At 38.3% G+C, this 235,990-nt stretch overlaps 4 protein-coding genes across 11 annotated transcripts; 3 read left to right on the top strand and 1 right to left on the bottom strand.

Annotated features, from left to right (window-relative positions):
• Positions 1-6,219: 6,219 nt before the first annotated feature.
• On the top strand, positions 6,220-23,523 carry HBP1 (HMG-box transcription factor 1). 2 transcript variants are annotated; one of them, XM_058022275.1, is made up of 11 exons: positions 6,220-6,256; positions 10,134-10,326; positions 11,409-11,643; positions 12,441-12,573; positions 13,351-13,462; positions 13,564-13,676; positions 14,025-14,181; positions 14,752-14,896; positions 17,180-17,509; positions 20,773-20,914; positions 22,419-23,523. In XM_058022275.1, exons 1-11 carry the CDS (start codon positions 6,242-6,244, stop codon positions 22,434-22,436), a joined length of 1,593 nt encoding a protein of 530 aa, XP_057878258.1. In that variant the 5' UTR covers positions 6,220-6,241; the 3' UTR covers positions 22,437-23,523. The 2 variants fall into 2 exon arrangements, with proteins under 2 accessions (XP_057878258.1, XP_057878259.1); XM_058022276.1 differs by having other exon boundaries at positions 6,238-6,256; positions 10,138-10,326.
• A 161-nt stretch (positions 23,524-23,684) lies between these two features.
• COG5 (component of oligomeric golgi complex 5) lies at positions 23,685-197,322 on the bottom strand. Its single transcript, XM_058022274.1, has 22 exons — positions 197,219-197,322; positions 196,301-196,440; positions 195,252-195,309; positions 192,496-192,550; positions 192,328-192,397; positions 187,215-187,335; positions 125,787-125,917; positions 84,266-84,431; positions 83,092-83,204; positions 82,920-82,997; positions 70,177-70,258; positions 67,710-67,914; positions 66,843-67,004; positions 64,714-64,813; positions 46,705-46,815; positions 45,286-45,348; positions 44,382-44,485; positions 42,804-43,041; positions 34,479-34,555; positions 33,868-33,994; positions 33,241-33,320; positions 23,685-24,393 (listed from the first exon to the last, which is right to left on the bottom strand). Exons 1-22 carry the CDS (start codon positions 197,271-197,273, stop codon positions 24,279-24,281), a joined length of 2,451 nt encoding a protein of 816 aa, XP_057878257.1. The 5' UTR covers positions 197,274-197,322; the 3' UTR covers positions 23,685-24,278.
• On the top strand, positions 162,540-168,541 carry GPR22 (G protein-coupled receptor 22). Of its 4 annotated transcripts, XM_058022279.1 has the most exons (4): positions 162,540-162,587; positions 162,735-162,987; positions 164,002-165,054; positions 166,932-168,541. In XM_058022279.1, exon 4 carries the CDS (start codon positions 166,957-166,959, stop codon positions 168,256-168,258), a length of 1,302 nt encoding a protein of 433 aa, XP_057878262.1. In that variant the 5' UTR covers positions 162,540-162,587; positions 162,735-162,987; positions 164,002-165,054; positions 166,932-166,956; the 3' UTR covers positions 168,259-168,541. The 4 variants fall into 4 exon arrangements, with proteins under 4 accessions (XP_057878262.1, XP_057878263.1, XP_057878260.1 ...); XM_058022280.1 differs by lacking the exon at positions 162,540-162,587 and having other exon boundaries at positions 162,595-162,987; positions 164,002-164,262; XM_058022277.1 differs by lacking the exon at positions 162,540-162,587 and having other exon boundaries at positions 162,595-162,987.
• Positions 197,318-234,232, top strand: DUS4L (dihydrouridine synthase 4 like). Of its 4 annotated transcripts, XM_058022285.1 has the most exons (13): positions 197,318-197,372; positions 197,826-197,960; positions 198,230-198,351; positions 201,664-201,781; positions 203,173-203,295; positions 204,619-204,886; positions 211,803-211,882; positions 215,167-215,267; positions 217,387-217,537; positions 221,780-221,915; positions 224,510-224,621; positions 231,814-231,914; positions 233,276-234,232. In XM_058022285.1, exons 2-13 carry the CDS (start codon positions 197,851-197,853, stop codon positions 233,312-233,314), a joined length of 1,461 nt encoding a protein of 486 aa, XP_057878268.1. In that variant the 5' UTR covers positions 197,318-197,372; positions 197,826-197,850; the 3' UTR covers positions 233,315-234,232. The 4 variants fall into 4 exon arrangements, with proteins under 4 accessions (XP_057878268.1, XP_057878264.1, XP_057878267.1 ...); XM_058022281.1 differs by lacking the exons at positions 211,803-211,882; positions 215,167-215,267; positions 217,387-217,537; ... (2 more) ...; positions 231,814-231,914; positions 233,276-234,232 and adding an exon at positions 206,344-207,676 and having other exon boundaries at positions 204,619-204,845; XM_058022284.1 differs by lacking the exons at positions 197,318-197,372; positions 211,803-211,882; positions 215,167-215,267; ... (3 more) ...; positions 231,814-231,914; positions 233,276-234,232 and adding exons at positions 197,633-197,647; positions 206,344-207,676 and having other exon boundaries at positions 204,619-204,845.
• Positions 234,233-235,990: the final 1,758 nt, after the last annotated feature.

Below are 235,990 nucleotides of genomic sequence, written 5' to 3'. Positions count from 1 at the left end.
GACAGCAAATGGTTTTTATAAATGCCTTAACCATGAGGAAAACAATCTGATTGCAGCCCTGAAGTTGATCACAAGACACAAACCCAGAGGTGAGCAAGATTTCCTTGATCCTACTGCTGATGCCATCACTTTCTAAATGTCAAATGACATTGTGCTCCATGAGATTTAATTCAAATTCATCTGAAATAAACATTTCTGAAATCATTCCCTTCTGGATTTCCTGTTTAAGGTCCAGAAGTGACCAACTGTGGAAGTCTTGAGGGAAATCTCTGAAGAGTGCTATGAAACCATTTACAGCCTAAACCACTGTCACTCCGTTTTCTACCCTCATGTTGTCTTTTCTATTCAGTAAAGACTATTCTGCTCCTTGCTGGAATGGTGGGTTTAGGTTTTTTTTTGTTTTGGTGGTTTGGTTTTGTGTTGCTTGAAATGTTTGGTGCTTTAAGCTTTCTGTAAGGTGACCCTGTGACAGTTTTGTCATGATTGTACCATTTTGTAGTCCATGGCACACTTGCCCTGACAAACATTATTGTTTATTCTGTATCAAGAGTTACCAGATGTGCAAAATCAGTATCTTCTGGTCATCCTCCACAGACCTGACAATTCTTAGTCTTCTATCAGATGTTTGCTGCATCTGATAACATTTGCTTGCTGGAAGTCAATTTGCCACAGCATAGACATTTTTACAGGTTCTTGCTAAAGTTTTTATGTTAGCTCAAAGCTCTTTTTGTCCAGTCATACATGTGATGATTATAGGGTCTGTATGTTTTTATTTGTTTCTTTGTTTTGTTTTTGGGTTTTTTTTGTTTTTGTTTTTGTTTCTAAGATGCTTTCCTGTGTCTGCAGTTGCCAACTACGACTCCAGGGAGGAATTGCCTGTTTGTATGCTGAGTCTGTACAGATCTGTGCTCTTGACTGTCTTACAAAATTTAGGATTATTTTCAAATTGTTCTGAGAGTTGTATTTCCTTCGGAAATATACCAAGGCTGTTTCCAAGTTCTTAATCTACTTTTTGGCACAGAAAGATCTTAGCAGGCTGAACACTCTCACTTCACGGACTGAAAGGAAGCTGAATAATCTTGGTAGGGTATGAAAAGTCCATGGAAAATTAGATTTTACCATTGTCTCTTCCTTCACACCATTTCTTTCCCTGGAAATGGTCTTTCTCCTGGCAGCCAGGTGAAGAGCCAGTGGCAGTGGGGGGATATAAGGTGAGGAGTGACTGGCTAGGTCTGTGCTGGGACACAGCGGCCTGGTTGGCTGAGCAGCCACTCTCCCTCATCCTCTTTGTCCCACCCCTGCCCCTTCTCTGACAGCAAATCAGAACGAGCTGGAGTGCAGTTCTGGCACTGCCATGGCTGAGTGAATACCATGGGTAGGGTTGTGTTCCTCCAGAGAACTGGTAGAGGCCTGTGTATGTATGGCAGAACAAGGAAAAGATGAAAACCAAACTATTACATAATGAAGCTGCCCAATCAAGACCATATAAAAACTCTGCCCTTAGGTTCTGCTAGGTCATTGTGATGGTATCTGCTGACTCAACCTTTTCTTACTGAGGTAAATTAAATTAAGACAATCTAAAAATAGCATAATTCAGGATATGAATACTTTGTCATGTCTTCTGTGAAGGTATTGAGTTATTTCAGCTGAGCAGCTGTGAAGTTTTGGGAGAGGATAATGCTCTGTGCAGGTCTCTGTGGATGACTTATTTCCTGGCAGCTGAGTGAGCCTTTGGGACCTGCTCTCTCTCATCTCTGAAGGTGCTGGAAACTCAGTTCTGATAAATGTCTTATCTAGAAAAATCCATCCAACATACCAAGAAGCTCTGTATTCTTTTTCTCTTTGTTGCTTTGTCCTTGTGGGGTCAGGTGGTGTGCCTCCTTGAGCACCCTTAGCTAGACTGTACCATTGGTTTTTGGCTGCATGTGTATGGCTGTATCTATCACAGGAAATTTTATGTGCCTGAGACTGTTTGCTAGTACTGAATTGCCAACACTCATACTATTTTCCAGTATTTCTCTGGGCTCATTTATAAGCTGTCTGGAAGCTTTTTTTCAGCTTTCCATATGGGGTGACCATATACAGATGGCCAGCTGAGAATAGTTCTTGGCCTGTGGTGGTTCTCAAATAATATCTGAAAAATATTAGCTATTGGCCTGTGCAAAACCTGCACAAGGGCTATTCTAAAATGAATCATGTACAGTACAGATGATTGTATTCTAGTGCCCAGAAACACTCACTGGCATTTTAATTTATCAACCAGTATAGAGGAAACCTACAGTTTTTCTGTAATCTCTTCTTGATTTGTTTTTCTGCAAGCTTTGAGCTGGGATGGAGGAGTTTTTTATTTATCACTCTTCTGGTTTGTTTTGTGATATGAGAAGCCTTTATTTTTTCCTAATACTATTGTCAGTTTTAGTCTTGCTCTATTTTTATAGGTAAAAATTTTAACTGAAACTAGAATCCGCGCCATAATGACAGGAAATAAATTTCTCATTGATTCCTGACCTGTCTTGGAAGGGGGGAAAAATAATCTCTGCTCTGTTATTTATTCTATTTCTCCTCAATTTGAGTCACTGCAGGAGGCAAGTGAAATTTCTCTTCTAGCACTCAGGAGATAACTTCTTTCCTGGGAACAACAAGTTTTCTTTTCCTTTGCTCTTCATTCCCAAGAGCATCTTCTGTGAGGAGATTGAGGTGAAGCGTGGGATGTCTGTAGGAAGGAGGACAGAGCCAGCCACCATTGCAGCAAGCCACAAATGGCCATTGGAAGAAGGAATGAGTACAAATGGCTTTAGGAGATACACAAGTCATTGTGTGAGGAGAAAACTTGACTGAGAGGCAGAATGGCTGCAGAAGAGAGGCTGCCATGGTGAATAGGAGTAGAAGCTCTGGTGAGTGGAGTTGTCATGCCTGGGGGACTGTTTAGTTAATTACTGAGGGTGGATGCCTACATGCTGATGTGAAAGCTCCTGTAGCAGGATTAAAATAATGATATGTTGTATTTCAGAGAGTCAGCAGTAACAGCCATGTTACAAGGGCAGGATTGACTTGGGACATGAGGGATTAAAAGTGGAGATAGGCACAAACCCAATATATAACATATATTTTACTAATACAACTTTGACCGAAATATTACTAATTTAAAAAATATGCTTTGTGGCTTCTTAACTTGGTGCCTGGCAATTTTAAGAGGCAAATAGCTAAGATGCAAATTAATCAGTATTTTCTAATTGTAGTCTCCTGTTTGTTTATTGCTTCTTGGTAGCCACATGTAATGTGACAATAACTCAAGATGACACTTCCCAGTCCCCCACCTTATTTTCTACCTTTTACACAACAGCAGAAGCAACTGAATCAGCAAAGCTTCCAAGAGTGCCTGTGTTACAAGTATTGATTCATTCCCTGAGCACCCATTCATTTGGGCATGGAGTAAGGTGAGGTAGGGTGTGTGGAGGGGGAGTAATGGTTTAATTAGAGACCAGGCATTCAGAGCAAGGAGTATAGCATTGACATAATCTTAATTCTGAAATTTATATGATACATACTTGCCTTGAGCCAATGGGTAGTGAGTAAGCTTTGTTAGTTTTGTGTGTCTTGCTGTCATCTACTGCATGGACTACTTGTCCTTTACTTATTTTCCCTTATATCATCACTGAGTAAATGTTAACTTACTGAATGCAAAGGAGAGATGGATTTGAAAACAAGAAAGCTGTAACATGTCTCTTTTAAGAATTTCAAAACAGTTCAGACATTCATCTTTACAAGATTTTAATCTCAGTTTTAGGTAGGATTCATATTTTGGTGCTTTCTGGGTATGTCATAGATTGCAGTGTGATATTGAGGCTCTAATTCAGCAATGGTATTTACTTGTCTAGACCTGTGTCTGGAATCTGGGCCAGTGGATCTCAGAGCACTGGGCTTCACAGCCAACACTCATGCATGAAGCTTCTGTAGAGAGCTGTGAATCTTTACAGTAAATAGCTGTGCAGCTATTTTGCTTTGGGTCCAGAAAGTATGTAGCAGGGTGGAAATGTGCTCCATAAGAACATTCATATCCTTGAGGCCAACAGACTTCTTCTGAAGAAAGAAGGGACTTGAGAGAGGATTTTGTATCTTTTGTACTGCTGGATCAGGCCTCTGCCATTTCCATGTCCCACACTGTGGCAGGGGGAGCTTTCAGAAGAGCACAGTGTGAGTTTTATGTGTACCACAGGCACAGAAGGCAGTTTGCAGAGGGGAGACATCTGCATGCCCAGGTCTCCTGCCCCTCCTCAATCTGGCTGAAATGCATTAAAATGCCCAAGAAGCTTGGATGTCTCTCCAAAGAGCCTGAAGGCTGTTTAGATGTGTAAAGGAAATCAAAAGAGAAGGGGAAGAAACACAGCCTTAAAATTAATTTTATTGTGGAGCCGTGTAAAAAAGATGGTTCCTGGTTTAGCAGCTTTCTACTTATTAAAGGAATGTATTTTAGAGATGGGATGTCATGAAAGCTTTCTTACATAAAGATGTATCAGTTATTTAGAAAAAGCCTGAACTGTAAATATAGGGAAAATGTGAGCCTGTGGGATGTGGGGTAGACAGCTGATATTACAATAAGCTGTCTAGTCACTTAATATTTGAATCTCAGTATTACTTTTAAGATTATTTTCCTCAAGGTACTTATTTAAATGATATTTTCAAATTGGAAATACCTAAAGGTCATTAAGCACATGTTAGTTTGGTCATTAAGCACAGAAGATTTTGAGTTAAATTCCATGGGATTTACTTTTCTACTTCCCTTTAAAGCTAAGCTTGCTTACAGAGAGTGATAGTTTCCAGTTCACACTGCAGAAGATATTGTGTGTTTTTCAGAGTAATATCTGTCTTCAAACAGTGCCTACAGCTGGCAATGACTTTACTGACAGGCAAACTATTACTTCAACCTGATGTGCCAATGACATCTGCAGACTAAGTGTGTCATGATGCCAAATACAAATATGGTATAATTTCCTTTTAAATTGTGTTGCCTTTGTAGGCCTTGTAGGCCTGTGGGAACAACAATCCAGCATTCCCTCTAGTGGTCACTAACAAAACAGGGAATAATTTCTGTTTAACTTTTTTTTTTCCTTATTTTCATGCAGTGCTATGTTAGCATCCCTGAAAGGCAGAGCTGTCACAGATACCGAATTACAGCAAATGTTTCTGAGATGGGATTTAAGACACATTCTCATTTCTGGAATGATATCGTGACATTATTCCATCAGGCTAATAAAGAAGTGCATTTGTTGGAAAAATCCCAACAGTTGCAAAATATTGTAACTATCCTCAGTTTCTAAAATATTGTCTATTTCTGAATTGTGCATGTGCTTCTTTCACATCACATCATGCAGAGTAATTAATCTATTTTGTGACGAAGATGTGGTCTCTGGAAGAGTTGTGTCTCTCTGATCTCCTGGGTAAATGGGTAAAAGTGGGAAAATGTTTTATTAGTAATGTTTAACCAAACCGCACTGTTATTTTGGCAATAAATGTATGGGACTGTCTGGGACACACTACTGGATCGATAAACCTGCATGGATTTAATTTATTTTCTCCTCCCAAGCCCAACTTGTATTTTGGGCCTAAGCTCCCACCGGTGCCTTTTCAATGAAAGAGCGGCGAGGGCCGAGGCCGAGCGGAGCTGCTGACTCACTCCCTGACCTTTGGCAACCTCCCGTGCCCTGGGCGCCGCCGCCGTGCCCGGGACGCAGCGCGGGCCGGTTCCGCACAGCGCGGCTGGGCCGGGCCGGGCCGGGCCGGCGGGGCCGTGAGGGCCGGGCGGGGCCGTGCGGGGCGGGGGGCGCGGGCGGGCGGGCAGCGGCCGGGCCGGTACACGTGTCCCGTGCCGCTTGTTTACTATCGCCGCCGCCGCGCGGGGCATCCTGGGGGCTGTCGTCTTATCGCCGACCCGTGGGCAGGCGCGGGCGGCCATGGTGACTACAGCTCCCAGAGTGCTTCTGCGGGCGCTGGCCAAGGCATCGAGCAATCGGCGCGCCGCATGGGGGTGATTGACGTGCGACGCGGTGCAATCCTCTGTGCAGGAGAGTCAAAACATGCCCGCCCTCCGGGTGGAGTTCTGACAGGCAGGCCAGCTAGCCAATAGAAAGTGGCTGCGAATTGAGCAACGTCGCTTCTGGCCACTCAGTGCCCGAGTTGCTCCTGTAGGGGGCGGGACCCACTGAGAGAACGGGGCGGGGGGGCAGCCGAGGGGAGCTCGGTAATGGCGACGGGTTCGGTAAGTGCTACAAAGTTTCGAGCTGCCGCTTTTCGGGGCTGCGAGGCTCCGGCGGGGGACGGGAGGGGTTCGGTAGGTCAGACAGCAGTGCTAGCAGCTGCATGTCGAGCCGAAGAGGTCGCGGGGTTCAGTCTCTTGACGGCGACGGGAACCTCGGACATTGTTTACTGTGCGCCTTCCCTGACCGGCCCCGCGGAGCTGCCACCCTGCCGCACCGCTGGGTTGAAACTCACGGGGTGTGCCGGCGCTCTTCGTGCCCTCTCAAACCACGAAAACAAGCGGAATAGGGGGGGTGTCCCCCCCTTGTTTTCCCCGGGGAGCGGCTGCCCGCCCCGGTCTGTCAGAGCGAGGGCGCCGTGCCCGGTGCGGCAGCAGCGGCTTTGCGGCACGGGGAGCGTTTGCGGTGCCCGTGGGTGCGGGTGAGCCCCGCGGGGGGAGCGGGGCCGGGGCGCGGGGGGGGCCCCCCCCCCCCGGGCCGGTGTTACGCAGTTCGAATGAATGGGGCCGAGCGCGCGTGCGCCGTGGGGCCGCGGGTGTAAACAAGGTCACGTGACGGGCGGGGGGAGCCCCTGAGGGGCTGCGGGTGAGGGGAGCGCGGGGGGGCTCCTCCCGAGGGTCCCGGGGGCTCCTCCCGAGGGTCCCGGGGGCTCCTCCCGGGGCTCCGCCGCCCCCGAACCGCCCGGGGAGCGCCGTCCTCAGGCGGGGCGGCGGGGGCAGCGCGGCCCGCCCTGCGTCAGCGAACAGGCCGCCCGGGCTTGGAAAACATGGTGAATCACGCTGTGCCTCGGCTGCGCGCTCTGGCACGGCCGGGGATGTGCAGCGAGGATTCCTGATCAAAGCGGCTGCGCCAGGAAAAGTCCCTGGTGTAGATCCAGTCTTGCCAGTATGTTGTGTTTTGCTTGGAGGAGCTGTTCTCCAAATTAAACTCCGTCCAGCTTATTGCTCAGGCGTAGAGCTGGCCTGAAACCTCGTCAGTAGGTTGGGGGAAGAAAGGCGAATAGCAGAAGGAAAAAAGCCACGGGAAGCACTTCCACCCAGGCATTCCTGCGCACTGCGGTTTGGGTGGATGCTGCCCAGTTCCTGCTGAACCCTTTCGCAGCCACAGTCTTTATTTACTTTTCTCCCAAGTTTATTTTTGTCCCTCAGAAATAGACATGATTCAATTAATAAAGTCTTTGTCAGCGTTGCCATTTGTTTTAGCGTGACAAATTCACTTACTTTAAAGCGCAAAGTAATAATTTCATTTAGCCTCCAAAGACAGCCGCAGTAATTATAGTCCTGTGAAGCATGGTTCTTGACAACATCTGACACAACAAATTTTCAACATAAAGTTGAATTTTAAAAAAATTTTACAAGCTGGTTAATGACAAATCCCCTTCATGTTCAAACCATTAAAAGGCTGAGGAGAAGAGAAGGACATGATGTCCAAAGTAGGCTTTAATGAAGTAGAATTAAAAAATGGAAAAGTAAAGTTGGGCACTTTGTTTGTTTTTCTTTGTAATTCTCTTTCAATTTCATTGTCATTCATTTGTTAGAGGATTCTTTGGCTTTTGAGCACAGATGGCTTTGGTTTGGAGAAATTCTTGTGACTTGGAGGAATAATTCATTTCTCAAACAAGTATCTCTCCTGTCAGAGCAGCATTTTGTATCTGTACCTTATCTCTGACCTTCAGAGTGCTGGGATACCAGGACATGGACTTTCAAGTCCTAGCGCCTGGCAGAAAGGAAGGAGAAGGTAACATTCTAGAAATAAGTTTGAGTCTTCATTTTGGAGGGAAAACGGGAAGGGAAGAGAGGAAAAAATAGAGGGAAAAATAAACCAAACAACAAGGCAGGAGGGAAAGACGTAGATAAGCCAGAAAAACAAGGAGTGGCTTTTCAGAGTTGATTAGTTGGAGATAATCTTCAAGGTCCTGACCTGTACTACTGAGGTCTGGTTTTTCTGTTCAGAAAACTATCTGCTATCTGCTCTTGTGGTGTTCTGTCATTTTACTGTCCCTCATGGGTGACAGGGGTACAGATTTGGTTAAAGATGTTTTCTGGAGGTGAAAATAATGTCACTGATAGTTTGAGTTGTGTATTCTCATTTCTGTCACCTTTCTTCTCCACCTTAAAGTCAGAATAAGCCAATGTAGCTTTGTAGTAGTGCCATTTGAGTAGAATCAAACATCTTTTTATGTTTAGCATGCAAGTTTATGTAAGTTTTGCATATATTTGAAAGATTAGGAGATCAGAAGTGTAGAAATTTTCCAGTCAAAACTCTCCTGGATGTGATCCTGTGCAACCTGCTGTAGGTGAACCTGCTTTAGAGCAGAGGGGGCTGGACTAGGTGACTTCCAGAGGTCCCTTCCAACCCTGTCATTCTGTGATATGAAAATATTGTACTTTTCTAAGCTGTTGTTGATATTTCTCTAATGTAGCTTACTTAGTGGACATACGTATGGTAGACTTCTCAGGTTTTCTTTCTTATGAACTGTATTCTGCTCTTTTGTGAGAGACTTCTGATTATTTTTTCAAGGACACTTCATTAAAGTACAGGCTAATCATGTTATGGTGGCTTTAGTTCATCCTCATCTTAAAAAAAAAACAAAGTAGATAACCAAATGACTAAAGATTGGAATAACATTGTTTACCAGGTTTTAGAGACAGTGATTGTGTAGAATAAGCACACAGTTCTCTTTTGAAGATGATCTAACACAGTGGATAAACATTACTAGGATTTGGGGAAATGAAACTGAAGTGAAGTTTTCCAGCAGAGGTAACTTTATCTGTCCATTTTCAGTGAAGGATGTTAGGAGTCCAGTGTGTTTGAGACTCTTCCTGGAGGCCAGAGATGGGAAGAGTAGTGGAAAAGGCTTCTGCAGACACCAGTGCTGAAAGGGCAACTGGGAAAATGTGGGCCTGATCTCACAAGGTTGGGGACAGCATTTTTGCTTTGATCTTAATTTTCCAGGCCTGTTTCATGGTTCCTCAAGTCCCTGGGTGTAGCAGCTTGCCTCTGAGAGAGCAAGACACTTCCTTGTGTATGGTAGACATGGAGCAAGTGAGGGGCAGGCTGGTTCTGTGAGGCATCTGTGCACGAGGCAGTGGGAACAGATGGGGTCCCTCCAGGCCAGGGTCAGTCGTGGCTCACAGAATGTTTTGGGTTTGAAGGGACCTTAGAGGTCATCTGGTTCCAGGCCCCCTGCCGTGGGCAGGGATGTATTGTGAGGATGGTCTTGAAAAAGCAGTGCATTTGGTGGCAGGATGGCTCCCAATGACTAGAAGAAAGAAAATGTCACACCAGGCTTCAAGGAGGAGGATGTGGGGAAATTACAGACTGGTCAGCGTTAGCCTTCAGGTATTTTATTAGGCAAATTCTCCTGACAGCCATGTCCACCCTCTTTGTAAGGCAAGGAGTTGTCTGGAATAGCCAGGACAGATCAGCCAAAATCAAATCTGGTCTGACCCATCTGATTGCCTTTTGTGATGGGCTGAGTGCTATGGGTGCCAAGTGAATGCTGTTCATGTTGGCTTGAGGTGGGTGAGGTAACTCCAGGCTCCTGGAGGAGTGGGCACAGGCTGTGCAAGCTCAAACCTGCCTGAGGAGCAGCTTCTTTACAGCAAGAGTGGTTACTGGAACAGGGAAGTGCCAGGCAGTCTCCATTCTTCAAGACACTAGAAACTCAAGTGGCCAGGGCCCCAGGTGGCCTCTTGACTTCAGAGTTAGCTGTGTTTTCTGTGAGGATTGTACAAGATTGTGTCTAGACACCCCTAAAATATGCTGTGATATTCAACAGAGTGATGAGGATTTAGGGCCTGGTAATGAAGTAGTATATCGGATGCAACTTAAAACAGTTCACATGTATACAGATTTCTAACCTCTGTCTTTCTAAAGTCAGATACTTTGGAGCATCCTAACATGGTGTGGGAAGTGAAGACAAATCAAATGCCTAATGCAGTTCAGAAACTCCTTCTGGTAGTGGACAAGAGAACTTCAGGGATGAACGAGTCACTGGAGTTGCTGAAGTGTAATGAAAACCTGCCCTCTTCTCCTGGATATGCATCCTGTGATGAGCACATGGAACTTGGTAAATAACAAGATTTTTTCAGAGGAAACTGAATTCTGAAGTTTGTTTTAGATATCCTATACTGAAATTATTGGAAGCTGGTTGAATGAAATTGCTGATTTTTAGCTTGGGTAGGGCAGGGAATTGTGACATCTGAAGGTATTTGCAGTCATTTTTCCCTTTAACCCATTTCCAGTTCTGACACACTGGCCTGTTGACTCAAATATGTTCTTGAACTGTGAGCCACAAATTTCTGCTTCTAGTCCCTAGAGAAGCAGGGTTTTTTGGCACAAGAAAAACAAACAGAAAGCTCAAGGGCTCCTCCTAAAGGAATCATGTTGCTTTAGATCTGCAAATTAAGATTCTTGCATAGGGGAAGATTACTTCAGTTCTTACAGACTGGAGAAAAACAGCATATACCATAGAAAGTATCAATATAAGCTGTGAAATATTAACAAATTTAATTTAAATGATGAAGTGATTGAGAATAATGATACTTATATGACAGCACATAGCACAGACTTCTGTTGACAAGCTGGGGTCTTTTCTGTTACTCTGTTTGGGATAGGGAAGGTGTATATTGTTGATGGGAATTCACCCTACCAGGCTCTATATCCAGCTTTCATGATTTATTTAATCTGAGTTATTTAACTTTGGTTCCCTGGTGGAAACCTTTTATCTTGAACATGGTCTGATGTTGAATTTTTTTAGTGTCACACCTTCAAGGACAGATTAATGTAATTGTCTTTTGTGAAATGTTTTAGTATTTTAGTGAAGCATGTTGTTTTTGAATAATACTGCAGTGTAGTTCTGTGTAAACTGGTCAATCTAGTAAAAACTTTAAAATCAGAAGTACATTTTTATTTAGTTACCTAATTTTTTCTTAAATTTCTTGTGTGAATATATAATTGACTAGAGATGTTACTATTTCTGTGTCCATTTTTATGAACAGGGTTTGTGAAATGTTGGTAGTTGTCATATGAGAAAATAAAATTACTTTATTGTGATTCCTTTTTTTCATCAAATTTGCAATATTTGGTATCAAATTGAGTAGACAGCAAAGAATTGAGTATAATTATGGTAATTTGTGCATTTGTTTGTAGATGATCTTCCTGAATTACAGGCTGTGCAGACAGATTCTACCCCACCTGCACTTTTTCAGCTTGGTGCTGATGTTTCACATCAGGAATGTTCAAGGCCTTCATGGAGCCAACATACCTCAAACAGCAATCCAGAAAATGCTTATTCTTGTGAGAATGGGGTGAACTGGTTGACAGAATTAGCAAACATAGCCACAAGTCCTCAGAGTCCTTTGATGCAGTGTGCTTTTTATAACAGGTACTGACACTCATTTCACTTTTGAACTATAGGGATTTATTTATAATCCTGTCTCCAAAATATTTCCTTCACTCTTTTCACCCTCTGACTTTGAACTGGAGCCCTATTGTTTGGTCTTTTTATTTGTTCTGTGAAGGTGTGCACAGAACTCATCTCAGAGCCTGGTGCAAAAGCTGCTTAGTTTCCAGCTGTGAATGACATATGATGATGTAAAGACTTTGCCTACCCACAGCAGGCTCACAAATTATGGACATTTACCTCATGTGAAGCAGCAGATAAAATCTAAGAGGAATTTCTTACACTAAATTCTTCAAGCTTTCTAGTGCACAGACTTCACATTTGTTTTTATTTTTAAACAGCTAATTGGAAATCTAATGCAATGTGTATTTTAGTAGTGATCTTTGTGATCTTTACGTTCTGTAAGGCTGTGAGCAGCAAGTGTTGGATCTTGGAAATCACTGGGCTTCACTTCTTATTGTACGGCTTTTCTTAGGTTTTTAATCAGAAAATTTGTAAAAACTTCAGCATTGTGCTAAGGAGATGCCACTGTGGAAGTAATACTGTCATTTGGGTGCTACATAGAACCTATGCAGGAGTTATGCTACGTATTCCCTTTGCCTGAGCTTGTGCCCCTTCATCATCCCCTTGGAATACTGGGGAGGTTTGTGTGGGAGGTTTGTTTGGTGTTCAGCTCATGCAAACAGAAATATTTGCAATAAAAGCATTTTAGAGTAATGGCAGCAAAGTCTCATGTTATCTAAATCTGAGATATGTTAAAATACATGTTTCTGTTGTAGATCATCTCCTGTTCGCATAATAGCAACAAGCAAAAGTTTACATTCCTATGCACGTCCTCCACCAGGATCTTCAAACAGTGATCCTAACTTCTCCAAGAATGATGTGGATGAAACACCAGTCAGACATGAAAGGGTGAGTTGTTCTGAAACATTTTAAAATAAACACCTATGAGCAATGGGTTAAGTTTTTTTACAAGGGAAACTAGCTTTAAAAAAATCTGTTTAGTGTTAATACTGTTGCTGCTTAAGCTAGATTTTCTGTTACTTTTCTTTTTACCACACAGGTTAGGCTTGTAGTGCTACTTTGTATTTTTTGTGATGAAAACACTTTCTAAGAAAGCTCGGCTTCTATTGTAATTCCTTCTACAGCAAGCTTTAAAAAATTGTTATCTGATTTGATGCCTCAAAAGGAAATGTGGATCCCTCTCCTTTAAGATGCACAAAGCCTGTCAGTCCTGTGTCTCCTTTCCCATGTATTAATTGGTATCTGAAATTTGTCTGTTAACAACAGTGAATTTTCTCCAGGGATTTATCTACAACTGCCTCGAGCCTACAACTTTCCAGCACTGGACCATAGAGTAATCTGCTTTAAATGATTCTGTAGATGACTAAGGAATGATGAGGTGTAAAATGCTTACAAATGAGCATAAGATAATCCATTGAGATGAAATGAATCTCAGAGAATGAAACCCAAAAATGTCAGGATGCATCTCAGGAAAGGAGATGAAAACAATCCATTCACATTTTTTGCATTCCTTTAATCTTTGTCTTCATGTTACATTCCTATTAGTATTTAAGGCAAAATGATGCCACAAGTGAAAATAGAGACTGTCTTAAGACATATAAGACCAGCCCTAAAATGCTCTGCAGTAAAATACCAACACCATTTTGCTTTTTTTCTTTTTAATAGGCAAATAGTGAATCAGAATCTGGCATTTTCTGCATGTCATCACTTTCAGATGATGATGATTTAGGATGGTGCCATTCCTGGCCCTCAACTGTGTGGCATTGTTTTCTGAAAGGTAAAATAGCATGTTGCATGAAATAAGGATTTGTTTTATGTTATAGGTTTTCTTTTTAACCTAACACTAATGTTCTTTTTTTCCTTGAAAAAATCCGTTAGGCTCTCGCCTGTGCTTTCATAAAGGACGCAATAAGGAATGGCAGGATGTTGAAGAGTTTGCAAGATCTGAAAGCTGTGGAAAAGAGGAAAATCTCCCAGCCAGTCCTTACAAGGTAATTGTTAGTTCTAACAAACTCACTGCAATACCTGTAGCAAATACTTTGTTTCTTACATTACCCCTGTGCCTTTAATTACTGTCTCAGGAAAATAGGTTGACATTAATGTTGTTTAAGAGCTGATCACTGTGCTGTTTGTGGATCTCACAGAAAGGCACTTGAATTAAATTCATTTATGTATGTTTTGAATGTATGTCATCTTTATTAATTTCTAGCTAGATAGAAACACAAATTAGAATATTGTTATTTTATAATACAATGTATGATGATGAGTATACACCTAGAGTATGCACAGGTATATGCTTTTCTTGGGGGAAATTTTTTGAACTGTATGTGTGTTAACAGGACTATGGTTCCAATGGTTTGAAGTTGATTTCTCATGAAGAAAGCATTTCCTGTGGTGAGTCAGTGCTGAAGCTGACTTTTGATCCTGGCACAGTGGAGGATGGCTTGCTTACCGTAGAATGCAGACTCGATCATCCATTTTATGTTAAAAATAAAGGTATGAAATACCTCAAGTACACATGGTTGCATATTAAAATATTCTCAGAAAGTGACTGCAGTTTTTGTTGATATCTCATATTGTTCATGAAAGTGATAAAAGTTGTGGTGTAGAAACAGTTTACAATCTTTGTAAAGTAATCCAGAATATGAACAAACAAAAAAAAACTGTGAAGTCATAAAGCTCCTGGAATACTGCCTATCCCATAAGGAAAGAGTTCATTGAGTATATCAATGGAGCTCAGGAAAGCAGAAAGACTGGGGCGGGGGGAGACAGGAAAACTGCAACTAAGGGAAGCTTTTCTCACTTGCTAAAAATGGAACTTCTGATGGTAAAAGTCTCCAGGATTTGATTCCTTTTTTCCTAGAATGAGATTTTATTTGAAATAAAAAATAAACTGTTTGCAATAAGAATTCCCTAAGTAAGAGTTTCTGATTTTTCTTTTGTATGAAAGAAACTACATCAGAACACTTTTATAAAATTATGTAATTTCAAGATGTAGGATTGCTCCAATAAAGAACTGGAGAGATTGTCTGGCCGTTTGTCTAATTTAACTCTTTACCACTTCAGGTTGGTCATCTTTTTATCCAAGCTTGACTGTGGTACAGCATGGCATTCCATGCTGTGAAATGCATCTTGGAGATCTGTGTCTACCTCCTGGACACCCTGATGCCATTAACTTTGATGATTCAGGTGTTTTTGATACATTTAAAAGGTAATTTTTGGATAAAGTGGCCTCAGTGGTTCTTGTATTTAATGAGTAGGCACCTTAAGTCTGGAAGAATTTGAAGCATTATATAGAGGAAAGGGAGAATAGTTTTGGCAATACAAGATAAATGTTAGGAAAAAATTAATACTCAGTACTAGGAAAGCTGTGTAATTATGTGCTCTGCTAAACTGCAAAGTAGTGCCTTGGAGTGAAGTAACTTTTAGCTTCTTATTATGGTAGTTTAAGGCAGATTAGATAAAGCAGTAAAAAATATATATATTGTCTTTATAAATTTTCCAGGTAAAGTGGATTATGTTTGAAAAACCTAGTACAATTTTCTGACAATAGTATGTCTGCCAGCTGTTATCTCATGCTTCATATGCAACAATACATCTGAATTATCTGAGTAGTTTCTTAGTGGTAAATGCATGTGCAGTGGCTCTAGAATACAGTATGTTCATAATCTTATTATTTTTGTGTATTCTGGTTTTTGGCATTCTTTTTATTATATCAAACTTACTAACTTCAGAGTTTGATTCACTTTGGGGTTTACCTGAGCTAGAACTTCAACCAGATAACCTTCAGAGGTCCTGTTCAACATAAATTACTCTAAGAGTCTAAGGAAATAATAAAGATTTTTCCAAATTATTTTGAGATTTTAAGATTTAGTAAAATCCATCTTTTCCTATGATGTTAGTGTCTTTTTAGCATCTGTTTTTAATCTAGTTGCACTTCGGTTTTTTACAACAGAAAAAAAGGAATTTAAGATGCTCTTTGCAGTTCAAGCCCTGAGAGCTCTTTTATGATTTCAGTCTGGCACAGAGCAAGTTCAGATTGCTTGGCTTCACTCATTTGCTGTCTGGGTGTTTTTCTTAACCCCTGGTTACTCCAAGTTAGCTGTTAGAGTCATGGTAGCTACATCTCACTGAAAAATCTGCATTTCTGGCTCCTTACTAATTTGCAGCCTAGCTGAATACTGCCTTGTACTTCAAGTTCCTTGTCTTTCTGGGCAGAAGGGAGTGACTGAGTATGGAGCATGCAGCAGCTGCAGCTGTGATAACAGGACAGAACTAAAAACAGAATTCTGTTTCTGTGTCATGAGAAGGAGATTAGGAATAGGAAGGGTGCTGGCCTGTTGTAGAACAGAGGTCCTTTCTCCTTATCTTGTGATACCTGCAAGATGGCCAGCATTATCCCTCCCTCCTGCTTTGTACTCTCCTGATGAGGGATGGTGGAGGCCACTCGTAGGGCTCCACTCTGCTGTGTGCTTCTGTCCCACAGAGGAGCTGCCTTTGCAGAGAAGGGCTGGACTGCCACATGCAGCATCTCCTTGCTTGTAGTTCTACTTGGTATTCACAAAAAAGCCCTTCAAAACCCTTATTTTGGCCATAAATCATGCAACTATAGCCACACTGAGCAATAGGTAAGAGGAGCATTAGCATATATACCTTTATCTTGTGATGGTAAATTAGTGGTTTAGATTTATGATTGAGTAGCCCCTTTCCAAGAGTGTTTTTCCATCTGGAGATGGTAACAGTCTGTGGAGTAAAACTACTTCTTTAGTGATTAGAAGTTAATTGTAGTCATTGGTTAGCTAAAAATTGCAAGAGTTTGTCATATTTGGAGATCTGAATTTTACGGAAACAAGTCACCTAAACTGTTCCAATACCTCGAGAAGGGATGTGGTGGTTTTGTCACTAGAGGGCAGGAGTTTGTCAGCACAGCATCAAATAGTGCCAAGTCACGGGGCCCTGGGCAGGGCTTCAACCTCCCCGGAAGGTTTGTGTGTAAAATAGTCTGTACTCAACTGCCCAGAGAAGTTATTTGTACTGAAGTGATTTATTTTAATATATAATTTATTTTAATACAGTGGTTTCATATTTGGGTTAGTATATATTTGCAAGTGAACTCTTTGCATTTCTTTCCTTTCTGTACCTGTCATTCACTGATCAGGTTTGATTTATGGTAAGGACAGAAGCAGAAAGAAAAAAATGTGTTTAAAAAGAGAACAAAGTTTTAAGACATAGTATAGGTAACAGATACATAGCTGAGGAAAGTACATAGCAGAACATGGAAAGTTGCAGTCTTCATCACACTGAAGAAAATACTAACTTACAAAGCCTTGTAGTTTTTTGTTTTTCACACTGACATCCACATCGAGCACAAATCATTATGTCACACCAAAAAGGACAAAATTCTAGAATTGTAGTAAAACTGAAGAGTGAACAGATATTTAGGGGTTTTACAGGAACATTTCTGGATGCTTTATGATGTGTGTCCTCCCTGCAGTTACGATTTCACCCCGATGGACTCCTCTGCAGTGTATGTGCTCAGCAGCATGGCTCGCCAGCGCCGCGCCTCGCTCTCCTCTGCGGGAGCAAACAATCCAGATGCTGAGAGATCAGAATGCAGTAGTAAAAACTGTGCCTCTGCTGCATCGTCACATCTGCCCTCCAATCCTTTGTACAGCAAAGCTGGCAAAAGCCACACCTCAGGGACTGCAAGTACTGTGAGTGCCACTTCTCCAAACAAGTGCAAAAGACCAATGAATGCCTTCATGCTTTTTGCCAAAAAATACAGAGTTGAATACACTCAGATGTATCCAGGGAAAGACAACAGGTAATGATACAAACTGCAGTTTTGCTATTACTGGTGAGTTAGAAGAGTATCTGTGTCCCACTTTAATATTTAAATAGGCTAAATGTTGCATTTGAAATAAAATGTGTGTATTGTTTTAAGAAAAAGTTTTGCAAGATGTTAACATAAAGGGTGGTTTATGGGTGGACTGTGAATATTTTCAGTACTCGGTGAACTTGATACAAACCATTTTTGGCAAACTTGCCTTCTGATAAAACATCGGGGTAAAGCAACTGATAAATGTGTGTGTGCACTGGCAGAGGCACAGATACAGAGCTGTTGTTGTTTACAGTGATGAGGTGCTCTGCTCGTGTGCTGTAATGGAAAAAAGGGAGTTTCTGGTTCTTCTAATTAAGTCTTGACGTATTATTGCAAATTGGTCCTGAAGTTGCAAGCATTTATTTCCAGTCTGTATATCCTGTTGAAGAGTGGAGAACTGATAAGTTAGGATATCTCAAAGATCATCATCCACACAGCACATTGCCAAATTTTTCTTGCCCTAAAGGCATTCAATGATCTGTTGAAATTTGCAGGAAGAATTGTATGACTGTGTTTGAGGGGATAAGTCTTTGTTAGTTTGTTCTTTTGTTCTTAATCTCTAGCCTGTTTGCTTTTAAGCATTTTTTTAGTTAAGATTTCCATTACATATTTTTTAAGTAGTATTTGGTGCTAATTGGGTATATGTAAATAGAAACCCAAACACATGAACATGGCCTGATCTTACAATCAGATTTTTTACTGTATGTAATTTTACAAAAACTATTACTGTAAAAATTGCATTGTGACATAAACATTCTTGAACTAAATCTGGTAAAAATTAAAGTTGGCAGGGCATTGAAAGGGGTTTTACTGTTTTATAATGTTCTAATAAGGAGGCTGTAACTGTTGCTGAAATAGAGAATCGTGCCAAACAATCCCAGCCAGTCTTGTGTGTCCTGACAATGATCTTGTGTAAAGTTTATAGTAAGTTCAGTGAAGCAGATCTGCTGCCTTCACACTGATTGCAGCTATCAATGAGAAATGGAAGAGAATGTCAGCCAGGAAAGTTTATGATGGTTATAAATGTAGTTGAAAATGCTGATTTCAAATGGATGCAGTGAACTGGAGCTGTGGCTGCATGGATGTGAAATATTTCAGTGAGCAAGCAGGACACTGAGCACGTTTACCTTGAAGAGATGACAGAGTTACCAGTACAGTTCAGAATGCACTGCTCACTGTCCTGCTTGGGAGGCAGTGCAGGTTTTGGCTGCAGTTCCATGGCATCCATAAAACACAGGGTGGCAGAAATAGCATTATGATAATTGATACAGGCATTCAGCTACTGTCACTCAAGTGTTGCTGAGGCATTCATTAATTTAGCTGCAGGGAGGCAACTCTCATGTTTTTCAAATGTAAGTTTGTGTCATTTTCAGATGTATAGAGCTGTACTGTATAGAGCTCATAACATAGTAGCCACTTCTGTACAGTGAAGTTCTTATGTTTACTGCTGTTATTTCCTTATGGGAGTAAGAGAGTAGAGAACTTGAGGTGTTCTGAGTTAAATGGGCTATTCTGAGACAAAACAGCTCAAGGCACGTCAGCAAGACAGCGGGCTTGTAAACATTCAAAGCACAAGTCAAGAGTCACACGATACTGAAACGGACTGCAAGATCCTGTTTGAAAAACTGCTGTTAGGGCTGCACTTGTTTATTTTCTAGATACTCTTCACTGTAACACTGTAACCATAGTTGAACTTGGTTGTGTGTTCAGAAATTCTTTGAGTAGTGGGCCTTCTAGAGATGAGGGAAATTATATTTTTGTATAAAAGATTTCATGGTGTATTTTTATTTGGGAAGGCAGTGGCTTTTACAGCAGATCTGCTCTCTCTGGGTCACCGTGTTCTGTCCTGAGGGTGTGAGTGATCCAGTACAAGCTGGTGACCCAGAGCAGACAGGTTTCTGGTGATATGCCTCTGGATACTGTCAGAAGATGAAAAAGCTGCTAATTAAACTGGGTGTGTTTGCTTCTGATGACAGACCAAAGACACTGGTTCTCAGTTTGGATAGAAAAACAGAAATTGCACTGCCGAAGAGACAGGCTGTACAAATGGGTTTGATGGCAATGGCATGTGGTGTCCCCTGGAGGAGTCATTGGAGCACAGGGCAGTGCAGGCTCAAGGGCTGTCTGGGCACTTTGGGATGTGGTCCCTGAGTGCTCTGCAGCTCACAGAAACCTGAATGGCACCACTCAGCCTTGCAGGAGTCAAATCCATTTTTTTCAGTGGTGCAGAACAGCACTCAGGATTGCTGTGTGTGCCATGTTATGGAAACAGTTGATGACACTCTAATTGTCTTGATTCTTTTTGAATATCTTCACTGCCAGTAAGGAACTTTATTAATAGGAGAAAGAAAAGGACTTAGTTGTGTCCACCTTTTTTTTTAGAGCCAGTCACAGAACTCTCATTGCTGTAATCCCAAGCCAAAGTACAAACCACTTCATAGCTTTAATAGCCACTGATAAAAGAGCTGTTGTTTAGAGATTTTCATTCAGCTAAAAGACTGAGTTAAAGCTTTAATGGGATATTGATCCAACATTTGGGAGTGAAGTTAAGCAATATGGCAGGCTAGTACAGGGAAGTGTTGTCAAAAGACCTAGAGTTTGTAAGGAAAGGAATTAATTCAGTATCTGGAAAAGGCTATAAATGTATGAGAACAAATGGTTCCATTTGCACAGGAATGGGAACATACCAGTGTGTTCCACCCAGGATGGATTAAAGGTGGAAGAAGCTACAGACATTGATTAAATAGACATGGGGACTTGCAGTTAATCAAATATTTGGCTGAGGTCATATTCAGTTCATTGCTCTAATTATCAGAGAACATATTTTCAGCAAATCTGTCATATGATCTTCTACTATGAACGTAGAGCAAAACAAATGTGAGTTACCATTTGGTGGTGGTTTTTGTAACATCTCTATTTTGCTGGTTTATGCCAGTTGCTGTATGTACACCCTTTGAAATGTTAAAATGTGCACTGACCCATGCTTAGCTAACACAGAAGTCTCAGCTGTTTAACTACTAAAAGAACTATGAGAAGATAATCACAAATAGGATCATTTCAATTTTTAACATATACCTGATTTCTTCCTTGTGTGTTAATTCCACATTTAACTCACATCTTTTTAAAGCGCTCAGATAAAACAAAAAAAAAAAATCCTGGTATTTCTTAGCACTGTCCTGACTGTACTGTAAACATTTATCTTGCAGAGCCATAAGTGTGATACTTGGAGACAGGTGGAAGAAAATGAAAAATGAGGAAAGAAGGATGTACACACTAGAAGCCAAGGCCTTGGCAGAGGAGCAGAAGCGTTTAAATCCTGACTGTTGGAAAAGAAAACGAACGAATTCTGTATGTTTGTGAAGCTTTTTCATCATGCTGTTACATATGTTCAGATGGGTGGCTGCAGTGTGTTTTGTTCAGAATAAGCTGCTTTCTTAGTAGCTGAAACCTTCATTTACTCCCCTGTGTTGTGTAATCTGCTTTTGGCAGTTTGGCAGGAGACAGATCAGGAGAGGGTCTGTCTGAATATTTTATGAGAGTTTTGAGGATTCTGGTTTGTACTGAAAGTTAGTTTGCTTGTGAAATGCAAAGGAAGGGCACGTGGTCTTTTGCTTTGAAGTGAGTTCATAAGGTTGTACCTGAACTTCATCTTCTGTAAAAGCTTTTTCTTTACCTTTTCCTAGTTTTCTTATTGGTAATTTATATCAGCATATATGAAGATACTGAAGGAGCAAAATAATTTATCCCAGTGAATGCCTTTCATTTATTAGTCTGTTCAATTGTAAAATAAATACAGTAGATAACACAACTGTAGGAAAAGAAATTGTTTTCCACTTTGTAGAAAGCCATCAATATAAGAGTCTGCAGCAATGTATTAGTAGGTGGGGGATGTATTAAGAAAGAGAAGAGCTTTTAAGCTGAAACATCAAAAAAAGGAGATTCTGCTTGTTCAACTAGAAGAGTAGGTTGGAAGGAAAGATCCACTGAGGTGCACAGAGTGCTTGCCAAGTTCTTCCATTTAATGGCTGGGTAGGAGCTTGAAGGGTGGTGTGGACTTCATCTACATGGTTGTGAAACCATCCATGTGGTCTAATGTTTCATCCTCAAGTTACCCCTGTCCTTTGATGTGTAAATGAGGCTTTTTTCTCAAGAGCATATGCAAGTGTTGCCTTAAGACTGAATAAGAAAGGCTCCAACACTGAGTTGCTTCTTTCTGCTGCACATACTTTGTGCAGTTTCCAGTCCCTTGTTGCAGAAGGTTCCACCAAATCCCAGCTGCTAGGAACAAGCTGTTTTTCTGTTCACTGCATTCTATTTTAATCAACAGTGACAGCTTCTGTTACATTTCCTTGTGGGTTTAGTTAAAATAATATTATTTATTTATTCTGCTTTTACACTACAGCAGTTTTGAGCTTTGGGTGGTGAGATCACAGCAGCTCAGAGGTGTGTTTGTGTGTAGCTGAGTAGTGATGGGTTTGCCTCAGCAAGGCTTTCCTGCCCTGCCTTGTAGTAGGATTTTCCTTGTCCCCACAGTCTTCAGGCCAAGAGAACAGGATCTGTAGAAGCCATTTCCTCGGTGTTACAGCAGGAAATACCCTCTGTAATTGTTCCAGTTCAGTGAACTGAGCTGTTTGCAGGCTGGGAACCTTACCTGTAATGACAGTGGGCTCCAGGCTGTGACACCAAAGTCAGGATGGTCTTTTGATGATCAGGGAGTAAAACTGTCTGCTTTGGCCTTTTTGTTTTCTTCTGAATAACTGACCAATGATTAGAAATACTTGTGGCTTTGAAAACAAGTGTTGGGCCCTTTGCTTGGTAATTACTAACCCAGTTTTCTCTTCTCTTTTCTCAGGGCTCACAACAGCATTAAGCCAGAATTTTCCTGTTAACTCTGTATTTACAAAATGGCTGTTGCTTGATGGCGAGAAGATGCAAGATCAAGGTCTTACTCTTTGTTGTGACTCTGTGTGACCATAAAATACTGGCACCATCGTGGAAATGATCTGAGTGCAGATTTGCTTTTTACAATAGAACATTAAGTAAGCTAAAAACTATCAGCATTTTAAACCAAATTGCCTTATTTTTCTTCCAAACTTCATTATGTATCAGGTAATATAGGCTTGAAAATGGATATCCTGTGGTGCTAAAGTACTTTAGAAAGAGGCGAAGGAGATATGTATAAATGTTTATTTTTAAAAGAAAATGTACAAAAAGGGGAATTTTAAAATATGTAACAGCTGTTTATATACATTGATTCTTATTGCTGATTAATATGTATTGCACAACTGTATTATTAATTGCGATTCTGGGGCCTGGGATTTTCTGAAATGGCAAAGTGTATTATCAGCTTGCAGCTTCCCAGCCTGCCCTGCTGCCAGCAAGTTACCAGAATGTGGGAATGGAGGGTGTGGTGTGATGTAGCAAGGGAGCTGCTGCTTGGGATGCCACTTAGAAAACTTGTAGCCACAAGGGAGATATTTTTGCGTCAGCTGGCACTAGTTAGAGCTGTCATTTTGTGGTGGAAACAATGGCCTGGACAGGATGAAACAAATAAATAGCGTTATCTCAAGAAAAGTGGTGCTGTTGATATCATCACCATCATAGTTATAACTCTGTGTTTTGTCTTTGCCACGTATTCTACAATATTTTATTTTGCCATACGACATCTTTATGGTGGGGGCAAACTTTGCACTTAACTATATGTGCAACACTTGCACTTTACTTTTTTTTTCTCCTCCAACTGTCTAAAATTAGAGCAGCTGCGTTAGGACTACAATTGCTTCTGCTGTGAACATTTACAATCATGGCTTTTCCTGTACTAAACAGCTGTGCGTTGGTTTTTTTTTTAAGAATCACAACTGTAAATTTCAGTTTATGACACGTCTACATGATGTTGCCCCTAAGATTTTTGCACACTATATTCTTGTATATTATTTCAAATAAATTCATTAAAATTTGGTGTTGTGTATTTTATAAAATGAAGAAGACTAATCGTGAAGTCAGCCCTGCAGCAATGAGCACATTCTGCATGGAAGTCTTTACATGAACCCATCCAAAGTATATTTTAATGCTTTGCCATTAGGAAGCTAGTGAAGAAATCCAAATACTATTTTCAGGATTGGATAGTTAATGTTCTTTATTACAGTTTAAGCAAGAAGAGTTGAAATCAATATAAATTATTTCTAAGCAAATAGCAGTGCAATAGAGAAGCATTTAGGTTAGTTATAAATATTTTTCCTTGTGTTAAAATTAGTGATTTTTATATGGAAACTGATGATTCAAACATTTCAAAAGTACAATTTTCTGAATACGGCTAAAATGTATTCAACTGTTTAAAACTCTACTTGTAGGAAAAGAGCTGCTTCCTTATTTGAGATATTCAGCAAGTACACTGTAATATTTGAGTTCTAATTTTATACTGTTCTAAATTCAAAAGGAATGCTTAAGAATGTTTCAATTAGATTAGACTTACAGCACATAAAAGTTGTACAATTTCCTTATAATATTTCTGTAGAAGTAAGTTCCTGTAATGTGAACACAAAGCAAGAAGACAGAAGTTTCAGACATGAAGTAGGTAAACGTGTCATTATAAAGCTGATGTACTTGGGGATAATTTACATGAACAGTGAGTTATATACCCATTGTGCACCAAAGCCCCCAGCTGTGTTACCATCCATCCCCTGGTGTGAGAGAGAGCCTTGTCCAGGTGTGCTCACTGAAGGGTTGACATGGCTTTCTGCAGCAGCTGAACCATTATGGGATAGACTGGTGCAAACTCCTTTCCCTCTCTTGTTCTCACTGATTGAACATAAGCTTCCAGTGCACCACTAAAAAAAAAAAAAAAAAAAGAAGTAGCTAAAGCAATTAAGTACTGTAAATTCAGGATCTGCAACAGAAATTATTTGCCTTCTTCCCTCCTGCAAAATTTTCCTCAGATGGTCCTACTTGTCTGAGGAAGGAAGTGAACACGGAAGGCACTGCAAAGCTGTATATAATTGTTCCATGATCTTCAAGTCCTTTCTTGCATGTTTGAGGAGCAAACAAGTTAACATTTAAATAAGCAGCAGCATGTTGCAGATGGCTTGAAATGACAGCTCTGACGCACAGACTCAGTGCTGCACTGGTAACCTTTAGAGAGGGAGAGAATAATCTCCAGCTGCTGCAGACGCTGAGAGTGCAACCTCCAGCAGGAAAGGTGGGGTGAGCACTGGTGAACCCCCACCAGGCCCTGAGGAGATTCCTGGCACAGCCTTTGGAACGCCCATCTTGGTCCTCAGGAAACGCTGCCCTAACCCCAGAGAGGGCTTGGGCAAGGCATGGCCTGGCTCTCTTACACATTGTCACAGGATGTCACAAATGGAGTCACCATGTGGGAACTGCACAAATAAACACTGCACAGCTAAAAGGGGTGACTGTGGTGATGCTTCACAACACAGGGTCACCTTTCAGCCAACATTCTAGTACACAGTATTGTTGAGTGACAGCATATTTGTAAAACAAACACTGTAAGTGCTCATCTGTTGAGGTTCCAGCTTACTAATTCATTAAGTAGGCCAAGCTATCGTTGCCACACTTAAATATAGCTTTGAATATAATTTTCTTCTCCCTTTCTGCTTCTATTTCTTCATTGAACTGATATGATCATCTTGGATTTTCCTTCTAAAATTCGCTTATTTTTTGCTATTTGCAGCAAAACTGTGACATTAAGAAAATGCACAAACAACAGACCCCATTTCACATGGAGACTAATAGAGCTCCTGGTATGTGGCTCTTCCTTTTCTAATACAGATTGTCACCACAGGGCTTCCAGCCCCCAGGGTCACTGAGCAGGGAGTGGGTCTGGGTTTTGTCTCCTGCCTTCCTTTCTGGGAGTGCAGGATGCACCAGCACAGCTGCTCTGCCAGCCAGGGAGCCCGATGGCTTTTAGCTACATGGCAGGAACATTCCCAGTCCCACTGGGAGAAGGCAGATGGTTCTTGTGCACATCTGGTGAAGGGGTGGGGGGGCACAGGGGTCAAGGGAGACGGTAACACACAGCAACCACAAAGCTGTGCCTGTACATACACACCCACTGCTGTAGGATGGTGGGCTGTGCAGGCAGAGCTGTATTTATGTTTGCTGCTCCTTCCAACAAAAAAGCCTTTGGTGGAACCCTGCGTTCCTGCACAAAGAGTTCATGGATTGGAAGGCAGCACTGCTCCCTGGTACGTGCCTGCTGGCAGCAGTAGGCAGTGAATCAGGCAAGGCTTAAGGAAAGGAAAGCAAAAGGACTCAAGAGTGATATTCAGCCCATGTTTCACACACAGAGGCTTCTCCTGGCGTAAGATGCTAAGAGAGGAGCAGCCAAGATCCCCGTGTGATCTGCAGCCCTGGGAAGCCTCAGATGAGCCCACCAAACCTGACAAAGCAGAGGAGATGGTAGGAAGATGCAGGGTCACAGTACACTTGGGTGCCTGTGAGTAAAGCTGCTGCTACCTCAGCAAGGGCTTGGCCCTTCCTCAATAACTTGTGCCAGAGCGTGGCTGGGAATTTCCAGCAGAGTTCATTTATCAGCAAGTGGAAGATGCTCCTGAGGCCAAGGGCCTGTGCTCAGGCCTCTGGAGAGAGGAGTCTGAGCTTTGGGTTCCTGCAAGCCAATGACAGCCATGGCAGCCCTGCCCCACGAGCTGGTCCTGGGGCTGCTGCCACTCCTGGCAGCACTGACCCGTCAGCCTCGCCAGCAGGGAGCACCAGGAGGAGCTGCCTGTCCCCAGCTGCAGCCCCTGCCATGGAGTTTGACAGCAAGAGAGTGAAGTGTGCAACTGTGCAACCAAAGAACCCAAGGCAGCTTCACCTCTGAGCACAGGGTGGGACTGGAACAGCACAGCACCAGGGAATTCCCACCACAGCTCCCCATGTCCCATGCAGCATCCAGACTCACAGCCCCTCTTTGCTGAAGCCCAGGACATGCTGTCTGGGAGGAGACCAAAGAAGGATGGACTGGATGACTGGAGAGTTGAGATCCTTCAGAAAAATAAAGTTACTGAGCACAGAAACAGTTCCTCATGCTGGCCTTGGTGCACTTGAGAGCTCTTAAATTTTGATAACAACTTCCTTGTGAGCTACTGCTGAGGGGTCCACAGCAGGTACAAATACACTGTAAGGAATCACTTTGAATTTTTTGCACAGCAACAAACCACAACAGACAAGGAATCTGTTACAGGCAGAAAGACAGGGAAACAATATTTATTTTATCTAGCTAAAGTAAACCTGACATTTTGCACATGGTCAGCTCTCTGAAAAGCTTCAGCCTGCTCCTTCCCAATGGTCCCTGGGGAGCAGCACAGGGTCTACAGTGAAAAAGGCAACTAAAACACTGCTTGCTGCAGCCACAAAGTGCTTTGGGTGCAGCTCACTTCATTCCCAGTAAAGGCCATCAGCATCATGAACTGCAGAGAGATTAGGCACATCCACAGGTTTATTTTAAATCCCAAGATTTAGAGAGAAAAACTGGGGGAGTGGGACAGCAGGAAATTGTGCTTTTTAGAGAAACTGGCCTCTTGTAGCAAAGAGGGGCAACATGTGATGAGCAGACTGAGCAGCAGGTGGGAGATGCAGGCAGGAAGGGGTCAAGGATGACATCAAGGATGCCACCCTGATGAGTGGAGATGCTTCAGAAGAGTCTGAAATGTCTCACATTTCCACTCAGGTCAGCACTCAAGTGCTCTGGTCAGCAGTAATTGTTAGACATGTTAGATGTTTATTAGCTGCTACAAAGAATTGTCCCTTGTTTTAAAAGGACAGTTGAGGAACTCCTGTGAGTTTTCTTACTGTAACTGTCATTTATCTTGACAAATCCACTCAGCAGTATCCCTGTCTTTTCTATCCTATACACTCCTCAAATGCTTGGTGAAGTTGTGGGTTGGCATCATTACCCAGATGGTAACACTGCTATCCCTTAACTGATTTATCTCCTTGCTTTGAAAAAGCCCTTGAAAAAGATTACAGAGATAACCAGATAGATGAAAGGGAGAAGCTTTACCCTAAAAGCAGCACCCAAAACCACTCAATGTGAGCCCTTGATAATCCTTTGCCAGACTGTTACTCCCATCAGATCAAACAAGATGGAATGAGATTTAGGCTATGCTAAGTGCCATACTGCAGTATTACAGTCCCACTGTCACACCTCTAGCAGCTTTTATCTTTTTTCCTTCTCTCCTGCCCCAAAAGAATCTGATTTAACTCCCAAAACCAACTCCAGAGGTAGCTAAAAGGAGTTTTGCAGGTCCCTTCTGCTGCACTTGCTCTTTTACTGTGGCTTTGCTTGCATTGTTTCAAAGAGATGGAGTCAAACTTCACAAACATAAGCAACCTGAGAGCATCACAACTCTTACCCACTCCAATCAGTAATGTCAATACTCTAAGGTGAATTCTCAGGCATTTTTCTAGAAGAGACCTTTTACAGCTTTGCACTAAACAATGAAAACAAAAGCTTTCTGAATACTCCAACTGCATTCACTATTTTCCTGTGTCCCACACCTGCATCTCCAATGGAAGTATTTAAACACTCTGAAACTGGATGTTTTTTTTTTTTTAAAGCCATTCATAATTCATAATATCATTATTTCACCTGAAACAGTGAAAGAGCAGTGTCTGTGATAAAGCTGAGTGGCCTGGAGAACTCCCTGTGCCCACCAGGGCAGGCTGGGAGCCTGCTCCACACAGGCAGGGGCAGGAAAGCAGCCAAGGGGAGGACGAGAAGCTGCTGAAGGCTGCTAGCAAAGAGGCAGCCTGGGGCTCCACACCTACCAGGGGGCAAGGGAATCATGGCCAAGCTCAGAAAACTCCTCTGCATTGCTGCCTGTGTGAATGACACCACAGAGGCAGGCCAGGAAGTCTGTCCATTCCTGGTAGGAAAGGCCCAGGTAGCAAAACGGCACAAATCACAAATCCAGGGAGGAAAGCTGTCTGGAGTCCAGAGAGCAATGGTGAGGTCGCTCCAGAGCGAGAGGGAGGAATGGACTGGAAGAGGTGACTAAAGGCACCAATGGTCATAGAGTAGACATGGTTCCAGAAGCTCATTTGGGATGGGAATTTTGTTTTGCTGAAGGCAGTCAACAAGGCTTCAGGGACTGCAGCATACAGAACACGGACAGTGCAGGAAGCTGCTTGTGGCAAAGCAAGATGATTGCTGCTGCATGCAGCCAGACTTCAGTGCAGGCTGCCTGAGCTGGGCAACTCAGAACATCACAGGAGCTGCTGGGAAGCCTACCTGACTCTAATCTGGGGAGATAAATGAATTCAGGGGCTTTGTTAACACTTGAAATGCAGAATTTTCCATGACATTTTGGTAAACTTTAGCAGTTCTAGCTCAAATGAGCTTTTGTTAACTATGCTGGCAGTGCAGGACTCAATTCAGATGCACCAGTTTAGCATTAAAATCTTGTCCTTAGAAAGGCAGGCTCACTCCTGCTGAGGACATTGCAAAAACACCAGTGCCAAAGTAGTTGTGGAAAAATAAACAGCCCTATGGGTGAAAGCAGTATCATAAAGTCTCCAGCACAGAGGAGATCACAGCTGTTGTCATATGGAAAGATGTAACATATATCTGTATTATTGTTTTTAAGATGGAAGAAACCCTGTTTATGTAATATACAAAACATACTCTTGAAGGGATTAGACTCAATAATGCCCTAAATTCAGCATCTTCTAGTCTAATAAAGGACATAAAACCTGTTCAGCAATCTGTTTCTATTTTAAAAGACAAGCTATGGTATACATTACAAATATTGTTTGTAAAAGAGAGCTATGGAAGGAGGGTTGGTGGGATGTTCTGCATATATTAATGCTTCATTAAAAATGCCATAAGAAGTAAGGAAAAAAAAAAGCCCTAAGTTTAAGATGCCCTCCCACATAAGGAAAAGGATTTTAAAGCACTTATTAAATTACTTCACTTGCATGAGCAAAACCATGAGCTTTCTTGGAAATCAGGACAAGCTGATTATATAAGACCCTGATAGCTCTTCTTTAAAATGTTATTTGAACCCATGAAGATTTATATCTAGAGTTAATCAAAGGAAAAAAAAAAATTATTTGGGTTGTGGCTCTTAAGGGATCTTAATGTGGATCCCTTACAATGACTATAATTAATTAATCTTATATGGAATTGTGAATCCTAGTGCTACCCTCCTGGGCTCTGCCTTTGGTCAAATGGAGTCAGATTTCCATGGTGAACTTCAGAAGAGGCAGGGATCCTCTTTCTGCTCAGCACTGGGACTGCACCCCTGTCCTGATCCATCAGCAGGGCAGCTGCACGACACTGGGCCAGACTTTTCTTTAGTATTTTGGTAAAAATCTCTTTGCTCTGCAAACTTTGGGGCAAAGCACAAAACGGAAAATCTGCTGTGGACGAGCACATCTGTGTGACACCAGGTCTATTTAACCCAGTGCTATAAAAATTACTGTAAAAACAAACAGCAAAACCTCCAGCAGCATCACCTGTAGGACAAGAGAGGAGCTGGAGACATCTCTGGTTGTTGCTGCCTGCCTGAGTGCCCTGGGGTTTGTGCCTGGCTGGCAGCGCCGCAGCCCCGCCGGGTGCGCTCCTGTCCCTGCTGTGCTCCTGCAGATCTGAGCCCAGCACACAGCTCTGCCCTCCAGGCTGGGCCCAGCACACAGCTCTGCCCTCCAGACTGAGCACAGGGCACAGCTCTGCCCTCCAGGCTGAGCCCAGGGCACAGCTCTGCCCTCCAGGCTGAGCCCAGGGCACAGCTCTGCCCTCCAGGCTGAGCCCAGGGCACAGCCCTGCCCTCCAGGCTGAGCCCAGGGCACAGCTCTGCCCTCCAGGCTGAGCCCAGGGCACAGCTCTGCCCTCCAGGCTGAGCCCAGGGCACAGCTCTGCCCTCCAGGCTGAGCCCAGGGCACAGCTCTGCCCTCCAGGCTGAGCCCAGCACAGATCTCCAGCACACAGCTCTGCCCTCCAGGCTGAGCCCAGCACAGATGGGGCTCTCACAGTGCTCCCCAAGCTGCCATTTGTCCCTCCCCAGCTCAGGACAGCTGCTCCTTATGGAAATGAACCCTTCACTGGGTCTGGCTTTCAACTCTGCTTCAGCGAGGGTGAGCTTGAGTAAGGGGAGTTAACACACTCTAATGGTAAAGGTGAGAATTTGGCCCTTGAATGGATGAACTATCCTTCAGGCTGGCTCAAATTCTGTCAAGTCTAATAGGGCTTCTTTTATGGAAGAAAAATTGAGTTTTCAAGCTTAATTTAAAAAGAAAAAGAAAAAAATTGCCCTGACCAGGCAATTGCTCCTTTCAACACAATCCCTGCTCAGGAAGGACACCTGCAGCAGGGTCATCTCACCTAACTTTAAATGTCTGCAGGGCAGCTGGCTGCCTGGGAGAGCTCCTGTGTCCCAGCCCACACTCCATTCACTGAACAGAGAAAATGGGAGGTTTCAGGACACAAAGCAACTGACCTATTTTAGGTACCTGCTTCAGGATGAGATGAATCAGCCCCAGCAGCGCCTGTTTCTCTCTGTTGTCTATAAAGGGAGCCTGGCAAATATACCTCTGGCCAGGTAAATACCACCCCCATGCTGAACTCAAGCAGAAGGAAATGCACAAAAATGCTCAGAATGGGACTAATTCATACCATTCACACCACGCTGCAAGCAAAGCATTTAAGACCTACAGAGCGGAAGCAGCACTCCAATTAGCTTTAATAGGAGCCTAGAAGGATCCTGGTAACACAAGGAAATTAATATCTAGGCAGCAGGTCCCTAGAGTAATTGCACACTTGTTACAAAAGGAAGTTGCACAAAATTACCATTTGCAAGGCTGCAGCAAACAAAAAGAGAATATTTTGATGTAGGGCAGTGCAGGGATCTGAGGGCTCCAAACATCCAAAGTTCAACTCACACAGCTGAGCAACTACAGGTGGAAAAAGCCTGAGGAGGGTGACTGATAGAAGAGCAAGAGGCCTGCAGCTCAACTTGGGTTCATATGAAACACACAAAGAGCTGGCTCAAAAATCTTCCAATAGAGTATTAAAGAAAATATGAGTGATTCATGGTCATACTAGTGACTGATGTCTGCTCGCCTGCCTTACATATGGATAACCAGCCATGAAAAATGAATAAAGGATTCAGTGAAAGGATTGAAGGGAAAACTTAAGTATTCCAGCTTGGCTACTTGGTCTAATGGATGACACTGTCTCAGCCTAAAAGCCTCATCCCAAGGTTTGCTTCTTGATACCTCCATGGTTAGAACAATTTATCAGTGTCTGAACATGACCACCAGCACGCCCATTAACTGAATCAGTCTGGATGAAATTTAATTGCAGACAAAGACAAAAATGTCTTGTAGTTTAAGGATGGCATTTTCAAACTTGGGAAAACAAACTGAAGAGAAAAAATCCCACCAGTTTCAAATGACTTGCATTCCCTGCTTTCCCTACTATATCTGAGATTCAACAACCTAATCAAAATATTCATAGCTGATTAAATATACACCTATCACCTATGTCGCTGTAATTCAGTGTCATGGCTTGAGATTCAAGAAAAGCTGGTTTTGTAGACAAACTAGACTAATCACAAGTATGATTTTCAAAAAATACACATATGAAGAGACACAGTTTGTATTTTAGTATTTCAAAAACAAATCCTAGAAATATCTACTGGTGATCAACTAGTATCTTCTTAACTGGCCTGATCACTACATAGGACTGTGTGTTGCTATCAGCTTCAGGAAATGTAAATATTTATAGCAGACTCCTCTTGGCTGCTTTAGAAGTGTGGACAGACAACAGTTGAATTTCTGAGGCACAACCACTGTTGGCTGGAGTGGAAAAGTCAGCTTTTACCACTCCAGCAAAAGCTGGCAACATCCATGCATGGTAGTTCAAGGACAGAGCTGGCTCCCAGGCCAGGTGGAGCCCAGTGCAGCCATGTGTGTCCCAGGTCACTGCTGTGGGGGACACCAAGGCCACTGAGAAGATGGCTGGAAAGTTTAGGGCTTTAGGAGCCAAATGATCATCTGAGTCTTGAATCCTGAGGATCCCCAGGTTGGTTTTGTCATGTTCATACAAATCTGCTGTCTGTAACATACTTCAAAACTTTGCTTGGTTTGAAAAACAAGACTCTTCATAACTTTTCCTAACACCTTAAGATGCAAAATAATATTTAGCTATGAAGTCATCTACCCTGATGTTATTATTATTTTCTAAAGATCATGGGCTGATTTCCTGAAGAGTAACATTGCAGGTATGTAACAAGAGTCTTCCAGTTTTAGATTTCTAGCTACATTTATATTGGTTAAGCTTTCAGAGCTTCTATTTCCTGATACAGATGACAGGACAGCTGCAGTCTTGACTTTCCAGCAGTTAGGAGAGGGGAGCAGTTTTGCAAAAACTCAGTATTCATTTAAGCCATCATTGTGCACAGTTTACTTCCTGTACAAGAGGATTATGTGCTCCTTCCAAAGGCACTGGAGAGTTTGAGCACAGGGCAGTGGACAGGAGAGCTCAGTTTGTATTTCTGCCACTTTGCAACTCATCCCATGAGTGGAGAGAAGGTAATGGTACTTGTGATACATTCCCTGAGGCACGTGATTTTTACTTTTCAAGAATCCTAGTGTGCAGATAAGTTCCTGCTCCATCATCATAAATGCAGAGGAGAAAGAAGTCGGATTTTTACCGTATGAGAGCAAGCCTGTCTTTCTCAGCAGGATGATCATCCAGCCACTGGGAGTAGCGGGCAATGGACCACTCAGCCCTCTGGAACAGAGAAACAAACACCAGTTACACAAAATGCAAAAAAGGAAACAGACACACAAATTTCAGAATCACAGATGACATAAATGAAAGCCACATGAGGCTGTCAATACTGCAGTGATGCAGAATGAATTAAGAAATCAAAGACAATTAACAGGAATAGCCCAGTATTTTATTTGGGAGCTCAGAGGTCATCTCCTACATCAGCTCTTGGCCCATTTCTGACAGGGTTTTTATCTAGATTTCCTGCATCTTACAAGAGAAGGATCCAGGCAATTTGCAGTCTGGGGAAAGGTCTGCAACTTCTACTACGAGCTGACAGAATAATAAAGAATTGGGAGTCTATTTAATATCAGGTTATTGTATCCCTACTATTAATCAATCAATTTAGTAAACCAATTATTATAATGCATTTGCCACAATAAAAACAAAGCCAAAAATTATATAAAATATGCATTTTAATATTTTTTAACTAAAACAGCTAGGGCAAACTACAATGCTTGTTGCACCTTAGGACATCTGAAAATAAAAGACAGGTTGATCTTATTACCTGGAAGGGTGATTTTAGCTCTGGTGGTGCTCTTGTAAATAAGAACTGAAGAATAATGCTGAATGGAATAACCTCTCCCAGAGCTGGGCTACTGGCAATATGCTCACTGGTCTGGAACAGCAGTGGTCTGGAAAAATGTAACAATACACTCATTAAATGAAGAAAAAGCTTATCTTATGCATTAGAAAAGTGCCTTTGTGTGGTGGCAACATTGTGTTAGGATAGAACCATCGAGTTTTTTGCCCCTACTCTGCATCTTGGGTTTCCAACACAGGTCCAGTTTGCAAAAATTTAGGGCAGTTGCCTATTGTAATTAAACAACAAAGGACCATAAATTTTGTATTTCAGTGAAAACATTTAAGGTAACTATAGAATTCGCTGTCACACAGAAGATGTACTGAAAGCAATACAAAAAAGTACAATTTGGCCAACATTTGCATGACAAAGATTGTTAAATCATAGTTATACTCTGCATAAAATTTAAAAGAACTTTAATCTATTTCTAATTTGCAGGTGGGTGTTGCCAAAAAAGCTCTCAGTTCAATCAGAACTAACAGGAGGTAATAAATCAGTTTGAAATACAGTTTAGTCATCCTGTGACTGCTCCTCACCTGAATGACCTCAGCTGTCTGTAGGACTTGCCCAGGTCAGAGACTCGCCGGCACAGCGGGGCCACTGCTAACTCCATCTGCAAAAGCAAACAGTTCCATCTGAATTACATCCTCCCAAAACATAGCACCTGGCATTGAAGTAGCCTGTCTTTAAGCAATAATCCAAACTTACAGACTAAGGCAGTGACTTCTATCTGGAATTAAGACAAGAAAGTCTTTTACTTTCATACTATGTTGCCCAAGCCAAGACTTCTGCCTTGTTCTTGGCAGCACAGGAAGCATTTCGTGACAAATGTCTCTACAGTCTGTGCATAACAACAGAAGGGGCCTCTGAGCTTTCTGAGACTAAAGCTTTGTTTCTTGCAGCAGGTTTATTTTGTTGGGGATGAGTTTTCTAATGAAGCACTTGTGTCAACCCCCCAAAAATCTGACTGCAGTCTGGAAAGAAAGCAAATCCAGGCAGGTCTCCACAAACCACTGGTAAAGCAGTAAAACTGCAGGCATGTTTCAGCTGGGCACCCTTTCCTTTGGTGAAGGACAAGGTTAAAATGATTCTCTCTTGAACAGTGGGTCCCAAATTTTGGGGCACAAAACCCATACAGATTAGATAGAAGGCAGCTGAGATCTATTGCCAAAGGGTCATACGGAATCACGGTTAAAGAGTAAGACCAATATTTTCATACTGTTGGGTTTCTGAGTTAGAGCAGCAATCTTTAAAACAAGTTTAAAACACTTTCTGTTGTTGAAGCATGGGAGTTCAGCTTTTTTGAAGAAGAGCCAGGTTTCACTTGGGTTTTTACATCTGAATACCATCCCAGGCTCTTCATTAACAGTGAGGACACAGAAGTGAGAAAGAACTGTTTCCCTTCTGGATCCCAGACTGAATGAACATTACACAGCAAAATTTCAGTTAATGTGCACACCAATACAAACACCATCACGTGCAAAACTCTGCAGGTAATTTTACTCAGACATGGCTTAAGTCTTTATTTTTTGCATTCCTGAAGTGTCAGCCAAATAAGGGATCAAGCTTTCCTTTGTTTTTTTAAAATCCCCAACTTGAAAGACTATCCAGACTTTGATTTACATATAATGCACAATTAAACTAAGTTTCAAAGGATGACAGCTAAAATAAGTAACAGGATCAAAACCACCTTACAATGAGTTTCTCTTGTAAGTAATACTGCTGAATGAGTTTCAAAGTGTTTGTGATATGACACTACTTACAGTAAAGTCTTTAATATTATTTTATTGTTCTTTCCAGCTGCAGCATTTCCTCAGACAGAGGTGGCTGCTGGGCCACCAGCTTCACCAAGAGCACATAATATGCTGGGATTCCAGCATAAACAAGGAACAGGGAGCAGTGAACTATGATACCATAGTTCATCTAAACCCAGAAGAACTTAAATTAGTGAATAATGCAAATCAAGGCTATATACTTCAGGCATCCCACTTTAAAAGCAGGTGGCAGGATAGGAGTCATCTCACCTGCTTCTCAACATCTACAGGTTCTCTTCAAAGGCAGTGGCAAGAAACAGCCACTCTTGTGGGGGTGATGCACCTTTCCCCAAGGTGGACACCTAAAGTAGGTCAGGTGGATCATGTTTGTAGGAGAAACCCCATGCATGACACTCAGGCAAAGCTGGGAAAGCCACAGGGTCCAAACCAAGCATCTTGGCTTCCCCTGCAGACCAGGAGAGGTGGGTAGCTCTGGAAAGCAATGGGGAGCTGTCCCATGGGCAGTGCACAGCCACTGCCTGAGCCCAGGGACCTCTGCATACCTGCCCACATCTGGCACTTCCAGGCCACTTGAAATCTGCATTTTATGGAGCTGGGAAGGAGAATAAAGTGAATAAAATTCCAGGATGTAAGGAAATAAGGCTCCAGACCCTGAGTAACAGCCTGGCTTCCTCTTGCCTGCTGCCCTTTTTGGTCCCCAAACCTTTAGGCCATGAAATGGTCCCTCTCACCTCTCCTGCAAGCAGGTGGGAGGTCAATGTCCCTGTGGCTCAGGAGCCAGCAGCAGCTGTGCTGAGTCTGCTGGCACAGGGGAGTGAGGGCAGGCTCCCAGGGCAGGCAGGCTCTGCAGGAACTGCTGCAGGGAGGGGCTCCAACTGCAATGAAGTTACAGCAAGTTCAGCACGTTGCTCCCCAAGTGCCCCAGGAGCACAGGTGGGAGCCAAGAGGCTGCTGTGCCACACAGGCTCAGGAACAAGCAGCCAAAACAAGGAGCTAACCAAGTATGCCTTGCTGCATCATGATACAAGAACCCTACAGATCCTGAAAAACAAACAGGAGCAAGAGTCTGATTTCTCCAGAGCTTTGTTTCAGGCATCAGTACTGGCTGGGGGCAGCTGGAAGGAACTGATATCCTGCAGGAGCTGGCGTCCCAGCTCTGGTGGGAGCTGTGGGCTTGTAGCTGGGAGGGACCAGGGAGAAGATAATTCCTTTAGGTTCTTTAGAGACTTTGATAACAGACACCAAACTGCCAGTCTGACTTGTGGAAACAGAGATGTGTAGATGAAACGGTACTCAAGGGGGGGAGGAAATAACAGCATAGCAAAATATAATTTTGCTTAATAAGTTTTAAAGGATTGTTTCGCTCCTGGAACATAATATGAAGAATGCGACGTTAAGTGAAACTTTCCACAGCTTAACCAATTCCTTATTAAAACAAATTTAAATGAATTCTCTTGAATATACTTTGTAGTTTCCGTAAATTAAAATTTTTAGTCTTAAGTACTAAAGAAGAAAAATTACTTTGGAAAATTCTATTACTTCATCTTCAACCTTTATTCACTGTAGGAAATTATTAGTATTGCTAGAACTAGATAGATTTAATGGCAGCAGATGGTGGATTCGTGAAGTAATAGCTGCCAAAGAAAAATATTGTTTTTAAGCTTTGCAGCATACTATACTATCTCATATTGACTCATGAAGAGTGGGAATGAGCGATAACTAATGTGGTAAAAATGTACATAAACCACAGAAACTCTTTTTTCTTAAACTTTACAATACTAGTCCTTGTGTTATAACCCAATCTCTCTCCAACAAACAATATAATTCACATAACAACTAAGATTGTTTTCTTTCCTTGAATTTTAGGTGTTTATCTGAGCCCAGTGACACGGTGGGATGCTATGGCATCTTTCTGCTGTCACGATCACTTCTGAGGCCACTGAGAGGGGTTTAGTGTCTGTGCTGAGCATTGTGCCAGCCCAGGAGCAAGTGCTGTGGAGGAAGCACTCTGCTGGAACAGCTGCTGTTTTCAAGGTGCTGGAATTGGGCAGAGAACTGAGCGTGCATCACTTCTGCTTGTGTTACCTGTCATCACCTGAAACGGCATCAACTGTTGATTCACACAGCGAGCTCTGCTGTAGCAGCCTCTGCTGTGATACACAGACACCATTTCAAAGCCTGCCAGTGAGCTCTGACATCAGGGGATGCTTTTGGCTGCTGGCAGCCAGTGTTTGTATTATCTGTGCAAGGCCTTTCACTCAGCCACGTCCTGCAGACTTTACATGTAAAAGGGTAAGCAGCGTTTTCTGTTTCTTTTCCAAATTTCCCTTCCAAACTGCGGATTTGAAAATTCAAACATCCAGGTTAAATTCAGTGGTAAGTCAGGTGTTCAAGCAGTAATTTGCAATCACAGAGGCTTGATGTGATATTATCATTAGCACAGAATCCAAGGGGAGCATTAGGAGATGAATGTGCTTGCCAAAAAGCAAGCAGCAGATAGAACAGAAGAAGGCCTAATGACTTGTTTCTTTCAGCTTTGTTCAAAACCCATGGCTTTGCCATGATTTATTCATGCTGGTTTGCTATGCCTTGCAGGACACAGTGGCAGGCGCCTGCCCAACATATGCTTCTTTTCAATGGTTAATGCTATCTAAGCCCAAAAATGCAATATTATCTTTTCTTCTCATATGACTCTGCCATAGCCCATGGCTAGGTGGTCAATTATCTGTTGAACTATTCACTGGCTGGCCATATTGAAAAAAACACATCACATGCCTGGCTTCTCTAATTGGATTATGTTCAGCAACCCAAGGGTGAAGTTAATACGTAGTCTAGGTACAGATAATGCATATATATTGAAGGGTGCTTTAAAAAGCCCATAGTGAAGTTATTTTTTAGTGCCTATTGTTGTATTTTCAAGATCTCTCATTACTTAAACAGCTGTTTTTTCAGCTGGAAAATCTTAACATTAAATTTTTAGCAATTATATTTCCTCCTGGCCAAGATGAATTCCAAGTTTTTAAATGTTACCTCAAAATGCTTTTTTCTAGCCATTCACCAGGACAGGATGCTTTAACAAGCAAGGGAGCAGAAGAGCTGAACTACTATCTGAAAGAAGCTGGCCTTGAAGGGATGTGCAATTTGATTTCTCCCCAGTGCAGCAATTCCAAAACGGTTGCTGTTTAAGTAAATCCTTCAGCTGGAACACCTCTAAAATAACACACATCAGCAAATAATTCCCTCTTTCCAGGAAGATAATTAGCACTAAACATTAAATGTATTTTAGCTTTAGTAGTTTCTGTCTTTATGACTACAACTGTGATTACAGCATCCTGCTGCTCTCATTTCTCTGTAAGAAACTAGAAAGCAGATTTTTTAGGAAAAATTAGAAAAAGTGCTTTTACACTTGTATCATCATTGATACTCTTGTGTGATCAAATGAGCAAATCTGTCTACATTTTAAAAAAATCCAATTGCCTAATAATCCTGCCTTTTTTTAATGCCACATATTGAATCAGGAAACCAGACTCTGACCATAGTCTGGCCAGCAGGTAGGAACAATTCTTCTACACTAGAATTTAGCATTGTAAACTTCTACCATAAAAACACTTTTCTAGGAAAATTCAATAAAACCCAAATATTTTGCAGTAATTTTCTGAGAAAGACTTGAAGAATTAGTGGCAGCATTAACTGTACCCTATCAAAACACTCTGACCACAGTACTGAACAAGGCCAAAAATCCCAAACATAAATCACACCTAGATAAGAAATACAGAAAAGCATATAGAGAAGAGTATCAACTCTAACAGGACCAATAAAAATAGTTCATTCTTTTCTGCATTTTCCAGCGCTTCCATTGAGTTTTAGGAAGGCCTGAACTACAAGCCAGAATCCCAAATTGTGCCTAAGTGCTGTAACAACTCTGAACACCAAGCAAGTAGAAAGGTCCTCTGGAGAAGAACTTGCACTCCCCAGAAACAGAAGTGTTGAAAACCATCAGGGATTGCTGGCTTGCTTGCCTCCAGGAGAACATTTTTTTCAGTCTGACAAGTACTGAATTAAAAAGTGAAATTTGATATTAAATATGTGAATATTGAATTATGGGCACCTTGAAAATACAAAACCAAACAAAACAAGCTGATTTGGGTGTATACAGGAGTGAGCTGAAGACTAATCTTGTGCAATTGCTTGCATAAAAACTGAAACTGAGAGCATGAAAAGAGCTGAACTCAGCCTGGAAATGTTTCTAATGAGACTCCCAAGGAACTGTGGCACTGATAACAACCTTGCAGTGCTGTGCACATTTCCTAGGGCTGGCAATGTTCCTGTAAGCACTGATTTACATGCAATCACATTAATGATATTCAGGCATATTTCAAGCCTATCATAGCTCTCTTTACAGCTGCCACAGCAGCACACATCTAGTCTCACTGCTGAGAAATCTGTAATGCACAGGGCAGCCAAATGCCATACTGACACTGCAAACAGGGCAAGACAGATAATTCAGCAGAGCCACAGCAGTAATAACTAAGGTATGAGTAGCTGAGGCTCACTCCAGAAAATTGGCTGTTATGCACCTCTACAAACCCAGTTCTGAATGAAGAGAACTTGAAATTCATTTTCTCCCTTCTGTGTGGACACCTGTTGTTTTGAGGCAACTTATCAGTAAAACATGTTTTCAGTGCAAAAATTTTCAAATCAGACTCTCAGCCAAAGCTATTCTTGCTGAATATAAAGCAGCTGTAACTCTGTGAGTGCCCTGAAAGAATGTGAAGAAGCATGACATACCCAAAATCTGATGCAATCAAAGGTTACTGGATTCATTGCATGTGTGCTTATAATAAGAACTCAAATTAATCAAAGTTTCTGGACAGATTTCTGCCCAGGTCTTTTGCTTGCAAGCAACCCCAAAATACCAGAAGGGGTCTTTGATCTCAAAAGTAATTTCTGAGCAGGAACATGTAACCCCTTTTTGCATAGAGAAAATTCAAAATTACTTTACAAGACAGAAGACAAGTAAAAACAGTTTATAAACAAACCTCCTCCTACACACAGTATCTTTCCAGGCAGGTTGTTTCCTTTGGGTTTGGCTTTAGTCCAACAATGCAGTGCCTTTCTGGGACTGAAAAAAACCCTGCACATGGCACTTATGGCCATTTGGAAAAAATTTATCCTTCTCAGCAAGCCAGCAGCCCAGCTAAATACCTGCTCCCTGCCCTCCTCAGCCAAAAGCAGCAGCAAGCTCTCCCAGTCCCCACTAAAGCTGCCCTTACACCAGGACTGCTGGCTGGGTCAGAGCAACAACCACCTTCATGCCAGGCTCCCAGGAGCACATGCACAAAATCCACCAGGCTCTTGGGAGGAGCTCACACATCCCAGAAAACATGGATATAAGGCAGTGTCCACTTACAACATGTTTCAGTCCTTTTCCTTCCATCCTGAGCAAGAGGACAGAGTGTCCAGGCCCTTCTGGACACTCCAGCGCCTGGGACACCCAGAGGAGCTCTGAGCAGAGATGCTCAAAGGCACAGAGGGAGCGCTGAGCTGGCTCCTGCAGCTGCTTGGACATGGATTTCTTGTCTTAAGCCCATTTTTCAACAAGCCAAGAATCTCGTGCAATGTGAAGAAAAGAAAAACACAAGCCCCCAGATGCAGCAACAGTTGAAGGCCGGAGACAGGAATGAATGCAAACCCCTTTTTTTTTTTTTTTATATACTGTGGCACAAAAGAAATCAGAATATTTATGTCTATACAGTTGTCCATTGAGAAGTTATACTCAGCACAATGGGGAAGACCATGCAAATTCCTCCACACTGTACAAAAACATGTTTTCATTTTTCATTTAAAAGGTAGTCCATGTCAGAGTGAGAAAAATCAGTGTTTAAAAACTTTTAACAAGTTATATTTTTAGATTATAACAGGTGCTTAGATCAGATGCTTTTACTGTACAACCAGGTGAAAATATTTTCCAAATTTATATGACTTACTTTAGCTAAAATTAGTATAAATTACAAAAATTATCTCTATTCCTTCTACAGGAAGAGTCAAGTGTCCTTTTCTTGCTTCCAATTTTATGCCATTGCCTTCAAAATAGAGAAGGGAATGGAACCTTCTCGCTGAAAGCAATTGAAAACTTCCCCTTCATTTCTGTGGTTAAGGGCTGATTTGCTATTTTTGAGTAATGAATAAAAAAATTTTATTCAGGAGTATGTAACTCACAGGCAAATGATACAAAGCAGCCAGAAGAAGGAGTGGAGGTGGCAGCAATTCCTCCCTCCCTGCCTTCCTCTCCTACCTCAGTTACCTACCAGCCAAAATCAGCACTCAGCATGCAGACAGCCAGTGCTAATTCCCTTTTCCACTTGGAGAATAATAAATGGCAGCCTCAGATTGATCCATGGATGCCTGATTCTTTGGCAGATTAACCATACAGTGGTACTGCAGACAAATTAAATTTTGATATAGTAGATAACACAGACAGGTAATGGATATGAATCTAGCAATTTCTTTTGTGGTTTAGTTCTGCACAGCAGTTAAGCAAAGCTGAGATGCAGGTCAGTCAATCAGGTCACAAAGACAATCTCATAAGACAATTGCCCTTCTGTTTTTCATAGGGCAGCTCTTGCCCAGGATATTGATGTTTCTTTAGCTTTTCTCCTTCACTGCAAAGCAGCTGAGTTAGCCATTAACCACTGTGGGCATTGTGATATATAGAGTGATTAAGGAAGTGACACACCATATTCCATTAGAAGAGAGAGAAAGAATGAAGTGAATGAATGGTGGCAAATGATGGACGTGCCACAGAGGCTGGCCCAGTGGGACAACATGCCAAGATGCAGCAGAATTTAAATGCAACAGTCCCCTGGACAGGAAGCTGTCAGACCTCCCTGAATGTGCCTTACAGCAATGAGGGATCTTCAATGACTTAGTGGATGCACTTCTCAGTACCCAGTATCTTATCAGAAAGGATGTTAGACCTGGAATGCACCAATCTCTACAACTGCCTGTTTACACCTCAATGGGGACAAAAGCATTGATACTTTCCAGTGAAATGACACCAAAAGCAGAAAGCAGCACTGAGGGTACCTGTGCAAAATCCGCTGCCAGGCGCATCTTCCCCCCTTCTCCGAGGGGCCTGATCAGACTGGCATGGCGAATGAAAAGCTCAATTGCTCTTTGAGCCATGGCTTCAGTGTTATCAAAGACAAAGTCAAAACACTCAAAATGCCTGAAGTAGTCGCTCATGACTCTTGCTATGAAACCCTGAAGCTCTTTCATGTAGAGAGAACAAGGGACATCTGGTTTTCCTGAGCTGGATAATGATCTGAAAAAAAAAAAAAAACAAGAGAAGAAAAAGAAATAGGGGCACCTAAATTCATCTTTAAAACACGACCAAAACCTACTGGATCCTTTAGAACTTTTTTCCTACCCCATCAAGTCATGGCATGAATTGTAGAGTCTCACTTCTACTCAGAATACAGAGCATGTAACTCTCTCTGAAACTATAGTCAGAAAATATGTCTTTATCAGCCATGCCCATGAAGAATTAAAAGACAAAACAAGAAATAAAAAGATAAAGGGCAACACCCCACTCCCTACCCAACCTGCAGAGCCTCCTTCAATTTGGAGCCTACACCTGAGATCCTAAATTTGTATGTCCCAGTTGTTGATTCAAAACTCTAAAGGGGATCATAAAATATAAACATATGTCACAGGGTTACTAATTTAACCTGTCAATCCCAAACCTGTTCTCTGTATAGAATAAGTCTCTGAGATTCCTCCAAACCCAGGATTACAAAGTCAGTATTACAGAAGCAGTACAGAACCCCTAGATACAAACCAATCCTCTTTCTCTTTCTTTGACTGACAGTCAGGTCAAAGAGCTCTTCCAAACTTAGAAGAACACACAGGCTACCTAACAAAACTTAGCCTTTGGCTGGAAACTGTTTGCCCACCTGGAGAGGTATTGTGCTACTGGTGCCAAAAGAAGGAAAGGGTAAAATGTTGTTTAAAAAAAAAATCAAAAGGAAAATTCAAAACGTTTCTGAAAATATAGTATTTTCAGTTAATTTTCAAGACAGAAAACAGGACAACTGATGATGGTGCAAGCAATGTCAGAACAGACATGACAACAAAAATAAAATTTAGGAAGGAAGTCTCAATTATACATCAGGCCCAAGATCTTGGCATGTAAAGAATCCTGGAAATTTTCATGAAAACGCACTGGGAAAATAGCATAACATACTGAACCTGAGATTTAAATTTTTTAAAAAGTCAATTTTAACTATTACATCACAGGCTTTAGAGAAACAGGAATACTGACAGTTCTGAAGACTGTCCAAAAAAAACACATTTTGAAAGCAAAAGGGCTTTTTTAAGCACAAAAATGGCCTCTTGTCAGCTTTCTTTTTTATTTGAAATGAATTTTACTCAACAGATATGAATAAAAAAAGGGGGAGGGAGAGAAGACAGATGCTACCTGATTAATTTGTTTCAACAGATAGGTGTAATTCTGCTTTCTGTGTTCATTAACCATAAAGCATCACCTTCCCCTCAACAAACAAGCACTCTTGCTTCAAGGGCATTGTGGCAATAACAATCTATTACACACATGCAAGACATCTTACTCGAGCAATGGTAAATGTAAAAGACATTTCTATTTACCCAGAAAAATCTTCCTGGTGCATAGTGATGATAATAGCTTCCACTGAATCTCCTACAGAGTTCAGCAGCGGCTGAACAGCACTTCCCATTAGATCATGGACTGCCTAAAATAGAACAAGAAAAAGGCAGAAGTAAGGAAATGAAAACTAGAAGCATTTGCATTTTGACACCTCAAAAATACCTTTGGAAACAGTTCATTTTATCAGTGCTTTTTATTATTTTGCATTTGAAAATGCAAAATAGGAGAACCGAACCTAAAGATAACGTTTTTCTTTAACTGATTTTACCAGTAAAGGCTGCTTGCTGCTTCCTTTAAAAGCATTCCTTTTTGAAGGAAGGCTTTTACAAAGTGCTTTGCCCAGAAATTTGGCATTCCTGGTTTGTATATGTACATGTTTTGGGGCACATTTGGCTCAGCTGTTCATTGCCCAGACACAAGCTGCCCTTCATTGCCCTGCACACAACCCCTCCCTGCCCAGCAGGACAGACTTGGAGAGCTGTCAGCCACAGAGGCTGCACCACCATCCACATCCCCCTCCAGGAAAGTACCAGGTCACATAAAAATTATAATTTGATGTCTGTCGGGGGAGGAAGGGGGCGATGAAGGATCCAGCTATTGCTGTGTGAATGCTGCAGAGAAAGACATTTATTTTCACAGTCAGAGGACATCTATGTCCTGACCGTTATGAGAATATTCTGAACACAAGCATGACTCAAGCAGTGACTGGCACAGGTAACACACATGTAGCTGCAGACACAATAAATTAGAAATGTCAGAATATTTGTATACCTGTTACTGAATATGCTGATGTAAAATAATAGGTGGGAAATAAGTGCCCATTTTAAGTGTAACAAACAAAGCCAAGCTCAGCCCTGTCCCTGAAGCATATGGACATTCAATTACCTTTAAGGCAGTTGTGACAGTTTGCTCAGCAGCTGCTGGAAATGAGCTCTGACTGGTAATAACCTAAAAATTGTAAAGTAATTGTTAATAGTCAGCATTCAACAAATTAGAATTCATAATATTCACCATCATTAAAAAACATATTGAGTTATCCTTAGTAATGAGTGTTTACAGATAACTATCAAGTGTGCTCTATACAGACAGAATTTTCAGTGCATCATCAATCCATTGCTCTCAGATTTCCTATGGACTCTGCTTCTGCCTTGGCAAAGAAATGACTCAATGGAGTGAAGCTGAAATTTAGCTGAAGGGCTAACAGAATCAGAATAAAAATAACTGGTGTATTCTCCCACTGCTAAGTATAGAATTCATGGAGAACTATACAAGCAGCTCTGTGGCAAATGTTTGAAGGAATGGCTGTTCTTTCTCAGTATTATGACTATTATAGCACAACATGTTAAATAGTTGTTTAAGTACAGCTAAAACAACATTAAAATTGAGAGTCAAGGAATGATCTGAAGGACTATTCTACCAATTTCCTTATAGCCTTGAACATGCTACACAATAGTATTTTAAAGCCAGATAAGTACTCAAAGACTGAATCATATCAGATCTCCCTCCAACACTAAGACACATGAGGTTCATTACTAAGTACAACAGAAAAAGCAGACTTAAAAGTTGATCTACCATCTGTTTGCAAAATCCAAGGAAATTTTACAGGCTTTTTAGCATTTTTTAAAATTCTTTGAACATATCCAGAGTCAGGAGTACTCATGATCTTTTTTTCTAATCAGGCTAGGATTTAAACACGATTAACTGCAAGTACCAATATATCTGTTTGGCTTAGTTTACAAAGACTGTGTAACAACTGGCATCATTAAATCATTAAATTGGAATTATTCATAACTGTGCTTAGTCCTGAAAAATTTCCAGGCCAGACTTTAGTCACAGTAATAATGTATGGAGATTTTTATGAGCTATTGCTTTTCTTGATTTCACCCTTTCCTTCTTCTTTTCAGTTTGGCCACAATTGTGGGAAAGGATTGAAGGTCTCCTGAAAAACATAAGCTTGGGCTGAAGCAGATGCACCAAGGGTGCTATCAGACTGATTAGAACGAAGACAGATAAGAAAAAACAAACAGTTCAATTGTTTATGCTCACAAAGTAATGCCTGTCAGATGTGATTATTCTCTAGAAAGATATTTTTATTCTTCTAATATTGACAGTTTGTCATATAGTGGTGCTTACGAGGGCCAGCCCAGTCTCAAAGAGCTGTACAAATGCACAGTAAAGTGCAGCTCTTAACACAAAATTGGGCTCTATTTGTCAAGAGTTCTCATCCACTGAATGGAGCATAAGAACAGGACAGAGCAAGCAGGTAACACTATGGCAAGAAGAGGAATGCCAGAAGAAGCCTACCTTCAGAACAGCCTGGTGCAGTTTGTACAGAGAATTGACCACAGCCACGTTCCTCCTCTGGCCCTCTGTCAGTGGCCCAATCACCTGGCTGGCATCTCCTTGAGTGGACAGCTGCAGGGATCACAGAAATTGTTGGTACCAACTCTTTAAACAGTGTATCTCCACTAAGTTAACCACGACAGAGCAAAAACCAACAGGCCCTCACTACCCAATGTTCTTCCATTTAACTCTTGTCTTGATTCATAGAATTTCCATCTTCAGATGAAACAGCCTGAACAACAGCAACAGGAACCTCCTTGGGAGACTGTCTCAGCTCCCAAACCAGCACTGAGACCCACAGTGATCCTGGAGACACCTAGTCCCAGCAAAACTTCAACTTTGTAACCTCAGTCAGGTGAAATCACCTACCTGACAAAGCCCAATAAGCTCCCAGCAGCTTTTCTCTATGAGCAGCATATATTTTTCTGTATGCCCTCAGTCTGTCCTTCTGGCAACTATTCCAGCCTCTCCTTAAAAGCTCTGCTTTTTCAAATAGATGGCTTAGAGCTTTGTATATATTGCAGGCTTAGAAATCAACAGAAAAATAGAACTACAAGGACCAAAACTGCTAGACCTGTCATTAAGGAGTTTTATATATTAACCTTTCAGCAAAAATCAAATAAATATTTCTTCATATTAAACTGCACAAAGCATGCATTTTTTATTACTATGACAGAAATTGAAGTTTCAGGATGATATACGTAAATAGCCATTAACTATGGAACAGTCTTGTAAGGACACCATAGCATATATTTATAATTTAAAATATAATAAACTGCAATTGGTAAACAAACAAAATTTTTCTTGTGCACTGAAAGCTGCAGAAATACAAAGAACTGACAAATGGGGATGTGAATTCTCGAAGTACATCTAAACATTAAAGCAGAATACCTATTAATAGAAGGCTTTACTGAGATATAATTACCCAACTAGTTATCTATGTTTCAGGATACAGAATTATCTTCCAGGAAATCCCTGAAGATATTGAGCTCCAGAAGTCTCTCAGTAAAAATATATTCAACTCACTGAGTAAATGGTAAAGAGGCTTTCATGGAAGGTGTCTAGACACAGTTGTAGGTCCTACAGAAAGCTCCTAAACTAAAACTGAATTTTATACAATAATAATTGTTTAAGAACAAAAGAAACAAACACAATATGAAAATATTTAACTTATGAGAAACAGTGAATCTTTACTAGTGAAAGACTATTTCCATACTTCCCATAGCTCCCACACCGCATAAACACAGTCAGCATACAAGCAGTTATCTAGTATTTTCCAGCACTGCTAATGATGAAGTATTGGACAGGCTTTTGCAAGCACCCAGGACCTCTGATTTATTCACAGCACTATGGTGACAATATTTGTTCATTGCTCTTTCTTCAAATTAAGGGGTTATTTCAGGATAAATAGGTTTTGTAGAAGGAAAGATCTTTTCCAATGTACCTTCAATTATTTGATATCAAAATGTATCCTTAAACTGGCTGACAGCTATATTGTTGTGTCAGTATTTTCCTGCCTCCCTGATGAGAACAGCCATGTGAGCAACAACATCCCTGTTTCCTTCTAGATACTTCTTTCTGACAGACCTGACTGGTTTTTAGAATTCCGCTTCTCACATTTACAGCTTCACAGATTAGTAACAAAACAGCTGTGCAAAGAAAGACCCTGTCCATCCTGCTGACCACCCTCCCAGACACAAATAACCTTCTTCTCCACACTTTTTAAAGTACTGAACAGACCAATTTATATTTTTGCACATTTACAACTATTACATAAAATATATTATTAAACCAGTAAAATTTTGCATCCCAGTCACTGAAATTTCAGTTCCTCAGAGTTGTAAAGGGGTCACAATTTCTTAGACATTGGACTCTAACGTCTCTCCTGCTGGTGAAAAAGCTTAACTGGTAAGTAAAACCATGAATGAGTACAAACATAACCCTTCTGCAATAACAAGAAATTCTTACAGTCAGCAGCAGTGCACACACAACAGCTTCACAGGCAAAATCTGAAAATACCTTAAAAACAACTAATCCTTGGAAAACTATTTACCAGATTAGATTTCCTTTAACTAATCCACTTGAACTTTGACAGTTACATGTGCTGATCCCTTGTACATCCTAAAACCCCTGGTCTAAAGCAAAGAGGCCTGAAAAACTTGAATCTTATAACTAGCAATTGGAACTGGTCAGCCCAGGGCTCTCTAGGACCATTTCTCCTGAAGGTGTGCCATGAGAACACCTGGAATCTACATGGGCAGGTGTGTCCTACCATTTACAGAAGTCTCTCTTGCTGCATCACAATGGTTTCTCTGACTTTGCTTCAAGGCAAGAAAGTTCTGCACTCTGTCCAGTTTGGTTCCTGTACCAACACCGCGCCACTGGCATGAGTCTGGATTTCAGACAGTTTATCATTACTCCAGATTCTAATGCCTCAGACTGAATTCTTGATACTCTTTATATCCATTATACAATCATGCATCCAGTTAGGAAAAATGTCATTATTGTGTCTCCCTGGTTTCCAGAAGCCAGGCTTATGGCCCTTTCACTACAGACATAAACCATCCCTCAGTTTCTTTTCCAGCATAGAGGGTTTTATCAATGATTCACATTTATCACTCTTTTTTATACAGAAAGTACTTTGAAAGTTCTGTGCTAGACACAGCTCATGCATTTAAACCCAGTGGTACTGCAACTTTTCCTCTCTTATCTGGCCACTGGGGATTGCACTGTGTAAATAGGCTAAGTCAAATAAGTGTGAAGCCTGTGCATGTCTGCTCAGACTGCCTGAAAGACACAGTCCACAGACCCTCTTTTTGATGAGGGCACTGGAGAAAAAATCAGATGCTTTTTTAATCAGTCAGATATATCCTGAAATGCAGAAGGCCAGGAAGGGTGAATTATGTTGAGCAGAAACAGGGGGGACAGAAGGGGTGACTTCATCCCAAACCAGAATCTATTTCGGGAAACAAGTGAAAGACCAAGTGCAGCTGAAGGCCAGATCCCATCTCCAGGGAGCTGTCAGTCACCCTGGGAGTTAGTCTGGTTTAAGCCTGCTAGCTGAAAATAAAGGAAAAGAAATGATGTTGAAGCCAGACCTGAATGAGCAGCAGCAACAAGGACTGTAATTGTTCCACATTTCTGTATCTGCCTTAAGTGTAGCAATCGATTTCTTACACTCTTCACTTCAGTTGGTTAAATTGTTTCTGCTTTTACCTCTGCTGCCTCCCTACTATTTACAGTAATTTCATGGGCAGTAGCACAGGCACCCATTCCCCAGCAAGCATCAGTTCTACAAGGGGTGACACGTCAGTGTGAGCTCCCTTTGCCAACAGGAGCTAGGAGCACACTGCCAGCATGGGATGCTCGTGAGGAAGAGTGAGGCAGAGAGGTGTCCTGGCAGGAAATATAGCCAGGACTGTTGTACCATGCATCCAGGCACTGGGACAAAGGCTGTGTCTCATGGTGCTCTAAAAAATGTGAATGTGAGCTTCTGTCCCACGCAGCATTTAAAAACAGCAAGGACAGCTGTTAAACTGAAATGAGAAAGAAACACTGGGAGGCTGTGCCTTTCTGACATATATGAGTGTTTTCTCTAAAGTAGGAGGTTGAAATGTGCAGGTTCAATCCAGCAGCTGACTAGCTGGAAGAAGCTGCATACAAGAATTTTGGGGGTTTTAAAATCTAATTCAACTGAATCTGAGACCTAGGCAGTACACTGATATCAGGTAGCCTACTGAACCAAAAAAAAACCACTTGTAGATGCCAATACACAAAAAATGTGTCACAAAGAGGAACAAGCTGACTTCAGGTCCTCTGACTTACTTCAGTCTGACATGGTACGAAGCTGTAAGCCATGACTGGCAGTGTGCTCTCACTGAACTCAGAATTTCTTCCAAAAAATAGCTTCTTTTAGTTAGTATCCCTCAGTGCACCTACATGGTCACACTGCTTCATCTCCAGAGAGAGCAAGTGCCTCATCTTGGGTGAGTCTGCCCAGTACAGAAAGTTTCAGGAATGATTCACGTGACCACACGCAGGAAACCATGAAGCAGAAAAGTAAGAACTTTCTTGAATAATTCACCTAGGTTATTTTAAAACCCCTGCTTTGGGAAGATGGTACATGTACCCTGTAGCACCTGTTTCTTTTCACTAGCTATAAAGGGAATTTAAAGCAGTAGAACAGATCCCTAGTAGTCTTGTCAGATACATTCTCACCCTATAAATGTATTTGCACCCCTTTGCATAGACCTACTTTGGAAATATGTCTTGGAAATAACCAGATGAAGTGCTCTAGATTTGACATTTTCTGTGTTTGATGCCTTAGAACAGACATGAAATTTGACAGCATGGATTTGATCTCACATGTTGAGACATGTGCAATGACAAGATTACTCTGGGATTCAATGCTTGTTTTCACCATGAAGCAATGAATGTAGAATTTAGATTAGGCCATGAATCAAATCATCAGTTCTCCCTTGGGTTATAAATGAAATGCTAACCGAGTTTGTCTTTTCTTGTAGGAAAGCTCAGACTATTGATACATCTTTTCCTGTAAGTTTTTTTAGTGCTTCAAAGTGACTAACACTCCCCTCTTTCAACAGGTGGCAGCTAAGAAGAGACACTAATTTGTGAGCTGGTTTGCTACTATTCTCTTCATAGACTACATATCTTGTGAAAAACTTCAGTTTCACACTTAGCAACTAAGATCTCCTGTGCATCCTTATTGGCAGTTTTGGAAAGCTCCATTTATTTGATTTTTCTGAAACAGCCTCAGCAAACCCATTTTCTTTAGAGCAGGAAACATCATCATAATTTAGGAGTATGGAGAAGATCCTAAAATAAGACTGAAGTAGGGCTTCTCAACAAATCATTCAATCCAACTCCAGGATCACGAGACTAAAGAATGTTTTGATAGCACAAACTGAACTGCAGTTGTCAGGCTGACATTTTCAACAATAAATGCATTCCTAATAGATGCAGCTGATGTTGCCATACCTCTGGCAGAAGGCAATCAATCCATCTGCTACTTGGCCTCCTGCCTGATCACAACAACTTATTATAAAGCACAGAATCCATTTAGAGAGTTTCTGAGTCAATAGGGCTTGGCCCTGGGATTTCTCCCATAAACTACAAATAATTGGGATGATTTAGGTGTAATGTTTCCCATATTGCAGAAGGAACCTTTTACAATCTTTTTCCACACCTAAAAACCACAAAGGTTTAATAGAATCAGTTTTCTACTTATTGTAAAAAAAAAGCACCACTTAGAGAAAAATACAGAACAATCTGAACTCCATTAGCTATTCCACTAAAAAATTAGTTACTTAGAGGATAATTTGTAAAAAGAAGAGACATAATTTAGAGGGTTGAAGTGTAGGATTTGAATGAATGTGTCAGTGGAAGTAAGATCCTTGACTGATAAGGATAAATGAATATAAGTGCTTCGCTTAAAAAAAACAAACAACTAAAATTTAAGAATAAATAATAAGTAAGAATTTATGTTCTTGGAGTGGCTTCTAATTTTGAAAAGAAGAAATATTTTAAGACATGAGGGAAGGAATAAGCTGTGAGTTCAGGCAATAATTTAAAATGTACATAATAACATGCATATTGCACCTTCAGGACATTCTTGTAGCTTACAGATTTTTTTTCACCTTGCTCAAAAAAATGAAAATTTAATATTCTAGAAATATAGAGAAGGAGGCATATGGTGAAGAAATTAAAAATCTTATAGAAAATATAATCATTACTTTGGAAAGAAAGATTTGAAGGGACTGTTACATCCTTGACCAGGAAAAAGACTGAACATCATGCTCACACTATTCATGTTAAAAGAAGCGGCAATCATTGAACCATTTCCTCAGGCATATTTCTGCTTTGTTTTGGTTTTTCTTCCTTAATATTTTCAAAAGCCAAAGAAATGGAAGAAAAACAGCAAATGGTCTTTCTGTCACGGAAAAGACAGGATTTATCTCCAAATCTTTGAATCATCTGAGAAGAAAAGCACTGTACAAGTAACCAAAAGTGACTAATGGTTCATGGTTCTTAAACAATGAGCTGCTTTAAAACAACTGCGATATCAGAAAGCACTTATAAAAGCAGTTCCTTTAAGGAATCTCAGAGAATACTAAACCTGAAACCCTTGGAGTAATTTCTCAACTACAGAAAATTATGTCCCTTCCATTATCCAGCCAGACCAAGTCTGAGGAGGATTTCAAGGACAATGTGTGTTGATCCTGATACCTCTGACAGGAACGGTTTATTGCACTTCTCATGCTTGCCAAATTAATGACTGAATGATTAATCATATCTTATATGTAATCCCATTAGCTCCTGGTTTCAACCAGCTACTGAGAATGCCCCTCCAGAGGTGGAGAGCAGACACATCCATCCCCAAGACACATGAGAGGCTCAACATGATTGGGTGATATTCACCTACAGATAAAAAATACAATCAGCTCATTTAATTGCCATCTGCTTTTTGTAGTATTGAGTCCAGCAATAACCAAGATTAGAATATTACTACCCCACACAAGTTTATAATTCAACTTTACACGGTCCAACTCTCATTACAGCTGTTCCAAAATTTAAGACTTCCAAATCCTTTGCCATATATACATATATATATCAACATTTAACCAAGTCCTTTTCTCAATCACAGAATTTAATTTGCTAAGAAATAACTTACAGTTTACTATAACAAAATATTGCAAGGATTGTGCAATCACATTCTTTTACTACATGTTAGCAAAACAACATACTGGACTTAAAGAAGTCTTTTAACCAATTTCCTCACAAGATGAAGTGAACTCCCAAAATCAGACTTTTATGTTTGGATGATTTTTTTCTGGAGTTTAGCCAGTATATCTTAAAAAAAAGTTTAAAAAAATCACACATTTGTTATGTGAGTCACGATCTAACCAGCAAAAGACAACATGAGAAAATAGAAAATTCTACATGAAGTTTTTTAATGTAACTCTCTCCTCCAGATTTTTAATTAGTTTTAAAAGTTTAAATGCTTTTTAAAGTGATTTATCAGATAGATATTTCTAAGTATTCTCTGACCAATATAAATACTTTCTAATGACTGTTTCTACAAAGCTCTTCTCATCTTTCCATCAAAAAAATAAATTACAAAACCTTACCTGACTTTTGAATATTTTTAAATTAGTCCTACTGCCATCTTTAGCTTTTATTACTGTACAGTGAAATAGCAATTATTCTGAAATTATTTTATTATATAATAGCCTCCCACATATTCTATTTAAATACCTATTAATGAATTCTTTTAATGTGCCAAACATTGAATTCATATTTTTGGGTTCTCTCATTTAAATAGCATGGATACAAGTTTTTCATTGACAGTAATACCATGTCTTCAAGGTACTGGCATAGTACAATTAATTCATGCATCTCAAAAGAGAAGTGGGGAAAATATAATCTTTCACATTACTCACACCATTGTTACTGACCCGTTATTTACATAAACCCTTCCTGAGGTGTCATTTCACTCCTGTTCCTGAAGATTTGTGAGCTTATTAGATTTCATACTTCCCTCCGAAGTTCGCAATATTCGACATTTAGACAGGAGGACGAGATACATTTCCCTGGAACTGTCAGACAAATCTCATTGTTGGAATATGCCCTGACTAGTGATTCACCCGCAAATGAAAGCTTACAATTCAATATAGCACCATCTAATAGGAGACATCGATTAATTCTTATAAGATCACATAATAAAAAAGGCAATCAGAAATTCACTTTGTGTCATTACAATAAGGATTCATCATGCTTTTCAATTCAGAACCATCACAGGCCTCATAAATTTGCTGGGGTTTAAATCTGATGCCAGAATTCCAGTGCATTTTTATCCCTTTGCTGGAAGAATTTGGTTCCAGGAAATCTTTTCTCTCCCTCTTCACCCTGCTCTCCCCTACTTGATTGAATTATTCAGCTAGATGAATTTAACTATGTCACATAAGAGGATGGGTGGGCAAAAACCCAACACAGCTACCACAAGCCACACAGTTATGTCTATAAACATCAGTAAACATCCTAAGAAGAGATGCAGCTCACATCCACATTCTTGCTACTCCAGCATATTACATTTGAGCAATTTGCATAAATTAACTGGGCCAAAAAATGTTTTTGGGCAGTGTAAGGTACATTTCTCCTTGAAATATATATGACTAATGCTAACTCAATGAATGCTTTCCTCCATAAATGAGGTCTTTATTATTTTCATTTTCCTAAAAGAAACCAGAATTACAGCCGTCTTGTATCAACATTTTTCTTTCTTGCAACATGCTATGGATATCTGCCTCACCAGACTAGACAGACTGGGGCAAAATCAATGGAGAACTTTAGTCCAGCTAAATGGCTAACTTTAGTCCAGTTAAGTCCAGCTGCTCTCTGCCATTTCCTAGTCAACCACTAGGGATAGACTGAAAGGTTGAGGAAAAAAAATCCTATCTCCATGAATACTCAGAGAAAACTAAGAATCAATCCTTCTCATCCAAGTGTTTTCTCATTGCAATATTTTAAGTTTTAAATCCCATCCTCCTTTGTGCTTCTGCTTTTCACAATTTCACAGATTAAGCCAAGATGTTCCAATATAGTCCCTGGATCAGTTATAATACACTTAGCCTTTTAGATTCTGGACAAAAATATGCCATTCATACTGCTTCTCATCTAAATAACCCCCTGAAAACAGCTTATTTAAATCTTCATTGCTGTGATCAAGCATGACAGACGCTTTCTCTTCTACACATGACATTACAAAAATTCCTTGTAAAGACTGTCTCTTTCTCAGCTCGCTGTTTTAAGCTGAATTAATTGTTGGGGTTTTATTCCACCTGGCATTGCAGCCTTTTCTTTCCTCATTCTCTTTATTGCAACAATGTTTACAAGCCACTGAGGACAAGCATTAATAAAGTAGAGATTGTTTTTAACAGTAGTAATATAAACCAAGATCAGAGCACATTTAATTGCATTCTCAGAAAGAGAGATCATGGAAGATCTGTAAAGCCATAGCACGACAGCATTACACCTTCAAAACTACATCACCAAAAACAAACAGCAAACTTCCTTCTACTGACTATAATATATCAGATGCACCATAAATCCACTAAGAAAGAAATTAGGAAAAAAATCAAGATCCATCTGCTACAAATAGTTATGATGATGGGATTGATACGCAGAAAGTTGAGATCTATTTTAAACCTCAGTAATTAAAAAGTAGTTTTTAAAAACACTCAAAGGAAAGTATCAGCTTTTTTCAGAAAATATAAAACACAAAAGCACTTCTTCTAGAGCGGTGTGAGATGAATACGGCCTGTTTTCTTGTCTAGTCTGCCTCTAAACTCAAAAACTCTCCCAGGTAACCTACTCCAATCCATTCTAAATGGTTAGCTAGTGAACCAGATATATTTAATGAGAAGATATTAGTTCTGAGTATCCACTAAAATTTGAAAATTGAAAGTATCATTATGGGTAACTGCAAAAGACTAAATGAGCACCAATAACGAACAGTGGCTAGGAATGTAAGTAAAAGAGAATTTGGAATTTTGGCATCTACAAATCACGAGTTCAAATATAAACTGGATTGAAGGACAACAAGAGACAATTTGTCTCAGTTTCAGTCCTGGTGGAAAGTGGACATTTATTAAAATCTTCATAATGTACATCACTGACTGTCTTACCTGAAGCCTCAGGAAGGAGAACTGTGACTGAAAAGGTCTGAGAAAAGATAAAATGAATCTTTTAAAATGTTTCCTACAGAGACTGAGCACAATGGCAGGGGCAATGCACTGAGCTATACAAGTTTTGTGGGCAATACTAAAAATAATTTAAGAACAACTGCAGCAGAGCTGACTTTCCATTGTATATATTTTGATGCTAATCTTATGTAATACATTTGGTGCTGATCAGCATTACAAAGATCAGTGCTCTAAAAATATCTGAACATGACAGATAGATAGATAGTCTTCAGCCTGTATCTCCATCCATTACATTCACTAAAAATAGAGTATTAAATTACAGAAGGGCTTGGTTGCACTAGCATGCAAAAAGGTGCCATCTGAGGCGGCTCAAAGAAATACTTGGCTATTCAAAGAAAGGGCTGAATACTGAAGAGTTAATATCCAAGAGTTTTCTTGCACCCATCCAGCAGTAGTTTAAGTTGCAAATTAGCCACAATGCCATGGACAACTGTACTCTTTTCAAGGTCTAAAACTCTGGTAGAAACACCAAATGCTATATGAAAATAAGTCAAGTACAGCTGACAAGCACTGCAGATAGAAAAACATGTTGTGGAAAGCATATATTTTGAAGTTCTGGCAATCTAAGAAAATCTTAAGACTAAATGCAATAAGAAGAAAATCACATCTCCTAACTTTTGCCTTAGAGATTTATTTACAGCAGGAGGAAGTATGAATTCCAGATGCAAGAAAAAAAATTACTCCAATCTGTCAGCATTTTAAGCTTCCTCTTGAACAGATTTTGCATCTCGCTTTTGTTCAGTCTCAGTCACATATTGGCTACACCCAGAGCTGTAAATTAAAGGGTGCCAGGAAAGGTTCCTGTGTCTGGCACATGATTGTGTGCACCACCACTCTGGTAGGACACTCATGGCCCACCCACTGGCCTGGGCCAACAGCTGCAGCTGAGCAGAGGCAGCCCTGCAGCCACCGTGGCCAGGAGGGTCTGCAGGGCAGGCAGGCCCTGCTCTGGGGAAGGGGAGCCCTCCCAGCTGGGCACTGCCTGGCCCCACTGCCCTCGGTGCCCGGGGTGCTCCCAGGAACCTTCCACTCCTGGGTACAGACACGGCTGTTACCCTCCCAGCTCAGAGAGATGCTCCCAGCTGGGATGGCAGCTTAATCCTGAGTGTCTGTCACAAACCCTGACTGACCTTGTGCTCCCAAGTGACACTGGCGGACACTGACACAAGCAGCAGGGTGACAGCGTGGAGCCATTCAACAGACAGCCCTTCTGCAGCAAAAACAAACACTTCCTGCTGGTCCTTGAAGTGAGGCCAACACTAATCGGAACAAACCTTGATAATACAAATTTGCCTTCACACAGATGAGACCAAGCTCATCTACTTACTTACATTTACTGTTCTAAGCATAGTTACGTGTTTTCAACACCCTTACTCTCTTTGAAAAACAAACCCAGACCATCTGGGGACAAGCAGTCAGTGATTGGGATATGCATGTATTTAGTGTGTGCCTCTGAAGAAGGGGTTGACATGACAATGAACTGGTACATTTTCTACTTCTGCTTTTTTTTTTTTATTTATTTCTTAAATTATAATGCACTAAAAAAAATATCTGTCATCAAGCACATGCTTCTAATCATTATGACAGATAATAGTACTTTACAATAACACTGTCCTACTTACACAATCTAGTACCAGTTAATTGAAAAGTAGATCTCAGTAGACCCTCAGAAGTTTAGAACTAATGTATATTAATTTTAATCACAGAATTTTTATGTTAGAGTCACTTTACCTTTAAACATTAAGCCAGTTAAATATTCAGAATTGTTTCACAACATCTGAAATTCAGTTTCACCATTGTATTCAAAACCAAGATCAGGCTAAATCAAAGCTTCCCACTTACTTCCCAAGAAATCTTTTATGCCAACATATTACTGCTCATATTACTGCTCCAGTGCTCTGCAACTGATGCACATTCTAGAACCATGCATAACATTATATAACTCAAATATTTACTTAAGTAAATATAAATAAATCTTGATATACTACTGAGATCCAGGACAGTGAGAAAGAGGCTGCCTACTCTATATCACAGATATCATCAGCTGATGCTGACTTTTCCCTCAAAACAATCCAGAATCTTAAGACGTCATTCACCCAAATGTTCCACACAAATATTCTTATGTCTGAAGTGCACAGTCATCTATCACTTTTGGGATCAGAATGACAAATTTTCTCTCATTTTGTTTCCTGGCATGTCCAGTAGTAGAGGTCAAGAACAAGTGATTCAATGTCCTGTACTTTGAGGATATGTGACAGCTATTTGAAACATTGGTGCAGTGACTGATTTTTGAGATGCTTACGTATTCTCTTTAATCTCAAAATTTGCTTCTCTTCCTGGGTTTTTAGCATTTTAACTTTGAAATACATAAGATACACCACGCTTATGTTTTCTTAAGAAGACCAGGGCAGCATTCTTCAGAATACCAGGAAGGACTGTGCTCTCTGCACAGGGCATAAAAACTTCCACGTGGCAAACGTGATAATCACAAACACCACAACCACTGCCCAGGCTAAAATCCTGATGAGAAGCCAAGCCTCTACCATGAGCTATAAAGGACAGTTTAGTAGCTGAGGGGAAAGGTTAGTAGCTCTCCCAGAGCACTGTCCTCAGCCTGTATTTCAAACCTCTGCCTCATTCATCTGCTTTTGTGGTATATGTGGCATCAGTTCAACCACACTGAGTTAAGAGAATTTTAAAAATTATTCAAATTCTCTACTTCCTTCCTCCCTCATTACACCCACTCTCCATCTCCACATTTTGAGGGCTTCCTCTCCATGATTGCTTACAAGTCTGACAGCGGGAAAGATCTCCATTATATCATCTGCCTGCAGCCTCTTGTCTGCTGGAAAGATCCCTTTTTTTAGATAAACTTATTACTCCATAAAATACAATATTCCATATTTAGGAAACACTCCAATTATAGGCGATCACAGCTCCCACCAATTTTAGCCTTTTCTACCCCAACCATAGAAAAAATCTGCCTAATTTAGTTTGGCCATGCAGGTTCTTGCTTTGTCTGTACTTCAAGCAGACACGAACTTTGTTTGTGCTCCAGGCTGAGGGAGTGTTGTACTCAGCAAGGTGCCACAGCTGAACTGGTCAGCATGGACTGGAGTGGAGCTAAAATGTGCTCTGCCATCTGGCAACACAATAGAGTGAGTTTGTGTCTGCCTCAATCATGTAAGCACACAATATCCTTATATAGAAATGTTTTTAAGACAGCTTAATCCACCAGAATTTGCCAGTAATCGCCCCCACCTGCTCTGAAAAGTAAGTGGGCAATCTCATTTTTACAATGCTGCCTCTGCAAATGACTCTTTGCTTGTTTTATTGGCCAAAGGAAAACGTTGTCTCTGATGATGCCTCTAGTGATGCCCTGTGGTGGGAGGAGTCAGAAGACAGCCTCCATCAGACAAGGCAGGAAGGATTGCTCTGGGACTCTGATCAAAATTCATAAAGATAGTCTGACAGGATGACTGTAACTCTAGGGAGGAAACTGGTAGAGGTCTCCAGGTTCACAAAGTAGGAGAATCACACCTTCTCTAAACAACTGCATTTTCATGTTCACAGCACAACACATTTCATCTATGTGCACTTGGTGGGTGTGTTAGTGTATTTCAATCCACCCACATGACAAGCTGAATAGAAACAGCACAGAAGTAAGAGAACATGCAGTACTCACATTCAGGTAACTGAAATCATCACTCTAAAACCGGAAAGAATGCATCAAAAAGACCCAACAACAAATACTGTTTCCACCAGTCCTGTGCTGGGAAGGGAATAGACTAGAGGACCAAAGAGTGCTCTTCCATCTTCAGTCTATATGGACAATGGATCTTACAATTTATTTTACTGCTTGTTGTCAAAATTACATATCTTGTAAACTTCCAGAGCTATTAACCCTCAATGTTTCATGACTTCTCTATCAACAGCAAACAAAAATATAGTGATTGCAAAGTTGCAATGAAGAGATTTTTATATATAAGAGAAAACACAACATTTCAAGTACATTCAAAATTCAGCTCAGTAAATTACAAAATTACAGGTAATCAACTGGGGAAACACAGTTTTGTTTCACTTTCAATCACTAGACTACCATTTTTAAATTTTTCTATAAATAAATGAAAAATCTGATATAGAGTAGCGTATTAGCAAAACCAAACATGAGTTCTAAAGACTGCAATCAAGGAGGCATCTTTTCCAAAAAAATAACAGACCAAGTCTGTTCCCTTATTATGAAAGATTACTGCAGAGTATTACTCTAGAGCAGTGGTCTTTGAGATGGGGCACATGCACCACAAGGATTAGGCAAAAGAAAATGGGGTGCATGACAAGAATACCAACAGTATATTATCAACTTCAACAGTATTATCAATTTATTATCAACTTCTTATCAACTTCAACAGTAGATGTATAGAAGTTATAAATAAACAAGTATACAAACAATGAGGGTGTATGTTCCAAAAGTTTATACTGATAGGAACGATAACCCTAAATGTTAAGATCACTGCACTAGAGGATCCTGTCACAATTACTACTGCCATGTCAAAGGCATGTAACAAAGATGCTGGTGAGTTTTAAGTTCTCTTTTAAACTTCTCAACTATCAGTTAAACAAAAATAACTCTAGGAAGCAGATTTATGAGCTCCTATCTTTTGTTAAGGAACATGAATAAACATCCCAAATGACTCAACATTTTTGTTTTCAGGAAATGCAACTTATTACCTTCTCACAAATCTCTTCCCTTCACTATACTTATTGTAAGTATTTGATTAAAGAGCTAATTTTCCTGATGTGGCCAATAAACAAGAGCACAACACGTTGTATGTATCAATCAAGACAGATGATTAAAGGTATTTGCAAATGGGAATGGATGACTCCTCTGGAACTGAATAGAGAAAAGTTAGGGTGCTTTCTCATCTAGGCTACCTCAATTGCAAGAAAAAGTGGCCAGTGAACAAAATCTGGCTCAGTAAACAGACCTTTTGTTAAAATCTATGCACTGGATTACAAGGTGCAAATGTAGAAGAGGAAAATTTTGCTCAGATGTTCAGATTTGTTAACAACTTTTCCAATCTGGAATGAGAAGGATGTGGAAATGGTGACTAAACAGAAATCTGGTGGTGTTCTGTAATCATTATGAAGATGTCTCTGTTTTAAGGAAAACATGAATAAGAAGAAACAAAATTTAACGGCACAGAGAAAATATACCAAGCACACTTTCTCAGCACCACAAAACACAGGATGGGTGGTGAAGATGAAAGCTAATACTCTTAAATTAACAGAAATATTTTTTAAATCCAGTGCAATGTCTAATTAGCCCTTCAAACTCTGTATAGTAAGACCATCTGCAATTATACTGAGTGAAATTAGGACAATAATTCTGAATGCTGCATGGCATACCCCAACCACACCAAGCCTCAGCAAGGGATTGACTAAAGATTCACCCAGCATCAGAATGTGTCTACATACTGCTGCTTCCAGACATTATTATCTTCTCTGAACTGTTAATAGAAGAACAGGTCTCAGGTGCAGGAAGTTCTTGATGTGGGGAAAGTTGAAAAGGGTACAAAGGCACAAGTAACATTAACAAATGTTTAGGATTTAGAGGAAGAGGCCATTTTTTCTTAGTCATTTTTACTTTAGGACTGCATGTACAAACTGACAGATGCTGCTTTTGCTCAAAGGTAAAACCTTTGAATCTTGACTAACAAATTTCTTGTTATTTGTCTGTTTAAGGATACTTGAAGAAACAGACACAAAATCTCAGTGAATTCCTTGTTATGTGAAACTGAGTAAATAAAAACCCTGACATCAACATCAGAATGTCTCAACCTTTTTAGAACTGCACATTTCACTTCTTCACCTTTCAAATCTACCTGCAATATTTCAACATAAAAAAAAATTAATTACTTTTTAAACTCTCCTGCCCCCATTTTCCTTCACTGAGAATTCTGAGATGGTTTTGTTTACTTTTAATTTGGAAGAGAACTCAATTTCAAGTTCCTCCAGGAAATTAAATATCCATCTCTAGCACTGCTCTGCTCTAGCTATCAGACATGCAGCATCTGAGCGGATATGTTCCATGACTCCTTCTCAGCTTTGGAGAGCAGGATTATTGTTGACTCCAACCTATTGTTGGAGGCTGGATAGGAAGATTGAATTAAGTTTGCATTCTTGGCTAAACCACTAAAACATAATGAAACAGTGCTGTCTAACATAGCTCCTATTCTACATGTGGTGCACATTCCAGGCTCAATCTGTCTGCCCAAAAATAGGCACCAAAAAAAGGCTAAGCTGTTCCAGATTATATCCAGAGGGCTGGCAAGCATGGCACAGGACAAGTGGGAGAGCCATGCCCTGCTGGAGAGGCAGCTGGAGGCTAGGAATGATATTTCAGCTCTTCAAAGATGACTCTGACACTTATATCTTGGCAACTGTGTTGAGCACTTCTGGCTTTTAAATTTGTAACATATATCAGCAAGGAAAGAAAGAAGTTTTTAAAAAAGGGAAGCAGTGCAATATTATTTTACAATTTGAAGGTCTGTGCTTCGAGGACACTGATGTTCATCCTGCCAGGCTGGCTAATCCCTTCACTTACCTTTTTAGTGATTCAAGTTCGCATTTTAAGTTGTCAAAATCAAGAAGTTTAAGGGCTCACACTCCCTCTTTCCTCCTACATTCTTTTACTTTAAGGTTAGGTAACACAAAGCCACAAATCATACACTTATCAGCTTATTTCTAAGTATCTTGGTTTTTTCAGGGTTTCTTATGAATTTTCCAGCTGTCTGATCACAAAAAGATGTTCACTTCCAAAGAATCCACTAGCCAGACTCTAACAAAGACAATGAGAACAACCCTGATACTTTCACAGTTACAGCTGAAAGGTCTTTTTTTTTTTCCAGCTGAATGCCACTATTTGACACTACACTCCATGACACAATGTAATTTTTTTTACCTACGATGACTCTCACAACCTACTAAAAGTCCTCATTTCTGTCATGAGCAAATTTCATTCTGAAAATATGAAACCATGATTTGGTATCTTTAAAAGCAGACTCAACTTAAGCACCATGCTTTAAATAGCTAAGAAAATAATGCTAACATTTGATTTTATTTTAAAGTTTAAATTAGTCTTTATGGCCTTCATGACTGCTTCACCTACGTTCCTTTTCCATACACCAAGTCAGCAAACTTCCAAGACAATTCATCCAATAGACAAGGTAAACAAAGTACGTGTTACTGAATTCCAATTTTTTCAAAGCTATTCTGAGATGGAAGAAATGTAAAAGGTAAACAGAAACCAAACTAACTAAATTACTGCAATGTTTTGTAGCCAATTGGTACAAAAAAAATATTAGCAGGCGTCTTTCTTTAAATAAAACATATAGTAAATGAATGTTACTGGAATCTGAGTCTGCTGTCAGAATTAATGTTGCTTATTAAGTGAACATCTTGTTTACAAATACAAGTAGTTAGTCATTTCTGGTGGGTCTGCATATTGCAAAAATTTTTTTTCATCTCTTCATAAAAAAACTATTATAATTTCAGCAACAGCCGTTAGGAGAAAATTGTTCATTTATATTTTTTTTTTGTATGATAACAACATTGACTGTACTATCCATAGGCTTTTTGGAGGCTCTTACCAAAAGGATAAGCCTTTGGGGATCCTTCTTCTATTCTGGTCAACACTAGATACCACTGCATGGTAAATGATTGGAAATATATTACAAATACAAACAAATAAAGGTCAATTAAACATATGTCAAATAATACATATATGGAAAAAAATACCCAAAATTTCTTGCAAATAGTGAAAAACTGTATTTGAACAGTCTAAATTTTAATACCATAAAGATCATGTATCATGTAACTAATGTAGTATCAAATGTTGGTTAATAAAGAACTGAATTTAACAGTCTTGATTTTGTTTAATGACAGCTACAATTTTGAGGTTTTAAAAATTAATATGGTAAATTCAATTTGGAGTTATACAGATAAATTTTACTGCTATCAATAGGCTGACTTTGTCTGAAGGCAGAATTTAATTGATCATGTTCATAAACACAACGGAGAGTTAATTGGAAGGTTTTGTCTTATCTAGATTGTTTAACTCTTATGTTCTAAATCTACAAAACACTGCACACAGAAAACCATTGCTATGTAGAAATTTAAAGTTACTTACAAGTTGCTCTGATTTTACACCGAAAAGCTGAATGGTCTTCGCCACATTTTTGGCCACAGCTAAACTCAGGTCTGGATCAACAGCAGCCACATTTAGCTCACTGGAAGCAAAGATCACAAATCTTAATTAACAACTGAACAGTGCTGTATTGAATGCTGTATTGGATCGATAAAGAATTAACTATGAATCCAGAGTTACGTGGCACATCAATTTAGAGAGAGTAACACATACAACCAAGTCTTTCCACGCACCGTAATTCAGTTTACAATTTAACAAGTCATTTGGGAATTTTATGTGCAGCGTTCCTATTCTAGTAGGAATGAGCAAAGTTTAGGAATGACACTTCAGTATGAAATCACTATTAGTAAGCCATTCAAAAATATTGACAGCAATTAACTACATTCAAGCTTTGGCAGCAGCCTTCAAACATTACAGGTGAATACACAGTCATTCAACTCTGGAATTACATGAGCTGTGCAGAAATACCCAGGGGATGCCTTAGCTTGACACAACTAATAAGCGGTGTTTTAGGCAATCCTTCATAGTAAAAGAGGCCCCCAAGGAATGACAGGGAACAAACGAAGAAGGAAAAGATTTCTAAACCGCTCCCAGTATTTTTTGTTCATTAACGTGCCCAGATCTCCATCGGCTGGGGCTGCATTCCAAACTGCTCTGCTGAAGACAGGCAAGCACAAGAACCATCACATTGCTCATGGTGAGTTTAACCTCTCTCAAGAGCTGGAGAATCACTAGGCACCCCAGCTTGGAAAAATCTTCTCTGAGAACTCTCTAGGGCCCCAAACCTCACAAGCTGAAGGTCAGTCTAGAAGATTCAGTTGAAATTTCACAATTTTCATGTTGTTTTCCTTTCTCTTTTGCAAGAAGCAAAACAGTATCAGTCACCACACCAACAGACATGTTCTGAGCAGCTGTAACTCCCAGTCACAAGTACTGTGTCAATATTTAGTATTTTATACACACACATACTGTGAATACTGCCCATGTTTTTTCAGACTTTGTTAAACAGAGTAGTTGTTACCAAAACCTTATGAGGGAAAATGCACCATTGGTAATTTAGGTATCTCATTCTACAAATTCCACCTGGAATAGTTATATTTACTTATCATCTTGCTGTTTTACTCTAACAAAGTATTTACATCAGGTATTATCACTTCCAGCCAAGCAACTACCACTTTCCTTTGATACAGTCAGGATAATTAAGATACCAGACACTGACAGTATGTGTAAAATTTCTCTTCCTGATCTTTTATAAGCTTAAACATTAAAACTTATGTTTTATTTATTCCAGAAAAACAAAATACAGAAAACAAATAATAAACTATATTTATTATAAATAATAATAAAGAGGTGCCTATCTTGCTGCATTCAGCATTGTTGCAGCCTCACCTTGAACACCATGTCTAGTTCAGGGTCCCACAATGTAGGAAGAATGTGGTGTTATCTGAATGTGTCCAGAGGAGGGCAACAGATCAGATGAAAGGACTGGAAGGAATGTCCTGTGAGGGACAGTGAAGGGTGTGGGTTTGCCAAGTTTGGAGAAAAGGAGGGGCAGCCTCCTTGCCCTCTACAGCTTCCTAAGCAGGGAAGTAGAGAAGGAGTTGCTGAGCATCCTCCCCAGGATGAGCCAGAGGAGGTGTGGGAATGGTTCAAAACTGCATGAGGTGAGGTTCCAACTCAGCATTAAGGAATCGCTTAATTAACACGAGGGTGGTCAAACCCTGGAACAGGCTTCTTGGAGAGGGGGCCAATGCCCCAAGCTTGTCAGTATTTAAGAGGCATTTGGACAATGCCCTTAACATGTTTTAGCTTTTTGGCCAGCTCTGAAGTATTCATGCAGTTGGACTGGATTTATCATTGTAGGTCCTGTCCAACTGAAATACTCTGTTCTGTTGTGTGTTACTCTGTTCTGTTGTGTGTTACTCTATTTTATCCCATCCTATCCTATCCTGTCCTAAACTCTGACTTGATTTTTGCACTCATCTACTTTACAATTAAAGAGTAATCAACCTTTTACAGCTAAGGAAGTCTCCTTTCTAAAACTGTAAGTTATGAAAAAGTACATGTTGAGTATTTCCAATATACATTTCCAATGCCTCCCATGTGCATACCTGGCTATAGTTTTAATGATGCTGTCAAGCTCGTCAGAAGAGGGAGGATTACGACCTCCAGGAGGAAAGACAAGATTGATGGGGTCAAACAGTCGAGACAAGGATTTTGACAAATAGGCAGCTTCATATTGTTGCAGTGAATCCTTCAAGGCCTTTTCTGGACTTTGCACATGAGAAAAAGTTATTACATTTCAAATTAAAATACACAATAGCATTAAATCTTTCCAGACATACGAACTTTGCAATACTGAACCTGTTTTTCCTTTCTGCTTTTTAAACATATGCATATAAAAAACATTCTTCTGATAAGTCTCCCACAGACTGCTCAAGAACATATTTAAGTCAATACAATTCTCATATAAAATATTCATTTTATCTTACATAAGTCTGTAAGTCATAATAGGCTTGATAAGCCTGTTTCAGTTTGATCTTTCTGATATCACTTAGATGATGTTTATTCTATGATGTATAAACTAAAAACTGTGAATCATAACAACGGAGCATTTGTCATACTCAAATGATTGCAGTGTCAACTGAAGAAAGCTAGTGCTGTAATCACAATACATACAAAACTGAATTTTCACCATTTTCCTATTTTTTTCACCCAAAGAGACAAAAAGATAGAACTTGATAGAACTCAGAGACTTTGTGAAAGACAAGACAACCCAACACTGTTAGATATATAGCTTAATGAAAAGCCTAGAGCTCTAAAATAGCATTAGAGCAGTAAATGCAAAAGAGGGGGAAAAGCCTTTCAAATTCTCCTGCAGTGACAATTTGAATAACAGTGAGTTTAAAAAAAATATTCTGCTTTCTTACAGGGTGCAAATATTTATATTTTATAGTCATACAGTTCATAATACATACTCATAATCTTCATTTTTTTGCATGAATATGTCCTGTGCATCTTCTTCCATTTGCTGTAGTTCAGCAAAAAGATCAGTAGTTCCACTTGTGTTAAAATTCCTCTGAATATTTTGACTATATTGTTGGAGGCGCTTCCACAAGTCATTATAAAGCCTCAGTAATTTAGGGTATTCTCCTTCAAATGCTTGTTTCAAAAACATAGAGGCTGTAAAATAAAGCAGTAAGCAACACACAATGCTAAGCTCAGACTAATTTTTTTATTCCTACAAACTTCTATCCTTGCATTTATATCAATATTACACAATGCTATCCTAAGTTTAATATTAATAATGTAATATTTCTAACTCATTTCAAAGTGAAATAACTATAACATTAAAAGCACTTGACAAAGGATGTAAAGCACCAATATAAAACCGAAAACTGGAAGACTAGATATGAAAAAATTATTTTGTACAATAAATGTTTGGTGTCAAACTTAATTATTATTATCATTCATTTAAGGCCAAAGGGTAATTGGAACTCTCTAAATCTAGAGATTTGCTAACAATATCTTGATGGAGGATAAGTGTGGGGCTGTACAACTTTGAAGATAACAATTTAAAACAGACAAAGATAACTCCTATGAACCAAAGCCTTCAGAAAAGCATATGCTTTTATGCCCAATTCTTAAAACAAGGTACTTAATATGCAATTCCTAAACTTCTCAAAGAAAGACAAAGCCAGCAGAAAAAGCAGCATTATTTTCAGCCTTGAAAGGCTTGCCACAAGTAACAGGAAATGAAACAAATGTACAACTGCTTTAGCAACTGTTAATCTTGATCTAACATCACTCATACTCTATAGAGATTTCCCATTACATCAGGAGATAAACACTGTTCCATTCATCACAGGCTTTTCAGGTTCCAGACATCTGCCCCATTTCACCCAGGCTGTGCTTTCAACTCCAATATATAATTTTGAATACAGGAGGATTCACATTTATTCTCAAACACAGAGTTATTTTAGGTCATGAAGCTATGTTTGCAAAGACTGTCCCAACCTCACACAAGCTGATCATTACCTAATATCAAACCTTTTAAACTGCTATAAATTTCTATTTTACACTATTTTTCTGATATCTTGTCTTCCTCTGATCTATATGATCCAGAACGTGACTGATGTCAGTGCATTCAGTCACCAGAAATTTATATTAAAAATGAATGTTTTCATTTAGATGCCTTGCTGAAATGAAAAAATCTGTCTCCCCAAAACTCAGCTGTAGCAAGATAAAAACATTCACATCGAACCTCCCCTATAAATGTTTATATGAAATACATTATTAAAAGCTGTAAGCAATGAATAGTTTTGAATAGCTGTTAGAGAAAGTACAGCTGCCAAAATGTAAGAGTTCCCTCAGTTGTGCAGTGTTGGTTGGTCCTGTTAACTGATGTCACAAATTTACAATCTTCAATGAGAACACTGAGAACAGGCAGCACGAGTGCAGTGTGAGCACAGGAGGCTCAGAGTATGTACATGCTGCCCTTAAAGCAATGCATAAGGCAAACAGTAAAATTAATATGTTTTAACGCAAGATGCATACATTTTCTTTTGGGATCATCCAGTTACTTAGCAACCACTGAGTATGAATCCACCAGCTCGTTCCTCAAAATTATATTGCTGCTAAACAGCCTGGAAGGACCAAATTTTGAAGAGCCAGTGCAATAGCTGAGATCACAAAGATAAATGTACAACTTACGCCCTTCACCTCTGTGTGCAAAAGATTAAATTTAAATACTCAATGCAAATGTGAAAAATATTTATGAAAGTACCAAACTCACCTATGATCCAACTGCATGCTGCATTAGCATGTTCTGGTAATAGAACTGTCTTATGTTAACACATAATTTATAAAATTATTTATATATATGATTTGTGTTTAATATTCCTTGATTGTATCAGCTATTTATATATTACACATGTAGAGAAAATTGTGTTAAGTCAGAACACCAGCTGTTCATCCGTATTTATATAAAACAATTCTGAAGTAACTAAAATCCTGTTTATAATGGAATCAAAAAAAACCCCTGAAATCTGATTTTTAGAACCAATCAGTGTTTAACAAGAAAAGACTAAGAATTTCTCTTTAAAATCAAATTACTAATTTTGAATTTGGCAAACTCACTTGCTTCAGGGAGGATAATGTACCATTCCAAACATTTTTACCTCCACTCACAGTTAGAAAAATACTTTTTGATATTAGATAACAACTACTTAACGAAACAGAAAATATTTCTTTCTGAAAATTCAACCACAGTTTTAGAGGATCCTGTCTGGTTACAAACTAAGAAGTTATAAACACACAGACTTTGTGCTGAGTGAACCACTGCTATAGTTCTGGTAGAGGAGATACCGAGCAAAGGACTTACTGGAAAGTGAGATTCAAAATAATTACAGAACACATTACAAATCATTTATACTGAATACTTACAGTCTGTTGCTGACTGAAACTGAGAGGAAAGTGTCTGGGTAACTGCAGTCCAAAATTTGTACAAAATATCAGACTGGCTGTCCTAAGAGCAAGGGACAAAAGGAATACAAGTTTCAAAACATGCTCTTTCCAAAGAATCTCAAGCAATGCAAATGCTTCCAGTCAAAACTGCTCCTCATCACTGAGAATAAAAACAAAGTCAGTGAAATCTGAGAAGTTTTCCTCAGGTTTAGAGCTAGAAAAACTATCGGAGAAAACAAAAGAAAAGCTGCGGTCTTGTCTCAAATTAAATATTTGAGCATAAATCTTCCAGCTCCCTAGGGGTGTGAGTGCAGCCTGAAGCAGCACACCTCAGGAGATGTGTTAGAAAATCTCCCTGCACTGCAGTGACCTTCCCATTCCGTGGGAGTTCTCGTGCTGGCTACACCACAGCAATTATTCACTGCCATTACCATGCGCTGGCAAACTCCAACCAGCTCCAAACCACTGCACACTGAGCAGCTCTGCTTCCCAAAAACACAAACCACACAAAAATACAGTGAACCTCACAGATGACTCTTCCCTGCCTGGTGCCAACAGGGATTGCAGTCAGAAGTGGAAACAAGGGAAGACACCAAAGGGAATGTGCAGGGGCAGGCTGCTTCCCTACTGCCCCCAACATCTGGCACTTAGGGTCAAGCATTAAAGGCTGATTTTTGATCCCTGTCTGTTTGAGGGAGAAAAAAAATTCCAGGAGATGAGGATGGGTATCCTGTCCTGCCTACTTGGAAGACTGCTCAGTGTTGTCATGGGAAGAGAAAACCCAGAACAGAAGGGCTTTCTTCCTTGCATGGTGTACATGTCATCCCTTGACCCTATGGCTGCATTGATCAGTTTGATCAGACCACTACAGGAATGATAATCAGAAAAGAAAAAACATGTCCATTTCATTTCTGCACTGCCCAGCAGTACCACCAAAAGGTGGAGATAATCTATTATATTTCAATGTCTCGCTACTCCAAAATGAATTACTACTACTTAAAATGATAAAGGAAAAAAAAATTATCTCTTTTCACTAGCAGTGGCAATACTGGCCAAACCAACTAGTGTCTTTACAATGTCATTCATTAACAAGTACCACTGAATCCCTCTTGAAGAACTGTTCATTGAAAAACTGCAAGTTCAAGCACAAGTGTCAGTTTAAAAAAAATAATCTTAAAGAATGAATATAAATTCTGAAAAATCAGTCAAAGGTATAGCGATACATCTAAAAGTAATGATAAAAAAGAGGATTATCGTCACAAACTCTGCAATTAGATGAGGAATTAATCCAACTCTACTCCTTATCTCTAAAGATAAAGAAAGGTAAAGTTTATGGGTCATGTATTAAGAACTGAGAAAGAACATCTTTTACACTCTTGGACTCACAAAATGTATGATAATTAACACTGAATACTAAAATAAACTGAGATTATGGAATCTCATCTTTGACTGCTTGAGGACAATGACAGATTTAGAAACTGAAGTAATTTATTTTATAGTTATGTTTGTATTTTCTGTAAAATTGTACTTGACTTTCATAAATGGGCAAAGTAAAATTAGAGTATCAGAAAATTATTCAGAAGGTTCACTGCACAAAATCTCTTTTCTTTGATAAATTTATTGTGATAGCATAAACGTGAATTACTTAATTCTTTATTTCAGTTTCAAATTTAGAACATGAAGACTACTACGAAACAAATGGCCTTTCACATCAAATATAAATTAATTGGCTTTCATATTCTCTATCCCAACCTTGAACAATGGTTGCCAACTGAGCATGATAACTCATTCAAATTCTAAATCATCTAATGGAGGTGGAAAAATAGTTAGGAGAGCACTTTCAAACTCTTTTTTTCATTCCTGTAATTACCATCTACATCTCTACCACTGTCTCAGCAGAAAACACAGTGATTAAGGGTCCAGAAAACAAATATGCCTGTGCTCCTCCCCATCAACATTCCTATCTTAAATGTCAGATTCAGCATGGTGACAAGTAACAGTAACATGGGAAGATGCTTTATGTTGCTGTGCAAATATGCCACTTTTCCATGTTTCTCTATAGACATATATAATATAAGGTCAGACATGCATACACATGTTCTCATGCACACATTTGCATAGGTAGCCACAGCCATACAAATTAGCCTCTGCTCATTAGTTTGAGCCTTGTGACCTGGGTGAACGGTGTACATTAACTGTATCAGAATTCTGCAGGGAAGAAGGCCCTCATGGCTCAGCTAGCCAGCTGTATTATGTATGAGTAGAGACAGAAGGGAAGAGCTTCACAAAGAAGTCAGATAACATTTCCTACTGACTACTGAGTCAAAAACGTTCAGGGGAAAAAACAAATGCCCAGTTTTCTAACTAACTAAAATCACCATCTACAGAGTGCTGGCTGCTTGTATAACAATGACATGAGATTTCACTTGGTCCAGTGCTGAGATGCAGTCTCTCTGGAGGTGAAATATAGCTGCTGATTAATAGCACAGAGAAGACCATGTTAGAGTTTGTGGCAGGAACTAGAGAATACTGTTGCCTACGCATACACCAGGGGGTATTTAAGTGGGTGGACTGTAGCTACCAAAACTGGAATACAGCAAGGCATTAGCATTAGATACTCCAGAGGGAGTAAAAAGTGCCATATGCAACCATGAGCATACAGAAACAATTTAATTTGTTTAAACCCGTCATTTCTTTTGCTTACACATTATTTGATATATTATTTTTGAAGGTACATTTGAGTTTCTCACTGCTTGTTTTTTAAATTATGCATTCTAATAAGGATTAGATTTAACTGCTTATAATGTAGCATGCAATTCCATCTGACAATAATCAATACTAGAAAATTACAAGGAAAGGGCAGCAAAAGGAATGCTTCTCTCCAAGAGGAAATCAAAGGAATATGCCTTCAACTGGACAACTTCTTCAAGGACTTAAAAAGATAGGCAGAATGAAGCTGGAAAAGGCAGTTCTGCTTGCTTGAAATGTACACAGCAAATCTACTGGCTCATCTTAATGTAATGGAAAGTTTATAAGCCTTCCCTGTGCTTCACATACAGCATTGTAAGCAGCAAACCACAGTGTCAGAAAGTAACTGCTCTTTTGGGCCTTTCGCTTTCAGAAAACTGAAGTCAGCTAGCTAAAACTACCTTCTCATCTTCCCATCTGCAAATAATGAATATAATCCTCCTCCACACTTACACCAAATATCCTCAGTGGTAGACAATGTATGGAAGCATTGGGTACATCCACATTAGTGATTCCACGTGGAGATAGGGCTCTCTTTGGTCCAAATCTATCTTGTGTCTAATACTTGTCTTGCAGAACACACTGAAATGTACTAGCAGACAAACTTTCACTATTCAAGGAATACATTACCTCATAATTAGTCTAAAAAAACCCACTTCTGCAATTAAATAGCTTTTTGTAGCATATCATCATATAGTTGTAAAATAATCCACAAGGATGTACTAATATTTCTATCAATTAATATTCTGAGACTTTAAATGAGGAATTTTCCATTTCTCTTGCTTCTGAAAATGAAATAGAATTGGAAGATGTTAAATTATTTACACCCCCTCCAAAATAAAAATGCTTGCTTTGAAATCTAGTCACAAGCAGATTAACATCTTGTGATACAATCCCTTGTAGCAGGAGCAGCTGACAAGATGAGTAATGAACTGCATCCGATTATCTTTTCAGCTCTGTAGCAATCATTTTCCAACAGCTTCCTATGCCATAACCAACAGCACTGGAAAAAGGTCACCATTCTGTCACACTGTCCCCCCTCTCAGTGTATGTGTTTAGCAACACAGAGAACACACAAACATTTGGAAGGTAAGGGGTGTTATTATCTGGCACAAAACTGTTTCAGGTGCGTATTGTACACACAGAAAGCCTACATAAAACATCCATACATAATTGAAAGTCTCCAGAAGTAAATGATTGCACTTTAGCATAAAATAAAATGTTATTTCCTCTTGTCATGCGATATGTTTTTCCTTCAACAAAGAACCTTAACTGTAATTGATGGTATCTATAACTCATGATAAGAAAGATTCAGGTTGACATATATATATATATATATATATATATCTTCCCCATCATTAAATAGTCCAAATTAAAACTATGAACATTAATTGCAAGCAATTTTAAGACTATAATGGCAGAACTAAACTTTCCTCCCAAACCATACCCTTTAACACAGCATTATAGAATGAATGGTACTGCCTGCTCACAGCTTTATTTTGATCTCACAGCACAGAAAATCTGCAGATAAATCATACTTTGTATCACTACAAAATGGAAGATCAGCCACAGAACTAGCCATTTTCTAATAAAAACCTGTTGTAAAAATGTTCCAATGCCTAAAGCACACTTATATAAACTAATATCTACCAACCCAAACTGTAAATTAAAAATACTGTCACTGTTGTTCCTGTGACCAGTGACCACTTTTTCTCCAAAAATGAACAGCTAGGCAGGCACTGACATGATTTAGTAGCCCCTATGTAATTCCTTATGCAGTGCAAGACAGTTTAGATCTGTCCTCCTCTTGTTAATTCTTTATTTTCAGAAATGAATCTAACAACTGCCCAGTAACACACACTAGGGCAACCTTCTGTCATTCTGACCTACTGGATAGCTGGCCACAATGAAGGAATGAAAAAAAAGATACTTTTGAAAGATGTATGGACTATTAGCAGTTAGCTACTTTGAAATATGTTATTTCTATGTAACCCACTTGCATTTGTGTAGAGTAAAATAGAAAACCACAACAACCAGACTGTACTCTAGCCCAGCCACTGTAGTCTTCCTCCTTTTTCACACTATTTAAGAATTTGGTACACAGTCACACATACCATTCACAGAGGAATTAATTGCTCATGAAAATTATACCCATAAATCAGACAAAATTTGTCCAGCAGGCCAGACCACAAATGGTGATGTATTTTCTCAACAGTGAGGCTCACTATATTGTCTATGTGAATGGGAAAAAGTTTATCCTTATTAAAACCATAGACAGCGGTAGTTTGACTTCCATGGGATATATTATTTATGTGAAATTAAAAATGTGCTCAACTGCTTTGCTGAATCAGGGCCAGAACCAGCAACCTGTTAGAAATATTTTCACTTTGTGTAACTATTTCTTTTCAACTATTACTATAAAGTCACTATTGTCAATACTCGGCACAAAGAGTAACACTGTGCAACTTTCCCCTAATACAGCAGGTTTTAGATAAAACATCTAAGGTTGTGCAATAGAACCACAGAGTCACAGAACTAACTAGGTTGGAAAAAACCTTTGAGATCATCAAGTCCAACCTACAACCTCACACCACCTTGTCAACTAAACCATGGCACCAAGTGCCACATCCAGTCTTTTTTTTAAACACCTCCAGGGACTCCATCATCTCCCAGGGCAGCCCATTTCAATGGCCAATCACTCTTCCTGTGAAGAACTTTTTCCCTATGTACAACCTAAATTTCCCCTGATGCAGCTTAATAACACTGCATAAGGCCAGTGCCAAGAGACATTTGGACAGTGTTAGTTCTTCCTGCTCTCTGTCCCAGGAACTCCTTAAGTTTCCTGTCAGACCATTCCTCCACTCTCTTGAGGTCACTCTTGACAGCAGCATGACTCTCTGGAGCATCAGCCACTACTCCCAGTTTTGTGTCATCAGCAAACCTGCTGAGGGTTCATTCTGGCCCATCATCCACATCACTAATAAAATCTTAAAACAGAACTGGACCTTGTACTGACCATTGTGGAGGTACACCACTGACCAGCTGCAACACTTTGCACCACCGATCACCACTTGCTGGGCCTGGCCATTCATGATTAATCCCACATTGATAAAAAGCTCTCAAAGTGGAACTGGGAGAGCCTGCAAACTCAATCACCTTCTATGCAATGACTGGTGGTAGGGAAAGGATTTAGATCAGTACTCTTTTACTGGTATGTGGGAGGAGGGATTTATACTTGTCTATTAATTTTTTTTTCAGTAGTCCTTTCATTTTTAGTGCACGGTATTACAGCACCTAAGCAGACTTGTTAATATTGTGAAGCACCACTATTACTCAGATTGATGCATTGACTGCATAGATTTGAAATTTAGATTGGATGTTGCCTGCTTGCAAGATTACAGAAGAAACTACAGACTGACACGATTCATGTGCTAAACCCCTTCTCACTCACATGAAAATGACTCGTTTTCCCAGTTCAAAAAATATAACCCATTTCCACTAACAGCTCCTAGTAAGTTAATAACCACTGAGCAACAGTGGGCTGAGTACCAGTGTCATCAAAGGATAGAAATTAGAAGAACTGTAGTCACTGGTACTATACAATAATACTCATGCTAAAGCCTGGAAAACTGATTTCAAGTCTCCTCAAACATAAAAACAGCTTACCTCATTTTTAAAAACCCATATCAAACTACTAATTAACTTTGCTATTACTGAAATGAAATCAAATCTCTTTAGCCCTGTTCTTATTAGAACTATTTAGTATCTGACATTAAATCTAAATTCAAGGAATGAGAATGAAAGTACCTCCCTTCTTCAGTATTAGACAAGAAAGTAAGAAGATGCTGAAAGGACAGATATTTATTTTTACAAATGGCTCTATTTCCTCCACACTGTAAATTTAGAACTTAATGAGTATAATTTTCCATCTGTGAATTAACATATTTGTGTCTGTCTAAAATAGCTATTTTAACATTCAAATAATAAATCTGACCCACTGATTCTAAACTGGTTCCCCCTTCATGACAACCAGTTCCAACTTCCCTGTAAAAATTTTGATACTTTGAGTAGAATGTGAAAAACATCTTCATTGTGAAGCCTCTTTGAAATGTAAAACAATATGGTGAATATTAGCATGCAGCTAGTTGCTGCAGGCTCCTGAAATCAGGCTTTGCATACTAACATATACAGTGTTTTCTATCTGTAATCAAACGCTCCGCCATGGAGAAATACAGGACTTGTGAATGTTGCTCCAAAAACAGAAGACGTTTAAAGGACAGTCTAAATATTTTTTCCACCAATAAAGCAACAATGCAAATGATTTAACAATTTCATATGACAAGATCTTATGGGACAGAAATAAGGAAATCTATTTGCACTATTTCTATAGTAGCATAATTGCCAAATGTTAGACTGTGAACAAAAAGCCATCATCCTCAGTAGTGAAATTAATCAGTAAAGAAAAGACAAATTCTGAGTGTGTTCTCAATAACCCTTTTCTATATACTTAAAGAAGTCAGGATTAAATTTCTTCAAATAAGAGTGAATTTAAATTTCTAATGTTGTTTGGATTATACATTACAGGTGCAGAGATGTCAATAAATGACACTGTGATTTTAAAAATGACCTTGATTTTTTTTTTCTTTTACTGCAGGGCACAGAATTTCATTACACTGGGTTGATCAGTTTATATCCAAAGTGTAATAGTTTCTAGACTTCCAGCAGTAGTGCAACATTTGAAAAAGGTCTCTTTATGCAGGTGATAAAGGAAACAAAAGCTGGTTTGATTTATTTCTCAAAAACCTCCTTGACTAGAAAATAAAGTTAAAACTGTTAATTTCACAGAATATTGGAATTCTTAAGTGATTCCTCAGAAAAACTATTTTGTAAGGAACAAAAATACCTAGATATTAAACAGTGTCCTATATCTTCAAAACTACTTAAAACATTAATTAATCCTTCCATATTCATGCAAGATATGCATCAACTGGAAATAAATGAACTTAGTATTCAAGAGCAAGTAACTACCCCAGGGATTTGACAGCTTTCTTCTACCCAGAGATGTGATTTAGTATGTACAGCTTCAATTCCAACCATGCTTTCACCTTGACTACTTCATATCCCCTCCAAGGATGAAAGGATGGTTCGTTACCATGTCCACTCAGCCCGGAGCTGTTCAGGAAAGATTGACAAGAATGATGATAAAAGGCGGCACTTCTGGTAAATGTATTTCTTTTCCAATGGCAAGCTGAGTGAAAACCAACTGACTTAGTAATCTGCAGTCATGACTGATCTGCAATTTGCACAAACACCACCAAACCAGAAGCGAAAAAGAACAAAAATCATTATTACCTACTAACCCACACAACCTCCACACCATCCCTTTTCTTCATAGCTGCATATGTCTGTCAGAGAAACAGAATTAAAGTTCTACAGAAACTGTAGTGTCATTAGAAAACCACTGCACAGGCTCTGACCCTCCCATGTGAATTAGGATCAAATTATTTTTAGTATGGCTGCCTGGGCACACAGATCCATTCAAAATGAGAGTTGGGACTTTCAACAGGTATGATTTTCTTGGCTCTTTAAGAGTCCTCAAAACTCCTGCAAGTGAATTCAGCAGGGCAATTTGTAGATCTGAAACAAAAATTGTCTTAGATATTTTGGGAACCAAAAACCTGCTCATCCACCTGGGTACGTCTTCACAAAGTACCTCATTATGGCTTAAATAACAAATAGAAATCACAATAGAAATGATGTGCAAGTAATCCAATTCTGCATTTACAAAAAAACCCTGAAAAATAAATCATATAATTGGTGAAAACCATACTATTTCTGAATTCACATAAGACAATAATTAGATTATTTTTCAGTACTTTCCACTTGGGATTATTTATTAATTGGGTCAACTGAATGTGAATAGATGATGGTAGATGTGAATAATTTCAAAGCAGCAACATTTTTAACAAGTTCGGACAGGGAGCAGAAATTAGAAGGTGAAATATAAGTACGCTCTGTCAATAAATATCTATATTTTCCATTTATTTTCTTTCTCTTATGTAATGCTGAGGACATTTCTTTCTGTGTCGTTAACACCTCATATTGCCTGTGTTGACAACTCAGGAAAAAAGCCTGCTTACTCACCAAACATTCATCAGCAGAAGCAATGATAAGAGCCCTCCAGAAAGCGCATAATAACACTCCCTAGAACTCTCTGCTCACTTTTTTACCCCGAGGCTTACGTAACCGACAGGGTTGGTGACGTGCCCTGGTTGCAAACAGGACACCCAAAGGCGAGCAAGGGCAGCTCTGCCTGCACCTTCCTGCCCAGCAGAGAGACCCAGCTCATCCTTTCTACTGACCACGCCAACCCCCCTTAAAAATGATTTGCTGCTTTTCAGGCGGCTTCTCTCTTGGCAGAGCCGTTCCCTGATGCCTACGTGGGAGTGAAGGACCCAAAATAGACGAGGATCAAAGATCATTTTCAACTCTTTTACAAGGGGCTAAGAGGGACTCCAATTAGGAAGGTGGCTGTCACAGAAAGATGTGTTTGGCTGCGATTTACACTGGAGTCAATTGTAGTTTAGGCATTACAACAGCCGAGGAAGGATTAGTCACTACACATTGAAAGAGAGAAGCAATAAAGCAAAATAAACTGAAGTAACCTATTAGCTCTCTGAAGGTGAATTAGGTAATTGAAAGAACTGATATAAATAACCAGTCATTAGGTGAACAAAAATATCAAATTTCCATTATTTAAATCTTATTTGTAATTTTAATTTTTGCCCTTAAAATTATGACAGCATTAACCCTATCTTTTAAAAAAGGTATACAGTGAAAGCTGTATTTATTTTCCCCAAAACTAGAAATCAGAACTGCATGAGTTCTGAATTCTTTTGGCCCTCTCCAACTAAAATCTAGCCATTAAAGGTCTTTTTTTCCTTACATAAAACCCACAAATTGTACGTTGAATTGTATTTATCCTTTAAACAGCTAACAGATTTGTTAAAAAATTAAATCTGTAATTTAAATATGTAAACATTAATAATAAATCTATAGTTCATGACAAGCATAAAATGAGTAAGTTTTTAGAAGGTACTATGAGTACATGATTGCTTTTCAGAATTGCATTAATTTCATATTGCGTCAAAGGAAAAACACCAAAATCTAGATCTGCAAAGGGAAGGAGTGAAAAAATGTGCAGTATAAATTTAATGTCCAGATTCTTCCATGATCCTCATGTAAGCCTGATACTGTTACTTAACTCTTGGCCACATCTAAAGCTGGTAAAAATTGGAAGGGAATTCTGCAGGAGAAAGCAAGCATAGGGTAGAGTAAAGATGCAGGTGTTGTCATTGCCCTCATGCTGAACTACAGAATTTAACATTTTCCAAGTTCTGTACCTCAGCTTCTTCATCTGTCAGGTTTTGTTTCCTTTGTTTAAAAAAAAAAAAAAAAAAGAGTTTTTGTGAATCCTTTAATTAATTAGCTAGCGCTTTTAAAACCACCTTTTTGGATACAACACTACTAAATATTATTATGGTAACAGGTAATTAGAAAGCCGGAAGGCACATGTTTGAGACCATAATACAAAATTAGAAAAACCGCAGGCTGTGCTATCTCTGAAGAGAAAGACACAAAAAATCCCCAATGGAAATAGAGAATGATGCCTTAAAAAAAAAAAAACGGCAAGTAGCTTCCTTGCTATTAAAGGACTTGTGCTTTAAAAAGGCTGGATCTCCTCCTCTCTTATGCTTCCTAGGATGATACTTGCACTGCAGTAATCAAAACAAGGAAGCAGATGGACAGGCAAAGTGGTACTGCAGCTGCTGCAGAAGATGACTATAATAATAATGTTGACATCAGTAACAGTAATTAGTGCACAGACTGTAGAGTGGATGATTCGTTTTCCTATCTTCTGGAGTGGGCATGCTGCTCTAGCAAACGGGTACAATGTTAGTACCTTTGACTTGTTTTGTTCATTTGCTCAGTTTATTAATGAAATTGAATACAATACAGAAAATCCAACTTCTCTTTCTCTCCAGAACACTTGCTGAGGAAAGCACATTTCAGTTTGGTTTAACACGAGATCGAATCTTCATTAGTAAATGGCAAAATACCAATTTCTTATTTATATCTAAACCAATTCATACTCTCCCATACAGCCATCTGTACTTACACTCCTGAATTTCAGCAGCATGCAGTACATGTCTGGTGTCTGAACAACAGCTCTACTCTTTGGTGTGACCTCACTCATTTGCAGCCTGATGCCACTCCTTTTTCAAGAGACACCAGAAGAAATGGTCTAACTGTGAGAATGTCCAAGAAAAACACGATGCTGTGCTGAACCCTTTCAGGCAAGGAGTGAGTGAAGCGTGGGTGCCATCAGCAGTACTGTGCCATGCTGAGAGAATTCTGCTAGCAGAACATCAGATAAGGATGTACCACTCCTCCTCAGCTGCCCCACTGAGAATGACAGCGTCCAGCCTGGCACTTTACTACACCAAAACACCCACCAAAGAGCAAAGTAATTGGAAGAGTGAAAACTGTGGAAAAATGCATACATGGATTTTATTTGGGAAATAAAACTTTTCACTTAGATGCAATCTTACAGCATGAATGTTAAGGGAAGGAAGAGTAATCAGAGAAATGATGGAACATGCTTAGCATAAGACAACCCAGTAAGCTTTTTATTTTCTAATGTGTTTTTCCTTACCCTGCTTTCACTGAAATTCATTTTCCCTGTTCGTTCAGTCTCCAGGAGGATAAAATATTTCCTTTGGCTTCCCTCTATTATCAGCCTCAAAAACTGGAAAAACTCTCTTTTCAGTTGTTGAAAAACTCCTTTTCAACTGATGTTTTACAAGAGGGAGGAGTGAAAGTCAGAAGCATGGGCAGAATGTGGGAGCCACTCATGAACACCAACAGATCATTTACCTAAGCTCCCCTTCCATCCAAACTCTTCCTTTCAGCATTTCTGGTCTGTCTCCAGGTTTCTATGTTTCTTCCTAAACATGCTGATCCACTGAAAGGCTGATCCATCCAGGCAGCAACAGATTTTTTTTCCAGATTAAGCACTTCTTAATTAAGAAAATACACTAAAAGCTTATAAACTTTTTGAGGGGGGTTGTGGATTTTTTAATTTTGGTTGGGTTGTTTTGTTGTTGTTGTGGTTTGCTTGTTTGTTTGTTTGAACACAGAAAGAGAAGCTTGAAGTGCCTCATAGAAAAGTGATGCTCTGTGCAACACCTTCTGGAGACAGGGTTAAGAGACAGATAAAGGCTGTATTTAACCTTCATTATCTGCTTTCACTTTTGAGAAGACCACGTTTGCATATGAAGAGCTTCCCCAAGCTACTTCAAATATTAAGTCCATCTAAATTAAAAATCCAGTTACACACTTGGAAGGAGATGTCAGCAGGAACATGTCTTTTGTTTTCACTCTCTTCTACTAACGTAGATGAGACAGTTTCAGTAATCCTGTTCCTACCACTGGAGGAGACCATTAATCAAATTATTCCGAATATGAATACAAAAACAATGCAAATGAATGGAAAATAATAGGTATTCAAAAGAACAGCCATGATTATTCTTCAAGGGAGAAATTGTCAAGAAGTGAGAAACAGATGGCTGAAAATGATAGATGAAGACACATTCTCCTATGCAAACGAACAGATTTAATTAATTACTCAAATCACATGGTATTACGGAATGACATTAATGATCCATACAGTGGTACCTTATCAGCTCTTTTAAAGAAAACAAAAGAAATTACAACAAAATGAACATGTTTACATCCTACAGATATAACCCACAGACCACAAATATATCCTTCAATGTTAGAATTTCAACACTTTCCCATCAATTTAAGTTAAAAAAAATTATGGAACTGTAAAACTGTAAATAAACTCATTCTCTCATCACATTTTTCTCAGGAGATTTACTAAAGCACATTCAGCTAAGTTAAAACTTTACCTTAACTATCTCCTCTATGAAGCAGACATGCGACACAGGATCTCTTTTCTTTGCCAGTACTTTCTGCAAATGCTGCACCTGTAAGAGAGAATTTATTGAGAGGGAAAGTGGTATCTAAATTCTTACATCCAAAATTGCATGATGAGACAAACAGGAACTAGCTGCAGAGTACCTGTCCACAAGCAGCACAGATCTGATCCATGAGTTTCTCCATGTTTGTCCAGAGGGCTGCTCGAAAAGCTGCTGTGTTCCCAGGTGTTGGCATAGCAGCTCGACCAGGGCCACCTAAATGGTTTTTAAACATACAAAGCAGCACATTTCAGCTTCCACAAATGAAAATTAAAATATTGGAAATATTGATCTCTATGCACTTTGAGAGATGCTTTTTTTTAAAGCCAAAGCAGCCTAAAATACATTCAGAACAGAACTTGGTGAATGGCCTCAGTTGTCTCAACTGAGAAGCTGACTAAGCTCTGAAGTTCTGCGGGGATACTTCATGCTCATGACTGTTACAAGCTCTACCAATTCAGACTTCCACAGAAACACCACAGTAATGCAAATTTTCCAGGATTTAAGAACAGAGGGAAATGGGGGAGAGAGAGTAACTGTGAAAAATACAGCTATTACCAGCTCAGGACTTAATGCATTGACAAACTGCAAAAAAAATTGATATTCCAGCTGAAGGGCATGCAGCTTCTCAACAATCACTTCACAGATAATGCATTTCTGTATTGTTCCACTGATTAAGGCTCTGGACCCCTACCTTGTTGCAAAACTTTTGAAAAAAAATTGAATGTTTCCAACACCAAAGTTCAAATTTTCCTGCCCACTCAATTCCTCTGTATTTTTTGGTATCTGAGCTAACTGGGAACTAAATGTTTAATAGTGCAACATTTCTTCATATTGAATAGTCTGCTTTGAAAGAGTTTTCACCTGACAAAAGCATAACAATGTAGTTGTACACTTCTTCCAATGATTGCAAATAATTCTCCCACCAATAAAAAGAAAGAAGAATTTGGAGTCATCGTTCCATGAGAAACAACTAAGAAAATGCTACAGATTGTAACCTAATGAGGACAATTTTCTGGGCAACTTAGGAAGGAGTGGAAGGGAGGAATAAAGGAAAACCTCCGAGCCAAATATCAGACAGACCTGATTTTGTCAAATTAAATGTTTTGAAATTAATTGTTTTCTGAGATATGCCTAATCCAACCCTCTAGTGGTTAAAGCAAGCAGGGAAACATTTCTAGAACAGGCTTGGATGTGAGAGTTTCTTCCATTTTATAACATACCATACTCCTATGAAAAATAATCAGTTATCATTCTCTGTAAAACAAGTACCATACCTCTTGCAACTGTTTGAGATGGTTGAGTCAACACTTTGATATCCAAAGCATTTTTTATGTTCTCTTCCAACACTGTGCAGTATCCATCCACCACATTAGCAATGGTATCCTTCAAAGTCCCAAGATTATAGAAAACCTGAAGAGCAGTTCCCACTTGAGTAGGATTCTGAAGAAGGAAGATATTAAAAAATAACAATTATCTTTAACTGCACTATTGAGGTGTTTTATCCCTGATGAGACATCATTTTAGTGGGCAAATTCATCTTTTAAGTTCAGTTTGCTAATTCTTTTTAAGTTACTGGCATCCTTACTGCAAAACAGAGAATGGAGGGTAAAGGAGAGGACTGATTTCCTCTGCTCTCTGAGCAATGCTTTGCTTAGATCCTTTTGGTGCTATCCTCTGAATATGAATGGAAAGAAAGGACCTGGAAGCACTGCTGGCAATATCTAACCTGGGGTAGGTTATCAGTGACTGATGCAGTAACTCTGGGGTTAGTTACAGCACAGCTGTATTCAGCTATGGTGTAGCTGGTAATATTACTTTAACATGCAGTGCTTGTTACACTACTGTCAGTTAAGTCCCAAATAGTTAATTAAAAGTGATACAGGCTAAAAAAATACTAATGAAGGTTAAGAAGAAGGAAGCAGGTCGAACCTCTACTACTGACTACTGCAAAGTTTAAGCTTGTATTTCTACATTTCTATTTCTAATGCTGACAATAACTTCATTTTTCCTCACAGCAGAATTAAGAAATAAACCAATGCAGTGATCATTTCCTGATTATTTGCCAAAAAAAAAAAAAAAAAAAAAAAAAACAAAAAAAACCAAAAAAAAACCCAAAAAAACCCACAACTGCTCAACACAGGGAAGTGAAAACTGTCCAAAAAGTGTCCAGGTCCACTGTTTAAGAGACCTATGACAAAGATTAAATCTAATGATAATTCCACTTAGCAACACTAAACACTGGCATGGGTGCTATTTAGCAAGAGAAAAGCCTCAAATTATTGCCTTTAGAAACTAAACACTGTCATCCATACACTGAATGCTGCTTTTTTAATTAGCATTTACAGGCAATTAGTGGAGGGGGCAATCAGTTGATCATATACACATTAGAGATGCAGTCCTTTGCCAGCAGTAAAGAACATGGTCTGACAGAAATGCTGGCAGTCAGGCTGGACAGAAGCATCTGAGAATTCTGTGAGATCACTGGCACTGCAAAGCCCACTTTGGATTTGGCCATGGTGCAGCTGCTGTGCTGAGGATGCACTTCGGGTACATCCACCTAAGGCACCAGGTGTTCTGATCTGTTGTGTTCCCCTCAAACCAAATGTTTCAGAGGTCACACAACTATAGCTGCACATTTGTGCCATTTTTTTCTAGGGTTCCTACAAGATCAAAACCAAGTTAATGCAAAAAAAGCCAAATCTCATCTTCATTCCTATGAGGAGTTCCCAGGTTTAGTGGAAAGCAAAGGAGTATTAGGCATGTATTATGGTTTGCAGACCTTACACTAACTATACCAGTTTCTTTTTCCAAACAGTGTGGGAGTTAATGAGCATTCCCAGCATAGTATTACGGGTCTGGGACTTGTAGGTTTAGTTTTTTGACAACTGGGTATGCTGTAAAATTTCTAAGCATCCTGTGGGTGTGCTTGTGGAGGTGGGAAAGTAAGCCATAAAGACTGGAAGATTAATGGGATGTCAGAAAATGAAGAGTACTATAATGCAAGGAGGGAATTTGGGGACAGAATGAACAAGAGAAAGAAAATATAAATGGGAAGAGGATGGGGAATAGAATGAACAGACTCTGGCAGAAAGAAAGAGAATAAAACTGAAAGGAAGAAAAGATAGAAAAGACACACCTCATTTACCAGCCTTTTCTAAATTGTTGTAATTTTTACAGAATACTTACACAATTATGAAACCAGGTAGAGAGTCAGTAATACAAAATCAATACCTTACTGCTACTATAGGAGTGCTCAACTAGATTTCAGTCAGGCTCTAATGTTTATATATTAAATAGCAAAAAAAGAGAACAGCATCGAAAGGTGAGCTGGGCACTTTCCACCCTTAAATAATCAATGGCCAGATACTTATTTTCCTGACAAACAGGCAATACAGGCACAAATAACTGCAGGCAAAAAATCAATCTTAGAGCTACCACATCACAGTTTAGCAAACTAACTCTGTAGCTACTGGGCAAGAAAGACACTAAAACATACTCCTAGAGAGGCTGAGCTATATTTCAAAAGAAATGGTTTTAGCCAGAAGTTTCAAAACAAAATATAAAATCATGGAAACATTCTATTCACTCAAAGTATCTTCCAAATCTAGCACCAAAATTAAAATCAGAATGGAACAAAGATTATGCAGGTGGCCTAGTTCTTATTTGCTTTAAATTGTGGACATGGCCACAGACAGAGGGCTCCTAGCTCATGCATTCATTCATCTTGTGTGGAATTAGAGACATATCAAATCCCTGACGAGGTAGAACAAAGTGTATTATTTTATTTGATTCATTTACAGTAATTTTCTCACCTCAGGAAGCAGTTATTGTTTCATATGCCCCAGACAGGCTATGTAACAGTCCATTGTTGGTTTATGACTAATCCTAAGAGAATGGAAATTTTTATGCACAGCTAGTTTCAAGGTTTAGACAATATGAAAAAAAGAATGAAGTCCCCCCTTTAGGACAAAATTATGTGACAAAAATGTTGAAAGCAGGATGGAAATGAATTATTATACTTTAAGGCTTGCATATACATCTCAAAATTAAACTGTTTATCATTATACATACTGGACAAGAAGTTGAGAGCCAGTATTTCAGAATTTGCTACTACTAATAGATGCTATTGATAAGAAATTTTCCTTAATATTTTTCTTCTACCTGAGAAAGCTTAAAGCTAAACAGGTCTGAGATTTGAAAAGCTGCCATAATTTTTATCAAGAGGAAAGCATGCATTTGAAAAAGAACTGACTTTAAAAAAACTGACTACAACAGTGATCTACACAGGAAAAGGGAATCACGTCAGAGAATAATATTCAGAATAGCTATCCAAGAGGAACAATATGGAAAATAATATAACTACTTTTGAGATGGAATTTAATGAGTTAATCAGCAGTACTTTATAACCAATTTGTCTGCCACTGCAGGCAACTACACTTACAAATTTTAAAGTGTTCCCCTTAGAATCTCTGTCCCTAAAAAATTTGTACATTTGCCATAATGTACATTGCTTGAAGCTATGGCAATCGAAAGAGTAGAGGGCAAAGAAAAACAGAAGCTCATTTAGGAATATGTTAGCAATACAGTATAATCTAAGTGCATAAACACAATCATACAGAAGTGAAGTAAAAACATGACCCCACAAAGTGTAGGGCAACAACACTACCTACTCAAAAATTAACTGCAGTGATCCTCAGACTGCAAAAATTATTATGCATCTGGGAGTTAAGGAGAGATGGCATTAAGTCCACCAATAATACCCTTCTCTGCAGCGACGTGTATGTGGCCTTCTAGAGCAGAGCAGGTCAGAGTCCGGCTGGCTGAGGTTAAGGCCGACACCTCGCTGCATAACCTGCCAGCGCCCCTGGGCGTCGTGAGGCCTCGGGCTGTGCTGGCTGCGGACTGGATCGCTGCTAACGACGAGAAGGAAGGAGCTGGACACTCACTGGGGCTAAACAGGTTTATTGAGAAGGCCACGATGTCCCAGCGAATGACCAAGAACAAAGGGTGCTTAAGGGTTTTAAAGGGAAGGAGTGGACTCGGGAGGGGTTTACAGAAGACCAGTGGGGGGAGAAGAGGGGATGAGCTTAACACAAATGACATAGTGGAGAGCCCAATAGGTACCAGGTATGGGAGGGGCCCCGGGACCACAGCCAACCACAACCCCCAAGGAGGAGAAGCTTCTGGAATGCTAGGTGGAGTGGGGGGGTGATTGACTGGGCCAGGGAGGAGAAAAAGCATACATGTAAGGGAAAAAGGGGAGGAGGAATTATATAACCTAACAGATTGACAATAGAACTGGCAGGGCTGTGGCGGGAAAACTGAGGAGGGCAGAACCATTTTACACAAAATTGGGGGGAGCAGATACATAAAATGGGGGAGGAATTAAATGAACTTAATGAACACACTACAACACTTCTCCATTCAAAGCACTTCTCCGTCTGCCAAGTCACAACATGGTATGTTACAGATACATGGAAACTAAATTCCACAAATGTAAGAGCTTAAGAAGACTCAGTGAGTCATCAGTTCAACATATGAAGAAAATAAAAAATGAGCATGCTCAAAAGCTAGTTCTACCACGAAACAAGTCTCACAAATATTTTAAAACACCAAAGTTTGTGAGTATCCATCAGACAATAGTTTTAACAGCTTGGTCAGAAGGTTGATACCAGTCACCACTTGAAAAAAAGGTATGGGTATTTCAATTAATGTGTTCGCAAAGCAGATACTCATTCAGCAGAAACTATGAAGAGATGTTCACACCAGATGTATTTGCTAATTTTCTCTATGAATGAGAACCATTCATTTTATTGACATAATTTCTGATTAGTTTTATCCCATCCCATTCCATTTGGTTCTGTAGACAATCACAGACAATAGAAAAATAAGTGTCATGCAGTCATTAGTACAAATGTGGGTTTTTTCCCTATTACATCATGTGGTTGTTTCAAAGAGCAGGTGAGTGGATTTAATAACCCAGCAGATGCTGTCCAGGCCAGCATGGCAGCTACAGTCATTCTCAGAGCACAACCCCATTTGGTCACTTCCTTTCCCACAAAGATAATAACCCTGAGAAGACTAAACAGAGATGTCATTAAAGACTTAATTAACTATATCCTACGTTTCTAATTTAAAAGTATCTCCTAGGATGGAACAAAACTATTTTATTTTGTAAACTGCCCATATTTTATAGGGCAACTATTTTATAAGGGCCAAGATTGTAGTCTTTTATTTTATGACTGCCACTAGTATTATCAGAATAATCTTCTGAAAGCATGGCTTTCAGAAGGAGAGAGCAATAATCTTCTTCATCATTAGAAATGCAGCTTGGACAAGCAAACCTACTCCTTACAAGTGAGAGTGGTGATGACATTGAGCAAATTTGGGGACAGAAGATTCCTAGCATAAGGTTGAACCATAAACAAGAAATTTGCATAACAGGCAAAACTAATGGCTCAAGTGCTACAAACACAGCTTCCAAACTCACACTCCACCTTCTCAGGGTACAGGATTCACTATGTGGATATTATTATCGACCCAGTTCAGTCTTGGGGAACTTCACATCATTATTTCTTTATCCAGTACAAATCTGTCCCAAAGATCCCATGCCACAGGATTTGCATCTGTGTGGACTATCAACTTCCTTCTCAAATGAAAATGTGTTAATTTGCAACAATATTTATGGTCAATCTGAGACAATTTATGGTTTATCTGAGACAATTGCTACTGCTTACACAAAGAAGCAGTGTTACAAATATAATTAATTGTTACCTTTCATGCAGTTACATTTCACAAGTACTTGCATCACCAATAATCAGAACAGCTCTCCAAGGAAATGCTCTTTTACAGTATAGTTTAGAAGGACAACATACAGAGAAGTCAGACTTGGACTAGTTCCTCACTTAGAAATTATGTTCCACAGCTACTAATGCAGGACATTCCTAATTCACTTATTAGAATCAGAACAGTGGCTCTGACTGAAAATCTTTATCATTCTGCAGAGAACAGATACCTCTGTTCAGGAGAGGCTGTGGCAAGCTGATAGACAGATAGACAGATAGACAGATAGATAGATAGATAACTAACTCAAGAGCTGTGATTTCAGTGTGCTGTCACATCGTTCCCTCGTTATGCAAAACATAAACCATGTCCCATAAAGAAGCAGTAAAAATGTAACACAGCTCAAAAAATAATTACATACATTGCTTAGTTGAAGGAAGATTCATAATTACTAATTAGTCCAGGAATCATTTAAACAGAGTGGTCTGACAATGTGGTGAGCAAGGAATACCACAACATTCCCTAACCATCAAGAAATAATCAACACTGAAACACAGCAATCCCAGACCAGGATGCACATTGAAATAACGAAACTTGCAAACTAATGTATATTTTCTGACAATTAATACAAAAGACTGTTGCAGTCCTTACAGTTTCCAGATTATACTTTTGAGTATCTCTGACTGACAATTAGTAATAACTAATTTCATTTGACAGAAAATTTCCTACATTGGGAGCTATTTCACTTAATTTTTTTAAGTTTACTGCTCCTTTTGTTTGTAGGAGATAGCAGTTGCAATTTCCAACACAGCACAGCTTTACAAAGTCCAAAAAAGACCCCTTGGAGTGGCTAAAAATCCCCAGTCAGATGTTCCTTTACAGTGTTTGCCCCTTCTCCCCTCTCACTACTATTACAACATGCTGCCTGCCTTCCAATAATTTCCCCATAAATAACATTACTATCCCTAATGACAAGTACTACTCAAAGACCAAGTGATTGCAAGTTTTGCAAGGACTTGCAGCTACCCAGTTCTTAGTCAACTCTTAGAGATACCAGAAAGGCAAAAATGAAAAGTTACTCCAGGAGAAGCTGCAATTCAACTTACAGCTCAAGAAGGTAAGCAGTGAAGAAAACTTGGCCACCTAAGTCACAGCCAAGGCAAAATGACCTATTGAGCAGAATTAATTTAGAGGGGTTGGAATTCTTGCTTTGAGGTGTAACTCAGCTATTTTAATTGCAGAAAAAGTAACAAAAAACTAAAAGTATAAATTAAATGCCAATGAAATTCAGTTTCAGTCTAAAACAGTATTTTATTCCATTTCTAAATATCCATGCCTAAAAAAAATTAATTGATATATCACTGCTCCTAAAAATGAACCTACTTAGGGAAGCTCATCTCTGTGTTCATTATCACCCCATCTGTCTTTTACTCTGTTCATCTCTAAAACCTGAGCAATAAATGAAAAGGTCAAATTGACATTGTAAAGCCAAAGAATACAGTAATGACAACCCAGATCTTCCTGGTTTGGTCTTTGCAATGTTGGGAGGAGAGAGAGGTTAAAATATTATTATTTGCTATAGAAATATCACAGGTAACAGTGATGTAAACACACTAAAAGAATATTTTAAGCCTTAAGAGGCAAGAGTCCCAAAGCCAAACATTTAAATATGGTTAGGTTATAACATCTCCCTTCTGTGAGCCCATGTTTGAAATACACAACCTCTCATGGTAGAAGGGCTTTCACATGAAAGGAGAACAGCCACAAAACACAGTTACAAACCTCATCATGCCCTCGAACAAGGTCAGCCTTTTGTTTCTTAGAATAACAAGAAGGAAATAGAAAGAAGCATTGCACTACAAAGGTTGAGGAGGGGAAAAAAAAAGATACAGTAGCAATAAAATACTAGAAAGCAAAGAAACAAGATTTTTCAACACAGCTAAATAGCTTGCCAAAACACTTATTCACCATAATAGTGTAATCAAAGCAACAGATGGCTAAGAGCTAATGGGACAGAAAGGCATCAGGAACTGTTGTAAAGAATTATCTCATGAAACATCAAGCAATGTTCCAAAGTTTACCAAGCCTCAGGCTATCAACGTGACAGCAATTTCAAAGAAAGGATCTGGCACCTCTTAGGACAGATCAGCTACACTGACTAGCCCGTAACAATTACAAATTTTATCCTACAATGCCCTATTTGAGTGTAGGAAGAGTATTAAGTCTTTAAAGAGCAGAAATGATACAAAATTTTACATGGAAATGGGGTCTTCTGAGCCAAATCAAGCTTCTTAAAATGCTTCACTCACCTCTTACACAATTTGATCAATCTCTAAATCCCTTACTGATAACAAACCAGTTCACCTCTGAAGATGTGGCTTCCCTATTAAAAACACAACTGATGAAGTTCAGGGAGCAGATTGCAGCACCTCTCCTGTCCTTGTGGAACCCTGACTTGCACCTGCTGATTCAAGTCCCATTACTGAAGAAGAGAAGTGTAAGGACACAAAATCTCATAACTAATTTTAATATTTGGACAAAAGCTTGCGACCAGATGTTTTCTTCCACTTCACAATATCATTATGTACATGCTCACTCTATTAGATGGTTCAACAAAGCCATTAAAAAACCGAAAAGTCAAGTTTCACTTTTAACTTAGTCTTAACAATCATCATTAGGAATTAGCTGCTGAAGAGTTTTAACATGTTTTTCTCTCTTACAAAAAAAAAAAAAAGAAGTTTAAATCCTATCTCAGAAAAAATATCCTTTAAATGGTATGTTCTGAATTATTTAAATATCTACCAAAAGCCATCTGGGTTTTCTTGTTCTCCTGCTAATCTTTGCAACAAGATAATAATTACCTATGCAAGTGACAACATCTCATTTCTGGAATCTGCGCGTATATTGTCAACAGCCCTGAAGTGCCCTCATGTATTTAAAAGGAATGAACTTTAAAAAGCTATTTTATATTAAATTCTTTTTAGCTAATATTTTCATATTCAACTACAGACAGACCTCCATCATGGTCAGATTTGTTGTTGCATAGAATTTTAAAACTTTTTTTTTTTCTTAATACAAAGTTCAAGTTCATTGTATCGCATATCTACAGGAAATGTAGATAATTTGGTGAAGATAATTTGGTGAAGAACTGTAGGTTGCCAGGACTGCTGGAGATGCCCTAATCCACCTGCTTGCTCAAAGGAGGGTTTACCACACCAGGCTGCTCAGGAATGAGCCAGAAGACACTTTCTGCTCCATTTTCTCTTCCTAGTTCTTCTTACAGCTCCCAGAGAATGCAACAAGGGATTTGTGCAGTCATTTTCATCAAGTTTTGCTGAGGCCAGCTTGAAAGAGAGCAAGCCCATGTATCCACCCAAACATGTCTTCAGTGCTGGCAGTGTTACCCACACCCAGACAGCAGTCTAAGTCTTCCAGGTTCTCTTGTAAATTTGACCCCTGGCATGACAAAACTCACTCTTTTTGCTACAGATTCAACATTTACAGAAATAGATTTTGTATTTTTAGTTGGTTGTGGTTTCGTTTTTTATAAGGCCAGTCTCTTTAAAATCAAATGGGCAAAGCTGTATCACACAAAAACTTTACTATGAAGGAAAAAACACTGAAGTTCTCTGCAGAAAAAAGAAATACTGTGCCTAGCTTTGCCTGCAGCTAACACAGACAGTGGGATCCAGTTTGGCCACTGAAAAAAGGCAGTCCCCACTCCTCACTTCAGCTGTCAGCCAGCAATGCATTCTGAAACCTTCACACAAATGGGAACCTGCTGGGGTGCTGCCTGCAGAAGGACAGAAGGGAGGTGAAAGAGAAGAATAAGCAGCTGAGTGCCCCTCTTCTTCCACACAGATGACATTATTCATCACCCAAGAACTGCAGTATTTATCCAAGATTTTTCCTCTCTAATGCCACATACTGTTCAGTTCCCTGTGTCATTTCAAGCTCAACCAAAGCTTTAAATCTTTTTGTTACCATAAATGTAACAATGTACGATAACGCAGAATTTCACGTGGCACTGAGTAGCAGATCAAGAACAAGATGAAGCATTGATTTTTTTTTCTGAGAGTATTAAGACAGAGCAGATTTTTAACCTGAGAAAGAGGCAAAATGAATTATATTATCTTATTTAGATGAGTATCATGGCTAGTCGATCATATTTTTCACTCTGCTCTATGCAGATGTGGCTTATTAATGCTTTGTATGTTCTCCTTGGATCCCCTAATTGCATTACTGCAGAACCTGTTAACAATCAGCAGTCAACAGTACAAACCACAAACAGAATTACAGTCTGGGAGAGGCGTTTAACAATAACATACTATCTTATCTGGAGAGAAAGAACCTCAGTGTAGCTTTAGTTTTGAAGAGACACAGATACACAAAGTAAAAATTTAAAAGGCTGGGATGTATTATACAGAGATCCAGCCAAAGTCCACGTCAGTCTCTGCTCAGCCGCATCCCTGGAATTTACCAGAATTTCATATATGCTGTTCACCTTTCAGTATCTAAAGCAAATGAGAAATATTTTAATCAATTAATTAATGGTAATAAAATACTTACATGGACTAGGACATTGGAAGACAACTTTATTTAACCTCATTCTATAAAGATTAGACCCATGTGATTAAAACACTGCAATGTCTGATAAAGAAAAACCTTCATGGTTCCTGTTCCAGTCTTACCTCAACTGTTTTCAACAACATCTAATCTTAGCCTACCTTTCTGCATCTGCATCACTTCCTTATTTCGCTGCTTTGCCGTATCCATGTCCCACTCCATCCTCTAGCCCTTCTGCAGTCTTGTTCTCAGAACAGCTATTTCCATTCATATCTTTCTCTCTGGAGTTACCCTCAAGACCTAATCTTAGTTTCCAGTTTCCGTACTGACACGTGGTGTTCCCAGTCTCCTTCATTCCACCCCTACAGTACAGTTTATTCACAAAGCTTTTCACAGCTGAGCAGTTCATAGCAGTGACCCAGGCCTCTGTGCATATAAATAGATGAATCAATCATCATATTTGCATTAATTACCTTAAAAGTACCAGAATCAGATACATTCTTGCCCTTGTAAGTACTATCTATCCTTAGTGCAGTTGCAGTTTCTCATTGTGGACAGCTGTCCAACACATAATGGTTGACAGTTTTCCAGTCCAGGGAAAACACCTAAAGAGATGAACAACCAGAACACAGAAACAGACTATGCAACAGCCTCTAATTTAAAATAATTTCTGTCTGCAAAGAAAGCTGAATTCAATATTATTAAACATTCCTGTATTTTCATGACGGATATTCTATGAGGAGTAATTTTTTAGTGATCACAAATGACATTCACTAATTGGTATGAAACCAACCTAAGTGTTTCATATTTCAAAATAACTAGTCTCAATGGGGAGATCAAAAACATTTTTAATAGCTTTCTAAGGTATTCTGACTTTTTTTTCCCCACTCACACACACACTGCATAGCTCGTAATTCCTTAGAATTTATTAAGATGTAAAATATTTGGAACAGTAAGGCCATCTGAATTCTTCAAAAAGCATCATCTAAGTCTAAGTTAATATGTATTTAAAACATCATCTACAACAGAAGAATAAGTTTTCATATTTAGTTGGTAACAGGTCAAATTAATTGATATGAATTTCCAAAGAAAAGGACCAGAAGTGATTTTAAAAATTATCCAGCTGATCCTCACTTAAAATTGTCACTAAACAGAATGCAAAGTTTTTGGCAAACAGCTAAGTGGTGATTCATAGCAGAGTGAAGGGATATAAAACATTAATGACTTCTCAATTTTCACCTATTACTTTACCATAAAAGACAGTTATATAAAAATATTGTTCAGATCAGATGCACTTTCAGGAATACCCATTTATAGAAACTATTTATAAACCACTTTCTTGCACTATCAGAAAAACAGAAGCAGAAATTATGAGATTAGCAGGGCCACACAATAATAAATCCTTACAAATAAACACTGGAAAGTGAAGGCTATTTGTTGTGCTGCACTGAAACATGCAATAAAGTACTTGCAAATACTCCATTATCCAGTCACAGATTTTCGGTCTAATTCTGCATTTATGAGTCACAAACACCTACACAGAAAAAAAAAGAAAGACAAAAAACCCCAGACACATAATCTGTCAATCCACTTTGATTAACCATTTAGAAAGGCTAGGAGCAGTGAAGAGTTTTACTTTTATAAAAATATCGTGTCACAGTTGGACATCAATTGCATTAGGCTTCCTAAATTACCTCTATATAGGGCAAGTGCACAATGGCAAAGTGATATAAAGCTCTCTACATCACAGAGCAGACAAAGTCTGCACAATCCCATAATCTGTTTCTAATTCAGTATATATCTTTTAATAAATGTGCACAGGCTCATCAAAATCTGAAAGATCAGGATCTCACAGGACAAAAGAGACTACCACCATGTCTATTATTGTCAAGGCTTCATAACTCTGCAGAAAAAAGTTTAAGACAAAATGTGAAAATAAAACCTTTGTCAATTTAAAAAAAATCCAGTTTTCCTAAATTTACACACAATTAAATATTAATTTATTAGTTCAGAGTGTCTTCTCCACCAAAAAGTCTTTTCCTCCCTTTATAATCCTTTTAGAACAGCAGTATTTTTAAATTAAAAAAAAAAAAAGAGAGGTCTTCCTTATGTATTCTCTGTTTGTTAGATATTGCTTTCCAATACTCCTAGCAGCAACAAACATGACCACCAAACATTATAAAATATGTCCAGGAACTTCAGTGACCACAGAAAGACTAAATACTTCAGCATTTCAACTCACATTTTTGGAATATCCCCAGGAAGTGCCATATTTAAATGACTAATCACAGGCATTCCAAATATTTATTTTAACCCAGAAACAATAATCTTCACACAGGTATATAGATGTATGTACACTATTATGCATCAGCATAGTGCTGAAACAGACCAAAATGAATCTATCAGTTGTAATATTACTAGCGGTACCAGATTTGTGTCATTTTTTATCTTCTGCATTCTATGCTAATAACAGCAAAACTTATTTGATGGTGTGTTCTTTAGCAAGGGCAGAGAGAACAAATATCAAGTGACTTGGGATCTAATACATTCACATCATGCTTTGATTTTCCATCTGAAAAATATGCACCAACATCCACAACTGAAATGTATGCTAAGGATATATTTATTTAGCTATTGCTCTCTGCAACACCTTCTTTTGAGCTTTGTGAATAATTCATCTGCCGATGTCTTCTTAAAAAAACCCACAAAAACAAACAGGAACATCTGGAAACACTTACAAGCTAGATTTTATAGCAAACATATCTCACCAACCATAAAGGACAATATTGCTACCACAGCATTATAATACATTATATAACTGAGAAATTTTAGGATCCAGATTAGAAGTTCATTGCAGGATATCTAATTGCACGGCTGAGCCCAGAAATGCATTTTCCCCAAGTGAAAAGCAAGAATATCTATTTTCCCCTCAACACTGCTCTATTCACTTCCTTCCTCTTCAATTCTGACTGCAGAGGAGACACTGGAGTCTGACAAATACACGGACTTCTTCAGCAGCTAAAGATTCACTTTCATTTGAAACTGTTGTCGTGACAGGTTTCCATAGTACCTTCTTGCAGCAATCACTGCATCTGCCCCCTATATTTCTATTTTAAAAAATAACTTCGAGTAGCAAAAGAAGGGGAGATTTAAAAAAAAGAAGAAAAAAAAAAAAAGGCATGGACGGGGGGAATGCCTAACTAAACTGCCTCTGCATCACAGCCAGAGCAGCAGCAGAAAGGAAATGATACACTAAAAGATGCTGTTTGCTGTCTTCTCCCTTTGCAGGTTTAAATCACCAGAGAATGGGAAAGCTTATTTTTAACATCAGTTTCAACCATGTGAATTTCTGGGTAAGAAGTAATAGCAGCACAGTTAAGGAACAGTCTGTGAAGTAGTTCTTGCAATGACTTGAGCCTGGTTTGAAGTTATAGAGAGACAAAAAAATCTATTTACTAGAGTTCAAACTCAGCCATGTAAGACACGATTTTCAGCAAATCACTGAGGCCTAAATTCACAAAATGAGCCAAGAGCAGAACTTCCCAAATAAACCATCCGCTCTGGACTACAATTATTCCTCCCTTTGCCCCACGAGTATCACATACCCTGGGTCTACACCTTCTTTATTATGTAGATCCAACCCCTAAGCACAAATGAATTTCTTGTCTGCAGCAGTAAATGATAAATATGTAAAAGAGCACCCAGTGCCATGCCTTAGTCTTAAGCCACAGCAGTGTGTGACCACCCCAGCCCTGCCTGGCGCTCAAGGACGGGTCACTGTCTCCCAGATGAGAACAAGGCAAAGCCCTGCAGCCTAAGCATAACCCTGGCCTTCCATCCAACTTCCTGCAGTGTTTTAACACTTCTTCTCCAGCACTTTCATTGTTTCCATCACTTGTGCAGTTAAAGAAACAAGTAATCCATGCCTACAAGGAAGCCCCAAGTACTTATGCTCAGGAAAGGTAGTGGCAAGTGAATTGCAGCAAAACCAGCCCTAGAAGAGCTGTAAATGTGTTCTGAGGTTCAGTTTTGATGCACTGACTGCATATCAGTGTATCAAATCTCTGCTGCAAATCTCAAAATTTCAGTGCTTAATTCACCAAGTGCTTAATTCAGCTCACTTAGCTCACCCAGGAGACTGAAGAGGTTTTGTGAACCTCACTCCTGTAGCTATCACCACACTCCCCACCACCACAGCAAGACCTTGGAGTCTGCCACATCTGCCACATCACCAATCTGTGCACGACCTCTCACTCTCTTGGCTTCTGTTCTTCAGCTGCAGAATACTGATGCTGGCACTTCACCTCTGTCACAAAGCGGCTGGAGGGGTAACAGCAACAGTAAGGAATTCTGGTAACACAGATTACGGAATCATCTAAAGTAGAGAGACAGACCAAATTCAGGTAAACTTTTACTGAACACACTAGTCCCTCAACTCAAAACATAAAATACAGAATACAAGAGAACAGCAGCTCCAATTTTTCTATGCACACCTGGAAACAATGTGCAGTAAATCTGAAACTTGCCACAGGGAATGTCTGGAAGATGCCAAAAACTTTCTAAACCTTGGAAGCTGGTTCCCTTCTACATGAGCAACATACATTATCAGAAGAGATGCTTATTGATTTAACATTAATACCAAGAATTAATCTGATTAAATGTTACAATTTAGTACTTTCTCTGAATTAACTGGCCCATTAAAAAACATGCAGATATTTGTAACAGCTTGCAACAGACTTAAACAAAAGATGATAGCTGAGCATGTCAGCTAAAAATTGTATTTTCTTAGCTATGTACCAATAAATTAAGCCTCATGGACTGAAAAAAAGTAAACACATTAAATCTTACAGAGAGCTATGCACAAGGTCTCTGTAGACATTGGGTAAGTTTCATGTAATGTTAGATACACCCTTTTTGAGAAAATTAAATTATTATTTTAGCTTTTACGTTATACATACATAATTTAGTACCTCCAGTTATCAAGCTAAATATAAAAATGTTGTCTTCATTCTCTGGTCAAACAGACATCCTAAATAAAGAAATGCCATTTAAATAACGGACTGTTGCCAAAATGTCTAATGACTGAAATTCACTAATTTTTTTTTTTTCATTGACATTCTCAGAAATTCCCAGAAACAGATCCTCAGTATCTGTACTGTACTTAATCTGTATTCAGACAGGTTCATACTAGGATCACTAGTATGTTGTATAACATTTTTAATAATGCTGCCACATGCTAAACAAGTTAAGATGAAAACCACACAATTCCAGTTTGAATATAATGACACTATCTCCAGTGGAGAAAAGGTACAGCTGATAGAAGGCAGAGATGTGGGGGACAGACAACTGAAGGAAATTGTTTACTGTCCCTTTCAGTTTATTAATATAGTATGATGCAGTGTTATGGAAATTGCTAAGTTCTGCAGTGCACTGGGTTTTTATATATAAATTTAAATTCTGCCTTACTGCTTAAGTTCTGCAGCTCCACTTAACCTACACAAGTCCTATGTCCATCTTCACTTATCTCCAGTATAACTCATTTTCAAGAAAAAATATAGAAAGAAACTCAAAACCTATTAGGATACATGTGCTAACTACTGTACACAAATACTATCTATCCATACTGTGCATTTAAATTCCTAAGATGTGAGCCATACTCCACCATTTCTCTACATGACTATTATCTCTACATCTGCACACAAGCTTTTCAACGCAATCTTATATTAAGCAATTGAGTGGGTGCAGTGAGCACAGCACAAATATTTTCAGAGAAATTCCTGACTGGATCCTTTCAAATTATTTGCAGTATCTTAGAAGAACATTACCCCTCAAAAGGCCAACAGAATTCCTGTGATTATTTCTGACGTTGTGTGTAGAGCATTTCTGAGACATAGAGAGTCCCAGCAGACCACAAACATGCGCACTCCATTTCAACCTCATGCTCTAATTTTAAAGTTTTAGTAAATACCAACAAATAGTTTAAGCACATTTATATGTATTTCTGAAGATCTAGTATTATTAAAGCATACACTTTTACTTGGGACAAAATACTATTCAAACTTGGATCTTGACAGCACTCATCATTGGAGCATCCTTTTCTCAGACACCATTCCTTGTTTCCAAGAGCATAAATTCCCCCCTGTTCTATTTAACAAACGTAATACCCATTTCACCTGTCCAACAAGCAGCTATTTCACTATTTGTGCTTTCCTAATTTCAAAGCTGATACTTTTTTTCTTCAGCAATTTTTATTACTTTATTATTTGTTAGCTATGTTTTAAAGTTTCTTTATCTTCTCTTTAACAATAACAAATGTTATTCATCTTTCTTGGGGTTTGCTTATTAAAACCAGCCACTGATATCCTTGCAGGTAAAAGGACTCCAGGTAGGAGTTACCTTAAACTGTCATCATTCAGATTTTAGGAATTCTGATGAACCACAAAGATTCCTCCTTCTTATTTTTTGTCACTTGCAAAGCATGCTGCTGGTCTATCTACATGAGAGAGCAAACTGCTGGTACTGAATGCCCTTCAACCTATCAAGTAGTGTGCCAATGGATTTACAAACTTATCAGTGTGTGAAATACAGGATTGAATTATCAACCAGGTGATTTACTTTGTTTACAGCAGCAAATATTTTCCGTTAGTGAAATCTGAAATCCATTAAAAATGTGTCTTGTCAACTGTAAATCACAAAGCAAAGGCAGGGATGCCCAACTCCTCTGGCTGGGGAGGTCACTTGCATTTGTGCAGGTGCAAAGAAGGGCCACAGGCCACATTCCCTACCCTGTAAGAAGACTACAGTAAACACTCACAAGTGGTGCTGTGTGTGTCAGAGATGTGACACTTGCTGGGGAGCTGGCCCTCAGCTGAGCTCTTATGTGAGCCTCCACTGCAGTCAGGGTGCTGGATGGTCAGTTCTGGTGTCAGTTCCAGGACACCATGTCGAAATTTACCACACAGATTGAAAAGAACTTTAGGAGTTCAAGTTTACTTTCCTTCTATACAACAACAGTTATCAACAAATGAAAATACAAACCACCTAGCAGAAATTTATCCAAACTCTTATTCATAGGTCCAGCTTTCATTGCTCCTCACTTGACCACCTCTCAGGTTAGTCCACATCCTTCTTAGCATGTTGAATTCACTGCTAGAACCCCCAGGGCTGAGTAGAGTATAAAGGTCACTCTACTGAGTAGAGCTAAGAAATTACTCCAGGTACACTTTTGCTTACACCTCCCAGTACAATATTTTTCTCCTTTGTATCTACTTGATATGGATGACATTCAGCTTGTAATTCACTATAACATCAAAATATCCTTCGGCAGGTCTCCTATCCACACAGCTGTTTCTGCTATAGAGCCATGCTTTTCTTCCCTTGTTCCTTCTCTTCATGCACTACCTTATACTTTTCCTTTTTAATAGCATCCTATTTTTTCAAATCAATTTCACAAGATCATTCTAATTCTGTCCTTACAAGACCTCTTAATCCTTCTTAGAAAAGTGTAGCCTGCAAATTTAATAAGTATATTCTGTATTCCATCATCCAGAGCATTAATGCAAGCATTGAGTAGTGCTAGCCCTGGGGCAAATCCCTGCAGAACTTCACTGGATACAATTCTTCCATATTGTGTGGCAGCAGCTCCCTGGCCACAGAGAGCAACACATAACTTTACCAGGCCTTTCTGGGAAAGGCTGTAAGAAGATCAGAGAAGAGATGATAAACAGTTCTTATCTTCACTTGCTGCACCTGTGGTTGTGAACATGTGGAATGTGTTATGGAGATTTGTTTGCCAAAGGGTGGTTTCTTTATTGGCCAATGGGGATGGTGTTTGGACTGGAGGACCAATTAGGTCCACCAGTATCAAAACCATCTATAAAAGCAGTGGGTTTCTTGATAAGTATAGGATAATAAAGTATTGATCAGCCTTCTGTGAATCATGAAGTCAATGCTAATTATTACCCAGCCGGGAGCCTGTGACAACAATACTGGAAGAGAAGCAACACCGTGTACAGTTTTCCAAGCTCTTCTGCATTGATCTTGCAACAGTTTAAGATTATCTGTTGTCATCTTATTGCAAAAGTTCCATACCTTCTCAGTGATTTCTCACGGTCAACTCCTCACAGCACTGACTACTTCACAGCACAACCACAGGCTCCAATTCTCTCCTCACCCAGCTAACCCACTCTTTTGTAGCAGCTGGTACAGCTGCAACTCCTCAGGTGTGAGACTGCCTTCTGCACTATTTTCTTACATTCTATCCCTCCACAATTATCCTTATTATTATTTAGTCTAGATTATCCCTCTTCAGTTTGAATTTGAAAATGCCTCAGGTGAAGAACTCTTGCAGATAAAATATCAAACCCCACCTTTCACAGTTCCCTTCTCTAAACCAAAGAGCCTTTAACAGAAGGAAGCTAAGCTGGTCTGACAGAACTCACTCTTGAGAAGCCTGTGCTGGTCAGGAGGCTGACTCAGCACATGTGTGGTTATCAGAAGTGCTGGGACACCAAGAAAGTGGGTGAATAAGGGCTGTGTTCATACATGCAACAATTTTAAGGCTGTGCACAGGAATGTATTGGGGAAACATCATGGAAGGCACCTGCCACACAGCCTGGCACACAGGGAGCTCTCAGAGGCCTGCACCAGTCTGGGCCACTGTCCCCACATGTGGCTCACAGACTAAAGGTTGATTGCCACTACAGCACATCATCCTAAGCACAGATAGCAGCTGCTTAAAATGTAACCTGAAGAACTATGTTGAGACAAAATATTCTGTAGAAGGAGAACATTCTCTTTTGAACACTGCATGAAATTACCAGAAAAGTACTTCCCTTTCCAGGAGAGAGTAAGCTACAGACATTCCTTCAGCATCCAATTCCTTTTTTGAAATCCAAACTAGACAGCCTCTAAAATTTGCCTTTTAAGGACTAAAGGTGGTAGCTGAGAAGTTCTAGAAACAATGGTTAAATCTTTAACTGCCAGTTGGTACAAGTCTTCTTCTAGTATTACATATTGCTGTGACACATTACCATTTTAAAATAGTATCTAATGTATTTTAACAGTGATGTTAGAAGGAAAACTTAAATTCAATCAATACATTTGGAAGCCAAAAGACTTGTTACCTCAGAAAGACATTTGCTTTCAGAACTATAAAATATTAATACAGCAACATGACTGGGAATGCCAAGAGAAGTATTTGAAAGATTATTTTACCCTTCAAGATGTGTTCCAAAATTACAGGTGCTGTACGTACTCCCTATTAGCCTAACTTGTAATTGCTGACACTGCCCAGTAACATGACTGCTTAGTGATAAAGGAACACTTCAATAGTTGTTTCATTAATATTTTTAGATTTGGACTTCTGTCACCCATCATCTAATATCATATATTGCTGTTAATCATTGTAATAACCCCAGTTTTCAGTTTTTCATCACTGACTTCCTTAATTAATCTTGATCATTCTAAGGAAGATGATTTGCACAAAGAAGATGTAAAAGAATTCAATAATGCCCACAGTAATAAATTAAAATTGGACAAATAATCTCATGCAGGAAGCATGAGCTCTTTTTTTTCAGAGTGATAGCTTGGTCAGAAAATCAGCAGCTGCTGCTGGGAAACCAGCACCTCCTCCAGCTGGTAATCCTGAAAATCCTGCCATGGCATGTCTGTACCTTACCTGCACACAGGTATTGTCCCACATGCATCTACACTTTGTAATATTGACTATAATAGGGAAAAATTGCTTTGTTATCTGTTGAAACATAAAAACTGCATTTTTCAGGAGTACATTTTCTCCCTTAAAAAACAATCACCTAACAGATACATTCATGGATAAGTCAGCTAATCTTTTTGGGTGCTCTTAGTTCTTTCAATCAAATTGCATCTCCTCTATCAAAATGTTCATCAGCTCTTAGAGATTATACAACCTTACTTACATAAGAGTTTATCTGTATGTACTCATACTGATTCTTGAGTCATGTATACCATACTCCCCTTTCACCTTAACATCTATAGTAACTCACAATTCAGAGTCTTTCTTAAGCAAAACTGTTTGATGGCCACCTATGTTTTCACTAATAAGAATAGAGACAACCTTAAACTAAAGGAGGAATGGTGTGAGTTATATGATTTCATTGCAGAGTTGGAGCAGACTACAGATCCCTAAACATCAGCAATAAGGTGTGCCAGAATTTACTACTTCCAGTTAAGTAATGTTAGTAATTCCTCACAATGTCTGTGTCTGGCCCTGGATATTATAAAAGGTTTTGAAGAGGTTTTTGCTCTTCACTAGTCTTTTAAAAATTTTTTGTCCAAGCATTTTTTAATAAAGCTATACAGCATTTAAAAATGCAACGAAACCAAAACATCCTGTCCAACGAGGCATTTAAATTCAACAGATTTTGTCTTCCACAGTAGTTCCTATCAAACTCAATTACAGCTGATGTCAAGAGACTTTGTCCTCTGGTAAAATGCAAAATAAAAACCACACATTTCCAAAAGTTTAGGGAGGGTTGTCCCCTCTTCTTTACGAAGCAAGTGGCTGAAACACTTTGTCTTCCCAAGGTTTTTAAAACATTGTATCTGTGCCTTTGATATCTTATCTCAGATTCAGATGAATCAGAAATAAGCTAAAAATATTGGTTATCATGGAAAAAAAACCATAATACAGTCTTTCATGTTTTAGCATTTCAGAGTAAGAGCCTGAAATAGTATTCCACCCACACTCAAAAAAATTAAAGATATGCAAAAACTCCCATGTGCAACTTTATTATCTATTATTGAGATGGGAAAATGACAACATTGGCAAAATTTTGCCATTTTTGGTAATAAAGTAGGAAAGCAAATGAATTGGCTTCAGTCCTGAATCTTCTAGTGAACTGCTGGGAAGGAGGAAGCAAACAACAGCATCCTAAAAGCCAAACTGAAAGAGATGAGCCACAGATTGAGAAAAGGTAAAAAGAATGCCTTACTCTCTCTCTGGCTTGATAGAAAAAGGGCAAAACAAAACGAATTGAAATAATTCTAATTTATGTAGTAATTCTGATGACAAATTGATGCCTGTTACAGGGCTGGATTAACACAAATAACAAATACTCACCACAAAATTAAATGCTAAATTAAATACTAAATTAAAGCTATGTGCTTTATTCCTTGGAAATAAAAATTCACCTTTTTTTCCACTGAAAAGCTTTCTAGAGCTATTCACTATAACCATAGAATATATTCAACTCTGTCTTTAGTTATTTTTACCTTCTTGGCCATCTCTCTCCTCTAGTTTATTTTTACTAATACTCAACTAACACATACAAAACAACTCCTAATTATTCCAGTGAAAATTAAAGATAAGTGAAAATTCAAGATTACTTTTATTTCTACAGTCTTCATTACTTACCAACATTTCTTCAACAGGGACTGAATTCCAAAGAGATTATACTATGAAATGCTTCTGAAGGCCATGTAAAAAACATTCTTCCTGAGAAAGTCTACAGCAGTAGTAACAGGTGGGAAGGTCCAAAATGTGAGAAAGAGCACTATGGTTTTAGTGGATCTTTTTAGCCTTCATGTATGTATCCATCTGAAACTATGTATTTCACAAATCTTCTCTTGCAGATTTTGAGAAAATAGGCATCTTTGCTTTCCACATCCTCATACCACATGCAGGTATGTGGTAGACCAATAGTTAAATCAGTTCTCAAACTCGGGATACCCTTCCTACAGCAGATCATAAGTAATATTCTTCTCCAATGCACAACTGGGGTTTTCTCTTGGCCAGGAAGAAACAATCCCACAGGTGGCCTAAAAGTGTATTTCTCTGAAGTTAGATCTAGCCAAATATTAAGCAAACAGCAGCCAGAGTATTTTCAATTTGTGTCAAAGTATTATGTTTTGGCAGAATTCTGGAGGGAAAGGTTTACACAGAAATCATCAGTAGCTGAATCAACTTAAAACAGCTGTTAACACAGCATGGTTAAGCACAGCCCAGTAAAAGCTTTGCTACTGAGTACTGCTTTTGCACAGTTAGTTCTTTGGGGGTGGGAATATGTGGGATATTCATAAACTTCAAACAATTACAAGAAACAATAAAGCACCAGTCGGTCTACTATCAGACCAACTGAGGCAAATTCTGAATATTTAGAACACAAGAGGTTTACTGAAAAGCAACTATCAACAACTATTTAACACCAAAACACAGTCAAAACATTCACACAAGCTGTGAAAGGGTCAAGATAGGGAAGAGCACTCTAGGAGCCATACAGAACATGGAGAATAAACGAAGTGCAGAAATGTGTCAGCCTTTTGCCACTCCTCAGCAAGCTGTCTTGTAACATCTCATTTTATGCAGAAACACAGAGGTAGCTTTAGCCAAACACACAACTACATACAGTTTAGCTTTTCAAGCTGTAAGATTATTGAGCAGATAAAGGTCTCTTTGTTACACAAACAGTACACCCCTCTGACCTCTGCCTCACAGAGGGCAGTAACACACTGTAACCATGCCGTCATCTGCAGCCTCCCCCAGCTTCCCAACCACCCCAGGTACACCTTCTGATCCTTTTGGTAGATTCTAGATCAAGATTTTGATTTAAAAATGGGTATCTCTCCTATGGGTTTTCTATTGACTGACCAAGCCTTGAGAAAAGTATCCCACATCATTCACCTGCTCAGGACAGGCTCAGAAGCAGTGGTTCACTGGTGGGAATAAAATTATGTATATTGGTTCCTAATGGGCAGTTATCAAAAAGGCTTTATTTATTTTTATTAGTCTTTACCCATCAGACCCTTAATATATCCTTACTGACACTGATACAAAAATTAAAGCTCTAGAGGATCAACTCTTTATCATCGATTTAAACAAAAATTCACTGATTATAGTAATTTAGACTTGTTTTCTGAATTAGATCCTGGTTCATGAGCCTCTTCCCTGGAGAGGGTTCTTTTAGCAAAATATACTAAATTGCTGGCATTTCTGTTCACCCCTATGATTTAAAATGGAGTGTCAGAAAAACAGAAATTTTTTTAAAGGGTTTATTTTGAAGAGACAACATACACAATCTGCAAAGCATCCAAATATGTACCATTCTAGAATGATAGACTTAAATCTTTTTTTTTTCAAACTTAAGCTATTGCAAGGGTTCTTGTGATCTGAATCTTCCACTTGCCTTATTGACTTGTGCTGTTTCTCTAGAGAGATGATGAATCCTTGTTCACCCTCCTTGTTTGCTGACAAAGAACATAGCAGCATTGCAGAAATTATGGTTTCTTATTGATCATTTGAACTTTGCTTGTTGAATCATTACATCAGTGAAAATGCTTGTGTCTGTCTGCATACAAAATCTCAAGGGCAATAAAATATTCTTTAACCTTCTAAGGGATCAAAGGATGATTTTATAATATAAGAATAAATCCTAAAATGCATCAGTTTCTTCCCCAGGCCTAAGTGCTACACAGTCCTATGCATTCACTCCAAACTGGCAGCGAGAATTGAAAGCCTAACTCTAATCCTGATCTAGGTATGGTAAACTGAACTATGGAGGGTATCATCTGTCACCCAGCAGGGATGATAGTAAGTGAACAAATCTTGTCATAAAGGATCTTGGTTGGCTCCAGCATCACTAAAGTACTGAATTTCATGAGTAGGCATTAAGATGACTCTCCAAGGAGATGTAATTTAAACACAGATTTACACCCTAAAACACAGGATGCTTTTCATTAAAGAAATCTAAACCCAGCATTTTCAATGCTAAGCCTTGTTTCTAATATATGTATTAAGTCTTAACATTGCATTTAAAAGGGCTCAAGAAGGTAAAAAAAAATCTATACCTAATGTAAAAAAAGAGTTGCATTGTTCAGAGTCAGATTCATTCTATTATACAGCTACAGACAAAAGAATACCTATTTGCCCACACTTCATTCTGTCAGATAACCTATCCCAACAAAAACAATCATCACACTGTATGTTTACCACACAAATTTTTGACTCTTGCAGAAATTTCTGACTTCAGAGCTCCAAATGGCTCGGGACAAGCTAAATGAGCCCTAACTTAACCCTACACAAATTTCTTTATAATTCCTCAGAACACCTCTGAACTTTGTGGAATCGTTCTGACACCTAATATGATATCACTTTTACAAAAACTCTAGATCAAGAACTTTCTTGGGTGATAAATACTTCTGTGGGTCATTTGCAAGACAGAGGATCTAATTATGGTTGTGTTAGCTTGGCTTTTCAAGCAAATAAAAAAAAAAAGAGAGGCAAAAGATTTTGTAATAAAAGGGCATGACCTTTTCAGGAACTTGTATCAAAATGAACTCAAAGAGGCAGATCAAGTTTGAAAGGATTCCTAAAAGGGAAACATTTGGGCTAATAATAGCTATTTCCTGTGACAATGTCATTTGGATAAACATTGCGACATCACTTCTGTCATATCAAAGCACATTGCTGAGGTTAACTTGCAGCAGTCAGCAACCAAGGATGAATTGTACAAATATGCACATATTTAAGTGTCTTTTAATGCTTATTTTTCATGTGAAAAAATTTGCCAAGAAGATAATGAATTTCAGAACACAAATTTGAAAACTAAAGGGCGCCTCTATTTATCTGAGTCCACAAGGAGAGCTAAGGAGGAGAGCCTACTTGCAGAATATCACAGAATTACCACATTACTTAGTTAAACTGTAACCTCTGCACACTTAAGCTATACCCAAAAGTCATTTTTAGCGACCTCTTGACAACATATATGCCAGCCAAGTCTTGACATTATGGATATGCTAAAGCATAACAAAGAGTTTCAATTTTAACATAATGCCATTGTTAAAATATTGTTATCTTACATAATAAATTGTGTCAGAAGTTAGCAAAGCAGACCTCTTGATAAATTCCAGATAAAAATCTAATATTTTGCTCCAGCCTAACCAGCTGTCATATACAAATATGCCTTCACACTGTTGAAAAGGTCATCAAAGCCTATGAAACAGGTAATAAGTACTGAAATGTTGTTGAAGATCTCTTTGAAAAAAAAAAAAAAAGTTAATTGCAGAATATACAAAAATACTTCCATGCAAATAGTACCATCTATACCACAATAACAGCACTTGGACTTTCTAGACTTCACTATTTTCAAGAGACTAAACACGTCCTAGCACATCCTCTCTCCTAAATTCAGGCACATGCAGTCTAATATTCTCACAAGTAAAGAAATTGCTAGTGCTTAACAATTTTTCCTCTAACATTTATTACAAATATAATGGCAATGCAATTTTTGTTACTCTCTTTTTTGCATTCTCTGGCATTACTGCGAAAGCAAAGCACATAAGTATCATGACTGAGTGTACTTTATTTTTAAAGCTAACTGTAAAATGATTAACCAAAGCTCCCCACGAGAAGAAGTCTTGACTGTGTTGTCAAGACTGTACAACACACCATTGATTTTATGTTAACTTGTGTGTGAATTAATGCTGAAAATTAAAAGGAACGAAGTTCCACCTTTCTTTGGAGAGACAGATGCCTGCACCTTTTCTGAGACAGAGACATCTTCAGAGATTTCTAAGATTTTAAATGGAAATACAGTCCACAAATGACACACATTAAATTCTTAAAATTTACATTTCAAATGTGACTGTTTCAGAGATATTAGCACCTTCATTGGTCTAAAATTAATACTTAACAAATAATTTTTCTTGCTGTTGTGACCTTTATAAGAAACATGTTGTAGAAATTGTATACTACCCTGAAACTTCTTTGTTGGACAACAAGTGTGTGACCTGGTTAGAAAACTGCAAAGTCTAAAAGGACTTCATTTTCTCTTCTCTGTATCACTCACTGTCTTTATATGCTTACATGTATATTATTTGCACAACTTGTTTACCTTACATACTAAATAATCCCAGTATTTAAATATTTATTCTTGTGACAGTGGGTTTATATTGCTAAAATTTCTTGTGCTCTTTTCTTAAATTCTTCCAAATCCTATTACTGAGACAGAATGAGCACAGTTTAGAGTATTGTGAATTTGGCCATGTTCCAAATTTACATTTTATATTTTCTACATCCTTTTATTTTGTTATTTTGAAAAGCAGACTTATTTTCTTCAACATCTTGGGAGGAGAACAGAGGGGATGAGAGGTAACATGAAACTTTTAGATGCACACACTTTGACATCTCATTTAACAGCTGGTCAGAAACTGTCTCCAACTATGTGACTTTTTTTAAAAGGTTTTGGAGTAGATGATGTTAGTCCCATTTAATAATCTCATTTGGCTGTCAAGAGATTCAACTATAGTAGCCCACAAAAATGTCTCTTCCTACCTCTTAAACGGATGTACAGCTATGTACAGAAGTAAAAATCTGGAATGATTAGAATAATAGGCTTTCATAAACATAAGGTCTTCCATAAATGCTTTTTTACAGAAGAATTCTGCCACATATTCACAGATGATGTGTGACCCACACTAGAAAAGGTACTTTAGCTTCAGCATTGTCAAAAATGTACTTTTTAAAATCTGATTTACAGGAGCTGTATATATGTAAGTGTTAATTCTGATCTTAAAATAACTATTAGCAGCGGGGGCTGAAGAAGGAGAAAAGGAGATCACTGATTCATTGCAAATTATATTAAGGAGTACTATTGTTTTCCATGAATGATACAGGTTGTAAATGTTTTCATTATCCAAGTTGTAGTACTTTAAGAATACATCTACATTTTGTGATTGCAAGTTCATTAATTACAGTATGCTGCACTAATTACGTCCAGAAAGCACCTCAATTACCAATCTATGTGAGAAAATTCCCAGAAATTTGAGTTGAAATGCAAACAATACATGAAGTTTAAAGCTTTCCTATAAAGAAGTCATTAACGCTGGAGGTATGTTTCACAGTCTGAAATTCTGAAATTAGCATCTCATACATTTCTTTCTTCAAAACTGGACCATCAAACAGCACAGTAATATTTTAAGTCTTACTGCCACAACGTAATAACTTGTTTACATTTGACTGCACAGCTAAATTACCTTTTGATATGCACAAGGAAATTTTAATATGGTGCTAAATAATAGCCAAGATGGCTTTGTCAGAAACAACTCGTGCCAAACCAAAGTAATTTATTTCCGTGACAGAGAAAACGTACCTTTGAATAGGAGATGTAACATGTTTTGATTTGAAGCAAGGCTGACACTATTTTAAGTGACTTTCCTAAGTAAGCCAAGCCAACGTGGTCTAACGATGAACATAAAGAACAGGGTGGGATAACCCAAGTGTGTCACACTCTAACACTTGTGTCTTTCATTGACTGTCCTAATTCTGGTTCTACTCAACATTCTCATGGACCTAAAAAAGGCAGAAAAGAGGATAGCAAACCATCATGGTACACAATTTATACAGGTGGACAGGTTTAGAATTCACAACGCAAAGACAGTGTAGTCTGGACAAACAGAAATCTCATATTAAGGCATATGGAATTTGAATTCCACTCACAATAACCATGAGGTGTCTCTGGCTCCTACATATTTAAAAAAACCAAAACTCCGTCTTTAATTGAGTTAACTTCATTAATGAAGTTCCTGTATCACAGATGTGTAATTTTATAATTCCCAGCTCAGGGGAATACAAAAAGGCTCCCTCTCAGCAGTACTGGCTGACTGTGACAATGTGCCTCGTGCCCCAGCCTAAACTCCACATCTGATGCTGCCGCATAATTGGATGTTCTATAAAGTGTAGCACAGAACAGCTTGGGTTAGAAAGGTTCTTCAATGATACCAGTTAGTGTGAAAACTCCCTGTGACCTCAAAACAATAATAATGATGATCCTCAGAAACAAAATTTAATAATATGAAGTTGAAATAATATTCCCAGCACATATGTACAATCACACACCATGACATCTTTTCAGAAATTCTATGTCAAAGTCTCTACTTGTATGAACAGCAGTTTTTGTCTACAGAAGAAATGAGCTACTTGACATCAAAGAACAATTTTGGTCTAATGCACAAGATAAAGACAATAATTAGAATCTTTAATTTAGCCCATCTTCTCCCCCATCCCAAGAAAGCCACAAACACAGAAGTAGAAATGAACACTTAAATTATGAGCAGTATTATTAGCTTTGCCAGACCTCCACTCACAGCCAAGGTAAAAACCTTGAGTATATATAAAAGATTCAAAGGGATTGTTGACAGAGATCCTTAACTAAAAGGGCCTTAGGAAAACTACTGCATTGAAGTAATTCCCCATCCATTATTAAAATTCAGCTGTTATACCCCTAGTATTTTCTCTTGTATGAATGACACATAAACTGTGAACTTAACTACCATGAAATATAAATAAGCGTGGTACGGAAAATAAATTTTTCAGCATGCAAAAATCCCTTATGGAAACTGGAATACATAATAGTATGATGTGTAAAAAACAAAAGTGTTTCAGAACATTTAGCACTTTTACCTGAGGCACACTTTATTTACTAGTATAGGTTTCAAGGAAAAAAAGGGAGTGAATCACTTGTTCATAAAAATTGTATACAGATGCAATGGAAAAAGTCTTTACAGGAGAAGCTTAATGTGCAAGAGAAATTACATGTAGGTGCAGTTACTCATCAAGATGTAGGATTAAGTTTACTCTTCCACATACCACTATCAAGGCACAAAGTATAAGGTACTCTCAGTATAAGGAAAAAATATTTCAGTTGTAGATTAAAAAACTAATCTGAGATCTAGTTAAAGCCAACTGCCTAACATCTTTTTAAAATTCTTATCATTTGACCTAGAATTAAGGCTGAAAGCCTCTGAACAGAACTAAAAACTATGCTAAAGTTTATCTTTTCTGAAAAGAAAATCCCAAAGATATTATCTAACATTGTAAGATTTCTAAACTGAATAGTGAATATAAAGTATAAATGTAGACCTCATTTCCATTTTAAAAAAATATGCATAACATAAATTTTCAGATGTTCACAGGCCAGGCCATTACTTCAATGATCGCCTTTATTTTTGTCAGCAGTTTTGCCATGTTAAATCTCAGAGCAAACATTATTTTATTTACACAGCTATACAATTTAAGATTCAGTACTGTTCAGTCCAATGAAAGTTAACTAATTATCAAATTCCTTGCTTTAGAATATAATTTCCAGCTCATAACACTTGTTATTCTTTACACCTTACAGCTCACCATCTGATGAATATAAGTCTGTGTCCAGCATTGTACAGGCAAACTACACCAGCACAAGGTTTCTTAGCTCACTGCAGAACTCTGTGAACTTATCAATTTCACTATTTTATTTTTACAACCTGCACTGAAGCAACAATACTTGACACAGTGATGCTTTCCCACTGTGTCATATGAAGAAACACTGTCAGAGGGTCTCTATGAAGAATAGTATCTTCTATTAAGGAGAAAAATATCCTTGATCATGAAGTATAATAAATTTAATTCTAAGGTGTGGCAGAATGCTGAATCAAGGGGAGTGAATTCCCCAAAAGGATAGAAGAATAGGCTGTAGCTGCACAGCAAACGAAAAAGTCTTAAGTCTGTGGAAAGGTTGCTTGTATTTATTTGCAGACAACTTTGAAATTCAGATTCCTAGTGAGCATTTTAAAGGGGGATAAAACAAGAGTCAAGTAGAAAGACAATGAAAAGGCTTCATGCATTAACATCCCCTTAGGCAGAAAAAACCACAAACCTGCAGCAAAATGCAACCAGCACTGTCACACCACAAGTTTCTACTGAGTGAAACATATGTGCTTGAGGAATGTGGTTTTCAATATGCAGTACACAAAAACCACAACAGTAATCATAAATACTGACCTAGATCTGAATTTAGGAAAATCCTTCATCTAGCATTAATAACAAAGAACAAAGTGTCTCAGGCTTTTCTCAAATAAGTCAATACTTACATCCCAATAAACACAAGAATAGCAACAATAAGCAGGAATAGCCAGATCTTCTACAATACTGATCAAGTACAAAAGACAACTACATTTTTTGACAAGAAATCAATAGGATTTTAGAACAAATCTCCAAGAAAGAGTAAAACCTGCAGTGCAGGAGAACATATGGCAGTCTCCCATCCTCCTTACTGGTAACTCCTACTACAGCACACATTCCTTCCCAAATGCATATGGATTTTAGCTTTGCTCATATACAGTGCTAGAGGAGGGAGGGGAGAAGACGGAAAGGAGTTCATCTTCCCTTCCTCCCTGCTCCTGGAGGGGAAAAGTTGCACAAAGCTCCATCTGAGCTCTGGAGAGGGACTGTGAGTCAGCACCCTGTTGCAGGTGTGCTGTGTGCCCAAGAGGAGCAGGATGAAACAGGGACACGCTGCCCCCACTGCCCCTGGCGAGGGCCCTCACTGCACTCATGTTCTGTCAGAGCAGCAGTGCAGCCTCAGCATGGCTCAGCAAACAGTACCAGGGACAGATTTTGCTATCGACTAATTCTGCCTAAGGAGATGTTAATGCATGAAGCCTTTTCACTGTCTTTCTACTTGACTCTTGTTTTATCCCCCTTTAAAATGCTCACTAGGAATTCCTGCTACTATGTTATCTCTATTACCTTAAAATATGGGTATCTAAACATATATGCCCAGGTGCTTCCTGAGTAGTCCCATTTTCCCAACAGTGTTCACTGAGGAGTTCATCATCCCCTCCTCTTTTACAAGACTTTCATTCTGGAAAGCCCATTGTGTATGGGGAAAAGCTACAGCTCCGAAAAATGAATGAGCTGGACCTGCACATCTGGATTTTTGGCATGAGATGTCTCCAAAGATGACTGTGTTTTCCATTCTTCTGCGGTTCCAACGTATTTACCCAGCAGAAATGTTGGGCATGCTTCAAGATTTAAATTACTGATTATTCAAGTAATTGCTCAATCTTTATTGTACTCAAAGAAATACCACGCTTGGTTAAAGAGCTTTATAAAAGAGTTGCTACCATAATTTTTTTATGTCTGTTAAAGGAAAACTTGATTAATTTTACGGCATTACAAAACAAGGTCAAGTTAAAAAGATACAGACTTAACTTCATAATTTTAATAAAGTATCACTATCGTATAAACTGTTAAGAAACCTAGAAAACTGAGCAGCAATACCAATGTCTCCCATTTTTTGCTGTTTTTGTAACATAATCTGTATTTTATACTATTTGTTGCAGCTGTCTTTTAAAAAAAAAAAAATCAGACTAGCAAACATAAAGCAGTACCTTGTCAGAAGAAAAACAGTAAAGGAAAAAATGACAGTTTAGATAGCAATGGATTCTCTGGGAATGGCACTGAAAGAGGTCAAGGCACAAAATTATTGTGCAAAATTAGACACAGTTTTAGTTAAAGAAGCTTAGTGACTTTAAGGACCAAACTATTTTCAGTTAAATATGTATAACACACATATTTGCAGTAATATTAAATAATTTACTTAAGCTAATTCTACCTTTTCCCAAATAATTTTAAGATATAAAAGGCAACAACTCCCAATTCGGTATTAAAATTTCAGCCAAAACCATTTTAACTAAACACTTGTATTACCATATGCTTCACATTAATATTACATGAATTATTGAAGACTGATTAAATATACATGTGTCTGTCCAAGCAGGTTTCTCCTCAAAATGCAGTCTCTTGCTTTCTTCTGTTTTCAATATTTGCTTAAAGGCAGTGCATTTGAGTCTGTGCTTCATGTCAACTAATTATGAATTCCTTACACCACGGCGTACTACCTGCCACTGAGGGAAGGAAAAGCAAGTGTTTCATGCTCCATTTGCTGTTGACAACATCTCACTGGGGCTGTCTGCTTTGCAGACTACTCTGGAACACGTGTCCAGCAGAGGTACAATTAATAGTCAGGAGTGCTAACAGATGATCAACAAGAAATATCACGCCCTCGGCTGAGCCACCCAAAGCCCCGAGCCAACACCTCCTCCAGCACTGCAGGGGACACTGACAGCAAAGGAGGTGGCAGCTCCCAGGTCTGCTGGGCTCGCCTGGGCCATGGGCTGATCTGCAGCAGCATTTCAGATACAAATACAGGGCTCTTGGACACAAATATAGGGCTCTCAGAAGCTGGTGGGCTCAGCTGGGGTCACAAACAGAGGTAACAGAGCAGGATATCCAATATTTGGATGCTTTTGAAGCATTTTGAAGCCTAGGGAAGTGGCAGTGTAATGGCATCCAGCTGAAGGATGGAGGAAGGCAGGACAGCTGCATGCCCTAACCATGGGTACTGCAGAGGAAGCTGCTGCCATTGCCACCACCCCAGTAGAGACAGGAAATGCAAATCTGGGAAACAACGAGCACTTCATATCTCAGTTCTCTGCTTTATTACGATTTGAAAAAAAAATCCAAAGGACAGAAAGAAAATGTTCTCTAACCTCAAACTAATTGAATTTGAAGGTTTTACAAAACAATAGCTGCTAATACATTGTAACACAGTACCTCCCCATACTGCCACATCACAAAAAGGAAAACCTGTGCATTTTGTTTGTTCTGCTAATAGACACTTCAAAACTTCAATAGCCAGTGCATAAAAATCTTAACATTTTTAAGGCCTGAACCTGATCCTGAGTATTGCAGGACTTCATCAGAACTGGCTGGAGTGAAATGCAGGTGAGAATGCTGCACAGCTGTATGGCCAAGGGACAGCCCAGAGCTGGGGAGGCAGGCTCCCAGAGCTGCTGACTGGGAAAGGGGGATGGATGGAAGGCAAGGGGCCCTTCCCTGCCCAATTAATGAGTCCCCTGTGCTCAACCCCATACCTGAAAGCTTTCTGCTGAACATAAATTAAAGAACTAAAACTTAGATTTATTTAACAGTGTTTTTTCTACTTGACCTGAAAATATTTCAGTTGAAGGTATTAGTGGGTGAGAAAATAGAAGTTTCCAGGGTTTTAGAAAAAATGTTATTTTCATACAGGAAAAAAAAGCATTTTCATTAAACAAGGCCAGTGTTGCCTAATCATTAAAGCATAGAAACTTACAAACTCCGATACTTGTTAAGAACCTACCTGTTTATTTCTTGTCATTCAGAACTTCTCTGTATTTGCCCAGTTATGGAATGAGGTTTGCTAATACTTGCCTAAAACACCTACTACACACATTTTCTAAAGGATGTTCTAAAGGAATTTTCTAAAGGATGTTGCAAAATTACAAACTGAATCATTAATGAAAAAGGATCAATATTCAAAAAGTAACCTCTGAAGAGGGTCTTCCACACATTTACAACAGCAAACAATATTCTAATACAGAACAGGAAAGCCCTAAATCTCACTTTTATTTTAAAATCCTCCTGTTTTCAAAATGTTGCTATTGGACTTGCTCATATGTTCCAATAACTACAGCTCTCAGGAATCTTTTATATTAATGGTAGTCAAAATAGTCTTGGAATACAGATACTGGAAACAAGTTACTATTTGAACTATATTAGCACAGTGCAGCTCCATTCTCTCAAAACCCTGTTTCACTGAAAAAAGGAACTATCACAACTCGTTACCTCTTTGCTTTTTTTTTTTTTTTTTTTTTTTTTTACTTTCAGTACCATCCTAATTTCCCGATACAAAATGTTTAAGCACCAAGTATCTTAAATGGAGAACATGTTGTACCTTAAATGAGGTACAGAAAAAAAGAGCCCAAGTACTGAACAATCAGTCACACACTATCATTTTTACCTGCATGCACAATGCTTCAGGTTGTGGGCACTCAGATTCCTAATGGTTTGTTAACAAGATCTCCATACTTTCCCTCTACATCAATACTGGAGTTACCTACCCATTTATCTATCTCAAAGAGATAAATAAATAAATATTGCTAATGTTTTTACACTCAAAGCATATCTCCTCTGATTTAGCATGACCTGTTAAATTGAGGTCAAACATCTAATAAAACAGGTACTACTCCAGCTGGCATGTTTCCTTGCCTGTTCTTCAATAATCATTTTTTGCTGTAGTCACCTAAATAACACTCTACATATGCCATTTAATTTTGCTGACCTTCTCTTTCTGGCTACATGAAGTTTTCTTGTGTTCTACAAATTATTTCAATCAGAAAATACACCTAATACAATGTAACACAGTGAGATTAAACAATGGCTGGACATGAAGTTTAGAGATGACCAACAAGACACAGATGATTTTTTTGTAAAACATTTAATAAATGAGCCATTAACAGAAAGGCATAATTAATGGTTTTCTTTTCCTATGGAATTGAGAACACCTTTTGCACCTGTAAAATAAAATACAGAGCTAACACCTAAAGAATTATGCATAGAAACATTTTTACTTCCAATACTATTTTTTGCTATTGTTGTTACTACTGCTCCTAAAACCACTTTAATTTGTATTACGCCAATATTCCACCATCCTTTTTAATGCACATTTTTAGCCCTTTCATGCAGAGGTTGCAAGCTGCAAAGCAAAAGTGAACTATATTGAAGTCAGACATTCATTTTAGCTATTCCAAGATTCAAAACATTCTATCATCTGTTCCTATGGAAACTGAAAGGATATTCTAGGTTATATCAGTACCAGCCGATTATGTTGCCGAGAAATCTGTGGTTTATTTTAATCCATAGTTCAGAGGTATAAAATCATGCTTAGTGTTTAGCTTGGTGATTTTGAATTACTGAGGCGTGGTTAACACTTCAGTTCCATTAGATCATACTTTAAGATAAAACAAACTCCTTTTAGACCAGAATAGTAAAGGGAAAATGTTATAAGGTTCCATTAATCCCCATGGAGTTTGCTGTTCAGATGTAGGATATAACTAATATATACTTGGAAGATATTTTTTCGTTGTTAGATGAGCCACACGTTGCTGCATCACATCGTAATAGAATAGTTCAAGGAAAAAATAATTTAGATTTATAGAAAACTCCCTCAGTAGTGCCATGCACCAGATGGCCAGATGAAGGAATCTGATTTAGCAAGTTAACAAGATCATGAAAACCATAACCATAAGACTAAAGATGAAAAATAAAATTGAATAATGCAACATGAGTATATTTTCTACGACAAAGAAACTTAAAGTTAGGATAAAGTAAAACATGTGAAGACATTTAAACACATTAAGTGAAAATGCTCCATATGTATACAGAGCTACTCTAAAAGAAAGGATAGAAACTGTGTAAGTTAGTAGGATTTAATTAAACAGACCAAAATGCCATTGTGATCGTTCACAACAAAAGCCAATATGACAGCTAAACATGCTGGAATAAGTCTTCTCTGTCTACATTAGAAATAAGCAGTAAAATGGGCAGTTAACATGAATTTAAATTAAAAAACTTTGGGATTCATACTCCATTTTCACTAAACAAAACTAGATGATTTAAAGTCAACTATTAGCTACCACCCTCATCTTATGCCAAAAGTAGCAAGTAGGTTCAAGTTTTCCTCTTTACAGATAAGACTTCAGCCTTCTTACGCTAGATTCAAAAACTGACTTCCGAATAATCAGAAATGCCTTCTATTTCTATATCATACTGTAGTCAATCACTCCATTACGAAGTAACTGTCTCAGTCTAGTTTCCATCAGGATCTCCTGCAGGGAATTAAGATTGTAGCATAATAAGGAAATGTAACAACTACTGCCTAAAGTGTACTATATTGGTTAAACTTTTGACAGTAATGAGGTTAAATTCCAACTACTAGCTTTCAAGATAGAAATAAATGTCAGAATAAGAAAAAAGAAAAAAAAAAGAAAGAAGCAATGATTACTTTTTTACTTTAAAAGAATACTCTTAGTAGCATTTTAAATCTAGTTATTCCAGGCTTTTTATGAGGGCAACCAACAGTATGTGGATAAAAAGATTAATGGCTATGAGCCAGATTGGAGGGGTTCTTCTCTCTTTCTTTTGTACGTTATTTGCTATTTAATGATCATTTTGTAATTATGCACACCTATGCAGTTATGTACATCTGCATAACAGCAATCAATCCCACTGACATGCTGAAGTGCATAAGGGCTTGGATTATTTAAAAGCCATGACAAAATATGATAGCTAATACGTAAAAGCAGCAAAGTGTGGGCAAAAACATCTGGAAACTAAAAATTGTGCTTTTGAGTAGCACAGTACATCAGTGTGGGTATTGTATCACATTCTAAGCTAAATGAACTAAAGCTGAACATTGAAGAGGCCCCTACACAACCACAAGGGCACACAAATGAAATCCTGCTACAACACCGGACTTCGCTCTATACAGTCAAGCACATCTTCAGAGCTGACAACTTTAGAAAAGCATATTCATGCACTTACACAGTCCATTTCACAATGAAGGCATTCATCTGAAGATGACACTAAACCAGCAAAAAACAGAAGGCAGATGTTGATTTAAATCAAAGTGTTTAAATATCATTAACTAAGCTAGAAATAGGGATGTTTCAGTGCAACACATACTCTTGCTATAGTAGGCAAGATTGAAAGAAACCTGAAAAACTCAAAATCACAGGAACCCTGCCCAGACAGTCCATGCCCCAAGAGCCATCCACACTTTTGGCAGCAATAATTAGAAGCAATTAGAAAACACAACACTATTATATTTTTCATGTTTCATCAAAAAAGTGGAGAAATGGAGCCCAACACCAACCCTTCTTAATATCTGAATATCTCAAACATTTTGAAGTGCATTTGCACAACTGGAAAATGCTGCCACAGGACACTACGTGTAGGTATTGCTTAAGATCCTTGATATTAGATTGAAACACTAACCTATAACCAATTTAAGAACAATTTCACCAATCCTGCAATAACCCTGCAAGCTGTAGTAGACAAACACTCAGCTCAGAGGGCCCTGAATGAAATAAATTATGCAATTTCTTGATGATTGTGTCTAAGTGATGATAACTGGTCAATTATGTACATACTTTCCCTCCAACCCCTTGGGGAATAAGAAAACAAGACCTATTAGAGATCCTTGACAAGAGATTAAACGCTGGTCTATTGAGAGATCTCAGATTAACTTCACCAATTTTGCTATAACACTGCAAGATATACTACAAAGCACCTTGCTTAGGGACTGAACTGAGATAAATTGAGCAACTCCTGATCATCACCTCCAGACAACAATTATGCAGACACTTCATCCTCCCATCATTTTTTCTCAGACACTAAACAGCATTAGTCAAGAACACTTATGCATATACATCTAGTTAATAATTTTTTAATGAAAAAAAAAACTGCACTTGTTCCAGAGACAACAACTGAGAGGAGAGGCTCAGCATGAAAAAGAATGCAAAACAGAATAATTCACAAAACAAATTCTTCTCAATGAATTATGAAAACTCAAAAATGTCCCCAAAAATGCCCAAAATAATAACAGTACAAAGATGCTACAATGTGAATAACTAAGAAATTTTTGTTCAGATCATACTGTTTACCTAATTATCCTGTTAATAAAAATCCAGCATTTGAACAAGTGTCAGAAGTAGAGTTTAGGATTATTTCTCTACATTATTTTCCCCTCTTCTTCATTCTGCAAGGCTGTAATTAGCAAAGCTCTTCATTCTGGAGAAAAAATAAATCTGGGTATTTTTTAAAAAACAGCACACCCCAGTTCAACAAAGGATACTTATTAGGCTTACACTTACATCTTATATACAGGAAACTGGACAATAAAACACAGCATAATTTCTCTAAAATCTAAAAAAAAAAAAAATTTTAAACCCCACCAACCAACCAAAAAAACCCACCAAAACCAAACTAGTCAGACATCTACAGATTCCTCCAGGAGACAAGGAAGGAAAATTTTTATTTTGTGGTCAAATATACAGAATGTTTCTGTAACACACAGAAGGACAAACTGTTTAAAGTGCAAACCCAGGGAAATCTGAATTCTGCTCTCATTTCTACACCACATCCTGCTATATTTTAATCAATCTTTAATGATACCATTGATACCTCACAGCCTATGTCCTAATTATTAGAACTGGTATCAGTAAAGTCACAAACAAGAACATAGGTCCCTAATGTATTTCACACATGCAAAAATCCATCCTTCTTACAACCACAGCTGCTGCTTAAAGCACTGAACCTAGCTCAGAACTCAGGCTACCTTTTAAGAGGATGGAGGAGATGGAAATGCAGCTCCTTTCTGCACACACATGGCCTGGCTCCTAAAGCTACCAATATTGTCATTACCAGGTGGAGCTAAGTTTGCTTATCCCTCTAAGTCCCACACCTAGCATGGCAATATAGCAGGAAGGGTTTGAAGCATGAGCTTCTCATTTTCACATGTAGCAGACAAAACCGTGTCTGGAAAAACTGTTCTACCTGGAACTGAGCTTTGATAATCTCAACAAATTTCTCTTTTCCCCAGTAATTTCTTATTATTCATATCTACTTTACACAATATTGCTGTTGAAAACAGGGGTGAAGTGGGGCCAAGAGCAAATCTAGATTCTTCAGTCCAGGGAGCAAAAGAAATGATGGGATGTTTCAGGTGGTTGCAAGATGCAGATATATCTCTTTTTAAAAAATTTAAAGCAGAAAACATTGCTAGCTTCTGTTAGAAGGGTGGCTTTTAATCACGTTCTTGATGCATCTCTGCTAAAGCTGTCTTTCCTGCTTCCTATGCTATCTGCCATTAGCCTGCTTACAGTATGAAGGAAAGCCAGCAAGGAGTTCAGGACTAGAAATAAAGATGGGGTTAGAATGCAGTTAGAATGCATTTTCTTTGAATTGTTCTATGGGTCACAAAAGACTGTCTGTCTGTGCTATGTACACTAGGAGTGCCTAACAAAGCACACAGAACAATAAAAACCTGCCTGTAGCCACTGGTGCCTGTGTGTTCACAACAGCAAAGAGAACTTGTCAATAATAGCAAAGAGAACTTTCTCTTTCTAAAAGGATTAGGAAGGCAAGTGTGGTTTGCAGCTCTATGAGAGCCTGTTTAGACACACTGACAGAAACTTCTAGTCTATACCCAGACAGCAGCTTTTAGATTCCACCAGGAAGAGGAGTGGAAGGCCTCACTTCTAAAGCAGCCAATGGCTAATGCCACATTTCCAAAGGGGGAAGAGGTTTCATTTTTTCTGAGAAATACACAAACACCACGGTGGTGGACATTCCATAAAAACATGAATTAAAATGAACAGAAAGAGACAACGTACTACTTAGGTATAAGTATCTGCTTTCATGTGCTACTGCTGGACATTATTTGGGGGAATCTGTGCACAGCTCACTAGCATGTGACTTATACATCATTAAATAAACAATAAAAAGAACAAAAAAGTCTCTATCCCAATCAAAGGGGATATATAAAAATGTTAAATGTAGCAGCTTAGACTTTTTAGCTCTGTTCTTTTTGTCAGAGTAACTTCGAGCAGTATCTCTGGAAAAAAAAGCTGAATTCTAGAGAGTACATTCACCAAATTCTAACGGCTTCTGTTTAAAAACAAATACTTCCAGTCTTACTTTTTAAAATTTATTTCCACTTCCTGCTTCTCTTTTAGGTGGACACTGAAATACTCTAAAATGGAGACATAAGGATCATTTTTCTCTTAAGGCATTGCTGAAAAGTGCTACATGAAATGTAGAAGTACAGCTCACTCTTATGTAGGCAATTGATCTCGTATTATTTACACAGCAGATGAAAATAAGGGTGGAAACTAAAACTGCATTTGCAAATATGAATATCAAATAACTGCAGAAACACCTGGATAAATACAGATGCACTATTCTCAAAGGTACAGACAGCCACCAGAATACATACTGGCAGGAAGACAGTTCATCTGAGGAACTCTTTAGTACTTAATACAGGAGAAAAGATGAAGGTCCCAAGTCCTCTTTAAGGAAGTTTCAGGGGTTGGAAGGTATAGATGTAAATCAGCTTGTCAGTAAAACACAATAACAGGAATCAAGGACATGTTATTCACTAGTCACATTTCAAATTCTAGATTTCTTGGGCAATGCCTGCATATGTATTTTCTAAAGCAAACTATTGTTCTCAACATTAAATTCCCAAATCATATCCAACAACAAACCTGTGATGCGTAACCCAACACCTCCTCATGAAAACATCCCCATTTCTGATATGACTAAGCACTAATAATTTTCTTCTTCCAAACACTCCTCCATTTGTTGGAAAGAGGCCCCTGGATAAAGCACAACAGGCATATACTTTAATAATCTCTTGATTACCTGGAGACAGCCTGGAACACCTAATAAATCTGTCTATTTTTCAGGTGGAGTGGGATTGATTTCCCCAGGGTTTCTTTGTCAGTTCCAGTTTAGTACTTAATATGAAGAGAGAATTATCAGAGAAGGTCAAATCTGACATGAAAAACTAGAACAAGTTCACACTGATGAAGACTTTTGCTACATTTAAAATAAATGTCCACTTGCTTTTTCTTAGGCCCTGTCTTCCGTCAATCTTTATTTAATAACCTATATGCTTCATAGCTTGCAAAAAGTGCAATCACAGCTTGGCAACATGCTCAAATAGCCAGAAGTTTCAACACTGGAATAGTAATCAAGTGAAAAATGGGGTGGTTTTTTCCTACCACTTTGTTATCAGCAAAAAGTCAAAGGTATTTACCACAACCATGACTTCCTACTGCAGAAAATTAGTTGAAATGACAGATCTAAGTAAAAGTTAGAGACATACCAAAAATTTTAATCCTCAATTGTTTAATCAAGCCAATTTATTCAGTAGGTTTTCTATTATGTATACATTCTATTTTCATGTCAATCTACAACAGTATAAACACATGCTATCTTGACTTAGAGAGAAGTTTAACACTTGGTAAGAAACAGGATAAAAATGCCTTATTCAAAGCCTCTTTGTTCTCTAATTTAAGATCCAAATTTGATAGAAATTTGTACCAGATTTCTTCTCTCACTCTGGCAATGAGAATTTAAAATATTTTTGTTTTTGAAGAATATTAAAAAGTATAGACAAAGGAAGATTAAATTTTACAAAGGCAAGAAAATAGCACTAAAGATACTGCAAACAGTTAATAGATGGAGCCAGGTTATTAAGATGTCAATAATTACATTTAATATGAATGAATGCAATTACACATACTCATTTTTATTTCCCTACAGTGACTATTTACCTCAAAGCTTAAATTGCTCTTTGAAGTTTTAATGCAAATCTTTCAAATCTTTGCAATATATTTCAGCACAGCTAAAATGCAGAAATCTTCTTACAGTTTTAAGAAACTGTATTTTTCATACTTCGCTATAAAGCTTGGCAACATTGGGAGTGCTGTAAATAGTGTTGAATGCATCAAGCTTTTATGAGTGCTTACAATTTACCTACTTTCTTCCAGTCAGATCATGCAAAATTTTATTCTTGCAAATACTGCACAAGACCAGTTTTGCCCATTTATTTGAATATAGTCATGTGTGAGAATTTATCACATAGGATTTTTTTTTTTGTTTAATTTACACTGGACAGTGCTACATAAAGCAAAAGAAATCAAGCTCAACTGTTTTACCCTTTACTTTTGAAAGGAAGTAAAGAACAAAGTGTATTTTACCTGAGTCTCCACACCTTGCTCAAGCAGCCTTTTAGCCTGGTTTTCCACCTCAAGACGAGCTCTTGCAATAAAAAGGAGGTCATTTTCAATCACTTCTATTCCAGACAGATCTATCCCTTGAGAAAGATAATCTGTAAAGGCAACAAAACATTGATAAGCATGACACAGGATAATGGAACATTTTAAGCATGTTAAGACATTTCAAAGTTACAGTCAGTTCCAAGGGACGTTTTTGTATACAACGCTTGACCATACAGTACATCAAAGTTATGTCTTACACCACTGAAAATCAGAGGACTTACTTAAGAAAACCTGCATATTGAATAACTTTAATTTACTTCAACACACTTGTCTAGATCTAGAGACCGCCAAAGAGGTGCAACACATGAGTTCTAGGAACTACAGAATCAAAATCACAGGCCAAAAAGGGGCAAGAAGTGGAAATCACCATCAGCTGGGTAGCTAGAGATTATTGGACTGGATGGGCAACTGCAGCAATAAAATCTATTAAAATTCAACTTTTCTCAATTATTTTTTTTCCTCCTTTTTTATCTTTCTGGATTTAAATTAATCCAATTCCCCACGTCTAGGTAGCCTAGACGTTTACACTACTGCTTATCACCCAAATAATGCAGGACTACTCTCACTTACACAGTTTCCAACATTTAGCTTAATGAAACAGGCTTTCCACTGCTTTTTTTGGAAAGATCAAATGAAACTAACAAAATTATGGCTGAGGCATTTCATGCACAGTATCATATTCTTCCTTCATAACATGATGTTTCACTCTTTCCATCTATAACCAGTCCTCTATGAATTCCTAATAAAGTTATCTTCCTTTTAGTCCTCACAGTAAGTTTATTAAGGCAAAGACTTAAGCATTTTAACTAAGCTAACTGAACTTTTATATCTTTGCCAAATAACCTTTCACTTTAGTAGCCATTTATTTTTGTTTATTCCCAATAAACTAATCTAATTCTCAGATGAATTTCAGCAATGACCTATTCACAACTGAACACAAAATTCCAAGTGAATCATTTCACAGCTATGTGGAGAACACCCCTGTACCTGCACATGAAAAATACCATATAAGAAATCAAAACAAAAAGCTTATTGAAATACTGCCTAAAGCTTAGTAAAGGCATAAAGGAAATCATCTCTCTTAACACTACAGTATAACAAACAGGTTTTAGTCTACTAAGAATAGGCCTGCAAATGCTTTTCCCTGCATGCATTTGTTTAGAAATGGATCAGAGGGGTCAAAGTCCATCTGAGCAGCAGGACAGCACAGGGAGTTCATGAAGCCCTGTGTGCTGGTGTGTTTACAGAGCTGCCTTTGCCACGGGGCAGAGCAGCCACACTTACCCCTTATCTCCATGCAGCTTTTTGCTGTGACTAAGCTGCATCTCTACAGGTGGTCTGGCATATGAACCCATTAAAACTAATACTGAACTCCCAACAACTTGCAGTGATCAAGTGTCTTGAATGTGAAGGCTAATTTTCTGATCCCTTTCTTTTAGCTGCACAGAAAAAAGAAAAGGAGGAAAACACTATCACAGATTCACTCTACTGCCATAGGAAACTCTGAAGAAGTTTCTTGGAAACGTGAGATTTTAAAAGGTGCAAATATTACCAAATATTTAAATATTCCACAAACACAAGAACTGCTGTGTAGTTCACTTGTGGTATAAAGTCATAATCTGGAAGCCCAGACTGCCTAAACAAAACAAAATTAAAATATGGTCATGATCTCCTAAATCCACAGAAAATCTGAGGAAGATTATTTTAAAAAGATACCATTTCTTCCTGTTGTGTTTCATCTCAAAATCTAAATAAATCCACTTCACGTGCTAAAAATTTAATCCTTCTGATGGTTTTAAGAAAAGAACAGAAAGACCTTGCTGCTCTGGCTTCTCCAAAAACCTCCATCTGTGTCTCCGACTGGCAGCCACCTCCTGCCAATCTGTTAAAATCTGCAACTTTGCTCCAGATTTTCTGCAGTCCTAACAAAATATTTTGGGACAGTGCATTTCAGCAGGACTTCAAAACAGTGGGCCTTCCTGTAGGTTCAGTGGTTACTACTGTAGATGCTCCTAGCTGCTATTCTAACAGTAAGGAAGCTCTAGCAATTACACAGTTTGCAAAAGAAAGGCAGTTTTTGTAAGTACAGCAGGTCTATGTCAGAAACACCTGCAAGTGCTTTCCTGCCATTCTTATGTGAGAGCAGAAGCTTTACCACAGGCAGGGTATGTGCTTTTGGGTACTTTTTGTCATCTATGCAGACAACATTGCATTGGAAATTTCTACAGTTGTGTACTCTCAAGAGTGATGTTGCTCCCCTGGACAGCACAATGAAACCAAGAAGAAGGACAGTTGATGTAAGAGCAGCCAGACCATACCCAAAATACCTGTGCGTTTAAGATCTGATTTATTTAAAATATTGCAGAGGACTCACACATTTCAGTCAGTTTTAGTTAGTATAGAAACCCTGTCAAGCGAGCACAACAAAAATGCTGTGGGTATTAACTCAGGGAGTAGCAAAAGTAGAATTTTGTTTCAGGAACTTACTCATGTGATAGTTTTTCTATTTCTTGCCATGCACTGTGGTCATGATCAGAGGTGAGTGGGACATGGGCTGTAAGGAACTTGTGTCTACTTGTCAGGAATTAACCAAAAGCAATTTGGCTCACCCCTCAGCTAGCACAGACTCTGGGGACTGGTGTCCAATTTAAAGCATGTCAGCTTTCCATGGCTTTAACCTTATAGCTCTGCAGTAAAACTATTACTGTATTAACTCTAAAAGATTTAGTGAGTATGTATTTATACCTGACATCTCTCCCTTAAGAGGTTTTAAAAGCCTATGCATAACATTTTGCTATCTTTGGGAAGATTTGTGTTTTTAACAAATTAGAATCTAAGTATTCTGTACCACCATGTGCCCCCTCAGCAGCACCTCAGGCTGCTCCAGCCATTCTCAGCACAGCCAGGGAGCAAATTAGAGGAGGGAGCTACAGTCCTATAAACATTCCTTTACCTCTCATCCCTCTGATAATTCTACCTCTTTATATAGGTTCGAGAACATAAAGGCAAATCCTTAACTCTCATTGGGTGTTGGTATTGCTTTCCTCCTATCACACTGGAATAAACTTGGAAAGCACAACTGGAACTTACTTTCTAAAAACTTTAAATACAGACTGCCTGGTGAATCGTTTTCTTGAACAAAAATACTGTATGTCAAGGCAAAATGCACTAAGACTGAGCAAGAAGTGACATATATAATCTACTTCAGCCTACCAAGGCTGTACTTTTTAATAAAAGTAAAATTTTTGTCACTAAAATACTGAATTTTCTTGATTTACTAAACTTGAACAACTTTTCTAATCTATTGGTTAAGATACTGCTTGAAAATACATTTTTTTAAAGCAGTATTTCCCAAATAGTTATGTAAGAGGAGATTCATAGACAGACAAATCCAATATGCAGATAGAACATTAGGCAGAAAAACAGTACTTTGAGCAACACGGTTAGCTATCCTTAATCTAAATGACTCACCAACACAGATTCTTTCTAATATGTGATCTCATTTTTTAACCTCCAATATTCTTTGTGATAATACAGAATCAAGATTAGAAATTGCAACTTTCTATAAGGATTGAAATACATTTTGGAACAGCGATAACTACGATGCTAGCACCCTTATGAGCTCCCCAAAAACTGTATTACACTCTTTTTACAGACTGAATTGATTCTAAGCTTTTGCTAGAAATTAGAGAATCAACAGAAGACTACTGAGAACAACCAGGTGCACTAACAAAGAGGAAAACAAAAGACAGCAATAAACCAACGTGATTAAGCTGTATGACTCAAGAGGCTACTTGAGTCAAAAGAGAAACCCTTCTGTGCTCTGAGAGCCAACCTCAGTGACACTTTATTAAGAGGAGGAAAAGAGGAAATTAGAACATACAAAGTGGATTCCCCAGGAGCAAACACCTAAGGTCTGCAGACACAAAACTCCCCTCAAATGCAAGAATCCAATGACAAATTAAGAGGTGTTCCATGGAAGACTGGGAATGGGGAGAGGGCTATTAATGGAAAATAACCCATTCCTGAAATTTTAAATAAAATCATACAATAATAAAATCACAGATCTTTGTTTCCCTGTTTGAGGGAGGTTTGAGGTGTATTTCTCTTGCATTGGTCATTTGTTTTACTTGTTTCTGCAGTCTTAGTTGCAGATAATGTTGGTGATATCTCTAACCTAAGAATACACTGCTATTTTTCCATAGTGAAGAAAAATTACAATTTTTGAAGAAATTACTAATTTAAATTCCAAAAAGTCAACAGGTCTAAATGATACCCAAGAGTTCTGCTGGAATGTAAATATGCAGAAGATGAGAGGCTGCATGATTTATCAAGAACTATTAGAGAAGACTCATGGGTGCATTGGTAGAAGTAGTTCATGAAACTGAACCTAAACTGCTGCTGGGAATATTTGTTTCTGTTACCTTCCATGGTCTTAAGGTAGTCACAGCAGTAGCTACTGGACAGGAAGGACATCTTGTTTGCCTCACTGTGTCTGAACCAACAACCCAGGATGCTGCTGGGCCTGAATATGTCAATTGTTGGGGTTTTTTTGGCAATGCAGCTAATTTAAAATCAAAGCCCTGAGAAGAGAGCCTGAGATCCCAATAGCTCAGCAGCAGACCAATAGCTCACCCTTTGGTGAAAGCAACCTGGGGTTTTACATTATATCTCTAGTCTCTAGGTGGAATAAGCAAACACCCTACCTTAAAGAGCAGTGATCTGCTGCTTGGAGACAAATTTGCCACACAATAGATGCATAGAGAGCAGGTGGGGAAGAGCAAGAGCAGGCAAATTTCTAAGTGCTCAAACTGGAAGCTGATGCCTCCAAAAAGTACCTCTGCTTATGTTCTGCTTTAATGAGACTAATTCTCCACTTAAGCAGAAATGACTGCCCCACACTCTGCACCAGGCACCAAAGTACTCGCTGAAGCAAGCCTCATATTAAGCCTTTAAATCAAGTGAAAGTGATTCCACTACTGGTACTATTAAACAATATTTTACAGCTATCTTATGTAACTTGAGCTCTTCAGAAAAAGATGTTAATTCCTATCAAAACTGCATAGATTACAATGCCTTGCGAAGTGTTCAAAATAAGAATGTAATTGCTCTGTACTAGGTGCCATACACAACCTCATATATTTTGAATATACTTTAAAAATTATTAATTTGGAATATTAAATTATTAATTTTGAGGGTTTTTCTGGAGATATTTTTAATTCATTATTAAAGAGGAAGAAAAAAATATTTTACTAAAATGCCAGTTATTTACAAAACTCTTGGTATCCTTCTTTCCTTTTCCTATATGGCAAAATTCCTGCAAACGTTTCATCAGTGAAACAACAGAGAATAAAATCTTGCTGTGTCACTGAAGTGCCGTTAAGTTCCTATGAAATCTGGTCCTTATTTAAGCAATTTCTACCATCTTAAAAATTCACCACTTGCATGCATAATACATAAGATTTCAGTTTTTAGCTGTTTGAGCAACATTAAGTGAGTGAAAACGGTCCTGCTCGAGACAGAAACTGAGTGGGGCCCCTCAGCTCTGCATTTGTTTGTTTTCTCAGACAGAACATTAACACACTCGTTCTGTTTCAGTCCAGAAAAGGAAATATTAGACAGCCAGGTATAGTCTGATAGATGTCCCTAGTGAAGGGGAACATGAAAAATAAACACAGAGCAAAGCACTTCTCAGCTCTTCATTTCAATCCAAAACTGGTTTCATTTTAAAGAAATCAGGTCAACAGTACCAAAACCAAACTGGTGGAAAGCATACAAGTCAAAGAAAGCAAAACTTTAACTGCTCACTTAAACACAGACAATTAAATAAAACAGACCTGTCATGTACATTATATCATTCTGTAATAGTTTGGTCAGAAGGAGCCTTTAAAAAAATGTAGTCCAACCCCCCTGCATGGGCAGGGACACCTTCCATGATATCCTGTTGCTCAAAGCCCTGTAAAGCTCAAACACCTCCAATGATGGAGCATCATCTTACCGGATCAAAGCTTTATTTCAGAAGGAAACTGAGAATCCAACACTCTAATTCAGAGACCATGTAGATATGAAAAAACTGAACATCTTCTAGCATGTTAAAAAAAAATCAGGAAGTTTTAAGTGTAAAGGCAGGCTGGAATAAGAAAGAATGGGTGTCATCCTGCACTTGGCATCAGATTTGTTTCCTCCAAAAGATTGTCCCTGTTTTTTTTAATAGAATATGGTTTATGTTAAAATATTTAGCAGTGCTGTAATAATCATCTATGTCCAATCCGATCTACAGAGGAAGCCTGCTGCTTTTCTCCAGACTACATGCAAAAATATAAAAAAACACACCCTGAATTGAGAACATTATGGGGGAGCAGTGAGGAAGACTGACTAGCTATTTTTAAATTAAATTAAAGCTGCATTTAAGTTGTCTTGATGGAAGAGTTAATTCCTACTGCTCTCTGGGCTGGAAATCAGATGCCACGCAGGATCTGGAACTGATGGAAATGAGTTTGATATCTATTTTTATCATCATCACTGACTTAACAATGAGCACCAAATTTTGGAGACATTCCTGTGAAAATGCCATGATTCAGAAAATAGCTTAACACACCAAGACAAACACTACTTAGGTCTAATCACAAGTTATACCACACGACTCCCACGCTCACTTAGGCCTAAAGCAAGAGTTGTTGAACTCCTTTAAGGTTCCCCCTCCCACACACCATTAGATCTCCCCCATCCCTCCCCCTCACCCTTGAATACAGACTCACAACCTTACTTCACCACGACCTACTAAACCTGCTGCTTTCTATTGTGCCCTCCAAGGGGAGCAGGCAGCAGCCCCACATCCAGCTGCTGGCTGCTCAACGCCATTGCAGGAACCTGGGTGACAGGACAGAATTAACCCTCTGTGAGCTTATGGGTGACAGCAATTTGAGGAAGTGCTCAGCACCCTGGAGAGCAGGGCTGCCATCCCGAAGAACTATAGCAACCTTGAGGTAAGGACAGAAAAAAAACATCATGAAGGTCAACAGAAGTGAGTTAAGCCCCGTTCACCTGGGATGGCACAGCCCTGTCCACACAAGCAGGTTGGGTGCTCACTGGCTGGAAAGAAGCTTTCAGAAACAGACCCAGAGAACAGAAAGTTTAACTTAAACCAGCAGTACATCCTTGTGGCAGAGGCTGCCAGCTGGGTACCAGACTGAGTGTACCCAGCAGGTTGAGGGAAGTCATTATTCTTATTATCTGGCACTTGTAAGGCCACTGTACTCCATGCCTCCCAAGAAAACAGAGACATTGGCAAATGAGCCCAACAGGGAACCACCACAACAGGGGACTGAAGCATGTGAGTGTGAGGAGAGGCTGAGACAACTGAGTCTTTTAACCTTGAGCAGAAATGGTTAAGAAGAGATCTAACTGCATCTTCTGCTGCCTGGCAGACAGACCTTTCTCAGAGGTGCACAAGAGGCAGGAGATACAGGCTACAGCATGAGAAATTCTAGTTAGTCATGGGGGCAGAACACTGTACTTTTGGTTCCAAACACATTACACATGGAGAATATTAACCTGCAGGAATGCACACATTGTATTTTAAAATAATTAAAATTGATAAACTGGGAAACATTAGGATCTAGAACTCTAAAAATCACCGTAAGCTTCTTAAAACAGGCTGGTTTGAGAAAACGTCCTCAAGAGCTCCCAAAACATTTTCAGTATCTAAAACTGCATTTTTTACTAAATTCGCTGTGATAAAATACTTAAAAAGAACTGTAACATTCATGCTATTCATCAATAGTACTTGGATGGAACTGAAATTAATTTCATCCTAAGTATTCTATCAGAGCTATGGCCTAGAAATCAGAAAATATTCAAAAGAAAATTCCAAAACAGACTTTCAAAATTATTCTGGCAACAATGTAATAATACCTCTACATGTCAATACTCCTCTTGGGCTTTTTTTGGAGCAAAGTAAAAATAAAGTATGTTGCCAGTAAAAATCTAGTTGCCCTATTTTGGTTTTGAACAGACTTCATAGCATCACAGATGCAAAGCAAATGTACAGCATGTGTGAAAGAGACAAAAACAGAAAGGGGGACAGAAAGGTAGAATATGGAACAGGAGAGAGATGTTGCCCAAGTGGGGCATTACAGAACAAATGAACTTCAGCTTTGAAAGAGCTGAGAATAACAGAATGATGAAAAATAACAGACAGAAAATTATGAAGGAATGTAGTGAAAGGATACAAATAAAGAGTTGTTCATACATTTTGGTTTTATTAATCTGTACGAGTAATTTAGTGCCATCATATGCTTTCCACTTTGACAACTTCCTCCCCATCTAAGCCCACAGCCTGCACTGTTTGTTCATTAACAAGGTCAATGGTAATGCTCATTTCTGCTCATATTTCAGGAGAGCATCCAAAACTGGAAAACAAAAAGGTGAATAAAGCTTGTTTTTAATAAATTTCATGGAGACAAAATCAGGATTTTTACTGTCCTGAAAATATTGCTTGAAATCTCAAGACGTGAACAATAAGCAGTCATTGAAATGCAATCAGTATATAAAATGAAGCAGGATGAAAAGAACGTACTTTCATATTTATCAGAGATAACTACATTGAAAATATATTGCAACTGCATCATAAACCCATGTAAAAGAATTATGCCCTTCCAAATGGAGTGGATGATGTAAACCATCTCTTTTCTGATCTAGGAAATTGAGAGAAGGACTCACCTAAATGAAGGTGTGTGACCTTGGCTGTCTCTTGTTTGCCTAAGTTAGCATTGCAACTAAAGCCATGAAAGCCAGCAAAATAGTTATGAGCAGAGAGATGCAAAATATAACCTAAATTTACGTGTTGGCCTGAAAACACCAGGCAGCTTTTACATCTGATTAATACATTATCGTTCAACAGCTAAGTAGAATCCCTCAATATAGAGCATTATGTAAACGTGTGATGATTCAGTTTCCATCAGTACTATCCCATGTTGCAATAGAACATGCAATGATAAAAGAAAATGAAGGAAAATGATGATGTGTCTCAAGAACCTTAGTCAGAAATAACTTCTTTCAAACATCCCACCAGTTGCGGAGAAGGCAAAGATGGCTGACTCTTCGCTGAATCACTGCCTTCAAAGGAGGGCAGGGGAGATTTTGATTCCTTTGTGAATTTTAATTAATTATGTAAATGGCTATTGACCTAATTTTTGAATACGTTACACCTGGATAAAGGTATACATCAACAGCTACAGACTTACAGGTCTACAAGTCTACAATTGCCATCCTGAACTAGCTAGTTTGCATTAATTTTTTTTTCTTTTTGGTGAGATATATTGTACATTTTTTGAGTTTATATAATTATTTTTACACTAATATGTGCATCCAAAAATGTAGATTGCCCATGAGAGAATACAGGTCATTTCTAACATACATTTGTAAATGCCAGGAGACACTTTAGAATCAGTAGTGCTACAGTGCTATATAATCAAAGTAATAAAAAAAATCATGCTATCTTGGCCCCTGCATAAGGGGGAATACTACTTTTTTTCTTTACTACATATATATATATAAGCTGCAATATTTCTTTGTTATTTCTCTCTTCTTATGGGTCTCTCCTGCCTCTTTTCAACACCCACTATTCACCCTTTCACACTTACACCTTCAGGAAAACACTTCTGCAAAAGCAGAACTGCTTTTTCTTTAGTAACAGCTATGTTAACTCCCTCAGTACTCTAGAATATATGTAATTTTTGTCTTCAATAAATGCATATTTAATTCCTCTCACCCCTCACTTGTTGTATCATCAATAACTTCATGCAACTAGCTGGAGATTTACCTGTTTTTATCATCTTTAGATTCAACAGATGCTGCATAGGTTATAAATCACACAGGTTTTATGTACCTCAGATACTTCGTAGGAGAACAAAGTGAACCTTGTGTTATACGGAGTGTTTCTGCAGACAATTTTAACGTAACAGCAAAGTTTTAAAACCTCTTGAAATATATCTTATCTCCTACAGCAAAATCTTTTTTGAATTTTAGAGATCAGCCTATGGCAGAAATCTGCCCAGTCTGCCAGAATTCTTGCCAATTCTTCTGGCAATAATAAAACTTAGCCACGGTACTAAAAAAAATAGGCAAGAAAATAAGGTTGTTTGAAAGCCAAACTGAACCTAACAGTGTTCATATTCCAACATTGCATTTGAAGTTAGCCTGCACAGATGCCTGCCTTTTGACCTTTCAACAGGAATGACAGACTGACAGCAGCTGCCTATGATGATTCTTTAATACCTTCTATTTTGTACAATTAGTATAGTGAAATTTAAAAAAAGTTTTGAAACCTTTCTTGTCCCCTCTACAACATTCATTGCAATTTGATAAAAAAGTTATCTAGACAGAAACTGATAAACTCTTACTCTCACCCTTAGCACTTAGTGTAATGTTTAGCTGTACCTGCTCTGAGAAGAACACCAGGAATCTGAAGGCAATGTCCCATCCCTCCCACAGCAGCTGCTCCACGGTGTTCCCCACAGCCTCCAGCCCACAGCCCGCGCTCCAATCATCGCCCAGCTGCCAACACCAGGGAAGGAACTGGAGCAGCCCACCCGCACAGCTGCTCCTCCAACACGGAACAAAAGGGAACAATCACCTACAGCACTGCCAGGACTGCTGCTACCAGTCAAAGTTCTTTGGCAGCCTAGAAGAACAGTTTGATCCATCGCTATTAGTCTTTCATGTACACTGACCATGATGTTCTACAAAAAACACATAGTGTTAAAATTAGGGAGCACATGCATGTATGAAGGGTTGAAATTACCACAGATTAAGATTTCACAAAAATGTACTTGTCTTCTCAAAATGATTAAATATCAGTGAAAACAGAGAGAGAAGCCATTGTTTTTATTCTATTATTTCGAAACGGATAAAAACGAAAAGCTAAGTCTTCTCTAATACAGTACTGATGACACATTTGAGTTCTACTATCATTAATGTCACAGAGACATAAAATTAAAAATCAGTATCTATTGTAGCCAAGTTCAAAGTAATGAGCTAAATGCTAAAAATATAAATCTTTTTTTTTAAAGTTTGCATATCCAAGGAAGCAAACAATAAGTTCAGGCAAGTCTTTCAGTCATTAAAGGCACAAACTGTTAACAGATGGGGGAAAACATTTAATTTAGCAAGTAACTGTTATTAAATAAATAATGCGGATATTTTCTTTGTAGAATTTCATAATATTCTATGAGCCAATTCTTATTACCTGCATCTGTCAGCCAACTGTATCTAATAATTAATACAAAAGAGTTGAATGGACGAAAAAATGTGCTGCTTGAAGAATAAAATATGTTTAGCAATTTAATACTTAAAAATAAAATTGAGAAAACAGAGATGCATTGTGTACTCTTATGATTCTATCATAATTTTTATTATAGTTCTAATTCTAAATAATATTTAGTCTGATAACAAATTCTTCTTAAGCCTTACAAAGCATATTTTGTGACATTTACTGCTGTTAGTTATGAATAATTTCAAGATCAGGAAAGAAACAGAATCTTCTCTAAAGCATTAATACTGTTTAAATTAAACACCTTTTCTTTCAGGAGAAATAAAAACCACAGGAAAAAAACAGTTTTTCAACAGCATATACTGAACATTCTAATAGGAACCCAGTCCTGAAGATATTATTACACTGTATCACAATTAAGATTCACATTTTCCAACATCCAGAAAGTGCGCTTTGCCAAGCAAAAAAAAAAAAAAAAAAAAAAAAAGCAAAAAAACTCAAAACCAGAAAATAACTTCAGAAGAAAATTAAATGAAGATTATGAAGGGTCTTCAAAATTAATGATATTGATATACTCAAAACTATTCATTATTGAAACTCTGAAAATCAAGAGGCAGCAGCAGTGAAGAGTCTTGACTGGAAACATGACAACACATGCAATTCTAATATGTAAAACTTATTACTGTCAAATACGTATCTCTGTGCTATCTCAGCCAGCAGTATATAATCTCTACTGACAGATCCTCAGAGAGAAGCTGCTAGATGAGCTGTGCTCGTGGCTCTTAGCTTCCATGACTTATTTCACCCTCAGCTCCTCAGCCAATCTCCAACCTCCCTCCAGCATGGGGGGCAGAGCACAAAGCATGGACAACCAGGAAAGCAGACGCTCCACAGAGCAACAGCTCAGGTTCAGCACTATTATGAGCAACAAGTATTGTGAGTACTATCATGTTCAATAATCCTCACTTTCTGTTCCTTTTCCATTAATTATAAAATACTCCTGGAACTCATGGAAACATTTCACAATCACTGCTCCCCATGGCAACTGAAACAAGCACTGCATGGGGCAGCAACTTTGGGCTGTGAACCTGCCACCTGACAGTTCCATTCAGCACTTTTTTGGGCTTGTAATGGAAGAGGGTGACTGTTCATTGCGTTCCTTTGCTCCTCCTGCAGCATTCACGATTCCATGTGCCTCCATCATAATTGCCCCTCAGCCATTTAAAGCTCATTTATAGGGGGTGGCCACTGACAGCTGACTGACATCTCCACCCTCACAGTATCACAGGAGCATTTGCCATGTATTCCTTCACTGGATAATCTTGGGGTTAGCAAGTAATGGATTCACCTAACACTATACAATTATGTCCCTGGCACAAGAATCCCAACAGAGAGTTACTGACAAATAGCAGGCACCCTGCCTAACCACAGCAGAGCCAGTGCTGAGCCTAGGGTACTTAATGATCCCAAATACCATGCAACAAAAAGTCTTAAGTTCTACCAACTGAGAAAAAGAAGTCCATGACCACTCTATCAAGCAAAACTTTTGGTTCACTTAATTGATTTTATGACCTTCTTTGCCATTTTATTTGCAAATTAAGTATATGAAAAAAGACTTTTTGTTGGAAAAAAATACACAAGGAAAGTATTGCAAGATGAACATCTGTATAAAATTACGAAGTCTTGGGTACTTTAGGTACAGCTGCAACTTACTTTCTGTGTGTTGGACCCTCTAAAAAAAAAGAAAAAAGAGTTAAAATAAAAAAAAATCAGAAACAGCCAGTCAGGGAAAAGTTAGAAGTCCTAAATACATAAGTACATCACACAGAGACACATGTAAGCTGCCTTGTTTTTGAGGCTGGAAGTGGCCAGAAAGTACAGAGCAGTAAGAGCTGCTCCAAGATAGTGGCTCCCCAAAACCAACTTTCACTAAAGCAGCCAGAGGCACCAGTAACCAGGCAGTCTCAGTATGAAAGTCAGCTTGACTGCAGTGCCCTTTAGAAGGGGAGGCAGTTTGGTTTTGGATACTTGTGTAATTATTGGATTGCTGAAATGGTGAGAAGGTGGCAAAAAGGAACTATCAGAAGGGCTGTAAGGTGTAACTACTCCAAAAGAATCAGCAAGACACGACAGCACACTAGAGTCAACAATACTCAATCATTCTCAGTACAAAAAGCTTTTATCAAGATTTGAGAGCCTGAAATACTGAAAAATTCCAGCTACTGAGCATCTTAAATGAACATGGCTGTCTTGGTACTTGTGTCACAGAAGACCTGCAGCACGGCAGAATGGACAGAGCTTGGTGACAGCCACTGCAAATTGCTGCTTGCAGCAGGACTCCTCCCACCATATGAACCCTATGACATCACTACTTTTTAGTTCTATCTGTTTTCTGATTCAGTTAAAGTCATTGCAAGTAACTAAAAAGGCAGGATTAGCTGACTGCATTTCAGGAGACACTACAGAGATCATATTTGTAAATAAAATGGCTTTTAGGACTGGTTGAAGTAGAGGATCCTGGCAGAGGCTGACGTTGGCAGTGACCTTTGAGAGGCAGTCACCATCAGATCAGCAGCCCTGGGTCCTCCTGAGATGGCCAGCACAGCCACCAGCAGGCTGCTGGGACAGCTCCCATGGATCTCAGCTCCTTCACTCTCCAAAAGCAAGTACTGAAAAGGGAATAAAGCTTTGGGACTACAAGAGTACAAGCACTCCAGATTTAACAGAATTGCCATCTGATTTACACATACGATCTAACAATGAAAAGTGTAGTCTCTGCAAGGCACTGACTTCAAAAATCCACATATTTATGCTATCATAAATGAGAATTCAAAATTAAATGCATTTTATAAGACATTTCAGTAACTGCTTGGAAGCAGCTATTGCTTCCTCTTTAAAGAAAAAATATATTTTGATTATGTCATATTATATTATGAAATCATTTCAGAGGGAAAAACAAGCAAGGCCTATTTTCACAACTTGGATGAAAACTGGACTTCAAAATGTAAAACCTTCCCAGAAAGCAACAATTCCAAGTTTCATCTTCTAACTCTCCTGAAGACTCATTTCCAACCACAAAGTTAATTATGTTTGATCTGAATTCAGTGAGCAGTGTTAGGGATCAAGGCAAATTGCTAGAGTAAGGGGAAATCAGACAGGTCTTCAAAGTCATTCTAGGTAAGATAGAGCACTCCTTAGGAGCATAAGGCTTCAATAATAAAATTTCGTATTTGATAACAGGAAATAGGAAAATAATTTCATTGGCTCATTTAGAGAATACCAGTTTTCCATCATGTCATATACAAGTAGTGGCTTGTAAGAAGAAAGGAAAATAGAAGAGGGGTTGATGGGTGAGTATTGAAAAATAATCGTTTAAAGTTCATACACCACAAGAAATGACGGCAAAATTCTGCATGAAGTCTGTTGCAAGGGTAAAAATAAGTAGAATACAATTCTCATTTTAGAAATGGAATGAGGTAAAAAAAAAAGAAATTGAGTATCAAAGGCCCTGCAGCAACTAAGAGGAGGGATGTCTGTGTGGGCTGACAGAGGGAATCATTTAAAGTTAATAAAATACACAAGCCACCAAAAGTACATTTCTGAGAAAAGAAAAAACAGGAAAAAAAAACATCTCCTTGGTTCTTGATAAAGCAGAACATTTCAGAATATTTCTACATGCTTCATGTCTTTGAGGAGTCAAAGTATTGTTTGCACATATGCTCTTCATTCTACCTTCATTCTCCAAGTAACCACGCATGCTGCTGTGAGTCTCAGTCTCCCTCACCCTTGGCCCCAGGTAAAACTGGAAAATATGATGCACAGCCAGGAAAGAAGAAGAACATGGAGAGGGGGAGAGAGGGATCTAACCCCTCTTTCCTTCCCTGGAAAACAAGAAAGGGAAGTATCATCAACAATAGAGTTAAGAGCTAAAATCTGAGTCAGTCCTCAAGAAACCAAGGCAGAATTCTGTTTCCAAGTAACATTGGCATTCACGTTTTACTGTGTTTCTCTGAACTTATTCCTGAACTTCTACAGAACTCTTGCTCTGCACTTCCCAGGTTTTCAGAGCCCTGAAAACTAAACAGGATCTAAAGTTAGGTTCTCAAACTTTATCTTGATAATAACATCTAAAAATGGATATACATAAAAGTAGGAAGAGATTTTTCAATCCTACAATGCACAAGCCAGCAATACAGTCATGGAGGCACATTACTGACTTTCCCTTTCCAGAGAACATGCAGCAGCTGAGACAGATCTTCAAAGGTATTTTTTGAAATAATAGGGGCATGGTGTGAAGAGTCTGGGTCTGGTAACAAAGGATGCTATAGTATCCCCCTTTCAAGTGACATGCTTTACAGAGAAAGGTTAAGGAGCTGTTTTTCAGCTACACTTCTCTCACTGCCTCTTCCTGAAAGTGATTGCTGCTGGCTCCCCTCCAGCGAGGGCTTGAGAGGAATCAAACGATTCAGTGGTGAGAACTGCACAGAGAGCCTGCAGGCAGAGGTAAGACAGAGAGCATCTTAATGAGGAAAAAACTGCAGATCAGAGATTTCTCTCACGTAAGGTAAAACATACTGGAGACACTGAAGGGACTTGAGAATTACTGGACACTGGAATGATTAAATTACAGGATTCTCCTATCCCCTTTCACACAATGAGGACAGGGAAAAAAAGAACCCCAAATCTGCATACACCTTTCACCAGCATTCCACCAAATAGCAGATCCAAAAAACGTGCAAGCATTTTTTGTTAGAAGGATTCTGCTTTGCAAATGTGTTTAGAAATTTATAACTACCTGACTCATCTCCACCACAGAAGAGCTATTTAATGGTGTATTGCTTGTCACCTGTTATCAACAGTGTCCTTTGAACCCAGTTTGAGACTACAGAGCACAACATAAATCTGCCACAGCTTTTTGGCACTTCCTGCCAAGTACTTGCTCATACTCTGCAATATTATGCAGACTATTAACCTTACATAAATTTTAAAAGTCTGGGTCTTCCCAAAGAACGTGTAGAGGACAGACTCATAGAAGTTCATCAGAGCAGTGACCAGGACCAAAGCAGACAAGGAAGAACCATTAAACCTCTGCCTGAATTCAGGTACTACAATGCTGTGCATTTCCTGTACAAGAAAATGTACTGGAAAAAAGTCCATAAAAAAACAAAGGGTGCTGCAACACCTTAATAACTCTACACAAACTCTTCCGGCAGGAGAGACATAAACCTTAAGTCTCTGTGCTTCATCATCATAGCTGAGCATTTACAACAAAGGCAAAGCACAGCTCTTTGTCAATTCAGAAATAAATTTACCAGATAATTCTACATATTTCAGTATGAAACAGTACATCAATCTTAACAAACATTTTCTTTATCTACAGCACAACGTTCCTAGAAGATACAAAAGTAGTTATTGTAAGATCTATACTAAGTCAAATATTAATGTAAATATTTCTAAGAACTCTTAGTTTCTAGTTCAAATTTAATTATTTTATAGACTTACTTAATATGTTATTGCTTAATGTGCTTAAAATGTTTTGACTAGTTCAGTCAATGTTGAACAAAGAAAAGAGAGTACAAATGACTTAAGAAAACTGTTCTTCATCTGGAAACGGTTTTCCAACACACAGTGATAGGTTTTCTGCCCATCTGTTAAACCAGCCCCATCAAAATGTTTTGAGGACAAAAAAGGGGGATAGAAAAAAAATACTCACAGCATTCATCATGACTCACCCAGTATTTTTCACTAGCTCTGCTTACTAAAGTGCAACAACGTTGATTCTTTATTCTATTCTTAATACATATTAAGTCCAGCTCTAAATAAAGAACTTTTCTTAGTGCACCATCCTGGGATGAAGTGAAAGGTCTACTGCATTTTTATGCCAAAAAAAGCCCAAGTGTAGAAAAGGGCTTCTGCTGGTGCAATTCACTCCAGAGCTAACTTAGCCTGACTTGGCAAAAATGCATTTACAGCATTCCGTGTATGCTGAAAGGAGTATCTGGAAGAGCCACGACAGCAAAACTTGTGTAGTGCAGCCCAGGCTGAAGCCCCCCGGGCCCCTGAGCAGTGCAAGGGCACAAGGCCAGGGCACTGCAGCGTGGGGCTCTGCAGGAGGCACTCACTCGGGCTGGCAGCCCCGAGCACGAGCGGAGAATGCAGGATGATGCTGTCACGCAGCTCGGCACGGGCTGCTGTCAGCAAAGGCTCCGATAAGCAAGCTGATCTGCAGCGCTGCTCACACTGCGATCAAACTGCTCTGCTGGGAATCAGTGCTTCCCCAGTTCTCAGAGTAAACAAGCAAACAAACAGAAGAAAATCAGCAAAACAGCCAAATAAACTGCTGAACAATACCTGCACACTCAGAGATACTGAGTGCATGCAACTTTCTCAAGAAGGTCAAATCATTTAACATGGGACACTTGGCTATAGACAGTTGCCTGGTTCTGTAGATGAGCTGTTCTTCTCTTAATGGCAGTAACAGTACAGATATCCAGTAAATGAACTCAGTATGTTAAAAACAATGTCACAGTAAGTAAAAATAATTCATAGCCAATTCAAATTACTCCATTAAATGATTGCATAGGTCTCATAAAATGAAAGTACACTAAATAAGCAGAAAAGATCAATATGACCAAGAAACAACTGCATATTGATCGAGGAACAAAACTGCAGATAATTGTCTGATGCTTCACCCCAATTCACTGCTTCTGCTCACACAGGAGGGCTCTTCTCTATGAATCCCTTACATCCTGTCCCAGCAACTATACCAACTGCCACTCACTTGTGTTCTTCTCCCATCCCATGTAAGTTTTAAAAATAGAATTAATACTTATATTAGATGTACTGTATTTCTACTGGTTTATGACATTAAGCCCTAATTTTAAATTCAAAAAGTAACAATAGGTGCTTGGTGGATGGATGAAGGATGGAATTTTAAGTCAGCTTCTGACAGAAAAGGGGTATTTTGTGTTCCTAAAACAGCTCACGAAGTATAAAAGAGTTTTAAAAATGCAGAATAAGGAAATCACAATAAAAATTAGAGGTGTTCGGGGAAAAATGTTATCAAAATTTCTTCAAGATATTATTTTCACAGAAGAGTTCCAGCTCAAGTATGAAAATGGTTTGAAGGCTTAAGGACTCTGCACAGATGTGTATAAAATCTACAAAGAAAGAAAACAAGGATGAAACCATTCTTTTACATGGGAAAGCTGCTCTGCCATTGACTCATATCATTCCAGTTGCTCAGGGTTTGTCTTTTGCATTTTACCTCTTACTTGGTTTTTTAAATTAAAATGTACTAAAAGGTCTACAGAATTCAATAGTGTTAACACATTTATGCTTTATCAGACTTGTAACCTTATTTAAAAAATCATCTGAGTTTATCACCTTTTATTAAATTCTTTCCATTAGTAGTTACAGAAAATCAGTTATAAAGGATGATAAAAAGAATGTGCAAACCTTGCTAGCAAAATGGCTGTGGTCAATTCTTGTCTCAGAGTCCATGCAAAATTAATTACTTTAATTTTCTCATCCACATTTAGAAAAATGTATTTAAAACCATAACAGATATCATGGTACTCTCAACCCACAGCATGCAGATCACACCAATAGCTATGTGAAATATCAAAGGAATGCTATTACAATAGAGATAAAAGTAAAAATTAATTGGCAAAACTTGTTTCCAGACGTACTGCTTAGACTTCTGATTGTCCCTCTTACTTGTTATGTGCCATATTCAAAATTATTCTGCCATAAGCAAATGTTCAACTGGTCCAGACTATGAGTCATTTCATTTACTCATTCTGAGCTCTTCTAGAATGCCCCTTTCTCCTACACCTCTTTTGCTGAGTCTTCAGGGATCTCCATGGAAAGATAATAATTGAGACACTTACTTGTATATAATATGACCATCCTACAGATTTTAAGAAAGGGAAGATACTGATCTGGTACCAGACCCCAAGTCTCTTGAGCTTCAGTTCCACATCAGTTTATGCTATCAGTTTTTATTCCAGCTGCCATTGCTCCCTCCCTTCCACATCTCCCAGCCATGTCATCTCCTCTCCTCTCGTGTGCACCCACATAGGCATTCTGCTGAAAATGACCCCAGCAGCTTTCAGCCACTGCTCAGCATCAGCTCCTCACTCCTCTGCAAACACCTATGCAAGGAACAAGCACCTGTGCTTGGCAGACATGCAAGGAGAAAAGGATCACAGCAGAACAATTTATATCAGTTAACCAGAGATGGAAGTTAGCCCTTAATCCACTCTGTGTAGGAAGCTTCACATTAAAGCAATAAAAAACCAGAACTGTGTAAATTCTGTATCTGAATCTGTAAAGTTTTGGTTTGTACAGACATCAAGTTTTCACTGTCTTATGCAGCAACTAGTATCTATTCTGATTTCCATTTACTCAGTAACTCATTAGCACTAATTAGCACATGCCTTCAACATATAAAGTAGTTAATGCACAAATTAGTTGTGGCAAAAGCACTCAAAAATTTCAAAGCAGAAATAGAAATTCTTTAGAGAACAGAGTTGAGCAGAGCAACAAACTTGGGGGAAAAAGTGTCAGATTATCTAGTATTGAAACAAGTACCTTCAATAAGTACAAATGGTGGGAAAAGTTTCCAAATGGCAATTAGACAAGTTCAGATTATTCAGATAATAACCGGTGTCAGCTTTTTTCAAATGTTCAATCACTGCCCTTCCAGAAAGAACTTAGGTGGATCCTATGTATATTCATAGTAATTCACTTACTTCATTCAGCTATTTGCTCATGTTTTAGAGGAAGAGGGATTGGTTACTTGGCAAAGGAGAGGGACAACAACAGTGTCTTACAAGGCAGTGAAGAGCAGTGGTCAGTAACCCCTGGAGCACTCCCAGTCGTGGAGCAGTGAGAGCCAAGCTCTCAGCAGCCTGTGCCCAGTTCCACACTCACTCAGCACTGAGGATTCACTGCCCCTGTAGCCGTGCAAGTTATTAAATGATACAAGTGCACAGATCTCATCAGGATTAGGCCTTCTGTGATCCTAACTGCTCCTAAGAAACTATCCAGTATTGATTCCAAGTATTGATTCAGTACATTTTAGCATGCTGGCTGCAGAATAGAAACAAAACCCAGCACTATCCCCCTCCCTGGGGAGCTTTTTTTGGTACATGTATAGCTTTAGGTTCTTCAAGCAGATAAAAGCTCTTACTAATCTGTAAGGGCTACATTGGGTAAATGTAAACATTACAGATAAGTATTCAGGTGAAATACTCTTCTTAAATTCTATAAAAATCTATTATTGAACTAAAGAGGATTCCCTTCTCCACTCCAATTACACATAACTAACACAGGTGACTTTTTTTTTTTAACTATAAGGGTGGAAGAGGACAGGTCAAAAGACTTCTATGGAGAACAGGTCAGGAACAACACAACTGACCACGAAGGTGAGTGCAAAGGCAAGAGAGCACGACAAACATCACAACATGGCAGAAGGGATGACAAGAACATCAGGTAAATAGCAAGCACCACCACCAAGAAACTGAACATACAACTTCAAAAATTACGGTAGACGCCCATTATAGAATAATTTTAATGAACTTGCAAAGACAGTATTTCAGACTAATTTAACCAAGGAAAACTAAATGAAATCTCCCTGAAATAAAATAGGCTATACAGATGGAAGTCTAGTACTGTGGGTTTTACCTTTGGGAGTTGCAGCCTGCACAAGATTCTATTCTTTCATTACAAATCTGTTGTGTGGGGGGCGGAGGAGGAGTAACTGTGTTACAGGGATAAAAAGAATAGCACAATTGTTGTAAGAACATCTAGTTTTCTCTATGTATTTCTATCCATCACAATCCATCCTGAACTTCACATCTATTTTTTCTCATTACCTTACCCTATACTATGTCAGTAAAGGATATTTTAATGCTGGGGGGAAGCACTCCATAGATAAAAGTCCCTGAACAGGACATCACAAATTCATTAGTGAAGATCATTAAACGGCGTTCATTTTAAGCGAGCAGAGAAAACAAAGAGAGCTGATCAAGCTCCATCAGGAGAGTGAGGAGGACTGGCAGGAATAGCAGCTGTGCTCGAGCTCAGATTGGATTCGTGTTGGCAGAACTGTGAAATAAAGCCTGCAACATACTGTGCTTTTATGAATCCTGCTTTCCCAATAAAAGGCATCCAAGGAATTTAATGCTTATGTTTGGCCTTTCATAGGCTGTTTTACTTAGGATGGTTTCTATACAACTAAATTTATAAAAGTCCAAGATGCAATTATTTGGACATGCTGCTCCTACTAACGGTGCCCTCTAACACATACACTAACACAGCCTCATTCATCTGAGTATCTCCAAGTGCTTCATAAATGCCAATTGAACAGATGCCATGAATCTGAAAAACATTACTGCTGGAAAATTTTCTGCTATCTGACTTGGTTAGAATAGTATGTTTTATTATACAGTAGAAAAGGTCAGTGCAAGGAGAAGAGTCTAGTTTAAGCTATACATCTAACAGCATTTTCCCTGTATCCATTTTAATAATACATTTTTCACAGTCAATTATGCAACAGTTGAGTTCCTCCCTTACCAAGAAAAAAAACCACTAAAAACTAAATAAAAGACTAAAGAGTTCCTTAAAACAAAAAAAAATTATGTGGCACATATACAAAAACCTAAATTTCAGACAAATACAGAGGTATATGAAAGACACATGAGTAAAAAAAAAAAATCCTTATTTTCAAAGAAATGTGAAAATATACATTTAGGATTACATTTAATGGAAACTTATGCATATTTTACACCCTGGTCAAATGAAAAAACCTAAGTCATTTTATTTCATTGAATCTCTAATTTCTGGGCATAGAATAGGAAAGAGGAGGAAAAACCTAAAGAAAGAAAGGATGGAGAAATGTGTAGGAAGATCTCAAAGTACATAAATATAGTGTTGTTCTTTGTGTTCCCATGCAGAAAGTATGAAAGTAGGTCACCTATTATACATTACAACAGAGTGATATAAACCATCTTCTTCTGACTACCTTGGTAGGGGGAATGTTTTTGAGTATAACATTACATAATACAATGGTGCAACTACCTCAACCTGCTTTAAGTAACACTTCAGAATTTGTCAAACTGATGAACCAAAACTTTCACAGCTCAGACTTTCAAACCTGAAACTGGGGCTAGGAACAGAAGCACAAGTCCATAAACTTCAAGATTTCAATGACTTCCTATTCTCTGAGCAGGAATTCAGAGAACTTCTCTAAGAATGGGATCACTGCACTCATGTCTTCTCAAGTGGGATCACTTATGCAGGGAAACCAAGGAGCATAACCATTTTCCTTCTACAGGTATGTATACCAGTCCTTCTTTTCATTTACCCTCTTTCTGAACCAACCTCATAACCCTGATTTCTGTGCTACTATAGAACAGTAAACTATTATTTTATAAATCAAGCTTCAGATCAAAAGGAAGAAGGAAGTGTCATTCACTGCAATTCACAGGCAGGTGAAAGGGCTGCAGTGTAATGTTCCAAGACAGAATTACCTTTTCTTTGTGCTTTCCTTAGGTTCTGTCTAAGCAAGCTGCCAATTTATTTAATCCATCAACGAATGAAGGTAAAAAGGATTTGTCCAAGATGACACATAGGTATAAAGTAGAAACTGTAAAACATCTTTGCCTGTTGAACTCCCTTCAAGGCTAAAAATAAACTCCAGACTTAAAAATGCTCTAATTGATTCAAAACCCAGCCTGGTTTGTTCAGTCTGAGATCCAGATCACTCCACTAAGAACTCAAGACAGATATTCTAACTGCAAGTGTGGCATAACAGTATGATAGAAACTTCACATAAACATACAAAAAACGCTACCATCCATAAATCTCTTTTATTCACATGTTCAGCAATCACCAGTAAGAAAATACTTACTTCTAATATTTAGTATTTTACTAGAAAGCCAGCATGGTGCTTTACATTCCACCAGAGATAGATGTGTGTGCCTTGGTAATACAGATAAGAGCAGTATTTATTATATTCACAACAGCAGAATTATAATTTTGTCTCTTCTATTACCGCGATCAACGACAAAATCAGGTTTTTTATAATAAGCATCAGCTTAATGCAGATATCAGTGAAGTCATTCTAGTAGTTATGGGAACTAGTGCATTAATTAATATTTCCTAATGTATCAAAGATCATATCTAGATTACTAACAGAAAGGAGAGCGTAACTCCACCACCATTTCTTCAATTGTGCTTACTTTAATGTAAGTTCAAGCAAGGAAATCCTAAAAAGAGCCTGAGAAGATACAATTTTTCAGATAATTTTAAAACATGTACAGCTGCAATGGTTGTGCAACCAACACACAATGGTTTGCACTAAGAGGTTTCCTTCCTCAAGTACGAGTAAAGTATCACTCTGTACGCCCTGATGAAGGACTACAGTCTGTGTTTCAAACAAGTTAATTTTTAATGAAAGAAATTTTATGTGTTACATGCACTGTTAATTTTTTCAATCAATTGTAATTGTAAAAGATCCTTTGAGCAGTGGCAGTTTTATTCTTGCTGCCATTTTCTGCACAAAGGTGATGGGGCACCATGGGGACTTATATATTTTATTATTATTAAGGGAGAATTACTTCAAATTAGCTTTAGCATATTCTGTTTAAAATTTTATCTTGAAATTGCAGTATTTTGAGTCTATCCAGACTATGTTTTTCACAGTAATTTTTCCTTTGGTCTTTAAAGCTATCAATATTTACACAGCCAATGATTCTCAGCTTTAAACAGTTAAGGAAAGGAAAATACTATATTCAGATGCAATTGCTACAGCCCTTTCTCATATTTAAAAACGCATTTGATGCATGAAGCTTGGAAGCAAAATCAGTTTCCCTACTGCTTTTCAATCATGATGCAAGGTTGCAGTTTGTAAAATTGCTTATAAATTATAAAAACTGTATTTTTAAATAACTCGTAGAAGGTAGAAATTGTTCCCATCTTAAGATCTCACAGCATTTTTGGCTACCATTTTAAGCATTTTTATAAAGGGAAGAAGTTGAATACAAAGTAACTTGTCTGATAAAAAAATTTCCACTTAAACCCAGCAACCAGAGAAGTCCTGCAAACAGTGTTATAACAGAAATATCATTCTTTATCTCCTACCTAATACCACCTCAGGATTTTGTCCAATGTTGCATCCATTCCCAGCTGATTAATTATTTTTGCCCCAGTTTGGTTTTCCCTTTGACTTATTTCTACCCATGACTAGAAGAAAAGAGCTTTCTTATACCTTCAACTCTAAATCCATAATTTCTTTAAACTTTAGCAACTGGTTTGGTTACACAAAAGAAAATCGCAAATCATGAAGAATTTATTCACTGAAAAGGTGATCAGGCATTGCAATAGGCTGCCCAAGGAGGTGGTAAAATCACAAACCCTGGAAGTGCTCAAGAAACAACTGGAAATGGCACTTAGTGCTATGGTTTAGTTGACATGGTGGTGTTTGGTCAAAGATTGAACTCGATGATCCTGGAGGTCTTTCCCAACTGTAATGATTCTAGGATTCTATTAAAAATATAAAAAGACAGGAGTGCTATTACTTCATTTGTACAAAAATCTAAATTTTATCAGAGATTGAGATTTTAAGTAGATCTGTGTCCATCTTGTCTCCTTTCCAATGCCCTCAAAGGTAATAATACTACTTCTGATAATTCTAAGCAGAAAAAACGTTGAAAGAAAAACTTTTGTTAAATGGGAAGGAGGGCGAAAATTATCTCCACTGTCAAAATTAATAAAACAAGGGTCAAAATGTCCATTCAAACTAAAAATGTCCATTCAAACTACAGCTTGAACTGATTTTTCCATTGCCGTTGCAGCATGCCCATCCTTGGTAAAAAGGTTATTTTAAAAAGCCTCTGGGCTAAGGAGATTAAATTTAAATTCACCATTCTTTCTTGGTACCTTTTCAAAACAGGATTCCACTTTGAAGAATGCATCATGCATTGGAGAATCTCCATTTGAAGAATTCAAAAATGACATTGTTTCTGTTGCCAGAAAGAGTGTAATTCATAGCACTTGGGTGAATCAAGTAATTTTTATAACCATTTTATAATTTTTATACATGTGCACACATCCATACAAAATATAACTATGGTACATCTATCACAGGAGCTACAGAATACTCTGCACACAGTGTTCAGCTGCACATGTCAGGCTCACATGGAGCACTGCTTGTCATGGCAGTGGTGACAGTGGTTTTAATCACGTCGAGCAATCACAGATTTCCTCAAGAGCACCAAGAGCTGTCCTGTGCCAGCTGAGTCTGCACCCCAAAATCCCAGGTTTGGTAGAGGAGCTGGAACAGTGCTGAGAATGCCTTGGGTGGTGGACACAGCAGGCATTTTGAGTAGCCCTGTATGTATCAGCTAAACAAAACAGCAAAGAGCTGGGTTTTAATAGTAATTAAAACTATTTGGATATTATTTCCTTCTCTCAGAGGTAGCATAACAGAATTTTCTCATTTGACGTTCCAATATAATTCAATATCAAAACAAATAAATAAATTACTAACTCAGTGGCAATTCAAAAGTCAAAACACAGCCAAAGGAATACATTTTTCTGTTCAGAGGGTAAAACAATAGCTGCCTGGCTGCCTCCTTGAGCCTGTCAAAGGAGAGGCTGACCTAATCTGTGACCTGCTCACACTGTTCACTGCTTTGGTATCTAACAAGCACTTACTAGACAATAGTATCAATGGAAACTGGAAGCTATACATTAACCTGTGAATGTCTAATATTTGTCAAAAGAGAATCCAGCTTCTTGCATTATTTTGCAGGTGTTAAAATTACTTAAAAATAATAAAAGCTCAAGCTATAAAACTCAGCAACATTCACATGTATTTCTAACTGCTACTATTATTCCACTGTGTCAGTAACCAATAATGCTATCCTAGAGTAGAATATTGCTGCCAATTTTACAAGCAAAAAAATAAAAATAGGTTTTCCCAGAATTAAAACTGCATTTCTTTCCATTTATTTATTCATTCATTCAACAGATGCATTAGCCAAGACTCCGCACAAAACCAGAATATTAAATTGTATCAGCTGGATGTATTTCTAAAAAGAATCTAAAAAATTAAAAAGATTAGTGATTTGGTGAATTCATTTCTTCAGTGTCTACATCTAGCAACTCTCAGCAATCTTCAAACATACTTTGAAAATATAGATGCTTCCAGGCTAGCACAGAAAGAAAAACTTTGCATCGTAATCACAGATTTAAACAAAGATTTAAAATTACAGATTAGCAATTTTATGTGGACTCTCTACAATCCACAGTTCCCTCTGCAGCTGCTGGTTCATGGAATTTTTGGGATCAATCCCATTTCCATTCTCATTTCCTTGTGTGGTGGATCAAATCTACTCAAGGCAATTTTGTGCCCAGCTGATCACAGGGTGCCATTCAGCCAACTGCCATACATGGCAATCGTACCCAACAGAATTATACTGTGGTACCAAAGTGAAGAAATACTGATATCGCTGAAGAATTTTTTTTTTCAAAACATCCAAAACTTAAAGCAGAGTTACAAGTCAAGCTCTTAGCAGCTTCATACAAAAGCAACCATGAAATTCAACACTCAACATCCTCTGTCTATTTATAGCAAAAGATCATTAAGAAAATGAAGAAAGCCGATATAAATAAATCTGAAGAGCAGCTCAGTCACCCTTGCAGCAATTCTCACCATTTCCCTGTCCTTGTGTGTGACTCCTTTAGTTCTCATCAAATATTCATGCAACTAACTCCATGCCTGGCTCATCCTCAACAGGCGTCTTTTCATCCTCCTCCTGCCACATCACGCGCACCTAAGGTGGCACTGGCAAGAATGACAGAAGAGGAAATGCACCAACACAAGGCACCTAATATATTAGTAACAGTTTCTTGTCAGTATGGCAGAACCCAAAGTACCACACAAAAAAACATAATGTCCAGTTTGTTCTACTCATAGTATTGATTTGGTGAACTGTTGTTAAACTGCATGGTACTGCTTGTTACAGGTTTTATTTATGAAGCATCTTTACACTTAATTTAACCTCCTAGTTGATGTCGGAAGCAACAACTTCTCAATGTCAAATTACAGGTGAAACGCAATTTTGCATTTTTGCCCTGTGTTTAATAATCTATGCATACTGCAAGGCCTGTTTCTTCAGAGGTGGGGGGGTGTTTAATTTTGAAAAGATTGATGATGAAGTAGAGTTCTATACTGTTTCATCAATACATTTTTTAAAATCTCATTAATTATTTGCATCTTCTGAAGGTTTGTTTTGCTCCCCCCATCCCTCTTCCAATGCAGTTGAGGGCTTAAAGCAATTTAGATAAACGTAAAGTTAGCACAAGAAATAATTTATATTCTGACTTTGCCAACACATTACTTTATTTCAGAAAAAAAAAATTCCTATCTTGAGAGACAGATACATGAACTATTTTTTCCACTCAAACCCCAATTCTCTCCCTATTACTCCAAAGCATTTCCTTGGTTTAACTTTGTCAAGTCTAGTTAGTCATTAAAAATCTGTGCTTAAAGATCTGCAAAGAGAATAAATGTGGAAAATTTCTACAGTCCATGCATTCTTCAAAAAGAAATTGATTTTGTATTACAGAGACTGGACAGATTAATGAAATACAGACAGCCTTTCCAGATCTGTGCTAGGCATCTAGGACATAACCAAATTGTTGTTCTACAAAATACAATAATGTGAACAGAAACTATGAAGCAGACACACAACACTCGGGCATTGTGGTCATGGACATTGCAAAGAAGCTAAAATCCTTAGTTTAAATGTTAATCCATACTATCTCTAACTGTCCATATAAATTCACTCTAGATTAAGGGTACTGAATACAAACTAAAACTCTGTCTACTACCAATCTTTATTGCCCCAAAGTATACTGTAATAACTGCTTTGCCTACAGGCTTCGAGATTACTGAGAGTGGCTTTTATACTCTCACAAATACTATCAACACAGCCTGCAACATTTATCAAGGTTTGCACTCAACCAACAGTCCAACAGCCACTGAGTTCTTACATACAGATACACACAAACAGCATAGGAAAATCCCTGTTGAAGTATTCTAGCCTAGACCTGTATTGCTTATTGAGATAATTCCAGCTTCAAGATTTCAGAGTGGGAGTATTAAACAGGGTAACAGCAAGAGTCCAATAAACAGGTAAATGCCTAGAATTTTTTTGATGGTGGCAAACAAAATAAGTTTCTGAAGAATATATATAAAATTTGCAGGGTAAAAACCCAACTGCCCTGGGGGGAACAGAGCAGGCTGAGTTTTCCTTTTACTTCAACAGCAAGGCCACAGAAAAGGCATTACAACATAAAGCAACTTCAAAGAAAAACATTTCAAGCCTAACGACCAGCAAGTTTAAAGTAGTAACCACTTTCAAAGGGCAGGCTCTCCTCTCCTTTCATTCTTTCCTCGCATTAAAACCAATTTGCTTGATTAATAATGTTCTCCATATCCAGCTGTCTCTCAGAGGGAATAAATTCTCACTGGGCACCAGATCTACTGTGGAAAGAATGAGAACTAGAAAAGACCTCTACCTGTGTCAGAATGGCAATTTCTCTTTTAGAAAGACAGCACAGTAACAGGCAGGCAGTAGGTAATAACCCACAAGGTTTTCCTGTTAATGGGTTGTTGCTGCTGCTACTCCTCGCCTTCCACATTTCCTCCAGGAGCTCCTAACTCAAGGTATTATTTTGCAGAGCTGCTAGCCTACCTAGAAACAGTGAAGCTTCTCACTTTGAAAAGTACCAGAAATAATGCACATAACATTTCTCCTTTTTCCTATTCAGACTACACTTCATAGCCCCTACCACTACAACTCATGCTACCTATGTTTTAATTGATTACCTAGATCATAAGTGAAGGCTGCTGAAGAATTTGACAAGCTTTTTCTCCACAAACCTGCATTTGCTCATCATCCATCGGCGCAATAAAAACGTCTTGAACAGCCATTTTAAATTTCACACGATTTTATTAGTAAAATAAAACATCACGCTTCAAGCCTAATGACAGCAAAGCCAGCTCCAGGCATCAACCATATACAGTGCAAAACAGCATTCCCTTCCTCAGACATACCACTGACACTACTGCTCTCAGCCTTCTCCCAAAAAACAGCAAATGAAAGCATTTTTCATAAAGGCTGTGGTTTGCTTCAGTATTACAGTAAGTGATTTCAAAGACAACAATTATGCAGTGAGGTTAAAAATACTTTAGAAGATGGAAAAAAACTGAAACTATGGTTTAGGCACAAAAATCCTTGATATTTGAGAGCTTCACAGACAAAATTAGTTCTTCATATGCATGCGTATGCATGCATTTTTACTCAGTTTAGGTATTTATTTTAGATTCTACAGCTACAATAGATACATTTTTTTAAAAAACCCAGAAAATATGAAGGGGTTTATATTTTTCTTTCATTTATCCCCTTAAGAAAGTAAGAGATGTTTTTCAATAATCAATAAAAAAATTAAACTACATTACGGATACAAATTATGAAAATGAATGAACCCAAACAACAGAGGAAGAACGAAAATAAACTGAATATGATACCAACACAAATCTAAATTTAGATCAACATGCACATCAATCAAATGAATATTTTTTTTAGTAGAGGAAATGTGAAGCCAACACACTGTACTAAATTAGTTCAATTTCCATGTTATTATGCATTTATCATTATAGCTTATTAAACTATTTAAACTTCTCTCACATGTCTTTTTATGGCACTACATAAACAGATTTTCTATCAGTTTCCCTGAACAACCTCGTAAAAACAAGTGAAGAACCAAGGTGGCAAAGAGGGAACAAGCAAGTCATTTATCATTTAAAAAAATCAGACAAGAAAACGTAGTGTATATAATTTTTCAGATTTTGAGAATTTAATTTGTGGAATATCACCACTGTCAGACTGATGAAAACTTCCTACATTTGAACCAAACACAGAGGCTGACAATATTTTAAACTGCTTATATCAGACATTCACAACAAGGGGGGGAATCTAACTACCATCTTTATGTTTTATTTTGTTGTCTGAAGAAGGCAAAGTATTTTCCTGTCACATGCAGAGTTAGTGAACTTTGATTTTAAGGGTAGTAAGCCTACTAGTTCCTTTTCACACTCTCTGTAGTCTTTCCAAACTGAATCAGCCAAGCCCAAGCAGCTACCTGATCAAGAATGACACATATGAAGTCACCCTTGTGGTAACCCTTACACTGCTGTGTTAGCCTTAAAAGAATTGAAGGGACATGACAGCTGATACCTATTCATGTTGTGTTCACTCTTTACTTACAGGGCAATTAAGATCCTAAGGTTTGTCTCTTAATTTCAGCTAGAAAAATGCTCACCACTAGGCACACCATGTGAACACTTTCTCTTAATTAAGAGTCAATGGTACCGCCTTTCTAGTTTACAAAATTACTGGAAACAAAGTCTATCCATGATCTCTGCTGAATAAACAACTCTAGAGAAAACCTTCCTGTTTTCTCATTTTGTTTTAAATTAGCAATTCCATTTAAAGGATATTGCGGCAGGAAGGTCTGTAACCAAACCCCTGCATGAGGGGATTGTAACAGGGCAGCTAGTGCTGCTCCTGCTGCTGCCCATCCTGCACACCTGGCTACTCATGACTTTCACAACAAGAATATCTGACAGAGAATCCTGAAGTTTCAACCCTGCATGTTAACTTCAGCTGCCTCCCAACCCAAAGCAACATAATCAGCCAGGCAGAACACTTCCTGACAGGTCTACACGGAGGCTGCTGTGCAATGCACAAACACAGAGCTGCCAGGAGCTGGGACTTGGAGGCGCTGGGCACCAACCAACAGCAGGCAACAGCACTGAAAACTTCCTCCAACATGCAAAATACCTGCATGAAAGAAAGGTAAGCAATCCAGGGGACTTCAAACCACAAGGCAGTATTTCCTCATTCTACAGCTACACAGCATCAGGACTTGGGCTCCAGAACATTTCAGCTACTATGCTAAATCACTTTGCAACTTTGGGAATGAATGTTCTTTCAGGCACGCTTTCACAAGGCTCACACAATGCAAGCAGGTGCCTTTTTTATTTGTATGTTCAAAGCAGTACAAAAGATACGATGTCAGAATTCCAAAAGCCTTTTCATAATAATGAAAATCCTCACTAAAATTCAGTAACAATTACCAACCTAGAACTAAGAATATTTTACAAAAGCAGAAACTTCTCAAGTTCTCAGAATAGTCAAAGCACAATTGTAACGAAGGAGAAACCAAATTCATAGCAGCATTACAACTTTGAAGAAAAATGAAAAAATATCATTAAATTTATAGTCACTAATTAAACTTTTGCCAAAAACTACTACAACATACAGCACCACTCATTATGAATGTTTATACTAGAGGAAAAAAACACCTCCATGGAGAAAAGTCGGAGTGAGATGGATGTAATTTAAATTACTGTTAAATTTACCAGCCATACTTCCCTCCTGAGCGTAACTGACACTGCATTTTTTTAATTTCTACTAAAATGTTTAAATAATTGTGCGATAATGCACTAGGACCATGATTTACCTGTACTACTTCACCAAATTTATTGCTATGAAACCAAAAGGATGCCTTCCCTACATATGAGTGACAGCCAGCAGCGGCTTTGCAATTCTTCTTTGGTATCACCTCATTGTGCAAAACTAAAACAAGATACATGTTCGGTATTAATAGCTAAAGGGCATTCTCTAACTTACACATTTCCTCATGAGTACAGAACCTTCTAGTGCTGAAAAGGTCAATAATTGTTCTAACATGGAATACTACTGAACAAATAACCTATGCCTAACAGTTATACAGACCCAAAGGAATCTTAGAATACATTCTTATTCCATGACAAAAGTAGTTAATTTTTCCATACTTAAGCTGCTATGCTATCATTAACTCTGCATCTTGAAAATTAATATGTACACATTATATATAAAAATACATAAAATATTTATTTCATGTAAAATATATATACTATTATATTTTTTATATTTAATTTATATATTATCTATTCTATGCCTATGTTAAAATACTTTTCTTTGTGCTGCTTCCAAAGGTATTCATCTTTGTAAATACAAGAGGAAGTACAGTGAAGCAACATACAATTTATCTGGAAAATCCAGATTTTTCCAGGGATGTAATTCTACAGCGGCAGAACTGAGATCAACAATGTCCCATGTGCAGGACTGTTTTCTGTCAAGAGAAACATGAATATCAAAAAAGTGGGAAAAAAAAAACCTCACAAAACCCAACCTAAATAAGTCATTATAAGAATAACAAAACAAAGCAAGATGGCAATCAATAGTAAGGGAGAAAAAGAAATAAACCTTAAGAGTAAGACACCGAACAGAAAATGAATTTTTTGTATTTTTCTACAGCCAGTCCTCACTGCAGAAAAGGAAAAAGCCTTAGATCAGTTCTCTAGAGATTAAAGAAATGAGAATAAAGTACTTGAACCAAAAGAAAGAAAAGACCATGTTACCATCCGAGTCAGAATAGTACTATTTACAAATTCTAACAGAATTTTGGTCATCTATTCACTATATCACTCCTAAATAATAATAAAAACCTTTATGACTAAAAACCTTTATGTCTAGATCTTGTGTATGGGTCAAGAGTCACCATTTCCATAAAAGCATGCTCCAGCATGATCCAGACCAGCAAGCTGTAATTTCAGTATCAGGTAGAAAGCAGAACACATTTACAAATTCAGCATAACAAGGGCACATGAGTACAACTCCCAGACTCAAACAGCTATTATCCATTGCTTCTTTTCCCTTGGTACTACAGAAATTACTGGATTTTCATCAATATTCTAAGAAAACTCTTTGCAACTGACTATTGAGGAAACTGAGATACAACAAGGTAAGAAACTATTTTAGATATATTTCACAAACTGCTAGAATAGATACAGATCACAAAATATTCAGAAGAGCTAGGTTAGAATTGGGCATGGCACTCCTCAGAGTAGGTAAATGAAAGGTACAGAGGAGCTATCCAGCTGGAATTGTGCAGATGCACCATGTAAATAATGCTGAACAACAATCCCAGGGCAGGATATCCAAAACCACACAATATTCATTTTCTAAAACAATTTGAGCTCTAAAGACACTATGTGGCACTAAAAAAATTGTATGAGTTAGGATCTCAAGTCTCTTGCTAATATGAAAACAGATGACATTTTTAGACCCAGACGCAGTAAAATTCTAAATAGTCACTAAATGAGCAGCAATATTCAGAGTAGGAAACAAGATGTGCAGTACAAGGAAAGAAAGTGTTGCTGAAACAGTCAGGAAGAAAAAAAGAATAATGTAGAGAACAAGGGAAGTGAGCAGAGTCTCACAACTGCGCCAATAAAGATCTTGATGAAGAAGGTCCATGACATCTGGATGTTAAAGTAGCCTGCAGTAGGTTTATGTAAAGTTAAGCTATAAAACACATTAAAAGAATTGTAAAGCTCCAAAACCAAGGACTCTGATAGAAAAACATTAGAACTGGGTACTTCATTTGGTCCTGCTTGACCTTTTGAGCCTAATGAGTCTTTTTTAACAAAATAAGCTTATTTAAAGCACTGCAGTTCAAGAAGCTGATTCAAGGTGATCTTATAAACTAAACAGCAGAGCTTTGACCTTCAGATCTAGAGATGACCTACCATGGTTAGGGAATGCACTAGCAGCCAAGGTTGGGACATTACTTCTCTGTGTAGAAAGTAAGACAGTAGATAAAAGGACCAAAAATACACTACAACTTGCAAATTTCTGGATTCCCTCCTCTCAGCAAACCAGAAAAATATACTCTCACATACAGCTATGACTCCTGAATTGAATTGAGAAGTGCTACAGGGGTGTGTGTTATGGCAATTGCCATTATCTCTACCCCTGTGCACCCAGTGTCCCTTTACATGCACATGCCAAATTACCCTTGTGCTCCACTCTGATTCAAGCTCCTGCCTCTCTGCATTTCTTTTCCCCACACATCAGACCCAGCAGCCTCAACCCTTCATAGTCTATTCTCTGTTACCATCTGGATCTTCCTTTCCCCTTGTGCTGCCATTCTCAAACCTAAAACTCTTCATCACCAGTCTCCTGGTTTAGGACTCCTGCTGTTCTCTGATACTTGTACCTTCTTATTACCTTTTCACCCCACTTTTCACTACCCTAAAAGCCAAAATACCAGTCAAATTCTTTCTCCCATCTGTACTGATATAGAAACAGGTATAAGAACAGCACATTTTCTGTTTATGCTGGGTGCCTGCACATGGCTCCTTTTGCCCACTCTTCCCTATCTACCCTTTGAGGATGAAGTCATCTGTTCACACCATCTTAACTAGCATCTGCACAGCAATGGCTTATAAGCATGTCTATCCATCCACCTACTCCTGATTGCCTCCATATGGTACTGCTTCTTTTCTTGATTTTGTCTCCAGAAAACTTAAGCTTAATATATGTTCACAACTCAGCTCCTTATCACTCCTCTCACTTTTTGCAGATAAAACTTCTGCCAATATCACCTCCTGTCATATAGGTAGTCTTTTGTGACCCCTTTGCCTGCCTTTGAACCATATATTCATGATATACCCAAAAGCCTGTTACAATCTTCCTCCGTGTGTACATCTTTTTCTAACAGAACAGCTCATCCAATACCTCCATCTTTGTTCAGGCACACAAGGCACACACTGAAGAATTAGAAAGGGAGATGGAGATTCATCTGTTTAAATTTAGACAGGCTTCCTTACTTATCCTTAGTCATACTGAAAGTGAAGCAAGTAAATCTCTTTAATATATTGGTATTTATGCTTTCATTTCGGGAATCCTCTTTATCACATCACCTTTAAGAGCTATGCTGGTATCATTGGTTTCAAGCTCTTGAGAGGCAGATGATACAGAGACAGCTCAAAGGGCTCAATCAGCTGCTACTGAGCATAGCCAGCTGGTACCCAGTGATCTCTCTTAAAAGTTTCTGCAACCTTTATTTACATGGTTTCTGAATGCAAAAGAGTATGGAACAGGAAGCATGCTGGATGGATACGAAGCCGTTTCAGAAAATAAATAAAGCATGCTGTTACCTAAAGATAAATAATATATTGGATGTCTGCCTGAAAGAAAAAGTAAAAAAAAGAAATAAAGACATCTGAGTTACACAACTGCATTATGTATTTGCATTAACAATCTAAAACCAGAGGACTGCATCAAAATTTGACCCAAACTACCACCTTAACACAGTTACTTATGTACGAAGTTACTTATGTATTTAGCATTTAGTACTTTATCACACCTTACAAAAAACTTTAAAAATCTTTTAAATCATGGTGAAAAAAAGTCCCACACTCATCTGAGATTATAAACTACCTATAGGACATTTTATACTCAGATATTCTTAAACTAATTGTTTCAGCAAACCAATTTTGAAAAATATGGTTTTCGGGTTTATGCTGAAATGATTTCCAAGATTTATTTAGCACCACTACTAATTAAAACAGGTATTGTGCTACACTTCTCATTACGCGGTTGTGAGCATTGCTTACACTGACAGAGTAGATTCAGAAATATGTGACAAAACAAAAAGTGAAAACAAAGACATCCCTTGCAAAGCGAAGGTCAAGAACATCATGCAAGAAAGACATCCTTACAAAAACCTGTCAAGTCTCTAACAAAATTCATGTGGAACATGCAAGTTTTTTTAGAAGTTTACATTTCACCAAAATTAATAACCTCCACAACTATACATACATTGTTCACAGTGATGGATCCTAAAAATAATTTTTTTCTGATCATGAATCAACCAAATTATCACGTCTGAATAATTACCAGGGTCTGAATAATCTTGGTGCATCCTAGCATAAATTTTCCTAATATACATGTAGGTATCGAGTTATCCTGAATATAAATTATTGCTACAAATCCTAGATGACCACTTGCATGTAAACATGTACGGTGAAAATCAGCATGGCTTAAAGAGGCAGCATTATTTCAGAATGTTCTTAAGAAAAATCAACCAACCAAAACAAATAAACAAACAAAAAAAATCAAACAAAAAACTCAAACACCTAAAAAGCTCAGAAATGGAAAGTAGGCAAATATAGACTGTAGTAAGCTTTTAAAGTAATAACCGTTTAATCCCTTTTTTTTCCTCACTGCCATGTGGTTTCCAGTGTACACAAAGTAAAGAGTGAAAAGGTAAAAATAAAACAGGCATACCCTTAATATATTCCAGAATTCATAAATCATTTGTAAATTTAGTCCTTTTATAAAAGAATCCTTATATAAATTGGGGGGAGGGAGGGCATCAATCCCATATATGAAGCACAATTAAAGCCCAACATCACTGACCAATCAAAATTAGTGAATGCACTGCATCTCTCTGCAGTGAGGAGAAGCGACAAGGTAGGCTGTCATTCTGCAAAAGCTGCCCATCGCAAGCTTTCCTCTCAGAAGCACTGCTCTTCTTTTTTAGAAAGCCTGAATCTCCGTGGTGTCTCTGGAGACAAGAAGCCTTCAGTATGTTAAATTACTTTCATTATGTATTTTCAGATGCTTATTGATTCTACCGTAGGAAGAGTGGGAGACTGCAGCAGCCTGTAAACCAGAACTAAAGCAATTGTATACATGAGCAGTATGCTGAAACAATGGCACAGTACAGGCACAAATTTTCATTAAGGTCATTTTTTGAAGATATGCTTATTACCCTGTTTCCCTTCTACTCTGCTAACAAGTGAACAAAATGAATCCCTCCAACCTGGAACTGCTTCACCTGCATCGAGAATTTACCAAATCTTTAGTGGAGGTAAGACCTGTTCCTTATTATGATATGCAGAATAAGCAACATTAAATCAAATTAAAAATTGGAGAATAAAAAGGCAAGAGATCAGCTTTAACTTATATTAAGCAGTAATATATTGTTATATTTGAGACCAGGAAATATTTAAATGCTATTTCCCCTTCCTCATTAAAAATATCATGATAGAAAAATGTTATTCTGTATGAAAGTCTTCTAGAATATTAAGAAACTGTTTTGTTTGTACAACATGAAGACAGTACAGTTTAAGCTCATACAGTATTGGGAAAACAACCACATAAAGCAACCGGGAATATGCTTTTCCTCCCTCAGCAGTATTTCCAAATATTGGCAGTTAAATACGTTTCAGATTTATTCAGTTACTCTTCGAAGGATCAGACAGTCTGTAATTAGTGCATACTTATTGCTTTATGAAGGTTGGCTAATATGACTAATCTCTGATTGCTCAAGAAATCCCCCTTTTTTGTTGTTTTTTTTTTTAACTTATTTCTTTCATTATCCTATACATACAGGCCATTTATTAAAAGCATGGATTTGCTAAACATCTATTTCAAGAAACGAAAGTATAACAGTGTGCAAATTAAACAAAAGGGTATTTTTTAAAAGGCTCATTAACTCTGTTCAATTTCTCATTAAAAAACAAGAGAGTTGTATGTATAAACTACCTGCTCACCAGAGCTACAAAACTACATTTTCTAGCTTTAGTCACAGACACTGCATCCAACAGTTATTGCTTCTAGCCAGGATTTTTTTGTAACCTGTACTATCTGGAGAACAGGAAACTTGTCCAAAAAACCTAAATTCATGTAAGCTGGCAGAAGAATATGATGTTACTAGCAAATAGAGAGCAGGCAAACTGATTTTCTATGTAATCTATAAGGTCCATTTTTAGAGATCCTTTATTCATTAAATAACTGATATTAGAAAATACATTCTTGCATTACTAATTTTTTTTTTAATTATAGCCCTACTTTTAACCTTTTTTTTCCTCCCCTTCACAAGGGCATGCAGCAACTAATTCAGTTTTACTACTGACAATATGAAGAATGCAGTTGACCGGGTATCTTTGTAGCTGTATGACCTACGAGCAGCAGGATGCATCCCTAAAATGTATTCTTAGGACATAAAGGAATTAAAAACAAAACATGGAACACACTTGCATTACCATTTCCGTGCATGACACTTCAACAATATACATGGAAGACTAACACATCTGCTCAGATTTTCATTAAAAGAAGAGTGCAATGATTGATTCTTAAAATGGTGAGCATTTCTTAAAGAGGGATTTATAATTTAAAACCAGAATTGTGGAAACTACTGATGCATGAAGAGACAATGAAACATGAAATCCCAAAAGGAGAATATGCATACTTCATCAGCAAGCTGAATAAAGGTTTAACCAAGCTTTTTCTATACTACTCATTAAATAACTTACTTGTCATAATGACTAATGGATATTTTTCTCTCAATTTTATGATGTTATGTATTCTCCTTAAATCAAAATAAACCAAATTAGGTAACCCATGGTTACTCTCAAAGCACATGAACTGGATTTTATGATGTATAGCAACTTCTTTCACTAAGCCATCACTCAAAAGTAATGAGCAGGAATATCACAGAAAGAAATACGCAACCATAAACTAAGGATGTCTACACACACTCTGAAAACTGAAATCAGAAAATACTATTCTCTAAACCTGGAAAATAAAAACAGGCTTCTACAAAATGCATCAGGGGAACGAAATTAACATCACTTAAAAGAAGGTGTATTTGTTATTGCCGGCTTGAAACTCAGAACAGACACAGAATATGCCCTGGTCTGTAGAAGTATCTGAGGCAATTAAGCAGTCCCCATGTTTAATCAGAACTTTCTGCTGCTGAACTGCAGGAACAAAAAAAAGGAAAACAAAAAAACCTGCAAGAAATGAAATAAGAGCTCAGCTACCACTTGATTTCCAGGGCACAGTGCGTGTCAGAAACCTCTCAGTGACAGCATGTGCCGGTTTGTGCCCAGCTGCTGCCACGCTGTGCCAGGCCCCTGAGGCACAGGAACAGGTAGGTGCCCCCGCGCTGGGGGAACGAGCTCCTGGCCACACAGCTCTGCTCCCAAACCCAGGCAATGCACCCAGGAGGTGATGCCTCATCTATTCACGGCGACCTAACACAGCTGAGCTTGTCTGCTTTCACAAAAACTCGGTCGCTGTAATGTGAGGGTGAGACTGTAATTTGTTTTAGCAGATCTGCTTTTGATTTCTTCCTGGCTTTTGCTAACACAAAAGAACTTCATTTGTTCAACAATGCATTTGGAATGGTTTCTTGAAACCAATTCACAGCCAGGACAGCATGCAAGAGGAGATCATATCCCCGAGGGTTAATGTAAGACAGATAGAGGTTGCCTAAATTAGAAATGAAACAAAGCTTTTGAAATATTTCTTGTTTCATTTCACACCTGAGAGTAATACATTCTAATTTACATCTTTTTTTATTTAAGAGGTACATGTGAAATAGCTGTTGAAGAATACCGAGAATTTTCATCATACAATTTGCAATTAATAGTATTGTTCAACTGAAGCTTTTCAGAACTGCAGATGAAATCCATTTGCATACTGTATCCCAAGTGTGCTTAATTCATACTTTCATTTTAAAAGAGCTCAGTTTTGTTCACCTTAGTGCTATCCATTTTAATGTATTCAGAATAGAACAAAGGTCGACATCCAAATTTATTTTCATGCCAAATATGTCCCCTCTTAAATTTAAAGCTTCCTAGGAAAAAGCCCTCCAGTACCATAACAAGAAATTGAATAAACTCTCTTTTATTTATCCAATCAATTACAAACTCAAGAGCTGGCTGACGATATAAATCATACAAACATCAGGTATTACATGCAGATGCTATATTTAGAACTTAGCCGCACGTGTAAAACTAAGCAGATGAAACAGAAAATAAAAAATCTGCTAGATAAAATAAATACCTTTCTGATCCTTACTTATTTCTAAGAGAAACATGCTATGTATGTAAATCTGCTTGGTTTAATTGCAGTTTGTATTAAATAAAAAAAAAAACCAAACCAAAATCAAAACCTGAAAGAGACAATTTTCTTTTTAAATATTATTTGCTGAAATTATTCCCTTAAATATATTTTGGATTAAAATTAAATACTCTTCCATTCCATGTAGGCATAGATTTCTTGAAGCAGTTGAAAATTCAAATCAGAAAAAGGAAATGTAGTATATTTTAATAAACTCAACTTCCCAAACCCATATAAGTTCTGCATTTGAAATTATATATACTTTTTATAAAGCTGTTGTAGTGGCAAGCATCATACACAAAGATGCTCAGAAGATTAAAATGAACTCTCTAAACTCTCTAAAAAACTGGTGAATTACAGAACATCACATTTCAGTCCACAGCACTACCGTAAACCTTGCAAGAAAGAGGTGGATAAATTGGCATAAATAATTTAAACATCCCTTTTATGATACATAAGCAACAGTGCTCCATGCTCCTATCACTTTTTTTTTCCACAAGAGCTTTTTAAAACCATCTTGATCACTAATTTGTTAATACTTAACAACATTCTTCTAAAATGACCCTCAAAGCAATACAAAGGCTATGCACAAAGTATGGTTTATTCAACAAATGAGCCCTTTGTGAAAAACCACATCACTATAAACAAAGGCTTGCCTCCCTAAGTGGAAACTTTTCACTATTTTTTCTTTTTTCAAACAAATCCTGCTTTCTTTAAAAAGCAAAGACCTTATTCTAGATCTTCAGGCTTTTGAGTCCCTGCCAATTAAAGCTCTAAATATACTGTAAATTAAGAGTTTGGTAAGAATATTGCTTTTTTCCCCCTCCTCCTTCCCCAGCATTTATCTCCAATAAATGTTAAAAAAAGAAATCAAATAGTTCCATATTTTATTTCACCTTTCAGGAGAAAAACCAGCTGCAACAAAAGAATGTGTTTGTCCCCCATTCTGGAAGTCAACATGCAGTCCGAATCTAACATTACAGTTCGAGATGCCATTGATGACATCGATACCAACATGTACCAACCACTGTCATATCCATTAAGCTTTCAAGTTTCTCTCACTGGATTTTTGATGTTAGAAATTGTTTTGGGACTTGGCAGCAACCTCACCGTTCTGGTACTTTACTGTATGAAATCCAACTTAATCAATTCTGTCAGTAACATAATTACAATGAACCTTCATGTACTTGATGTAATAATTTGTGTGGGATGTATTCCTCTAACTATAGTTATCCTTCTGCTTTCACTGGAGAGTAACACTGCTCTCATCTGCTGCTTCCATGAGGCTTGTGTCTCTTTTGCAAGTGTTTCAACTGCAATCAACGTCTTCGCTATCACGCTGGACCGATACGACATCTCTGTAAAACCTGCTAATCGAATCCTGACCATGGGAAGGGCTGTGATATTAATGACATCAATATGGATCATTTCACTGTTTTCCTTCCTGATTCCTTTCATTGAAGTCAACTTCTTCAGTCTCCAAAGTGCAAGCACTTGGGAAAATAAGACACTTCTGTGCGTGAGTACAAACGAGTACCACACTGAGCTAGGAATGTACTACCACATTCTCGTTCAGATCCCAATATTTTTCTTCACTGTTGTAGTAATGCTAATTACATACACCAAAATACTCCAGGCCCTAAATATTCGGATTGGTACAAGATTTACAACAGGACAAAAGAAGAAAAACAGAAAGAAAAAAACTATTTCTTTGACCACGCAGCATGAGACTACGGATATGTCCCACAGCAGCGCAGGAAAAAACGTTGTCTTTGGCGTAAGGACTTCCGTGTCCGTCATAATTGCCCTGCGCCGAGCGGTGAAACGGCACCGGGAGCGGCGAGAACGGCAGAAGAGAGTCTTCAGAATGTCCCTTCTGATCATCTCCACCTTCCTTCTCTGCTGGACACCCATCTCTGTTTTAAACACCACTATCTTATGTTTGGGCCCAAGTGACCTTTTGGTAAAGTTGAGATTATGTTTTCTAGTAATGGCATATGGAACAACAATATTTCACCCTCTACTTTACGCATTCACGAGGCAAAAGTTTCAGAAAGTTCTGAAAAGTAAGATGAAAAAGCGAGTTGTTTCAATAGTGGAAGCAGATCCCATGCCAAATAACGCTGTAATACACAACTCATGGATAGAGCCTAAAAGGAACAAAAAGATTACCTTTGAAGACAGCGAAGTAAGACAGAAATGTTTAGTACCTCAGGTTGTCACTGACTAGATTTCAGTATTCACCAAAACACATCAAACGGAATATTTGAACAAATTGTAAAAAAAAAATACTGCCAAATAAGAAAAACTTTTTTAACTATTGGCAAGACTGTATATTTTCAATATATATGTTAAATAGAGTAGGTCTTGTATATTCAATTTCTTCATTATGTAAGATATATGTTGCATGGCTGTTTGTTAGCGTAACACCATGTGTATATTTGTCAAAAATATTCAAGTCCTCTTTTTTTAGAAAATAAATAGCCTTAAAGAAGTGCAAACTTTTAAAAATATTTGTATGGCTCAGTTTCTCTGTAAATATAAAATAATTTTTAAGTAAAAATTGCACTTGGGAATAATTTTCTATAGCACAAATTCACCATTTTTTACGATATGGTGTTTTTAAATTTAAGTCATAAACAATATTGATCAGAGTATTCTGAATATTATGCAACTACAACCTGGATGCATTTTGACCTCATATTTAGATATTCCACTTATTTCAATCTTCTCCAGCATGTGACTACCATGCATATTATGTCCTTCAATTACTGGTTCAGAAACTTTTGATATGGAGAAAAAAATTCATACCAGTCCAGAAATTGACAGTACTCTTAAGAAAAGTAAAAAGTTTTGCATATGCAATCTCAGATCTACAATTTCTACATGGAAAATACACAACTTTGAATAATTACAAAGGACAGGGCAGGAGTAAAAGGCTAAATTAAGGAAAAAAGCATGGATGAGAAAATTATTTGGCTGATGCTAAAGGTCAACCAACCGAGTCAATCCTGTGCAAAGGTTTAGATTTTTCACACTGACCTCTAGTGTGACACAATGAGCTTTCACACGGGAATTTTTCATTCCTACCATCTATCTACATAGATATGATTGTCAAATGCCACAGCTAAAGCAAAAGATAATTTCCCTGCCCTTGATAACTTTATTATTCTCCACTGTGTTCAGCTCTAGCCATGCAATTGCCTTGTCACAAACCAATCACCAATACTGCCAGCTACTGTATTCCTGCATTTCCTGGGCAGCCATGGCATACCTTTGTTCTACCTTGTCTTCTTCAATTTCATTCCAAACCTGCATTGAAGTATCAGGAAGCCTTATGAATTTATCATCATCCATAGCACTGTAAACAAGAATTAAGATCTTTATCCAAACATAAGTTTGTCAAGTTGTTTGCACCATGCCACACTTAATTTCTTCATGTCAATGAAACCCTGGTGGGGAGGGGGAAACAAAACAAAAACCTGCAAAATCAATGAGCATGATTTCATTCCTCTTGTTACATAAACTGATCAATGTGTCACCAGCTACCAGTATATTTAAAATGCTAATTCTCAATAACTATTATCTTATATAAAAAAGCAGATCATACCCTTGAATATGAGAGCTAGTTTGACTAAAACATTACATAAAAAATTAGAAAATTTCTAAAGCACTTTTCTGAAGTTGTGCATAAGAAAGACACAGTTTTAAGGGAACAAAAAGCTCTTCTCCACCACATAGCTAAATTATTAATCGTATGTGTATTGCCAAAACTGGTTTTGTGCTTAAAAAAAAATACCTGCAATGTACTTAGTTTACTTGAGCTCATGTCTTAGCTTACCAGAACTGAAGACCTAAAATATAATACTGCAGCTCCATATTCTACAAACAATAGCCACTTATAATCATGTAAATTCTATCTAGAAATGTTATTATCTGATTGATGTGAAATGATATGAAATTACTGTGTAATATATTCAAACATACTTTCATATTTTCACTGAGGTTTTTTTGTGGAAACTGGCCCAAAAATACCTGCATTCAACTGCATTTAAAGCACTTTTTTATCCAAGTTATCTCTGATTTTCTAAAAGAATTTAAATCCTACATCTTATTTGAGAAGCTGCAGAGAGGAAGTAAATGCAATAATCTCTCTTTTTTTTTTTTAATCCCATATCCTCCAAATTTACCAGTTTAAAAATTATTTTGAGAATAATTTGAAAAGAAATGCATGCAAAATATTTAAGCAGAAACTATTTTTTTTCCTTTTTTGTAACCCTTCTTCATTTCCCTTTCCAGCTACCCTCTGTATTTTGAACACTAGAAGCAGGAGAAGCTGGGATGTGTAGGGTTAATATCATAACATGATTTCAGTGATTACTAATCTTCCAATAAAGCATTCTTAAATGAAAGATACTACTCATTCATTTAAAAAGAAGGAAAGAGAAATGATAATGAACAGATTAATAAGTCTACATCATGTCCTTATCTGAAAAAAGCATTTAGAAAAGCTTTCAGACTTGAAAGGTTTCTTGACAACATAACCTTACTTCTTAAAATTAAATAAAACCTCAAGAATTACACATTTAGTGTTAAAAGCTCATTCATTAGAAAATCAGATGCAATGAAGCAGCACTTCATAGCAGAGAAAGAGCAGCCTAGGAATTGCCCAAAGAGATTGAGCCTGGTTTTAAAGGCTGTGTCGATCACACTCACTGATTGCCTTTACAAATTCATTTTTACTATTTTTACTTCATTTTTACTATTCTTCGTCTTCAATAAATTTTTAAAAAGAGGACTTATACTACATAGGAGTACACTTTGAGGGCTGCAGAAAAAAATTCTACATACAGAAGGAAGGAACACAAGTAAGAATATGTGCCATCCTACATAGACCCAGAAGCCATCATAAAACAGAACCATAAATTATCTGTGCCACATGACAAATTTAACACAGGACAAAATAAAAAGTAAATTGTGAAGACACACTACATATCCTACAGAAACGAGAGGATTTCAGCAGTGATATGACGGTGTGGGTGCTTGACAGATAGACTAAAACAGAATGCAAAGAGGCAGCATCGCTGAAGAAAAAAGGGCAAATTTATGCCATAGTATTGTACAATAAGAAGCCCACTACATTCTTTAAAATGATCTCACCACAGTGAATCATTAGTTCAATTACATTTCACACCACTCAGCCTAAGGCAAGCAGAATTGTACAGGACTCCAAAAATATTAATTCCAGCAAACACATCTCAGAAACACAAGCAAGCACTGCCAGTTTCCACACGTTCTCTGTCTCTAAAGTATTAGCTGGTATCTGACTGTTGTTTTTTAACTGCAAATGCGTTTCCATTCCATTTTATGTTGTAAAATGAGGTTATCCCACACTAAAAATACCAAAACAAGCAGAGTGCAGTGCCAGTATCTATTAGAATATTCAAGAAGCTTACCTGCACACACTAGTACATCACAAACCCGTGAAACTGAAATGTAAATACATCACAAACATCTAGTTTCTAGTACACAACAATTTTTATGGATTACAAGGCATGTAATCCACACATGGTCAGAAATTCTGTTTACTTTATTAGTGCCAAGGGAATAGCAGTCACTTCTGTACTTTCTAAATATATTAGATTAAAAATGTATGCAGTTGGACACACATCAGATCAACTCACCTCCCTTCATTGTTACATAAATACACACATGTATGTCCATACATAATTATTATTTATTTGTACACACCAAAAGGTGGGTTTAATATCAGGATCTACTTTTTATTTATATGAAGGAGGTTTGGTAAGAGTATCACTGAACTGGACTGACAGGCACTATGTCCCACCACACATAAACTTAAACATCCTATCTTCCCCACCCATGTTGGATTTTTTTCATTTTAAGTTAAATAATTCTTTGAAAGGCTACAGAATTTACCCAGACAGAAGAACAAAATTTCTGTTGTGTTAACCATTAAATATACTATATTGCAGTATTTCTTTTTAAAGTGATGTATGCGCCAATTATCAAATTTCTTTGACAGTTGAATATTCTAGACTTATGTTTGTTTCCTACAAAAAAAGTTTTAGTTGTCAATTGCTATCAAACTCTTTTGAAATGAGAGAATACACCACTCTTTAGCAAAGTTTCAATGAAGTATTAAAAAAATCTAGATTATGCTAAATTACTCTTCTGTTACCCATTATTCAGACAAAATACCTCCAACATACAGCTAAGAACAATCACCTTCTGTCTTAAAATTTTCCAGCCTTATAAGAGCTGAATTCTACTCCTACTTCACACATTCTGCCATTATATCACTGAATGCATTTGTCTTACACCAAGAGGAAAGAAGAATCTGACTCTATAATTACCATCTCCTTTTTCTACTTCATAGAGCACTTGTGCAATTCAAGAAGCAAAATGAAATCGAGGGTTGGGGTTTTGTTTTGGTGGGGGAAGGTAAAAAAAAAGGAAAAAAACACATACTAACAGGAAAATCAGAATCACTCAGAGACAGTAAGTGTTAAAGAAGAAGGATGTGAGGAAGAAGAGGAGTACAGGTCCAGCAGAAAAGGGCAGAAGGAAGCACTCAAAGGCAGCTAGGGCCATCGGGACCACAGAAAGGCAGAGGGCAACACACACTTGCTGTGAGAAAAATGCTAACCTTAATTTTTAGGTTGTAGAAGCCAAAAAAATAAGAACTTGTCTTTGAATCACTAAGCGTGATATGTGGTTGTGCCAAAATTTCTGGGAGGAGAGGGGGGAGCAAGATGAATAGCAACTCCAGAAAAGGCTTTTGATTTAACAAAATATACACAGAAGAACTGACAAACCAAAAGGATGCACAATTCTATTACCCCTTTTCCTACAGATAAAATACAAAGTACATACAGAGTACAAGCATTACAAGAAAAGACCTGAAAGGTTAAGCATGTGCTCCCAGTGATAAATTTTAAAATATGGTATTGAATTTTCCTTTAGTCAGTCAGATAACTTCAGTTCATCCAGATGCTTACAGTGTGTTTCACTACCACAGTATGTTTTTAACTACTGTTTTAGCTTTAGATTAGCTAAGCTACAAGCTTAGTTTTACCTTCTTTATCACAGTTTAATTATTTTTGTAGAGTAATAAAGTGAAGGAGATATATCATTAAGCATCTTTAAATTCTTTGCTAAAATTATACTTCACTGATTATTATAAATTGAAACAATGGGAGAAATATCCTCTTGTGTATTTACTTTATAGATTTCTCTATTACCTTCTTTTCCTATTTTACAAAGAAATTCTCACACAATGAAAAGAAATCTACTTGAAATGAAAAACCAGGAGATTTACAGTGAAAGTTGTGTGATAGGTACAGAACCTGAAATTATTAAACCAATTCTTTTTATAGTTTGAATTAATTGTATCCTTAGCATATAAGCATTTCTATATCCACATTCTGATTCCTGACACTGCAGCCAGGCAGGCTGAGAGCACAAAGCTGCTGGCACACAGCACACTCGTGTTTCCTTTCCAAGATGGGTTTTTGGAAATATACTTTTGGTTTCTGTTACCCTGACACGATCTCTAACTTCCTACCATATATTGTAACAGTTTAACCTGATACCACGTCTAATAAACAAATCAATGTCACTGCTGAAACAACATTGCTGTAAAATCTGTCACTCTGGCTATGTCAGACTGCTATTAACATAGCTGTATTAGCACAGTTTTACTTTTAACTGTACCAGGAACTCTCACAATCTGTTGTGAGATTTTACTTCAAATTAAATTCAATTTCAACTCAATTAGTAGGGAGGAAAAAAGCACAGTAATTTATTACTACTCTGCACCACAGTTTTCTTTCAAATTTTATTTCAAGATATTTTTCATAGATTCCTGTCAGAAATAGAGATAAAAAAGGGATAAGGAGGAGAAAAGGACATCTTCCCAGATTAGGAAAGTTATTACAAATATAAATTATCAATAAATTATTACAAATCAGTGATAATTTGTGTACTAGGCTAGATTTACAACAGGCTGAAAACACACTTAAGGCAAAAAAGAAAAAAAGATAAAGGAACACTATTTGCCATGTATGCATCATCACAAAACAAAAGGTGAGTGTGAGCACTGCAGTTGTAAAACACCTTAATAAAACTGAGGAAGATTATTACTCCTGCTAAGAGCTCTAACAGCTAGTAAATGAGACCTATCAATGGACAAGAACAAACAAAACAAAAGACGTCAAAATCGGTTGAGGAAAGCTCGATATGACCCAGATACGATCCAGAAATGTGCACTGAAGCCCAGAAAGTCCAAGGTGCCCGTCAGCATCAATGGAATCTGGCCAGCAGGAAGAGGCAGGCGATGCTCCCTCTACTCTTCTCTCCTGAGACCCCACCTGGACTGCTGTGTCCAGCTCCGGGGCCACAACCCACCAAACGTGTTGGCCTGAGAAAGTTCAGAATGGCCATGGAGACACCAGAGGGGCAGAGCAACTCTCCAATGAAGACAGCTGAGAGCTGGGGTTGCTCAGCCTGGAGAAGAGAAGGCTCTGAGACCTCTGAGCACCTTCCAGTATCAGTGGGACCTACAAGAAGCTTTTTTACAAGAGCACGTCATAAAAGGACTAAGGGGAAAGGCTTCAAACTGAAGCAGGACAAGTGTAGGTTAGATATTGGGAATTAATTCTTTAATTCTAGAGAAGCTCTGGAACCTCCATCCCTGGAAGTATTCAAGGCCAGGTTGGATGGGGCTTTGAGCACTCTGGTCTAGTGGATGGTGTCTCAGCTCACAGCAGGGGCGTGGAAGCAGATGGTCTTTAAGATCCCTTCCAAACTAAACCCTTCTGTGATTCTATGAAGAGAATCTGTGGGTAAAGACTACATTATGGACATCTAACCTTTACGGTCAAAATTATTAAAATGGAAGTATACAGCTCATCTGCACTTGCATCAAACAGCAATGAAGGACAGAAAAGTGCACATGAAGACAAGTTAAAGAGATCTTTAAAAAGATTAATATATTCAGAAGCTTCTAATAAATCTTGTCTCAGTTTTACAGCATGCAGTGAAGATTCCAGAGCAGTTCAAAAAAACTAGAATAAAAGTGAGAAACTTTTGATACAGTCACTGATTTTTTTCTTGTGTCCTGAATTTTTTTCCAGTCAAAAGTTTCTGCAACTCTAGTTTGCTAATCAGGTCTGCTAAAACTGGGCAAGGGGAGAATCTTTGAAGTTGTAGACAACCTGGCAGAGAAACAGTATGTTCTCAAAATAATAGGAAGTTCCTTCTTTTAATGAGGTTAGGTTTCCACATTTTTCCCTGAGATTACATGAAAAAAGGTATGAGACCCTGCTGGTTTTCAGCTGAAGAAGGTCTAACTTCAAGACAACTAAGTCAGTAATTAGACTTAATGCCTGTGAATAACTGAAGGTTGGGCCTGAAACGTAAACACATAAGACAACTGGACTATTTTATGTTTTGAACAATAACTGAGCAGAGATGACAAAATGCTTAAACAATATTTGAATATTATGTGTATGAGTTGGGTGACAAAGAGAAAAAACTACTCCTGTGAAAACAGTATTTTTAAAGCTGTTTCCTATGAAGAATGAAATCTTACTCTACACTTCTCAATACTTTGTGTTACACACAGTAACACCTTCACTGATCCTCTAGGCAAGACAACAGTAACAATAGTTACAGGGATAACTAGTACCAATAGGGATACTGGCTCCCATCCAGGGCCTGAACAAAGATTAGTCTTCAGTCTACTTTTCACAGCTATTTGGTTAGACTTTTTAACCAGAACTGGCTATACTTTAATGAGAAATGAGCAGGATAAAATTAGGTATTATGTTTAAGATTTGAACAACCAGTATTTACTTGAAGAATTACAACAAAATTGTGTATATAATCCAATTTTTCAATTATTTTATACTTCTGAATTTGCCAGGCCTCATTTTCCAGTCTTTAGCTCTTGTCATTTCCTTTCCTGCAAATCCAAGAGCCCTTCTGCGGGTCCTTTATTTTCTCCCCATGAATGCACCTCTACAGTCTTAATCTTCATGAAAAAGGGCCCACTTAATCACCCACTGTGACATGTATAATTGCATTTATTCACAGGTAACCACAAAACTGTTTTTATCTGTAGAGCACAATTCCCTGCACCATTTGCACAAGTACAGATTTGTTTGACACAGCTGCATGAATGTAAGAACAGAAACAACCTTGGTAAAGCAATCCCAGCAAGGACACGGTCCAATTCCAAAGCTTTACAGTTTAGTTACCCTATTTCTCTGTTCCAGCTCCCCTAGTAACAAAATCATCTACTAAGAATGTAGAGCAACTGTGAGGTGAGGAGAATATGGCTTATTTAAATACCTGCTTTGGGGAAAAATAACTTAAAGGGAGGTTTAAGTCATCTAAATTTATGCACATAAATCTATAACGCATCTACACAATTTCTTTAATCAATTCAGTAAGCAAAACACACAAATTTGTTTGACAACACATATTTGCCATAAAAAGGTAAATGACTATCATTAATTCAGCTTTACAGCCCTGAATTCTTCTTTCAAATTAATTCAACTTGCCTACTATTTTTTTAGAGTAGCTTTGTATCTACTTGACATTGATATCAATAGAAATACCATCTCCTTTTGAATGCTGGAACAACCCAAGTTGGAGTTTCTCCTACCCTATTCAGTAAAGACCTACAAACTAATGTCTCTGGGAACTTAGCACTTTTGTGTAACATCCTTGTTAGTTGTTGGTATCCTTACTCTATGGAAGAACAAATTACCCTGTCTTCAAACAGAGAACAAGAGCACTTACTGAAAAGTCCTCATATTCTCCATCTTTATGAACAATTTGAAACTAGTATCTTAATAAGTTTATTCCATGATAGGTGTCTTTCTGGTTCCAGTGAGTCATGGACATTTTTTTTTGCAATATTTTAGATTTTTTTTCATACCTATAATCTATATTTGCAATGCAATCAGTGGTATTTATACATTGTTTTTGCTTTGTCACTACATTAGAACAGGCCTTCAGCCAGGAGTACCCTCTGTCTTGATTGCCAAAAAGTCACTATTTCACAACCTAATATTGTCTTCTCAGCAAGCTTTCAGCTTTCAAGTTTGGCTGAATACATGTGCCCCACCTACTGAACAGAAGATCCTCTGCAATGGAAAATCAACTCTTTCCAAAATTAAACACTGAACACTGGGTCTATTCTCAGTTTGCCCTATGCATCACAACTTGCCACTCTGGCAACAAATGTCTTCCAAATCCAGTAAGTTTGTTTATTATAAGAGAACACAAAATAACATTTCCTGTGTTAGAAATGGGTGACTGTAAAGCACTGGCTGCAGAGGACAAGTAGTCTAGGCTCCCAACACTGTCCTTCCACACATTTTGGAAACATGCAATGATTCGGTTTTTCTGGTTCAATTCAGTGGGCTGTGAAAGTAACATCTTTTGGGTTTTTTAGTTGACTTTTTTGGGAGCCTAGATCTATATGCATTTACAGTTACTTCTACTGAAACTTCTCTTTCTATGAACCTCAATGGAATTTTCTGGAAATTATTTTTTACCACCATTATTTGATCTTCTAGTAATCATTCTAATCCAATGCTCACTTCTTTCCTTCTATCCATTTCTATTCTCTCTCACTCTACTGCTGAATCTGTTTGTTTAAAAAGAAATAAAAACCACTGTTTTGTCAGGCATACAATACTGAAGTGTTATTTCTGAATGACCCACGCTCTTCTTCTGTTCAACCACTGGGTTACACACTAATAAATGCTTCAGTCCCAGAAGAAAAAAAAAAGATCAATATTAGAAACTGCTTTTCAGTGTTATTTCCCTGACCACTAAACAACTGATTTCACCATCAGCCCCAGAAAAACAAAACTCAGCTACCCTCAGCCAGCATCACTAGAAAAAAATATATGTGACATTTCTCTACACCTTTCCATGGACAAATGATCATCTATTGAACTCAAACCACCAATGTGATCATCTTAGAGACCACTACTCTAGTTCTGGGAGAACTAACCTGCAGTTTATTGAATGTCCAAGTATATAAATGCTCAGAGAGAGGGAACAGAGAAAGTTATAAATGCCAATTCCTACCAGAGCTTCAGACAGTGCCAATGCACACTTAGCCAGAAATATAAAACTGAAATTTCCTTGCAGAACTTCCAACCCAGAGCAGAACAGACAACTGGATCCATACTGTTTCAGATGTATCATTCCAGCTGTAAAAGGAACTAGAAAAGTAAATTTTTCCACTCTAGTCATTTGTGTCACCAATTTAAGAGCCCTAGCTCTTTGTTGTTTACTTGAACTTTAATGCCTGTTGAAACAGAGGAAGAATATACCACAAATTTAAAGATGACATCACTCTGTGTTGTTGATATCCCTGCATTCATTTACTGTTTGGAATTATGTCATTCAACTTACCTTTCTCTTCATGACCATATACACACAGCTTTTGCTTTGTTTATGTAATATGTAAGTGATAATGCAAATTGTTTTCAAAGTCTTGCCATCTAACTCATACTCTCTACAATATACTTATAATTTACAAGTTGCAAAAGGATAATCTCTCAGAGATTCACCACTAACCTGTGTGTCCCTTCCATTCTCACAGTCAAAAGTATTTCTTTTAATCTTTTTTTTTTCCATCTTTGATCTAGTCTTTTTATTTTTTTAATTAATATGGAGTTTTTAAGTTCAGTGCACAAAAATTATTAGATTCAAAGGCAGACAGAGCTTGCAGACATCTTTTGGTCTTGCTAGTTTTTGTATGTCACCTGGAAACAGAAACCCAAGGTTTTCCTTTCTACTTTTAATTATGCAGTTCTATTGAATAAGTATGACTACTCAGTAACAATATTTTGTCTTAAAACTCCAAGATGTCATAGGATCTGTACTAATTACACAATCATAACTGCTTCACACCAATTAAAAATAAAAATAATCCTCTGAATTAGTATTTACCCTGTATTTGGCTGAACACAAGTATTCATAAACACAAGCTTATTTGTGTTGCTGGTTCTTCCATATCCTATCACATCTCCACTGTTATGACATACCTTAGCCAACAAATACAAAAATACTTACTATTCAAACACTTGAAAAGATCAATGGGTAAAGCAAAAACAAGGTCCAAACCTTGTTGCAATGTCATCCTTCTGGTGGGGAACAAATATGCCTTAACAGCAAAATAGAAACAGGTTTGGTATAACTCCTTACTGCTCTATAAGGATACTTTTAGAGGAGAAGGAGAATTTCGTAATTAGAGAAACAGAATACAAGTACAGTTTTCAGATTTTAGAGTTACAATTTTGAATTCACTAATTTCAAAATAAAGAAACAAAAATTGGAAAAAAAAAAAACCTGGGAGATCTGACCCTTACATTTAAACCTATTAATGAAAAAAGATAGGATGGAGTAATTGCCAAGATCACCTTCTACAATTTCCCTTTTCATCACTCCTTCTATTCTTCCTTCCAATCAGTTCTTCTTTCAAAATTCCCAAGTCCCTTTATTTCAGCATTAGGCAACACTACAAACCCTAGATACAGCCTCTAGATCACAAAACCCCAGACCATCTGATGTATTACCACAGCAAATGGAAAACACTGCAGTTACAGTAATTTTAAGAAAAAAGAAGTACTGGCTTAATCTCAAACACTGAACTGAATGTGTTACCAATGCAAGCACCATTTGTGCCTCATGTGCCTGTCCATAGATAGACAGTTTAAATGCATAATAATTAATCAACTGCATGATGGGTGCAGTTATTCTGCTGTCCTGACAATAATTCATCTCCAAGCAGAAAACATTTTGTGGCAGTCCATCACATTTCCCCCCTCTCATTCCTTACTTATTGTCCACTATCATTTCTTTCCCACTGGAGCTCTCTGACCTGTTAGAAGTGAATAAACCAAGAGCTGTCAGGCCCAGATTTTACTTTGTACCTGCTGAAGCCTAGCTTAATGTAATACAGGCTACAACCAAAACTTCTTTACATTAGATCATACAATAAAAGTCGTAACTGATCTTAATAATGAAATAGCAGAAATCAGATTTAGGGAACAGATGACAGGGAGCTGGAAAGAGTAAAGCTATTTAGAAATCTAAGGAACAAAACGTGTAGACATCTGTAACTGAAAAAGAAAAAAGCAAAAGACAGAAATAGTCTTTGATAGACCTGGAATATGGATACAAACTTTTAGAAATATTCCCCATGCTACAGTGAAAGCAACTTGAACACACCATAATTGACTTCTGACACCAACTTCCTACTGGGCTGTCAGTAACATAGCACTTAGGAAGAGGTTAACACCATGATAGAAAGTGGAATACAAAACTCATTTTAAAACATCTGACACACAACCCTCCAACAAGGCCTGTGTGCTTGAGACTAAACTTACCAAACACTTAATAGTATGGCAAAATCAAATTTTTTGAGTAGTTACAGCTAAAAGATTCATCTCATCAATACCAGAAATCAACTTGATGCTTACATGAAAAAATAGCTCCACTTAATACAGCAAACTTGAAACTTGTTTATGGTTGTTTAATGGAAACTAGGCATGAAGAAATCCCAGAATTACAAACATACTTTGATTCTTTTTCTTGAACTGTATGTATAAAGAAAATGAAATTCAAAACCCTGGTAATTTAAAGGACATGTTGAAAAACAAAACTGCAACAGAAGTTTTTTCTTGCATCAATTCCAACTTCAGTTTTTCTGTCATGTGCCTGTAATTGTTTAGTGATCTCTACTGAAATGCTTAGAAGAAGAATGCATGCCAGAGATTAGGTAAAACACGTGAAATATTTATGTAAAATGCTTTGTCTAACATCAGGTTTTCAAGCTAGTAATCCTAGTTGCAGCAAAACAAATTTGATGGTAAAATCTGTATGCTCTGTCTGCCTTGCTCAAAGAAGATAAAGAGCTCTAACACTACTGGCCTCTTAATAATGAGAAATTGTATTAAGTTTTGAAAATCATTCTATTACATGCACATTAATTTGGTATCTTACAGTCAATGTTTCAAATTAATGAACTTGTTACATACAACCAAGAACGTACTTAATTTCAAAAGCCAACAAGAAAAAAATAACTTTCCCACCGGAAAGGGGTATTTTTGGCCTGGAATACTAGAAATAAAAACTTGCACATCAAATTTTTGCATTATCTTCCATCTTATGGTAACAGAATATCACAAAAAACATAAAGCAAAATAAAAACCAACTCAACTGAAAGGAACATGAAATTGAAGAACATGAAGGTTACATTCAGCTACAGAAAAGCCCAGTATTTTTCAGTCCAGACCACTTCAGTCAAGGTCTGGCAGTATTACTGCTAACACCACTGGGGACAGAAGAAAAATGTTTTAGCAGGATATTTGCACTTCCTATGGATGCAGATGCACCACCTGAAGCAGTGGCACTAACGCAGATGGCTCTGAGCCAGTAATACAATTCAGTCATTCTCAGCAAGACTAATTACACCCCAGGCAAGGAGTCATGCAATCCAAACCATGTAATTTCTATTAATCAAATCACTTCACTTACCCCTACAGAACAATGCAGTGTGCTACTGACATGCTGTATTATTTTGGGGAACACTAGATATTGTACAAGGCAGCAAACTGTAAGGCATCTAAGTCTCTAAGCAAAAGTACCATGAAAGCAACACTTCCCTCAAGTTTGATGAGTGCTGATTCTTATGAGAGACTGTGTACAGCAGTATTAGTACCACCAAATCTGTCTGCTCTGTGTACCAGCAGAGAAAGACTTCACTGACATGACAGTAGCCAAGTCCATCCTCACTTTAACAGCAGTCAACACAAGATCTGGCTTGGCAATCATACACTGTAAATTACTGCTGGGAACAGAAGCAAAAAAAAAAAAAAAAAAAGTTCATGACTGAACAGGATACAGGAAGAAGGCGGCAGCGAAAGAGAGCTGCCACAGTATCCATGGCAGGTGTTCAGACAGTTTACCATGGCAAGTTTAGTAATACTTGTGTACAGACACATAACACATATTGAATGTTACTGCAAAAACTGCAGCAGCTAAAATGAAACAGCTTTTAGACAACAATATTTAACCTGAGGAACAAATATTGCAGTCAGCCAATCTGCAATCATTTCAGAATAAGTCACTGTGTATTAGCTAGACTACTTATGCTATTAAACACTCAATTAATAAGGTACACCATGGAAACCACAGGTAAAGGTATTTCCACCTTGCAATAAAAAGGGCTAACCAGTATAAAATAAACTAGCTTAATACTTACCACTAAAACAACAAATTAAAACTGTTGTTTCCTGAATCCTAATTAGTAGTGCTTAGTATTTTGATAAACACATAACAATATTCATCACTCATTCTAAATACTAAAAAAGTAAAAGAAAAATAAAGTAATATTTTTCTTAAAAAGTCAGACAGCTTGCCTTCTTTCCCAGAAAAGGGGGAAAAAAATAGATACAGGACACTTACATTCACACAGTCAGTATCACCTTCCTTTTCCTGCTCACTGCATTCTCCTAGACCAGACTGACATAATAGTTTTTGAGGGTCAATTTTTGCAGCACTCAAGTAACACAATGAACTATGTGAGGTTTATGTGAATGTCAGTCAAAACCAGAAGAGAAGTAATTGTGTCAGAGGGCTGAGATGAAGGTCTTTGAGGAAATTTTTCTATCTCATCTAAAGGAATGATAAGAAGAGGCTGAAGTGATGGCATGAAATTTCCTGTCACACTGTTCTAATAATATTCCAGGTGGTATCTGGGAACAATGCCCAACAAACCAACTTGTGAAGAACATTTTATATGAAGCATGCCAATTTAAAAAAAATAAAAGAAAAAGCAAAACCAAGCAAACAAAAAAATGGGGAAGGAGGGGAATATCTCCAAGAGACACAAAGGACTGGGAGCAGATCACCTCACTGAGTCCTCCCACTTCAAGGCAAAATCATCTCTATCTAATTATCCCTGCTTATTGCAGAGGAGTTGAACTAGATCAGCTTTAAAGATTCCTTCCAACCCAAGCTATTCCATGACTATATGATTTCATTCCCAGTACATGCTTTGTCTAAAACACTTTTTAAAAGGCTTCAAATACTGCTTCACAGCTCCCCTGAAATTATAATTTCTGGCAGAACTCTTTCCTAATATTTCAGAAAAAAAATTCTTCATTTCAGGCCCATTACTTACTGCTTAAGTCACAGTGCATATGGAGAGCCATTTAATCCCTTCCCATCTGAAAAACATTACTCTCCCTCTCACTCCCCTCTTCTCCAAAACACAGCCACACACTTCCAGCTCCTTCACTCACTGACTATCCTCAAGACCTTCACCCACCACTGCTGCTGCACTTAGGAGCTTCTCTAATTAACATACATCTTCCTTCAATGAGGTGCTTCAAAAGGGACTTGATACTCTGTTTGAAGCATGAACAAAAGATTATTTTCAAGTGTCTTGCACACAATACCCTTCCTTAGAAATATCAGCACAAACTTTATTGCCAACAATGTCACACTGCTACAAAATAAATGAACAAGTGGCTTGCACTCAATTTGTGAGGAACTATCAACCCTCTCAGCAGAACTGTAATCCATTCAGTCATTTCTCCTGTTCCCCTTCTTAAGTAGAACTATTTATTGTGAGGACTTGCATCTTACCTGATTTTATTTCTCTTTCAGACAAGTGCTATCTCCAATTCGCTAAAAATATTTTTCTTTCTAATCCTGTTTCCCAACATACCTCCCATTCTTCTCTGCTTGATTATTGCTAGCAAATTTAATAAGGATATATGCCATGTTACATCACTCAAATCATTAATGAAAATACAAGCCAGCTGCAGAACACGTTTTAACAACACCCTGCTTGATATATTGCTGGGTAAGTGAACAACAGATGAAGGCTTTTGGGGTACAGCTTTATCTGAACTTCTGCATTCACTGCATGACATTTTCATCTGGATTCTATTGCCAGTCCTGTAGTGTGACACGGTGTCAAGAGCCCTATTTAAATCAATGGTGTCAAGAGCCCTATTTAAATCAAACTACAAGACAGTCATTGATCTCTCCAGTCCCAAGGCCTGTTATGCTGCCAACAAAGAAAATACGGTTGGTTAAACAGGATTCATTCTTGATAAATCTGTGTGCCCTGCTATTTAACAGCACTCTTACACAGACTCCAACAAATAGTTTATTTGCTCTAGAGTTCCTTTGCTTAAGGAAGTCAGGTCAGAAAAAACCTGCTTCTCAGTAAAAGCTACTGTTTCTTGTCATTTCTCTAATTAACACATATTTCTACCTAATTCAAATATTTTATATATTTACCATAGCCTTTCTCATAACTGCAAAATAAACTTCAATACACAACTAAGTAAAAGTTGTGATGGAACTAACATAGATTAGCTACAGGAATATATGTTAAATACATGCCTAAACATGCACGTTTGTGTTCCCCAAACATATACACATAGTGTAGCAGTACATTAAAAAAAAACAAACTTGACAGTTATCTCAAGATTCTGCACAGAATACCTTAGAAGCAATGGAAGGTATCTTTAACCACAGCAAGTGCAAAGCTTCCACAGTAATATCACAGGGCTGAGTTTGGCAAAGCACAAATTACTCTGCACCACATGTACAACAGAAAGGCAATAAACAATGGAATTATTTTTTCCTTGAACAAAAGATGAAAGGGATATTCAGGAATATATGGCTAAAACCACAGATCAGTGTTCATCTTGGACATGAAAGCAAGTCTCTGTGACTCAGAGGTCCCTATCCAATACCAGGCTTTCACACCACTCATGTCTACCACCTATTTACTACCATCAGATGTTGCAGCACTTCCCCAAAGCTTCCATATCTCACCAACTGAACTGCCAGCTCTCAGTGCTGTTCCCTGCTTCCCACCCTCAGAGCACCACAGCCCATTTCCCATCTTCCTGAAGCACGGCACTTGCACAGCCTCACCCCAAGCCACCACATCCCCCAGTGCTCTCCTGCCACACACCAACACACCACCACCACCCCCTCTCTGCTAGGGATCTCCCACCCCTCCCAATGCTTCCCAAGTCCAGAAGCACAGCACGGCACTTCCCCAGCCATAGCCCACACCCCACATTCCCTGCAGACATTGCCTTCCACAGCAGCACCCTGACCCAGGCTGAGTGCAGCCCCCTGAGCTCTCCTCTCCTTGGAACAGAGCTGCCCCACAGCCAGCAGGCACTGCCTCTCCACACGGGACAGGCTCCTCCAGTTCCCTGCACCGGGGGGTGCTCCCATCCACGCCATGCTGGGAGGCAGGAAGAATGCAAACCAGCCAAGGGTGACAAAGATGGAGTGGTAAGAGAGAAAAAAAGGAAGAAATACCAGGAAAGAAGATGTAGAGAGAAATGACAATAGGTAAGGTATTATACCTGGCCTTAAACCATCCAGGACTAAGGATGAAGGATTAAATTAAGGACCACAAGCCTTGGCTACCCCCATAGACTGTAGGATCCAATTCAAAAGGGTCGCCTAAGGGGACACATTTCCCTTCATGTTCAACAATAATTACTCAGACTTTGCTAAGCTTCAGGAAAACACCAATTATTTGAAAACAAGAAACTCAAAAGACTGCAGCACTTCAAGAAAAGAAAGTGCAAGGCCCTTTTTTTTTATTTAAATGGTTGTTGTCATCTCATTGCAAAGCTCCCATACCTTCTCGGTGATTTCTCATGGACAGCTCCTCACAGCACTGACTCTTTCTTCTTCAAAGCACAACCAACAAACTCCAGCTCTCTCCTCACCCAGCTAACCCACTCTTTCGTAGCACTCTTCTTCTTATTGGACACAGCTGTGGCCTGTTAAGGGCAGCCTGTTCCTAATCTTTGGTGATCAGTACAGCTGCAACTCCTCAGGTGTGAGATTACCTTCTGCACTATCTTTATTTTCTTACATTCTATCCCTCCACAAATGGTGAAACAAAAAAAAAAAAGACGAAGATGAATAGTAAAAAGTATTTCCTATCAAAGAAAGAAACCTTAAAAACTACACTAAACATCTCAGATTTTACCACTAAATTGTACTAATTTGTTTATTAGGACCAAGGTAATCCAGGTAGTTAACAGATAGTATTATTTTATATATTCTGAAGATGTAAAAGTAGAGCAAAATGGAAAGAAAAGTGAAAATAATCAGATAAAATATTCAAACTTACGATGATACAATTGGCACTTACTTGCTCCAATCAGACTGATATACTAAATAAACACAAAAATTTTCTGCTTGCAACACAGCATCTGCCAGTTATAGGACTAAGTCATCGTCTAATAATTTTTTGATCACACAGTATAAAAAGAGCAGTAGTGACAAATATGCAAAATAAACTTCAGGATGATTCTGAATGTTTGATAGTTTAGCCCTCCCACAACCTATTTTTGGAAGTTGGAATTTGAATACCATTAAATCAGAGAAGAACAGCTGGCAAGATACCATATACAACACCACTAACTGATCTCCAAGACTAATGGGATGCTCCTCACTGCATCCTGCAGCACAGTGTGGAATTTCCCAAGCTAGCTCAAGTATAGAAAACATTCTAGCAATGTAACACGAACCTTCATGAGAACTACCTCATTATTCTTCACACAAGGCAATAAAATAAATGGTAAATTAGTCACTACTGCACCAGAACACTTCCAGTATCTGAACTGGGTTAAGTACCTGTATACCATATCACCTATGGCTTTCATAAAAGTCACATGGCCAATATCTTTCTTTAAGGACATAAACTGCAATTTAAACTATGCTTTATTATAGTGTAATGTCTCCCAAAAACTAAATATATATTTGCTGCCTCTGAGTGTGTTTTATAGAAACATAAACCAATACGAAATTGCTTCACAAAGAAATTGTTGCCCAAAAGAACATAGGTTATTATCACAGAATTTTCACGTTATTAAATGCCGGTATCTAGAGAAGTCATACAAAAATATGTAAAGGACTAATAAGTTCTGTCCATCCAATTTCTCAATTTAAATCAGGAAGTAGAAAGCAAGAACCACAGCAAAAAGTTTTGGGTGTTTCTTTACCTCAAACACTAGTGTGAGTCATGTGAGCACAAGCTAAAAATGTATCTAAAAGTAATTAAGAAGGACTCACCAAGTTCATTGAGACTCTGGGCAGCTTTTGTTATCTCTCTGCTTCCTCCTTGCAGCTGTCCTTGAAGTCTCTTACTGAGATACAAGATGCGTATTATCCTCCGCAGCAAGTCGCAGGCAGCCTGCAGGGAAATCGTGGCATTAGGGGATATTATCAGTACATTACCGTCACATAATACCACTACTCAAATGTGGAAACATCTTCACCAAAAAAGGAAATGTGAATAGGAATAAAAACAAGGAACTTCAGAACATTGAAATCCCTTTTTTTCCAAAATTTTTTAATATGATTCTGTGTTTATATAGACAAAGACTTCCAGAAGCTGGTAATTATATTCATGGGGCTACTGAGATTATTCTGTCACTACCCACGCAGAAAACAAAGGAAACTCAGAATCCCATGACAGAGGCATGTTCTATTCCTAATGAAAAGTGAGTTTTATTTTACCTTGTGCATCTCTCCTCAATACTCCTCCCCTCTTAAAGCTTTAGCCAAGTTAAGAAGTTGGCTTTGCCAATCAAATACTCATCCAAATGAAGCAAAATGGCAGCACTTACTTCAGAAGACAATAAAACTTAAAGATTAAATTGTAATTACAGATATTGACTCTTATGGTAGGCATACATGTAAAAACTAATTCTCAGCAAAACTTTTAGAAGGCCAGTCACCTTCACTCACCCAACTGTTAGTTCACATTCTTTCATATGCTTATTAAAATACATGGCATTCTTGGTAAAAAATTAGGAATATGGACATTTACATAAATTTTTAGGAACTATATTCATGTGTGCTTTTATTAGCACCAAATTAGAATAACAGGCATTGCTGACACCTGAATCAAATATAATAGTTTCATAACTTTTCACTCAAGAAATACCTTGAAATACATGATAGAGGAACAGCAACATTCTGGAGTGGGTAACAACTAAAACAGAATTCAGAAATGCAACTCAGATTTCAGTACAGTCACAGATACAGTCCAAAATCTGCAATCAGACTAACAAGGGTGGCAAGTGAGAAATTTGGAACAAGTATGACATAGTTGTTTGGAGCTATTTTCCCTGGTACTGAAGGCAAAGTCTTCTGAAGTATTAACCTTATGGATATCAAAATTAATTTTAAATTACTTTAAAAAATATTTAGTATCCAACAAGATGTAGAATATCTTTTTCAAACTCAAGTTCATTTATTGAAAAGTGAAGTTGAAGTGCACATATTAAAAATTATACCAGTGAATAATTTCAACCAATATCCACAGCAGACTTGTACAACCTGGCAGTCTCTTCCCAATGCCAGCACAAAGTAACAAATCCACAAATATTTACAGTTTAATTTTATTAAACATCTAGACAAAACAAAAAGGAAAAATTAGGAAAAAACCCACTGAGGCACATCAGGGAAAGCCCAATTACTCTTGCTGCTTTGGGCTCTCTATCACAGTCTGAAGTGCAAGTTTTCTATGCCTTCTGTGATAACTTAACCATGTGATTTCTATGATATTTTGTGAGAGCTAAGTGGGGCTTATCCTGCTTTGAGAGATTAATGTATTAATTTTTATTAATTCATTTCTTTAATTAGAAAAATCTTGATCCCCATATCACTTTCATATCTGTGAACTAAATTTCTGCAAGACTAATCAAAAATAGCTTCTAGTACAGTGCACTATGCTTCACCAAAAGAGAGGGTGTAGTATTACTATCTTGCTTTCAAAATTAATTACTCTCTAAACCAGTTGTATACCTCTGGCTACTGTTTTTCCCTGAGAATTCACCTTCTGTTATTTTCAAACCTTTTACTTTACACACCAAAAGAGTATTTCTTTTTTTTTTTTTTAATTGGTGCTTATTTCTTGTCCCAAGAAACAATCTTTTAAATAGAGTAAGAGATGGGAGAAGTTACATTTAGATACAAGAGCAAAAAAATGTTTTAATTTTTAGCCCTGGGAAGTAGTAGGAGAAAAAAATCCAAAGACACTGAAGATGCACTCTAAATTTTGTAGTGATTTCTACTACATTCTACCCTTTTTCAAGGGTAAGACAAAGATTCTTTTTCACTCAAGTATTTTCATTTATGTGAGCTGTCCAACTTGATAAAACTTCCCATCACAGCAAAGAATGCTATATGTAAGGACATGTAACAGAAATAAAGAACTGTATCTAATGGTGAGCTGTTCACAGATGCCAGATCCTCTAACCTGGCTACCCACATAACAGAAGTCTGAATTAATTCAGGAAACATTCCCTCCCTGAGCTGATCAAGTATGCTTTTCTAAAGGGCATGCTTTCATCCAAGAAGAAACAAATTCTACTGATCAAGCAAGAATTGGTTTGGAAAAGGCCAGTGGCCTCAGTCAGTCCAAGTCATTTTAAGTAAAATTAAAAATAAACCCTGATTTTTTTTTTTGAGATTACATATTAGTTATCTCCTGAATTTTAAACAACATGCCAACAATAACAGAAACTATTACTATAATTTGAGTCATTGAAAAGCTTCTAATCTCAAGTAATTTTAAGACATTAGTGAAAGAAGACTTAATTATAAAGAGTCACTTGAAAATGTGCCAGTGTGTAGCTCATATATGCAGGTAAGTGAATGGATATATTTTGTTGTTTATAAAGCTTGAAAAAAGTGGAGACAGCCCACTATCTTCAGACTATATTTACTATTTATTTACAGTAGCATCACAAAGACATCTGCTACTGGTAAATATTTAAAAGTAAGAATAACTTTAAAATATAGAATTATTGGGGTTTTTTTAAATGTTTTGTAATTATAAAGTTTTTCATACAGCAAGACACTGAAACAAGAGACCATGCAAAAACACTCAGTTAAACAGAGCTTCCCAGAAAAGAATCCTCTGAAGAACAAACTCCCTGTTGACCCATATCAGCTACTAACCACTCCCACTTAGCTTGTGATCAACTATGGAAAGAGTCAGAAGAGGACAGTATCATTTAGAGCAGGAAGTGAGCTTTCAGTGTCTGCTGCTGCCTTGGGATGCCACGAGGCTCTAAGAGCACAGAAAGACAAAATATGTACAAGAACATAGCAGAGATTTAGAATTCAGGACTAGATTTGAAGTTTAACAACAAACTTGCAGTGAGAATGTTTATGAAAAAGCCAGACTATATTAAAAACAATTAAGGATGGCAAAATCTAGTTTTATGCAAGTCAAATATTCCTTCAGTTAGTGAGCAGTCCCACAGCAATCAATGCAGAGGTATTAAAAGAACACCATCACAACTCCAAGAGGCACTGAAACATCACACATTCCAGCAAAACATACCTGCCAACCCTACAGATCTTGACAGAAGGCAACCTCTTTTACCAGCTATCTACATCTACCAATTGTAGATCAGCTGATAAAATTAGTAAGTTTGACAATGTCCCAAACCACAAGTCTTGCATTTGGGAGCAATTTTAGGTCATAAGCCCTGCCATCACCAGGAATTCAATTGTTTGCTGTGCTGTGCCCTTCCTTCCTCAACAAACGAGTCCCTCAGGTAAAGGACACTCCAGCAGTGCATTTTTAGGAGGCTGGAGAGTTGAGATTTGACTCAACTCTCCATAAATTCAGCTTCATTAATGAATTCAGGTGTCCTGACCCTCAACTCCTCCCAGCAGTGCAGTGTAACATAAAGCACTCACAAAGTATCTGCCAACACAGAAGGGACAGCAGCTCTTGTGATGAAACTCTGACTCTCACTGGCAGAGAACCTGGAATCATCATTCCTCTTTCTACACTGATGCTAAAAGAGCAGCCTACCAGACTCCCACTCTCCACCTCTTTTTCCTGACTTACAGCAAAAAAGTCAGATCTTACAAATCCCCTGGCGCAGCCTGAATAATGCTGACTCTGGATGGATGCTGCTTTTACATCACAGGAAATCCCATGTAACAGCCAAGAGGAAGCATCCAAGAAACATCTCCTAAGTTCAGGGACTCCTTCTCCTCAGACATCCTTCTGCAGTCTGACTTTGTGTAAGGGCAGGCTACAAAACATCTTCATCTTTATTCCCACATTCCCACAACTTTTTCTACATGCACAACACACATCAGAGAACAACAAAAAAATCTGCACCTAACCTGCCACATGGAAGTCATGGGACTTTTGGCCAGTGGCAAAAAGAGTAACAGCTGGAGCTGAAAACAACAGTAGCATCTGGCCAAACTGGCTGCACAGAGTGTTAAGAGCTCCCTGCTGAACTTCACTGCTACTGAAAGTAACATAGAAAATAGAAGTTCAGCCAAGAGACAGTGCAGCTGCTCCACCAGTCCCCAGACTAGAATCTGCAGCTTCACCTACTCTACAACAGCAGCCACTTGCAGATGGCAATCTCCTAGAGTGTACATCCACAGCTCAAAATTCAGGTAAACATGCAAAGAAAAACAGTTCCAACAATAACTCATTAAACAATTGTGGGGCCAGAGCTGTATTGCATTTCAAACAACAGAGTGCAGACACATGGCTCCTGAAGATCTATGGAAAAGTTTTCAACTACTATAAAATCATCAGTTAAGTGTTGGACACTTATCTCACCATCACTGTGATAAGCTCTCTCCCACTGCTATCCTCTAACAGACATCTACATCCTTCTGTAGACTCCACTTACATTTAAAAGGCAGGCACAGCTATGCACCTGGGCTTACAAAACTCCACAACCACAAATAGCTCCTTAAGTTGCATCTTGACTGTTGAAGAAATCTGAAAGAATTCTGAAAGAATTAATTCTCAAACTCTTTACTAAACCGCAGCAAAGCCTGCACTAACTTAGGGGTGAAAAGCATCTTCTACACAACATTAAATACCAAATTAACACAAACAGTTACGAGAATTTAATTAATCTATACAATTTATTTAATCTATACTCAGATAACCCTTGTCTCTTCCCTCTATCTCTACAAAAACTCAATAAGCCAGTGCAAAGGTCAATTTCCTACTTTCCTACTAAACACTTCTCAGTAGCTCTTGAAGAGATATACTGATTTTCAGAAAAATACTGAAAATTAACTAGAGGCTACTGGAGTAGAAAAACTGTACTCATGCCTGACAATTGTGAAGTAACACACATTCTAAGAGAATTTTTTAAAGTATGTTTTTAATGCAACTTACTTGAAGTTTTGCTAGCTGAGCTGTGCGAGACACTATTTTGTTGTAGGGGTCAACAATTTTGACTTTAATTCTAAAAAGAAGAAGAGAAAATTATTTATAGCAGTGTTAATAAATAGCATTATAGAACATAAGGATTTATACTTTCTAATTGCATAATGAATGTCATACCTATCAACAGTGCTTTGTAGAGCACCAATTCTAGTTTGCATCATTTGGAGGACACCTGCAAAATAAAGCAGATTTTTTACATCATTCATCAATTACAGAGACATAAGAAAATTATAGAAAGAGTTTTTCTTCAAATCATAGTAACTACTTTAGCATAAACTAAAAACAGTTTCCCCCTTTATAAAAGAGCATCACAGAAACCAAAATTAGTAGGCATATTGGGAAATAAAATGAGCAGGTCACTTACTGAAAGTTATGGAAAATGTACTGGTAGAGAACATAAACCTGCAGAATAAATATCACTCCAAAATCCATCATTTGTGAAATTTCAAACACTATTTGGAGGATGCTACTTTCTAAGAGAATGTTGATCAGGACTGCAGTTCAAATTATAGAACCTGGTATAAACATCTGACCATGATATATAAAAATGGCATAACATATTTAACACTATTTATTTGACATAGTGACTAGAACAAAGAGAACTGAGAAGATAAATTATTCTATTTCAAGGTTTTCATCCTGTGCAGAAGGATCTTTAGCAAAAATTAAGGTATCAATGTCATTGTAAGGTCATCTAATTTAGACTACAAGCAGAGCAAACTACCCTAATCATGTTTGTTCCACATTAGTTTGGCAAAGCAGCACAAGGAAAGCCAACAAGCGTGCCTGTTCTTTTCTTGGTAAATTACAAACTAAGTAGTAGGGGACAGGAGTCATTTTTGCAATACAGAATCAGCCTGCTGAGAATTTAATTAAGTTAGACAAACCCAGGCCTACCAAATTATTTTTGTTTCAGTTACTGTTAGCGTTCTAAAACATACAACATTTTTGTAAAGCCCTGTCTACAAGCATGCCATCATTAAATTAGATAAAACTGCAGCATGATACAGTGAGATGGAAGACAAACAAAACTACTACAAATAGTTGCATTCACGTTGTCCTGTACTGTGACTGTATCTCACTCATTTTATATAGATAGATAAATTCTCATCTTCCCCACATTTCAGAACTCGTGTGTTCACTGTTATTTATACATGTATGGCATGCAACAGATCATGAGGATGAAGATATGAGATACAGTGAAAAGCTGGCAAAACAGGCTGCATTGCCCGCCCTACACTGCAATAATGGGGCACAACATTGCTGCATCCATGGCTGTAACAGTGCTATCAAGCATCCAACAGCCCTCTTCCCAGAGGACAGAATAAGGATGGGAGAAAAGGCACTCTCCCTCTCCATCTGCTGCCAAGATACATGATGATACAATTCAGCCTAATCCTAAAGTAAGACGTAGCTCAAAATACCTAGTGAACTACCTATAGACAGAAAAGAATACGTAAAACAGAGCAGGCCTAAAAAAGAAAAGACTCTACAAGCTGGATGTACCAATTTGAAATGTTTAATGAGATTCACTTTCACACATCCAAATGACTGTGCATGCTGTGAATTAGCTCCATAATCTTCACTTGCTAACATACTTGATAAATATACCAAGAGCTATGCATTTTTAACTTCACAATTAAAAAATCTGTTGGCATTTATCTTTTCTTTTTCTTATGAATCTTGACTCAGTGTTTCTTTTAAGAGCATAACACTAAGTAAATGGAAAAATTTCAACAAATTTGAGGTGAATTGAATTTTATTTTTACTTTGCCAAATTAGTTGTAAAACATGCATTATTTACCACACCTGCCTGACAGAAATGTTTCCTAACTGATAGTTGTTTTGAAGTACATCATTCTTTCCTCAGAGCAATTTTAGGAAGAAATGCCTTCAGAAACAACCATCATTTCAGAAAACAGAATTCCACTGAGCACAAATTGCTGAAGATTGTTACAGGGAGGTATTTATCAGTCACAAGATTCACCACACATTCCTGTCTACTTCTTATTTGGAGAATGACACATATTTCAGTTTTTTATACTTGATTCTCCAACTGTTTAAAAAGTTATTCAGGAGCCACTGTTACTAGATTAAACAGCCATTTCTTTAATTTTACAACTATATGCAATTACTGACACAAAACAGTGAACCCAAGCAACTCCAAACACTAAGGATACTGTCTGCACCAAAACCCACACCATAATACCAAACTATATGACACTCTCAGCAAAGTGACAAAGAGCAGAATGGCAGGTTTAATGAGCTCCTGGCATGAGAACAGTATACTGCAACCATCTTCTATACAGTCAATAGTTCCTAAGCAAGCCTTTGAAAATCAGCAGTTTATGTTAAAATCCACATCTCAAAGAGTAGAATAAAACAAAGGTATGTATTTAACTTAGGAGCCCTTCCCTAGTAAAAAGTATCTCAACATGGTTTAGATGATGTGTTATAGCCTGTTTGGTTAAGATGTGCAAACTATGCAACACATGCACGTGCAACAGAAAATTGGTGCTTATGGCAACAGAGACCTATCAATGTTGCAGCAAAACTAGGCTTATTTAGAAAAATATATTAAAAGGTAAAAGAAGGCTTTATTGTTAAAGTTGCTCAGAACATTATCAAAATACATTTTCCCATGAAGAAGCTGCCCCAGAGAAGTATCGGCCAAATCTTCTCCTTGGAGCTCCATCTACTGACGTAAGGAAAAAAAAACTAAAATAAAAAAGCTGCTACATGTTACTCCTCAGAAATCAGACCTGGAGCTTTAACATTAGGGACCAAAGTTGGCAGTGAATGAGTTCCCTGCACAGATCCTAAAAGTGCTTCCTCCACTGTAAGGATAGCCAGCATAATACAACAATATTTACCTTCTAGGGATTCAATTCCAGTTGCTTGGGCCAACAGATCTTCATGTCTTGCAACAACCTTAAAAAAAAAAAAACAAAATAGAAATCAATAGAGAAAAATGGGGTCATGAGCCTAAAAGAAAAAAGTATTAAATATATCACAATCATTCCTACATTAGGCATTTAAGTATCAGCACCCCTACATCAGCCAGATACAGGAAAAAGCAGGTACCTCTCACAGGAGAAAGGATTCTAAGAACACAAGGTGTTTTAACTCACAAAAGCAGCAAGCTCAGAATGAGAAGAGGGCCAGAAATTAATTAAGATGTGCAGCAGAGCTGACATCTTAATTAGAGACAGCAGAGCACATTTCAACACATCTTGATACTTAATAATTGTAAATGTGAACTTACTAATCACACCATAATAATAATGTATATTCTTTTTTTTTTCTATTTACGACATATATAAACTAGTTCCCAAAGAATTTACTAACTGGGGCAGGGGGAGGGAAGAAGCAAGTGCTGAAACTACAGACAAACTTAGCAAGTGTTCTCATTACAATGTCTACTGTGGATTTATGATTTCTGCATAGAAAAATTCTTCTATCTTAACTCAAAAGCCTTTCTGAAGGTGTAGAGGTATGTTAACATAGGTTTTATCTGCCTAGCTAAAGGTAAGTCCCAGGGCTTATGCTACTCTTCAGCACATGATGTAAAGGTGCAAGCTCTCCCTATCTTCTCACAATGCCATGCTGAACATGGCCTCAAGTGTTTATGAGAGCTGACACAATCATTTGGAAAGAGTTTTCCTTCTTACCAGGAAGAGTAAAACAGAATACAGTGATAAGACTACAAAACCTGAAACAATACATGGCTACCTGCTAGGAGTACTGACTGTAGGCTTAACTGAGTTGCCAAACTCACTCCTAGTTTAGCTGCAAGCTGTACCTTTAGTAACTGCTTGCAGAGGAACTGGGCAATATCACAAATTACAAGCTTATAAGAACACTAAGTTTCTGACTAATTTATATCAATCACCCCAGAATAACAAGTACATTTTAAACTTACTTGTAAATGCAGTTCTTTATCCAACTGACTAATACCTTGAGCAAGTTTAGCCAACTGCTCAGCTATCACAGCCTGGTGGATGGACTGGGAAGTGTAAGCTTTCACATCAAAGTCTTCTCTGAAGAAGTCAGCATAGCATTCTGAAAAAGGATTTAGGATTTTAGGGATTTATTTTCATGGTTTGGAAGAATGAAATAATACTTATAGCCCTGCAGTGTACAGATCTCTGTCAATTTCTTCAACATAATAATAAATGTTCTCTGCATCACACAGTACAAACGTCAGAAGAGGGCACAATCATAAGAAACAAGTCTGGAACCGGTAACTGAGGTTCGTGTTTGTTTTGGGGATTTTTTTTTTTTTGCAAATGGTGATAAAGTCACATGTTTCTTTATTCCCCACACCCTTCTCTTGAGCAGAATACACTAATAAGTATCAATATTTTATTTTCTCAAACTTTGCAGTGTAACCAGAGTGAAGCTGTTGAGCCTGTACCCATAGCCAAACACACGAGTCAGCTGCAAATCATTGACAAGTAGCATGAGACAAAACTTCATGAAATCACAGCGGATTTCGACAACAGTGTGAGTTTATAAAACAATTATGAAATAACACTGCAATTATAACTCTGGATCAACCAAGACCAGAGTTCCCAGACAGCTACTCTCAACTCAACCGAGCACCTTCGCCTCATGTTCCAATGCAATTTCTTTCCCTTTGGGAGCAAGCGAGCCCCAGCGCAGACTCCGCGCACCCATCGCGGTCCCTGCCGCACCGGGGCATTCGCTCCCCCGCCCGCCCGGCCCACCGCCGCCCTCCCAGGGGACTCTCTCTGGCCCGCCGCGGAGGGCCCCCGGGGCGGTCGTGCTGGCGGGGCTGTGCCCGGCGCTGCCCCCCGAGCCCGCGGCCGCGCCTCACCGTCCACCCGCAGCTCGGCGAGCGCCGGGGCGGGGGCGGCCCCCGCCTCCTCCATGCTGGCGGTGCCGGAGCCCGCGCGTCACTCCCGGACGCGGCGCACGGCGATGATGGCGAAGGAGCGCGACGGAGCGGGCGGCGGCGGCACCGGCACGTGGTGAGCGGGGCCGGCGGGAGCGAGCGCGGCCCGGACCGGGCCGGGGGGAGCCGTGCCCGAATGGGCTGTGCTGGGGGGAGCTGTGTCGTGAGAGGCCGTGGTGCAGGGGGTGGCTGTGCCTGGGGGAGCCGTGCCCGAATGGGCCATGCCGTGAGGGGCCGTGCCGGGTGAGGCTGTGACGGGGGAAGCCGTGCCGGGATGGGCCGTGGTGTAGGGGGGAGCCGTGCCGGGATGGGCCGTGCCGGATGAGGCCGTGCCGTGAGGGGCCGTGCAGGGTGAGGCTGTGCCGCGGGGAGCCGTGCCGTGAGGGCTGTCCCCGGCACCCTGCGGGGAGCAGCCTCTGGCCGGTCGCTTCACCAGAACGGCAGTGCTGTGTAAACTGTGCTGCTCTGCAGTGCCGCCCGTAGAAGTAGCTGAATGACGAATGTTTCAAACGCTGTTTGTTTTTTCCAGATGCTGCAAGGACTGTTAGTTATACATGATTGATGACATCAGAGAAACTAAAGAATGCCAACTAAAAGATCCCATGGATTTGTTTCATTCTGGACAAGTTGTAAAAATATGTGCTCCTATGGTCCGCTATTCAAAGTAAGTAACTGTCATGTCAGCTCTGTCATTTTCACTGTTTAGAAACTTGTTTCTCAAATTTATAATGACTAAAAATGGGTGATTACCTTCTTCTCCTTTATTTAAGAGAGGTAGATGTGGGACGTGTTTTATTTTACATATTTTCATTACAGTTCTACACATAAAATACTTGAACATCCCCACAATACTGCATGTTAGAACAGCATTTTAGGGTAGCTAATCAGAAAAATGCCTTAACTATTTACCTCTTAATCTTCATGTGTCTGCAGGTTGGCTTTCAGAACCTTGGTTAGGAAGTACAGTTGTGATTTGTGTTATACACCAATGATAGTAGCAGCTGATTTTGTGAGATCTGCAAAAGCCAGAGACAGCGAATTCACAACAAACAAAGGTATTGTTTTTAAGAAACCATTGTCTTGTCAGAATGTTTTCTGTGATCATAAGTGAAATTGACCAGGTGAATGAAGTGAGTTACAAAACTTGACATCAGTTAAGAATTTTGGTATACTGTCTGATTATAAAAACACAGAAATAATCTAGTGAGAGTAAGCACAGTCCAGTGATAGTGAGTGAAATGAAATAGTGGAAAACCTTGTCTCCGCCTGAAATCAAGGGCTCCAAAGTGATTTATATCTGTGAGGGTTGACCACACATAGCTACTTACTCATTCTTCCTTCATTCTCCCAGCACACGGGGGAGAATAGGAAAAGCAAATGAAAGAAAAATTCATTTGTCAAAATAAAGGCAGCTTAATATGTAAAGGGAAGAAAAAGGGAAAGAAACAAGTTATGCAAAGGCAATCACTTCCTACTAGCAGACCAATGCCTGGTCTGGACCACTGGAACAAAAATTCCTTGTCCCAACCCACTTTTTTTGTTTCCCTATCATTCCAATTTCCTTGCTGAGCTTGATGTTATACAGTATGGAATACTCCTTGTTTCTGTTCGAGTCAGCTGTCATAACTTTGCTGCAAACTTCTTGCCCACCCCAGTCTGTTTGTTGGGGGTAGGGGAAAGCAAAGTGAGAAAACCAGGAAATTTTGACACTGTGCATGTACTTTGCAACAACAGCCAAAACAGCTGTGAATTATCAACATTGGTTTTATCACAAAATCCAAAATGCAGCACCACACAGGCTACTGTAAATGAACTTGAAATAAATTTGACAAGTAACTCCATCACAGCTAGACCAGGTACCAAGATGATAGTAAGATTCTTTTTCTAGCAATTGTTTCATGTGTGTTTTAGAGACAAACACTCAGCTCATCCAGGAACATTTTCTAGTCTCTAGCAAAAATAAGAGTGTTACTAAAGGTGAAAAAAGCAATAGACCAGGCATTGATACAGTGGAGTCAAGGACTGACAAAAGAAGAAGGGTTTCATATTAGCCAGACTGGAGGGTGGAAGGGGCTGTTCGTGGATGACTGAGGAAATGAGCATAAGAAAGCACAAAAGAGACCAGAGGTTTAAGCATGGCTGGGGTTGAGGGGGAGAAGCAAGGCTTCAGGCATGGTACAGAAACATAACCAGACCCTATAATAAGAAGTATGAGACCTATACAGTGTCATGGCTATAAAGAGATCTCAAGTATGTGGGAAGAGGTGACGAGAACGACAGAGATCTGTTGGCGTGAAGTGGCTGCAGCAGAGCAGTGTGACAAGGAATGCATGAGCATAGGCTGCAGCTGGAGGAATGAAAAGCACCACTAACATGCAAGTAAGATCAGTGTAGGGTCTATAAATTGGGATGATTTAGTCTATTCAGGCCACAGAATTTGTGTTTTTGTAAGTGTATGTGTAATAGGGAAGTGTATTTCACTGTTTTGGCATTGGCTATGTGTTATGGTAGTAATGCACCCACTATTATGGTGCATTATTCAAATAGAACAGAGCAATTACAGAGAAAATACACATTGGAAAGCACAGGTAGACTCTCTTATGAGTGGAATGCAACTACAAAAAATCCATTAATAACTCATTGTATGTAAAAATAAATGAGTAAGAACATAACTGACTCAAATATGTATGGTTCAAAGCACCACAGTTACTAGTTTGCCCCCCTTGAATTTACTTACACTTCTGATCTACACTAAGTATGGTGGCATTGAAGTTCTACAGGTCAGATATGGAGTGTATTCTGGGGAGTGCTGGGATAGGGAAAGAGGAGATGAAATGTCTTAGTGTTGTAAACAACATCCTTTTCCTACTCAGTTGCTTTGTGCTGTCCTTAATTTTACAGGCCTGTGAAACACTCTGCTTCATGCTTCAACCAGATTATAGTATTTACATTATTGGCATTTATATTTTGTGTGGTTTTATGTCTAACTTGCTGGCTGTTTGGGGATTTTGTCTTCTAATTAGTGGGGTAGATTTCCAATTTATGTTTTGCATTTTCTTCTGCATTCCTGTTTCTTTGTTTTGTATTTCTCAGAGGTAGGTGTTCTTTGTGGCTGCTGCTAAAAAAAATTTATGTGGCTAGACTCAGTATTTATATTACTTAATGCTCAACAAAGAGAAACTAGGCATGTGGGCTTATTCTGAAATATTAGGTATAACAATATAAATCTCTTCAGCTAGAGCACTATTAAAAGGACACTTTTAAAAATATACGTGCAGGTGTTTTTTTTGCTTGCTGGATTTTTAGGTAACTTTTGGAAGTGCCTCAGCTTGATTGAGAGGGTAGTGGTGGCCTTTCTTACTTAATCTCCACCATTTCAATAACTACTTACTTTCCTCTAAAACAGAAAAATGTTTAGAAAGCACTTGTGGTCTCTTCAGTACAAGAAGTGCACTTGTTTTGTGCCTTTGTTGGATCATCTCTTTCCATCAGTGCTCTGATACCACGCTGCTGCTTCTTAACTACAGCAATTGTTTACATGGAAAGTGAGTGCTGAGACTGCTTGAGATATTTGAGATGCCTTTAATGTAATGCAGTAGCTGTAAAAGAGGAACTCATGTTCCAAATGACCATCTGGCTCTCTGCAGGGGCTTAGTAAATCACAAGTAGTTCAGCAGACCCAAGCTGAGGGGCACTGGCACTTTGGTTTCTCACTAGAGACAAAGCTGCTAGAGCTGCTCCTGCACACGTGTGCTCATTCCAATTCTGCGTGTCACGTTGTGGACAGAAAACAGCCACGTTGGCACAGAAAAGGAAAATGATGGGCAGGGATGAGGAAGGGCAAAGCTTGTGGGTGTTTTAGTTCTTTCCTGAAGGATTGGTTCTGTAAGCAAGTTTCAGACCTGGCAAGACAGACAGCACAGCAAAGGGGCAGGCTAAGAGGGGAAGCGTGAAGGCTGCTGAAAATTAGAGAATGCCTAGTTTCATAGATGGTCTTTGTGAAAGGTCAGCAACTCACCAGTCAATCAGAAGGTGTATGTTCAGCCATCAACTGTGTAGTACACCTATATTTGTCTGAATTTCCACCTCTGTTAATAGACATACTCACTTAGTAAGTAACCCCTGGCCAGCTGCCTTTGCTTATTTGTGACTGAGGGCTTCCAGAATCACAGAATATATGAGCTTGGAAGGACCTCTGTAGGTCATGATATCCAGCCACCCTGCTCATGCAGGGTCACCTATACTTGGTTGCCAGGACCATGGTCAGACAGCTGTATAATATACAAAAATAGCATTCAAAATTTAGAACCTGTTACTTTTATTTTCTGGGGATTTTTTAATCTCTAAATATCTTTTCATTGGCATAGGTGATCACCCACTGATTGTTCAGTTTGCTGCTAAAGAAGCACAGGTTTTGTGTGATGCTGCCCGTATCATCTGTCCTTTTGCAGATGGAATAGACCTAAACTGTGGCTGTCCTCAGAGGTAAAGGTTTGAACAAGCTGGGTAAATATGGGGAAATAATTAAGAGACTAAAGAAGGCTGGTCTTCCTTTTCATCATAATTTCTATCTTAACCTAAAAATAGATTTCAGGAGAGTAAGAGCTTTTTAACCTGTCAGAAATGTCTGTGTGGTAAGGCACTGTTCTGAGTGCTCCCAGCTGCCTGTCACCATGGTGAGACTATTGGGAAAACTGTATGTATTTGCCAACTTGCCTTTTTTAATTTCTGAGATACTGAGTGTTGGCTCTGAAGTGTCCATCCCTTCTCAGCAACTGTTAAATGTGCACTACCAAAAAGAGCTTGCTACAAATAATTTGCAGAGTGGTTTGAATCATGATGAAGCAATTTCCAGAATAATGAGGCAAGTCCATGATGTCTCAAACTTGCTGCAAGTGAAGGATAGTCTTTAAAATAAAATTATACAGATAAAGTAGTGAAAATAATTTTTTCCATCTTTTATTAAATTTATAAGTATAGTGAATTAGTGATGTACTTCTCACTTAAATTGATAAAGATTTTGTCTTGGCAGTGAAATAGAATAGTAAGATTCTTCCTAACTGGTTCCATTGAGAACCATCTATTACATGAGTGTCGGGCAGTCTTTTTCTAAATAAAGATCTGAAAAATGTAGGAAAGTCAAAGATAATATTACAGTTTCTCTATTCTAATTAGGTTTTCTTGACCTAAAATTATAGTATTTGAGAAAGCCCTTCTGGAGAGATCTGAGGCTTGTGCATGGAAGTATTGGGGTTTTTTTAAGCTAACTACTGTTAAGTATGTAGAACTGTCTGTTCCTTTTAGGCCAAAAATGCATGCTTACATTTGAATCGTTTGTTTCTTGTGCAAATTAGTTTCAAAATAACCAAAGTTGGTGTACTTTATGTGCCTCTATATGAAAAATTATTTTAAAAACAGCTGCTGTTATGTGGAAGCAAAGGTTATTCTTGCCAGTCAAAACAGTGAGACCAGAATATCACTAAAATAATGTCCTCACTTGCACTTCAAAAAATCCTCCTTTTCAATATGAAGTTGTCATCTATTTAAAAGAAATCTGTGACGGGGGAAGGGGAAATATCAAATTATTTCTTTTATGCATGCACTGTAGATTAAATTTTAATTTATTTTCCTTATGAGTCTGTTTTGAACCTAAAGAAGTTGGTAACTTGTCCAAAGTTCTGGTAGCACAGTGGAGACTGAACCAGGATCTAAAAGCTGTACCAAACTGCAAACAAATAATTGATCTGCAGCCAGTACTATCTCTGTTCACTTAACCTCACATTCTGAAGGTCATAAGGAAAGAAACTGATGTATGTAACTGATATTGATCTGCATTTCTTCAGATGTAGAATATGAGTGTTCTTTTTCTTTTAAAGATGGGCAATGTCAGAAGGTTATGGCGCTTGCTTAATAAATAAACCTGAGCTTGTTAAAGATATGGTGAAACATGTACGGAGGCAGATCGACAACCCTAAATTTTCAGTGTCTATTAAAATAAGGTAGGTCTAACTTAACTGCTCTTTGTGGTACATGGAAGAATCTCTTTTTTTCTTAAGGAATTTAGTGTAATAGTAATAATATTTATAATTCTGTTAATGCAATACTACACATTATAGCAACTTCCTAACATGTGAAGACTGCTGAGATTTTTTGACTCAAATGGCTAGGGCAAGTATTAGAAAATTTAGAACCAGCACAGCCTTTGACCACTTACCCAGATAACATACTGTGAGCTAGAGTTCTCTTGCAATCCAAGCTACATGAAAGTACAAGTTAAAAGATGAGGGCTTCTATAAAAGAAAAGCAGTACACAATCTGTATCATCACAAGGATTTGCTTTGTGAGCTATTAGAGAGCAGAGCCACAGTTGCAATTGAGTATAAAGGGATGGGTAACAAAACTGAGAACTGGTCCCACAGCTACTGTAAGGAATACATTCTGCTTCCCTACATCAGCATCTAAACTTCTGTAGACTTGTTTTTCATTGCTTTGTGTGCAGCCCAGAGAATAGAAGGCTCCAGGGGGACTTCACAGCAGCCTTCCAGTACCTAAAGGGAGTGAACAAGAAAGATGGAGACAGACTTTGTACAAAGACATGATGTCACAGGACAAAAGGGAATGGCTTCAGGCTAAAAGAGGGCATGATTAGATTAAAAGAAATTAGGAAGAAATTCTTTACTGTGGAGGTGCTAAAGCCCTGGAGCAGGTTGCGCAGAGAAATTGTGGATGTCCATCCCTGGAAGTTTGGAAGGCCAGGTTGGATGAGCTCTGAGCAACCTGGTCTAGTGGAAGATCCAGGACCTCCCCATAGCAGGGGAATTGGAACTGAATGATGGTTAAGGTTGCTTCCACAGTGAGCCATTCTATGATTCTATGACCATTCTCGATGCATTATTTAGCCATATATCCTACGTGCCTTTTGTTATTTGTCTTTTAAGTTGCAACTCAGTTTCCAGTCCTTCTGGAAAGGGGGACTATTATAAATTAGATTTTTTTCCCCCAATTTTTTTCCCCACAAAATATGCAAAATCATGGCCTTGGTTTTAGATTTTTTGGGTACCCTTGCTCAATCTTTATAAAATTTACCATGTATATTACAGAGATGTGATATAAGTGGGAAATGTTAAATTAAATACCAGTTTCCATACACTAAACTCATATATCTTAAAAACAGCTCAAAAATCAGACACTGTTTTTCAACTGTAATATTGGCTTTATACTGTTATTTATGGAAATCTGTGGTAATTCCTCCTTATGGAGGAGTGCTTTTTATATAGGCCAGGAAATTTACTACCTACTGCTTTCATTCCTTGCAATTTTAGGATCCATGAGGACTTAAAAAGAACAGTTGACCTGTGTCAGAAAGCTGAAGCAGCTGGAGTTTCATGGATTACAGTACATGGGAGAAGTATAGAAGAAAGGCATCAACCTGTACATTACGATGCAATTAAAATAATTAAACAAAGCATGTCTATACCTATTGTGGCTAATGGAGACATTAAATCTTTAAAAGATGCTGAAAATGTTCATCACTTGACAGAAGCAGATGGTAAGATTAAACATACTCTGTTTTCTAAGTACACTTACCAGGTTTCAAGGTATTTACTTTGAATGTAAGTAGGACATGATTTGAGTGCTTTCTCTCCTTGAGGAGACAAATGAAAGAGGGTATTTTAGATGCCTTAAAAAACTCATAAGCAGAATCACTGGTGATCATCAGAACACTAGGGCACTGCTATTCAAAGCCACAAATAATTATTTCTGAGGCAAATTACAAAAGCTCTGTAATTAATTATGCTATCTCATTACTCAAGTAGTGGAGTTCAGGGGGACCTTCAGACATTCTGTCTCTTTATGGAGCTGATAATTCTAAAGAACTGTAAACTTCCACTTGGAAATCTTTACTTCCTGCACATGGGGGCAGATTTCCTACAGTAAGTACACAGTGGAAAAGGAATATATTGTTAAGCAGATGGTTAACTTCAAGGACATAGTGAGGCATTGCACTTTCATTTCAGTCATAGAATTCACAATAGATTCCTGCAACTGTCTGTCATTTCAAGACAGTATGGAAATTTGGTATATGTTCTGGAAAGGTAATCTGTATCTACAGACTTTGTGTCTTCCAGCTAGAGAAAAACAGGAAAGAGAGCAGTACCTGTGGCAGGTTTCTGCTGACACTGTTGCTGTTTAATAGCTACAACAGAAATTGAACTGAGCTGCCATGCTGCTTACAGTGACTTTCCCCCCAAATACAGAGCAGAAAGGAAATGCATAATACAAAAAAAAATGTTCTCATAGTCCAGCTGACCTTGTTCCGTAGCAAAAATATTAAGCATTCAGTTTTTTCTGTCATGGACAATAACAAAATACTAAGCATTCAGTTTTTTCTGTCATGGACAATAACAAAATACATGTTTCAGTTTTGATCATCCTATTTTTTAAGAAAAGACCGAGTGTGATAGATTATATCTTGATAGTGCAGAAAACTAGAAACCCTTAATCACAGAAAAATTACAATAGAACTTGTATGGGTTTGTCTGACAGTATTGGAGTAGAGTTGCAAATACACTACATGCTTGTTCAGAAAGATTTACCGCAGACCAAGAGTCCTAAAATGTACTTAATTGAGCCATTGAGCTCTTAGTGGAAGAAGAACAGTGAATAGACTGAGTTGCACAGAAAATTATTGGTCCTCTTTTGTCTTCCCATCATAATTTTATGTTACAAATCAATAAATGTGTGTAACTAATAAGAAGAAAGTACTAATTAGTTGCAGTTTCAAAAGAAGGGAAGAAATGCTTCTGTGACCTGTGTTTTCTTTCAGAATTTCTGGAATGTGTGGGTAGGTGTTGTAGATCCTCTGAGGTTTGCCTTGTTCAATGGATTTCTCTGACACAGCTGTAATACTCATCCCTGTTGTTCTCTCATTACTATCTGTAAGCTTTGGGTGGGTGTCCTGAGGGGCGCTGTACAAACTCCCCAGGAAGATTTAGCATAAAATTGAAACTAGAATGTAACTTACTGCTTTAATTTCCAATTTGAAGGTGTCATGGTGGCTAGAGGACTCTTGGCAAATCCAGCCATGTTTGCAGGATATGAAGAGACACCTTTTCAGTGCATCCAGGACTGGGTTGACATCGCCCTTGAGCACGGAACTCCTTTTACGTGTTTTCACCACCACTTAATGTACATGATGGAGCGCATCACTTCAAAACAAGAAAAAAAAGTTTTCAATGTTTTATCAAGTACCTCAGCAGTACTAGATTATCTGAATGACCATTATGGGTTGGGGCAAATGAAAGTATGTTAGTCCTATGAAAACTTGTATTTTGCAATTGTCGATAAACTGTAAAAGTTTTCATTGGGTTTTTACTTTTTAGCCATATTTGTATATTGTGTAAGTATTTTCAACACAGCAAAACATTATTATTTGGATGATACTTTATATTTTTATGTCTCTTTTTTTCGCTCTAAAGAATATTCAGGATTCTACAAATGTGGAATTCTATTACAATGCATTACTACAGAGAGGATTGATTATTGTAAGGCCCCAGTAATTTAATTTTTCACCAGATAATTGCTCACAGCAATATGATTACAAAACTAGGGCCTTTCTTACATTAAACCTCCTAAAATCAGGACTACTTATAGATAATGACAGTAATTTCGGACCAAAAGAATACAAAGGAAGCCGCTGTAGAAGTTTTTGCTTTAGATAACATAAGCTTAAAGCCCATCATACTATCCTTTTTTAAATTTGATGTTTCTTTTGCAGCCTAAAACTCTGTTATTTATAACTTAGAAACATTCCATACTTCTTAGAGCAAAAGAAACACAGAATAGATAAACAATTATGGAAAGAAGGAAGAAGGAAAATGAAGAGGGAAAGAAGAAAAAAGGAAGAGATAGTTTATGTACAAACTTAGCTGAATCTAATTACGAGACTTCATGTTTAATCTAACTAAATTCAGGGGGTTTTATCTACCACAGAATAATTGTATACAAGATTAAATCCCCATCATCTACCAAACCAGAACTTTTTAGGTCAAAGAAGAGCTGACAGATTCTCTCAGTGGGGCTCCTGCAGTCCTTTCTGCCTGCTGGCATGTTGCTTATCAAAGCATGACAGCCACTTGGCTTTGAATCATTACATTGAGGTGAAATAGTGAAAATTAGAACAAGATAATAACATTACACACCAGCTGCATGTGTTCTGCAAGGGAAATTTCACAAAACTATACAGTACAATTCTTTGTAATCAAATAATTTTTTTTCTTTATACATTTACACAGAAATTCATACCAAAAATTGCTGAGTTTTCTGACTGTGATTGTTCTATGAATATATATGTGAATATTTCCAGATTTTATAAATAAATTACTTGGTTTTGTATGCAGTTGTAATTTTTTTTATTGGACAGCAATCTGGAGGAGGGAAGCTTGCTTTTGATGCTACTCAAATCTTTTCATAGTTCAGGTATCTTAAATTATCACTGTTTTTTTAATGCAATAGCATAAAATACTTGATTCTTTTTCATAATTAATATATCTGATTTAGGCATATAAACAAAAGTTTGAAAGGCATGACCCAAGGCATCAGGTCCAGTTCACTATTTAAGGCAGCAAAGTTACGTAACTCTTCTGATATGATCATCTTCCCAATGTGCTAACAAATGGAAAACTACAGACATGCTTTGCTCTCCTAGGCCAATTGAGACAACCTCTGCAACCATTTTTGGTGTGTCCATTCCTTCACACAACTATTTTTTCACTCTTCTGGATTGTAATATTTTCTTGATGTTAGTTGGGCACAGTTCTGTTTAGCATTCCAGGTAAATTCCCAGCAGTGTCCTCTACAATTAATACTACTTCTAATACTTCACTTTTCCCCCACTAATATTTATCATGTAAATTATGAGCTCCCAGTTTTAGAGCAAAAGTTCTTACTTCCCAACTGCATGACCAGGGAATTTGTACTACCAAGAATTCCAGTATGAAGTTCATCCAATTATGTTGCAATACTGTTCTCCTCAGTTCTGAAATGCCCCCAACCTCCTCTGAAGTAAAACTATGCAACTCAATTGTAGAAGAAAAGGATTTGTGAAAGTATTAACTAAGCCCTTTTTTGCCATCTTCTTAAGAGTTTTATGATTTGGCTAGCAACTACTATATGTAGCAAACTCCCATTAGCCTCAAGGAGCAGAGATGATTTACTATATATAATCAACACAAAGGCTTTATTTTTTTTCTGTAGTATTGGGAAAATTGAATTTTAGAGGACTGGAAATACCTTGACCTATTTAGGAACTGAGTACTTGATGATTTTGAAGGCAGCAGTTGTTGTGCCTGTGTGAGATTAATCACAGAGATTTCTGCCTGAAGTACAAGACCTAGGTAGCTGTTAATATTGGTAGTAATTATGGAGTGCTTGATCTAGCCTTTTATGTATCATAAAAGTCAACGGAAGTTCATCATCCCTTTTCAAGGGTGAAATGAATTGTTCACCTTCCATTCTGAATTTTGTATGCATCTGAACATACTTCACTGTGTTTCTATAGAATGAACTGCAAAGTTGGAGTCTTTAAGCCATACTTTGAACACCACGCAGTTCCAATATACATAAATTGCTAAGGATGAGAGTTATTCAGCTACCAGTGTTGTTTTTACAATGTGTTCATATTTCTCATTATAAGATATTTGAATGTGGAAAAATACTAATTTCCAGGTTAAAATCACTGGATGTAGTCCTTCTGCTGTATATGTTACTTTTAATGTCACCAGGTGGTCAGTCTTTCTGTTTCCTAGTTTTTAAATGTTGTAGCATAAGTACAAAGCAAGTAATATAATATCCAAAGCCTTGTTTCCTATTTTAGGTTCTTTGCTCCTTTAACTGATCCTGTTCTTTATGTTAAACGCCCCTGCCATACAATACCATATTCTCATAATACCTCTATGCTTTTGCAACTTTTATCTTGCTACGGTAACCCCAGCACTTGCACACAGCCTGTACAATTCCATTTTCTCTATTGCCTTTGTTAGGCTTTTTAGATCTCTTGGGTTGATGGTTGGGCAAAAGCAGTGTGTGATGATAAGGCTGTCACAGAAGCCAAAACAGAACAAGTTTAAACTTTCCTTTTGTTTCAAAAGAGAATTAGTTGATTTCACTCTTCTAACCAGCCGTTAGTATACAAGCATTACCTATTTCTGCTTCTGAATACTTTGTCACTTCCCTAATGGAAGAGGGAGGTATTCCTTTTAACTGTGATTCTTGAAGGTTTGTGAATTTTTTTCACTAAAGCAGACAGCCATTATATATATATATATATATATATATATATATATATATATATATATATATATATATATATATATAGTATAGCATCATATTCATCATATGGTGGTTCAGTATATGAGAGACAGCCTTAGATGAACAACCCTTCTACAGCTTCAGTTAGAATTCCTTCCAGGAGCAGCAGAGTGCACTCAACAGGAAAAGAGAGGTCTCACAGAGGTTTGCAGGAGACCTCTCTTTTCTTCCTATCTCATTTTGGGTTGGTGGGGAACATGCATCAGCTGCAGGGAAGTGCACAGCAATCATACTCATAGTGAGCCTTTCTGAGATATTATGGAGCCCCTAAAGTGAAAAAGTGGCTCCAAGTCTCTGGCATCAGGGACAAGTGAATACAGTCCTACCATTATGAGGCTGTGCTACTGGGAGAGCAGCTTACAGTGCTGGAAAGGTGAGTAAGCAGCTCAGAAATGGAAACTGCTCTGTAATTAAAGGAAAGTCTTTATTCACATTTTAACAGCTTCAGTGAAGTATACTGGCTGTAGGCCAATAGCTAAAATGTAATAACCAGAACATTCTAAGAGGTTGTGTTTTGTCTATAGTGCTGATAATGTATGTTTATGAAAATGTGTTAGAAATACTACTTAAAACTGGGGCTATTCCTACTGTGTAGATTGGATTGAAATGACTCCTTATATCTCTCTCCAGTATTTGTTGTGCATAAACAATTATTTGGGATGTAACCTTTCATCCAGACATTGCTTGGCAGCAACTAGAAAAATGTTGACACACTGGCTCCATCCCCAGGCTGCAGACCTGGGAAATTTTAAGTAAACAATTTCAGATTGTGAGCAGCTGCAAACAGCTCTGCTCAAAACTGCTTATGCAAGAACTTCCCACCCCATGTCAGTTCCAGTGAATTAGAGTAACAAAGAACTACTATTCACAGCATTTTATGTCTCATGTTGATGGAACTTAATTGGGAATGAATTCCCCAAAGCAAGTAATTGTGTCAAAGAGTGCTGGTGATGCCCAGGTAGACAAGGTAACCTCTTGCACTGACAGCACCTCAGCATCTGTTAGGATCAAAAGGAAAAAGTGATCAGAGCATGGCCTTCTTATATAGGAGCAAAGAAGGAGAATTGCATGGAAATAATGTGCTTGGAGCCTTGGTATGCAGATAAAAAACATTGAGCAGGACCGTAGGATGGAACAGGGTTTTCTGAAGGAATTCTGTTTTATTCATGAGGCCCAAACAGGCCTGTTGGAGCGTGTTTGAGACTGTTGTTGGATTGTTATTTGTGCTGACTTTATGAATGCTGGACCTGTACTCCTTGAGAAAACTACTTACTGGGTCTTAATACATTTATGTCGTGTAACACTTGAAGGAGGGGATGGATGGACACACGTAGTATTTTAATTGCACTTTGGAAACTCATGATAATGTTGGAGAGCAGAGCTGAACTCCCAAGTCGATTAAGCTCGAGTCATGGAGCGGTGGGATGATCACAGCAGCATTCCGCAGCAAAATGCTTACAACCAATTCCCTAGACAGGAAAAAGATAATACTCATTTGAACCCTTCTCAGCGCGTAGATCCACGCGTTTCCCAACAGAGGTGCGGCACCGATGAGTGCCCGGGCAGCCGGGCCGGGCCGGGCCGGACGCGGCCTGTGCGCTGGGGGGGAGCGGGCCGGACTCGGACTCTGCATCCCTCCCCCGCCCGCACCTTTCCCCGGCCCGGCCGGCGGCAGCTCCGCGCCGCCCCCGCCGTGTCACTCAGCCCCGTCCCGGCCCACATCCCCCGGGCAGGGCGGAGGCGGCACCGTGCGCGCACCGACACCCCGGTTCCCCGGCCGCCCCGCCCTGTGCCGGCAGAGAGACCGGTCCGCGCTTCCGTAGCCCCGGCCGGTGAGGCCCCGCTCCCGCCCTCTGGCCGCCATCAGCTCCGCCGGGTGCCGGCGCTGACGAGGTTCGGAGGCAGGCCGGGCGGGAGGCAGCGGGAATGAGACGGCCCCGGGGCTCCGCGGCCGCACGGGTGGCGCCGGCAGCGCTGGGGGGCGGGAGGCGGCGGGAGGAGCCCGCGGGGCTCTGCCCGCCAGGCCGGCGCGGCCCCGGGCTGTCCCGGTGCCCATCTCCCTGTCCCCGGGGTCGTTCGGGAGGGGAAGTCAGAGCCGCCCGTTCCTCCGCAGGCCGCCGGGACGATGACTTTCCAGTGGACGGCAGTGGCTGCCTTCCTGTATGGCGAAGTCGGAGTAATTCTCGTGCTCTGCCTGCCGTTCATTTCTCCGCTGAGGTAGGAGGACTTCGGTGTGCTGAGCAACACAGCTTGCGCTTCTCACCAGTTTGGGTTTATTTTCATAACCACGGAGCTTTGCTGCATCCTGAACTAGTTGTAAACAAAGCCGAAGGAATGCTGTTAGGGACTCGAGTGTCAGGAGCTGCAGGAATCGCAAGGCTCCTTAAGGAGCTTTACGATTTCTACGCAGTGCTGATTCATCCGGGGGCAGCGGTCGGGGTGCCCAGAGGAGCCCCCGGCTTTGCTCAGCAGGTGAGACGGCTTCTCCCAGAGAAGCCTGGGGAGCAGGCAGCGTAGAGAAAGGCATCCGGCAGTAATTAATGAGAGGACAGTGCGGTTTTTTCAGCAGTTTGTCAGATTTGTGAGGTGCAGTTTTATGTTTTGGTGTACGCTAGGCGTTGTGGGTGTTGAAGAGATAAGACGTCAGATACTCAAAGCAAGCGGCAAACTGTGTGTAACGGCTGCAAGAAATTTGTGATCACTTGTTTAAAAAAACTGGAGTTGAGTTTGAAGCAGAAGGTTCAGGACTACTGGAATAAAGACCTGTAAAACTCTATAAAAACTCATATAGATTAAGAAAATAGTACTACTTCTGGAACACAACACAAATATTAAGAAAATAATAAATTCTTGTAAAATAAATGCACACAGTAAGGGAAAGAAACAAAATTAGTTTATTACCTTTAGTGTTTGCAGAGGCCTGACTTACAGCATTATCTTGTTTCCTGTAAGTTGCTCTTCAAATTTGGTAATATTATTTCCCTACAGGAAATAAAGCTAGATTCTCTGCAGGAGGCAGAGAAGCAGACTTCTGATTTCTTTTTAGGATATCAGTAAGTCTTCCAAGAGGAACCAAACCCACAAAAGAAGGAGTCTTAAAGTGAGAAACCACAACCCCCCAAAACGAGAAGCAGAACAAAACTTTAAAGCTGTCTCTCCAATGCTCTGTAAAACTGTTGCATGTCTGTTTCCTGCATCTTTAGATGTATTTAGAATGATGTAGCATTTACCATCCTGTTAAGGAGCAAGAGTTGTTGTGGAAAGTCTGGGTTTGACTACTTAAACCTGTGGAGGAGTCTTGAAAATGACTGGCTCCTCCACAGCTGATACCAATGATTAGGCATGTGTCCTCAGCTTGAGAAATGGAAACTGTTCTGAAATCTAATTCAGCCTCTGGTTTTTTACAAGTTGACTTGCAAGGAGTTCAGCATTTCAACACAGACTATTGAGTTGTTGTATTTCTTACTGTTCTCTAAGCAAAAGTGCAACTATGTAAGAGGAGAGGAGTATTACGGGAGTCATAATCATCAGATTATTAATGGCTTATGTGAGGAAACTAGCTGCAAGAATTTCTGCAGGCTGATGTCACAAGCAGAATACTTTGGGAGTACTGAAATATGTTTCACTTATGGTGCAAACAGAGTCCAGTGTTTGTGGCTGAAAAGCAAATTCCTAATGAGCAGCTTTACCAAAATTTATTCAAATATTAAACACAGTGCTTTTTATTCTATGGAAAGGATAGATTTGTATGCTTTGTTTGGAGCATATTCAGCTATTCCTCTGAACAGGGGTTTCTGAAAGAGTGAAATCCCGTTATCCTTTATGGGGTATATGCAATTAACTTCTTAACAAAACTTGCAGGAATTTTGTGGGGTTAAAAATCAGATTTAGCTGCTGTGACAGTACCAGGGGGCAGCAGCTCTGCCTGACACATCTCGGTGGCCTGGGAGCTGGTTCTGTCAGCAGTAAGGCATGCATGGTTACTGACAGGTGGGAAACTGCTGTTCTTGGAAATTTTGATTTACTTGGTTGTCAGTTTTCAAACTGATTGCTTCTCTCTCTTGTGTGTGCACATTTTTTAAATTTTTTTTTTCAAATTTGCTAACAAATTTTTAAGTTCCTGGGGAACAAGTAAATTGACAGTATAAAAATGCCAATATACAGAGACAGATCAGATTTGTTCTACAAGGTGTAGTACACTAAGCTGGTGGCTAGTATTATAGTACAGAAGTTTTATATTTATATGACTTTTGTCACCAAAAACAAGAGCAATGTTAGTAGATGTGAATGTTAATTCTTGTTGAGGGAAAATAAATGTGAAAATACAGGAAGATTTTCCAGTAAAGAGATCTATATTTTTAGCCTGATTATAACTTGGCAGTGTAGTTTATCTAAGATCATACCTCAATCACTTCTGAACTGAAGGTCAGGGTGGAGCTTGGAAAATTGCATGTTTAAAGAGTTAGTGAATTGGTTTTGCTTGAGCTCAGAGTAAGTTTTTTGTTTGATACAGACTGTGGCTGTCTGCTATAAAGAATTCAGATTATGCTGGAAGACTTCAATGAGATTTTTGCATGCACAATGCAAAAACATTTTAATTCTTCCTGATGGAGAGCTGGAAAGAGCTATAGGAGATGATGCTACAGTTTCATTTAAATTAATAGTAGGTTGCCAACCACTGTTAGAGGGCGAACGGTCTCTGGTAAGCATAAATAGTCTTAACAAAAGTAGGAAATTTTACCTCCTATAATCAGATGGTGAGTGGTATGTCTGTGTTACATCCCTATGGCATGGCCAGGTATTATTTCATTTGTGCAGTAGCACTGATTCTAACCTGCAGCAAAGGACAAGTAGGTGCTCTGTTAGCACTTGTTTCAGTTCATTTGAGCACATCAGATGCTCTTTGTTTGTGCTGCAAGTGTGACTTCTGCTACAGCCCTTCATGCAGCAATATCAGATAGACAACTAATTGTTCAAAAAAAGGAAGTAGTCTACACCACCGTTGGCCTCACCAGAAGTCACTTCTGTAGCCAGCAAATTTATGCCTGGGAAAGAGATTTTCAGCCTTAACAAAATATGAACACAAGACTTGTATTTTTTGTTGTCATTATGAGTAAGAATGTAATAACAGTCCTTGTACTTCAGAGTTAATAGAGGTACTAGTGGTTAAAAAATAAAAACAATGGAAGTGGTTTTACAGTCTTTACCCTATCCCTTGTTATATTCAGGACTGAATACAATGTATGAAAGCCAAAGTATAAAATAAAACACATCTGCGGAGTATCTGCTATCATGCAAAAAATTTGCAAGTATTAACAACAAAAAAAGAGAAGTTAGATTACTGGATAAGTTAACATATACCTAAATTATATTGCAGTTAAAGCAGCTGTTCAGAGACGTTATACAAGTCCCTTATCAATAACAAGGCTCTCTTCTGTGGGGTTATAATGCTCTTCTTTTAGTGCTTAATTATTTTTGAATAACACAATTCTATTTTACAGATGGCAGAAGATTTTTATGTTTCCTCTATGGAGCAAAATGGCAGTATTTTGGAACAAGATGTTCCTTACAATAATAGTTTTGTTGATCGTCTTGTTTCTTGGTAAGTGTTAGATAATTTCTTAACAAATGGGTAAAAGAAACCTGGTACACTGAGTTTATATGAATAAACTAATGGAAAGGATTCAAGCCTAGTGTAAGTCAGCTAATTTATTGAAAAATTATACAATGAAACGAAAGAGGAGAGGGCTAATGCTGCATCCACATTGGGAATCCAAATGCAATTGTATTATACTGAGTGAATGAGAAGGAAAAACGGAGCTTAGGGAAACCAAGCAGCAGCCTAGACTTTGTCACACAGGTAAATGAACTTGTTTGACACCAGAATTTGGCTGAGCTGTACCTCATGCAGCAGATGGCACTCTTTCTTTTGATTGTTGTTGAAGTAGAAGACCAGAATATATCAAAGCACTGGGCTGTTTGAAAACTTCTGCTCAGCACAGATACAAAACAGCTGCTGGCTTCATTTGTTATGGGTGGATCCTAAGGTCTGTGAAGTAAAAGTAAAGCTTTAGTGGTTACCATATGCCTGACTGATCTAATTTGATGTCTGTCCTGACTGTTGTGAGGTAGGCATCTTCTGTATTTCAGTGATGAAAGCAGTTCTCCTGTGTTTTGGGGATATTAAGTAGTTCTCCATGGATAAGTGTTTCCAGTGCCTTAGAATATACATGCTACTTAATTCCAGGCTACTTGGAATTGAAAGAAAAAATGCATGGTTTTATCTTCTGCTGAGGGAAACATATATAACTATGTCAGACTAGGCTATAGGACCATATTCTTAATATTTAAAGTACTAGAAATTCAAATAGACTGTTTTATTAATTTTTAAAGATTATGTTTAGTATTATTCTTAAAAGTAGGTCTTCAGTGAATGGCTTAAGATTGAGAACTAATGTATTTGATTTACTCTGTTGAACTGCTGTTGAAAACTTGGGCCAAAGTTTGCTTTTGACTTGGTGATGATCATTGGTTTTGTGGAAAGAGAGAAGAGGGCTAAAGGGAAGCAGTGATGAGATACCTGCCCCGTAGCATGAAGTGACAGGTTACTGCAGGCCTAGACTCTTCCTGTAGCACAGGGACATGCATTTGTTTGCTCCTAGTCTTTGAGGCATTGTTTGAAGCTTCATTTCAGAGTTTTTTTAAGGTCCAAATTACTCAGACATATGAGAGAGACAGTCATGAGTGATGAGAGTCACTCATGCTTTTCATTGGAGTTGATTTTGCCTGCTTAGACAAATTCAGCAAAAATTTAATAACATTTGGCCAAAGTATTCTGCAAGAACATGTCATGAAATGACAATTTATTGATGTGCAGGAGGAGATTTAAGGTGCTGTATTGGTTGTAGGAATGTCTGATGAACTTATGTTTAAAGAGAGTAATATGAACTCTTAACTGGGTTAGGTTTGGGGTTTATGTGGATGTAAGTCCTAATTAATTATTTTGTCCTTTGAAAGGTGTTTGCAGTGCACTGGCCCTTTTGCAGTGCTATCAGAAGTATGTGATGGATGAAAGGAAGCTGAAAGATGTATGAAAGGCAGATGAAAGCAGAGTTGTAGCTTTCCTTCTCTGATCTTTTTACAGTTAGTAGTTGCTACTGTTACTACTGCTGTGTTGCTATAGTCTTCCTGTTTTAATGGATATTAAAGAAATAATTTTTTCCCTCTATGATTGAAGTATAAAGTAGACCCTTCTGTCATTACTAAAACACTTGCATATCTTTAAAAAACTCTGTGTAAAGCAAATACTTGAGAAAATACTGCTTCGTTTTGCTTTTCTTTCTCTTTTCTCACTGTTTGTCCACTGGGGAATTTTAGCTCAGTTGTCAGCAGTGACATTTTGACACCATAGGGTCTTTGGTAACATCTGTAGAGTGAGTTGCTTTGACCTGATCCCTCGTGGCTGGGTACAAGTGTTTGAAATACCTGTTCAGGCATATTTTGGGCAATGGTTTGTTGTTTTTCTGGGTATGTGCTAGAGCAGTTCATGATTTATCAAGACCAATCTTTGAAATGTATGGATAACATAATTGCTGTCACTATTTGTCCTATTACTTTTTGCTGAGCAGAAAATCAAAGTACATATTTCTAGTACTAAAGTCTGGTTTAGCATGCATGCACACCCACAGATGTGAATAAGAACAGACTGTTTTTGTTTGCAGATGCTGTTAGAGAAGTCAGGAAATACTCATCTGTTCATGTGAATGAAAAGGCTGCAAATGTCAACAGCAGTGCCTTTGATCATATTCAGATGAAACTCTTTCGGTCTCAAAGAAACCTGTATCTCTCAGGTTTTTCCTTATTTCTTTGGCTGTAAGTATAACATTTTTGAATGTTTACATAGTATATTTATTACAGGAACTATTGCACAAAGTAATTGTAAAGTAAAGGTCAGAAACACAATTTCAGGAGATTAAAGAATTAATTGTTACCAGATTGGCTGCAAGGCAGGTAAGATCGGGGAAAATGATACCTTACAACTGTTTGAAGATTGGAAGGATATGTGAGCAACACATGGAAAGAAACGTTTTGAGTGCTGGAGAAAACATGTATTTTGCAGAAGTTTCTTTGGGGATTACTCACTCGTTTCCTTCCTTAAACTTACACCCTTTGTTTTGCACATGGAAAACTGGAATAAAAAACTGCTCAAAAACTAAAGTACTGTTAAATATTGTTATTATCTGGCGAGCTGGTGTCATTGCACTCTGCTGTGTTAAGAATCAAAGCGTGAGCCTGACCTGACCCACTTCAGCTCAAGCTTGAAGTTAAGAACTGTAGGATAATATTCCAGCTTTCAAGGAAAGTTACAGTTGTATTTCAGATCAAACACTTTGTGGCAACTTGCCTATTATGATATGTTCTTAAGTCTGGTATCTCTTTCAGGATGTCTAAGTTCAGCTACTAAAACAGGGTAAGGGAAAGGGCAGTTCTGTACTGCCCACCTGTAGCAACCAAGACTACCTGTGAATCAGTAGGCACAACAACCTGCAGATCTTATCAGTTGGGCTGGGAGCACACGAAGTCACTGGACACAGATAATGTGAACAAACAGAAACAGACATGTTGGTCTGATGATTTCCATTTGTACATTTTTCTGGTGGCTGGACAACGAGTGTTGGTCCTCATAGGAGTTCCTTCAGTGAGCTGCTTGACATTGCCTCAATACTCAAGAGGAGCACAGGACGAGAGAATCAGACTTACAACAAACTTCTTCCCCTTTGAGTGATGTGTGGCTATTTTAGCAGACCATCCAGCATAAAAAGTGTTAAGGAAAAATGAATAGAAAGCCTGAGCAGAAAAGCTTTGGAAAAAACAATGTGGCTGTAGCCTTGCTCAATAGTGGCAGGAATACATCAAGTTCTTTGTCTTCCTACAGAGAGGTTAAGTAAATATGCACAAATATGTTTTTAATCTCTGCTCCAGGAGGAATAGCTAGATTGTGTCCCACAAAAGAATTGGAAGCTGATCTCTCAGGATCCTATTTATATTCAGCTTCCAAAGAGGAAAACTTGTCAAGTGACCCCAGTAGATTATTTTGTATAAAAACTCTGCTCTTGAAGACGTTTTCTTGAGGTTTTTTTGAGCTGCTGGCCTTCCCCCAGATTTAAGAGAAGTAAGCACTCCTCCAGTAGTCACTACATCAGAGGACTTTTCTTAGTAGAGCTGGTCTGCTAATCCATGAAACAGATATGTCTGTCAGAGAAGTGAGGAGAAAGTGTTCCTTGGCTTGCCTTACCCTGTACTGCTATACCATCACCCAAACAATTTGAGACCCCATCTAGTGTGAGTGGGTAATTGGATGCCTCTAGTTCATTCTTTGGGTCAGTTTTGGTTCATTTTAGCACATCAGCCAATAGGAGAACTCCACAAGAATGGTATATGGAGATTCAGAAAATGGAGGAGGCTGGGAGCTTGTCACTTCTGGCAAGACAACAGCATTGTGGGGTTCAGGGATTGCAGAGCATTGGGTACAGGTGAGGAAAATTACCTGTCAGAGGGGGCACTGGGGCCAGCTGAGCCTCTCATCTGCAAACTGTGCAGAAAAGAGGAGGGTCACAGCCCCTGGAGACTGTCCCCTGGGTGGGACAAAGACACCCATCTCTAGTCTGACCTGGTTCTCTCTTAGCCCGTGCTGAACCAGAGAGGGATAAAAAGGGCTGAAAACTAAAGAAAATCTCAAGAAGCCCACTGCTCACTGGTGCCTTCTAGGAGAGTCAGCAGGGTATGTCACATCATCCCAGCAGTGGAAGATGCAGCTAGGGAGTGCATAGGCCAGTTGGGCATATAAAAGTCTGACATCCTAGGATGGCAGAGGGAGTTGGCCAATGTCATTGTAAGGCTTAGTTTGAAAGATCACAATTCTGGGGAGAATCCTGGTGAGTGCAGAAAGGCAAACATTGCACCTGTCTTCGAGGGCAGAAAACAGGATGTAAGAAACTAGAGACTGGCCTCCCTGGAAAGGCTTTGAAGGAAATTTTACTCAAAGACATCTTCAGGGACATGAAGGACACAATGACTTGGAATACCCGTCACAGATTTACTTAGGAAAGATGATACCTGAACATCCTTGTTGCCTTCTGCAGTGAGGTGAATGGCTGTGTGGACAAAGAGCAGAATATCCTTTTTGCAAGGCCTTTGACATAGTGTCTTTTAGTATCCTGATAGCCCAACTGTGGAGGGATACAGGCTAAAGAAAAAAAGCAGGTGGGAAATTCCCTGGACCTTTGGGCTCAAAGGATAATAACAATGTGAATTTCAGCTGGTGTTTCTCAGGGGTCCATTCTGGGCTCAATATTGCTTAATGCCTTTATTAACGGCATGGATGGTAGGATTGAGTGTGCTCTCAGCAAACTGGTCACATTTCCAATTCAGAGTGGTTGACACCTTGGAGAGCAGTGCTGCTTTTCAGAGGGAGCCAGAAAGGTTGAAGAAATGTGCTGACAGAAATCTCATGAAGCTCAGCAAAGACACATGCAAAGCCTGACATTTTATTGGATAATCATATACGGCATCCAGGCTGGAGACTGGCTGCATGCATGGGTAGGAAGCAGTTTTACAGGAAAAAACCTGGGGATCCTGGTAGAAAGCCAATCGTGTATTGAGCTGTGATAGCAAGGATGCAGTTAGCAGGTCAAGGAAAATGGTTATTCTGCTCTGGAATAACACATTGAATGCTGCAGCTTCAGGACTGTGTCCAGTTTTAATTCCCCAAAATACTGGAGTACTGCAGTGGGGTACAGAGAAAGTTGGAGGCTGAAATACATGACCAATGAGGAGATGATGAAAGAGCTTTGCTTTCAGCCAAAAGAGGCTTTGAAGGGAAAATCCTATTGGTTTCTGTCTGTCTAGTAGTAAAAAAGATGGATGCAGTTCATCTCAGTGGATGCAAAAAGGAATGACAAGAGGTAACAGGAACCTGAGATGTTCTGACCTGTGGTAGGAAAGTGCTGCTGCTGTCAAGAGCAGTTAAGCACTGGATCAAGGACCCTGAAGGATGGTGGAATCTCCCATCACTGAAGATGGTAGGAGCTCAACTGGATAAACCTCTGAGCAATCTGCTTAACCTGTCCTGCTTATCGTGAGATGGAAGCCTCTTTTGACTTGATTCTGTGATTCTCTTTTAGTTTTGATGTTTTAATGACTCCTGCATTTGTAAGTTAATAAGCAATAGTAAATTTGCTAACCTGTGGAAAAGTAGTGACATAGGGACCTTTAGCTTTTGTATTAGCCCCCTAAAAAAGTAAGGAAATGAACTTTCAATGAAAAAGCAAGGGGTGGAAGGAAGCTTAACTTGAAAAGATCTGTTAATACTCTTTCAGTTATGAAAAAGTCAATTACTTAGATTTTCAGATTTTTTTGAAGAGCAGCTGCATAGTTAGATTATAGGCATTAATTTAATTCACTGTTATGTTGCTTTGATTCAGCAACATTTGAAAGACTTCATGATGAATAATGAAAATAGTGATGCAAAGAATCAAGCAAGGTATTTGCAAAGCTTAGAATTGAGGTGCCATATCAATGCTGACATGCAGACCTGTTCTATTTAACTGTAATGACAGTACTTGAAAGATTATGCTCATACTGTTAATTTTATTCTTGCAAGGCTGTTTATGAAGTTGTGTTTGTTTTTTTTTTCTTTCTTCCCTATACTCATTACCATAACTTGTTTGGTTCTTGAGTTTGGAGATCAATCCTGTTAAAAATACTGGGTCATATAACAGTATTTAAACAGCCTTTAAGCAACCAGTTCTCCGACCCCTTAATGGCTGTGGGTATTTAGGATGAGGGAGGTTCTGTATTAAGTAAAAATCAGAATGTCAATGGATGAAAATATTTTCTGTCTCTCTTGTTGCTATTATTTGTCATGCATGAGCCTGGATGTTTCCCTCTTCTGGTTTTGTTTTTACATCTGGTACTGAGAGAGAAAAGGGCTTGTTTTGGTTTGTTGGATTTTTTGTTTGGTTTGATTTTTGTGGTTTTGGTTTTTGCTTGTGATTTGGGGTTTTTTATTTATGCTGTAAATTACAGTTCTGTTCACTTTTTTTTTTTCACCAGTGTATTGAGACGTACTGTTACCCTTCTCACTCAGTTGGCAAAAGAGATGGCATCTCATGCAGCTCTGGAAACACAAGTAAATGATGCTACTGAAGCAGCCAAAAAATACATGGCCGAGAACGAAAGGCTGCAGGAGGTATCTTTGAGCTTCTTCAGTAACTTTCTTACACAGCAAGTAGTTAGTGCAGTGTACTCTGAGGATGGTTTGCTACAGAATGCTTGTTCATTTTATTCATTTTATTCCTTCTGGTTGAAAAAAAATTATTTCTATAATATGTAATTCAGAATACTGAAAACAAATTATATTAGCACCTTATTAACAAAGGAAACTGAAGTAAAACAAATAAATTAAGTTCTCTTTCCAGTACAAATTTCATCAAAGTAGTAATAGATTATAGTAATACCTCTCTGAATTTAGTCATAACAAAGTAGAGGAAGACACTAATTTTATTCCTTTTATCACAAACAGTTGCCTGTTTAGGTTAAGGCTGTAGCAGTCCAGGATGAAAAAGCCTACTATATAACTGTTTTCATGCTGACTGTTTCTTCTTAATAGGATTTTCTCCAGTTCTGAATGTATTTTTTCAAGTTGTAAATTAATCTTTTGTATTTGATGAATTTTGTATTATTCTTTTTATGGGAGGTCAGCCAATTTCAGAATACTTCCCTTTCTTAATAGACACTACTGTAGTACTAATGAGAATACTACCAAATATTTCTTACTTAAAAAAAACCACCAACAGATTGGAGAGATGTTATTTTTATGTGGAGAATGATTAGGCTGTGGTTCAGTATGTAACTATTCAGGAAGGAAAGGCATCAAAGATATAATTAAGATAAATGTATAAAATCTTTTCTTGTAACAGTTTGACTTCTGTGTAAAGAGACTGAACCCTAAGCTGAGTTCAGACATCTAGACATAGGAAGGCTTTTAGAGTACAGCACATAGTTAAAACTAAATTCCCTGTGGGTGTGTACAGGTTTCCTTCCAGTTTGTCTAAAGCAGTGTCTATGGTTACTGGCACTGTCAATTTTGTAATGAATCTTCCTATGAAGACTCTGGACAGAAAGTACTAGAAGGGATAAAAAAATCCAGTTGGGAGGTGTTGTAAAACAAGGATCACTAGTCTGTGCTAGGTGTTTCCCAAGTATAAAATGATTCCAAAATTTTGCGATTTGGTATTTTGTCAAAATGATCCAAATTCTTCCCTCAGCCATGGAATTTGTCTTTTTGCTGGTTTTTTTTCTTCTCTGTCCTGTTGAGATTTTGCCAAAAGTCCTCTTTTTTGTTCTGCTTTCACATTCTCTTAGCAACACATTCTCTTAGCCACTTGTAAATGATAGCCAGAAATTGGAAACTGTAGCCCTATCTGTTTTTATTTGTGTGCATGATTGCATGGTTTTCAAAAACACAGGTAGCCACAGGTACAGGCAGCATGCTGTGGCTGGATCTCCATTGTAATGGACACAGGAAATGCTCAGGGTTGGAATATTTTAACTTTATAGACATCCCATGGTTTAGGCTTTTTTGTGGCTTGGCCCCTGCATTTGTGTTTATTTACAAGTGTGCTTCGTTCCGCCATTGGAGAGAAGTGAGAGCAATTGTGCATAAGGCGCTGGCTGCAAGTATAAATTCTGTGAGTTTACTCTGGTGTGCAAGGTCTGCACTGTCACCTGTTCAGAGGTTTCATGGAGCACAGGACTTCAGATAAAAGTTTACAGAAATAGCTATTTGCATGCTAATAGAAAGAGGTGAGCACAAAGCAAAGAAGACAGTTGGCTATGGTTTTGTTACCAGCAGTTAAATGTCATCTCAGCTCTTTGATTAAATAGCTTCTGGAAATTTTTTTTTCATCTCTTTTCTTTGGATTGTTTACCAATCTTTATAAACAGTTCTTTTTCTTTTTCCTGAAATAATCTTTCCCCTTTGCTCCTGCCTGTGCCTAGTAAGCTCTGATATTTCTAGTTCACCTAACAGCTGTTTGTCTCAGTTGTTTTTCTTTTCTTTTTCCCATTAAGCATTTACCTCTTTTTTTGCTTTTGCAGAGATGATGTGTGGTTACATAGTAGAAGCTTTATGAGAAAAGGATCTTGTTATGGGATATAATCTTGCACCTTAACAGGGTGCATAAGTATAGTAGTGCCAACATTTTTGGCATGCAAGGAATATATTGCTCTTCTGTCAGCTGTTTACAGGGCTCTTCCTGGATCCTTTCCTAGTTTTTGTCCTGGATTTCACTGGAAATCCAATCTGGATATTGGAACTGTTCTGAAGATTGAAGTAGCTGCAAACCTACAAGGAGAGAATTAGAACCACTTGCTCATAAACATGGCAGCATTTTGTCACTGAGAGTCCCAGTGTGTGTAAAATCCATTTTATAATCTAAATGAAAGTTGTGCACTTGATGCAGACATGAAAAGTACTCTTACATAGGAGATAACACCGTTCTATTACGAGTATGCCATTACCTAAAACACTGAGCTTGTTAATTTCCTTTTTTTGGGGGAAGGCGGGGTTGTTTGTTTGTGGGGGTTTTTTGGTTTTGTTTTGGTTTGGTTTTTTTTTTGTTAGAGAAGATTTTTGTCTAGAATTACTTTCTGCCTGTGTCAGGTTGACATTTCATAAAACCTAATGCTTTGCAAAATCAGGGCTGACATTCCCTGGCTATTTTGCATTAATATCAGACTAATGAGAATAAAGCTAATTGTAGCAACTGTGTTTTTTAATAGGCCTTGAGTGGAAAAGGAGATAGTAAAAAGAAAGAGTCAACGGATGCAACCGAGGCGAAATTGAAGGAGGAAATTGAACGTTTGAAAGCAGAGCTACAGAAGACATCAAATGGTGAGTATTAGTTAGGACCTCTTTGCAAAGAAGAAAAAGATTGTTTAATGCTGAATGTCAAAAAAATATTCTAGGTGTAGCATGAATTAACTTCATCTGTTTCCAGAACACTTGGCATAGGGTTTCTTTACATTTGACTCGGAACTGATAAAACATGCCATTGCCATCCCAGTATTTTAGTAAATGTGTTCATTATGAAAATATGTAAGGTGTAATTGGAACACCTTAGGTTGTAATTATTAACAAGTTGGACTGATATATTTGAGTGGTGTTGACTTGTCTTCATCAATGAAATGACCAGGATGTGGAATCATTTGCAGGTTGCTTTTAGGTATCATTTTGATCTTTTATGTCATACATAGCAGCCACTCTCTCTGCATAAAATGGAGACTGTATTATGGTTGAGGTTTTTTACTACCATAGGGTTTCTGTCAGACAGCAGAAAAGTCCTTGACTACTATTTTAAATTTATATATGTTCTGCAGCTGAGGTGTTAAGATGTTAGCTTTTTAGTATGTTTTTTGCTTACAAGGAAACAAACTTACAATTTGTAACATAATACTTTTGTTAGCAGCTTCCGTGTTTAAGGTTTAGGTTGTCAAAACTGCTTTATAGGCAGCCCAAATTGAGATAGAAGCAGATTTGACCTGTTTGGTTCTGTCTTACTGGGATCTCTCAAGGTGTGTGATGCCTGTGAGCACCTGCTGATCTGAAATCAGTGTTTTTAAGATAACACAGCCTGCGATCTTGTAAACATTAATCAGATGTTCAGACTGTAACAAAAATACAAATTTTCTTGGTACGAGACAGTATGTTATCATCAAAACATAGCCCCACTTTCATACTGCCTGAGACTGCTACAGTGCTGCAAGAATAAATTTTTCAGAAGTGTTTCATAAATCCTTTTTTCCTGTCCACTGGGAATTCAAATAATAAATGTAAACCAGCTGTTTTCAACTGGACTTGAAGCAACAAGAATCTTTAAATAGAGAGTCTCATTAGTTCACATTCTCAGGCATGTTTGATGGTGGGTTTTCCCTCTCCTGCTGTTTTCTTGAAGAAAGCTGGTGGGGAGTGCCTTTGAAGTGACAGGATCAATGGAAAATTTAAATGCTTATGTCTTATTTAAACTAACTGGTGGTATGTAACACTAATATAATGTAAGCTTTTCAGTCAGGAATGCTAGAGAAAGCTAAGGAATAAATAGATTTACCTCATGCTGCTTCAGTTTCATTCTCCCCATGATATGTTGTCCATCCAAGAGATGTATAAATTAAGGCATGCTTGAATCTTTTGTTAGGGCACAAGTGGGAGAGAGGGTCTTTCTAAGGAGTGAATAGGAAAATATTTACAGCCCTTCTCCTAATGCCACCCCCCTCATTGCCAATAGCCCCATGGGTGGTATGGGAATTACCATGAGCATAGGTGGTGTTGAGGTATGTCTGTCTTACCTTCTTCTAAGTTTTCTTGTATGTTGTTCTGAGCAAATTGATAGCCAGAAAGCTTGAAGTACTTGGTAAGAACAACCACATCCTTAGACACAGCTTTCTATAGAGTGTTAGAGGATGTGAATTTACTGTGTTCTTTTGAAATTCCTGCAGCTGGTCAGGTCAGTGTTGACTGTCATGCTCACTAAGTGTGAGCAATGCATTACACAAAATGCAAGCTGACATTGGAAAGTTTTTTTTGCCTCTTCTAAGCAGTTTGTTTCATGGTACTGAGCTCACATGACCAAAGTAACTTTTTCTTTGTGTCTGTAAAGTCCAATCCATGAAACTGTGGGGGAAGAGTGAAGAGCTTAAAGGGTGTCACCTAATCATGAAACAAGACAAAACTCATAAAAAAATTAAAACTTTACTGGTTTTGATTTTTGAGGTTTTCTTATTGTTTGTTTTTCAACTATGGTATTAGTAAGAGTCATAAATTTGGATGTTGTTCATGGTTGGTTGGGAGTTTGTGTTTGGGTGATTTTTTGCTGCTTGAAAGGAAAAACTTTTTTTGTTTCAAATGCAGTTTCAAATATCCATTGCTCTGGTCTGGGTCACTTATTAAGCTGCTGATGCATGGTAATATATTATTTTAGAGTAGGCTATGAGTTGAAAGGTGGGTTAAGTCAGTATAGTGGCAGCCAGGAGGAGTCCTAAATGTACACCTGCTTCACATTTAAGAAAACAGTTTAGTTTCAGATTGGTGCTGTGACATCAAAGGCTATGCAAATTTCCTGTAAAGTTTTGAATCAGTAAAGTTTTGAATCAGGAAGAGGAAGCACTGTATGTCTCCTCTTCTTGAAATTCTGACTAAAATCATAGTGTAGACAGATGATTGTAGACTTTCAGGAGACTTATCTCTAGTTCTTCAGCTTTCTTTTACAGAAAACACAGACTACTTTTTTTTCCTCATTAAACAGTGAAATCCTAAGTTAAGAAGACCTTTTTCCTGTGCTCTGAATAGGTGGGGAGGAAGAATCAAAATAAAAGACTGAGCACAAAAATTAGTAACATCTGAGGAAGGGTTGGAAATTAATTTTAAGGGTTTTTTACCAAATTTGCTTTTTTTCCAAGCTCGACTTTTCTATTACACTTGATGCTTTTTTTTGCTTTATTTTGGAAATGAAGCAAAGAAGGCTAGTTCCTCACAGCTCTATTGCAGACCCACATATTGTTGTCAGGGCTTTATGAGCACCCAGCAGTGGGGCAAGCACTTGGAGAGCCTAATCCATTTTTAGCATACCTAGACATGTAATAACATGACTGGTTAGAAACCTTCTGAGATGGTATTTTATTGATACCCTTATATATTATGAAAATGTCTCATTGATACCTAAAAATAAATATACATATTTCTAGCAATACCCAGAACAGATGTGAGAATGTTTCTCTTCCTAGGAAAGGAAACATTATACATATTTCTAACAAAATATTCTGATAATTAAAGGTTCTCAGTATGGCTACTGGCCTAGGACCAATAGGAATTTTCTGGGGAAAGAAGACATGCCCATGATATTGTTTCATTTTGATGGTTTGGAAGACTGTTCAAAAAACCACAATAAAACAATTACCTGCAACTGGGCATGAGATTAGACCTGAGAGAAGTTTCATAACTTTCCATTTGTCCTTACAATGGTCCTTGTGCTGGGGCAGGAACAGGGCTTCATTAAATATGTACTGGCTCATCAAAGTCATTTAGGTGCTTTTGAACTTCAGTTCAACTTTTTCTGAAAATACTCCCTTTATATATGGATGGGGCAGGAGGAAATTCTAATGGAACCTGGATGCATCATTTAAAGAGGTTTGTTTTGTGTACAGACTGACACGAGTGTTGTTTCATGGTTCCATAGTGTTGTAGGAGACAGGAGGAGAGCAACAATTCATTTGGAGGGCTGATTTTGGAATAACTTCTAACTGTTGGCTGTTCTAGAAAGTATGCATGTACAGATGTATAGCTCTCACTTAAACCTGTTAAAAATAGAGACTTTGGGAATACATTTCATAAAACTGCTGCTAGGGAGAGTTCAGTTTGGCCTTGGTGTTGCTGGGTAGGCTAGTGCCATGTATGAAAACTACACTGAGCTTCTCTGATGCGCTCCAGTTTTTAAAAACAAACAAGTTTAAAGAATTGGCCACAGTCTTGTTGTTTGGCAAATGGCAGAGGGAAGTTGAGGAACAAGGTCTGTCTTACTTTTTACAAAACTGAGATGATATCCAAGGGTGGGAGCCATTGAAGTGCCACATGCAGCAAGAGCTGATACTCACATTTGTTGATTAGAAGAGATGGCTGCATACAGCAAGCATGGGTTTATTATACAAGGCTTTTTATGCCATCCAATGATGCTGTAACATCCCTTCTGTAACAAAATTTTATTTGAGGTTGCAAAAGGTACTTGAAGCAAATTTGTAAATTTTTTTGGCCCTGCCTTCTCATTTTAAATTCTGACCATTGTATCTTAAGAAGAGAATTCAGAATTAGCATGGAGGTACTTGACTGGAGTTGAGTTCCCAGCCTTACAGCGTATTTGTTGGCAAATCTCTTGTGCCGTCAGTGCCTAAATTCTTAAACGTGAATAGCTCTTTTTTCACTTGAAAACTCTTTTAAGAGAGGGCTCTTTTTTACTCTTCAACTAGTCCAAATCATTTGGGTTGTAGGCTTGTATTGTGAGCAATGCTAATGTAAGTTCCAGATGGTTTCCTTAGTAGCAAGCACTGTAAGTCAAGTGATGTAGTCAGACCAGGACTAGTAGTTGTGCAAGGAAATGCCCAAAGAATTATTAATTGTTTTTGTTGGTGTTTGGTTTTGGTGTTAGGTTCTCCATTGTTGTTGAAATGAGAAGATCATAGAAATGCTACAGCTACTGGGCTGTGGTAATGTAGCTCCTGAGAGCAGTTTTATTCCTCACCCTTAGAATTCAGAGCAGTCTGAAGTAAACTCTCTCTCCTGGAATAGGACTCAGAGAATGTTTTGAAAGGACATGTTCTTTACTTTTCCTAGATTATACATGTTACATTAGTTTATGAACCTTCAGTCACACATAAGTGCAAAGTTTTCCACAAATGTCTTCCATTGAAACACTGCCCTAGGAATAGTTTATTGATTTTTCTTGGTAAGGGACAGAGTGGAAAAGGATTGCCTACCTCTTAGAGTACTGAGGCTGGATTCTGTGTTTGGAACTTCCTGATTGTTCCTCTCAATGTGGGTGCATGAATGTAGCAGCAGCATCCTCATCTGCCTGCTCCTGCATTGACTTGGTGGGAGGTGTCAGCTGTGGGAGCTCGCTGCTGCCAGTCCAGCTGTTGTGCTCCTGGGAGGCAAAGTAACAGGCCAGATGGAAGTCAGAAATAATAACTGAGTGTGTTGTGCACACAAAGGATCTGCTGTTTCCTGCTGGATCTGTGTTCATATGATAGGATCCATATGGCAGGCAGTGTACCTGATGAATGGGACTGCAGTGCAGTGCTCCCAGCAGAGGAGCTGGGCACTGGTGTGGGGACACTCTGGTGCTTCACAAGGCATCAGGGAAATGGGGGCACTGAGGAATTCACCTTGTCAAAGACGTGATGCTCCTTTTAACTGTGTGGCCCCAACAGGAATGAGTCTGGATTTGGTGGTTTATTGATGTTTTGGGGTTTTTGTCCATAGCCAACACAGGTGGAAAGGACAATCTGTTCTTTGCTTTTTCTTCTTCTAGGGTTAGGCAAGATATTTCTGTCATACATCTGTTTTGGTCAAAACACTAAAACAATGCACTAGCTTGTTTACTTTCCTGACTTGTAGATACTTCTAGATATTTTGTTCATGTGTTAAAGTAGTTTTTAGTTGCAACTAAAGTACTGTGCTATAAATAACTAAATAGTGTTAGATCAATAACATTGAGTTACAGCTTCTTCAGAAGTGAGATCTTATTACTTTTTACTACAGCATGTACAAGAATGTTCAAACAAAAACAAGCTTTATCTTTCTAATTAGCAGATTCTTGGAGAAGTGAAATAGCATATGTATTTTTTTTTGTCTACAACCTAAAATTCTATCCAATTGTCACAAATTTATTAATATCAAAATTTTACTATTGAAAATTTTAAACAGTATGGAGATCAGAGAGAGAGTAAATGCAGTGGGGTTGGACTTGTCACATGTGTGGAAATCAAAGTTATTCCAAATAGCAAAACCTTCAGAAAATCTGTATTGATGCTATCAAAAATGACTTAAAGGATGAAGGAAAACTGTGTAAGAGTATGGAAATGAAAGAATGGAGAAAATAAAGAGAAGTTATGATGTTTTAATCATGTTAGAATCAATAGACCAAAGTGTTATTGACTCTAGTGAATCAGAATTTCAAGGTAGGTACAAGTCCTGTTACAGGAAAACCACTTGCAGAGTTCTGAAATGAGAATTATTTTCATCTGTACATTCAAATTAATTATTTAAAAATAACTGAAATTCTGGGTGAAGGAGTTCTCCTTCTTGCATGTAGGAGAGTGTTCAAATCTCATTTCCTGATTTGAACAAATCACCCAAAGCACCCAAAGAGAAATCTACTTCCTACCAGAGTGCTTGTAAGTCAGTGCTTAACAAAAACCACATCTAGCTCCTCATCATTTCAAAACAGACTTTTAGAGGTGCTGCAGTTCTTGAGTGCAGTGGAGGTCTCTGGGAAAGAAATCTCTCTCATGGAGTTCACAGTCAAAGGATAGATTCACACTTTGGGAACAAGGAAATTTGCTAATGTTCTTTTTTTAGTTTTAATAAAATTTTTATTTGGTTGTTTGGGGTTTCTAAGTGACCATGTGAGGTGGCCCTACTAGGTCATTAACAACATTTCTTTGTTTTTACATGAGTAGATCAAGATTTAGACTATGCCTGTGGTGCTGAATCAGAGAAATACAGCAATCCCTGAGATACCTGTAGCAGAGGAATATGAAAATATCTAAATCACCTTACATGGTAGCTTAGGACTAATGGCTTTATGGCACTTGGTGCTGTTTTATCCTGCATTGTAAAATAGCCCCAGTGGAGTCCTAGGCTGTTTGGTACTGCAGCATAGAGGTGCTCTCAGTTTGTGTTGAGATGGAGTGGAGTAATAATTACTTTCTTCTCATGTTAAAAACCTGTTCAGAGTTGTTTATCCACCCACCACCATTTCTGCCTTTTCATCTGTAAACTGATGCTGCTAATCAATTAATTCATGCATGGTAAAATTCAGAACAGGTTGGAAAGGTGAGGTCTATGCTCCTATAATCATGTGTCATCTTCCTCCTTACTGTGTTTTGTTGATGGTCTCAGGTGCTGTGTGAAAATCTTGCCCAGTGTTTGAGTTCCCTCCTCTTCTTAAGAGGTCTGACGGTTTTGATTTTGGAGTTGCTGAGTTTTGTTTTTCTAGAACTGTCTCCTGCAATGTGACAGAACACTGCAGTCATCACTAACTAGTCCCCGTTTCAGGAGTTTATTGGTCTCACCCCTGCCTTTCTTAGAGGCCCTTCCTGTTCCTTGTGCTGATCTTTCTGAACATTGGCCATTGTCTTTCTGCTCCCTGTCCTCAACTTCTCAGTTTCCTGTGTCCATCTGTGGTGCTGTGTTTTAAATGCTAAGCTATTTTAGAGGAAGGACTGTTTACTGCAGTGAGCCCTGATGCACATCTAGGGCTCTGAGGAACTGCAGGAATACAAGTAATAATTAAAACACCAATTCTGGTATTTTACAGCTTTCCATAAGGCAAAAACTGAAGGGGCTGCAGTTAAAAAGCAGTCTGAAAGCCTTAGAAGAGAATATGACCATCTGATGAAGGAATTTCAACAGCTTCAGGTAGGTGGCTCTGGATTGCCATACAAGGACTGTGTTTTGAAATTGTATCAGCAAAATTCTGTTTGTTTTGAGAGAATTTACCAAAATCTTTATGCTATCCTAAAGTTACAACAAACAGCATTCCTTAAACTACTTCAAAATAGTAGAATTTTGTTTTGCAGAGTTTGTAGCGTTTTATTTGTTGCACTTTGGTTGACAAAGCTCAGGTTATCATTAGCTTCCATTTTACTGTTGCTTGGAAAATAAGATTCAGGTGGTTTTGCACGTGATGATCACTGAAATACTGTAAGAAAATTATAGGAGGGGTGTGGGTGGCGGGGGGAGTATATACATGATTTATAAAAGTAATTTTATTTTGTTTGCTCTTAAAACATGGTTTTGCAATCCTAGATTATAAATGTTGCAATACTGTTGATACACAAGGATAAAAAAACCCAACAAACAGCCTAGGTTAAAAACAGGCTACTATAAAATTCAAACAGAAGTACAAAATAATTTTTAAAAACTAAACCATATTAAGCAAAAGTTCAATTAGCTGTTTGATTGAGTTTCTTATGTACATGGCTGTAATACCCATAAGATACACAGTAAGTATCAGTAAATAGAACTGGGAGTTTGTATTTTTAAGTTGTCTGACAGATGTTCTTATGCTCCATACCCCACATATGTCTTGAGCAAAATTCAGTAAAAATTAAAGTTAACCTATTTACAAGTAGTGGTCTTGGGAGAAAATAAATTATTATTAAAATTATGGTGACCTGCTTTTCACGAAGAGTTGTTCAGCCCTCTATTGATTTTTAAAAAAGGCAGTTTTGACCTGGTTATAATATTTTTTCCTGTATTCTGTGAAACCACTAACTCATTCCCAGCCTCACCCTGTACTTCGACAGATTGCCCAACTGATCTCTGTGTTCAATTCAAGACCACCATGCATGTCCTGTCCTTGTTGTGCTTCCCTGTGTAATGAGCCATAGTAGTCCTGCTGCATTTCTAGCAGACTTGTGGTCTAAAACACACATCCTTACCATCTCTGTTTACCTCTGAGTAGAAGGAACAGAAGGTACTGAGCACACAGTAGATTCAGCTCCCAGGGATAAATGAGTTGATAGCAGAAAATGTTTTATGCTGAGTTTGTTGCACAGCTCAGCTGTAAAACCAAAGGGAGCAGAACTAGATTGCACAGCCCTGACTGCTGGCAGCAGAAGCTCAGGGGTTCTGCAGGGTAGTGTTGGTGGGAACAGCTTAGAAAGGTGTGTGATGAACAAATCAGGTGTGACTGCAAAGGGGCAAAGTTTGGCGTCTGGACACAGTGGTTTCTGATCTTGCCAAACTGAAATTATTTTTCATCTGTCTCTTTTCAGCAACGTTTAAATAAAGCAGAAGATAAGAAAGACCTGTAAGCACATCTTGGACGGATGGCATCGCTACAGTTGCTTGAATGAGAAAAGGCTTGTGCTGTTGATGTTCCTGATGCATACCTGAAACAAAACTTGATTTTTCTGAAAAGCACATGCATTGCAGGTCACTATTCAGATTCCTCTAATATATCGGTTGCCAAAATGTTCTGTGTTGCAAATAAAATGTTAAGTGGCTTACCGGATTTACCATGGAGTTTGTCACTGCTCTCATGAGGAGAAACTCACAAATCTTTCAACTCCACCTGGAGCAACCTGTTTACCAAGCTTTTTCCTCCATAATGGTAACAGATCACCATTGCTTGTAGCATTTGAGTGGGGTTGTATATCACACTAGACCATAAAGACAATTACTTAAACCTCCTTGCAGCACCTGCTTGGAATCTTAGAAATTCAGTTCCCAGTGGGTTGAAGAAGGCTGAAAACTTATTTATCAGTGGAAAACTGAATGACAATCAGTCTAAGGAAAATAAAGAAAGAAACATTGCCTTTGCAAATCCACCTCACTAGCTTGTGACTTTCACTTTAGCCACATGGATTTGAGTGTATTTTAACAAACAATATTTTGCATGCCTCTGGTTTATTTTTCTTTAATATATTGGAATATTTCATTTTTGGGTTGGCTGGTATTAGAAGTCTTTATTTTTACACTGTTTACATTGGTTTACTCCTTATGTACCACCTAACTGCTTTAGCTCGCTAAGTAAAAATCTTTTTAAATGTAGATAGTTTGGTTTGTTTTGTTTTGTTTTCATGGATACGATACCTCAAATAAATGTGCACTGTTTTGCATAAGACCTTTTTGGTATTCAGAAAGTTGTTTTGAGCTTATTTGTTAGTTGGTTCCAGTTTATATTTGAAAGTTTGATATGTTTGTTATATTAAAGGGATTGTTTAAGTTCATGGTTTCTGGATTTTTTTCTTGTAAATCTCTCCCAGTGTGCTGTCTCATCATAGTTAATAGTTATATACACCAGGAACAAAATATACTTCTAACTTGGTGATGTTTAACTCTTCTTGAAAATACAATCTTCATAGTGGTGGTTTTGCTTACTCTGGAAATCAAATTTGTTTAGCTTAGAATTTCAACACAGCTTATCAAGTAGTATAAGGCATAATAACATACCTTCCTATTTAATATGCCTCATATTAAATAAGAAGGCATATGTTTTTAAAAAATACTTTATCCTTGCTGAAGTAGTACAGAATGTGTTTTCAGAGATTCTGTGACACTCAAAAATTTTTTTTATTCATATAAAAACTTCCAGGAAAAGTTACAGACTGTTCATACCTGCATACACGTGTTTTGAAGATGTAGGTGAATGCATCTTTGTTTCTTTTTTTCTCCACCCCTTTCTGAAATATTTAAAATTGTGCTGGAATGTTATCTCTGGTCAGATCCAAAGGCTGTGGTTGGAAACTTTGGAGGTATAACAAGAAGTGCTGGTTTTAATAAGAGAACAAAAAAAACCTCACCTATGTTTCTTCAAGACACTGAACAAAAGCAAATAATTCTTGCTTTTTATTTACTGTTATCTACTCAAACTTCAAACTCTTCTTCTGCTAGTATAAGTAGATAATGGGGTAGAAAATTAGAAGCTTATTACGAATGATGTTGTGCACTGTCCTTTTCATCCTTAAAATATTATCTTAAAAAATAATATGGAATAAAAAACAGATGGCTGTGAATGCAGTGATAAAGATATTTCTCCTTGAGAAGGAACTCTGAATGGTTTACACAGTTTCTTGGTGTAGAGCATGACTGAAGTGTGAAGGAATACAGGTGGTATGCACTGTTTCCTTGGAGCTGGAATGAGGCTGGGTATTTTCAGACATGCAACGTACATTCAGCACACAATAGATCCATGCTGTAATAGATTACACAGAAAACCTTGATATGGGGCCACAGGCAAATGTTCCCTGCCTTGGAGACTGCTTAAACACACAGGCTGTATTTTGTCTCCATTCACTTCTTCTGTCATGTCCATTTCTTGGATCCTTTGTCAGGTTTCCCTGTCACAGAGCATGACCATCATCATTTTTGTACTTGGCTGTTGTGGATGGTCACGCATTGGACTGAGTTGCATTATCACAATTCCAGCTCTTGTGAACACAATTCCAACACTTGTTCACAGAAAAATAATCTGTTATTCAGATTAAAATTTTGTCGTTTCTGTGAACTCTATTATGTAGAACTCTATTCTTGGAAAGAACGTGGGTTTTGTAAAATTTTAAGTCTAAATAGCGTATATGGAAATTCTAGTAGATGGCAGATCCTTGTGAATACTTTGCATTTGCATTGTTTCACATGATATGCTTTCAGGGCTTGTGAGAGTCTGGGTTGATCAACTTTAGGTTCACTCCCTTTTTTTGTTTTAAGTTATGGTTGATATACAGGGAAAGAATGAATCAAAATTTCTTGCTTTTATCTCCTGATCTTTCAGGCTGTTGGGTCACATGTGCCTGTGTTGTGGGAAAGAAGTGGAAAAAAGTTAAATCTCTGCTAATACTGTTGGAATCAAAATAACTTTTGTATTGATGTTGGACAGTTAATTTATTCTGAGTATGTCTCCAAAAGTAAGAATTTGGAGCTCTTTATACTCTAAATAATGTCAAAGTAATTGCCTGGTTGTTTCACTGCCTTTTTTCCCTCTTTACAAA

Source organism: Melospiza georgiana, chromosome 4, assembly GCF_028018845.1.
Source record: "Melospiza georgiana isolate bMelGeo1 chromosome 4, bMelGeo1.pri, whole genome shotgun sequence".
Taxonomy (NCBI): Eukaryota; Metazoa; Chordata; class Aves; order Passeriformes; family Passerellidae; genus Melospiza; species Melospiza georgiana.
Note: the sequence above shows the minus strand (reverse complement) of the source record. Positions and strands in the feature narration are given on the sequence as shown.

What these genes read in the sequence shown, in the direction of transcription:
- HBP1 (XM_058022275.1), top strand. An exon ending in GTGGCATTGTTTTCTGAAAG is followed by an intron (nt 13,463 to 13,563) that starts GTAAAATAGCAT and finishes AAAATCCGTTAG; the next exon opens with GCTCTCGCCTGTGCTTTCAT. An exon ending in TCCCAGCCAGTCCTTACAAG is followed by an intron (nt 13,677 to 14,024) that starts GTAATTGTTAGT and finishes GTGTGTTAACAG; the next exon opens with GACTATGGTTCCAATGGTTT.
- DUS4L (XM_058022285.1), top strand. Translation starts at nt 197,851, where the DNA reads ATGATTGATGACATCAGAGAAACTAAAGAATGCCAACTAAAAGATCCC. An exon ending in CCGTTCATTTCTCCGCTGAG is followed by an intron (nt 211,883 to 215,166) that starts GTAGGAGGACTT and finishes TCTATTTTACAG; the next exon opens with ATGGCAGAAGATTTTTATGT. An exon ending in AGAACGAAAGGCTGCAGGAG is followed by an intron (nt 221,916 to 224,509) that starts GTATCTTTGAGC and finishes GTTTTTTAATAG; the next exon opens with GCCTTGAGTGGAAAAGGAGA.
- COG5 (XM_058022274.1), bottom strand. Translation starts at nt 197,273, where the DNA reads ATGGAGGAGGCGGGGGCCGCCCCCGCCCCGGCGCTCGCCGAGCTGCGG. An exon ending in TGGAATTGAATCCCTAGAAG is followed by an intron (nt 192,551 to 195,251) that starts GTAAATATTGTT and finishes TTTATTTTGCAG; the next exon opens with GTGTCCTCCAAATGATGCAA. An exon ending in CAAAAAAATGAAGATTATGA is followed by an intron (nt 67,005 to 67,709) that starts GTATGTATTATG and finishes TCATGTGCAAAG; the next exon opens with TCCAGAAAAGGCCTTGAAGG.
- GPR22 (XM_058022279.1), top strand. Translation starts at nt 166,957, where the DNA reads ATGTGTTTGTCCCCCATTCTGGAAGTCAACATGCAGTCCGAATCTAAC.